We start from the raw sequence: 284,558 nt of genomic DNA, 5'->3' as shown, positions 1-284,558 counted from the left end.
GGCGCTTGGCTTTCAGTGGCTTTGTGGTTCATCTTGAATACAGACCCTTCAGAAACCCACCCAGCCCACCTTTGGCAAATGACAGTTTAGCTTGTTCCAGCTATGACAGTGCACATAAGTGCAGATTAACTAGAGAAGTACGGTACTTCTAATTGTGTTTTAAGGATGTTTGGGTCAAGTTTCAGGAAACTGTCACGAGATGAAGAGGCAGGTTTTCAGGAACCTTGAGACATGTGGAAGGTTGTTGTTGTTGTTAGACTAGTAATAATATTAATCAGGATGTGCCAAGCTGGTTGAGCTCTATTTGGTCAGTTACACCAAAACAATGTTAGGCTTTAATCACCTGTTTTGTTCACTGTCAGCTGTAGTTACATTGTTAAACAGTTTCCCCATGTTACCAAACTCAGCTTACAGAGACAGAAAGCAGAGATCTGTCCTTTTTTGTGCATTGTTTGATCCATAAATTGTTATTTATTTTCCTACAATTTAGCAAATTCAGTTCAGTTTCAATGCAATATTCCCTTAACATTTTGACTTCCCATCCTTACTTCCATGACATTTCTGTTCAAATCCTTCATCTACCACCTTAAATGTAATACTTATTTCTATAAAATATATCCTACATTACATTCCTTTATCATTCTCATTCCTTTGCTTATATTTGCAGTCCTGCCTGTGATTTCATTTGACTATAGCATTTTCTCAGAGTCCGAAAAGGATCTCCACTCTTCCACAAACATTTCGTCTTTTTTGGTCTCTTATTTTTGCCGTCAGTTTCGCCATCTCCATACAGTCCAATAGTTTTAAAGTCCATTCCTCTTTTGTTGGAACCTCCTCTTCTTTCCATTTCTGCACTTACGGAATTCTGCCTGCTGTGGTAGCATGCATAAACAATCTAACCAACTTTTTGGGACCTCCGCCCTGTATTATTCCCAAAAGAAATGTGTCAGAATTTTGTATTCATTATGTATCATTTCCCAAAAGCCTGTCGCTTTTCTACAAGTCCACCACATATGAAAAAATGATCCTTCAGACTGTTTGCCTTTCCAGCATTTACTTGATATAGTCTTCTACATCTTGGCTAGTTTATTAGGTATTTATTAAAATACCACCTGTATATCATTTTCAATTTTTTTGCATTTATTAATCTGGAGTTATGGAGTAATGACTAGAATAACCCCTTTACTTTGAGGGAATCACCCATCTCTGCACACTAACTTGGAACTGTCATGATTTTCATCAGATCAGGCCCATCATCTGAGGTAGAGGGACTCTCTGCAAAACTTTGCTCCACTTGGTTTCTGCTGCGTGACTGCTGCCATCTTGTGGAAATTGGGCTACTAGCAACTGGAGAAGATGCCAGTTTCTTCACAAGGGAACTTTTAAAATGTGAATAGGAAGTCTTGCCCGGAGTCTGTTTAAAACAAAAAGCAGTAAAGTGATAACAATGGTGATACATAATAGTTTATAAAGTTGCTTATATTTATTAAACACACTATAAATTAATGGATTAGGTTTTGTGCAGTCAAATATTGTTTCAATAGTTATGGTTGTTGCTATTATTATTTATAGATTGGTTCCAGAGTAAGTCTGCACTTACCTGGAAATAAGACCAATTTAACTCAGAGGGATTTACTAGCCTGGTATAGAAACTGTGCTGTGAGTTAGCGGCATTTAGGTATCAGTGAAATAAAAGTGTAAAGCCTGACAGGATAAGAGCCTTATTTGTCCCAGTGGGAATTAAGTGCAACTAACATTGGTTGCAATCCTGTATCTACTAACCTGAGGATAAGCCTCTTTGAACTTGATGGGACTTACTTCTGAGTAGACATGCCTGTGCTTGTTTGTTTACCCTGGATCCAACCTACTCTTTCTAACTGTTCACGGTCCTTTACATACATTCTCGTTAACATTAACAAAGCGATTTCTGAGAATCAGATTATGCCCACTAGTTCATTTGCAAGATGAGTAGACCAGTTTCTAATGAAACCAACCAAGAGAAGAAGAAGAATCATAGAATCATATAGTTGGAAGAGACCACAAGGGCCATCGAGTCCAACCCCCTGCCAAGCAGGAAACACCATCAGAGCACTCCTGACATATGGTTGTCAAGCCTCTGCTTAAAGACCTCCAAAGAAGGAGACTCCATCACACTTCTTGGCAGCAAATTCCACTGTCAAACAGCTCTTACTGTCAGGAAGTTCTTCCCAATGTTTAGGTGGAATCTTCTTTCTTGTAGTTTGGATCCATTGCTCCGTGTCCGCTTCTCTGGAGCAGCAGAAAACAACCTTTCTCCCTCCTCTATGTGACATCCTTTTATATATTTGAACATGGCTATCATATCACCCCTTAACCTCCTCTTCTCCAGGCTAAACATGCCCAGCTCCCTTAGCCGTTCCTCATAGGGCATCGTTTCCAGGCCTTTGACCATTTTGGTTGCCCTCCTCTGGACACGTTCCAGTTTGTCAGTGTCCTTCTTGAACTGTGGTGCCCAGAACTGGACACAGTACTCCAGGTGAGGTCTGACCAGAGCAGAATACAGTGGCACTATTACTTCCCTTGATCTAGATGCTATACTCCTATAGAAGAAGAAGAAGAAGAAGAAGAAGAAGAAGAAGAAGAAGAAGAAGAAGAAGAAGAAGAAGAAGAAGAAGAAGAAGAAGAACAACAACAACAACAACAACAACAACAACAACAACAACAACAACAACAACAACAACACTCTAATCCCCTGAATAACCATAGATCAGATGACAGTCTGGGAGAAAAATGTGGGGGAGAAGGAAAGCAAGAAGAAAATATGGTTTGTTGCCAAATTGTAAAACAGAAGGCATTGCATTTAAATGGAAAAGGGGATCTAAAATGCTGACTTGCTGTCAATAAATTTCTTCTAAAGAAAAAAAAAATAATCCAGTTTCCAGGCCCTGCAGCCTAGAACTTTAGGCAAGGGGGGGGGGGGGACAGGACATGGCCTGCCTTCTGGCTCCCTCTTCCACCTCCCTTCCCAAGCTGCTGGAGTTTTGTGTTTCAGCTCCTCCTTCACATTCCAGGCCTGCTGAGACTTCCCCCCAAATCCTCCAAAATGGAGCCGCCTCTGCCTCTGCCTCTGCCTCTGACAGCGTGTCCTTTGAAAAGCTCGAGGCTGAAAACCAGGATTTTAATCATTTTCTTCTCTATGGTTTTGTTCACAGCCATACTGGGACTGCTGCAACTAAAGTACTTGAAGCCCAAAGTCAAAGACTTTTATTCCTTTGAAGTGATGGATCCGAAAGGCAGGGCCGTTTCGTTGGAGAAATACAGAGGCAAAGTAAGTGACACGTATTTTGTTTCTGAAATCTTTGCATGGAGCGATTGTCCTTTCCGTGCATAATAATGACATTTTACGTCCTTTGAGATGCAGGCTGGTTGTAAAAAAACAACAACACTGTGAATGTAGATTTATTTTAGCAGTTAGAAGAATACTGGGAGTGGGAATCCAAGTCTCCTGAGTACAAGAAACAGTTCATAATATTTGCTGGTGTAAATGGAGACGTTCTAACTTCCAACAAAGTAGTTTCAGCAACGACAAGGTTTCTCCTAATATCAGATGCAATGAACATCTAGCACACAGAACGGCATCTGTTAGACTTGAATTCCCATTAGCCCCAGCCTGCACGGCCAACGTTCAGGGCAAATGGAAACTATAGTTCAGCAACACCTGTTGAACTACAGGTTTCCCGTTCCTGATCTAGCATCTACAGGGGAGGGGGCTGGTGCCTTCCTGTGCTGCTTGTGAGCCTTCCAAAGTCATCTGGTTGTTGTCAACAAAGGGTCTGATCCAGCTGGCCTCTTGGTCTGCTCTAACAGGCCTGTTTTTTTGTAAGTCATCAAAATGATTCTCTTGTTTTATTACAGAAGCTGCAAACGTCTGCAGAATCCAATGGCTAACTATTGTGAAATGCAAACAATTGATGAGTTTGATTCTTGGACTTTTTAATAGTCCCATTTCTTTTTTTAAAAAAAATGCATCTGTTACTGTCAACAATTGGATTTTGTTAACATTAGGAATAATCTAGCCAATGTATTTCGGTGAATTGAAGTTGGCTGATGGTTTACATAATCCCTGCAATTTCTCCAGAGTGGGGGAGAGCAGTCCTAAGCAGTAATCACTGGTATTAATATTTTCCTCCCTGCAATTGAAGAAGTTTACTTTGTGGCAGCCAGTGGCTAAAACAATGCTGAATAGATGGATGGCTGTTTTTCTGCAATTGAAGCTAAGCTGAACATGTATACTTTTCCTACATTTAAATAACTGAGATGGTCAGAATGTAAAGCCATTTTGCTAACCTCGGCATAAGCAGTCTCTCATCCTCTCTCTTTCTCACTGCCCTGTTTTCTGTCTCCCTGAAGGCGTCTCTGGTTGTTAACGTGGCTAGTTACTGCCAGCACACAGAAAAAAATTACATCATGCTGCAGGAACTGCATAGGGAGTTTGGACCATACCACTTCACAGTGCTAGCCTTCCCCTGTAATCAGTATGGGGAAACGGAGCCAGACACAAGCCAGCGGATTGAATATCTTGCAAAATCAAATTACAGAGTAACTTTCCCCATTTTCAAGAAAATAAAGATTCTAGGAAGTGAAGCATCGCCAGCATTTCAATTTCTAATAGGTAAGCATGTACAGCGTTACCTCTAGGGGGAAAGTGGACAGGAAAACATACAAAATGTGGTACTGGACACAGAACCCAGCTTCCCAAGAATCTTGTTTTTTTCAAACCACCACCAAGATTCTAGCCCTTAAGATGAAATCCTAACCCCACTGAATTGAGCAAAGGGGAGAGATGAGCAGAGATGTGGAAAGGCAGCTATGGATCGTGTGTTGATCAGCAATAATGATTAGCTCCTAGTTTCATATTACTGTAATTCATCAGGGGGAAGAATTTGGCAGTCCAGAGAATCAGTAGGAGCTAAGCACATCATTCCTATTGATCTCAGTGGCACTTTGACGCATCTTTTGGAGGCAGTACGCTTCAGAATACCAGTTTCTGAAAACGGCAGTGGTGGGCCGCTGTGAGAACAGGAAGCTGGAGTAAGATGGACCACTGGCCTGAGCCAGCAGCTGGGTCTTCTGTCATCTGTCAGGGATTCTTTAGCTGTGATTCCTGCATTGCAAGGGGTTGTGCTAGATGATCCTTGGAGCCCAACCCTACAGTTCTAGGATTCTAACATTCTTCTGTTCTTATAAGGGGGTTTTGTTTTTGTTTTAAAAAATCTGAATGGTGCCCCTTTCTGCTTGCAATACAAACTAATCTTGTGTTGTTCTTGCAGATTCCTCCAAAGCTATGCCTCGGTGGAATTTCTGGAAGTATCTCATCAGCCCAGATGGGAAAGTTGTGAAGTTCTGGACACCCGAAGAGCCCATAGAAAGCATCAAGCCAGATATAGCTGCTCTGGTTAGGCAGATCATTTTGAAAAAAAGAGAAGACCTCTGACAAAGCGGGTGTGCCTTTTGGATTCCACAGGGCAACATCTCTCCTCGGCCTTTAGTACATTCCTGCTTAATAATGGTAAAAGCTGGACAAGCAGTGGTTTTTCTTACTGGATAAAATTTTGGTAGCTTTCGACAGAAAACTCTTCTGTTTAAGGAGCAGCTCTTAAACCACCTGAGCAAAGAGAAGGATCGGTATGCTGTGCACTTCACCCAACTGAGCCCTGGATCTGGCCTATTGTCATGGATAATGGGAATTGTAGTCCCATCTGGAGGACCACATGTTCTCTACCCCTGTCCTAGACGAATCAAAATAAGGTATTCTTTCTTTCCCAGCAGGTTACTTAAAACACCGTATGCCAAATAACTCAAGCAACACTATTTAATCCAATAATGAAAGTACAGCGTGAGAAATTGTCCTGCCATTGAATCATTCTGTTTAAAGCTGATAAAATCTAGCATTTTATCAACAACAGCAGGAAATGCATGCTCCATTGAGGTTGGGGTGAGGTGGAAGGGGGGGATAAAAAAAATGTAAATAGTTTTTATGAAGAAGTTTTATTTTTAAAAAAGAGATAGAATAAGCCAAGTCTGTTTGGAGTGTTCTCTTCTATACACTGGTTTCCAAAACAATTTTCTATTACATGATGCACTATAGAGTAAACTGGAGCATACTGCTTAAGGGGGGGAAGAGGGAAATGATAATTTTCCTACATACTAATAGCAAATTCAGTCTTGTGAGTGTGGACACTTATGAAACCAAAGCACCACTATCCACATACAAGAGGGAGGTATCAGCAGGCTTGGAAGAACTCCAGAGTTTACAGAAATAATCGCCCAAATAGTTTTTGCGGGAGGAGGGAGGTTTCTAGCTGGGGAGACTCCTGAGAACCAGACTGATAGGCCTGAAGGACCAGATTTGACCCAAGGTCCCCCATCACTGCTGTAGCACGACCAAGAAACAGAATTATGGAATGCGATCCTAAAAGGATGCAGGACTTCTGGTGAAGAGAGAGGTGGGGCACCCGTCAGTGTTTAGCTTGGCAAAAGTTTCATCTTACATTCTTCTGGGGGCCACACGGACAGGAACTAGTTTGGTGGTCAATATTTGGGGGGCCCAAGTGACGAGAGCAGGTTCAGATTCTACTCCAGTAGTCACTCCAAAAAGGAACCTTTACAAATGAATGGACACCCTTTATCCCTACAGTTCCAGTAAGTAATGCTGACTTTGGGGAAACTGTTGCCATGATGTCAAAATCTTCCTTAACACAGTCCTTTGCTGACAGATATCCTGCATGCCCTCCCCTCCACATCCCATGGTCATGGCAGGCCATTCATAAATACCAGTGTAAGAGCATAGCAAGTTTAACCATTAGTAAGTTCTCCTCTGCATACTACAAAAAAACAAACAAACTAAAAAGTGTAATAATTGTTTCTCTACTTTATTTTGCATGGAGAATGGTAGGTTACCAATGCAGTTCATATTGGGAATCCCATACAAAATAATCCGTACCTCAGTTATTGGGAAATATTGATCATCCACCTGTGATGTTTGTCTCCTGTGCTGCTTGGTGTCAGTCATGTCCTGTATAGATAAGAATTATTTGGGCTTTTGGTAAACTCAGCAGTTCGAACATTTCACCCCATGCTGTTTGAACAGATGAAGTTAGCAATTGCTCAATATCACATCCTAATACAGTGGTACCTCAGGTTACAGATGCTTCAGGTTACAGACGCTTCAGGTTACAGACTCCACTAACCCAGAAATAGTACCTCAGGTTAAGAACTTTACCTCAGGATGAGAACAGAAATCGCGTGGCGGCAACAGGAGGCCCCATTAGCTAAAGTGTTACCTCAGGTTAAGAACAGTTTCAAGTTAAGAACGGACCTCCAGAATGAATTACGTTCTTAACCCGAGGCACCACTATACCCTGCTTGCTGAAATAGTCTATTCAGAGAGGGGGAACATATGACAAACCCCCCACAAACCTCAGCATGATGAAAGAAGGTGTGGAGGTGGCTATGGAATTGCCACACTTCCCTGATGTCCCCATGTCCATGCTACATCAGAAGGGGTTATGTTGGTGCACTGATGTACATGTCTAAAGCTCTTCCCAAGTTGAGGAAGAATCCTAAATGGCAATAGGGGAGAAGATCCTCCTTGTATGGTATTCATACATTGGTACGTGAGTAGAACTCCCTCTGAAGTTGCTTGAGCTTGCAGGTGTCAAGTGGGAATATTTTTGTTTATTTATTGAATTGATATCCCACCTTCCTCCCAGAGTGGCAAACAGAGGCACAATTTAAAAGCAAAGCAGAAATGTTCTAAAACAGTTAACACATTATTAATAAAATGAAATCTAAAAGCAGCTACAGTTTAAAACATTCTAAAAGCAGTTAAAAATATTCCTCCACCAATGATCTTGGGGTGTTGCCAGGAGTGTTCCTCAGCCACCAGATACCTGGGTAAACAGGGATTCCCCCTGAAAGTTAATAACGATGGAGACAAGAACACTATAAAACACCTCACTGTGCAGAGTTGTACAGTGGGGTTGGCTCACACATTGAAAGATTGCGTGGAGAAGATTGTGTGAACTTTAGTGTTGAAACATGAGGCTCAAATGTGCATTGAATCTCTCTTGCATATTTTGTACATGTGTGAAGGGTAATGGAGACTAGAATGTGGAACAAAGAATGAATGCAACCATTGCTGGTTATAAATAAGGTCCTCCCATTACACACTGGGAACAATTTGCACATGCAGAAGAAGCAGAATTTCAGAACAGCAGTGACTTCTCTTGTAATACACTTGCACACCCCAGTGATATGGGTCCTCCAGAAGTCTTTAGCATACAGTCTGACTGAGAGTTTCCCCTTTGTATATGACATTGCTTCTGAATGCCACTTTTCTGAAATCCCTTGATCCTTATAAACATCCTTGGCATTAAGAAGAGACAGTCTTAAGTCTGTTTAATCTACCAAGGATGCGACTTATCTTTGTGCCAGAGGATCTCAGGGGCTAGATCCCCATCTCCTGTGTTGGACTCCCAAAGCCACAGTGCAGAGATGGAAAACATTTTTTCCCAATTTGAGGACCACATTGCCTTTTGGGGGATGCATGCCAGTAGGTGGAGCAACAGGTGTGCCTCTTAATCTTTGTAAGGTAAAGGGACCCCTGACCATTAGGTCCAGTCGTGGCCGACTCTGGGGTTGCGGTGCTCATCTCGCTTTATTGGCCGAGGGAGACGGCGTACAGCTTCTGGGTCATGTGGCCAGCATGACTAAGCCGCTTCTGGCGAACCAGAGCAGCGCACGGAAACGCCGTTTACCTTCCCACTGGAGCGGTACCTATTTATCTACTTTCACTTTGACGTGCTTTCGAACTGCTAGGTGGGCAGGAGCAGGGACCGAGCAACGGGAGCTCACCCCGTCGCAGGGATTCGAACCGCCGACCTTCTGATCAGCAAGTTCTAGGCTCTGTGGTTTAACCCACAGCGCCACCCGCGTCCCTCTTAATCTTTGTAGAGTAGGCTATATTCCAGCCATGCAAAAGCCAGAGGTTTTTACATACAATTCATCCATGCAAGCAAGAGGCATAATTGCAATTCAAGGACACATCCCAGCTGGGCCAAAACATTCAAGGACGTCACAGAGCAGGACCATTAAGGGTGGGGCCTGGGGAGGGACCACTGCCTTGGGGGAGCCGAGAGGCCTGGAGAGTGACATTTGGCCCCCAAGCTTGAGGTTCCCCACCCTGGCCATCACTGTTATTTCTACTTTCTTCGCTTTCACCATATGGCAATATATTCACTTCAGCAGACAAGCTAGTCTGGAAGGGATGAGTTAAGCAACTGGCCAGAGTTGGAAAGAGCAGGGAACAAATTCATAAAAGCCGACAGTTTGATCAGAAACAGACTATCTTATTGCAAGTTTTCACAACGCCGCAGGCACTGGTGGGTTTCTGCAGCAGTGGCCCTTAACGATCCACTTCCATCAGAGACAAATGGAAAGCATTTAGCCTATGACGCATGGTCATGCAATGATATGGAAGTGTATTTAGTTGCTGGAATAGGTACAACAGCTAACTAATAGTACACTGCCAAGCCATCACACAGAAAGAGGTCAAACAGAATCAAATGGATATTCCAGGATGAGAGATGCCACATGAAACAACATCTCTTGTTAAAATAAACAGCTGTTTGGAAACAGTGCAAGCTTTTAGACCAGGCTTTGTAAACCTGGTGCCTTCCAGCTGTTTCGGACTGCAACTCCCATCACACCCAGCCAGCACAGAGGCTGGAGCTGATGGAAGTTGTAGTTCGAAACAGCTAGAGGGCACCAGGTTGTCAATGGCTGCTTACAATAACCTTTTTATGGCTGCCCAGTGCAAAAGTAAAACAAAATGGGATAATGAAAGGAATATTGTAGAGGGCATCAATATTAGGTGTCCAGTGCCCTGCATATATGGAAATTGATTTACTTTTAATGCAGTCATTGATATTGGGTAAGTTACATTCATTAAGATTAGATATATCCTAGTTCCCAGAACCTCTCAAGCACTTCAGGGTGACCAGACCCATTCATAAAAATCACTTTATTCCTTTATTTTACTGTTGCTCTGAACAACTATGTTTGAAGAAGACTGTTGTGACATTCAGAACTCTGCAAAGCAGCTAATGAGTGTGCTCAAATAATGCCAGGACATTTTCGAAGGTCTTACTATACAAACCCCTGCGGTTGTCCGATGATCACAATATGTGCCGTAGGCTGGCAGCTGAATGTCAGCTGGTGCCTTTCAGATATTCATCCAGCTAACAATACACTGCCATTCCACCACACACACACAGAGAGACAGTTTCACAGCAGGGTCACTCCGACAACAGGGAAGCTGGGCAAAGGTGCAACGGGCACCCTCGTTGTATAGCTTTCTTCATATGCAGGTGACACACCTCTTTACCCCAGCCTTTTGACTATATATGTCTGTTTATGTATATAGATAGATAGATTAGAACGCAACATTTTCTTCTGAATCATTTTAACTGATTTTACTACATTTATATCATTGACACCTGCCTTAGGACCCTATGATAAAGAGTGGGTAAGACATCCAAAATATAAAAATAAAAAGCCACCCTGCTGTCAAGCTGGTTAAAGAATGATTTAGTGATTCTGACTGCAGAGCCAAGGCAATAGATCTGGAATTTTAAGCACCTATTTTAAAGCTGGGCATCCCAGTAGTGTTCACAAGGGGGCGCACTCCCATTACATTTACGGTGTTTGGGAATGCAACAGTATGGAGTGCAACCAGCAGCTGTAAAACAACAAGTATCCAAAACAGCCAGCTAGTACTGCACTGCCAAAGCGGTACATTCCTGTGTTCACATTCAGCGTCTGCTCCTTCTCACTTATGATGCAGAATTGCCTCTACCCAGTGCTCTTTTTTTTTCTTTAAAAAATGTGTAGGAGTTCTCTCATTTTGACATAAGAAAATCACCATTTTATAGTTCAAATCGGGGGAAATAAATACAATAAATGGACAAAAGTACCAAGATTCACAAAATGTTTAGGGGTGTGCGTAGCCCTGCGTCCCCCCAGAAAAAAGCACTGTTTCTACCACCAAACATTCCCAACAGTAAATAGCCACAACCAACATTTATTCACTATTAACACATTCATTTGTTTTGGCTCCTAGAACATTCATGTAAGCTTATGCCAGAGGAAAGAACCACTAGGCAATGCCTATCATTTCCCATACTCTCTTCCGGAGGACACGAAAGTGCAGCAGACAATCAAAAGCTTGCAGAGTCAGTTCTGCAGTTTTATAAACACTCACCTTAGCCAGAATCTGTAAACTTAGGTTTCTGGTCTGTTGGAGGTTTGTCCCCAGAGTTCTCATTATTTTCTCCTAGAAAGCAGACGTACAGAGATGTTACAATAACGCTGCTCAACCTTTAGGTATCAGGTCTGAACCGTGCAGACTTCAGTTCACATTCTTGGTGACTTGTAGCAAACCATATGCTGCATTTGCCCAGGCCTAGTGACCTTTCACATACACCCTCTCCTACATCTCATGGTGCAGGGGACAACATTTCTGTATAGGGTTGTGTAAAAAAAAAAAAAAACAACAACCTTTACCCATCCTAACTAATCTGGAAGCACGTCTTGATTGGGAAAGAGAATGAACTTCTGTGTGGCTGTGTAGCCTTCCATAACTTGCAATTTATTGTATTAGAATTAGATGGTCCTTATTTTTAAGGAACGCCACATACACCCTAACAGACCAATAATAATAATAATAATTAGAGGCACTGACCTTTATTTTCCCCAGTCTTGGCCTCCAAAGGTTTTCTAACACAGTGATCTAAAGTGTGTTTGCTCAGAAGTCAGTCCCACTACAGTTTTCCCCTAACATCATAAACTCATGTGGGTGTATTCAGAAATGAGTCCCACCATATTAAGCAAGAGATTTCTCCCAGGTCTTATGTGCATAAGATTGCACCCTTAATAGGTGAAGTTTTAATTAAGGCTGAAAATCTAACCACATTGGGGGGGGGGGAAGCTTCACTGAATTCAAATAAGACTTACTTCTGAGCAGACAGGGTAGGATTGCAAAGCTGGCCAGTGCTTAATGCACTGAGCATTCAGATCACTCTACTGAGTGTTGAAATTAAAATTTTGCAGGATATAAGTGTAAAAAAAAGTAAATAAAAGATAGCAACAAAAAAAAGTGATGGCGGTGCGGAGAGAGACTGAAGGACATAGATTTACCCACAACACACTTTCATCCGTCTTGACCTTCCGGGCTGCGAATCTTTCTAACTTCCACTCCATCTCTGAAGAGGGGCTTGCTGGCTTCTTACTTAGCTAGCTCTGCAGGAGCTGAACAATCGCTTCTCTTTCCTGATCCGCCCCCACTAGATGGAATCCTCTCCCCCCCCGCGCCAGGCTAGAGGAATGAATGTTTCCAAACAACTAGAGGAGTTTCTGATCTTGCCTGCTGCTTCTCAAGAGGCTCTCCCGAGGCTGCCTTATTCTCCCCCTCCTCCGGTCTATGCCCACCTGCTGCTTGTCTCCGCAGAGAACCCCCTTGCTGCGTTACCCTATTCCCAATCTCCACTGAGGTCTCTCCTCGGTTGGAACCATTTAAAGAGACAGAACAAGCGGCAAGTAGAGCGGGAATCCCTTGCCCCGACGCCTGATTGGCTGAACCGGTGTTCTGACGCAAGGAGGTTCCCTTCGTTGGAACGCGGCGGCGCGCAACGTTCGCCCGGACGGCGCGGCCCCCGCCTCCTCCTCTTTCCCTTCAGTCTTTTCTTCCGATCCCGGGCAAAGCCCCGCTTCTGCTGCACGACGCGGAAACTCCTCCATTGTTTGCCGCGGGGCCGCGCGGGTAGAGCAGGTAACAGCAGCGCCAAAGAGCGCGGCGGCGGGCAAAAAAGCGCGGAAGGGCCTGGCTCGCCCCCTTCCCCAACAACCGATCTCCTGGGAGAAGATCCCTTCCAGACTGTGGTCCCCGGGTGGTGGCTGGTGTAACTTGAGACGCGATCCTAACAAGCCCCCACCGCGGCTGATTTGGGGGGGGGGGGCGTTGTCTGGAAAGGGCAGGAAATTATTAGTTCTTTTTCCCCCCAAGATTTTTATTGAACGTAATAATAAACATACAAGCATTGAATTTAAAAACATGAACACACAACCGGAGCACCAAAGAGAGGCACAGGCTGAGTTGTGCAAGGGACGGCACTGAGACTTTGGGCCTCTCCAGTCTGGTGTTTTATTGTGGGTGTAGCCTGCAATGTGTTCTTAAAGCAGAAATGGTGCATTAAATCTTTTATTTTATTGCAATTCTATATCACATTTTCCTCCAAAGAGCTCAAGGGGGTTCCATCGATTTCCTCCTCCCCATTTTATCCTCACAGCAACCTGTGGGGTAGGTCAGGCTGAGAGACTGTTACTGCCACAAGGAGCTTTGTGGCTGAGTGGCGATTTGAACTCAGGTCTCCCAGATCCTAGTCCGACATTGTAACCACTGGTGGTGGCAGAACCATTGGGGGGGGGGGGAGCTGAGGACACCATTGAAATTCCCAGCCTGTGTGTGTGTATGTGTACATGCAAATGTGCATGAGGGGGTGCCAAACTGGGTCTGTGACCCGGGTGAAATAAAGCCCAGTTTTGCTTCATTGATTTGTGTGTGTTTGCTCTCTGGAGAAGTGCTGTAGCACAACAAACAAAAATATATAGGATTTCAGCAGGCAGTTACGGAATGTGCACTGATTGGAAATGAAGCAGAGTGACTGCCCCAGGCACAAGCAGTACTGAAAGTGTGATTGCATGTAACTCCCCCCCCCCATTGCCTCTTGAGCCCAAATAATCATGATTGTGCAATAAATTGTGGGAGGGGCCTTAGAGGGGCCCTAAGGAAGAGGAAGGTGACAGGCAGTGCCAGCTCCTGGACTGGTTGTAAGAAAGCAGGCAGGTTGGGGGGCTAGCTGGGGGGAGACTGAGGTTTGTGGTGCAGGGTTCAATTAGCATTCACAAGGCTGGTTTCAGATTAAAAAAATTAGCAGGAGAACTGGGCGAATCAAGGGGACGACTGCAATCTCCCAAGGGTGAGCTCCATATCAAACATTTAAAAATTTCCCACGTAGAAACCAGAAGTTGTACTCTAGTGGAATGTATGAAAATGGGTATAAAGTAAAGCTGTGCAATAAAACCATGACAACAGAAACCGTATAATGAGAACGATTGGAAGTTTTATGCAGAAATTTTTATTTGATAGACATAATTTTGTATAAATTTTTGGTTCTTTTTCTTCTTTTTCTTTTTAATTTTTTTCTTTTATGTCTTGATGTGGTTTTTTTGTATTTAACTTTTCTATACTTACCTTCATTTTACGTTTGTATTTTAAACCAATAAAGACTTACTTAAAAAAAAAGAAAGAAACTAGAAGTTGTTCCCTGATCTCTAGTTCTCTATGTGCAGGGGGTCTATACTCTGTATGTAAGAATCCACCCACTGTAGTCTGAGTTGGTATAATCCAAACATAAGGTACCCACCTCAATGAGAACTAGGCCCTTAGCCCACAGTCACAAACGGGAAGAGAATTGCACTTGACTCCTCCCTTTTATTTTAAAGAATCATAAAAGTTCATGATGATGTATATGCATAGGCGCCGACTCCATGGGGCCTGAGGGGGCCCGAGCCCCCTCAAAAATTCGTTTGGGGGGCTCCGCCCCCCCAATAATTTAAGAAAATTATTAGTTATATTATGCTTTGTAAAATCACAAAATTATGTTGGTATTTTTTATTTTCCTTGTTTGACGATAGTTACCTTTTAAAATACATTCAGTAATGAGTTAAAACAAAGCCACTCCCAATCTAGAGAGGGGGTGGGGTTGCAGGCTCTCGACCCATCAACAATCTCGAGGGGCTGGCGTCAGCCCCGCAAGAAGCGGGGATTCCCCCTAGCTCATTAATATTCACCGCCCACGGCGGCAGCCAATCGGTTGCCGCAAAGGGCGGGCCCTCACAGGTTCACTTAAGGTCGGGGCAGCCCGGGGCTCCCCTTTCGTTCCCCCAGCAGCAGTGGTTTGGAGGTCTTGGGCCCCCCCAAATATTTTTTATAAGTCGGTATGGGCCCCCGCCCCCCCAATATTTTTTATAAGTCGGCGCCCCTGTGTATATACTGTTCTCATGGGGCTCCTCCTGGATGTTCTCCCAGTCCAAATGGACTGATCGTATTTTCACCTGCTTAGCATCAGCAGCGCATCAGATGCTTCTACTGGGCCCTAAGAGTAGAAATGCCCAAAACAAGCTGGGAGACTGGGTCTACCCCAGGGTAGTGTGTACTTTAATGAGTGTACAAAGGTAGAATTTACGTTTGTTGCTCTAGCCACCTTTGCCTCTCTCCTCGCCCGCCACTATTATGAGGACCTTAAAAGATTTCCCGGAAGGGACTGTGGCCCTCAATATCTAGTCTAAACATACAGGGCGTGCACCTGATCCCAGTGCTTCTTTCAGCTAAAAGCTGGAAAAAGGAACCCTGATGGTCCCGTCAGTCAAAGGCTGCTTGCTTCAAAACAGATGGAGAAATGTCAGTGGGTCTCATGGGGTTATCAGCAAACATCTTTCCAGAAACAATTTGTTTTTAACCCAAGACTCTGTGGTTTGCATTAATATACGTGTGTGTGTGTATGTATGTGTGTGTGTGTGTGTGTGTGTGTACACACACACACACGTAACTCACCCCAAGCCCTAGGAATATGATAGGGAACAAGGACAGGGGAATTGACAAGGCACACCTGTAATGACAAACTCCTTATGTGCTTATTACTGCAAATGTGGAAGGTTACCTTGATCAAACTAGGGACCCTTCAGGTGCCACGGATTAGTCCATGATGAGTGACTCACCCTTGCTAACAAATAATACTATAAAGATAATAATGGAAATGTCAGGATTCTTGCACTATGATGAAATATGCACTGCTTTGTCCTTTGTTTATTATGTGGGTAGTGTACAGTTGATTATGTCCTTAGGTTCTCGTTTCCGCGTTTTAAGTGCTTGACTTTTTGTAAGTGTTGTGGGACAACGAACTATAGGAATCTTAACCGGTTTTTGGAACAAAGTGGTGACAGTTTGAGGTGTGGGGGAACAGGGGAGTGTGGTTTTACACAGTGGCAGCTAATAGACTGTACACAATAGAACTGGCCCTTGCTAACAGAGAACCACAGGGGTGGCTGCTCTTTTCAATGTTATCCCTTTTTTTGCCAGGTGTGTAAAGAGTGACCTGAGGGCAAGCTGTGGCCTTTGTACATGCTCCTTTTCTGCCTTTGGCAATGGCAAACTCCATTTGCCATTACAGGTGTGTCACCTTAGTCTTTTTGCCCTTTCTTTTCCCAGGTGATAAGAAGAGAAGCTCTGACTGGATAGCAACTGTTACATTTTACTCACCAAAAATGTAGAGGGAATTCAGGGCAGACGAAAGAAAGTCCTTCTGTTATGTACTGAAGTTCTCACCCTGGGCCAGCAGGGGGATACTGTAGATAGTTTTCACTCAGGTCCACATATGCAAATAAGGAATTGAAAGTGATGTTCAGTGATTGGATAGTTACAGAAAATGGTTACAGTTGCGTTGTAGTGGAGCTCTATATAAGCAGGTTGGCTGAACCCTTCAGTTCAGTTCTGTTCTGGCCTATGAATAAACAAGAGCTGTTGGAAGAATTGCTGTGTCATCTGATATGTCCACCCACACCTTAACACCTTCTTCACACAGCACATAGCTAAACCATGGAATTGGCTTCCACAGGATGTAATGAAGGATATGGCACCATTCTACAAACTACAGTTCCCAGGACGCGTTATTGCAGGGATGCAGCCTAGATTACCTCCAGTATCAGAAACTTTGGTCTATAGATTATAGCTGGTCATTTGTCCAAGAGAGCAAAACCACAAACCTGGGTTCAGATGACACACTAAGTGACTAATCCAAACCATGGCTTAGCTCAGCTCCGCACAGCAGCAAAACGACTGGGGAGCAGCAAAATGGCCATGATCTCGTCTCCAAGAGCTCACACGTTCACACTGAACCATGGGTTGGTTTTACAGGACATGCAAACCAAGTCAACAGAGCAGCTCCTTCAAGGCCTTTCTGCCCACCCCAATTTTCTGGGTCACAGGTATGATGGCCAAACATGTTAGGCACAAGCACATGCATGCAGCCTCTGACAGCTGTTTCTTATAGTGATTAAGGAGGCTGTAATTTGGGGTGGCTTTTCCATTGTAGTTCCCCCTTCACCAGCCTGCCCTCCCCACAAGACTCAGGGCAGGTGTTTGAAAAAGTTAACTTTTCTTTGGAACCCTGCAGTTTCTCTGCTCCCCTCCCGTAACCAGTTTTCACTACGAGAAACAGCTGTCTAGATTTTTTATTTATAGTATCTAATATGTAGTTTGACACTGAGGCTGTGTACACATTACTAGTTTAAAACATTGACAATATTGTTCTCTTTCTCAGTTCAGATCAAAGCTGGTTTTGGGGGGAAACACATGAAAAAGCAGTATTTCATAAGAAACAGCAAGATAGATACAGTTGTGGCTAACATCATGTGCACACCGCTTTCCCAACCAGCAGCGGGAGTGCACTGGGTGTGGCGTAAACAGGAGTGTGCATACCACCTGAGTCTCTAAGACATAACAGCAATTTTTTGTCGTCTGGCTACAAACAGCATGATTCTGGAACTGTGCTTGTATCACTGCTTGGCACTAGGTGGCGCTGATTCTTTGTGTTTGACGAGCACTACAGTAAATGAAAGGGAATTTGGTGTGAGACTCGTCCCCTCCCCAATCCAGCAAATTACAATATAGAAATTGTAACACACAGAAACACACCATTGCCATCCCTTAAAATGTATGCTTTGGATCTTTCCATGCTGTTTGCTCCTCTGTGGCCAGCACAGAAAAGCAGCCTACTAGCCTCTTGAGACGTTAGTAAAAAAGCAAACTTAGGTTTGTGTGCTTATTTAAAGGGATCCTCTTGGGCTTGCTGATCGGAAGGTCAGTTGCTTGAATCCCCATGAGGGGGTGAGCTCCCGTTGCTCTGTCCCTGCTCCTGCCAACCTAGCAGTTCGAAAGCATGCCAGTGCAAGTAGATAAATAGGTACCACTGTGACGGGAAGGTAAAAGGCATTTCTGTGCACTCTGGCACTTGTCATGGTCCTCCATGCATCAGAAGTGGTTTAGTCATGCTGGCCACATGACCCGGAAAACAGTCTGTGGACCAACGCCGGCTCCCTCAGCCTAAAGCGAGATGAGCACTACAACCCCATAGTTGCCTTTGACTGGACTTAACCATCCAGGGGTCCTTTACCTTTACCTATCTCTATCTATCTATCTATCTGTCTATCTATCTATTTATCTAGAGATGTCCAACCTTACCGCCAAAAATGTTTATCCTGTACAAGCCCCAAACTACCTGTATGGTTTCTCCCTGAACTGACCTAGCAGCAAACCAGCAAGATATGCTGGAGGTGTCTGCACAGAGTTCCCTGATCACATCAGCACAGTTTTTCCCATGGAAGTAACTGATGAGTTTACAGCTTAAGTGGCCAGCTGCCCGGACATGTGCTGAGCCTAGAACTCTTTCCCCCACCCCCATACTCTATTGTACTATTTTAAGAAACATCTCTCTTAAATACCTATGTTACATTAAGTAGGTGCAAACAGATGTGGGAAAGGGATAGTGCTTCACCAGATAACTTATCTGGAGGAGGAATGGTAAATGAACAGTCCACTGTTACAAATGCTTTGGTTTGTACCCATGGCAAATAACAGCAGCAGTAATAATAATAATAATAATAATAATAATAATAATAATAATAATAATATAAAAAAATTGCAGGTAAATTGCAGGTGTTCAGCTTCTGCTCCATGCTAGCATTGGCCAAATCTCTACCACATTTGCATCCTGCCATTCATTCACAGAGCTCAGACTGCATGTATCTGCTGCCTTGCAGGATATCTTCAAGAGAAGAAAGGTCTAAGGAGTAAACGCTACACAAATCCAGAGTGGAGTCCGTAAGACGGTTGGATGGCACCTTGTATGCCTTCTTCCGGTAACTATGGCAGCCAAGCTGCTACCAGATGTATTGCTCTTCTTTCCTTTGGACCACATCGGCAAGGTCGTGTCATGTGGGCAGCCCAGGCCTCCATGCCCCAGAGAGGTCATTCTGCTGCTGGTGCAGCAGCACAAACAGCACGGGAGGCATCAATTTCATGTTACCAGTTTCTGCAACCACAGCAGATGCTGTGATTCTCCATTGATTTGACTTCACCACCCCCACTCAGGCGTACTCCATTTTCTCTCAAGGCAGATGGATGCTAACTACTAGCCTAAAGGAAACAAGGAAATGGGAGTATATGCAAAGGGTCTGGAAACTAAAACCATATGAGGAGCGCTTGAAGGAGCTGGGTATGTTTAGCCTGAGAGGAAATATGATAGCCATCTTCAAATATCTTAAGGGCCGTCACATGGAAGAGGGAGCATGCTTGTTTTCTCCTGCTCTGGAGGGCAGGACTCGAACCAGTGGCTTCAAGTTAGAAGAAAGGATATTCCAACTAAACGTTCATAAAAACTTTCTAGCAGTAAGAGCTGTTCGGCAGTGGAACAGACTCCCACAAGAGGTTGTGGACTCTCCTTCCTTGGAGGTTTTTAAGAAGTGGTTGGGTGGCCACCTGTCTTGGATGCTTCAGCTGAGATTCCTGCATTGCAGGGGGTTGGACTAAATGACCCTTTGGGTCCCTTCCTACTCTAAGATTCTATGAAAAGAGAGGCAGGAATTACCTCTGTGGTCATCTAACCAATTGTATTTTTTTAATCCTTAATTTGGGGTGTTGTGAATAGCAGTGATGCGTACACATTGTTCCCCAAAGGAGCCTTTTAGCATTATTGAAGGAATACTTAACGCAGAACATCAAACTTTCTGTTCCTTATACTTGAATGTCCTTTGTTTCACATGCCAATGGGAGTGTGTTGTTCTTCAGCAAGTCTGTCAATATGCAAACAGAAACTTTGACTGCAGTTAACAAATTTTGTGCTTTTATGACAAGCTTGCCTCATTTCTTTTTAGAGCGTTCCAAGTTTCGACTTCTTATGGATTTGCTTCCCCCCCCCTGCATCGCATTATTGAATTGTCATAGTGGTGCTGTTCTGATTTTATTCTGCTGTAACAGGCTTTTGGTTTTCGCTCATTTAATTTATATATATCGTTAGCATTTATAAATCACATTTCTGCAAATGCACACAAGTTATCATTCAATGAAGTTTATGCACACAATCCATACCCACCCATGTGAGCAGCTCTGCGCAAGCCAATTTGAACTCTCTATCCCCAAGCCATTCTTTTTTACCCCAAAACTACTATTCATCATGAAACTCAATTCCATGCACTATTTTCAATAAGCAAAATCTGGAATTTACCTCTCAAAATAGGGTGGGTGCTTTTTTGCATTGTCCAAAAGAGAGGACAATAGAATCCTATAATGTTTGAAGGATCCTTGGAGTAGTAGTACTGTAGCTGAACCAATGTAGGGTATATTGTGTTGACCAGAGAGACCAAAATTCAAATCCTCATTTAGCCATGAAGCTTAATGGTTGGATCTTGGACTAGTCACTATTTCTCACCCTAACATACCTCACAAAGTGGTTGTGGAAATAAAATAGGAAAAGATGATATACATTCTCCTAAACAATGTAAACCATTTTCTAATACCGGGGAGCCCCTACAAAGGCTTGAATTCCTGCTTGTAGTTCAGATTCTGTTTTCATTATTCCTCTGAATTTATTCACTGGCCAGTTATGAATGGCCACCTGCAGATCATCTGGGGGACTTCTGTTTAGGTGATGAGCCAAGATCATTTCCTTGGAAGATAGCAACTGGGTTATCAGCATGTTCATCCACATCAGTACCCTTGTCTCTGAAGGAGTTGAGTCAGGAATGGAAAATGACTCCTCCAGGTCCATCTCCTGAGCATTCATAATGGTTCAAAAGTAGGTCTCTGACTTCAAGTTCCAATATTGATAGATGTCATTTAATTGTTTAGCTACTGAATCTGATAGGGACTTCAGGAGCTCAGACCTATTGCTGTCCTTTGTACAGAATCCAGCTGGCCAACAATTAAGGCAAGAGCAGACTGTGCTCAGTTTAAAGTATATTTTAAAAAATGTTTCTATGCCTATTGGATCTTTTCCTGCTCTGTGCTATAATAGTATATATAATTGGGTGATAACCAACTTTCCAAAGCAGCTTGTCAAGATGTTTTAGATTATTACTATTTTCCAGAACTGAGTTCTGCTTTGACCTTGAATAAGTGTTGACTAAGGGATTGGTTCTCCTGGATAGAATCCAGAAAGGATCTGCAACTAATTAGAAACACCAGATTTTCCCCTTGGTATCCACTCTTCAGAACAGAGCATTTTAGAGCTAGTTATCTGACCAAACTCTCACCAGCTTAAGAAATGCTTTCATTGAGCTGCATTTCCAAGTGATGTTCATTGCAGTCTTGGATGGCCTCTAAAACCAGGTCCTGCATGCAAACAGATTTTGTATTTGTTATCATTCTCAAGTGGAAGACATCACTCATTATCTGTTAGCCTGCCCCTTCGACAGAGACCCAAGAGATTGCTTTCTGAAACCTTTTGTTCACACAAGCAAGCAGGTACACCTCAGCAAAAATGTTCCAGTTTCTTTTAAGTGACAATTATAGTGTTGTAGCACACAGAGTGCAATGGCTGCAAAAAAAAATAAATACAAGTTAAAAAGGAAAAAGGAGGAAGAAGGAGTTAGATAAAATCGCTATAAATTGTTGTGGTGTTTGAGCTTGTTGTGCCTCTGGCAAGCTCTGTCTTATATCATGGATGTTGGCTCATTATTATGGATGCCATCTCTATAGTTTTTTGTTACTGTTGCTGTGGGTTTGTCATTGCTTTTGGATAGACCAATAAAGTTATATTGATTGGCTCTCCTTAAAAATTCAGATCCAAGATCAGATACAGACATGACAGACAAACAAACAAACAAACAAACAAACAAACAAACAAATGTATGAATTAAGTGAGGATGCCCAAATCACAACTGAGCTTGGATACTTATTAGCATGCAAACAGGACCCCAAATAGGTGTTCAGTTCAGTAGTTTGCATACAATAATCAACTTACAACTTTCCACTCTGCCCATAACATTATGAATATGCATGCTTTATCACACTGTATTTTAATTGCATTTTATGCTTGTCAGCCACCCAGAGAACAATGCTATTTGGTTGTTGTTGTTGTTTAGTCGATTAGTCGTGTCCGACTCTTCGTTACCCCATGGACCAGAGCACGCCAGGCACTCCTGTCTTCCACTGCCTCCCGCAGTTTGGTCAAACTCATGCTGGTAGCTTCGAGAACACTGTCCAACCATCTCGTTCTCTGTCGTCCCCTTCTCCTTGTACCCTCCATCTTTCCCAACATCAGGGTCTTTTCCAAGGAGTCTTCTCTTCTCATGAGGTGGCCAAAGTATTGGAGCCTCAGCTTCAGGATCTGTCCTTCCAGTGAGCACTCAGGGCTGATTTCCTTAAGAATGGAGAGGTTTGATCTTCTTGCAGTCCATGGGACTCTCAAGAGTCTCCTCCAGCACCATAATTCAAAAGCACCAATTCTTCAGCCTTCTTTATGGTCCAGCTCTCACTTCCATACATCACTACTGGGAAAACCATAGCTTTTACTATACAGACCTTTGTTGGCAAGGTGATGTCTCTACTTTTTAAGATGCTGTCTAGGTTTGTCGTTGCTTTTCTCCCAAGAAGCAGGCGTCTTTTAATTTCGTGACTGCTGTCACCATCTGCAGTGATCATGGAGCCCAAGAAAGTAAAATCTCTCACTGCCTCCATTTCTTCCCCTTCTATTTGCCAGGAGGTGATGGTCCCAGTGGCCATGATCTTCGTTTTTTTGATGTTGAGCTTCAGACCATTTGGTAGACTTATATAAATAAACAACAATAGCGCCCCAGAGTAAATGATCTGGAGAAATGTTTTGGAAGAATGGCAGGTGGTTTTCCATCTAATACATCCTGCCAATGTATAAAATTTGTAGAGAATGGACTTAGTTTTGTGTTCATAGTTACCAAGGGCAATGAAGCTGGCTCCCCTGTATTTCTCTTTGCATTAAAGAAATACATGTTAATAGCTGGGAATCTGACAGAATTGAAGAGTGGATTAGAAACACACACACACACACACACACACACACACACACACACATAAATATATAATAAATTAAGCGCAAGCAAATAAACCTTTCTGCCTAAGTACTTTTATTGTCTACCATGATCCAAATATAGGATAAAATCAAGTTGAAGAGGGGGTGGAATGCCAGAGGGCAATGTGGTTTATTACAGATTAACAGTATTAACATTAATCTTTCACCTCTGAAGGGAGTGTTTTTTTTTACAATTGACTTTTCTTATTACTGAGTCATTCATGTGCGCCCAGGTGATTTCAAATGCAGCACAGCCTGTGGGCATTTCACGTAAATTTAAAAGCAGCCTAACGATTGAAGACAACAATACCATTGGAAAGTAATCTTTTTTTAATTGTTTGTTCAGTTTGCCAACCAAGGGAAGGGAAAGAACTAGAAGAAATACAGCTTCAAAACACACACACACAAATCACGACATAAAACCTTTTTTTAAAAAAAAAACAAACCATAAAGTAATATCCCTTTATTGGGAAAATACACATTTATCGGTCTTGAGAAAAATTGCCCAGTGTTCAGATACATGCAATCAAAGAGAAGTTTTGATGGCTTTGTACTGTGGAGCTTATGTGTCTCAGCTGATTCAATGGCTCTCATGTGCACCTGATGTAGGCAAGTGGTGGAAGGGATCATTATGAGGCTGCAAGGAACCTTCTACCTTTCCACCCTGCAAGCCAGCTACCATGACTGAACTGTGGCAGGAATGTGGGGCATGTAGCTCTCAAGATGTCATTGGACCCCGGCTCCCATCTGCCCAACTCCACATGCATTGTGCCCCGTCCGCAAGACAGCCCTACCAATTGTAAATAAAGGCAAATAGTGCAAAAGCTCACTTGCAGGTTGTGGCATGCAGATCTCTTAACTTGGTTCACACTTTCTTACCTAGAAATATAAAAACGAATGCCTGCCGTGTGTTAACAGCACTTCAGGTCCAGTTTGATAGGGTACTTATCATTTTAACGAGGGACTGCAGTGATAACGTGTTTGTTCTAAGCATGACTCTGTTTGCACACCGTTCAGACAAATTTAGGGTCAAAACTACACTAGACATTGTGGGCACCAGAACTAACTCAGCTGAATCTATATCAAGAAAGTGGGGGTTAAAAACCCCACACATACACTAAGTCTTACCACTCTCCCACCCCCTTCTCCCCCAACCTTATACAGTGGTACCTCGGGTTAAGTACTTAATTTGTTCCAGAGGTCCGTTCTTAACCTGAAACTGTTTTTAACCTGAAGCACCACTTTAGCTAATGGGGCCTCCCACTGCCGCCGCGCCGTCAGAGCACGATTTCTGTTCTCATCCTGAAGCAAAGTTCTTAACCCGAGGTACTATTTCTGGGTTAGCGGAGTCTGTAACCTGAAGCGTCTGTAACCTGAAGCGTATGTAACCCAAGGTACCGCTGAACTGTATGCAACACTAATGTCTCACATTGAATGTAACTGATCCGTAGAAAAAACCCTACAACCTGAAAAGAAACAATGCCCATACTTTTTTAACCAAAGAAAATATTTTTATTTTTATTTATTTTAAAGCAGGGGTTATTGAAAGTATAGCATAGTGGGGCAGTTTGTAGCAGAAGATGAGCCCTTTGCCTGTCCACATATTTAACCTAAAACTTTTACTTCCAACTTTGAAGGTTCATTGTGCTTGGGCCCAGTGGTTATGAGGATGAAATGAAATGGGGGAGAGTTTAGCATTGGCCTTCCAGCTGCCCAGGATGAGCTTTAAACTGCCCCCTCTGCGCACATGCATGCTGTTGCGTGTAAGCTCACCCTCAGTCTGAGACTGAACAAAGCAAAATACACCTTGTGGCTTCCTGCCAAACTCTTCACACTTCACCTCTTCCTCACTCTCACTCTTTTCCTTTCTCCTGCATGATAATAATAATAATTTTATTATTTGCACCCCCAACCATCTGACTGGGTTCCCCCAGCCACTCTGGGCGGCTCACTCTCATCATGTAAGTTTAGAATCTGAAGCCATACTTGTAAATATAATTCTGCCCTTTCCTCCTGAAACTCTGGCCTTTTGTCTCCACTAACTATCTCTCACCTCAGAAGGAGGCTTTCTCCGTTTTATGTCTAACCAGAGGGTCTCTGCTAATGGCCTTCTTAATGGGTTAATAACTTGGCCATTATTAGGTTTGTTCCTCCTATGATCCAGGAATTATGGGGAGAATCTTGCACCTAGAAGTTTAGGGGTTCCTTGCCCTCCAAACTTCTAACAGTACATTCTTATATCTGTCCTGGTGGCAACAGATCCGGTTTTGCAGTAATGTAATGAAGATTCTGCCCAATAATATAGCCCAGTGGTTCCCAATTAGGGGTTCGGGGACCTCTGGAGGTCCACAGAACACACCCAGGGGGTCTGTGGTCCCATCCCTTGACTCTCCCCCCCCAACTAAATTTTTGCATGGTACCATCACAAATTTTATGGTCTGTTTTAGCGCTGTGTGGTTTTTCAATATATTGGCCAGAATCAGTTTTGAAATCACACCGCAATAACAGTTTTAACCCGACAATGCACAGCAATATATCACTCCTCATGCGAGGGAGAGTAGGGCAGCCGATTTCAAGGCACCGTCAATATCACATGATGATCTCAGCCAATGATCTTAGCCGATAACACTGTGTTGTGTACTAAGCTTGGATCTTAGAACAATAGGCAAGTAGGATCCTAGAATGCAACAACTGATTGGCTTGCAGGAGAAGACCAATCAGGCTCCAGGAAGAAGTTAATCAGCGTATTTGGCTGGTAGGATCGTAGAATGCAACAACTGATTGGCCTGCAGGAAAAGATCAATCAGGCTCCAGGAGGGAAGCAGAATCAGTCAGTCAGATGGGACTCATTGTGTAAATAGTGTATATAAAAGCCTGAGGTTGGGGGGGGGGGAGCAATTTAATCATTGTTTTACAAGCTCCAATAAAGAGCATGAAATCACTACAGGACTCCGAGTATATTTCACACTGCTAAGTCCCTCACACAGAACGGAGAACAGGGCAGCTGATTACCCTCACTTCAAGGCATCATGGCACTATCTTCCCCTGGCACTGAGGCGTAGCAGCTTATATCAGAATATCCCAATGTTTAGCTGCTGATATATGTTGAAAACCAGATATCGCTCAGCCCTAGTCTGTTTTTTAGTATACCTAAAATCCTTGGCTTATTACGGTCTGACCCACATTTTGTTCAAAAAAATTGCTTTGCTTAGCAGGAAACTATCATAGAGTTATCAAAATTTTCAAAAGTAGGGGGTCCATGGCTTGGCTTTTGAAAAATAGGGGGTCCTCAGTAATTAGCTATAGGCCCTCAACTGGCATATCTTCCATTTAGGATTATACTCTTAAAAAAAGTCAACAGGCTACATCTCCCTCCCTTTTACAGAACTGCCACTTCTGCAGTATGAAGCTTGAGACAGCTACCAAAATAGCCGTCATAGGAGAGCAAACGATAAGGATTTGCAGGTGTTGCAATAAATAGCCAAGGAGGCGACACTCTGGTTCCTTGCTTTTGTCCTTTAAAGCGAACATGTTTGCATTTAAGAGCACTGGAAGGTACAACTGATACTAAACTATAAGGGTAAATACTCCATGTTAAGTGGCTCGAGGTGCTGGACATTTAGACCAAAAGTGGAGACAAAGGCTGAGTGTAAGGCAGAAAAGGAGGAGGGGTCTGCAGCAGGGGGGAGGTTTCATTTGTATTTAGCTTTCACCGAAATGAAAAGTTGCCCCCATGGGTCTTTGCAGTACTTTTTTCTGGGGATTGGGGGGAGCGTATACAATGGTACCTCTGGAGACACTTAAGGTTACAGACTCCGCTAACCCAGAAATAGTACCTCAGCTTAAGCACTTTGCTTCAGGATGAGAACAGAAATTGTGCGGCAGGAGGCCCCATTAGCTAAAGTGGTACCTCAGGTTAAGAACAGTTTCAGGTTAAGAACGGACCTCCAGAACGAATTAAGTTCTTAACCCGAGGTGCCACTGTACTGTAAATATGCTTTATATTTATATGTTTTATTTATATTTACAAATAAATGGATAAATGTACATAGCTTCTCAGAAGGCAGATCTACCATTTCTGATGGATGTGGGTCTACACCTGCATTGTTTCTCATTGGGTATATATACAGGTCTAGCATCCCAACAACCTCTTTACGCTTACAAGGGAAACCTCCAGCTATTTCCCTGGCTGCCCTCATCTCCTCTAGTCCTTAACTAATTGCACTTTTGTAACAATCAACTACACAGCCTCCCTCCCACTCCATTTCCTGGACGGAGAAAAGCCGCCACACCAAGATAACTACATTTCAGAGTTGTCATACACTACACCGCTGGGGGGGGGGGTAGCAACATTTGGATTACTTTACAAAGCAGGCATAGCCACAACCCCACTGCAATGTGGGTACAATCCTGATGGTGGAGTTTATCTGCATTGGCAGTGTAACCCTTGTTGGGTTACAACTTCATTTCCCATGAACTCAGAGCATCTTGGCTCATCAGCCCATCGTCATTATAGAAAGATGGGGTAATAGATCTGCCATCTGGTGGTTTGCATTTCTTAGTACAGAAAGTATTGATCTGATGCATAGAGATCTTTCCTAATCTAATTAATTCAAGAGGGTTCTGGAAGCTTCTCTGTGTGAAAGGAACAAACAGAAGATTCATGGTGTTTGGGTTATTCCTTCAGAGAAGCTGAGTACAGCTGGTTTAAACCGGGTCTGTTTTCTCTTTTAGTCAAGGTCATGCTGACTATAAAAGGCCAGAAGGAGCCTGGGTTTCCCTTTCTCTTTCTATCTCTTTTCTTTCTGGTGTGGTGTTCTGTATACTGTATAGTGTTAAGGTTTAGTCTTATTATAAGTTTAGGTTAAGTCTGCTGCAACTGGATTTCTTATGGACAGTGCCAATCCTGAATGTGTTGTATTTGTGACCATTATGCTCATTTGCCTTCAGTAGCAGTAAAGCTCTGCTGGATGAAATATTCATTGCCTCTGGTATATTTTTTGGGAATCCTGCAACGTGTTTAAGTTTTTACTCTGCTAACTATACATTGGCTTAATATTGAGTAGAACTTCATGACACAACCATTCCCTAGGTGTCAATGAAAAAATAGCAGATTGATATTTCCTCTACATTTTTTGTGGTAATTACCCAAAAACTGCCCCAACAAAGACAGCTTGATGTATATTAGCAGCAGCAGCAGCATCAAATATATGAAAAGTTGACATTAACTACAATGATGGCTATGAATCAAAGACCCATTCAATATTTCCTCATAATAATTTTTTGACTTAACTTGTGGGAATTGTTCGGAATGTAGACAAGGACCCAACAGCCAAGGGGATTTCCAAGTTGCAACTGCTCCATTGGTATGTTTGATTTCCCTGTTAATTGTACACAATGTATTCAATGTTTCATAATCTGCGTGCTTGACCCTGTGGGATAGCAGAACGTTAACGAAGCTGCGCACCAGAATACAGCTTACTAATTGGTATCAATGATATAGGAATAGGCATGTGTAAGGAGCTGGAATTTTAGTCACACACCTATCGTTTTTTCATTTGTTTTTATCTCTTATATTAGCATTCTGTTATAATTTTGACTGGCAGTTCTTCAAGAACAGGACTTCCACGTTAAGTGCTTTGTCTCATTTATTTTAAGAGGGGAAATTCATGGCTAAACCTAATGTCCTCCCACTGGAGTGAATTGTGTTTAAGAGTGTGTGTTTTTAATTTAAAAAAATTAGATATGTCCTAAGTAACATTATTCCAGTCTAATGAAGAATTCTGGAAAGTGAATGATGCAATAAAAACAACATATTGCCATACAGCACCACTGGGATTTTTAAAATTCTAAAATAATATCCTTGTGAACAGTATTCAGGCAACCCAGTGTTGCTGTTAAGAGCATTTATACTCTGTTCTTCAGTCAGAAAGATTACTAGAGAGACATGAAAAAGAGGAAAGCGTTTTCTTCTCTCTCATTAGAACTCAGGGACATAAAATGAAGCTGAATGTTTGAAGATTCAGGGCAAGCAAAAAAAAAAAAGGCCTTTCTTCACACACTAAACACTTAAAACCATGAAGTTTGCTCCCACAAGAATAAGTGATGGCTAACTTTAAAATAGGATTAGACAAATTCACGGAGGATAAGACTATCAGTGGCTACTGGCCATGACCCTGTCAGAGGCAGAATGCCCCTTAACCCTAGTTACTGGGAACCACAAATAGGTGGAGTTTGATCTCCCATATCATCTGGTTGGCTACTGTGAGAACACAATGCTAGGCTAGATCGGCCATTGACCTGATCCAGCAGCCTCTTCTCATGAGCCAGTGAGGTGTAGTGGTTAAGAGCGATAGACTCGTAATCTGGGGAACCGGGTTCGCGTCTCTGCTCCTCCACATGCAGCTGCTGGGTGACCTTGGGCTAGTCACACTTGTCTGAAGTCTCTGAGCCCCACTCACCTCACAGAGTGTTTGTTGTGGGGGAGGAAGGGAAAGGAGAATGTTAGCCGCTTTGAGACTCCTTCGGGTAGTGATAAAACGGGATATCAAATCCAAACTCATCCTCCTCCTCTTATGACTTGCAGATAAAACGACAACACCACAGTCCCTGCCCTCAGATTCAGAACCTTAAAAAGGCAAAAGATGAAAGGGAATGTTAAAATGTGCAACTTGGAACCACTGTTTCCATTTGTCTTCCAGCTGACTGCAGAAAATCAGTGCCTCAGCAAACTACCATGGAAGCGAACAAAATGAATGTCCTGGTTTTATAAACCATTCTTCCAGGGAAATGCAGGGCTGTAAATGTATTTGCACAATCGAAGCATTCCTTCAGCAAAGAGCAATTGTGGAGAACGTTACTTATCCAAAATACATGTATTTTCTCAGTTTCAGCTATTGAGAATCCTCCTTCCTGCACACTTTGCCTACCAGCAGAAGGAAGGCCAGCTTCCTTAAGGCATTGAAAAGCACGGTCTAGTTCTGCTACTGAGATCCAATTCTATTATCCCTTTGTATTTTTATAGGTGTTTCTATTTCATCCAGGAAGAAAAGTAAACAGAAAAATGAAATGAACTTTTTGTTTATGAACTGCATGCATACCAGAGGTTGCAATTTAAACGTCAGTGCTTTGATTAAGCATGCAGCCATTGTTGGAACTGCATTCATTTGCATTCATAAACTTTCTGGGCTTATGTGGTAACCACGGACTTTAAGCAGTATAACAGCCCACTGTAGGTGAGTCTCAGGTACAGTAAACAATGTAATCTTGGCTGAATCTCCGTTTTAGGGCCGTAACCTGAGTTTTTTTATATTCTTTATTTAAACAGCTGTATATTGTTCAATAAATTGAAAAGAATATCTATTTATTTTTGCCAAAAGCCTTTCTAGTTGTGGGCTAAACCTTCAGTTACCGCAAAGGATTATGTTTTATATAACCACTTAGTGATTGAGACAGCCTAGGACTTCACAGTTGCCACTTTGTCACTTCCAGGTGACCTGTTTATTGAGCATTCATCCTGATTTGTTTCCAGAGAGATTAGACAACGTTGGCTGTATAATGAACATTCATTCTTATCTGTTTGCAGGGAGGTTAGATGACATTGCCTCAAAGCCAGCGCTTTCCCACACTTTCCAGTGCATTGCCCTCTTTCTGTATAGCAAAAAGTGTGGTCACTTGACGGAGAAGGTGGTGCACAACTTTCTAATCAGCTGTAATTGTGCAGCCTGAATGCAGGCACTGAAAACAGAAGATTGCCAGAGGTAAAATCAGTAATGATACATTGGGCTAAAGACATTGGCTACAATATACAATTGGAAGAATGGGAGAGGTTATGAAATCAAGGTAGTAAATTTACTGTATACAGCACGTTTAAAGAAAATATTATGAAAATGATGTAGAGACTGTATTTAGCACCAGTTAAATTGGCTAAAATATATAGAACAAAAAAATGAATGCTGAAAATGTAAGGAAAAGGAGGGTACTTTTTTACCACATGTGGTGGGCATGTAAAGAGGTAAAAGCTTTCTGGGAAATGATATACAGTGAGTTAAAGAAAATGTTTAAAAACACTTTTGTTAAAAAACCAGCTGCTTTCCTACTGGATATAGTGGGTAAAGAGATACCGACACAAGATAAAAAAAATTGTTCTTATATGCTACAACTGCGGCAAGAATTTTGTTAGCCCAAAAATGGAGACAACAATTACCAACAAAAGAAGAGTGGCAGATGAAACTCATGGACTTTGCAGAACTGGCGAAACTGACAGGAAGAATCTGGAACCAGCAAGATCGAGCATTCCGAAAAGACTGGAATAAATTTATATTATATTTGAAAGACAACTGTAAGCAATTAACATCACTAGCAGGGTTATCTGAAGATTTGTAAAATGGAATTATTACCTATTCGGGTTGAGTAATGTAATATTTTAAGAAATGTCATAACAAGAACAGGAAAGGAAGGGAAATGCAAAAAGAATGATGAAATTAAAATTAAATTTTGTAAACCATTAGGCGGGAGGGAGGGAAGTCGTTAGACTCAGTGGAGCCAAAGAGATATAATAAGAGGATATGATGTTACGTATTGTGATTATATGTAAAACTAATAAAAATGATTGGGAAAAAAAACCATAAGATTGTCAGCACATAGAAACGGACAATGTATATATTTATGTGAAAATTAAGTAAGCATCCTTCCTTTTATAAAATTTAGTCGGAGAGGGTGACGGACTTATGCACCCATTGAAATGAATGAATCCAAGTTAGGCATGCACATTAATTTACCTGGGCCTATTCTGATTATGACTAGCGTTGGGTGGGTTCCCCCTCCTTTTAAGAACAGCTGTTGTGGTTATTCTGCTTTTTAAGTCCAGAATAAGCCGAGATAAAAGAGTTCTTGAGGAATAATCATATGCTTTTTAATCTTCTGGTTTTTAAAACTTTTTTTAAAAAAGAAATAAAATATTTTGGTGCATTTTAATTTGGTATCGTATGCTTTTAAAAAAATTAAGTTGCTTTGAGACAAAAAATTGTTTTATTAAGCAACCAATGCATATTTAATCATCATCGTAAGTGGTTTGAAACCTGGAGGGGGAGGAAGTCCGAGGGGCAGCAACTGCCTTCTCTGAATGGCACCCCTCAGTCTTGAATGCAAAAGTTCATTTGATGAAAATAAAAAGACTTCTCCCACTCACTTCTATTTTCTGCTCAGTGGACTCACTTTCATCTCTAGCACCACTAACCTGAAATGTCACTGATAGTTGAGAGGAGGCAACCAGCTGTTTTGGTCCTGTGACCTCTCATTCATCTTCCTTGACTTGACTTGCTAGTGTGCTCAGAAATATCAGCCTGCAGTTTCTATAGGGCTCCTAATAGGTGTATTTATTTTAAATGTGTAAATAATTTATTTTTCATATGCCAGTGAAGGAGCAAATTTAATTTCCCACAAATGTGCAGCACATTTATTTATGTTAGAAACTGAGGGCATTTCCAGAAAGTCACTATTTTGGGATGGCATCCAATCATATATTCAAGATAATGAAATTCAAGTTGATGTGGAGCACTTGCACAACAAAGCCACTCCTCGCCCGCCCCCAATCAAACGTTTTGCAACAAGGAAAGTGGTGGGGAAATGTAGTAGAAAGTTTAGGATAATGTTTGCTTGATGCAACATCATCCAGCCTATGCACAAACTTTGTGCAATTAAATAAGGTGAATGCTCAATATACAGGTCATCTGGAAGCAGCAAGAGCTTCTTCCAGAATGTGTGAATGGAACGATTCACACTAAGGGACAATCCAGTCAACATCCAGCATTTTGAAGTCCCAATGATTTCAATTCGGAGAGATCTAATCAAGGGGTTAACAGGTTAATCCTATACATGCATACTCATTAAGTTTCATAGGACTTACAGTATTATCATGAAAGCATTTCATGCAAGTGGTCACAAAGAAAACGATAACAGAAGGTGACAGAAAAACAGAGAGAAAAGAGGGTGCCCTTTTGGGTTCCAGCCCTGCCCACTCCTGGCTTTATCCCCACCTATCACTGGCCATGGTCCCACCCACCACTAACCTGTGAAAAGGTTTCTTATCCCTAAAGGTAAAGGTACCCCTGACCGTTAGGTCCAGGCGCAGACCATTCTGGGGTTGTGGCTCTCATCTCGCTCTATAGGCCGAAGGAGCTGGCATTTGTCCACAGACAGCTTCTGGGTCATGTGGCCAGCATGACTAAGCCGCTTCTGGCGAACCAGAACAGCGCATGGAAACGCCGTTTACCTTCCCGCCGGAGCGGTACCTATTCATCTACTTGCACTTTGACGTGCTTTCGAACTGCTAGGTGGGCAGGAGCTGGGACTGAACAACGGGAGCTCAGCCCGTTGTGGGGATTCGAACCGCCAACTTTCTGATCAGCAAGCCCTAGGCTCTGTGATTTAGACCACAGCACCACCCGCATCCCCCTTCCTCATCCCTAATCACTGCCTAATGCTCCTGTTGAAATCATTGGGACTTGGCTTGACTTTGGCTAGCATATATACCAGTTTTGGAACTGTGGTTCCTATTAACTGTATGCAAAGTTGTTCAAAGGATGTGAGGTGAGCTAGAAATCTGACACTTAATATTTTACATTGTGAAAAGGAGAAAATAGGTCTCTTTGGGGACAATAGCATAATGGCTGAACTAGGATCTGGGAGAGCAGGGTTGAAACCCCAACGTACCCTTCAAGCTCCCTGGGTGACCTTGGGCCAGTTGCTGTTCCTCAACTTAACCTACCTCACAGGGTTGTTGGGAGGATAAGATGGGGAGAACCACGTACTCCTACTTGAGCTCTTGGGCAGGTTGGGAGAAGTGTGATATAACTGTAATAATAAAGAAATAAGCAATAAACTAAAATGGGCGCAGTTGGCCTTGGACGATCAGAGCTTTCGACAGCTACCATTGTAAGTTTCCAGATATGGTAATTCAGCTGGGGGGGGGTGCAAGTAGCCAAAGTAATAGCAGTTTGAGCAGACTTGAGAAAGAAAAAGCCGGGTCAAAGACCGCCAAAGAGATTTTAATTTAGTGAGCTCCTGATTAAAGGTTTTTTAAAAAAACATTTTCTAACTTCACGACAACTAAGCCACCAGGTTAATGCTGATTATTTCTTTAAATGGATCCAGCTGTGTGAATAAACTTGAGGGAAATTACAGTAGATTTTGTTTAAGAGAGTGTGAAGTAAATATTGCAAATAAGTAGGCATTAGCTGACAAGAGTTTGAACAGGTGTCTGGTGCGAGGAGGGACAGCTGATGGCTGTTTTTGGTACACCTACTACAGCATTGCAGAAAACTGCTACACTTCTTGACCTCCCTACCTTCAGCTACCTGCTAAAAACGTACTGAAAATGTAAACAGTGGCACATGACCAGGTTTAAATCGATGTGTGGAACAAATGAAGGGAGACCTTGCTTTTAACGTTATGAAGTCACCTCAAAATGGTATGAGCCTTTTCTCCGAAGTTGGCTGAACGTGTCCTGCTTCTTCATTTAAAAATAAGACTTCTGAGAAAGTAGCGAAATAAAAGTCAGTGAGATGCCAGTGACTTGTGATCAGCTTAAGGAAAAGAGCCAAATCCAACAATTGAAGGGTAACAGAACATTATGAGGAATGCTGCACTCAAGCCTCCTACAAAGCATTAAAGGCTAATGCAAGTTAATGGTCATGTTTGTGTTTGTATATTCCCACTTTGGCTATTTCTCCATAGATTAGATTTGGAAGCAAACACAAGCCGTATAGTCTAACTGCAAAAGCAGGACCAATATGACACCATGGGAAAGAGTGCAAGCGAAGAAAACAGCCCCAACTTATTTAAGCAAAGTGGACTGAGTGGGAGCCATTTCATACTCTGGCACAGCTATATGAGTGTTGCAGCAGTGTTTTTAGTAATAAAAATAACCATGTAAAGCAGAGATGAGGAGTTAATTTATGGAGGGTATTTAAGACCTTTAAGATTTGGTTGCACAGAGAAAATCTCTTCACCAACATGTGGGAGAGGATATAAGGCAGTTGGTTTGTGGTGGTCATGTGGAAATGAGCAACATTACAAAACAGCATAGAATCGTAGAGTTAATCCAAGTCTGGGTTTATTAACACTATTTAAAGAAGATCGGCTCAATTTACTTTATAAGGAACTCATCTCTTTCCTCCTAGTGGCGGCACAACTTCTTATAGAAAGGACTTGGGCACCTGCATATCACACGATATGTGACAGAATGTGTGGACTATTGCCTTATCTGAAAAACTGACAAAAAGGTTACATTTCTTGAACAACACATCCGATGTGGACGACTTTACTGACATATGGTACCTGTTTATAAAATATTTGAATGAACACTCGGAAGACTGGTACCCACCGACTTGTGCACACAGATTTATGGTAAAATCTGACACCCTAATCTTCTGTGAAGCTCGGGGAACTTGATGTTCTGTTTATATTTTGTTGAAAATAAAAACCTTTTATTAAAAGAGAAATGAAAAACAACCTGCCCTTCCCATGATTCTTTGTGGGAAGCCAAGACTGTTTAGAGGGATATGATACTGCTATACATGTTTAGAGCGGATGAGGTGTAAATTAGGTGCATTAATCTCAATAGGTCTGCTCTGAATAAAACTTAGCTGAATACCACTCAGAAATATTTATCATTCCTGGTTCAAATCAAGCTGAGGAAGTATAGAGGCAGTGGGTCACCAGGCTAGTTACACTTTTTGCTCAGATGAGCACCAGCACTTGCACAGAAATAAAAACAATGAAATCAAAAGCCATAATGGACACAAAAGCATCACTGGAATTCTAGGTGGGGAGGGAATGCAGACTATACAGATATCAGTGTACAGAGCCTGGTTTTGTAAACTTTTGGGTATTAGAAAAATTATATTCAAACATCTTAGCTTCACACAAAAAGAAAAAGGTATGCCTGGATTTAGTATTTTTCAATGGTAAGTTTGAAAGAATGTGGGTAGCAAAATTTTAGAAAGATGCCACTTAAACCAAGAACATTTGTTCCAATAACAGTAATAATAATAAGTATATAGTCTGGATCCACAGAACTTATCATGACTGTTTAGAAGTCTCAATGGACTGTATTAGTAACCAAGACTGAAAAAGATCCCTCCTCTGTTTTCTCCATTGAAACCTTCACATTTTGCTAGTCACCAGAGAACTTCTTGTATAGTGATCCTTCATAGATTTCCCTGAGGACACCCAACCCTCTACTTGCATACCTCAAAAGCAATAGAAGCACTGCAGTCTCATCCTTTCTAAATCAGAAATTGGCTTCTTCAAACCCTACCCCCCAATTTAGACAGGCCGCTGGGTCTACTCAAGGGACCTTTAGAAGAAAATGGAAGAGGGGGTCATGTACTTCAATGCTTCTGGCTGTGGTGTTAACTTAGAAGGAAATTGTGCATGCAGAACATTCTCCCAAGCATTACAGCATATACATATACAGAAAATAACTTACAGTGCATTATAAGCAGCATCTAGCAGAGCCAGGCATCAAGCAGCCTTGCAAATAAGTCTATCGATGTGGCTAGTTTACAAGGGGGGGAAATATGCTTACATGCCTATATATACACACTAAAGCAAGCCATTTGTGGCACAGTAGGCATCTGAGGGAAAGGGGGGAGGGGCAAGAGGAAGGAGCCTAGCTCTTTTCCAGTTTCTACAACCTCTGCAGCATGGTTGCTTACCTTGAAGCTACAACCATGACCACCCTGCCAAACACACACTCTCCTGCAAGCAAGTCCCATAGAGCTCAGTGGGGCTCATTTCTGAGTAGATTAAACATGCATAGGATTATTTTCATTTTTCATTCTACAGACATTGGGGTTCTCTAGAGCCTGCCGATATCTCCATCTTGTGCATGGATGGTATTGTTTTGACTATATAAGTAAGGGCACTCACACCTGAACATTGAAAATAGAGGAAGATCTTTTTACATTAAATCAACTATTTTCTCTCTTGCTTAGAAATGTATTTTTAGGCCAAGACAATGAAAATTGTTAAATCTTCCTAAGTAGCTTTGGGACACTGAAAAGGAAACAAGGTAGCTCCTGTTAAACCACCAATTCCCAACTAGCAGATGGTCAGGCGGCAGCGGGGAGAGAATTCTCATCAAAATGCCATCACAGAATTTTAGAGTTGGAAGGGACCCGGAGGGTCATCTAGTCCAACCCCCTGCAATGCAGGAATCTCAGCTAAAGCATCCATGACAGATGGCCTTCCAATAAAAAAGAGTTCAGCACCTTCCAAGGGAGTCCGTTCCAGGTTCTCATCAAAGTCACCTCTCGTCAGGTCCTACCCTCTGGAGCCAATGGATTCAAGTTACAAGAAAGGAGATTCCAGCTAAGCATTAGAAGAACTTTCTGACAACAAGAGCTTTGACTGTGGAATGGGCTCCCTTGGAAGGTGGTGGACTCTCTTTAACTGGAAGTTTTTACGCTGAGGTTGGATGGCCCATCTGGCACCAAACAAGGATTAGTGAATATGTTACAGAAGTCTACAGGACATGGTTTCCGATTATGGAGAAGAAGAAGAAGAGTTTGGATTTCATATCCCGCTTCATCACTACCCTAAGGAGTCTCAAAGCAGCTAAAAACCTCCTTTCCCTTCCTCCCCCACAACAAACACTCTGTGAGGTGAGTGAGGCTGAGAAATTTCACAGAAGTGTGACTAGCCCAAGGTCACCCAGAAGCTGCATGTGGAGGAGTGAAGAGGCGAACCCGGTTCACCAGATTACGAGTCCAGTGCTCTTAACCACTACACCACATTGGCTCTCTGGAGTGCAATCATGGGCCAGGAATCCAAAACAGAAAACATGATTAGTAACAAGAAGTTTGGCATCAGCTTACTTAAAGGTAGGTGTGTGTGGGTTGTGGGTGGGTGGGTGGGTGGATGTGTACAGAGAATGCTCTGTGTTTGTCCATTTAAAACAGATGTCTGGACTTCCAGCTAAATATTAGCAACTCTGGTAGACATCAGTCAGCTGTCAGCAGTAGACTCCACCTGAAATGCCTTGGTGGAAGCAGCACTACGCAGGAAGGTGAGCAGTTCTTTGGCAGGAAGTCACTGGAAAGAGAGGCAAGTGTAGTTGGCTGATTGCATCCTTCTTTCATCACCTGGGAACCCATCTAAACTTGTGACCCCCAGTGGCTGTCCTGACCAGAAACGCATTGCCTTGGGGGAAGGCCAGCGTCCGAATGTTACAATGCTCATTGATGGCTGTCGTGAAGGACACCCCTTCCTCCAGTTCACTGCCACGGAGGTCCAGGGAACTGTGGCTGCTGCATGTCTGCAAGCCTTGGAAAGCACCATACATGTGGATTGTTTCGTTCTCTCCCCGAGGGCGCTTTGGGCTTCTCTTGTCATCAGCAGACTGCAAGGCTGCATTGCATCTGTCAGATATTTCCCGCAAAATTTCGTTCACTTCCATCTCCTCCTCCTCTTGCTCAGCGATGGTCACCTGCTTGAGGCTCCTCTTGTTGGGGCCATTGGCAAGGGAGAGGTCTGCGCTGTCTTTGCACTGTGGGATCATCAGCTTCTGCCAAGAAACAAAGATATCAAGCACTCTAAGTCATTCAGTGCATGAGTGTATGTCAACCTGGAAGCAGGGGTTGGAAATCAACAAGTCTAATGTTTTTTAAACCAACAGCACCCCCTACAGAATAAACTGCTGAAAACCCTCATACTCCTGAAGGATATAGGATTGTGGATCTGACATAGTTACCCACTGGGATTTACATAGAATGACCAGAAGGGACGCGGGTGATGCTGTGGATTAAACCACAGAGCCTAGGACTTGCTGATCAGAAGGTCGGCAGTTCGAATCCCCCACGACGGGGTGAGCTCCCGTAGCTCGGTCCCTGCTCCTGCCAACCTAGCAGTTCAAAAGCACGTCAAAGTGCAAGTAGATAAATAGGTACCACTCCAGCGGGAAGGTAAACGGCATTTCCGTGCGCTGCTCTGGTTCGCCAGAAGTGGCTTAGTCATGCTGGCCACATGACCCAGAAGCTGTACGCCGGCTCCCTCGGCCAATAAAGCAAGATGAGCGCCGCAACCCCAGAATCGGCCACGACTGGACCTAATGGTCAGGGGTCCCTTTACCTTAGAATGACCAGGGTTCAGCTCCTGAACCTTATTTGGTACCCTGTGGGGAGATGAATGTGCCCTTGGGCAAGTAGAGAGACAGAGGTTCCATTCTCCCCATGCAACATCAGCAGGACATCCAGATCAGCAGGGACAACTGCCAGAAAAGATGCCAAATTGAGAAAGACATTCCAGTACTTACATCCAGCACAGAGGCAAGCTGCTTCGCTTGGCTGGCCAGTTCCTTCAGATGGATATTTCTTTCCTTCAGGGAGGCAATTTCCTCCTGCTTTTGAGACAATGTCACTTGGAGCTGTCGGGAGATAAATAGGAGATGAAGTTCTGAAAGTCACTGGGGTACAAAGAGTGATCTGCTTTCTCCCAATCTGGTGCCCTCCAGAAGTTGGATTACAACTCCCACCATTCCTGATCATTGGCCATGCTGGCTGGGGCTAATGGGGATTGCAGTCCAAAACATCTGAAAGGCACCAGGTTAGGGAATGCTGCTGGGGAATGTTTGTGTACTGGCAAGCAGATGTCAAAAGGTTTCTTGTTCAGGCCCTCTGGTTGGCCACTGTTAAAGGCTAGTGGGCTGTATTCAGATGTGAACTGCCTTAGAGGAAAGTTTAAATGTATATTTTTTGTCAATATGCTCCTCTCATTCTTATACAGCACCCCACTCATTTAACTTTGCAAGTACATTTCAAAAGCCACAACTGTAGTGTGTTTAGGTGATAATTTCCAACAATCTTAGCAAGTCCTGCAAAATGCAATTTTACAGAGGGGAAAACCCAGCCAAAGTGAACAGAAAAAATCATTTTCCATAGAATTTGAATCTGTGATGTGAAGTCCACTTCACTGGGAATAGCTGTGATTAAAGCAACCATTGCTTCCATTTGGTATAATGGATGGTGGACTTGTTTACATTTTATTGAAAGTTAAAGGAAACCCTGGATCCTTCTTCTGTGAACAAATTCCACAACTCCATGTGTTTTTACTCAAAAGGACAGTCCACTGAGTAGAATGAAATTTACTAGCATAAGTAAGTTTGCAACCCTGCAGTAGGGCCAATCCAAAATAGTTTAAGAATTACAAATGGACATCTCAGTCTGCAAGTCATTTACAAAGCTATTCATATTCACGTAGGACCCATTAAGGTTTTTCTTTAGACACAAGTGTCACTGAAACCAATGCAACTTGCTTTCATTTAAGTATGTTTCATCTCAGTGTGCTGTTCCAACTTAAATCCATGTCATTGTCCTAAGTGGCTTCCTGCTAAGAAACCAGTCAGGCTGGCTTCAGAGTAACTTTCTTCCCCCATATTTTATTTTTATACCTGGTTGTTTTCCACAAGTGCATCCCCTAGAGCTTTCTGGTTCTGATTTGCTAAGTCTTTCCAGTACTGCTCAGTGGAAGAGATGTTTTCTGCATTCATCTGAGAGGCAGAGTCGTCCTCTGCAGACTGACGAAAGCAAGGGCTGAAGGATCTTCCATCATCCACAGGGAAAGAGAAATCAGCGCAGTCCAGCAGAGGTGGCATCAGAGAGGATGGATCTAGGGAGACCAATAAGAAACAAGTGATACAGCTGATTGACTCCTTACAGTATTTGACATGCACAGGTCAAACACAAGGTGCTTCTGGCACAATGAATGGTGACTTTGAAGTTTAGACGAACAGCAAACAAAACATGAAGTAGTTTAAGATCTGCTTTGCTTTTTGAAAGACTAATTAGGACCCTTGCATGGAAGAGTGGTGATCTGGGCTGAGGGCTTTAATTATTTCCCTTAACCTGTCCTTCCCTCCCACAGTAAATAGTAGCTTTGGTGGGGTTTGACTGGGAACAAGCTGCAGTTCCAAATCAGTCTCCATACTCCCTGCAGCTGCTTTTAACTTTGATACAAATCATGGCAGATTCTGAATATGGATACCCAACATCTCATCTAGTTGAACCTTTTGAAACAAGAGCAGCCTTTTTCATTGGAGGCTGAAGATTGCCTGCCTGTGCTTTAAAGCAAATCTCATTAGTCAGTCACCTTAATTATCACCTGCATTTTATTTTTTATTGTGTTTTATGTTTTAACACCACATAGCACCCTTATATTTTATAAGATGGTATAGAAATGCTTTTCTAAATAAATACCTAAAAATGCTGTCTAACAGAAATTTGATGCGTATTTACTCAGAAATAAGTTCCATTGTGTTCAGCTGAGTTTCCTTCAAGGTGGAGATGTATAGGTTTACAGCCTAGGGGTTTAAAATCTTTAACCACAAACCCACACTGAGGGTCAAACTAGCGGTGGCATTGAGAGATCTATGACTGGATCTCCAGCTTATTTGTTTTGAATTTCCAATAGGTGAAAGGTTATGTGAGATCTGACTGGAAACATGGTACTGAGAAAGTGAAGTTTAGTATCTTCCCTCTCTCACCATTTTCCTAATTAAATTTTCTCCAGTGTCCTAAATTTGCTATTTCATCAGAGGGCAAAACATATCCAATCACAGATCTCTCATCATGCCTAGTTTAACTCTTAGCCTAATCAATGAGCAAAAGTATTTTGTGAACTAAATAGGATTATAGTCCTTAGCTGATTTAAAGATATTTATCAATCAAGAAGGATTCCCAGATTAACTGGGTAAAAGTGTTTTAAAAAGACAAAAACACACACCAATAAATACACTGTTTACTTCTGAACAGACCCGTGCAGGATGCAGAAACCCAAAAGTTTTAACCGGTTTTTAATCCAGGTGTCCCCACACTAAGCGTTCGTCCTAAGATTGCCCTTTCCTCTTTTAGAGGCGCAGTTTTAAACTGGACTCAGAGTATACTTGCCGGATATGAAGTTATCCACGGCATCGCGAAACTCCTGGAAATCAAACTCGGGCTCTGGTTGCAAGCACGGGCTCTGAAATATACAGAAGGAACAAGACAGTTAGGGAAAAAAAACCCTTTTCGATTCTCAGTTCTTGCTCGCTGCGCATTCTTCGGCAACTTTCAGTGTACGCACTTAATAAAACGCACCTGAAAATCCACTGGCCATGCTGAACAGTGGAGCCGGCAAGCTTGCACTGCCATGGCATAAGGAGAAAGCAAGAGGCGCTATCTACTCAGCGGCGCTTAAGGAGGAGATCCAAGAGCAGCAATCCCTGCTGAAAAGTTCAGAGTAAGAAATAAGCTGGAAAACCAAAGCGGACGCTTCGCGACCGGGGCTTCCCTTTACGTCTCTTAGAGCACTCACATTGGCTAGCCTCACCAGCCAATCAGATTCATTTGAGCTGGGCATTCCGCAAATCCCGGGCAAAAATTAACCCTGAACTGTATAGTTTTTCAGGTGGGACGTACTAGCCACGCCCCTTGCGTGGGTTCAAAGAGGAGAAGATTCCTAGCAGTATAAGAACCCATCAACCGCTTAAACCGACAGTCAATTTGGGTTTGCAAAAGGTCCTCACGCAGATTTAACCGGTTTCTGGGCTGCTATCTTAAAAAGTTTAACTTTTTACCTTTATCCTCTGCATACTGCATTTTTTTGGTTGATATGGCTGGTGGCTGATGCAAATAAAGATTCATTCATTAAAAGAGATGAGCTAGCTTCTGCTTTTCCTGTGGGCTGCATCCAAAGTGCTTCGAAACATTACATAGTCTGGTGGCTATTTTCGGGGGGGCGGGGCTCAGATTTCTTCCCAGATAAAACTGCCCAACCGCGCAATCATGCTCGCGTTTATTCAGAAGGAAAGAGCTGTGTTCAAGGGACGTTACTTCCTAGCCTATCACCAACAAAAAAATTTTTTTAATGATGCGGAGCGGGAGTGACTTCGTTCGCGTCCCTTGCCAAAGGTAGCAGCAGCATCATTGCAAAGGAAGGCTGCGCTTATGTCTCGGACTAGTCCTGTGGTGCAACCGGCATTTATTGCAAAGCACTGGAAAACAAGGGAAGCAACTGCACTGCAAATCCACACGATACACTTAAAGCACATTCAACGCACATTGGTCCCCCATCCCAAAGAATCCTGGGAACTGTAGTTTGACAGGGAACTGTAGCTCTGTGAAGGGAAAACGTCAGTTCGCAGGATTCTTTGAGGCAAGTCATGTTCTTTGAATGCGCTTCAACTACACCCCGGACCCACTATAAACAGCGCCATTTCCGTTAACTGAGGTTTCCCGCTTCTCTCTCTCTCTTTTTAAAAAAAGATCCTAATTCTAGTGTGCTTTCATCCATGAACCATACAGGAAGAGAGGTACTTGCGCCCAAATGAACCCCTTTAGGCGCAATCTAGGGAGGATCGCCTTTGGCCGTGTGAACCATGAAAGTTTGGTGCCCTACTGCTGTGAAGGGGCACCCTTAGGGTGGCACACGCTGTCTGGGGCGGGTCAGGGGGTAGTGCTACACAGGCTGGCCTGCTGCCACAATGTGGGATAGAGGAAGTTATCAGAGATGATGCCACTGCCAGACAGGTTGGCTTCTTCGTGTGGAATTGGGTCTGGGAGCATTTTCTCCTTGCAAAGTGTCTTGAGCCAGCGCTGCTAGTTCTTTCCCCCATCATAGCCCCGACCCGGATCAACCTCGACTTTAAAAGGGGAGGTGTCATCACGCATAATGGGGTGAACAGCATCACGTCTGCTTCGGGCCCAGGTCTGGGAAGCGTGTCAATAAAAACCAAAGAGGATGAGGGGGCGACGGTTGTCAGCTACCTGCTGGGTTGTTGCAGCGCCTCTAGAAACTTCCTGCTGAAAGACGCCCGTGCAGTCGGCTAAGTCTTGCCAATCGATGGTCGACAACGCTAAAAAAAGGGGGGGGAGGCAGGTCAGTGTTTATTTAAAAGGGCAAGAGCCTGGGAAGTTTTAAAAAATGCAAGAAAATCATGTTAGATTTGTCAGTATAGAAACGCAAATCGCGTGTGTGTGTGTGTGGACTATTTCATTCCAGATTAACCAGTGCTCTGGTTGTGTCGATTCCTGGGACTAGATGACCTTTGACGGTCCCTTCCAGTTCTACGATTCTATGAAATACAAATTGCTAAAGGAGTAACCTTAGTAGTGGTCTCTTCTCAAGCAAGGCACCTGCGGTAACTGTAAAATCTAAAGTGCAGGAGGTCATTAGGGCTCCCTTAGCCACGCCCCCAAGAGAGTTCAAAAAAGCAGACAGCTCTGTCTCTGTACCCACGCACGTACAACAGGGGTACAGGCATACTGTTTAATCTATTAGGATCATAGTCGCTGCAAGACTACAGGTAGTTTCCATTGAACCCTGGATGCTTACTTCCGATCGCATAGGTGGTAGTCAACTAACTTTTACTCCGAGAAGAACTGTTGGGATTAATGGGTCATGTCCATTCATTTCAGTGACTCTACTCTGAGGAAAACCAGGTGAAATACCACCCACTGAGCTCCAACAAAAGATCCACAGCTAGCTGAAACACAAATCTTTAGCTTTTAATTCAAAATGCAAACAACCTTGCACAGAAGAGTTACCATTAAATGACTAGCATTAAGCAGATACGCCATCAAAGAAAAGGAAAGAAGTAGGCAACCTCTGCCTGCCCTGATTATTTTCCTCCGTCTCTGCTAATCAGACACAATTATGAAATGCTTATTATCACCTCATTCATGTGTCAGAACAAGGTCCCCCCCCAACACACATTAATTATTATGATGCCCCAGCATTTTCCCTGCCGGAGGGGAGGCAATTTCCGAGCAGTGTTCTCTTGCGTTTCCCCTGCGTTACACCACGAACTGCAATACGAAAGAGGGTAGTTAAATGGACTTTTTTAAAAAAAAACCGCACTCACCTAGATCTACAGAATCCGGAGGTGGGTCGTTATAAATGGCTATTGGGTTGCATCTGAGGTTGATATTCCGTGGCACCTGCCGGCAAACAATCACAAACAACAGCATTAAGGTTTCAAGGTTTCTCTCCTGGGCACGTTTACTTTAGAGAAAGTGAAGCGCCACTGGGGACTTACTTCCGAGTAAACATGCAGAGGGCTAGGTCGGCATAACCCTTTGAATCCTTACTACTGGGTAAAAGTACCGGTACTTAGGAGTGTGTTGTAAGGGCAACCTTATGAGGACAGGGCATCTAAAACAAAACCATTTGCAGTAGAAACACCCCCATCTAACTTCAGATGGCAGCTGGTGGTTGTTCTGCAGGCAGAGGGCTCTGCACGTGCTCAGAGACACTCCTTTCCCGGCTATTAGTCCCCATCTTCTAGTGGTTGCATATTGGCATAGCCTTTTTTCCTGGTCGGGGGCGGGGGAAATGCGCTTGCTCTAACCGCTGGGCGACGCTGTCTCCCGCCGCAGAACGGCTGCTGCAGGCAGGGAGACAGGTTCCCCCGGCGTTTATTTCTGCCAAGAGCAGCTGGCGAGAGGCTCGTCGGTTGGGCTTCGCAGCCTCGCCTTCTCCTTCCAACAACGCACCTTTCTCTCTGCTTTACTGGCCGGCTTTTTGCCCAGCCGCTCGGCCAGATCCTGCACCCTGTTGGGGCACAGGCTGCCGCAGGCCTGCCTGCCGCCGCGGCTTTGCATGGCACTTGCTCGGCCGGCTGGCTGGGCTCGATCTGAGCCGCCCTTCGAGGGGAGCCTGGCCGCCTCTCTGGGGAGGAGAGAGCCGAGGGGAGGCGGGCCGGCGGCCGATTGAGCGCCAGAGGTGGCGCCTTCGCCTTGGCACGCTCCAGCCTGGCAACAAGGGAGCCCGGCCCAGCCCTCTCCCCTCCTCTCCTCTCCCCTCTGGGATTAGAGCCAGCCGCCGCCGCGCGGAGCCCACGCGCCAAAGTGCGCCCTTTCGCCAGGCATTGGCGCCGCGGCCAACCGACGAGCGGGGAGTTGCTTCGGGTGAATTCTCCAGGGACGGGAGGCAGCCGATCGGGACTTCACTTGTCCCCAGGGCTCAGTCTGCCCTGGTTCTCTCAGCCTTAGAAATGGAAGGGTGCCTCTGAACATGTGCAAAACACCTATTCCCTCCACCACCACCACTACCCATTTTCACAAGAACAGCCTGCTGGTCTGGGGTGCCAACTGGGATAAAATATTGGGGAGCCCAGTCCCACATAACTGATCACATGACATGACGCATGCACGCGCACACACACAATTTGAATGGCAATGGCCATCAACTTTGGAGACGGCCGGGCCCCTCAAATATTTTACTGAAGAGCTGAAGGGACCTGGGCCCCTAGGAGTTGGCTCCTATGCTGCTGGATCCTGCACATGGCCGATTCTCACAGTGGCCAACCAGAGCACAAACCCTCCCGTGGTTTCCAGCAATGCATTTGGAAGCATTCCTGCTTCCAACTGTGGAGATACAGCATTGCATCGATAGCCCTCTCCTCCATTAATAATATTTTATTATTTATACCCCGCCCATCTGGCTGGGTTTCCCAACTGAATATTAAAAACAGTACAGCATCAGACATTAAAAACTTCCCTAAAGAGGGCATTAATTTGTCTCAGCCTCTTTTAATGCCATCCAAGTTGGTGGCCATCCCTGGATCCTGGGGGAGTGTGTGCCGTAGCTGGACTATGCGCTGCATGAAGAAGTACTTTCTTTTATTTGTCCTGAATCTTTCCACTTCAGCTTCATTGGATGTCCACAAGTTCTAGTGCTATGAAGGAGAGAGAAACCTGTTTCCCAGCCCACTTTTTCTGTGCCATGCATAGTTTTATAAACATCTATCATGTCACTTCTTACATGCCTTTTTTCTAAACTGAAAAGTCCCAAATTCTACAACCCTTCTTCCTTTTTTAAAAATATATTTTTTATTAAATTTTCTGTTTTACACTTGAGAATATACATTTAAACAACCTCAGTCAATGGCTTCCCTTCTCTTTCCATGGTTCATTTTGTATAGCATAAATCGCTGTATATTTTATATAAACTAAACCATTCAGTATTCCATTATTACTTCCATCAAAACTTATTTACACTGTTGAATTTATCTTAATGCTGCCAACGTTTTCAAGTGTACACAATTCCCCCCCATATATTCAATAAACATTTTCCAACCTTCTTTAAATGAATGTTGTTCTTGTGCTCTTATTTTATAAGTTAGATCTGCAAGCCGCGCATATTTACATAGCTTAAGTTGCCATTCTTCTTTGGTTGGGACCTCGGTCGTTTTCCATTTTTGGCCTAACGAAACACGGGACGCCAACCCTTCTTCCTTAAGGGACTCTCTCCATCTCATAGATCATTTTGGTTGCCCTTGGCTGAACCTTTCCCAACTCAGCCCAACCCAGAACTAGGCAGGTTTGCTCAGATGTAAGTCTTAGGGACCCAGCGATTCCCAAGTTAAGTGTTCTCACACAGGACCAGTGCCTTAAGCATCACTGAGCATCTCTTGTGGTGGTTCAAGTGCTCATGGGCATTGATTAGGTGAGATTTGATGGCTTGCAGGTACCTGATCTACACAGTCAGCAGGATAAGGGGATAGGGCAGACTGCAAGATAATTGAAGAATTGATTGAACCTTACAACATTGAGTTTGAGTTCCAACAGATATCAAGGGAGCTGAAGTCTCCCATGACTACCGTATTGCTCCAACTTTTTGCACTTGGTGCCTGGCCAGTTGAAATGGCACAAATTAAGTGCATGAAAGGCAGAGAGCCTAAAAGCTCTTCCCATATCTGGTTTTATCAGGGCAGAAAGAGTGTGGAAGCTCTTCACCTTGCTTACCTTTTCTCCCAGGCTCTGGAGGCCATTGCAAGATCTCAGATGGCCCCATGAGACCTCACACCAGCCCCAGAAGGGCTGCTTGTGCAGGGAATGTAACCCCCGGTGTAAGATACAAGTCCACTCTGTATCTTGGTTAGTTGGAAGGCCTTCCCACTCCAATGGTCTGATGTGTTGCTACAGCAAGATTAGGGCCCCCAGGTCTTTTCATTTTTAAAATTAAGTATTGCAGGGCTAGATTCCATGGAGCTGCATAGATCAAAATTTCCTTTGAGCCAAAATACAATAGTTTAGGTTGTATACACACTCCTGTTTACTCTGAATCCAGTGCACTAACGCTGCCAGTTTAGGAAGTGGTGTACACACATTGACCACAGGCCGTATCTGCCCTGTCATTTCTTATTAAATACTGTTTTTCCATGTGTTTCCTCGTAGATTGCCTTAAATCGGAATTGAGAAAAAGAATGTCCTTGCTGTACTTTAAGCCAGTAATGTGTGCACAGCTTATGTATGGAGAGAGCAATTTAAAACTCGGTAGTGCAGGAGCATCTCCAGCGGAAAGTCATGCACAGAGGTTTTCTTTGCAAGCGGCCACTCACATTGTATATTGTGACATATGGCAAACGAATCCGTCAGGGTGTGTCAATGTATGCTGAAATGGGTATTGCCAAAGGTGGGACATAGGGCATCCATACACCAAGATTGTCAGGTGCATCTGTTACAAGGAAACCTTGCACTACATAACAGGTGGTTTGTGTCCTTTTGTAAAAAAAAGGGGGGGGGAGGGCGGTGATGGCAGTTTCTTTCATTTAATGCAGACCTGTGGAAGAAGTGGAACGAATCCTATTATGGCTATTGCAGCTGCACTTTGGTGCAAATGAATGAGAGCCAAAACACAATTGGGACTGGCATCATTCAGATTTTCTTCTGCTGGCCTTATCTTGCCCTGAACTCCTAGAAATGAGGTCTTGTCTTTTTACGTTGGGTGAAAGACAATAGGATTTGAACTCAGGTCCTGCTTTGGAGGGGTGGGCAGGCAGGCAGGCAGGCAGGGAGGACAACTTTCTCCCTAGCAATGGCCTTATATGAATTTGAGGGGTGGGGGGAACCTTCCCTGCAGAGGCAGGAGGAAAAAAGAAGCCTTGCTTACTCTACCGCACTGTATGTCTCTACTGTATAAAAAACTTAGGCTCCAGGGTGGAAGTGCCAACCCTGACTCCTGTGGCGCTACAGGAACATAAGGAGCTGTCTTATACCAGATTATTTGTTCATCATAGTATTGTCTTCTTTGGCTCTCCAGGGTCTCAGGCAGGGGAATCTTCATGGCACCTGCTATGTCATCCATTAGAACAGCAAACACCTACAGGGAGTGGGAAGACTGCATTGGAAATCCACCTCCCCAATGAGCCTGCACAGCTCTGCACACTGCAACAAGGTTCCCATTCCAGGCTACCTACGGAGTCCTGAGCAGGAGCACACCTCACTGGGGTTGGGGTACACAGCAACATTTTCTAACAAGTCCCATTTGTCTTTTTACTGTAAAATACACTTTTTTGGTCATGGCAAACAAAAGGGAAGGTGAACCAAGTGTGTAAGGGTCAGAGACTCCACATTACGAAGCCGGACCTGTTTTAGATCGGAAGTGGCACCAAAACACAGTAGTAGAGTCTCCCAGTTAGGTTTCAAGGCTAGAAATAACTCTGGGTAGGCGAAAATCAGCCGAGGAGAGGGAATGAATGAGGGAAAGCAGAACATGGTGAAGATGTTCAGCACTTCCTTGTGGACAACCTTCCAGACACTGCATGGAAATGGTAGACAGGGCCAGAGGGCAAAAGTGAGCAGAGCAATATATATGAATTGTAGCTTTGTACAATAGTCTAGTTTCTTCACACATACACTCACACATCCATCTTTGTCCTCCATCCAGGAAAGTGAGAAGTACTGTCAAAGTTCAAGGACACATTCAACACATTCAATCGGGGGGGGGGGGGAATCAGCCAGGAGGGTGCAAAGCAGGGCTTGTGGGCTGCACTTGGCCCCCAGACCTGAGATTCCACATCCTTGATTTTGAACATTTAATGCCAAGATATGGGTCTAACTCCAAAACTGCAATTCTAAACACATTTACTAGATGGTAAGCTTCCTTGGGCACAGGGGACTTACTTCAAAGTAAGCATGCACAGTATTGTGCTGTAAGGGACACAATATAGGACTGAGTCGTTTTTAATACCTGGTGGTTGCACCAAACACAGTCAAATGGTGGGTGGGTTGAAGGATGTGTGGAAGTGTGGTAGGCGGGGGGTATTGCTGAATTCTTCCTCCCTGTAACCCTCAATCCACATAAGAGGAAACAAAAAAGGTGACATGCCAATGCCATTACAGACAATTACTGATAAAAGCTTTATTAGATAAATGCCTTTACAGTACTTTTGTCTTTCCTATGGTTGAGCACTGAACTATCATCTCAATAAATACAAGCAGGCATAATGTACACTGTTTACAACTTCAATTTGTTACTTAAAATAATGCAAGTGCAATATAAGACAGGTTTACTGTGCAAATAAGAATTTGAAATTACATTTAAAAGATTAGAGAAGCCATTGCTTAGTAGATTACGTTCTAAACCAACAACATAGCTTCCATTACAAATAAATATCATGTAAAACTCATTGAAGAGACTATTGAACAAAAGTTTAAAAAGAGAATACTGTTATTTTAGAGGTATTGCAACTATCAGTGGTCCTTCTGTACATGCATTTGAAAAATCGGACAAACTTTCAAATGCACGGTCTTCAAGTATTTTTGTTTGGTCGGCTCATTTTTCTAAGTGCAGACACTGATCTGAAATCTCAGGGGGTAGCACCAGAGGCAAAGAGTCCTCATTCAGAGACACCAGTAAGTGCAGCTTGTCCAAGCAATCTTGTAAAACCCCCTCTGGATAGTCACTTAATTGCAAGTCCAGCGGTTTCTGATGCTGCAACATCTGATCAGCCAGGCCCAAGCAACAAACAGCCAGCAAGGAAGGCATGTATTTGTTGAAAGCATAGTCGGCCAGGCTAAGTTCAGCCACCCCTTTGGCCAGAGCTTTGGCATTCTCGGCCTCCCAGGCGTCAACTTCACAAGCCTCCATCCGCATATGAGTGAAGTGTTCCAGGAAGAAGCTGATGGTGGGGGCTGCCAGGTTGAAGTGGAGTTTGTTCAGAATGATGCACTCCAGGTTGCAGAGCTGCTGGCGAGAGAAAGTGTCACAGCAAAGAGCGAGGAGCTGTTTCGCCTTGGGTGGGTGCACTTCCACCTGAAAGGCATGCAAAGGAAAGAGTGCACACCATTAGCACAAAATATAAAAGAAAACAATGCCTGTGGGTATTTCCAAAACTGGTACAAATGTGTTACTGCTATTACATTCCCAAAGGTAAAAGCACTTCTCATTTATCACCTGTAATTTAGTCAAGGTCAGATGCAATGCAACTAAACAGGAACACTTTTAATATACTGCCCACCTCCAGCCTGGTGGGAGTTCAACATAAGCTTAACTCTCTTCTAGCTAAATTGGAAGTCAGGAACCTTGTGGCCTAATTTCATGTGACTGATGAGGAAGGAAGAAACAGGGAGAAAGGGAATGTGGAGAGAGAAAGCACACACATGCTCAGAGGGGTGGCAGAAGCAGAAATAACGAAAGGAGCACCCTAGCTACTCTTGATTCTAATTCTCCCTATTACAGCCACCAGCCCCATCGACCTCTGGCCTACCCCTCCCCGCCAACAGATTACTCCTGAGGAAAAATGGTGCTTAACAGAAAAAGTTTCCTACTTCTGATTCAAAGCAAGAGAATTAAATTGCCTCAATTTGACTGTACACAATTATATTTTTTAAGGTTGTTGCTCATCTCTACAACTGCTGTGCACACCTTCCCTGTTTGGGAGAAATGTGGTGAACACAGTGGTTTAGATCCTAAGTTATGCTAGTTTAACTTCACAGAACTAAAAGTTCCTGTTCTCTCCTCCCAACTGCAGCTATCTGTGACCACATAAAAACCTCTCTTGGAGGGTCAAGGGTCTTTCCTGAACTAAATGAGATGGGGGTTTGAGGGGCTGCCTATGGAAAGAGGAATGGGAAACTTTCCTTCTATAAATGTCCTTATGATATCTTATGATCCAAACATGAGTTCAGGTGATCTCCCCACATGTTCTTTCTCACTTTGTACAGGAAGACTCCTTATCTTTCCAATAGGCTTTTTGAGGGGCACAGATGGCTGCAAGGAGGAAGGAAGGAACAGGAAACTTTCATTCTGTGAACTTCCTTAAGTTAACTTATCTGATCTTAGGATCCAAGGGATATCAAGCTGTTAGCAGTGAAATACTTTCTGGAAAGGCCCTAAGAGTCTGAGCTACATGTCTGCCATATTATTTACATTCTTTCATATAAAAATGAATCTGTTAGGATGGAAATGGGTTGAGATATTTGAATTTATGAACAGATCTTTAGTATCAGAGTACAAAGCAATGTAACATACAAGTGACCCAACTGTAGTCAGGAACCTCATGTAACTTATTGGAGCCACTTAAATCACTATGGTTCAGAGATCCCTTCTGTTATATGCTGTTCTTATAGTATGTATTCAATAGCAATAACAAACCATACTACCTAAACAAAGGAGAGGGCTGTTATTATGATGATGATTATTTTACTATTAGGCAATCTGTCAGTATGTTTTTTATTAAGTTTTTATCATCGATGTTTCGTAACGTGTTTCTAATGCTGTACGTGGTCCTGAGATATTTTAATAAAGGGAAGTATATAAACTGAATTAATCATAATAATAAAAAACAAAGGGGAGAGCCTCTAAGTCCTTGTACCTGTTTGCAAGAGATGAAGAGGGAGGTGACCCCTAGGAGTTGGAAGCAGTCAGCAGCCACTGGGGTGGTGGTAAGGAAGCGGTCTAGAGTGTTTACTGCCAGGCATAAGGACTCAAAAGAGAAGCCAAAGTGTTTATGCACTGGAATTAGCCAGCTGATCAGTTTGCACCGAGCCTCTGCAGTTATCTGGGAAGCAGAGAAGAGAAAAGGTTACGATGGGAAAAGAGGCAATAATGAAATATAGAGGCAACCATTTACTGTATTATAGACTCTTATTAATGAGAACCAAAATATTACATCAAAGTTTTAGGACATTTACTGAATTCCTTACTCCTGCCTTGTAAATAAGTACTATGTATTAGTTTCAACTGAAATAACAAAATTATTCTCCCATGTGTAATGATTTTTGTGAACACCAGTGACAGGAATCAAAGAAACCAGATTATCAAAAGAGCTGCCTGGTTTCATGATGGAGGTTTTTTTTAAAAAAAATTGTTTTAAGATTTTTGCAATTTTTGTGGTGGCTGCAGAAACCATCATGCACAAGGCTACAACATAAAGCTTATGTCCCACATGCACAAATAGAGGAGTTATAAAGGACTGCGTAAATGCTGAAAGTAGACATACAACCTTTTCACAAATGGAAGCAGACTGCTGTACACAAAAATGGGAAAATATATTCTAAGAGGAGGCATGTACGGAGATGTACTACTCTTTCTTCAGTGTCTCCCACATAGAAACAATGAAGCACATATTGGGGTAGAGGGTGAAAAGTAGTAATGGGGTTCATCTAGGCTTGCCATATGTCAGGAAAATTCCTGACATGTCCTGGTTTTTGGGGGGTGGATTTTGCCGAAGCGGCAAAATGTCAGGGAAAACCCAGATGTATGGCAACGCGATGGGGAAAGCAGCAGAAACAGCTCCAAAAGCTTATTTTGGGGGGAGGTTTCCCCGAAAAAGCTCAACAATTTGGGTGGTTTCCTAGGTTCATCTCTCCACATACCATCTCTAAGTGTTCAGATGCACTTTTACTTTTTAAGCCCACTTCTATTTCATGATCTCTTACTTGCAGTTGTTGTGAACTTCATTTCCCTAGTTATTATGACTGACTTATAATCCACACCCATTGTTGTCATTTAACATTGGTAGTATTTAGTATTTAATTACACCATATTATATATGGGATCCTAGTTGCCCTTTATTGTCACCACTCCATTGCACAGCTCACGTGATGGGTGTACCAACATCTATTTTTTGGTACAATACCTACCAAACATTTACGTGCAACAAAAGACACACACATTTCATGGTGCACACTTTCCCCCTAACCCTCCTTTGTAGTTAAATTGTGTGTGAAAGGTATAGGGAAATACAGTAAAGTGTGAAAAGATATTTGTGTGTGAAAATGCTTTCATGAGGTTATAAAGCCACTCATACTCTATTTTTCAGCAGTAGCCTCCACAGACTTCACTGGAGTCGAAAAGCAGGAAACGACTGAGAACTGAGTAAATTCGAAGCAGTATGTGGGATGCTTTACAAATGTTAAGCATCAGCTTAAGATGTTCACAGGAAAGCAACGTGCCAGAGGTAGAATGAGATTGCAGAGCACAAGCACAGCATGCCAGACAACTATATGCAGATAAATATGCTATTCTTTGCAGTTGCCAAAAATGACAAAGACATACAAAAAAATTACAGTTACAGATAGGTAGCCGTGTTGGTCTGCCATAGTCAAGAAGTGTGCATATCTGAAGAAGTGTGCATGCACACGAAAGCTCATACCAAGAACTAACTTAGTTGGTCTTTAAGGTGCTACTAAAAAAATTACAGTACGTGTAACAAAGATGGTGATGTTGGATGTGGAAAATGAAAGATATATTCCAGAATGCATTTTCTAGATACAAGCCAGAGCGTGGTGTATAATTGGTACTCTCTGAGACTCCCTCTAAATGTCCAATCTCTTTTAAGTTCAGGTTCCACTCCACTGACAGCTCTTCCCAATAACCTCTGATCATAACTTCCCAATGTCTCTCAAGGACAGCCTGTCAGGAGCATTAAGCTTTATCTTATCATGTGGTTCTGTCATCCCAAATTTGCCTAAGAGAAAGCCTTCGGGGTCTGTTTTCTGCACAGAAAACACATGAAAACTGACCATCTTGTGTGACGACCACATCTATTAGTGTAGCCAGGATTTATGTTAAGCGGGGGGCAGAACCTCATTTAGTTATTTTTATTGATTTACGTGATTTACACCCATGGTATTTGTGTGAGGATCAGCTGGAAAGCAGCTTTCTCTAGCATGTGTATGGATAAACACTGAAACACGTGTATCTGTGATGCCGATCTACCCAGTTTCATACGGCTTCCTACACAAAAAAGTTAGGGGCCGGGGGACACAATGGAAGGAAAAGAAAGAAGAAATCTAGGACTCTTCATACATTACACTGAATGTGCATAATGGGGAAGAGCCGGACCGCACCTCTTGTCTCCGCCCCAAAACAACCTATGAAATATCTTACCTGTGCACTAAGTGTACTCCAGAAGACTGTACACGGGAGCCGGGACTTTGCCCAGTCAGAGTGGACACAGTTTACAGGATTCGGTGTCAGAAAGAGATGAGAACAAGAGTGTACAAAATACATGAGTAGATGCTCACTTTCTAACCTCGACAAGAGTTGCCCGCGATTCCCTTTTGTGTATTTCATTCGGGCTGGGGGTGTGTGAAAAAAGCAAAACCCCGCCACCTCCACCCACCCTCCGCTTACTTGCGGCTGCTGGGCCAGCGGGTCGAGCGGGTGGAACTTGCCCTCCAGCTCCTTTCGGAAGCGGTACCAGCTCTGCCCGTAGTCGCGGAAGGTCTGCCTCTCCAGGGCTCGCATGGGCTCGCAGCGGCGGCGACCCGGGGACCCAGCCCGGCCGGAGAGGAGCCCCACCGGGGGGGCCTTGCTCTTCTTGACCGGCGCGCGGAGCCCGAGGCCGGCCTCGACGGCGCCGGGGGCCTCGGGGCGCTCCTCGGGGGTCACGTCCTCCGCCCGCTGCCGCTTGAGCGGAGGGCTCCGCCGCCTGCCCGGAGCCTCGCCAGGGCGGGTCGTCACCATGCTGCCGCTCCGGCTGCTGCTGCCGCGCTTATTGCCGCCTCCCGGGCAGCGCCGAGGAGCAGAAGGCGCGCGGGGCCGGCTATATGTTAGGGAGCGACGCCCCGCCCCTGGTCCCGCCCGCCGAGGGCAGCGCTTCCCCGGCCCTCCACTTCGACGGCTTTCCCGGCGAAAGAACCGCTCTCGGTTCTTCGGCGGCGGGCCGCCTTTTTCCCGCTTGTGCAACTAACTGCTGCAAGCCTGGAGGCGGGGGAAGAGTGTGGGGCGCCCGTCAAGCGCCGAGGGGACCCAAGAGGGCCTTTCTTCCACCCCTCGCGAAACTCCTATTTCCTCCAAATAAACTTCCCCGTGGGGTCGCCTGCCATTTTGTTGTGGTATTTATTTCCAGCCCCCACCGGGGCCTCGCCTGATCTCCCCATTCGAAATGGGCATCGAAATAGTCATGATTTAAGCACAGACATTCAATAATACACTTCAAAACAGGGTCGTTTGTGTTTTTAATTCGTTTATTTAGCAGCTCCCCACGTTTGGCTTCTCTTCCCCCCCCCCCCCGCCAAGCTGGTGGGATTTCCTGGCCTGCAAAAAAAAAAGAGAAGGTCCCTTCACAAACGCGTGCGAGCAAAAAAAGAAAAAAGGGTGACAAGGACGACGCCATTTTCCTTCACGGCCACGGAACCTAACTGCCAAGTATCCCCACTCCACGATACAAGCTATATTCTCTGTTCATTCAGACGAACTGGTACACGCACCCAGGGTTTTACTGCACTCGGGTCCATCTGCCACATGAAAGCCACCAGAAAGGTTGCTAAGCGGTGGCAGTCCCATATGGCTTAGATGTCTATTCCAGGCCACCTTGAAGCCACCTTTTCCATTTAAAAGTTCAAGATGGCTTACCAAAGTTGCATCAAAAATAGGCCTGACTTGAAGTGCTTTACACCAGGGGGATAAACTTTTTGATCCACTAAGAAGGTGTGCGGTCTGTTAATCGGATGACCTTTTTAAAAAAGCCGGCTGATGGAAATTTCCACCTTAGAAGAGGCATCTCCCTACCTTACACAGAAGGGAATGTCTCTCCCAAGACAATGCTCTTGTGTTATTTGTTTTTAGATTTAATATACCTAATTAGTCCATTTTAAACTTTCACTGGTTGACAGCCGTTGTTAAAATAGTTGCTTAGCAAATTGGGTCCCAAAAATGGCATGGAAATTCTACAAGGAATGTGCAGTGGTGGCACAAAGATACCAGGCAATTCAGTAAAGTGCCTCTATATTTCAGGTGCCCCCCAGGATAGAGTCACTGCTACATGTAAGCCGTTCTGCCACATCAAAGCATTTCCAGGCAGCTTATATGTTACTGGTGTATTGTTGTTGTTTAGTCATTTAGTCGTTTCCAACTCTTTGTGACCCCTTGGACCAGAGCACGCCAGGCACTCCTGTCCTCCACTGACACCCGCAGTTTGGTCAAACTCATCTTAGTAGCTTAGAGAATACTGTCCAACCATCTCGTCCTCTGTTGTCCCCTTCCCCTTGTGCCCTCAATCTTTCCCAGCATCAGGGTCTTTTCCAGGGAGTCTTCTCTTCTCATGAGGTGGCCAAAGTATTGGAGCCTCAGCTTCACGATCTGTCCTTCCAGTGAGCACTCAGGGCTGAATTCCTTAAGAATAGATAGGTTTGATCTTCTTGCAGTCCATGGGACTCTCAAGAGTCTACTCCAGCACCATAATTCAAAAGCATCAATTATTCGGTGATCAGCCTTCTTTATGGTCCAGCTCTCACTTCCATACATCACTACTGGGAAAACCATAGCTTTAACTATACGGACCCAATACTGGTGTATTAGACCCTCACAAAGTTCCTTCTAATTTTATCTTTAATAGTAGCACAGGAATGCATGGCTGAAATAAATGGATGATGATGCAGTCAGCAATGTCTTGTTCCCTAGTACATAGTCCCATGCTGATTCTTGTTGTCTGGATATGCTGTAGATTATGGCATTATTCAATAGAATGTTATACATACATGGCAAGGAAGCTTCCTGCAAGTTTGGATCCAGACTAAGTTGCAGTTAGGTTCTACTGAAGTCAACTTGAAAAGTTAGTAAGATTGATATATTTCAGTGGGAACTGGCACTGTAACACTATCCATGTCTACTCAGAAGTCTCATTGGGTTCAATGGTTCACCTGAAATGTGCAAGACCCTGTATCCAACCGGTACAACTCTTTCTGATTGCTACTAGACCTTGCCCCCAAATCCAAGCCATTCTAATCATTCCATCACATGTGCTGCTTGGAATGTTGGAACGGTAGTTTCTATTAAGAGGAATCATTATCAATATTTTGACTGTTAGGTGCACAAATGTCATGTTTTGAGAGACTTTTCTGCTGTGTTTTGCACTACATGTGTACCACGTTTCAACTTGTTGCAAATCTTTGAAGTACCTTATCCATGACACTTAGGACATTTGCTAGCTCTCAAAATGAGTTCTATTTTCAGAGGGTTTTTTCTACTAAACACAGTGCCTTGGATTACACATGTACAATATTTGAAATGTCAGGGTTGTAATTATCTAACAATTTCACTAGCTGCCGTATTGAGAAAATGATCTCACTCTGCAGATTGGTACATTATCTAGTCAATTTAATAACAATCTGTTAAAACAAGTAAAAAGGAGGATCGGGCAGGAACACCTTTTCACAGGTCTTGGTCTTCTGATGTAGTTGTGCAGGGCAGACATTGCCCTCAATGCAACAATGTACCCAAAATGCAGCACTTCATTCTTTTGGATATGAGTAAAAGGCAACTCACAACTAAAGTAGGAAGTAAAGTGGAATCATTTTCCAAAACAAAATGGTTAATCTGGGGGTAGCATTTTGATGAGGACAATGTTATGTGGATGGTGCAATTAACTTGCGTGTATGAGCAGTGCAAGTCCGTCATAAATTGATATATGTGCATCAGCTCTGCCCTAAAGACCCCAGACATCAAAAATTAAGTTGTGTTCTTAACTGCATAGCCCTGTTCTGGACAGCTTCTTGTTCATTGCTTTGGGAGAGTGGAGCAGGATGAAGAGAACTCCTTTTTATATATTCAAATACTCAAAAGTCCGTGAAATTTCATGGGAAAGAGGGTTTATTGAAACTAGGGGTGTTCTTGCCTTGTCTTACACCTCCCCAGATCTTCTACTCTCTATGCACCCCCTCCCAAACATTGCTACGACCCGCTATTATATTCTTCTTGCTTACGACTGAAATGTAAGGTGTCCCCCTCAAAATAACCTCTGCCATATTACATCATACTCCTAGGAATGAATGTAACCATTCATTTATGGAGGAGAAAGTAAAGGGATTCAAAGCGCAGGGGGATATTATGAGAGCAGCGACTAAATCTGTTCTTTCCCTTGGGGATCTCAACCATTAAAAAGCTAGCTTACTCCTAGCCGTCTAATCATAAACTGTTCTTTACTCCAGGTGACTCTAGTAATTAAGTATCAACACTGCTACTAGCTGCATAATGCTGAATTTTTTCTTGATCACAGAGCAGTGTTATGACCCTAACAGACAGATGTGTGTATCTGTTCCAACTGGTACTTCCATTAGACACGAAGAATTATAAACACTACCAAGACCTTCTAAAAAGAGTACCAAGAGATCTCCTGCAAGGTAGAAAAGCTCAGGAAAATGGGGTGAAGAGTTCCAAAATGGAAAACAAGTGTTTTTGTCACAAATACTTCAGAGAGCTATCCTAAAGTGGAAAGTTTCTTACAACCTCTTATAGGTTGTTGTGGTTTTGACATTATGCTGAAACCATAAACTTCCCCCATAAGCAAGCCTCTCTATAGAACAGAGAAACATGCCAGGTTGCAGCCCGTCACTTAAAAAGCACATCTATAATGTGAAGTTTCTTTAGCTTAATGTCTGAAAAGCAATTTATTCAGGCAAATTGCTCCCTCTGCTGGATCCATGAAGCAAGCTATCAGACTAGTTTTGTATGTTGCGTGATATAATCCTCTACATTAAATTTAGTAATTTCTTTCTCTTCCTTCCTTCCTTCGGTTCCCAGAATATATGTAAATCATAGCTTATACCTCCTCAATTTAAGATGCATGTTGTTTACCAAACAACCTTGTATTTTTAAGCATACTACTTTGCAATTCCTATTAAAAGCCAATTTTTTAATGAGAAAAAGGAGAAAGCAACTATTACCAGTGCTAGAGACCTTACTTCCCAGTCTATCTTGTGTTCATGCAGAAAAATGATACATTTCTTATATTTTTAGACTGGTTTCTGTCACAAGAGAATTAAAACTTGAAGGTAATAACAAACAGAACCCTGATCTGTTCTTTCCCCTCAGACTCTCGACACTGTTTTTTGAGCTACCTCAGTTCCAAAAACAACAATAAAACTAAAGGGGCAAAGGCAAATCCTCAATATATGTAAAGCACTGACCAAGCACCACAGCTTGTCAGCAACAAACAATTAACTACCATAGCAATAAGAACAAAATAGTATACATATGTAGCTGCAAATGAGTTTCATCGCAACTCTCTGAAAATGAAATGCAGTGCCTTAATTTATCTAGAAAGTCAATCTTTAGTGTTAATAATTGTTAACATCAAGTGTGAACAAAATATATGAACTTCATTTGTTGCATTCCAAACTACATTACAGATCTCAATCATTTCAAGGGTTGGTTCATTAAAAAAACAGGGTTCATCACCAATGGCTTATCCAGATGAGAAAACTGGAAGCTTGAGCTGGTGAAAGGGAAACACGTCACATTTTGCATTCTCTTAAAAGTTTTCCAAAGGCCTTTTTCGTATGGTATATGCAACAAAATATTTTATCCTACTTAAAGCTAATAAATGAAACCGACATCTCAATTTGCAAAATAAGAATAGAAAATTGCACAAGGAGCTCATGCAGCTGTTAATTTTATATGAACATAAATTGCAATCCAGTGTTGAACCTTGATAGATCTGAGTTCACATTGTGGTGACCCTGGGGCAAAGAACTCTCACAACCTTATCAACATCACAGGATTGTTGTGATGATGCAGCAGCAATATAACCCTGTTTATCTTTTACTTTGATCAATCTTAGCAGGAACTTTCCTATATATTTCAATACCGGTCAGATAAATGTAATACATTCATATTTTGTTTCCCAGTTATGCTGTCTGAGCCAAAACAATGATTTGAAAGCTCAGCTGAATATGAGTGGAAAATATTTTATTTGGCTGGATTATAGATTCATTGCTGGTATCTAAAGACTGAACACAGTTCTTGTAGCTTCTTTGCAGTACATTTAAAAAGTGGGGAGAGAAGTCAAATTCTGTAAAGACGAAGGCAAATGGATGCTTAGAAAGAGGAAGACTCTGCAGGAGAGAGGTTCCTCTAAGATTTAGGCTTATTAAAAAGTAATGGTTATTTTATTTTTCCTTATTACATCTTTTCTTCTGAAGAACGTACTTTTAAATTCTTGATGTGCAATGCTAAATATTTATTTGTAAAAGACCTTTAACATTTTTTCTCTCAAGGTTTGGTACATACTCAATTCAGGCACATGATGTCAATGCAAACGAGAGTGGGTTCTAAAGGATTAATGGAACTCCAGAATTAATGGCTTCTACAAATACTGATTTGTAACTTGCTCTCTCAAACTCACTGCATGAGTAATAATCAAAGAACAGCAATTTTGTAAAATATATTGCATCAAATTACCATGATGTAGATAAAAACCCTATTGATAATTATGTAGCACATATACTTTGGCAAAGAAAAATCTCCTGCTCCCCAATTGCATATTCCTAAAGAGAACTAAAACCTATTCCATAAATTCAAATTCTGCTCTTGAAAACACAATCAAGATAAGTTCACACTTTCTGCTTGACATATATCACATTAACACTGAAACCATTTGTGTTGATGCCACAGTTTAAAAACATTCCAACAAGGGCCACCCAATTTTATTGTCATTTTTACAATGCATTCCTATTCTTCACAGAATGACATAGAAAATATATGCAAAGTCCAAGCAGTTTCCACATGATAGTATTATGTTCTCTTACAGTTAGCATGTTCTTTACTTTAGATATAAATTTCTTATTCCAATTATTGTGGTTCTGTAGTTGCAGCCAAATCCTTGTTTCAGGTAGTGTTTTCTGTTTTTATCAGTTCTTTGATGATGTTCAAAATCTTATCATCTGGGGAACAGAATGACAGTAAGTGCCAAAGAATAGAAAATTCAAGCCGCATTTCCCAACCCCATCAAGAATTATAATCATTTATTGTAGATTGTCATGCTGCACCCTGCATGCTTAAAGCAGCACAAAATATCACGAGAGCTGAAATGATAAGGAAGTGAAGTTCAGCCTCTTCAGATCTGGGATATCAATGTACCTGAGGTCGCTTGAGTTTTCTCAAATTAGAACTGTGCACACAGTTAAAGACATGGACCATAGATATAGAGTTCTCAGGTTATGGTTTAAAAACCCATAAATGCCCCTTCTTGTGTTTAAAAGAATAGGTTGGAACATACTCCTGAGAGCTATCATGTTTTTATTTCTAACAGTGAGTTCATCTATTTAATTTTTCTAGCATCAATCACCAAATGCCGCATTTTAAATCCCGCCACACATTGATTCACAACTTGATTCCTATGTTGAGGTATTTGCCTAAAGTAGTTGAGAGATAACCATCTGCAGCGGCCAGTGCTAACAATTTTGTGCATTCAGATTGTTAAGCTATTGTGGTTATTTAGTGTTTGCAATGATGTCCGGTCTCCCTCAGTTTTTGCTCAGAAAGAAAAACTTGCATAAAATTTAGAAAGCGTGCCAAGGAATTTGGACACATTAAGCTGTTGAACATGAAAGAAAGTGAACTGTTGAGAGGCCTTGATATCTGAAGCCATGCTATGCACACACAATGCATTATGTGTGTCTCATGCTAAAATAAACCCATTGTGACTAGGGCAAAATCAGAAATGGCACTGGTGTGCTTGTTACACTGGAAATTTGAGCTGCTAAGTCACTATTCTGCATAATAAAGGTGTGTTTTTTTAAGGTTTATAGTTATCTTGTTTCAGTAAGAGTTTACCATAATCAGTTTTGTATTTTATTTTGGTAACTTATCCACAGAGGACTACTCTACTCATGTTCAACGAAAGACAGTACCAAATTCAAAAATAAGTTCACACTAATGTTTACCTGTATCTCTGTGGCATACAGGCTGCAACGTATTTGTTTCAATAGCTGGACCCTTTCTGAGCACACATTCCTTTGTGTGTATGAAAGATAGGTCCCTTCATTGAAATAAATGTAGGAATCCTTAAAGTCCATGGATGTATGGGGACTCCTGCATCCAAACATAACTGAAATACTGCAATGCACTAGCTTACACCAAGAAAGTGCTCAGAGTTGAAGAAAGGTGTGCAAAATAGTGACCTCCCCGCCCCCAGTGGTATATGATATTTATCCATCATACATAAAATCTAAGAGAATGACGCATATGTTTTGCTATTCCACAAATTTTACATATACTGAGTTCAATATTTTTATGGCTGTGCTGGGGTTGGGGAATTACCTTCAAGTGACATTTTAGGGTTTTCAAGTTTTTGCTTTAAAACAGACTCGATGAGTGCTCTCAGTTGCTTGAAAATCACTGCGATTTTGACAGGAGCCTGGAAAAATGGGAATATTAAATCTTACATTTCCCCTTCGGAACAGTTTGCTAATAATATATCGGATCTTAAAAATGCATTTCCCACATACAGAAATACAAGTTATGTCAGATGTTGTCAGACATAAAACTGCTGTTCAAAACAAACCATGGTTTGCTGGAGTGAGAACAAGTGATGGAACCTTCCCATCCCTCTTTCTTTTGCAGGCCTAGCGTGAGAGAAAACTGATTTGCTATATCAATTTCCTGCCATATCCAAAATCAGGATGATTTTATTTGATTTGTAAAGCAGGTTTATAAGAAGCATTTAAACTGGTTTCCTGGCTCAGACGTAATGGGAAACTGTGTTTTAACAAACTGGAAGTCTTCTCCCAACAAGCTGGGTGGATAAAAGGAGAACTAAACATACCTGAAAATGGATCCAGCCATCAACAGACAAAAGCCGTTCACGATGCAATACTTCTATGTCTCCGCCGAAAAGTAAAATTGGGAAGGGGGAAATCAAAGTAGTTTCTTTCAAGTACACCTTGGCGTATCTTATCTGCATGAAAGCACAAACAATTCAAATAATTATGTTACTTGACTCAACTGCCGCTTCTGATATAGCAGTATATCATTGTTCTGCCACAGGGAATTCTTACACACTACCCTTTGAAAGCATGTTGAACAATTACAGTGGTACCTCGGGTTATGTACGCTTCAGGTTACATACGCTTCAGGTTACAGACGCTGCTAGCCCAGAAATAGTACCTTGGGTTAAGAACTTTGCTTCAGGATGAGAACAGAAATCGTGCTCCGGCGGCAGCAGGAGGCCCCATTATCTAAAGTGGTGCTTCAGGTTAAGAACAGCTTCAGGTTAAGAACAGACCTCCGGAACAAATTAAGTACTTAAACCAAGGTACCACTGTACGCCAAATGCCATGGGTCACAAAGAAAATTTGACAGTGGCAGTTCCCAAACCCTTTTTTCCACGGATCATGTGAAAGTTGATGAAGGTCATGGGCAGACCACTTAATGATTGTTCTGCCTCTTGTGGCAATTCGAAAGCATTACGCTAGAAGCTGTATGTTTTTTAATTGGTTTTTTATTGCTCCTTTTACTTCTTATAGTGTATTTTATTGTATTCAATTTGAATTCCATAAATTTCACACTGCAATAAAATAAGCAATAAAAATACATTTAAAAATCAACACGAATATTTAATGCAGACATGCTGTGGACCACCTGAATGAAGCTTGCAGATCTCTAGTGGTCTGTGGACCATAGTTTGGAAACCACTGTTTTACAAAGTACCATAGATCTAAGATGTTGTAGGTCATGCCCACTTAAACCAAGGCGAGAAATCCTGGTCCTAAATAGCATATCGTTTTCCTAGCACTGCAAGACATCTAACTCAAGATTTGTCGCACCATTTCCTCTGCTTGGCAGAATGTCGCAGATCTTACCTTTTCTTGATATATCAACCACCCATAGGTTTGCAGGTCCCTGTTCACAGAGGAAGGGTGCACTTGGGCTTTACCCTGAGCAGTCTCTGTTATGCAAGCCAGCTTCTCGGTGATATCTACAGACTTGGTGTACATTATCTTCCCCACATTGTCATAAAGCCCAGCAGTCAGCACAGCTTTAAGGAGGACCATTTCTTGCAGCGAAAGGGAGTGTGTCCCTTCATGGTGACAGGAGGGCGCTGCAAATCCTGCTGCCCGCACCACCCTGATAAGCTCTTTTTTAACGTCCTGAAATAGATCCAAATGGCTACATTTTAACAATTCAATCACTATTCAACAACAGATTTTCCAACGACGGCAGCCTACTTTCATTTAGTTTATCAGGTAAACTAGACTTGATTGATGAAGATACTAAAGACATTTACATAAAAGGTGAGAAACATGATTGCATTTCATTTTAGTTTCTAAATATATTAAAAACAGATAATAAAATTTATGATTTCTGCATGGTGTTTCTATTATTAGTTTGGTTATTAGCCTATAAAGTTCAGAGCCCAAATATCACGCATTACTACAGAAATTTAGAGCCTCGGTTGCAAAAGGAGTTCTAAAGCAATCAGAAAGAGACAATGGAGTTTAGCCCCATCTATTTTGCATTATTTGCATGAAAACAGATACCACTTTCTCCAATGACATTTAGGGTTACGGTCATTTTAGTTGCTAGATGAGAACATTAAGACCCAACTCCACTTGAGCTTGTCAATGGTTTTAGCAGTTCTAGTTTTTATCTGTAAGCTGCCTCGAGTCCTATCAGGGAAAAGGGCAGGATAATAATAATAATAATAATAATAATAATAATAATAATAATGATGATGATGATGATGTGTGTGGACATGTGGTGTTCTCCCCACCTTGTGTGTTCATTTAAGCCACTTATAAATCCCTAAACAAGGCTGAAGTGTTTTAAATGGCAAAATTGTTGCTGGTACCTCCAGAGTTAACAGCGAAGTTCTGTTGAGGAAATTTCTCCTGCAGTAAGTCATTTCAGCACGGTATCCTCCTTCATGACGAGCTTTCTTCCATCTAGGCAAAAGAACAACAACCAGCTCTCCTAATTATTATAATATAAAAACTCATGATGCAAGAACACAAAAGAGTCACAGTCAAGGAATATGGGAAGTAGTGCTTCAGAATGGAGCAGGCTTAGTCCTCATGAGGCTGTTTTTGGGGTCCCCCCTTTCCCTTCCCTAAATGTTCTTGTAGCTCTGCAAACTTTTGTGCTTCCTTGATACCTTCCCTCTTTTGTGGGGGTACAGTATTATAGCAGTGCTGCAGTTCCTTGGCTGGAACACCCCCCTTTCCCAGGTTAGCACTATGGCAGCTGCATTTGCAACATAGACCATTTCTGTTGGCACTAAAGGCAGTTTCTTCTGAAACAGAAGACACAGTGAGCAGAGAATTCGGCTGCCATAACACTGTATACTTCGTACTTCCCCAGTTTCAAAAGTGTAGCATAGCACTATGACAGTAATGGAAGGGCAGACTAGTTAAGTTAACCCTAAGCACCTTGTATAGTCTGGATAATAAGTAATAACGAAAGGTTTATCACAGAATGCATTCTTTTGATCAAAATGCTTTAGGAAAGAATACTTGAGTTACCCCAGGTATGCCTGGTAAATTGTTAAGTGGTCTGAGTTTGCCAAAGCCAGAGATGATTTCGCAAGGTCTGCTTCATCTTTTCTTCCAATTGGTGTAGTAAATGGAGATTTTTCTGTCATTACTGCAGCGAGAGTGGCCTGCAAACCATAGTAAGATATGATACATTAAATCCAATAGCAATTACATCTTTATTCCCACCAGTATCTATTTCATTAAGCTTGAATGAAAACAATAACCAAAGTGATGACACCACCACAGACCTCTACTACACAATTCAAAGAATTCAAAGAGCTGGAAGGGACCCTAAGGATCATCTAGTCCACCCCCACCCCCCGGCAATGCAGGAATATGCAGCCGTCTGTTATGGGAATGAATCTTGCTGCCTTGGTGCTATCAGCACCACGCTCTAACCAGCTGAGCTATAATTCGTCAGTGGAAAAATGAAAGCAAGGAGTTAGCATTATATGTGATCACAGATTTCTGAAAGATTTGCAAAGTGAAAGATAATGGCAGATAAAAGCTGCCCAGATCCATCTCGTTCAACCTGTTTTTTAAAAAATGCCAAGTTGGAAATTTCTGAAACCTCCTAAGTAAGGCATGATGAAGACAGCTATTTTCTTTATCCTACCAAACTCTTAATTGACCAATGTTTCAAATATATTATTGAAAAATACATCCTATTTGGGTATTGTTACAAATTTAACTCCAGTTTGCCCTGAAACAGCTAAAGTAGTGTGTATAGACAGACAGATATAGAGATAGATATATGCCTAAGACCATAACAGGTCCTCAATATTAACAATTATTTTGCAAGCACTTGATACTGTCTAAAGTTTAGGAAATAGTCAATGTAATGGCGGTCAACTTACCACTGGTTCCAAGCAGCCAAAAATAGCACCAAATATCAACATTTTACCAATCTTTACATTGACTGGTAATGCTGCAAGATGTTGGCCTAAAGGAGTCAGTTTTGGCTCACTTAATTCACAAGCCCCAATCTTCCGCAGAACGTTCATGGCATTGCCAACTACTTGAGGCTGAGGTGGGTCTAAGGCCTTGGAAAGGAACTCTTCAGGAGATCCAAGATTACATTTCTGTAGATGACCCAAGAGCAAGGAAGAGATCAAGGCATCTAATAGCATCCTATAATGCATCCTATAATAATAAAGTATAGCTTTATGGATATATGTCCCCCACCAAAATACACATTTACTCAAAAATATTCATCTTTACAGTACTTGCATTCATGGGCATGGCAATATGAAACTTCAACATCTGTTCCTGCCCTCTCCCTGCAAATAGGTGCTTAAGACATAAATAAACCTTTCAATTTTTTTCTGCAGGCCTTCAGAAATCAAACCCAGCCTCTTATGCTTTCCCGATAAATCAGACGTATTAATAACTGAAACAGAAAAGCTCATACCATGATGTGAAGGCACAATTCTTCCAAGGGAACCCGCAATATTTCTGGAACAGAGTAGTCTGCAAAACTTTCAAATCTGCCAAAAACACAAAGGAGAGGTGCAGTAAGATGTGGTTCATACTGCCAAATCTGCCATGTGATTATGTACACAGGCATAACACAGTGTTAACTAAGCTGGTGGCCATTTCATTGACTGAGGATATTGGAAAACACAACAATAGGGCAAAGTTAGTTCTAATCAAGATCTGACTAGTTTGGGCTCTGTTAATTCTATCAAACGCCTGTCAATGTCCATTGTAAAACTCATTGTGGGTGAAAGGACCTTTTTCACTTAAGTACTATGAAGAGAAATATTTTGGGGGCAGAATACATGTAGTCATTTAACAGCCAACAGATTATTTGCAATCATTAGGCTTTAAATATATTTAAGTATTATTATTATTATTATTATTATTATTATTATTAGTTCTCATTGTAAAGAGCTTCGGGACTTTTGCTGTGAGAAAAGATGCATAAATTCAATGAACCTAAGCCAATCTCAGTGCTGTACTTTAAATAGATAGTTCTGAGCTAACACAGTACTACTTGCTTAGCGTCTAAATCTTGAAGAGCAAGACAGCCTTACCTATCTCTGGTGTACATTCGGAAGCAAAATCCATCCCTCACGCGACCAGCTCTCCCTTGACGTTGTAGTGCACTAGCTTTACTGACAAATGTCTCTTCCAATGAGCTCATTTGACTGCTTTCGTGGTATCTGGGTTAAAGGGAATGAAACACAAATTTCCGTTAAAGCTTCTGCATTAAAGCCATGTTAAGAACTTTCTCTGCAAGCAGATTCTACAAGGTCTGCTTCACCTTTTATTCTAAGTGGAAGATTTCTACAGTCACATCAAAACAGTTGCAATTACAGATGCCTATTGACCTTCATAGAATCTACCTCAAAATGGAGCATGGTGTTTTAAAATGCATGGCGTGATTTAATTTTCTGGGATGTAAACTCACATTACTGTGAGAAATCGAAGTAGCTTAGAAACTTCTGCCCCTGTGAACAGTGAGGATAACAAGAGCATTGGTCTTTAATTGAAGAGTCCCAAGAGAAAACATCTGAAAGACAATATGATATAGGATGGAGAAGCAGAGACCAGGCAAGCTGGATGGAGGCGGCAGCAGGGAGAGGAAATGTATTTATATATATATATATATATATATATATATATATATATATATATATATATATATATATATTTTAATGGGTCCAATGTAGCAAACTAGGATTTTAAAAATGGTTGGTCCTTAGTTCGAAAATACCTGATGATTGCCCTAGACAACCTCACACTTTAGCTGCAATTGGGTTCAGAAGTACTGGCTGTGGACTCTAGTGTAGGAACATGGCAACTTGTTCAGAATCCTGCAACCTTTTCTTCTACAACCTTAGCATACAAATACAATACTCAGTATTAAAGAGAATAACTTGAAAAGAATTGAGGTGGTTTCTGCTATAGGTTGTTAGAGGACTGAGATTAGAGTTTATAGTGGACAGGATACTGGATTTCACAAAAAAATAGTTCCTTGTTCCTTCCTTAGCACCATCATCTGGGCACCTGTTACCTTCCTCCAGGACCAAGTTTTTTTCTTACCCAATCAGCAAAGAATTTTTTTTACCAAAAAGGGGGGGGGGAGGATTGTATAACAAAAATGAGCCCATGCAAATATCCGTTATGCATGCTAGTTGTAGAGTCTTGATTTTCTTGCAAAACAGCTCCGTATTTCTTACATACAACTCCATGCCACAGAATATGCAACCAGCAAAACAAAAACCACTGCTTTCCCGAGAGACAACTTACTACTGCATGGTTCTGGTTACAAAAATCAAGTCTTGCCACGAAAATAATCGTGCATTTTCCAAGTTACCAATCACTTTTAATCAGATTTATTTATTTACTAAATTTCTAGACTGCCCTTCAAGGATCACAGGGCATTTTAGAATACAAGAACGGAGAAATATATGACATAACAAGCAATAAAAACAATACCCTCCACAAATTTAAAAGGCCATACATTATTTAATTAGCCAAAGGCCTGGGAGAAGAGGAATGCTGCCTAAAGATATGCAACAAAGGCTCCAAGTGAGTCTTTCTGGGGAGAGCATTCCACAAATGGGGAGCCACTGCAGAAAAGGCCCGTTCTCGTGTTGCCTCTCGAGGAATTAAGAGTTTCTTAGGTTAACTGGCACTTTATACTACTTGCTCACATAGTATTAGAAATTGAGATATGAAAGCTAAGAGCTAAATGGCACCTTTAACCTAGGTTATGGGTGCAACAATGGAATGGCTAGGCATACTTTTTTATAACAAGAATACAAAGCTGAAAATGAATGAACCGCAGCTAAAATATTATGTTCATTTTTCAAATGCTCTAGTCGTTCCCCTGCCCACCCCCCTAATATTCTTAAGAGGGTCTCTTCTCTAGCTGTAAGTGGGTAGGCAGAAAAAGGTCCTCCTTTTCTTCCACTCTGTAGTTTTAATCTGAAACCTTAGACACAGTACTGCACCCATAGCACAGAAACTGCTCACGCTAATGAAATTCCCTGTCGCAAAATGCGCCTAGAACAATGGGAGTTTTGAGCACTGTGCTCACATTACAAAAGAACTTCAATACCAATTGTCAACACTGAGTATTACCTATTTTCCTTTGTCCTTCCAGCGTCAATTACAAAAACAACATCAGGTATAGTAATACCTGTTTCAGCAATATTGGTGGCCAAAACAATCTGTAAAAGAAACAAAAAAAAGTTAAGTGTTTCATTGTTAGTGTGCTGCCAAAGTTTTCCATGGTTATTGGGGGGGGGTGTCCTGCATTTTATACATTGGATGGAATGTTAATATTTCATATGAATGTTTTGTCAGAACAGCTAATTTATTTATTATGATGCTTTCAAACTAGGGTCTAGGGACCAGCAAACCATCATGCACTAGAATCTAGGTAAAGCCACTCTGTATTTCATCATGAATCAATATAGATGATCTTCTACATTCTCAGCAATGCAATTTATTCATTTCTGAATACTTTACTAAAGCAGTATGAACACCCACTTTCCATCTCCTGGAGAAACGTTACTTTGCCCAGTAACTATCATCCCTTACTTCTGAAAAGTTATGCATGCCAATTGCCATCAAAGTGTATGCATATTTATTCAGAACCAAGCTCCAGTTTGCCACCTTTGAGAAAGTGATCTTACTTATTACCCACACATTGTGCACAGGCAGACACGATTTTATAGCACAAAAGGGATGCGGGCAACATATGTACAATTTGGCAGCATCAATCATGTTTGGAAAGATGTGAAGTGAAGGCAGTCTGTTACGCCAATAAAGGCAGGAGGAAATATCAAACCGGAACGCAATATGAGACAGACAGAGTGTAGAGAGTTGTATAAACCATACCTTTCTAACACCAAACGGGGGCAACGTAAAGGCAGCTGCTTGGTCTTGGGTGGACAGAACAGAATGCAGTGCTATTAACTGGTGCCTGAAAGGATTGTGTAAAAAACAACAACACTGAATGACACATTGTGTATTTCTAAGACTGCATGCATGCATGTAACAAGTAAACAATGGCCATTATGCTAGTGGACCCATTTTAGCATTAAGACTCAAGAAAGGCTCACATGGCTGGATTTTAGAAAATACGGCTTGAATGCTGCTCCCCTCCAACTGATGGCTTCTTAAAGTTTGGGAAGGCAAAATCCCATGCACATACAGCTTACCATATTTTCAGGCTTATATTTCTTTCAGCACCTTCAACCTTCCTCCAACACACAAAGCCATTGCCCCGACTCATCCAGCACGGTCTGCAGCAGGTGGTGGGAATTTTTGGCCCTCCAGATATCGCTGAACCACAGCTTCTGTAAGGCCTAGCAAGCAAGGGCAATGGCCAGGGATGATGGGAGTTGTAGTTCAACAGTGGCAGCTCAATCTAGACGGCCAAGGGTTCCCCCCACCTGAAGTGAACAACGGTTATTTTTGTCCATTGAATAAATGATAGCAAAGGGGGCTTCTCTGGAGAGGGGAATTCTGGGTCCTGACTTGTGCAGCACTTTAAAAATTATCTATTAAACAAGTGAGGCCCATATTTTCAGCTAGCAAATTCGTTTAGCCTTTCCATAATCTATTTAAAATTACATGCACACAACACCTATTTCCCATGCAAACTGATCAGTGTTTTTCCAAGAATAATTAGTTTACCTCTCCCTTATATTAAACCTTCTGTCAGTTGAAATGAGGTCATGCAACTGTTGAATATGAGCAAGGCCTGGCAGAAAAATCAAGACAGCTCCTTCTACATTTTTGAACTGGGGAGTTCTGTCTATAGAGGAAACAAAATAGAAAACAATTCACATTCAGATTTGTGGGTTTTTTTAAAAAAAGCCAATACTCCATGGTTAGACACCCACTGTTCTACCATTAAGGAAAGCAAACAATTCAACACCATATTTATTTTATTTATTAAATTTATACCCCACCCTTCCCCACCAAAGGAGCCCAGGGTGGCCATTCATACACAGAACAATCTTCTGTATGTTAACTCAGAAGTCACATGGAGTTTAATGAGACTTATGTCCAGATGAGTGTATAGCAGGGGTAGAAGGTCCTTGTTTTTAGCCTGGGGGCCACATGGCAACGGTGGGTGTGGTCAGAGGCAAACATTCCTTTTTATTTAAGAGCATTTGCATACTGCTAAATTGTCAGGACAGTTTACAAGAACCTCTAAGCTGTTTTATCTCTACGTTAGTGGAGGGATGGATGTGGCTGTTCCCTTTGCACAGCAAGCTGTGTTCCTGCATTGCAAAGCCAAGGTTTCTAAGCTACACACACACAAACACGAACGCACACACACCCTCCTTCCATCCAGGCAAGAAAAGGTATTATGGCAGGCAAGTGTCTTCAAGGAGAGCTTGCTGGAGGGTCAGTGAAGAAGTGTGACCAAGGTCAAGAAAGAAACATGTAGAGAGCTGCATTTGACCAACGAGTGTGAGGTTCACCAATCCTGATATATAGGATTCTAGTTGGCATCGGTCTGTCTCAAGATACAATGGTATGCGCCTCAGGGAGTGAAGTCAAACCTGAGAATCACAGCGCCTGCTGTGGCTGCAGAGATCAGTAACTCGTAACTGCAATTTTTGCTGCGTTAGCAGCACCAAAGTGACCCTTCTTGAGTACTGTTGTATGGAGGTCCAGAGAACAAGACCTCCAGATTTGTGTAAGGTTTACTCCTTAGTCTCTTTCCCCTCAAACATGTCCCACAAGGACATGTATAAAGGATAGCAGCCTTAATATATGGCATTAAACATTTTGGTCTGTAACTTTCTAACAGCTTTAAAAAGAATTCCAAAAAGACATACCTAGGAATGCAAGCAACTCCAAGATGAGGTCAAAGTTTATCTTGTAGGGATTCATATAAAAAATGGCTTGACGGGTTCGACTGCTAAATTTTTGGTAGTAAGGTCCTAAATCAATACCTGGTGAAGACTGAACTGGGACATGTTCCTAAGAAAGGGAAGGGGGGTGAGAAAGAACACTGGAAAAGTAAGTTCTGAAATGGGTTAACAAAATGGGTATTTGTTTATAGCTTGTTTTATAATACTGCAACGTGGATGACAAAATCATAAACGTAGAATTGAAAAAATAGTATAATTAATGCTATATTAACTATGATTACTACATAAAACAAATACTTTACCTAGAAACTGAGGTCAAATGACACTGTTCAAAGACATTATTTAATCTATGCTCTATTTAGGAAAGTGGCTTGTCTGTTATCTATGCAACTGGACACTTAGGATAATGCAACCAAATTTTACACAATGATTCCTGAGATCAAGGAGGTTTTGGTCTATGTTTGGATACAGTTGGATGCCATTTTGAATCACAATGGCAGACTGAATCTTTCAAAACTGCACTAATTTTTTTTTGGTTTCTTAGACTTCCCAAGCAATGCCAGGTATAATACTTCTGGTTAAAAACATTTGTGGTAAGTCAAAATGCACAACCTCCAAATTACTTTGATATTCAGGGGTCAGCAAACTTTTTCAGCAGAGGGCCGGTCCACTGTCCCTCAGACCTTGTGGGAGAGGCCAGACTATGTTTTGAAAAAAAAATATGAATGAATTCCTATGCCCCACAAATAACCCAGAGATGCTTTTTAAATAAAAGCACACATTCTATTCATGTAAAAACACCAGGCAGGCCTCACAAATAACCCAGAGATGCATTTTAAATTAAAGGACACATTCTACTCATGTAAAAACATGCTGATTCCCGGACCGTCCGCAGGCCGGATTTAGAAGGCAATTGGGCTGGATCCAGCCCCCAGGCCTTAAGATTGCCTACCCATGATTTAACTCTCCTGATCTGCCTTGGCTTACACAGTGGGTGAAGGACCAATATGCCATTCCACAGATACAATGTGACTGAAACCATTAGTGGTCCCAAAAGACACTTTATTATAAGGGTTTAGTAAGGGAGCCAGTGAGCCAGTGTTGAACAGCTGATAGAATTTTGGACTTGAACTGCTGAAACCTGGATTCAGATCCCTGATGAGTCGTGAATCTCACTGGGTGACTTTGGGCCAATTACTATCCCTCAAATAACCTACCACACAGGATCCTCATGAAGATAAATAGGGGGCAACCTCATGTATGTTTCCCTTTTAAAAGAATATGGGATGCAAGTGTATCAGTAGGATGGTTATCATACACACTCATCCTCTACGTAACAAGTTCAGAGAAGCACATTTTGGGGTTCTTAAAATGCATGTTCAGAATCCACTTTCTAACTGTTCTGCACTGGGTTTTCAGTACGATGTTGAAATACTGTTCATGAAAGGAAATTGAATCCCCTGCGGAGAAAATGTCTCACCTGGTATTTTGTAACTCCTCCTCCTTTGCTAGTAACATTTATTGTTATTTCCTCCTCTTCTTCCAAAAATTTCTGACAGTATTCAGAATCTTTCTCAAGGATAAAACCAGTTTCCTCTATCACATCTTCAACATGGAAAACCTAGAGTTGTGAAAAAATGAATTATGCTTTGAACGTTACTTTAAACAAACTTCAGCAGGGGTTTGAGTATTATGAAAGGAAGGGACCAACTTTTTGTTGTTGTTGTTCAAATAGGTACCTATAAAGGCTGATCTGAAAAATGGATAATTTAAACTTTAGCACAAGGCTCCTCTGTCATGTTGTGCTGTGAAACTATACAAGAGCAGCTCATGTTAAACATTTTCTCCCCTCAAAACATGGGTTTAAGCAAAAATAAATCAAAAATACATTACTTGGTTCAGGTATAAGTTTAAAACGTTATATGGCATTTCATTGAAGGAATAAAAGAAATAAGAACACATGGCTTCCTAGGAAGATTTCTTAAACAAAGAGTCTTTTCAAATAAGGACTCAGGATTATAGCCTCTTGTTGCAAGAATTGGCAAAATTAGATTTTAATAGCACACTCAAGATATGAGTGCAATTGTATATTTACCTCTACAGGATAACTTCTTCCTGAAATTCTTAGTATGGGACAGTGAGTGAAATAGCTGGAGAATTTCTCACTGTCTACCGTGGCACTCATCAAAATTAGATGCAGGTCTGAACGCTTGTGCAAGATCTCTCTTAGGATAATTAGCAAGAAATCTGATTGAACACTTCTTTCATGGACCTTGAAAAAAACAGAATGGAAAGCGAGTTAATGAATGAGACAAAAGCAAGGGCTTTCTATAAAACATGTTGCTTTGCACTGTTCCAGTCTTCTGCAGGTAACTGTGAAAGTGTTGCTAACCTCATCTACTATAACATGAGAGACGTTAGAAAGAAGAACATCTTCTTGCAGCTTTCGAAGAAGAACTCCTGTTGTACAGTAAAGCAATCTAGTGGCCTCGCCTGTTCGGGATTCCATACGGATTTGATAGCCACACATGGAATTCTTAATTTAAAAAGAAAGAAAAACAGATTAGTATACAAAGGGTGAGCCTGTAGGAAACTTATTACTGTCTGGATTTTGTGCTGTATTTTGAATCAAAAGTCTTACTCCTGGAAAAAAATGTAAGGATCTAGTTTTAAAATGATTGCTTTATAGAGTCCACCTATTTGACAAAAACACAGCATTCTTGGGCTTAGTCTCCTTAAACACAAAATAGCCAATGCAAGATGGTTTTTCAGTAGGGTTTGGTTTTTGGTTTACTGTGCTAAATACAGACTCCCAGCTGGTCTATCTATCCTGGTGATGCTTTCTTAAAGGATATGCAATAGCTTCTCTCTGCAGTACTAATCATTTTTGCAAAAGAATACCAGAATATGAACAGCATAGCAGTAGGCCAGTCATTAGGAGAGATGCTTCAAGTAAAATCCACAGCAAGGAGGTGCTCTACTTGAAATCCCTGTGATAAGAGGTCCCATTATAAACTGATAATTTGAAAAGGCCTAAGTCAGAGCACACGGCCACCCTCCCACAGGCAACTTACTCTTCCTCCAGGTCCACTTTCGCAGCCCAGCTCTTCACATACTCTGGTTGCCAAACTCACTGCTGAGATCCTTCGGGGCTGGGTGCAAACAATATTGCACTTATTCAGATTTCGTTCGTTATGCAACAAGTCCTCCAACAAAAAATGTGGAACTTGGGTACTTTTGCCACTGCCTGTTTCGCCAGCCACAACCACAACTCGGTGCTTTTTAAGAGTCTCTATGAGGGCATGTCGGTACCTGAACACAGGTAACTGCTCCCTCTCCTTTAAAAGCCTCTGGTATCTAGGCGTATTCTGCAGTTTCTTAAAGAGGGTCCTAGCAGGTTCCAGGTCATCTGTAACTGGGCTGTCGAGAGAGAGGCCACCAAAGTCCTCTTCAGAAACCAAGTTCTCCCAAGAGTCTTCTGCATCTTCCAATATTTGGGGCTTGCTTTCCAGGGGCTGCTGGGGCTGTTGCTGTTTCAGCTTGTTTAGCAGTTTAGCGATGAACTGGTCACGGGGTTTGTTGGTTTCCATTTTGTTTTCTTCTTCCTTTTTCTTTTCAGTGTCACTCCATTCTAGCCAAACCTCCCTGTATGTGGGAGGAAGTAACTGATGGACTGACTGTGGAAGAGACAAAAAAACAACACTTTAACTAGGGAAAATATGCTCTGGACCTGGTAACAGGACGTTTATTGATGCTGATCCACCGTTTACTGTTTACTGATCCACCAGCCTCCAAAGGTTACATTGTTCATATACATGAGCTACCAAATGGTGAATTGGCAAGTATGAACCAACTCCTGTAAGGTGTACTTCCCTGGGTTCCTTTGGGAGGAAGGGCAGATATAAATCTAGTAAATAATAATAAATGCAACTGAACGATTTTAAATGTTGTCTGCACTAGGAAGAGTTTTCAGAGTTCAATCATATACAAAACCTCACCTGTCCTTTGGTTAACTGGTAAAGTGCTAATGTAGCAGCCAGATGTTGAGCCTGCATGCTGTCCTCCGTAAGGATTGTTGGAATTGCTGTCATTGTTTCATCAGCCGACTTGATAACTCTCACCCTTAAGAAGTTAAATCAAAGTGTATAAATTCATTTTAAGTCATGCAGCAATCATATCTGCTTTGAATAAAGGATGGCTTTCAACTGCAATATTCGAAAAGTTAACCCTTCTACACATTTGGGATTGTAAGTGATACCACAGAGGTACAGTGGTACCTCAGTTTTTGAAAGCCTCCATAGTCAAACGTTTTGGAACTTGAACACTGAAAACCTAGAAGTAAATGCCTCGATTTTCAAACATGCCTCGGAAGTCACAAACAGGAAACGTGGCTTCCATTTTGAGTTTTCCGTATTGAGGCTTCCGTTTTGAAGCTTCCGCCTTCAGTTTTTGGTTTTCAAACATTTTGGAACTCGAACAGACTTCCGGAATGGATTACGTTTGAAAACCGAGGTACCACAGTTACCCCTCATCCCACTTTATACTCCACATAGTCATGTGTTTGTTCTATTGTGTTTCAACAAACATCCATTTAAAAAATAATGATGGGGGGAGGGGTTTCCACTTAGCAACTCCTTCCTAATAAAATCCTATGCTGATGGCTGAGGTGGTGATGTTTAGAATGGTACACTGTTTGTCTCTTCATCTGCCTCCATCAGCAGAATTTCATGCAACTGTGATAGGGCATATATGCGTTAATCCAGCCCATACTTAAAAGAGAGAAAACACCTCCATCAAACTACTTAATCTGTACCAAATGATGACTGGCTGAGGGTAGATAGGAATTAAAATTGAAACTGAAGGGAGGGTGGAATGAACATAGTACTTGGAACACTAACAGAAGCATTCTGTGCTATTTGCTGGGGACTGTGAGAGGCTGCTCAGGATCACCTTTATCAAAAAAAGCATATGCAAAGACTTTGTTCCACACTATGGATTCACTATAGCCTCAGGCAAAAAGTTTTGTCTCTGCCTCAGTTTTTCCAACTGGAAAAAACATTAGCCTTTTTCAAATACTTATTGTATGAATGAGACCAGCGTTAAGTCCATCTGTTTTAAAGATGGGCATTTTATGTGCATTCAGTAGATATATAGCAAAGCATTAGGTATCCATTCATAACCATACTAGAATTAATGGGAAAGGAATTAAAAATTATCAAGCAATGTCAAAAGGAAAGTTAACATCAGTACATACCTACATTTCCAATATCTTCCAGCTGGAACTTTTTCAAAAGATGGGTTTGGGCACTTGGGATAATGTTTTCTGCACCAGTCAATCAAAAACTGTTTGGGAGATTTCCCAGTCCAGCTTCGAGCCGTATAATCAAAATTCCTCACATCCTGAGGTTCTTTCTTTTTCACTAACATCAATCAATAAACCATTCATTATTTTGCACAAGAACACAGAAGTCATTACCAGAATTAAAGGATGAATGATTTAAACACAGAACTATGCGAGTCAGCATTGATTGATTCTTGTGTTACCTGTTCAGTCCCAACCACTAATTCAGACTCCACACAGCTCTTACTATGGTACGATTTCTATACAGCCCCCTGCTAAGCCTCTAAACACATGCATATAGAAGGATCTCCCTTAGCCCAAAGGAAAGGGTGTGGAGAAAGCTTTTACTTGCGGGACAATGCACAGTTAATTCTGAACACAAAACACAGTGATTACCTCCAGCACCACTTCTTAATAATCCTATTAACACTAGGATGCCACATTGTGCAAGAATCCAGATGAATATAAATTGTAGAATCCTGTCCTATATCACATTTATGAAAAACCAGGGCAATCAAATTAAAGCTAGTGACTAGCGTGTATTTAGGGTCTTGTGTGGGAAAGCCAGTGTGGTGTAGTGGTTAAGAGCGGTAGTCTTGTAATCTGGTGAACCGGGTTCGCGTCTCCGCTCCTCCACATGCAGCTGCTGGGTGACCTTGGGCTAGTCACACTTCTCTGAAGTCTCTCAGCCCCACTTACCTCACAAAGTGTTTGTTGTGGGGGAGAAAGGGAAAGGAGTTAACCACTTTGAGACTCCTTAGGGTAGTGATAAAGTGGGATATCAAATCCAAACTCGTTCTTCTAGCTCTTCCTTTCCCAAAGAGGTCAGGACTTGTCTAACCATGTGGAGCTATTATCTACCATACTGGCTTTTGCTTTACTTGAATGTGTGAATTCACATGGATTATTATAATGTGAAACGATATGCAACATGCCTTCCCAAGAAAGGTGCAATTGTTTGAGTCCCATGTTGTTTGTCTTTCAGGAGCAAGGGCAAAGCAATTATGTGTTTTGAGACTAAGCCACTAGAGAAAGTGCTTCAGAATCTTACTACACACTCAAGATCAGGTCTGGTAATCCTTTGAGAACTCCAGATGCCGCCGAACTACAAGTTCTATCAACCCTGGCCATGGTTTCGAAAAGAGTTGCAGTTCAGCAAAATCTGGAGGCCTAAAAGTTTCCCAGATCTGCTCAAGGTAGTAAACCTCCAACAGGCTAAATGACAGGTCTTACAGATGTTGCAGACTTATGTCAGAAAACCTGTTACCTAAGAAAATCACATCATGCCATTTTAGGCATTCTCTTCCTTGCATTTCTACACAAGGATGGTAATTTATTCTAGATAATTCTTGACAAAGGTTTTATATTGTTTTAAACAAACTGCTCCATACCTTTTGGTTCTTCAGGAGGAGCTTGAGGTTTTTCAAGCATGCGCAAATTCAATGCACCACCCATTTCAAGAGGCACAGGAACCTTTTTCTTGTCACTTGGTTGGTTTGTAACTTTTATTGCAGGATTAAACACGGGGTGTTCTTCCAGTCCTGCCATTTCTGCCAAGAAGGAAACGTAAGTTAGGTAAGACCTTTGGCTACCATAGTAGGAAGGATAAAGAGAAGGGAGTGGATTGCATATCTTTAAATGGCTTGGGGGAATATCTTTTTGGGTTGAAGATCAGAAAATTCTCATTCCTATGTGTGTTAGTAATGTTTGAGAAGTGCCAAGTAGGCATGAGACACGGGTCTTGCCAGTCACTTTCTTAAAACTTCCCTATGTGCCTTTATGTAACACAAAAAGGCCAGGCTCTGGATTCTGAACCTGCAAGTATGAGGAAACTTATTTAGCTTTCCTTTGTACCAAGTGGAATGGGAGCAATTGCGCTTTTGCACACACAACTTGATCAATCTCATAAAGGAAATAAAAAAGTCAATTATGTTTGTATAGCACCAACAATAAACATGCTTCTCCACATTCAATACCAATAGTGTATTTTCCCCAACATGCTACAGATAAATGAATTTTGAGTGCTCTTACCTTGTTGAATGCGCCTTATTTTCTCTTGCGCCACCTTCTGTCCTTGCTTGTTTTTGTCTTGCTTGGAAGAACTTGCTTGTTCTTTTGCTTCCACAAGTTTCCCAGCCAAGTGTAAATATCTTTCATTCTGTTCCAGATGAGCTACTTAGTTATTATGCAAGTGCAGATTAAATGGCACACAGTCTACAACAGGAGTGGGGGACAGTTTTGGCTCCATGAGCCGGATTGGCCTCGTAGGGCCAAATCTAACGGTGTCATTATGACAAGACATGATTGACAGCTGGGTGGGGATGCTCACCTGTCAAAATGGCTTCCCCTCCAATCTCAAATGGGAAGAGGAAGAAGGCTTACAAAAGCATTTACAATCTCCACCCCCCTCCACAACACACTAAGATCAGAGTTTCTTCGTGACAATCTCACTCTGATCTTTAATCTCTGCTTATCCCCACAACATCAGCTGAGAAGCGACTTTGCTCTTAGAGCTCTTTTAACTTACGAAGAGTGAAAGATGATGGTAAGCATATTGTACTGCATCAACTCAATAAAGTTGCTCTTAAGCACTCACAGTAGAGTTCTAGAACTATTAAAAGCATTTTCAGTTTTCTTAGGCCTGTGATTATGTAACAAGCTGCTTGATACACATGACAAAGGACTCATACTTGAGTATCTCATATGGGATACTTGAGTAGATGTAAACATACTAAGGTTGCGTTAAAATCAAGAAGTATTTAACCTAACATGGTGCCTGTTAAATTTGAAACTGCCCATGCTTTTTGGTGAGCAGAGATCTATATAAAATGGCTTATAAACTTACTGGATCAAATTTTTCTTCCTCCGAATTTTTCACAGATTCACTGTTCTCCTCGTCACTCTGTTGGTCTGCATACTGCAATATCCATTCCTTCATGCTGATATCCTTGTGTTTTCCTGTGTTTACCTTTGGATAGTGTAAAAATAATTTGATAAGGAGGATATACATGAATTATTCACTCTATAATTAGCCGTTCTCGATATGAGACAGGTGCTCTCTATAAAGAGATAGTCCTACTTTTTTTTATTCTCAATCTATCTATGAATGGAGAGGTTTTCTTTAAAGATCAGCTGATACTGATACACCTGTTTCTACCACTTCAGTCAGCGAAAACAGACCATTGATTAGAGTGAAGCGGTGCAATCCTTGGCATATTTAATTAGAATGAAGTTCCACAGTGTCAAACGGGGATTATTTATTAGTGAGTTTAGGATTGCTAGCCTAAGGGTTTGAGATATCAACAAGTAATAATAAAACCTAAAATATTTTATTAGTTGTAAGGGAACCTCTTGATTTAATTCCTGCAAGATAATTTTTCCCATATATTATTTTAAAACATTCTCACACTACTATTTAGGGCAAAAAAATTCAAAAAAATCAATCAATAAAAAATGAAAATTGACAAGTAGTTTCCTTACTCACTGATTTTGTATTTTTTAAGGCTTCAAAAAACCTTTCATGCAGTTTCTCCATATCCAATAAAGTACCTTTTTTTCATTGTCGTCTTCCTTCTTTTTATTGTTTGGTACCTGAGGAGTCTCACTTCGAGGCAAAGGAGAATGGAATTTTGCTCTAGTTTTCTGTTGTTCTTCCCCAAACTGCTGACTGAAACCTTCAGGCAATGCATCTTTAAAAGAAAAGTTGGAATTTAAATAATGCTTACGGTACAGTCACAATAACTGCTAAAAAAAATTCATGATTGGGCAACTACTGCTATGCTCCAGTACAGAAAAAGGAGTTTAAACCCTCCCATTAATTATTTCCATTGAGTTCTACTCCAATAATAATTTCAACACTAATTGTTTGCTCCCAAAGTAAGTACACTTAGCTCCAATATATATATATTCACTATTCTCCTCCTGCTCATCTCATGAAAACCTTTGTACCTATGCCCTATATTAACTATTTCAACTGAATGAGGGCAAATATATGTTGTCTGAATCTTGAAACTGCCTGTTTTAATATGTGTAACATCTACTTGATTTTTTATTTAGCAGTTAAACTCTGTGCAACACAATAAAGCAGGCTTCCTCAACCTCGGCCCTCCAGATGTTTTTAGGCCTACAACTCCCATGATCCCTAGCTAGCAGGACCACTGGTCAGGGATGATGGGAATTGTAGTCTCAAAACATCTGGAGGGCCGAGGTTGAGGAAGCCTGCAGTAAAGTAATTCCCATGGTAGTTCCAAGTAGTAAGCAAGTAGTAAGTTACTAGCATGAATGCAAGCTTCTATAACTTTCTTAACTAACTGTAAAAGGAGTAATACATAAAGACAGGGAAAGGTCAATTTCAGTTGCAAGCAGCACTCTTAAACTTCAAAGCCAGATTTTTCCTATATATTTACCATCAGAAAGGTTTAAGCACAGCCAGTCTAGTGCAGAATGCAGATCACCACCATACAAAATAGTATTTTTCATAGCTTCTTCAATATCTTCAGTCTTAAAAGAAAATCCTTGCAAAGCCATGTACACATCCTATAAAGAACAGTATGTTAAGGAATCAGAGGTTACTTGCCCCAGCCTTTTTATTTTGGAAACACTTGTAAAAGCAATCTCCATTTACAGTTATTACATAGTTGTTTTATCCCACTGGAAGTGTAGTACTGTTCCCAGTGCGTAGGGCATGAGGAAATCCATGCTCACTGGAAGCTACATGTGTCAATCAGAGTTCCTTGGGATCAGTCACAAAAGTTTTGATAATATGCTAAGTTAACAGTTCAAAGAAGTAGTCAGCTAGTATTGAGATGCTACAGAGGAACCCAACATTAGGGTTACCATATTTCAGAAAGTGAAAATCTGAATACAATTTTTTTTTGGGTGGGGTGGTGGTGATGAGCTTTTTTTTTTTTTAGTTTTGCCCAAAGTTGTTGATCTTTGAAGTTTTGGGTCTATTTTTAAGGAAGTTCTCCAAAATCTAGACTTCTGTTGCCATGTGTCATGATTTTTCTGGACGTTTTAGCTATTTCCACCCAGACACTGTTTCCAACTGCCGTATTCCAGCTATGTCTGGGAAATTCCAGACACATGGCAATGCTACCCCACGTTTTAATTATGGTATAGGGATTGGAGTGAACTGTGAGATCATGTACTCCTTCCCTCACGCCTCTACCCTCAACCACAAATTACCCATACCAGACTTAAGAGTAATGCCAACACAGAGAAACTATGGTTAACATTAACTGTGTTCCCTTCTCAAGCAAGGCCTGCTAGCCAGCTTCAAATTCTGATCAAAAACTGATTTAGAATCTTAGTTTGTATTGTCCATGGTTAAGGTTGGAAATGGTTTGGCAATGTGTGCTTGAGAAAGAAACTGAGTTGAACCACAAATACATTCTTGCATGTATCTTTCAAAATAAAGCAATAGCTCAGTGCATGTAGGGAGTGCCAGGTTCAATGGTCAGCATCTCCAGGTAGGGCTTGGGGGTGTGTGTGTCTACCTAAAACCTGGAGAACTGCTGCCAATTAATGTACATAATACTGAACTAGATAGGTCAATGGCTAAGGCTGGTTTCCTTTTTTCCTTGTTTGCTGATGAACAGTAGGATAGTCAACAAAGTGGAATACAATGAATAAGTCTTCACTATCAATTTCAATGAAGATTTTTTTAAAAAAAGACACATGAAATTATAAAAATAAAACTAACTTGAATTATGATTAAGCCTTTTCAGTGACTCCCCCATTCCCAAACATTTGTTACTATATTTGTTTCTCATATTTCACCTGTAATTTCTTTGCTGTAAGTCTTCTAGAAATCATTCCCTGTTCACCACTTTGTTTCTTGTGCTCATTGATTACACCAATAATTCTTTTTTCCAAGTTACTGTTAATCACTACCTGCGAAGGCAAAAAATAGTTACAACCAGAACAAGTTCTTGCAAACTGTTAGCTGCAAGTGCATTAATAGATGAGCACAAATGCAAGCCCATTGAAACAGAATATACACTGAGGCATGAATTGTTCAGATTACTACATGAAAAGATTGATGCACTAAATATGCATCTATGTAAGGAAATTACTTAATAGCGTGTGATGCTTTAAAGGTGAAGGAATGCTCAATATCACTTATGTACAATATTTTCACTTCAGATTAGTCTAACATAATAAAACATGTGTCTTTCCCTCCTAACAGATGCCCTTACCTTAAGAATAGATTTATCTGCATTTGCGGAAGCACCAGAGTCAGATGATGAACCAAAGCTGTAGGTTTTTGGACCTGTGTAGCCAAACAAAAATTATTTGAGTAATATCATACTGAGGCAAAACTGACAGTCAAAACACTGCTTTCCTGATATAAATAACTGGAATACTTGTTTGTTATCAGTGTACGCCTTTTACATATACTAGACCATGCTGGAGTTAGAGCACAAGCAAGCAATGGCATTGGCAGATATATCACTGACATCATGCCAACAACACATGAATAGTCTAGCAGACATGAAGCTTAAACATGGCTAGAATCACATATGGAAAGCTTACACGGGTAATTACTATAATCGTTATATATTTACACTCCACCTTTTCCACGAATCATTAGAAATCATTAATATAAGTAAAACTAATATATATGATTAAAAACATACAGATAATTATAATAAAAACAGCAAAGCACCAACCCTTTTATTAAAAGCAGTCAGTTCCCCAAAGCCTGTTGGAATAAAAAGGTCTTCACCTGCTGGTGGAAGGATAACAGAGAGGGAGCCAGAATCTGGGAGCATCTACCAAGAAGGCCCTCTTCCATTACCCTACCAAGAGTGCCTGTGTGGGTGGTGGGACAGAGAGAAGGACCTTCCCTAAAGATCTCAAAACCTGGGCAGGTTTGTATGTGGGAATGTGGTATTTCAGATAGCCCGGACCTCGGTGCTGTGCCTGGAGTCAGACCCGTAGCTAGTGGTGCTGTTGTTAAGAAGGGAGCCACCTGCTCCCTAGGACCAGCCTGGATCAACCACCCGACTGCTGTTCTTTGCGCCCTGCTAAAGTTTCTCAGCACTTTTCAGCGGCAGCTCCACCTACAGCTCATGACAGCAATCCAAACACATAAGGGCTTTCAAACATGGCCTTAGCATAAATCAGGTTACAAGAAGCAATACGGTAAGATGATCAGGCTCAAGACCGATCTGGTCCAGCATTTCATCCTCACAGCGGCCAAACAAGCCCTCAGGCGGGACCCAAGCCCCACAGCAATCTCCCCATTTGTGATTCCCAGCAACCAGCCTTCAGAGGCAGTGGAGGGAGAACAGTAGCCATCGCGACTCGTCCCAACCTTCCTTGCAGCCTAGGGAGGCAGCAACGGAAAGCGCTTCACCTGTCGGATTTCTGCCTTACACGAGCAGAGGGGAAGCTTAATGGGCGCCCACTGAAATCCTACACGACACGCAACGCGGGAGTAAATCCTATAGAGACCGATGGGGCTGGCTTCCGAGTAGGCGTGCGGAGATCCCTGCACCCTCTGAAGGCTGTTCCCCCGGCGGTACCTTGCTTCAGGCGCGGGTCCTTGCCAGCGGGGCTCGGGCGGGGCGCCGAGGTTCTCTTGCCGGCAGCTTCGCCGGCGGCTCCGGACTCGGTCGCGCCGGCGCCCACCGCTTTGGCCCGGGCTGCGGCTACCGCGGCGGGATGGACCGCCCCAGCCCCCGCGGCGCCGCTGCCGCCCTTGTGCTTTTTGTTCTTGCCGCCCATGCCTGACGCCCGCGCGCGCCCCTCTCCGCCGCGGAACCCGCACAAAGACCTCGCGCCGGCTCCGCTGGCATCCGGGCTCGGCAAGCCTCCCGCAGGGACAGCCGCTCTGATTGGGCCGCAGGCAGCTACGGGCACGTCCTGAGCTTTCGACTCGTGTTTACGGGCACTTCCGCCCAAAGGCGCACGCCACTTCCTGCCGTTTTCTAAGAGAACTTCCGGTTGCTCTCCTTCCCCCACCTCCCAGCTCCTCTTCCGCTTAAAAAAAACACCCCACCAACAACATGTTTCTGTCTCTACGCTCACAGAGACATAAAAAGTGAAGTATCTGAAGAAGTGTGCATGCACACGAAAGCTCATACCAAGAACTAACTTAGTTGGTCTTTAAGGTGCTACTGGAAGGAATTTTTTTTGTTTTGACTATGGCAGACCAACACGGCTACCTATCTGTAAATAAAAAGTGAAGAGTTGTTGGAAAGTGGTTCTCTGGTTCTCAGCTGGTTTTTAACTGTTTTGTGCAACGTGCCGCAGTTCTTGTAACGTGGTTCTTATTGGGAGCCACACTAGGATCCCTTTGGGGAAGAAAGGTGGATGTTAACTTTGACATAAAAAGAATCCTCACAGCGGCCAAACAAGCTCCTTCATAGCTGTCAACTTTCAGATTTGAAAATAAGGGAGCAGCAGCCTCGAAAATAAAGGATCAGCAGCCTCACCTGTCCCGGGGACAGTCTACGGGATATCTAACAATCCAGGATAGCAGCGGGAAGCAGTGGGAAACGGCGCTGGAATAAGGGAATTTCCCGCAAAAAAATGGAAGGTTGACAGCTATGGGAATACTGTAATATTTTAAAATGTCCCGCGAGGCGGAATGGGAGAGCTGCTTTTAGAAATAAATGGAGACATTCTAAAGTAGTTGTGATCCTATCGCCACTGGATTTAAAGGTGGTTGTGGTGTTAGCAGAGGCGTGCAAGGAAAACGAATAAGGCTGAGCAACACCACCATATATTCGAAGCCCATTCTTTCCCTCAAAAGTATCTGCGTACTGTTGCTTGCTCCTCATAGAGCTCTAATTCTCAGCAACCTTTCATTTAATACAGTTCCCAGCCTTTCAGCTGCAGTGCCCATAATTCTTTCAAGGGTTGTGTGTGGAATGTGCTTTAAAGGTATACCTTGGGCAACCCCAGGCAAGAAGGGCAGACGGTGACAGTTCAGCTAGAGATAAGAATGTGTGCAAATGTAGCCAAATAAAATAATAATAATACTTGTATAAATAAAAAGGCGTAAAAAACACCTTTCTGTTGCTTTTGGTGTAACAGAATAACACAGCTCCCTTTAAGCGGCCCTGCGTGTCTCAATTTTTTTTATCTCTCAGGATCAGGGTGGCCCTTTCAACGTCCGCCGGAAGTTCAGCCTAAAAGGCCGCTCTAGGGTGCGCGACGCTATCGTCCTGCGCGCGGTGCGTGGCGGGAGTGCCTCTCGCGTGTGTTTGCCGAGGAGTGGGAAAGATGGCGGACGCCTTTGGGGACGAGCTGTTCAGCGTGTTCGAAGAAGACCCTGCCGCCGCTTCCGGCTCGAAGAAGGCGAAGGGGGCGGCTGAGGCGACTGCCGCTGCTGTAGGCAAGGCCGGGTGAGGACCCAGGGGAGAGCTTGAGAGGGAGAGGCGGAAGGGCGAAGTTCGACCGTTCCTATGGAGATGGCTGCCGTTTGGCCGGTTGTTGGACGCAGGCAAAGGGTCGCCCTCGAAGTGCCCCGAGGGACAACTAGAGGAGGAGGCTGTAGTTCCCTGTTCCTGTTAAACGTTTCTCCGTGATAGGGAATCGCTAACTTTCTTTGCAAACTGGATAAAGTTTTGGGAGCACCGCACATCACCCCAAAGCGACTTACAAACAAACCCCACATTACAGGCGGGGCGGGGGAAGAAATGCATTCAAAATATCCCACAAATTTCTAAAAGGCCGCAAGTCTGGTTATAGAGGGAAGCTTTTGCCTGGCGCCTAAAGATATTTGATGGCGCCAGAGGAGCTTCCCATATGTGGAAGCTTTTCCCTTTCCCCCACAATAATCTTCTCTGAAGTATCACTTGAAGCTTGACACCTACAGGGTTAGCTTCCCTGTCCCCACAGTATTTCAGACTGTGTTGCCTGCAGCAAATAACAGCAAATTTGGAATGAAAGGTTTATGCAATCCGCTCGGTATGGGATAACAGATGAGACATTTCCTTCTGGTAGAGATGATAGAGGTGATAACAGCTGGCCAAGTCCAGGGGAGGAGGGGGGAAATATGGAAAATTGTTAGAGAAATATTGTTAGAGGATGTATACATAGAAAAACCAATAAAAATGTTTTTTTAAAAACAACAACTGGCACTGTTGCCTCTAGTAGTGTCAGATAAGTGATGGGCCCACAGCCAACCAACTTTGGAGATGCTGGGTTTTTGCTGCTTGTTCTGGGAGTAGTGCATGTAAACTTCACCAGGTCATGGCCTCATCTGGCAGCTTCCTTCCTTCCACATGAATTTTACCATTTGCAAAAGTCAGTGGTTATTACAGAGAAAACTTCATATCTGAATCTCACCATGAAGCATCATTTAAAGAAATGGGAATGTAACATTTCATATCCTGTTGGAAATCTGTTAAGCTTTGTTTAGATTTTGAGAGTTTACTAACAATTATCTTTTTTGTTGATTTGAATTTCAGGAAACAATCAGATGGCAAATCTGCAGCATCCACTAAATTTCCAACAAAAACTAAACGAGATGCAGAGGTCGATAGCACAGACATTCCAGTTTTTGAAAAGAAGCCAAAGTTGGAAGATACCGCCACAGAAGATCTCAGGTAATCATGTTAGAGGCTTGAATGGTTGCATGATAACTGGCCAGCAAAGATTACAACAAGCACCATAATTGAGCTTTCATAAGTGTTTTGTAAACATTTGCTTATATAACATTATTCTGCCATAAATAATCATATGAAGGAAAGCATGTTTGAAAACTTTGTGCCATGAATACTTGTCCTCTTGCTTAACCTAAAGGAAAGACACAGATTGGAATTTTAGGACTTTGGAGTTGAAACTGCTTCTGTTGAGTGCTGTGATATACTTTTTCTGTTGTTTTATTGACTAACAAATTGAGTTTTATCTCTTGCATTTACATAATCACCTTTCTTGCAAACTTGTGATGGCATAAGTTCTCTGGTCGAGGCTTCTTTTGTCTTTGTCTGTTTAATATTTTGGCTAGGTACTCATGAATTAGAATTTGTTGCTGACACTCAAATGTATCATTTTCCCCCCTTAAATACCAAATAAATATAATTGTTTTCTGATAAGGTTGAACTAAGTAAATGAATATATGTTGTAGCCTCCTAATTATGAATCAGTTGCATTAGTAAATATTTGAAGGGAGTTCTCCTGTCCTGGCTGATCTAAAGCAGACAAGCTACTTATAGTGCAGTCTTTACCACAACTAAATTTCCAGTCTCCTAAGGTTAGCCCCATGAATAATTATTGCATGGGCATCTGCCCACTTCCCTTCTTGGATTTCCTCTTCCCTGAAATATCTTAGGCTGTTATCCCAGTCCTTTAAAGATGAGAGGAATGTGAGTAAGACTCTGTACTGTTGTTTCCTTGAAGACCAGGATGATTAGTTTGCTTTATTCTGAACATTTTGATCTTCTTGCTGCTTTTAAAGATTTACTGTTTAAGTTTAAATGTTCTTAACGTTATGTGATTAGCCTTTCTGATAAAATGTTTGAGGGACAGGGTGTACATTGGAATAATTAACAAATGTTTACCCATCTTTAAAAGGCTAGGGCAGATAACTGAGATACTACTATGATGATAGTGGGAAGAGCAGAGAACATGCAGGCGTGTAGCACAGTTTTTTATGGTGCTTTGAGCCTGAGGCATTCATTACTTGCACCAGGTGACAAGATGAGTAGCAAATTGTCTTGCAGTTTTTTAAGCTGGTTCTGGAATTGGCTTATTGTGGGAAATGTGTAATACAGTGGTGCCCCGCAAGACGAATGCCTCGCAAGACGAAAAACCCGCAAGACGAAAGGGTTTTTCGGGTTTTGCGACGCTTCGCTAGACGATTTTCCCTATGGGCTTGCATCGCAAGACGAAAGCCCATAGGGAAATCTCGGGGACCTTTTTTTAAATGCTGGCGGTGGGGAGCAAAGCCTTTTTCCCCCCTCCGGACTTCAGAAGAGGTCCAGGAAGGCCGGCGGGGGCGAAAGGCTTTGCTCCCCACCGCCAGCATTTTAAAAGCGGTCCGGGATAGCAGGGAAGCGCTTCCCGCTATCCCGGACGGCTTTTGAAGGCAGGCGGGGGGGCAAAGACTTTTGCCCCCCCGCCCGCCTTGGGAAGAGGTCCTGGACCTCTTCCCAAGGTGGGCGGGGGGCAAAAGTCTTTGCCCCCCCTGCCTGCCTAACCGGGGGCTTTTAAATCGCCCCGGGACTGTCCGGGGCGATTTAAAAGCCCCCGGACGGCTTTTGAAGCCTCCCCCCGCCGCCCGGCATCGGGGCATCGTCCCGATGCCGGACGACGGGGCGAGAAAGCCTCCCCCCGCCGCCCGGCTTCGGGGCATCGTCCCGATGCCGGGCGACGGGGCGAGAAAGCCTCCCCCCGCCGCCCGGCTTCGGGGCATCGTCCCGATGCCGGGCGACGGGGCGAGAAAGCCTCCCCCCGCCGCCCGGCTTCGGGGCATCGTCCCGATGCCGGGCGACGGGGCGAGAAAGCCTCCCCCCGCCGCCCGGCTTCGGGGCATCGTCCCGATGCCGGGCGACGGGGCGGGAAAGCCTCCCCCCGCCGCCCGGCTTCGGGGCATCGTCCCGATGCCGGGCGACGGGGCGAGAAAGCCTCCCCCCGCCGCCCGGCTTCGGGGCATCGTCCCGATGCCGGGCGACGGGGCGGGAAAGCCTCCCCCCGCCGCCCGGCTTCGGGGCATCGTCCCGATGCCGGGCGACGGGGCGGGAAAGCCTCCCCCCGCCGCCTGGCATCGGAACCATGTCCCGATGCCGGGCGACGGGGCGAGAAAGCCTCCCCCCGCCGCCTGGCATCGGAACCATGTCCCGATGCTGGGCGACGGGGCGAGAAAGCCTCCCCCCGCCGCCCGGCTTCGGGGCATCGTCCCGATGCCGGGCGACGGGGCGGGAAAGCCTCCCCCCGCCGCCCGGCTTCGGGGCATCGTCCCGATGCCGGGCGACGGGGCGAGAAAGCCTCCCCCCGCCGCCTGGCATCGGAACCATGTCCCGATGCCGGGCGACGGGGCGGGAAAGCCTCCCCCCGCCGCCTGGCATCGGAACCATGTCCCGATGCTGGGCGACGGGGCGAGAAAGCCTCCCCCGCCGCCCGGCTTCGGGGCATCGTCCCGATGCCGGGCGACGGGGCGGGAAAGCCTCCCCCCGCCGCCCGGCTTCGGGGCATCGTCCCGATGCCGGGCGACGGGGCGAGAAAGCCTCCCCCCGCCGCCCGGCATCGGAACGATGTCCCGAAGCCCGGCGGCGGGGCGGGAAAGCCTGGGCGCGCTTGCAACTCTCCGCAAGGAGCGCGCTCCTTGCGGAGAGGTCCGCGCCTCTCCTGGACCTTTTCTGAAGGCAGGCGGGGGGGGGGCAAAAGTCTTTGTCCCCCCTGCCTGCCTTCCCAGGGGCTTTTAAATCGCCCCGGACAGCGGAGAAGTCCTCCGCTGTCCCGGGCGATTTTAAAATGCCGCCCGCCAGAAGAGGTCGGGGGAAGGCGGTTTCCATAGGAACGCATTAATTGATTTTCAATGCATTCCTATGGAAAACCGTGCATCGCAAGACGAAAAACTCGCAAGACGAAGAGACTTGCGGAACGAATTAATTTCGTCTTGCGAGGCACCACTGTAATGATTGTACTAGCTAAGGGAATGACAAGCATTGTTTTTTTCATAGTGCTTAGTTAGGATATCATGATAATTACTTAAACCAACAACCATAAATGTATGGGGTATTTTGTTAATAATTGTTAGTATTAATTTGCACTTTTCCTTTCAGTTTGGCAGACCTGATGCCAAAAATAAAGGTACAAGCAGTTGAAACTGTTGAAGGTTGTACACATGAGGTGAGTTTAATGTCGGTGGTTGTTATATTTTGTTGCATATGCTACTACTTGTTTGAATTTCCTGGCTCTTACAGTAGATACTTTAAAAACTTTGCTTTTAGTAATGTTTTGATGTTACATTTTAAAATGAAGTACTGCACTTTTCTCTGTAGGAGCAAATCATTCATGTACGTTGGGGAAAATTAAAGGAGGATATAGTTGGACGCCTTTGGAATGAGGGCCATCTTTGTCTCAGTGATGTGTGCTCCTTGATGTTAAGTGTCTGAAAATGAAAACAGTTGAGCTGCCCTTTGTCTTCATAGCCCAGAGCCTTCAACTATATATTTGTGCCCTCGTTTCATTTATTGGCTAAACTAGAATATGCTGGAGAGCAGAAAGTGACTTATATAGTTAAATAGTTGATATAAATATAATTGATTTTGGGGGCTGTTTTAGATATTAATAGTTAAACAGGAAAAAAATGGGCAAAGTTTTTAAGCTTTATCTCACTTGCCCTTTTAAAAAATGCAACCATTTGTTTCAGGTTTGTTTCTGAAACAAAGGGTTGTATGCAACAAAGTTGTCCCATTAGCACAAGGACTTACACCTGCGCACTGGGACTTCATCTTCTCTTCCTGTGCTTCTCTATTCTGTTTGGGAGCGGTGTGGGGAGAGAAGTTGGAGAGGAGTTCTCATTGCACTAAACAACTTGGTTGGATACAACCCAAAGGCATTAGGAGCTTTGTTACTGAGGGAGAATCTAGCATACTTTCTGAGCAATGTTTTAGCAGTGTCTTCATTCAGTTCCTTGCTTTTTTTGCTAATTATAAAATGTCTTAGAAGATCAGTGGTGGGAGAGGAGTACAGGTTTGAAAGGTAGCAAATGTGCAGGAAATTAATAAATTTCATATACTAGTGTAAATATTTAAAACATTTTTTATTTAGGTTGCTCTTCCTGCAGATGAAGATTTTATAGCCCTGAAGCCAAGAACTGGAAAAGCTGCAAAGGTTTGTGTTTTGAATGTTACAGGACATGCAGGAGGGATATCTGGCTGGAACTGCTGGGTATATAAGTAGTTCAAGCAGGTTAACATTTAATAACATGACTGCACCCCAGATTTCCTGTGGGGATTACTTGTATGGCCTTAAACATATATTTGGTTTGATACTCTTTGAGTGTTGCAGAAAGATGATGCAGTGAATCACTCTCTTTGCTCAAGACACTTTGGACAAAAGCATTATCCAGAGTTCTTTGTAAAGGTCCTTGTTTCAATCTCTGGCATCTGCAAATAGGGCTAAGAAACCCTGGAGAGCTGCTGCCAGTCAGAGTAGACAGTATGGAGCTAGATGGACCAGTGTTCCTTCTCTGTGTAAGGCAGCTTCCTATGACTATTCACTTGACCAGCCTTTTTGTTAAAGTTGGTTGGAAAGCTCAGTTTAACACTGGAATGAGAATAGCAATAATATTATTAGCTGGGACTCTTGATCTCATTCTAGCATTGGGATATTTCCTTTGCTTATGGGTTGGGTGAAGGTGTTTATTCACATTCTTGTGTGTTTCTTCATTAACATGAAGTATAGCAAAATCTATTAATGCAGCTTCTTAGAAGAAGGTTAGCAGACAACAGAAGTCTTAGGATGGTGGTTTTAAGGCAGCGATAATGTGTTTATCAAAAGTGTTCTATTTTTCAATTTGCACTAGTCATAAATTCCATGTAGACAAGCAAGATGGCAAAGCTCTCTTCACAATGATCTTTTAAGTGTAATTTCCATCATACATTGGGATATCAGTTTCCATTGTTTAGCAGTTGTATTCATTTCAGTATCCCAAGAGATATACAGTGTTTATAATGTCAAGACAGTGTGCAGAAATGTGCCAGCTTGTGGGGATTAGTATCAGGGGTGCAGTTTCCTATGTTTTGGAGTTTGAAGTACATACGTGAAAAGCCTATTCTAATAATAATAATAAGGCTCCACTTTGTAATGAATTCAGGAGAAACATTGGAGTGATTTATGATCAGTTGTTCTAAAATTTTAATACAAAGTTACATTCTGCAAAGATACTTGACAAAAATTAAGGTATATGTGTTGATTTTATCCCCCCAGGAATATCCATTCATTCTTGATGCTTTTCAAAGAGAAGCTATTCTGTGTGTGGATAACAATCAGTCGGTGCTGGTGTCTGCTCATACATCAGCAGGGAAAACTGTGTGTGCAGAGTAAGTAATTCTGAGATGAATATAAAAATAAATGCAGGGGGGGGCTTATTGCAAGTTTTTCCAAAATACTCAGTGATGGAAAGTAAAAAATCATTTGCGGATAACCAGGTGATTTGGGGCTTCTTTTTAAATCTGTATATCACCTCTGCAGTTTTGTCGCTCACGGTGTTGACAGTTGCATTCTTTCTCTACATGAATAGGTGTGGGAGAATCGGGATGTAGGAGAGTCTCTCGAGAGGTTGGGTGCTGGCCGTGTCTTGACTCTTTATTTGCATGACTAGTTTTGCTGTACCACTTGGAAAAGCTTAATTCGGTTTTCAAAAAGATTTTTTCTTGGAAGGCTGCCAGTAGAAGGGAGGGGAAAGTGATTTTTGCCAGTCCCTAGTATTACCTCCCACACTGTTTTGGAGGGCTTGGGGTGGCATTGGAGGTTGTAGAGGGAGGGGGGGATCACAGAATTCCCCACCAGCACCAGCAGGATCCCTCTACTGGGTCAAAAGCTTTCTGTGGACAGAAGACGACTTTCTGTTCAGGATGGTAAAGTCTGGATCTGATCCTTTGTGTCGCTTGTTTATTTTTATAAATCTGCAGTTCTTAGGCTGTTAAGTGTTTGGGGCAGATTGCTAGCAGGTTGTAGAAACACCAAAGAGTGTGGAATTGGACTGCTTGAGATTTTCTCATCCATTCTCCTGTTTTACATTGACTGGACTACTATTTGCATTTATTGGATTTTAGCCTGTAGCTTGTTTCTAAATGTGTCCCCTGTACAAATCTATTGATAGATCTAATAGCAATGAAAAGTGTTTTGAAGTATCTTTGCTTTTAATGAATGCTGAATCGCATATGCCCTGCAGGTATGCCATCGCTTTGGCTTTAAGGGAAAAACAGCGTGTGATATTTACTAGTCCCATCAAAGCTCTCAGTAACCAAAAATATCGTGAGATGTATGAAGAATTTCAAGATGTTGGTCTGATGACAGGGGATGTCACCATCAATCCGACAGCATCTTGTCTTGTAATGACAACGGAGGTAGGTTTGTCTAGGAGTTATCCTGTCCTGACACTGGTTTTCTCTGCTGGAGTGTTGGTGGCTCATATTTATGTTTACGAAGAAGTCAGTCCCACTGTGTTCAATGGGGCTTACTCTTTAGTAAGCGTGTTTAGAATTGCAGTGTGCAATACCCAATTTGTGTTATTGAAGATACAGTGGTACCCCGCAAGACGAACGCCTCGTGAGACGAAAAACTCGCAAAACGAAAGGTTTTTTCGTTTTCGAGTTGCCTCGCAAGACGAATTTCCCTATGGGCTTGCTTCGCAAAACGAAGCTTGCCCCGGGGACAGCGGGTCTTCTCTTTTGAAGCAAGGGGCGGCGGGGAGATCGCTTCTCCCCACCGCCCCTTGCTTCAAAAGAGGTCCGGGGGCAGATCCTGGACCTCTTTTGAAGCAAGCGGCTGCGGGGAGATCGCGTCTCTCCGCAGCCGCTTGCTTCAAAAGAGATCCCGGACCTCTTTTGAAGCAAGCGGCTGCGGGGAGATCGCGTCTCTCCGCAGCCGCTTGCTTCAAAAGAGATCCCGGACACCTGCCCCAGCCGCCGGGCTTCGTAGCGCTGCTGCGAAGCCGGGCGGGGGGCGGGAACACCTTCTGAAGGCGGGCGGGGGGCGAAAGTCTTTGTCCCCCCTGCCTGCCTTCCCAGGGGCTTTTAAATCGCCCCGGACAGCGGAGAAGTCCTCCGCTGTCCCAGGTTTTTTAAAATGCTGGGGGTGGGAAGAAAAGCCCTTGTCCCCGCCCCCCAGCCTTCAGAAGAGGTCCGGGGACAGACTGTCCCCGGACCTGGTCTGAAGGCGGTTTCCCTAGGAACGCATTAATTGATTTTCAATGCATTCCTATGGGAAACCGTGCATCGCAAGACGAAAAAACCGCAAGACGAAGAGACTTGCGGAACGAATTAATTTCGTCTTGCGAGGCACCACTGTAAAACAAATAGTTGTCTATAGCAAAAATAACTATGAAAAGTCAATATACTATGCTGAACCATTTTAACTTCCCTCTGTCATTGCAGCTTTCCTTGTCTATAGTCTTAGGTTCCCATATAGCAACTATTTTTTTATTATACAATGGAATCTTGGTTCTCAAACGTAATCTGAGACTCCCAAAATGTTTGAAAACCAAGGTGCAGCTTCCGATTGGCACAGGGACCTTGGAAACAATAGCTGACAGCCTCATCAGACATTCGGCTTCTGAAAAACTTTCGAAAACTGGAACACTTACTTCCAGGTTTTTGGTGTTCGGGAGCCGATTTGTTCATCAACTAAGCCATTTGAGAACTAAGGTTCCACTGTAATAATTAATAATATAATTTTTAAAATTTATATCCCACCCATCCGGCTGGGTTTCCCCAGCCACTCTGGGTGACTTACAACATATATAAAAATACAACAAAACATAAAAAAGGGAATATCCTTTACAAGCAACAAATAAATCAATAGAAACCAATAATAACAATAATAACAATTAACTACAGTGGTACCCCGCAAGACGAACGCCTCGCGAGACGAAAAACTCGCAAAACGAAAGGTTTTTTCGTTTTCGAGTTGCCTCGCAAGACGAATTTCCCTATGGGCTTGCTTCGCAAAACGAAGCTTGCCCCGGGGACAGCGGGTCTTCTCTTTTGAAGCAAGGGGCGGCGGGGAGATCGCTTCTCCCCACCGCCCCTTGCTTCAAAAGAGGTCCGGGGGCAGCTCTTCCCGCTGCCCCCGGACCTCTTTTGAAGCAAGCGGCTGCGGGGAGATCGCGTCTCTCCGCAGCCGCTTGCTTCAAAAGAGATCCCGGACCTCTTTTGAAGCAAGCGGCTGCGGGGAGATCGCGTCTCTCCGCAGCCGCTTGCTTCAAAAGAGATCCCGGACCTCTTTTGAAGCAAGCGGCTGCGGGGAGATCGCGTCTCTCCGCAGCCGCTTGCTTCAAAAGAGATCCCGGACCTCTTTTGAAGCAAGCGGCTGCGGGGAGATCGCGTCTCTCCGCAGCCGCTTGCTTCAAAAGAGATCCCGGACCTCTTTTGAAGCAAGCGGCTGCGGGGAGATCGCGTCTCTCCGCAGCCGCTTGCTTCAAAAGAGATCCCGGACCTCTTTTGAAGCAAGCGGCTGCGGGGAGATCGCGTCTCTCCGCAGCCGCTTGCTTCAAAAGAGATCCCGGACCTCTTTTGAAGCAAGCGGCTGCGGGGAGATCGCGTCTCTCCGCAGCCGCTTGCTTCAAAAGAGATCCCGGACCTCTTTTGAAGCAAGCGGCTGCGGGGAGATCGCGTCTCTCCGCAGCCGCTTGCTTCAAAAGAGATCCCGGACACCTGCCCCAGCCGCTGGGCTTCGTAGCGCTGCTGCGAAGCCGGGCGGGGGGCGGGAACACCTGCCCCAGCCACCCCGCTTCGGAACGCTGCTCCGAAGCGGGGTGGGGGGGCGGGAACACCTGCCCCAGCCGCCGGGCTTCGTAGCGCTGCTGCGAAGCCGGGCGGGGGGCGGGAACACCTGCCCCAGCCACCCCGCTTCCGAACGCTGCTCCGAAGCGGGGTGGGGGGGCGGGAACACCTGCCCCAGCCGCCGGGCTTCGTAGCGCTGCTGCGAAGCCGGGCGGGGGGCGGGAACACCTGCCCCAGCCACCCCGCTTCGGAACGCTGCTCCGAAGTGGGGTGGGGGGGCGGGAACACCTGCCCCAGCCGCCGGGCTTCGTAGCGCTGCTGCGAAGCCGGGCGGGGGGCGGGAACACCTGCCCCAGCCACCCCGCTTCCGAACGCTGCTCCGAAGCGGGGTGGGGGGGCGGGAACACCTGCCCCAGCCGCCGGGCTTCGTAGCGCTGCTGCGAAGCCGGGCGGGGGCGGGAACACCTGCCCCAGCCACCCCGCTTCCGAACGCTGCTCCGAAGCGGGGTGGGGGGGCGGGAACACCTGCCCCAGCCGCCGGGCTTCGTAGCGCTGCTGCGAAGCCGGGCGGGGGGCGGGAACACCTGCCCCAGCCGCCGGGCTTCGTAGCGCTGCTGCGAAGCCCGCGCCCCCCAGCCTTCAGAAGAGGTCCGGGGACAGACTGTCCCCGGACCTGGTCTGAAGGCGGTTTCCCTAGGAACGCATTAATTGATTTTCAATGCATTCCTATGGGAAACCGTGCATCGCAAGACGAAAAAACCGCAAGACGAAGAGACTTGCGGAACGAATTAATTTCGTCTTGCGAGGCACCACTGTACAGTGGTACCTCGCAAGACGAAATTAATTCGTTCTGCGAGTTTTATCGTCTTGCGAATTTTTCGTCTTGCGAAGCGTGGATTCCCATAGGAATGCATTGAAAATCATTCCCATAGGAATGCATTGAACGTTTTCGTCTTGCGAAGCAAGCCCATAGGGAAATTCGTCTTGCGAAGCAACTCAAGAGAAAGCCTCCCCCGCCGCCCGGCATCGGAACGATGTCCCGAAGCTGGGCGGCGGGGCGGGAAAGCCTCCCCCCGCCGCCCGGCTTCGGGGCATCCTCCCGATGCCGGGCGGCGGGGCAGGAACGCCTCCCCCTGCCACCCGGCTTCGGGGCATTGTCCCGATGCCGAGCGGCGGGGCGAGAAAGCCTCCCCCCGCCGCCCGGCATTGGAACGATGTCCCGAAGCTGGGCGGCCGGGCGGGAAAGCCTCCCCCGCTGCCCGGCTTCGGGGCATCGTCCCGATGCCGGGCGGCAGGGCAGGAACGCCTCCCCCCGCCGCCCGGCTTCGGGGCATCGTCCCGATGCCGGGCGGCGGGGCAAGAAAGCCTCGTCCCGATGCCGAGCGGCGGGGCGAGAAAGCCTCCCCCCGCCGCCCGGCATCGGAACGATGTCCCGAAGCCGGGCGGCGGGGCCGCGAAGCCTGGGCGCGCTGGCAACTCTCCGCAAGGAGCGCTCCCGCTGCTTGCGGAGAGGTCCGCGAAGCCTGTCCTGGACCTCTTCTGAAGGCAGGCGGGGGGCAAAAGTCTTTGTCTCCCCTGCCTGCCTTCCCAGGGGCTTTTAAATCGCCCCGGACAGCGGAGAAGTCCTCCGCTGTCCCGGGCGATTTTAAAATGCCGCCCGCCAGAAGAGGTCGGGGGAAGGCGGTTTCCATAGGAACGCATTAATTGATTTTCAATGCATTCCTATGGAAAACCGTGCATTGCAAGACGAAAAACTCGCAAGACGAAGAGACTTGCGGAACGAATTAATTTCATCTTGCGAGGCACCACTGTAAAGGATTCATGAAATTTCACTTTGGATTCTGGGTCTTAAAGAAATCTTGCATCACAGTGTTATTTGTAAATAGGGCTTAGATTTTGGCCAATGTATTTATTTCTGTTTATAAATCATTATATGCATTGTTCTGTGGGCTGAAGGTGAATTATGGCAGTGACCTTGTCACAGTCTTCTTTCCTAATTGAAATTTCTTTTTCTTTTTAGATTTTGAGAAGTATGCTTTACAGAGGTTCTGAGGTCATGCGTGAAGTTGCTTGGGTTATATTTGATGAAATTCATTACATGAGGGATTCAGGTATTGCATTTTTGCTAATTGTGTATGGATTCATACATGCAGAAAGCAGATGGAAATAATGTGATGGTGTGCTGTCTTACAACGTTTCCTGTGGTTATTCTGTTTCCAGAACGTGGTGTGGTATGGGAGGAAACCATCATTTTACTCCCAGACAACGTTCACTATGTGTTCCTTTCTGCCACTATTCCAAATGCACGCCAGTTTGCTGAATGGATATGCCATCTTCACAAACAGGTAAAGTTCTATATGTGAAATAACTTTTGGAATCATGCTGCATTAGAAGGCAGTGATTTCTAGAGAATGATGCCTTAGAAGTTTCTAGTTAATTCAGTGACTTCATTTGGATGTTAAACTGTGGTTTGGGCTATGTGAATGAGCCCAACCTCCTCCTGGCTTGCATGCATTACCCCCTGCACCCTTGGAGGAGTTCAGAAGCTTTTTATTTCACTTTTACTTAATGTCTGAACCAAGAATTGTCCCTGACTTCAAGTAATGGGCAGATCCTGTGACTGAGCTTGCCTTCACAGGAAGGGAGTCATTCATCTTGTTGAGAAGCCTGTATTGGTAACCTAGCTCAGCTGGTTGTAATATAGAAGTTGAACATGTCAAATACACTGTGTGCTGCTTATAAAGGCACTCTACATTTTGTAAATAATGGGTTTCTCTCTTCCAGCCTTGTCATGTGATTTACACAGATTATCGACCCACTCCGCTGCAACATTATATCTTCCCAGCAGGGGGAGATGGACTCCATCTTGTAGTTGATGAAAATGTAAGGAATTGTTCAATTGATTTTGGTGATGCCTGTACTTGTAATGTTAAATGCAAAAAAAGTTGTGGGGTGAAGAATAAGGGCCAGTAGGCACATCCAAAGGTTTGTGAAAGCCCACTACGATATTTGATACTTTTAAAATTGAACAGCAGATATTGAGCCATATGCATAAACTTGTATCATATGTGCATCTATGGCACATAAACCTTGTGTCATAGCAAAGTCTGCTTTTGAATACCCCTCCTAGTTTCCAAAATGATTTGCCATGCAGCATAGAAGAGCAGAAAGCTGAAAATATTTTTGTGTTTTGAAAATCTTGAGATTCCTCCAGGCTTGCTAATAACTCCCTCTTCTGCCTGGTTGGTAGGGATCAGTGCTAGGAAAAGGACTTCCTCTATTAGGATAGAGAGAGAGTCTTTGGTTTAGTTTGGAATTTTTTTGTATCAAATAATCCTACAGTGTGGGGCTCCTTAAACATTAGATCATATTTTCTTATTTAGGCTGAATTCTTTGTTAAGGTGTTTTTTTAAAATATATATATATATAATAATGATAGTGTTTCAGCCTCTTGAGTGTATGATACATTTTCATTGTAACTGCCCTGGGTCTCTAGGGCAACAGTTCCGAACCTTTTCAGCATGGTGACCACAAGTCCAAATTTACTTGGAATAGTGACCCATTGATTTATAGTCACATGAATTTTGGAGCTAGGGTCTTCGACAACCATCAGTTTCATGTATTTTAATGAGAAGCTTGCCTGTTTTATAACCATTACTTGAGTAACACAAGCAAAACTTTTCTCAGCAGCCATATTAATGTGAAATTTTGTTGAAAGATTTATAGTACTTGCAAAGTCAATCACAGTTTTTATGGGAATGTAGGAACCCCAATCATCAGCTATTAAAATTTTATTCCAAAAACAGAGTTTCACAAACAGCGTTAGTTATAACAAACTGTGAATGGGTTATTTTGGCATGCATGAGTAGGATGGCTGAGCTTGCATTTTGCCAATGAGTAGGTCAATATGGTGTTAGATGATTGTCAGACAAAGCCTCAGATCATTATTAACACATAGCCTGCTACTGTATTTCATCTTCATAGCAGTCATTGCTGGAAACCCTGCTTTGCAAAGATATGCACTACCAAATGGCAGCATCACAGGTGTTGGTCCATCAGCAAGATCAGGGTATTCAGTAGTTTTGTTAACATGAAGCCAAAATTCAGATAATTCAGCTGCTCAGAGTGGCTGGGGAAACCCAGTCAGATGGGCATGGTTTTATTTATTTATTTATTTATTTATTTATTTATTACCTCACATCTAAAAAAAAATTGAGGGTCCTATCACATGACAGCTCAATGAGTTGTTCTTTTTATAAAGACAACTTTGTAACATCAGTTACAAATGGGTTTCACACCCACTCAAGCTTCTCCGCAGAAAAGCATTGGACAAATTTTGACTAAGCAAACTTCAAATCACCCTTGATTGAGCTATTAACTAACTTGGTTTGCCACAAGGCCCTCGCACAGTGAGCTGTCACTGGATGTGCCGCCAGAGAGCAACTTTACAAGCGTCAACAGCACATTATAATGTGCCATCAAAACCAAGTTGTATCATCATGACATTTAAGGACATTAAGGACTAAAAGCAGTCATTATGTTGGATTTCCTTATAAAGCCTGAATCCTGCTTGCAGTTAATGACTCACAGGTTGGGGAACACTGCTCTAGGGAGCTGTGCTGTTGTGTAAGTCATGCTGTGATTTTTAAAATACAGGGTTTTCTAGTTTCTTTGGGATAAGGTTTTCCAACTTTCTCTTCCAACAGCCTCTTGGATATGGTGGCTACTGCACATGCTCAGTGCTCATTGGGCTGTTTTGGGTTGTTCCCTGTTCATGGACTTTTTTTCTGAGGTGGATTTTTTGTACTTCTGCAAATCTTGGGATTTCTCTGAATCTGGTGACACCTCTCTTGCATTTGGATGGTGGTGTTTACATGTCAATAAAGTTCACTTTCCCTCCCCCAGGGTGATTTTAGAGAAGATAATTTTAACACGGCCATGCAAGTCCTTCGAGATGCAGGTGACTTAGCTAAAGGGGACCAAAAAGGCAGAAAAGGAGGAACAAAAGGTGGGTATTAACATTCCAGTGTAAAATGTGTTGTGAGATAAGCAGCTACTGCACTTGCAGCAGTAAAAATTAATATATTCTGCCTCCCATCCTTCCACTACATTTATGCTTATTTCTGACTGTGCTGTCTTCGTAGGTCCATCAAATGTTTTTAAGATTGTAAAGATGATAATGGAAAGAAACTTTCAACCAGTAATTATATTCAGTTTCAGTAAGAAAGATTGTGAAGCGTATGCTCTTCAAATGACAAAACTGGACTTCAATACAGGTGTGTACTAACTTCTTCCTGCATATACTTCTAATAGATGGTTTACTTAAGAACGACCAAGATCTAAGCTGCTTATGGTTGTATTCAACTAAATTCATCTTAGAAAATTCCTCTTAGAATGGACTCATTAAAATGAATGTCTATTATAAACATAGGTCCCTTCATTTCAATAGTTCTCTTCTGAGTATAACTTAGTTGCACACAACACTTCGTCTCAAGTCAAGTGTTGTGTGCTAACCCTTTTTATTTCAAAAACATGGCTTTTGAGACTTCCTCTAATTCAAAAGCAGTTTGCTTTGTAGAATATGGAACTGCTGTTTAAGACAGAAACTAGTCCCCTTGACTCACAGAGTTCAGATCATGTTACTGTGGATTTCGGCACGCAATGTGACAGTGTTTTTTGCAAGAATGCTGTGTCTGTTTTCACAGTAGTACAGTTTGCAAAATAAAATTGTCTTTTTAATTTCTGCACTTTACTCATAAAATTTTATTTAAATAAACTAATTACAGTTTGAATCTCTTTGTGTGCTTGGAGCATTGCAAGAGCACACTGCTGCTGAGCCAATTTTCCACAGTAAGAGTTATATGTGTCATGCTCCCCGGAGAGCTCTTTTGCCACCAAACGCTGGACTGCAGAAGACAAAAGTAATCTGCCAATTCTTTAACGATTTCTCCAACATTTTATTGTTTGACAGATGAAAAAAATAGCCGATCCCAGAATTTTTGTATGTTCTTGTTACGTATAATTAACATTTAATGAATCCTTATATAAACTTATTAAAAGTGCCAGAATCTGACTTATTTATGTTGCCTGTATTTACAATTCTATAATGGGTGTGGTGTTGAGGGTTCTTTAAAGAACCCAGAGCAGCCTCTGAGCTGTGTAACATGGCAAAAGAAACATCTTACCAATTTATCCCACATCCCCATTACTATTTATGAGTCAAGTTATTTTGTACATAGACTTTTTTTAGAGGGCTTTTTGGTGGTACTTTTGTATCCTTTGGGTTACAAGCATGATTTTTTATATATAGAACAAAAATGTTTATGCAGAGATTTTTTCATTTTTTCAGATGAAGAAAAAAGGATGGTTGAAGAAGTGTTTAATAATGCAATTGACTGTTTGTCTGATGAAGACAAAAAACTTCCTCAAGTGAGTGCTTAAGGATAATTAAGACTGTTCAGAATTCTCAGGGTATTATTGTGCATTTTGAAAGTGGGACGTTAAAGTGAGTTTATGCTACATGGCCACCAAAAAGTAATGTCCAACATCTGTTTCCATCTTAACATTCATAAATGAGTTTAGAAAAATAAAGCGCTCTATCATGTTTAATGGCCTGTCTGGAATCCTAGGCAATGTAGACAAAACTTGGAAAGCAACGTTCTGATGATGTGTTCAGTGGATGTAAGAGTTGACTCTTAGTTTGCTCTCTTTTAGACTTACAAGGAAATCCATGAATACATTTGCTCAGTGAAATTTCATGTAGCCACACATGCCTAAATTAGTGATCTGTGTACTCAAAACAAATAGCTAGTCTTTGTAAATCCTTTCATTTAGCCTGCAGAAAATACTTACAACAAGCAGTTAGGCAAGTGACTACTTACAAGCCTGATAAATCTATGTAATTAGGTTTGATCCCTCCTTTTGTGGGTGAAATATGTGATCCATATTTGTTCTCAGGTTGAGCATGTTCTTCCACTTTTGAAGCGAGGCATTGGAATCCACCATGGGGGGTTGCTTCCTATTCTAAAGGAAACCATAGAAATACTTTTCTCTGAAGGATTGATCAAGGTATGTACTATTAGGCATCTATTGGTAATTTCCTTCAGTTTATGAGTGTCATTACACATTGGATCTTTGTCACCACAGAATGCACCATGAAACACCAGATTATAAATTAAAAACCACAGCAAATTCCTTCATAAAATGCTTCTTATGAGCTTTTTAGCTGTTAATTGCTGGGTTCTGTGATGCAGCCATATGGACAGGGCATTTATCTCTGAACTAAACCAATGTGTGCAATATTGTAAGGTCCTACTCAGCAGCAAATATTGCAAAGGGGCCAAAGGCATGAGTTGAGTGACAGCTGAAGGAACATTCTTGCTGACAAACACTGTAAGGATCAAGTGGTTTTTCTACAACTTCCTCCTTGACTTGAGGAGCAAGAGAATTTTTGACAGAACCTTTCACTTAATTTTTGCGACTTTCTCACATTCAAGCCAGCTGCTAACTAACAGACACCTCTATCTTTCTTTGTTGCCCATGCTACAGAATAGCTTAAAGAGCCCTCTGCCTATTACTGTTCTGATACAGAAGGGCATGGCTAATAAAGATATATCCTTGGGATCAGAGGTAGTTCGTTGGTCAGGTAGTAAACGTCTGGAAGCCAGTTGCCCCTGAGCCTTCAGTTGCCTAGCTTTATTCTGAATTTGGGTTATAGACCGTTCAAATGCAGGGAAATTTAGTTCAGTCTTCTTCATCTCATGTTCCAAAACAGAGTTACTTTGTTCTTATTCATTGCTTTGCTTCCGTAGGCCTTATTTGCAACTGAGACTTTTGCTATGGGAATAAACATGCCGGCAAGAACAGTGCTGTTCACAAGTGCCCGAAAGTTTGATGGGAAGGATTTCCGATGGGTAAGAAGATACAACATGCTGGATAAGCAAAATGCTGCAACACATAGCTGAAGTCACTTAAGTTTATGACCCATCAGTCGTGAGTACAGAAAGCTACCATTAGCATTCTGAGCTTAATTTCAGGGTTTTCTTTGTTACTGATTCTAAAGACATTGTCTCCAAACATTTACATATTGTTGCTTGGATTTTGCCTTCTGTTTATTTTTTTACACACACGCTTTGTTTCGCCAGTTCTTTGTTACTTCACAAACCTTAGGACTGCTGCTTCAGTTTTCTGTTGTTTTCTCCCTTCTCTCTGTTAGTAACCTTACTTTTGGAATACTGAAATACTGTTGGCGCAGTCAGTTCCTATATGCAAAAAATGCTTTAAAAATATAGCTTCTTACTCAGCCTTTGTATCCCCTCTTCCTGCCTCATCCCTCATGTAGCTTCCCTCCCATTTGGACTGAGAGCCTTGACTTCTTTTTGCACATATGCCTATTTGTCTAATTCTGTTATTCTTTCAGATCACCTCAGGTGAATATATTCAGATGTCTGGTCGTGCTGGACGTCGAGGCATGGATGATAGGGGAATAGTTATTCTGATGGTGGATGAAAAGATGAGCCCAACAATTGGAAAACAACTTCTTAAGGTATCTTGATCTCTGACAAGAATATTGCTAAAGGTGTATAAAGAGCATAATGTGAAATACTGCTCTTTAATTTTAACTTTCCTCCAACAGTAGTTACTGTAGTGATATATTAATCCTGTATTTCATTCAGGATAATAGTTGTGCAAGGTTATGCTGTTGGTTGGTTTTTACATTGGTCCCCCATCCTCCAGTCAGCTGAAGTACAGATCTTAACCTGTAATCTTTATGTGAATTGGAAGCTGGCGCTAGACTTCCATGTTTCATAACCGGAGGGTTCCAGATTTGATAACAAAGCAGGTGTTTCGTAACTTCTTGTGAGAGATAAGAGTGAATTCAGAGTAGAGTGATGTGGCCCATTTTGTGCATAATGTGGTGAGTGTTTGGTTTTGGGTTTTTAATGTTCTCCCTAGAGGGAGAATGCATTGCGCAAAAGAGAATGTTAGTTTCCCAGTTACTTCAGTGCACATTGCAGTTCCACATCTGTAATACAGCTCACCCTTTGTCCACTGTATTTCTACACCAACGGCAGCAAGTGTGATGTGAGGAAATACATAGTAAGATGCTGGGAAATGGAATAATCTGCACTACATGTTATGAAGGAGGAGGACCTTTACGCTGGCCTGCCATCTTTGGTGGCAGGCCCATGTTAATTGCAGCATTTTGTGCTTCCTTGTAGGGCAGAAAATGAGCACCTTTCATTGGAAGATGCCAGTAATACGGTTCTATTAATCTCTGTAATGCACCTGCTTAAAATAACTAACAGATTTGAACCACTATTTGGAACTATTGTTGTAGTAGGAAACTGTCAGAAATTGGCATTTCCCCTGTCCTTTGAATCCACGAGGTACATTGCTTCTAAAGGCTTCGTGACAGTGAGCAAAGAAGGGGGTGGTTATGGGGGTAATTCCAAATTTAAACTACCGTATTTTTCCATTTATAAGACTAGGTTTTTCCCCTTAAAAATAATGTCCAATATTTAGGGGCATCTTATACATTGCGGCCGTCTCCCCCCATTTTCTTAAATCAGAGTCCCCAAAATAGGTGTCTTATACATGGGGGGGCATCTTATAGACAGAAAAATACTGTACATTAAGTAAAATTGAGCAAGTTGTATGTGTATGCTGGTTTAGATAGATAGAACTGTGTTAAGGGCCAATACTTTATCCTATAATACAACAAACTTTTATGGTTAATCTTAGTTGTGGCTAATGTATTCCAGATTGGGGAAAACAGAGCAGTATTATCTTACTTCCATTCAATTAACAGACTGTTTCAAGAAAGTTCAGCTGGAAAGCTTAATTTGCAATGCAGGTTTGAGTCCTAAGAAGTTTGGCAAAACGAAAGAAAGCCTGGATCTCTAAATTGCTCATTTTATAGACTGGGATCCCAAGAGGCCTGTGCCTGCCTGCCTGCCTGCAAAGCGTTTCCATGAAGGGTGGGAGATCCTGCTTTTCAGAAGGCCATGGTGCCTTGTGCCTCATTGAACAGTTCTCCCAAAAGTCCCCCCTAAGCTTGAGGAGTGATTTTTCAGGGGACACAAGTAAGAAGAGCAGTCCTGAAGAGCTCTAGTACACATGCAGATGACTGTACACTGCCTTGACTCCATGCAGTAATTGGTAAACCTTCCCATGGTTGTTGTTGTTTTTTTGCAGGCTTTTCATTTGTAGCAGCTTAGTTTTATAAAATGACAATTCATTTGGAAATATAATTTACCTAGGCTGGAATCCTGAACATATGTCTTTTTAATCTGTTGAAACCTGTGGGAGTTGAACTTGATTCTGTGACCTCTTTGGCTCACAACTTGTGGCACTTCCCACGCTTCGGTCTGCCAGATGCTCCCTCTTAAATAACTGGCTGCCCTTGTGAAGAACGCTGTGGATACTTCATGACAAAAGCACCTCTCAAACACAGGGTTACTAACCAGTTGCGAAACTACATATCTCACTGCCCTTGCTATTGGCTATTCTGGCAGTGGCTGGAGGGAGTTGGGAGTCCCACACCATCAGGAGGTCCACAGGTTAGCCACCCCTGCTGCTCTGTTGTATTCATTCCCATGCAGTTTTCCTTCATACTATTTCTTACTGGAGGAGCCTATATTTTACAGTCGACCCCCAAAGCTAATCTCTTGTTGGAAATCGTCTCCTGATCTCTGTGTTTATGACAAGACAGAGACACAAACCTTCAAGCTGCTGCCAGTGGAATCTGTCCAGCTGTGTAGAGCCCATGTGTAAACATCAGCTGAACACACAGACTTAATTGCAGGCTTGTCTGGTTTTGCATCAAGCTCATTCGCATATGTTTCCAAGCATCTCCATGTGTGGGCAGGCTTTGAAAACTTAACTGACCTCAGTTTGCCAAGGGATGTGACCTGCCAGCCCAGAGCCTGGCATGGATGAATAGCCAGGGCAGTTCAGCAGCAGTCAGTATGTTCAGTGCTTTGCTACTCATAGCACAGCAGCTAGAATAATTTCAATTCAAACCCATTTTAAAACGTTTGTTCAAGGCAGGCTTATTTTACATTAGGCTTAAATCTATCAGGCAGCATATCACGGACTTGCATTTCAGGAAACTACAGTATCACGTCCTTAAATCTGTATGTAGTTCCTCTATCTAGTAGAATTACATGCATTCTGACAATGGTATCTTATAGGTTGTTTTTGTTACCAAATTTTTACGATTATTTGCAATCAGGGTTGCCCCTAAAGAACCACATCAGGCAGTGTTGTTCACCTCAGACAGAAGAAGTGACAGCAGTTATTCAGTGCTTCTAGAACAGTGGTGGCAAAGGGTGGGCTGGATCTGCCACACTCCCTCCCCCCCAATTTTGCTGATCACAGTGGAATTGGCTGAGGTGCTAGAACCAGCATTACTAGAGCTGCTGCCATTTGCACCTTCTGGGAAACAGCACCGAAAGAGGTTGCATCTGCCTTCCCTTTCACACAAACTGCAGTTAGGTGTTGTAGTGGTGATAACCAGCTGTTCCTGTAAGAGTCTGGAAGTAAAAGAGGGAGGGTGGGTAATAAATGCAGTTCTGGGCTTCAGAACAGTGACAACACTGTGCCCAGAGAACTTACGTCTGAGTAGGCCTGCTTAAGTGCACACATGTCCTTATGTCCTCTTCCACACTGAGGATTAGGGCTGGGAGGCGGATGAAGCACATGTTGGCTCCAGGTCTTATAGAGAAGGTGGCTGCAGTGGGAGGAAATGTTTGGAACGCAGCAGATATGAGCAGTGGTGCCAGGGAACTTGAGGGGTGGCTATGCCAGCACCTGGTTTTCTTGGGGGTTTTTCTTTAGCACCTTCCCTGTATCCAAGCACTTCTCATTACTCTCTTCCTGCTCATCAGATGCTTGAGTTGGGTATGTTTGGAGTGGGTGGTTTTCATTCCCACCAGGGTGCAGAGGTTTCAACCACTGCCCAGCCTCATGATGAGGACAAAGCAAATTGTCTGCTCATTAGGACAGTCTTGTGGTGAGTGGAGAGGGGGCAATAACCTCTCTGCCTCACCATTCAGAAGCATACTGCCACTCAGAGGCAGTATGCTTCTGAATGCTAGTTGCTGGAAGCCACAGAAGGGGAGAGCGCTCTTGTGTTTGGACCCTGGTTGCAGGTTTGCCAAAGGCATCTGCTTGGCCATTGTGAGATCTGGATGGTCCATTGGCCTGATCCAGCAGGCTCTTCTCACATGTCCCTGTGTACTATTCATACTCGGTTTTAATTGTATTTTAATGCTTCTTTTATTTCTTACTGTATTTGAATTCCATCTGTTTTTTAAAAAGCACTGTAGCTTTTAGCACAGTTCATTACAGTTGCTGAACAACAGGCAGAATTAAGTTCCCTGGCAATTTTCAGGTGGTCAGTGGGGAGGAGGTTTGGAGTTCCTGAGCAATTCACTCTTCCTCTGAAAATTTAAAGCCCAGCAGCGAAATACAGGGATTCCTGTAAAGAAGAAGAAAAAACATACCATGCAAGATAGACGCTGGTCCACCCTGTGTCATACAGTTTGAAGCCTACATAGCTATGTTTGATGTGCTTTTCCATCTCTGGAAAATGTTGAGCTATTAGTATTTCCCCTTTTTCTTTGCCCACTCTGCAGGTGCCAGATTGCTTTATTGCCCAAATTACGTTCCTTGGCAACTGCTTTGTGTTTGCCAAATTGGTCATAGTGCAGTATTTTATGGTGTGCTTTTCACTTAAAAAAAGGAAAACAAAACTGGGTGGGAAGGATGTTAAAGTAAAAGTGTTAGTTAAATGTTTATTATTTTAGCCATTAAGGCCATAACAACAAGTAGTGTGCGCGAAAATGGGAAACTTCCTGGGAAGCTGTCATCAGTTTTAGGTGTAATGCAGTATGCACACATTGAATAAAACACATCTCAAAGCCCTGAATTCAAGTCTTTATTTTTCTTCCTTCACTGACAGGTTCCTTGAAGTCACAAACTACAGTTGGCAATCTGATTCTATCCATCTCCTGCAATTTGCAGTAACCCTTTGTAATTGGCATCCTACAGCCATACAAAGGGGGTGGGGCATGTGTTTTGAGATAACTTGGGCCAGTTCAGTCCTTATGGTAAACCTCCTGGTTTATCATGACAGAAACAAGTTGCAATAAGCCTTTGTGTCACCTGCTTCTCCTGCCCCCAGCACAATTGTGAGGAGAAGCTTTTGCTTCCATTTTTTATTAACTGCAATTTAGTGTTATATTTGACTAATCTTGGCTATGGTTTGTTTCAAACCAACTTCATAACCCATGAAATAAAACAAGTTGGACTTGTTTCAAACAAACCATAGTGAAATGTAACCACAGTTTTATGAGGTTGGAATGATTTCCAACTCATATCCACCCTAGAGGGAAGGAGTAAATACACAAGCTTGAGGCTTCTTCCACCTCAATCCCAACACAGCCACCCTTGACTTATGTCTTGAACCAGCTTTGTCTTTTGTTGAGTACCAGCAAATCTTTAACATATGGTCCAACCTTTGTTGAATAGTTGGAGTATAGGACTGTGGGGATGTAGGTTCAGATATCCTTGCTTGGCAATGATGCTAGGTGACTTTGAGCCACCCTATACTCTCATTGTAAAGTACGTCATAGGCCTGCTGTGAGGATAGACAGAAGAGAGAACAATGTAAACGTCTTGAGTGCCTTGAGGAAACATGGGATTTAATAAATAAATTGCCTCAAAATAAACACCCTTCTTAGAGCATTACAAAATAACTAGCTGACAGTGATTGGTATTCCATTCTACATCAATGGGAAGGTCTTTCACCCTCAAGGAAGAAAAGAACGACTTTTACCATTATGAAGCTGAGAGCTATCATTGGCCCTCATCTTCTCCCCTCTCTCTTTCCCTTGTGTGCTTAAGTTCATTGTTTCTATCATGGTTTGTTTAAACCACAATTTCCTGTTAGTTCCAAATGTGTGAACTGTACTGTAGTTTTGGTTTCTTAACTAGGATGTGAAACCACCATTTCTGCAGTACCAGACTCACAACTGGGAAGTTACACATAACACAGAAAGGTCAAACTAGGTTATTGCATGCAAGACAGTGCAAGCAAGGATAAAAGACCATTTCAGCAGCTCAGTACCCTAGGGCAATTGAAGTTTGTAAGGGGATAGCTCTTCCCAGGCCTCTTTTGCTGATCACCGTGAGGAGCAGTGGGTTAAAGAGCCCTTTGCCTGTGTTGGGGGTGGAGCCAATATTGCTAGCTCTTCCACACTTGATCCATTTACAATATGCCTCTTGGTAAAAGTAATGCTGAGCAGAAGCTCACAATTTCTCCTTGTGGCAGCAGCTTTCCATCATAAGGACTGGTTAGCTTCTCTGTACAGCTGCCATTATTGGAAGCAGAAATAAGCTTAATGTTTGATCCCTCAAATCAAAAGTTGTTCTGAACTGGTCATTCATAATCTATAATAGCTGCTAAATTAGCCTTAACCTAGCTACTCAAACTTTCTTTTTATACAGTGGTGCCTCGTAAGACGAAAAACTCGCAAGACAAAAGAGTTTTTCGTTTTTTGAGTTGCTTCGCAAGAGGAAAAAACTCGCAGAACGAATTAATTTTGTCTCGCGAGGTACCACTGTACCAATATAGCAAGTGTCTGTCATTGGTGGGTTAGTTTTTAAATTTGTTTTGTTTTTTAAATATTCCCTGGTTCGTAATCCTACATTCTTCTGTTTTGTTGTCTCCCCCCGCCTTCAAAAAATGAATACAGTCACTTAAAGTTGAAGCTATACATTCAACCTTTGCATTGTGTGTTTTTAAATTTCCTTAGAGATTATCCAGATTATTCATAATGGTTCCTTTCTGTTCTTTTAGTTGGATACATATCAAATATTTAAGATGATATTTTAAGAGGGTGGATTCATTATTAAATAATGCAAGTGAAAGACTGACTTCAAGTTCAGATGTAGTTTTCTCTTTGTATGTGTTAGGATGACATTCTTACTTTTTGTGAGACTTTTCTCAGCTTTTCTTAGATGGATTAACATGATCTCTCAAGTGCAAAAGGAACACTGCAGCCATAGGCCCTAGTCCAGTAACTTTTCTTTGCACGTGAATTTCTCCCATTTCTGGGAATGGCAGCTGCTCCATAGGCAACACACTCCCTGCCATTCCCAGGTAAGCGTTACAGAGATCCACAAGGTTTGCCTGTCTCTCTGTAAGGTTTACCTTGAAATACCATCCTGGAACACTTGGATGATTCTTGCAATATATAAATTGCATGTGAACATACTGTAAAGGATAATTTGGGGATTTGAAATGTCAGGCTTCCATTTGTATTCCCAAGATAAAATGTTTTAAACATGAATGCTGCCTGCTTTTGCTCATCTTAGTTCTCTGTTTTAGGGATCTGCTGACCCTCTAAACAGTGCTTTCCATTTGACATACAACATGGTATTAAATCTGCTGCGTGTGGAAGAAATTAACCCGGAATACATGTTAGAGAAATCATTTTACCAATTCCAACATTACAGAGCTATTCCAGGAGTAGTTGAAAGTAAGTTATGTGAAATACTTAATTGTTTCGTCAATTTGCCGACCATGATTTCTGTTCAAAGGGCTTACCTGCACAGTATTCGCCACAGAGCCAGTTGACCTGTTACTAATGAATATGAACTTAGTTGACAAGAACCATTATTCGCCCCAATTGCCAGGATCCTAAAAGCCTGGGAATGTTCCATGGATTTTTCTGTCTTATTTTCTTTTAATAACAGATGCCCTTGCCAAATCATAAGCTGCTTTTGCAAGTGACCTCCCTTTCAAAAGGAATTTGCCATCTTGCATCTGGAGTGGGTGGAGGCAGGAGGTTGTTGTTGAAAGAACACAAGCCCAAAGTCTCCTTGGATATACAGGACTCATTGCCTGCTTGCCAGATCCCCAGCTACTGAGTACAGCTGAAGGAAGGTTTCAGATGTTCAAATCTTTAACAAACCAAGTGCTGAATGCTGCGAATGCATCCCTATACAGTGCATCTGTTTGCTGGCACAATTCTGTTGCATTCACACTTTGTGTATTATATTTTCTAGCATATATTGAGTGTGCACTTAAATTGTAAAGAAGTCCTTAGAAGTGAGCATCAAATATTCTCCAACAAAATAATTTTTAATAGTAAGCCAGTACCCTTCTCTGCATGGGTGCAACACCCATAGGCAGCCTCATAGAGGATAGAAGAATGCTCTTTCACTGTCCCCGTCCCACCCCCAGTTGGCATGCTGGCACTGCACCAGGTTATTCCCTGTAACACCCTGGGGTGTTGAGGGCCTCTGCCAGGAAGAGGAAGGAAATGGAGGGGAAACGAGATGCTCTGGGGGGGGGGGAGAGATTCTTCTACATATGGATAGTGTGTTTCCTTGAGGAATACTCTTGCCCGTGGTTTGCTACCATATTGGGCGCTTCATATAATCTGTTTGTTTTACAATATTTATTTGCAGAGGTCAGTAAGTTGGAACAGCAGTACAATGAGATTGAAATTCCAAATGAGGAAAATGTGGTCATTTACTATAAAATCAGACAACAGCTGGCTAAACTGGGTAAAGAAATAGAAGAGTACATTCACAAGCCAAAGTACTGCTTGCCATTTTTACAGCCAGGGAGGCTGGTAAAAGTAAGTAGTTTCCCTCCCCCACCTCTATGTTTTTGTAATGTGCATTCTGCTAAAGTAGAAACACAAGCATTTTACCATCCAGTTCTTCTACGAGGCTCCTATGCCATCATAATGTTGGGGTTTTGCACCTGTGGATCTTAACACTCCATTAATGAGATGCACAAGGAAATTTATTAACAACAAGTAATAGTAATAACTACTATATAATGAAACGTTTCAGAAACAGTGCAGCATAATAAAATTATTAATAATATCAAAACATATCATCATACCGAGAAAAATATCCACAGGAAAGAAGAGGTATCTCCGAAGTTCACATTGTAAATTTTGTATTTATTTGTGTTTTGTTTTGTTTTGTTTTCCTCCCCCTTCCCTCGTTCATATAAATTGTATCTTTTGTTAGGAGTATGTTTCTGAGAGTTTTGCTTTATGTGTGGTATTTGCTTTACCTGTTTGTTTCGGGACATTTAGCATGATTAGGAAAAAAATATTATTTATAAATCTTAGTTCGTCATTTCCCCCCAGAAATTGGAAAAGTCAATTCTTGTTTATAAAGAAATACCTTCCTACTGTCACCCATGCACAGCTAGTTCCATTAGGGGCAATATTGCTGCCTCTCTAATACTAGGCATTGCACTACATAGGAGATTAATGTGATATATCTTGAGAGGTGATAATGAAATGATCCCACCCAACCGCCCACTATTTGTGGGATTATCCTACCCCTCTACAGCCAAATGGGTTGTGGGGCAGAGAAAAGAAACAGGGAAAGCCCTGTTGTAGTAGCCGACTTCCACTAACAGGACTGGTTACTTGAATCCAGCCCGAGTGACCAGCATATTGCTGTTTGGCAGCTGTTTACTCATGTAGCTGTTACATTTATTGATTGTTAATTTTCTTGGCTTGGATCCACATTTGCCACCCCACAAACAGAAGGGCTTCTGCTGGAGCGGGGAGAGGGGTGGGCGGGTGCAATTTTCACAGATTTCTCAGCTGTCCTTGAAGTGAACAATATAATTACCAACTTTCTTTCCAAATTCACTTCTGGACTTGGTGATCGTTTGCAACCGTCTGTATTACAAATGATGTAATTTCCCTTAAGGTCAGAATATGTTATAAATTATTGTTTCAGATGCAGCTTTATATACAAGCTTGATTTTGATTTTAGGTGAAAAATGAAGATGATGACTTTGGCTGGGGCGTGGTGGTGAACTTCTCCAAGAAATCAAATGTGAAGGTAAAACAATATCCGATGGCCTTTTCTTCCACTGGTAGATAAATATATACCTGATTGGAAAAAAGCCATATTTTAAAATGACACTTCAGAGTTCATAACTAATATGCTACCATCTGCTCAAGGAATCCTGTATTTCCCTGTGCTTTTTTTTATTGCCAGTATTAGAACAACTTTTCATATTTAGATGCCATGTAAACTCTTTGTTACTTTAAAATAGGAATAATGTCCTCAGATTTCCTAGCGCTGCCTACTCTCACTTGTTGTTTTGATTAATTTTTAAGATATTGATGGGACCCAGATAATTTGGATTTTATTTTTTTAATGGTGACAGGCTAACTTTGTATTATTGTTATTTTAACTTGCATCTTTCTCTTTTCTCCTGTGTAACGCACGCTGTATGTTACCAGCAGAATTGAAAAAGACTCCCTTTTGGAGTTTTCTGCATGACATACTTGGCTACCTGTTTTAAAGTGCAGCCAGCACTGATGATGTAACCGGGTATTGGTTGTTTTGTGTGCCCTTAGAGTATTTTATGCATATGTCAGCCTGTTCCAAGTTTGAGTAAACAGCACATGTTTTAACATGTTGGCTTAAAGCTGCTTTTCCACATATGGGTTGCATTTTCAAATGCAGTTCAGATGACACAAGTAAACAGAGCTCTTTAAACCAAAATTAAAACAGCTGCTGTAAATATCTTTTGTACGAAATAGGATGGTATTATCCACAACTGTCTTTATGAATAAATACTTTGATTATTGGGTAATCTAATAGTGGAACAAATCATGTGTTTCTGTTTACAACTGGCCGTTTTAAAGCTATCTGTGATACAGTGTGAAATTCTTCCAGTGTCTTCTGATAGTCCTCTTCACATGCTATCCCCTGTCAAGCAAAGCCTCTCTTCTTTTCTCAAAAGGAAGTGAGACGCAAATATCCATAGCATGCCATATGATGAGGTGAGGTGTTTCACTTCTTGCCCTCTGATTTGATCCTTTGCCAACAGGCTTTTGCTGTATCTGCCTTTTATATATAAATACTTGAAACGCAGCCATTGGCAACTAAATTGTGGTCTAGGTGAGCAACGGTAACCACAGATCCCTTTCTGGCAAATACCTGCCCCTGGTTGCCTCCCAGCATCAAGCGAAATACCCCGCCTCTTCCAAGTTTTCTTTGCATCAGGGAGAACTCTGAATTGGCTTCACACTGTGCTGGTTGGGACTTGAGAGAGACAACAGTTGCCCGTCTCTCAAGTTCTTAGGATTAGAACTTGGGGGAAGGAGGAGGTCTTCCAAGATACTGTGAAAGATTCTTACTGTTCATGAGTGCCTCAAAATCAGTGTGGGAAGAGAGGCCAGGTCCTCTCTTGAGCCTTCTGCACGTGCCAGTCAGTTTGAGGGTCGGGGAAGCAAAAATCAGCAGTTACCACAAATAATAGTTGGCCCAAAACTACAACTCAGGTCACTTTAGGAGAAGCAGCAATATTGCTACATATTAGGCTTGCTAAAACAATCTGCTTTACTGGATTTTGTCCTTCCTTATCCATAATTTTTATTAGAAGTTAAGCAGTTTTGTATATTTAAAAACTCCTGGATGGGTAATATTTAGACCTGGTGATTTGTCAGTTTTAGGTTTGTCAATAAGGCTCTAGCTCTAGAACTTCAGCTCTCCTCACAAACTGCTATCCTCAGTTCTTCAGATTCCCTTCTTGGAAAAAACATTTTGGCAGTTATATAATTTGCCCTCCATTTCCGCAGTGAAGAAAGATGCAAATAATTCATTAAGCTTTTATACGTTTTATGAAGGAAACCTTCTTGCCTCTAAGAGCTTCTTTGACTCTGTTCTTTAACTCTGCTAGTATCCTTTTAGACCATTTCATGATCTTCAGTATACTAACTGAGCTTCTGCTGTGATTTTGAATAATCCTCAAGCTTTCTGGAGTTTTGACCCTCTTCAGATTTCCTGTCAAATTATGGCAGAGAGCCATAGACTGAGTGATCTGTGTAGCTATGGATCGAAAGAGGCTCGCAAACAAAAGCTAATAATTCTTAACAACCTGCCATAGCAAAGATTGACTTCATTTGATCAAGAGCCTTATAGTCCACCTCGGCCAAGGAGCTATTGTGGATTTATATCAATATTCTCAGGTTTATATAGAATAACAACATGTGGAGCTATATAATTTGATATTAGTCAAAGAATATTTAGAACTTAACTAATAGAAACATTCTTGTTTCTCACGCATCTTTTACTAGTGTTAAAGAACAACTCCTTATTCATACTAACTTGGTTTCTTGCTACCACTGTAGCCTAACTCTGGTGAGCTGGACCCACTCTATGTTGCTGAAGTCCTCCTGCACTGTAGCAAAGAAAGCTTAAAAAATTCTGCAACTGAAGCTGCAAAACCAGCAAAACCCGATGAAAAAGGGGAGATGCAGGTGAGATCCCCCCCCATAAAGTAATTAAAACAACAAGTGTATGGCTTTTCACTTTTTGAAATATGGCAACCCTAAGTATGGAAGAACGATAGACATACATTGATAATAACAAGTAGGTCCCATGTCACTGCCTGGGGATAAGTGTGGACTCAAACGTTTGCTGAAGAGTGGTTTGCTTCTCAGTGGAAATCACAGAAGTGGTTTTGATGTAAAAGATGGTGCAGTGGTCTATGGGTTGTAAAAGTCTAACTCAATGAAATTGCATCTTGCAGCATTCCCTGCTGGGTAGATGGGTGATCAGGTTATTCACAACTATAAGGGTCGTCCCTAAAGTAAATAAATGCAATAGGTGTACAACCAAATGGAAAAAGATTAAGATAAACCCAGCTATTATCCATGAGGGTTGAGCTGCTCAGCTTGCTCTGAAAATATCCCAGCCGTCTTTCTAAAGAACGGCCCAAGGCCATGTGCAGTAAGTAGCAGACGTTAAAACAATGCTATAAAATGGCACAAAAGTGTTGACAGAATCTTCTGATTCCAAATTCAGTCCCCCAACCCTCCAAGAGGCAGTTGGTAACTAGATTTGAGTTGATCATACAATTCTGCAATGTAATGCATTGGTTTTTGGTTGGGTTTTTTTTAAAAAAAAAAACACTCCCCCCCCCCCCAATCTTATATGCAATTCCTTGCTTGGCTAATAATACATTTAGCCAAGATGGAATGAAAAACTGTTGCATTTTCATTTATTAATTCCCCCCCCCCATCATTTAGGGTTAACTTTCAAATGTACATAGCTATATTCACAAGTGATTCGTAAAAATTGGGAAATGGCCTATAATTTATAGTCTGTGTATTTTATCCCAAGACTTAGAAATATTGCGTGAACTATTAGGTAGCTAGATGGATTATTTTACATCCATAGCTTGTCTTCCTTCCTTTTTCTGTGCCTTAGCCATTCTCTGACAGCATAACAGTGAGTTTACATAGAACAGAGGATGCATAACAGTGATTTAGAACTCTTCGGCTAAAGCAAAGTTACTTCAACCCCCATCTCCCCCTGCCCTGAAGGAAAAAAAAGATTATTCAAGCTTATAGCAGGCTTCAGTGGTAAATCCCAAGATCTGCCCCTTAATATTCTGTTGACTTTTTTTTATTTTTAGGCAGGCTCTGAGAGTCTGTTAAACTATTTGTTGGCTTGACAGGAGAAAAGTTCCCTTTTTCATGCAGCCATTAAACATTAAAGACATTTTCCCTTCACTTCATTCCAACACAGAGTTGACAATTTATTTTGTGGACTTTAAGAGGAAGAAAAAAGTGCCTTTGCCATAATGAAACTATTCCAGTTGGCCCCAAGCTGGGCACATTCTGTCACTGAGCATTGTTAGAAGATAATTGTAGTGACTCCATTTGGGTCAGTAGGAGACGTTCTCTTGTCAGGCAGAGTTGTAAATATAAAATCATCATTTAGATGTCATCATTTTCCAATACATCTTAAAACAGAATTTATTATTTTTGGAGCTTGCCTCTCCCCCTCCCCTCTTCAGGAAAACTACTTGTGAAGCCAATTGAATAGACTATGTAGGAAATCAATGCTCAAATGAATGCTGTAGTTCTTAACACATGCAATAGGCACCATTTAAATACACATGTGTAGTATGATCTCTGAAAACTCTACGTGTATTAAGTAAGAGAAGCCTAGGCTATGCTCAATGTATGCTGTGCACAAAACAATATAACTGCTTAGCAATCATAGATTAATGTGCATTTTTAGTTCATCCATCACCATATGTTTCAATAGGTTGTTCCTGTTTTGGTGCATCTTCTGTCAGCAATCAGCAGTGTTCGCCTATATATACCCAAAGACCTGAGGCCTCTTGATAACAGGCAGAGCGTACTGAAGTCAATACAGGTACTATAACTTTGAAAAGCTGAAAGTGCATAGCACTTCTTTTCCAAAAACAAAATACTTCACATTCATGATCTAGTTATCCTTATTGTGAGATAAGTCAGTGTTGCTATTGCCCATATCAGATACCTAAGGCCACTGTGAAGTTCATGGCACAGGTGAGATTCAAACTTGATCGTTCATTATTTGTAGCCCATTCTGTTAACCAATACATGATATCAACTCTCAGAGATCTGAAAACATCTTCTTTATGCCATGATGCAATAGAGATCATACTTTTAAACACTTTTTAAAAAAAGCATCAGATCCTAACGTTTGCTTTTATCTGTCTTTTCTTTTAAGGAAGTGCAGAAACGGTTCCCTGATGGCGTTCCTTTGCTGGATCCTATTGATGACATGGGCATTAAAGATCCAGGTCTGAAGAAAGTAATCCAAAAAATAGAAGCGTTTGAGCACAGGATGTATTCTCACCCACTTCACAATGATTCTAATTTGGAAACTGTGTACAAACTTTGTGAAAGAAAAGCACAGGTAATGAAAAGCTTTTCAAGTGCATCTTATTTTGGAGGGAAAGTAATTGGGTGATAAGAGTACCCATTTTGCATACAGGTGATCCCAGATTCAATCCCCAGCATCTCCAGTTTAAAAAAGGTGGTGGGTGAAGAGAGAGACATCTGGCCAATCTGCTGACAGGTAGTAGATAATATTGCACTAGGTGGTCACAAAGAATCTGTCCTGGTTATCGGTCCTGTCAATCATTCCATTAGCCTTAAAGCAATGGGCCACATAAGTACACAGGTAAATTGGTGGTAGTTCCAGATAATTTGAGGAAGGAATATCTCTCAGAAACACATTGCTGAAGCACTTTTGGAAATGGTAGATTTTCCTTTCATACCCAGAAGCTCAAGGCAGATTCACTGTGTAGTCTTACTCTAAAACGAGAGCAAAACATATGCATCTCAACTAATATGAAGGGTGCTCACATGTCTACACCATGACGTTTTCCTTCAAAATGCTTGCAGGCAGGGCGATGCCACCTCCGAGTAACATTAAAAGCAAAAGACACAATTTATGTCTGTATGTTTGGTAATTACAAGCATGTATGTGAATATTGCATTTGAGTACAAGAACCAGTTGTATAAACATTATCGTAAGAGCTGCTCTGAGAAATTGCTGTATTTGATATTCTTCCAGATCAGATTGGCATAAAGAATTGGGAAGGCTTAGGGTTTTTGGGCTGGTGGTGACTGTCTTTTCACTTTCCCACAAGGCCCACGACTTGGCTCTTGTCCTTGATGGAAGTGTGTCTGCAGGCATCTTGGTGTAGTGCCTCATGTGGTCTGGATAGTGTCAATTAGTCTTTACAGGGCTAAGAATTCCTGCTGGGTTTGTTTTGTTTTTTCTCAAATCGTAGTCTTATACTTGAGCATACATCTCTTGCTCCATCCCATCAGAATTGAGAGGGGGTCGGGTGGACCAGTGCTTAGAAGCAGTGATGTGCTGGTTGTGAGCCAATAAGTAGAAGCTGAATCCTGATACAACATGGGTGTTATGTGTCCTGAGTTCCCTGGTAGGTGGGGAGATGGCCTGTTCTGGACAGTGTTAAAAGGGACCTCTTGGGGGTACTACTGGATCCAGCATTATCACTGGAGGCTCAAGCAGCTATAAGCCCCCTTTTCAACAGAAATGACTTGGTCACTCTGCTCCATGCTCTGGTAACTTCCAGGTTGGATTATTGCAACACATTCCACACAGGGTTCCCTTTGGAAACTTTTAACTGGTCCAAAATCATCATTTAGAACTCATATAACCCCTGCTTTAAAACAGCTGTGCCTGTTACCAGTTTATTTCAGGGACCAGTTCAGAGTGCTCACTTCAGCGTTCAAAGCCCTAAATAACTTAGGTCCAAATATCTGAAAGACCACCAACTTTTCTTTGGAGGTCTTTAAGCAGAGGCTTGACAACCATATGTCAGGAGTGCTCTGATGGTGTTTCCTACTTCGCAGGGGGTTGGACTCGATGGCCCTTGTGGTCTCTTCCAACTCTATGATTCTATGACTTTTTTACATACTCTGTCAGGGATTGAGATTGGTACATGGGGCCCTTTAGGTAATTTTGCCACCCATTGAAGTTCCAGTGGGGGGGGGGGGTTGCCCAGGAGAAGACAGCCCCTAAGCTCTGACTTCCCTCCTCACAGAGTGGTGCCTGGCCCTTTTATTCTCTTGTTTTCATTATATGATGCTTAAGACCCACCTCTTTACTCTGACATTGACATCTGGGAAATATATTTCTAATACCCACTTTGTTTGATTGTAAGCTGTTCTAACTGATTTTAATATCGTATTTTCACACTGTTTTAACCTGCCCTGGGATGTTATGGGGAAGGGTGGGCTAGAAATCTTATCAATAGTTATGATAGTAATGCATTATTGCCATAGAGAATTCTTAACTTTTTTTGTTTTCTTGCTCACAAATCTGTTTCTCCCTTTGCTTCGCAGATGTATGGGTGGATATGTGGCCTGTGGAGATTGAAGTTCTACATTCACAATAAAACTTTGGTGTTTTTTTTTCCAGGAGGCAGGGTCAAAAGTGTCTTAATGCCTGATTTCTCGTAACACCACTTTGCTTGTGTTTAACTTCAGATCGCTGTAGACATTAAAGCAGCAAAACGAGAACTGAAGAAAGCCAGGACTGTTTTACAAATGGATGAGCTCAAGTGTCGTAAACGTGTTTTGAGAAGGTTGGGTTTTGCAACCTCCTCGGACGTCATAGAGATGAAAGGCCGAGTCGCTTGTGAAATCAGCAGGTAACATATGTTACTGTTGTAGAAAAGACAGGCAAACAGATGTTTGTATGCAATTTCCCTCTGTGTAATACAGTGGGACATTCTGAAATCTCATGTTAAAACATATGGGGGGGCAGTATTGAAGTGATCCTAGGTTATTGAAAGTAAAAAGTACACAGTAAATTTAAAGGACAGAAAAGCACAGTGAGGCTGGGATCCAGAGAACTCCATGAACCCAGCAGGGCTTTGGTTTGTGTTCTTCTAAACAGCAGCCCCCACATAGCCACTTAAGCAAACTCCTTTGGAAATTGCAGGTCCTTTCAGAAGCAGTTTATTTGAAATACTTTTACCCCATCATTTATCAGGGTGGCACCGGGTATCTCCTGCTCAGAGGAAGTAAAGTCAAAAATTGTACTGGGTGGGCCCAGTTTGTGAACATACCTCAAACCACTGTCTGGATCCCACTTTGAAATATGATGTCAAAGATACACGGTATCTTCTCTTTAGATCCCTATATTAGTTTATAAAACAAATATTATGGTGTTTGTGTAAATCATCTAGGAGTGGCACTCACTCTCTGATAGCAACACCTTAACATATTTTGAATATTCAACACTATTAATTGGTAACAAAAAGGCTGCAAACCCAGAACAAGAATGTGAAATCTGGAACTTTATGCGACTTCTTTGTGTTCAGTGTTTAGATTCTCCAGAGTGTTCCATTACAGGACGTGGACGCTCCTTCCTTGGAGGTTCTTAAGATGAGCTTGGGTGTCCGTCTGTCATGGATGCTTTCACTGAGATTCCTACATTGCAGGGGGTGGGACTAGATGACCCTCTGGGTCCCCTCCAACTCTATGACTCTATGATTGTATATTAACTTGCATCTGAAAATCAGAGGGGGTTTTTTAAAACGTATCTTGGTTTAGCTTGGCAGAATTAACCCAAAATATGTTGTGACTTTGTAATAGTAACCATTAGAGTATAGAAAATTATTTAGAAGCTTGATATATGGTCCTTTTTAAAATTTTGTTCTTTCTCTCCAAATAAACATGCTTAGCCAAGTTTGTTTATTCCCTTCAGTCTCATAAAATACGCTGGGTAGGATTCAGCTGTTGAGTTGTTAGTGGAGGCCCTGCACCAGGGCTTCTGCTCATGCACTGGCCCCTTCCTCTTCCCCCAAACACCCCCCAGACATTGACTAGGTGGCTGGGTAGATCTCCAGAAGAGCACATGGGAGGAGGCAAGCGGGGATCAATCCATCTGGCAAGCCAAAACCCTTACCCCCATAGTTCTGGCACCAAAGTGCAGTGTGGATTCTGTTCTTCTTGCTTAATCTCCTCCAGCAAGTCCACTTTCAGCTTCTGAACACTACATGACATGCTAATCCATCTTGACCTTTGTTTCCAAATTTTGTTTCTCAGACCCCTGTAGTTTTCTGGTATGCCACCTGTAAAAGTTATGACGACATCCAGATACTTCACTTGCTTGCTCTTTTTCTCATTGGTAGTGGAAGGGCACTTTCTGGCTTAAATGTCTTTATTACTAATTCTTCTGCCTTTTGAACAGAAGCTACTGATCAATTTTCCAGAAAATTGCTTTCAAATGTATAAAAAGACGAAGAAATATCTAACCCTGTTGATTGCATTTCCTCTTCCAGTGCTGATGAGCTGTTGCTGACGGAAATGATGTTCAATGGACTTTTCAATGACTTATCTGCAGAACAAGCAACTGCTTTACTAAGCTGCTTTGTATTTCAAGAAAATGTAAGTTAAGTTTGCATAACCAGAAAAACCTAAATTTGTTCAGCCATAATTTATATCTAAATGAATGTTTCGTTCTACCTTGCTTTCTAGTCAGAAAAGGGGGCTAAAAAGCATTTGTAAAACTAATATACAATCCTAGATTCAAGCTAAAATAATTGGGCAGGGTACATGCAGGATGAGACACTACCATGCAGGGAGGGCAAGAGAGTCCTGGACTTCCACTGGGTTGAGATTTCCTCCTGATAAGTAACACCAGAGAAAGCTGGAAACAGACAGTCAAGCAGACAGAACCAGAGCAGAGAAAAAGGAGTCTAAATGGCACCCACAACAATCAAGGCATCTCCTTCTACTGAGTTCCTTGTCTCAAAATGAATTTTTAAAAACTCGGTTGTTTTTATTTTAATTTTCCTAGCTGTTTTTATTTTAATTTTCCTATATTATAAAGTGCATTCCAAAAGTGTCATTGGTCAGGATCCAGAAAGTTTAACGGATGAGAAGAAAGCAGTTCTGTTCATTCACAAAGAAGTTTCTGGTTTCTGTTCTCCCCCACACCCTAAAACTGTGTTGTCCTGCATTGCATCCCATATTGCTGCCAAAGGAGCCTCTGCCCCTCTGAAGAACATAAGTGGAAGTGGGTGTGCACATGAAACACCCAAAGTTTATTGCATATATTCAGTAGAGAGGGAAAAGACATTTCTCTGACAGGCAGAAATGAAAAATAAGTATCAGAAACTTAGAAACTCAGAAATTTATCAGAAAATAAATAAGTATCAGAAACTTAGGTGGAATCCACTGTTGTGCAGGTGGACTTCCTCTCAGTGTGTGACTTCGCTTTCCTCTCCTCCCACTCCAGCCCCCTACGCACCCCCCAGAATCTGCTCTTGAGGGGTCCCCTAATCATCTGGAGCAGGTTCTGAGGGTATGTGGCAGGCTGCATAGAAGAGGAAGGTGAAGCCTGTTCTAATTTTGCATGGCCAGTGTTCAGTATTTCTTTCCCCTCGTCATTCAGTTGCATTTTTCAGTGATAAATTATTTGTAATCACTGGCTCCTATGTCAAATATCTAAAGAGCATTTTTGAAATTCTGTGGTTCAGTGGTAATCTCAAAGTTTATTTTTGTTCCAAGTTGATGTGTTGTAATATATTGGCATTGGGATAATGTTTCACTGAAAAGAAGTCCAGAGGCCCATATTCTGGACTGAAGTTTGGCACTACTCTTATTATTGGTCTATTTTCTGTAAAAGAAGCTTTCTTAGGAGTGTTAAAGGATTGATGAGTACAATCCACCACACATTTGATCCCACATGTTCTCTGCTTGTTTCAGACTTTGTGCACCAGCTACATAACTTGTGGTCTTTAGAGAAAAAATTATAAATTAAATAATGCCAAATGAATGGATATTGATGCTTTCTTCATCTTTTTTTCAGTCTAGTGAAATGCCCAAACTAACAGAACAGTTGGCAGGCCCCCTTCGCCAAATGCAGGTAAACTTCAGCAGATTTTTCTGGCATAGGAAATGCCGCATTCATTACTAAATGGTTTTACAAGCCATTAAAAGTCAATTACCTTCCCTTTCCTGCTCTGCAACCTAAACGTACACCATAGTATATATTTGAGATATTGCACCGGCACAGCTCTTGACATGCCTATACATCGTGCTAGCTTGGTACATTTAAAAATAAAATTTTATGGGGTGTTTGGGATGATATAATCCAAAATCTTTCTTGATATCTTTTAAAGTTTGTATTTAAATTTTAACATCGTTAAGATAGCTTGAGGGTGAGAGGAGGGCTTTTGGAATATTTTATCCAATGAGGGTTTTTGCATACTAGTGACTTATCCAGTATGGTTTTTGCATACTAGTGAGCTACATGAGCCTGTTAAACTAGCATTTTCTTCTGTGTTTACTTATGAAGGCCCATGAAGACATCTGCCTGGCAGTCTCCACTTCCTCAGTGGCTGCATTTAGATTAACAAACCAAGATACTGCTTTGTAAACTGCCTGGACATTTTTAATCAGAAATCAGTCTATAAATGTTGCAAAACAATTATCCCTCATACATCTCACACACAGCTGCTCTGCTCCTCTCATCAGGAGCCAGGAAATCTCCAGTTAACTAGTTTCCTATTACATCCAAACTGGAAGGTATGATAAATGAACAATCCAAGGTGGTTTAAGTTTGTCTTAATGTCCTGACTTGTTTGGATGCTGTTAGTCATAGCTTCCTGGTTTAGCTGTAAAGGAAAATGATCACTATCTGATGTGTCCCTGGCTTGCTTACTTGTTTGAAGGGAGGAGTGAAGCAGGTATGTATGAGGCAACACAATCAGTGTGCCAGTGGGTGTAGTGGTTAAGAGCGGTGGACTCGTAATCTGGTGAACCGGGTTCGTGTCTCCGCTCCTCCACATGCAACTGCTGGGTGACCTTGGGCCAGTCACACTTCTCTGAAGTCTCTCAGCCTCATTCACCTCACAGAGTGTTTGTTGTGGGGGAGGAAAGGAAAGGAGAACGTTAGCCGCTTGGAGACTCCTTAAAGGGAGTGAAAGGCGGGATATCAAATCCAAACTCTTCTTCTTCTTATTTCCCTTCTTGTACCTGCGTGGGCCTTAAGTTGCTCGACAGAGACCTTGGTCTAGGTGGCCCTGGGAAATGAGGTGAAGTGGGTGGCTGCTAGGAAGTGCAGCTTCTTGCTCATGGCACCCTGAGTGGGAAGTTCATGGAGCAGCTCTCCTGGCTCTATGGTCTTTTTAGCACCAGACCTTTGTTATTTCTCCAGGCTTTTTATACAACTAACATGTCCAACAGAGTCTTAGCTTTCTGTGCAAGTTGTTTTATTTTTCAAATTGAGCTTCTTGTCAGTTGTATTTTCCCTTATCAGAAATGTTTTAAATCTTGTTTTTGAACATTGCATTTTCTTGTTCTTTTGTAAGCTACCTACGGAACAAGCGGGCCATATAAATCTAGCGCTGCTGCCACTGAAAATAATAATCTCTGCTTGTTAACAGTCAATTGTCTGGCGTGCGTATTTCAGGAAGATAACTTTCATTTGGTTTGTCTCGAATTTTCAAAATCCTCTTTAAAGGAATGTGCAAAAAGAATCGCTAAAGTGTCGGCAGAAGCTAAATTGGAAATTGACGAGGAAAACTACCTGAATTCGTTTAGGCCGAACTTGATGGATGTCGTGCACACATGGGCCAATGGAGCAACGTTTGCTCACATATGCAAAATGACAGATGTCTTTGAAGGTACGTGCACTTGTATTACTACTAATGCATCTGAGGTGTGGGATGGTAGGATAGTACAGTTGTTTGCATGACAACAGTCCCTTCCACTGAGGCCTCCTAATCAGCAGCCTATGGGAGAATCTTTCTCTCTTGTCTCTCCTCCCCATGGCATGCTTTCTGCTCCTATTCTTTTTTCTCTTTCTCCCCAGTGTGACCCTTGTATTTTGTATCTCTCAGGGTGCACAGATGTAGACAGCCTGATCCTTGGTTCCACTGAATTCAGTGAAGTCTGCTCAAATGTTAACTATGCATAGGATTGAAGCTGTCTTTTAACCTTGTGTGGTTGGTACAAGAGGGAGGATGAGAAGTTGTTGTTGCACCTTGTCCCAGGTGCTTCGATTGCTTCCCAACCACTAGCCATTTCTGCTATCTCTGCAATGATGGCATGGATTTTGTGCTGTAGCAATCATCACTTTGGACGCAGCAGAAATGTTATTGGGGGTAAAGAATAAGAGAGGCTTGAAGTCACTTGTGTCATATACACAATTTATTTGGTTGCAGTGAAGCAGGCAATCAATTCTGTGGATGGTTGCATTTGCAAATGCCATATAAAAATGTCCCCCACCCTTCTTTCCCATGCAGATAGGTAGTAGCAGTAAGTCTTGCCCAATAAGTGAACTTTTTGCTGCTAGCTGGAGATGGAGACTTGCTTGATGAGCCAAGTCTGACATGCAGCATCAGGCAGGGTGGGATAATTAAGCTTTGTAAGCTGCCCACAGTAGCAATTTTCATTGGTAGGGTAGAAATTATATAAAACACAGACAAGGCACTGACCATAGTAGCATAACCCCAAACCACCATCACACCCATTTTTGCAAACGCAGAGTAAATGGCACATTCTTGTTTCCATATGGCAGATAAGCAATCCCTTTAACAGAAGAAGGAGTAAATACTGAGAGAAAGGCACTTTTTCTCTTTGTCATGACAAAGTCCATCTTAAGTGAAATTTCAGTGGCCATGTACATCATGCTGTGGTTGAGAAACTGGAAAGTAGAAAGTTCATATAGTTCAGTATGTCTAGCAGAAAGGCGGATGGAGTATATTTAAATGTCCTTTACTCCATACACACATCCTCTGTTTTAACCATACAAAAATGCTTCTGTGGATGTAAAAGTGTTCTTGGTTGCATTTTCATAATGAGCCCTGTAAGAGAAGTCAGTCTATACAACCAAAGTGATGGTTTGCTCAGAATACAGCATGCAGCAAACCCTTGGAGGATATATCCCAGCTTCTTTTGGCTCAGACTTCTGTCTTTTTGGTAATTGACTCCAGGTGGCTTTTTACTAGAGTTGCTGGATCCGGAATCAAATGATTAAATTTAATCTCTTGCTGAGACTGGCTGATAAAACTTCGATTTCATTTCTTTTTAACTTACAAAGTGAGAAGAACACACATTCCTAGCCTATAGATTTCCACACCTTATACCTGCTCCACCATGTATCTAAATGTATCCCATAATCTTTGAAATGAAGCCATTCATTTCCTTCATGTACACACTACAAAAATATGCAGGAGGTTAGGAAGAAGGAAGCTTGAAAGTACCCTGCTTCTTATGATGGGGTAGCCTGAGAGCTGCAATGAGAAGCCTGTGCAAGAAGAATAAGTTAAAACCATTGCCCTAGGTTGACGAAGTATAGGTGATAACGTTAGTTGGAACCCATCCTTTCTGATAACACAAGTTGGGAAAATTAATATTCATGACCTTATGATTATCTGTTTGGGGAAAACTATAGGACTGAGATGTTTCAGTCCTGCTTGAGTAGACAGCTTTACAACCACCTGGTAGAAAAGGATCTGCTATTCCTTATTAGAAAATGTCTGCTTTTACTGCAAGCCCTTTCTTGCCCATGCAGGGAGCATAATACGCTGTATGAGGCGGCTAGAAGAATTGCTTCGACAGATGTGTCAAGCAGCAAAGGCCATTGGAAACACAGAACTGGAAAACAAATTTGCAGAAGGTCTGTATGTTCAGCTTCTTATAAATTGCATGCATCTTGAAATGTAGAGTCTTTTCACAGGCAATTTTAAATTTCTTAAACAAGTCAGAGTGTCCCTAATGTATTAATGGTAGGTTCCATGTATCCTTTTATCTGCTGTGATCCAGTTCTTTCATGGAGCAGATAACTGGAAAGCCCTTGATGTCTCCACAGCCCCCTCAAACTAGTTATACACACATTTGAGATGGAAACTGGGGAAATGATACTCAATTTGAAATTGATACTGAGCTTCAACTCAGGTGCATTGTTAATGTATCCCCTGTTGCTAGTATCAGCAATAGGTACAGCTACTCTTATGACATCATATTATTTTCTTCCCTTAACAGGCATTACCAAAATCAAGAGAGATATTGTATTTGCTGCAAGTCTTTACCTATAAGTATTGTCCTGGCACGGCGTTTGAACATCACTAATTATTCTTCAGAGGCAGAAGTGTAAAGTTAGCGACAGAATCTGCCAATCCTTCCCAAGCAGGAGAGATGCTTAACATTCTTGTATGTATTTCACCATAAGCCTCATGCTAGCAAGCATATTACATACCATTGCTGTTTGTACATAAGTGTTACCACATTATTTTTAATTAAAAAAAAACAGCCAGAATACTGTGTGTTTAAAGCAAAAGCTTGAACCAATAGAGATTTAAAGTTTAGATACCTAAGTGTTACTATATACATGTAAAGTGAGCATCCAAGAAGTATAGCAGCAGCAGTCCCTTCAAGAGGCATTTAATTTATTTCTTTACATAGGTCAGAAATGCTTGACGTTTTCTTTTTATAGAAGGGGAGATTCCACAGGGTAATAGCTGTTGACTTTATCATGGCTGGTGATTACTGCCATAGTGATTTCCACTGGTAGGTGTCTCGTGTAAGGTTGTGTGTGAATCTTCCTCCTCCTTCTGTTTAAACGTACGACCTCTGTCTTTGAAGAAATCAGATACATACACAACCTGGATAAACAAATTGAACACATTAGGCAGTGAGACAGCTGTCAGAGAGAGAGACAGTACACCAAAATGATTCTTTAAATATGCCTGGGCAGTATACCAATAAATTGTCTGAAACTGATATGGCAATCAGATTGCCATACCGGTTTCAGACATTTTGAGCTGGCAATACATTGTGGTGGTTGGGGAGCTGAGGGCCACAGCACAATGGTAGCTTCACCTGGTGGTATGAAGCAGCCACTGCTCCTGAGTCCCTCTGCCACCATACAGCAGATAGTTTTTTAAAACTTCTCCACACTCCCACGAGCTGGAGGTGGATGGCTTATTCAGCAGAGAAGCAGGCTTCCTTAAACCATCCCCACAAGCCAGAGTGGGGGCTCAGCTGTGCGCTCCCTCAGCAGAGCAGTTTAAAGAAGCTGTGCATCTGAACCGCCTTTGCACAGGGGTGTGGGTGGGCTACCTCTTGCCGCCTTTGCACAGGTGGAGCCAGGACTCCTTCCTCCAGGGGCCAGGCGTTGGAGAAAGGAGTTTTTCCCATCCAATGCCGACAGGAAGAGGCAGAAGCTGCACACCATGACAATAATTGTCTCCATGGCCAGTACAGTGGTGCCTCGCAAGACGAAATTAATTCGTTCCGCAAGTCTTTTCGTCCTGCGAGTTTTTCGTGTTGCGAAGCACGGTTTCCCATAGGAATGCATTGAAAATCAATCAATGCGTTCCTATGGAAACCGCCTTCAGACCAGGTCCGGGGACAGTCTGTCCCCCGACCTCTTCTGAAGGCCGGCGGGGCGGCGAAAGTCTTTCCTCCCCCCTCCCCCGCCTGCCTTCCTGGGGCGATTTTAAAATGCTCCCGGACAGCTTTTGAAGGCAGGCGGGGGGGAGCAAAGACTTTTGCCCCCCGCCTGCCTTCAGAAGAGGTCCAGAGGGCTCTCCAAGCTGCGGATAGCAGCCTGCTGCCCCGCGCGAGGGGCGCTCTTAAGCAGAGCGCCCCTCGCGCGGGGCAGACATTCGCAGCTTGGGGAGACCTTCCTCCCACCGCAAGTCTTCAAGACAAGTCCGGGAACAGAGGAGAAGCGCTGCGCACCTTCCCCTCTGTTCCCGGACCTGTCCTGAAGGCTTGCGGTGGGAGGAGGGCTTTCCTCCCCACCGCCAACATTCAGAAGGCTGTTCTGAATGTTGGCGGTGGGGAGGAAAAACCCTCCTCCCACCGCAAGCCCCGGGAAAAGAGGAGAAGCCCTTCGCACCTTGTCCTCTGTTCCCGGACCTCCCACCGCAAGCCTTAGGACAGGTCCGGGAACAGAGGAGAAGGCGCGCTGCGCTTCCCCGCTGTCCCCGGAGATTTCCCTATGGGCTTTCATCTTGCAAAGCAAGCCCATAGGGAAATTCGTCTTGCGAAGCCGCTAAAAAATCGGAAAACCCTTTCGTCTTGCGGGTTTTTCGTTTAGCGAGGCATTCGTCTTGCGGGGCACCACTGTAATTGCCTTTTTCCTCCCTGCCTCCTTTCCAACATTGTAACATACCACCCCGCAGCTGATCAAGCTCCCATACACGCAGAGGCACCCAGCACTCTAGGCAATGTATTTTGGTTGAGTCTTCATCCCCTAAGGGGGGAGGAAGCAGCAGCTGAGATATGCTGATATATCACAATGTTGAAAATCACATATTGCCCAGTCCTAATGCCTAACTTCTGCAGCATGTTTAAAGGCTTCTTTCATCTTGGTTGTCAGAAAGGGAAGTGGGGCAAGTGCCAATAATCTATGCATGCTAGTCCCAATTGGAAAGGCTTTTACTTTTGTAAGTAGTTTTGGGAAGAGAGGTGTACCCTAACGCACCCGTACATCATGGTTTCTAAAGGAGGAGTGGAAAAAGAAGCGTTGACACTGGGAGTAGTGAATATACTATCTTTTCCCCATCTCATCACTGTCCCATGGAAACTACAGGAGGCCAGCACTGAACTCATCAGGAGTGTGCAGGCATCCTCCCTCCAGCCCGTTTCATCATCAAGTCAGCAAAAGTAGTTTTGACAGAAAGCTATATTGATCAAATAGTAGAGTAACTTTGCATGGACTTACAATAAGGATAGCCACCAGTGCTCCCTGGATAAGTCCGGTCAACACATCACTCCAATGATGCTTGTAATCAGAAATACGGGAGAGGCCCACGTAGATGGATGCAGCAATAAGACCGAACTGAGCCGTAGGACGCACAAGTCTTGCCCAATCGCCTTTCATTCTGGCCTGAAGATAAAGCTAAAACCAAAGGGACAAAAGTTTAGAAGTACAGAAGTCTAGTTAGTTAACAGGGTGGGCAGAAATAGGATGGGTCTTTTTTTAATACAGTAGTTCTAACTTGATATTCTGTTGATTTGCTAGGGACAACGTTAAGTGCAATACTTTTGTACCATAATGAACATTGTGCTGAGTTGTGGCCTAATTTTACGCATGCCCTTTCTATTGAGCTTGCAAATTGGATCATATTGTGTATTGCATATTATCCACCTTTTGATTCAAGCTGCACAATGTTCCATAATATGTGAGGCATAGCACTAAAGGAACCACTCATTACTTCAATAGTAGCTGTGAGTAGGGAGATCCTTGCTAAACACAGGCAGGTATTCAAATGCCTAGATGGGAAATGAATTCAGATTTAAATAATTTGTATACTTTCCCTTCAATAAAAATGTTCAAGGTGGATTACAAATAAAAATACAAAGTAAAATACAGAAGTAAAATACAGAATAAAATGAATGGCCTAAACCCCCAGCATAAACCCATACAGGTAGTTAAAAGGCTTGGAAAAATAAAAAAGTTCTTTGTCTACTGCCAAAGTGGTAGAATTGGTACAAGCTGATGCTCTCTCCAGAGAAAATTCCACAACCACAGTGCCTCCACTGAGAAGTCCCCTTGCCCCTCAAACCACCACTGCCTCATCTCCGATGGCCAAGACTCCTTCAGGAAAGCCTCCAAGAAAGATCTCACAGACGCTGAGGGCAAGAATCAGCCCTCCTAAGGTATGGGTAGAAATACACTGGGAGCCAGTACACTTGTTCAAGAACTTGCATTACCTTACCATTGCCTGCTGTCAGTCAGCAACAGAGCAGTTGAATTTGAACTAACAGAAGTTTCCATAGTCTTAGAAAGCAACTCCACTTACAATGCATTCATCAAAAATGGAGGTTTCTGGAGCATAGATAACAATGGCCAAGCTGTCTGTCTGAGACAAGTCACGGCTGGCACACCAGCCTCCACTAGTATGACAAAGCCACTCAAGTTTATCCCCAAACTCAGCCTGCTCAAATCATTTCCCCAGGCAGACAAATGGTCCATCAGCACTGGGATCAACAGTATATTCCTCTGATCTGAAATGAGTTTTGTTTTTTATCCCTTGCAGTCCATTTATAATGCCAGACACCAGTTCATTATTTCCAGAACCATCACAGATTAGCATCTACCAAAGGGCTATAGTCTAGCAAGGAGCCCCCTGCCAAGAGCTCTGTGGACCTGCTCCTTTGTTCACCTGCCTCTTGCTCTGGCCCAGAGAACAGAGGAGCAAATGCCACTGCCTGTTTCCTTTTTGGCTCCCTGTTTGGCAAGCAAGCAGGTGGCAGTGAGGTGGAAGAGAAGAGCAGCTGTGGCAAGGCTGGCTGCAGTTGATGGGAGTTAAGTAGAGGATATCTGAAGGACACCACACTGATGACACCTGCAGAACTACACCCTGGATTCAACTGGTCAATTCCTCCCTGCTTGATGTTATGAGCCACAATACAGACAGGAGGCTGCGCTTAGCCAAGTACCTTATCTTATTGCCTCATGCTGCAGAAACTCAAAACAAATCCATGAAACCAGACTAGATCAAGCTTTGGATAATCCACAGACTGTCCTGTAACAAAGGCATAACCTTTTCTAAAACAGGCAGTAACTGGATTTGATGGGATGAGGTTGTGGCTAGCACTCCCATAGACAACTTCAACCATTCCTTGTACCTGTTAGAACCATTATGGTTGTGTAAATGAATATATACACAGAGCATGCTCTATGTGAGCAGTAGGTGCTACTTTCCAAAGTTAAATATTTGGGGAATGCCTAATTGGTTTTTCAAAGCAGCTATTACATCATAGTTTTGGCATCCAAATCTTTCATTCTGCTGGTAAAAAAAAAGCTGAAAGTTTAAAGCTGCATGGAGCAATGTTTAGAAAACCAGATAAAGCTTTTTCCACAGACCGAAGTTGTATTCCAGCTATGTTTTGTTGACAGAAAACTGAAGTTTCTAAGACAGTCTGCAGGCATATTTTTCAAAAATGTATATATGTGTGTTCACTATCAACAGCAAAGGTAGGTACCAGTAATTCCTGCTGCTGCTGCTGAAGTCCAACATAGCAAAATTACACAGTACAGTTTCAAGGCTAATACTGTGCTTCCTCAAGGCTTGTTTTAGAGACTAACTTCTACAGCAATGTAAATCATTTAGTCCCAGTGAGAACTTGAGACAGCAGTCATGCTGGTGGTCTAAAAAGAGCAGGCTGGCAATACAGAGCTGGCATACCTCCTTCTTTCCAGCTTAGGAATTCCACTGAAGACATTGAAAAATGCATTCCTTTACTAATAAGGTTTTTCCACACGCAAGCAATTGCTGTAGTTGGCAGAGGAACATTATACACATAAGAGGGAAGGTGGTATATGTGGTTATGAGTGGGAGAGAAGGTGGGACCTAAGACAGTCCCTTAGAAGATTGTGCTCCATAAGCAAAGAGATTTGAGGGCCCAGGACACAAATCTAGGTTGCAGGATTTCGTGCTATTTGCCAAGCTGTCAAAACTGAACTGATGATTAAAATGCTGTCCCCAAAACAGAAATGTATCTACAAAACTAGGCTGAGATGGCAAAACAGGAAACTCAGATTTAATGTTTATTCATGGACTTTAGGAAAGTAGCTACTTGGGCCACAGCTATTTAAGATGTGGAGCTAGGCTGCAATGAGACAGGAGGCACAGGCTGGGCTGTTCATTCTACCAACAATAAAAGCAGCTGATGTACAAGTCCAAAAGAAAAAGAGGATCCAAATGCTCATCTCTTCTGGACAATGCTGGTGACAGTCCAGATCAGTGGGTTTTCAAGTTGTATAAGCACCTCAGTCAATCTCAAGTGCTGTATGAAGCAGCTGGCTAAGAACTAGTAACTCTATACAGCCAGGAAGCAGTTTCTACATATACTGTAGAGGGAAGTGAGGGGCAGATGGAGCCTGTCAACCTGGAAGGTAGCCAATCGAGGAGAATGAAACTGATCCTAAACCTCCACTGCCTTACAACTATACTCATTTGGGAGACTGGGAGTAAACCTGGAGTAGAAATCCATACCCACTGCCTTGCGGAACATCTTCAGAAGGCTAAGGAGTAAACCCTACACAAATCTGGAGTGGAATCCCTAAGACGGCTGGATGGTGTCTTGCATGCCCCCTTCCAGCAACTCCCACAGCCAAGCTGGTGCCAAATGTATTGCTCTGCTTTCCTTTGGACCACATCAGTGAGGCTGAGAGAGGGTATCTTGTTATCTGGGAAGCCCCAGAGAAATCACTTTGTTGCTGTTAATGCAATTACTGGTCTCTGCAGTCACAGCAGGTCCTGTGATTCTCCAGCAGTTTTGACTTCACCCCCAGAGGCACACCCCATTGTCTCTTGAGACAGACAAATGCCAGCAAGAGCCTTCCAGAGCCGTCTACACCAAACACTGTCACTTCAAATAACTGACGATTTCCCTTTAAGAGCAGCAGCTGCTGCTGTTTGTTTCACATGCATACTTTCATTTTACATGCCTGTTAGCTGATAGGACAGGTTAACTGCTTCCTTCTCTGAATTTAGATAGAGAGCTTGAGCTTGGCTGGCCCCTACCTTGTCATCACAAAGAGCAACAGCAGCCGCTCCCTCCCTGCATTCTATGAAACAAACACCCACTTATGCATGGAGGCTGATATGCACGCAACCAATTCATTAATTGGCAGCCCTTTTCTCCTTTTATTATTGTTTGCACAAGTGATCTGGCAGCTTCAAGTCATAAAGACGGCTAACTAGTTCTAGTTATGTGCCCATTTTGACACAACAACAAACAGTCCTGTAGCCTCCATTAAGTCACCCATTTTGCCTCTCCCTGCCCCCTGGCAAGCTATTCATTAAACCAACAGACTGAAGTTTCAGGATGGACACCACTTCAAGCAGTAAGTGCCCCAACATGAATAGGGCAACCTATTCCCTAGGTTTGGAGATGAGAAAACCCATTCCCACAGTCCCAGAACAAACTGGTGGGGCATGTGTAAATATACTTGCTTTCCAGTAAAATAATAGCTACACTGCTTTGTTGTACTAAAAAAAGTATTTGTGTACTTCAACAGTAATGGTTTAAAACCCATGGGGCTTACTTCAGAGTAGGCCTGCAAAAAGATTGGGCCTTCTAATCTGAGGTTGCCATGGTGACAACTGAGCACAAAAATAAGGAACCAGCATACAAAGATTGCATGGCAAGCAAAATACAATGGATTGTATTAGTCACAATGTACCCGCTATTACAAGGCATGTAGTACATACAAGTGGCACTCCAGAATCATCAAAATAAGTACAATACTATAATTAATAATATATTTTCATATATCGTTGATGCAAGAAAATTCTTGGAAGCGGCAGAGCAGCTGTAGCAAACAGAACTGAAGCCCGGCGATCCCAGTTTCAAAGAGAAACTCCAGCCTGTGAAGTTAACAAGGCCCCACATTGGGTTGAGGCACTTGCTGCGTGCTGGCTAGCAGAGCCTAAAAGGTCAACCACCCCTGGCCTAAGAAGCACTTGCCTTACGAACTGAAGTAATAATGTGATGCATTTCTAGCCTGCTAGCAGAAAAGTGATGACAGGAATCATTACATGTGGAAAATGCTTACAGCAGTGCCTGCCATAGAGATGCAAATGCCAAGGCCCCTGTAACATGCAGCCTGGCCCTGAGCAAAGGGAGGAACATTCATAAATTAGCAGCATGGCAGTTGAATTTCTCCACTATCATTTTTGTCGTCCTCTGAAGGCTGCTGTTTCCTTAGGTATCAGATGCTTTTACCTTTGGTGGTCTCTGCTTAAAAGTGCCTTTAATTTGCTAAATTAGAATACCCCCACAGCTCCCTTCAAGATGTGTTTATAGAATGTGGTTAAGCTTTCACTCATAATGAAAACACAGCCTCTTCACCACATACATCCTGAGCACTGTGTTCCTCCCACTCTCTGGTGAAATGCTCCACTTCTCCCACATGCACCACCTTTTAGAAGAAGCCACAGACCCAAGTGGAAGCAGAGAATGAACTGCTTTTGGAAAGGCATTTACAAATGTTGCAGCAAGCAGAGGTTGCAGTCAAATGGATTTTGGGAGTCACTGTTAATACTCTCTAGAAGATCTGATCACAAGAGGAACAGTAGTAAGCAAGTAATTCTTTCCAGCCATGACGAGGGGAGTGTTATTTCCCCCTCCCCAAATGTTCTTTTGTCAGAGTCTACATCATGCAACCCGACAACCAGTAATTTCATGTGGGTGACAAGGAGAAGAAATGGGGCAAGCTAGAGGGAGAAAGTGTTCAATAGCAAAGGAAGTCCCCTGCACTATTTTGGCTCCACCTATGTCCACTGCCCTCAACAGACCTAACCCAACCCAACCCTGCCTTACAGCAAATTCTGGTGACTTGGCCTCCAGCGATTCCTTTGCTCTACATGTATCTAATTCACAAAGGAAGTACCTTCTCTCCTGTGCTAGGGACCCTATTTTTCTAGCATCTCATCCAGTCTGATTGTACAGGATTAAAGTAAGCTAATCTATGGAATCTACAGGATGAAGGGTGGTATACAAATATTTTGAACAAACACTGATGAGATATGTTCTCATGAGTCTCTTACATGAAGGTAGGGAAGGGGGGAATTTATCATCTGTGCTTATAAAACTGGATCTCAGTGTGAACTTAACATTTATAGCTTGTTTAGATTTTACAGAACTCTTTTCTGATAGGGATTGAGTGAAAGGCAGAACTTTGGGGAGAAAATGAATGTATGTAGGGGATTGGGCCCAGATTAAGGGGTGTACAAGATAATGTCTTAGCTTTCAAGCTTTTCTTAAGAATTAATCCAATGTGGTTTTAGGCCCTTCTCTATAGCACCATAGGGGTTACAAACAAACCAAAAGCAGAACTACTGGAGACAGTGCGTCAGACCATGCCTGCTGTTTACAGCCACGATTCTGGAGAGCCATTAATCCTTTATATATTTTTTAACTTGAAGAGGTCATATATTTTAGGGAAGCTTTTCATATCTGAAGGACTATTGTATTTTAATATTTTGTTGGAAGCAGCCAAGAGTGGGCAGGGTATAAATAATTTTTTTTATTATTATTATTATTATTATTATTATTATTATTATTATTATTATTATTATTATTATTATTTGTTGTTGTTGTTGTTGTTGTTGTTGTTGTTGTTGTTGTTGTTGTTGTTTCATAAGCACATCTTTTGCAATGACAACCATGGCAGGTAATTTTACTTAAGTATAAATAGTGTTGAAATGAATAGGCATTGTGTGTACACAGTCACTGTCAGCCTGTATACCCAACTGCAGCTGCTGTAGCACTGCATATAGACTGTAGTGTGCTAAAGAACTCATGGGGCACTCCAGGCAGAATGATAAAGATAATGCAAAGCCACTTCATGAATTAGGTCCAGAAACACACTTAGTGCAGAGCTGCATGTAAGAGCTTCATGCTATTGCTTTGAAGAGTAAGATGAGTATTCATTGTCAGTTACATATACTTCACCTCATTTTAGGAGAAGGGTAGAAACCTATGGCCCACCAAAGGCTGTTGGGACTACAATTCCCATCAGCCCCAGCCAGCATAAACAGTGGTCAAGGATGATGGGATCTATAGGGCAGGTGAGTGAATCTTTCACACACTGTTCTCTCGCTCTAATATAAAACATCCTACATTTACATGACATATTTATTTAGTTTATGTTACAATTTATATGCTTACATGTAACAGTAACTCTTGGGGCAGCTAATAAAATATTAACATAATTGCTAAATGCTTTTATTAGGAAGCTGTGCAGATAGAGCAATTCAAATTATAATGTGGGCAATTGAGTAAAATAAAAGCTTGCCACTGCTATTTGGCCAAAGAAGGAGGAACCAAAAATGTTAGATGTTTTGTCTTTCCCAAAAGAGAAAAGCTGCTGCTAGCAGGGTTGCAAAGGTATTTATAAGCGTGTTTTTTAAGAGTTTAAAATATTTAGGCCAAGATCCACCCATCCAAGAGAGCATATGCAACTGCTGCCCACTCTTCTCTCTTTAAAATCAAAGATAGCTGCAATGACAGGTATTCAACTGACTTTTACTCGGAGTAGACAGATTTAGGAAAGGTGAGATATAAATGTAGTGAATAAATAACCACTGCTTCACCCACTTTTGCCACTGGCCCACAGAAAGCTTCCCATGAGGGAATACAGCTCTGTGTTTGAAAAAGGTTCCCAACTTGCCTGAAAAGGAAAACATTCGGCTTTCATTCCCTCAGCTCTGAGTAGAAATAAATGCATGTGGGGTGCTGTTCCCTTAAACCGCAAAAATGACTGCAAGCGGTATTAAAAGTGGCCTTATGTTTCTTATTTGTAATTATTAACAGCAAGAAAACTGTAGTTTTAAGAGCATTTTCTGCAAAGATGAAGAGGCTGTGTCTGTCAGACCACATAGTTCTTTGGGAGAGAGCTGGATATAGCACACCAAAATTGCTTTCAGTTACAATAATGCAACAGGTCAGCTCTCCACCTCCAGCACCAAGACTTCCAATTCCAGAAGAAAATAGGTTCATCCTATATTGACACAGGATATCCAGAACTACAATAGTTATCCAGCCTCTGCTTGAAGACCTTGAGTGAGGGGCAGCCCAACAGCCCTCTAGGCAACTGGTTCCACTACTGAACGGCTCCTGTAGCTTAAGCCCAGGCATGGCCAAACTTGGCCCTCCAGCTGTTTTAGGACTACAACTCCCATCATCCCTAGCTAACAGAATCAGTGGTCAGAGATGGTGGAAATTGTAGTCCCAAAACAGCTGGAGGGCCAAGTTTGGCCATGCCTGGCTTAAGCCTATTAGATCAAGTCCTGCCATCGGGGGCACCTATTCTATGTGATAACCCTTTGGGTCTTCTACAGCCCCACCCCATAGCCTTCTCAAGACAAAACATGCCCAGTTCCTTAAACATTTCCACACCCCTGAATATCTTTGTTGCATTTCCTGAACCTATTCCTAATTGAAATATCCCATTTTTAAAGTGCAGTGCCCAGAACTGGATACAGTACTCCAGAGGATGTCTGACTGATGCAGAATAAAGTAGAACTTCTACTTCCTGTGACTAGGAAACTATGGCCTTCAAGTTGAAACAAGGCAGACTCCTAAGGCACCATTGGACAGCATCATAAGCTATTTTCTGCTAGGGAAAGTGCAAACGAGGAAAATGTAAAAGCTTTCCGTGCGCTGTCCATCAGTAACACATGAAAACAGATTATTATTACTATTATTAAGTTGTATACTACACTTTATCTGAAGATCACAAAGCAGATCACAACATAAAAATACAAGATGAGAACATAAAAGATATAATCAAACACAAACCAATAACCCCCTTCCCACAAACACGTTTAAAAGGCCATAGAACATGGGTAGGCAAACTAAGGCCCAGGGGCCAGATCCGGCCCAATCGCTTTCTGAATCTGGCCCGCGGACAGTACGGGAATCAGCGTGTTTTCATATGAGTAGAATTTGTTGTTGTTTAGTCGTTTAGTCGTGTCTGACTCTTCGTGACCCCATGGACCAGAGCACGCCAGGCACTCCTGTCTTCTATGAGTAGAATATGTGCTTTTATTTAAAATGCATCTCTGGGTTATTTGTGGGGCATAGGAATTTGTTCATCCCCCCCAACAACAAAAAATTGTCCGACCCCCACAAGGTCTGAGGGACAGTGGACCGGCCCCCTGCTGAAAAAGTTTGCTGACCCCTGCCATAGAATATTCAATCAGCCAAAGGCCTGGCTATAGAAAACGTTTTTGCCTGGTGCTCACACAAAGAAAAGGATAATAAAAATGTTACATGTGCAGTTACATGCACAATTTGTACATGGTTTACCTACACAATTACTGTTCTGTTTTAAAAAGTCATCATGCAGAAAACGAAGACCTAGAATATTTATGTACTCTTTATAAATCAGTGCAAAAACTAGGTCTTGTGTTGCTCAGTGATTGGCTTTGAACCAGCAATTAGACAGAACGTAACCACTGTGATATATTTTATGCATGTGGAAGTAGTAAATGATCATTATTCAGAGTTGCCTCCTCAAGCACTTCAAATAAGACTAAAACATGGTTTATAGGCTCTAATAAGTAATGGTTATTACCATTAGACAAAGATTACAGTACGGAAATAGATACAGATCTCTGTTTCACTTAGGGCCAAAAGAGACATGACACGGCAGAGCCATGATTGCATCTCTCTCTTTTAAAGGAACACTTAAAAGCAGCTGCTTGGGCCTCAATTTTACTCAGAGAAGTTGTGCTTGGGGAGGTGGTTTTCAGTTTTGTTTAAAATGCCCCACAAGCTACTGTTACATCTTACTTTTGAGCAGGATGGGGAAAATATATTCTTTCATTCAAGGAAAAAGAAATATAGACAGCCTAGAAAGATGTAGCCATCTATCTCTTTGGCAACTCCCATGCCTTCAGGTTAATAGCCAACCTGTCGAGTCTTCGAACATCTAAATTGAAGGGGCAGCTAAAGATTGACAGAATTACACCAGAGCTGCTTCTGGGGTTGGGAGGAATCCCCATTAGCAAATAAGATGGCTTCTTTCTGCACTAACTAGGGACACAATGGGTGCCTGGATTGCCAACATCATGTTAATATTTTGGCACATGTTACAAGCACAAAACCATAGATAAAGGTGTAAAATTCCAACGAATGCGTGGATTAAAGATTGCCACATCCTATATCAAAAATGTCATTTGCCTCTTGTGCAGATCAAATCCAGTAACAGCTCATTTCAGCAAATGCTTCACCTCTGTTGCTCTTCAATATACTGGGAACAGTGAGGGGAAAGGGCACTTTTGATGCAGCTTGTGGCATTTTGTTGCATGTCCCACTTATATTGAGTTTGTGGGCAGCATGTGAAAAAAGGAAAGAAGCCACACAGTGTAACCTTATATACTTCCTTTTTAGCTCTCAGAAGAGAAGAGAGATTTCTCTACTCAGTCCTGCTTCTTCTTTCTAAGAACACTGATTTACATGCCATGCATGGTGGGGGAGCAAACTGGGCTCCTTCACACAACTTTATCTACATGGTTAAAAAATGCTAAGTTTTTTAATTTACTAATATTCCAGTAGGAATCATTACACAACAGGAGATGAGGCACTGGTGCCCCATAGAGCTTATCCCCCCCCCATGTGCAGGAAAAACAAAATTATTAAAATTCACCATGTATGTAAATTTGCATAATTTAGGGTTGCCATATTTCAAAAAGTGAAAATCCGGACACAAAGCTTGTTGAGCTTTTGTTTTAAAAAAGAGACTGCCCACATGGGTTGCCATACATCTGGATTTTCCTGGGCATTTTGCCGATTTTTCCCTTGACACTGCTTCCGACTGCAGTATTCCAGGAAATTCTGGGTGTATGGCAACCCTAAACAACTCACAAGCTATTTCTGATACAGCAATCTGGTTGCTCTTTATTGTATGCTCCAAGTACAGTCTTCCTCTTCCTCTAAGGAACTCAGAAAGCCACAAATGGAAATCCCAGGGGATTTCTCCTAGCAATCTAATGAAATTACACCTGCATGATTCTAGAGCAACTATTTGGTGGAGGAGTAACAAAGAAGAGCACAAAGACCCAGCATCCCATTTAACAGATACAGTGGTACCTCGGGTTGCATACGCTTCAGGTTACATACGCTTCAGGTTACAGACTCTGCTAGCCCAGAAATATTACCTTGGGTTAAGAACTTTGCTTCAGGATGAGAACAGAAATCGTGCTCCGGTGGCACGGCAGCAGCTGGAGGCCCCATTAGCTAAAGTGGTGCTTCAGGTTAAGAACAGTTTCAGGTTAAGAATGGACCTCCAGAACGAATTAAGTACTTAACCTGAGGTACCACTGTACTGGGAAATTAAACTTCATTGACTGGAGGGCACAATGTAGGCCTGTCTTGCTTCCAATTTGCCAACTGCTTTGAGGTTGTTGTTGTTTTTTTACAATCAAGTAGTATGTAAATTTTATGAAATAAATAAAGTAATACAGTGGAAAGAGAGTCTTTATCAGGGCATATAATCCCAAAGACTTTGGCTGGTTTTATGCTCCCCAAAGATTTCAGCTCATGTCTTGTGTACGTGCTTGACAGGAGAGGACCTCAGTTTAGAGAAAACATGCATTGTTGAAAGCATTAGTACTGCTCACTAGGCCCAAATGATGGATCAATCCCCAACCACAAATGTTTCGCTGGGTCAGACTGAAGACCTACCTGGTTCAACATTCTCTTGCCAGCATCAGCCAGCCAGATGCTTCTGTGTACTCAGCAAGTAGGACATAAAAGTGACAACCTTTTCCTAACATGTATCCTCCATGTTAACTCCCAAATTAACTTCAAGGATCTGTTTACAGAGTCCCGTTAGCAACAGAGAACAGATGTATCTGTCTGAAAAAAGATCGGACCTGGCGTGCAGCTTACTTATGGAGAGCAAGAATTGCTGCCAGTCAGGCAAAGGAGGGAGGTTTGGGTGGATAAGTATGGATTCTTTTTTTTCTTCTGCCCAGTTCCCCCACCCAGGCTGCTAACATACTGCAAATTACTTCATCAGTATGTATGTTAAGACTAGCTACAAAATATGGCATAGCAACCTTTGGACTAAAAGGTGCATGTATGGCCCAAATCTTCAAGACCCTGGCAAGACATGGGACAGCAACACATTTGCTCTGTCTTACTGGCTTCCATGGGCAGCTGGGAGATTTGCATCCCCTCCCCTTTCTCTTATTGCTTTATTTGTAAGTTAAGGGTTCATGGCAGCTCAGAGCAATGTTGTTTTGCTTATCTTAAGACATATATATAAACAATCTCAATGATAAAACAGGGTTATCTACCAACCTTCCTGATAACATGCTGCCATATAGTATCCATTGGGTGTGTAATAGGAGTATTTATTTAAATTGCTAGGCAACAAGTTTAAAGGAGACTTAAACATAGTTTAAGTCTGCAAGCAATTCTGTAGCAAAGGGATCATGTCAACACAATGCAAACGGCACAGATTACGGTTAAGCCCCATGTAAATATCTGCTCCAAAACCCAGCAAACAGCTTATATGCAGACAACTGCCTATGAACGTATTTGGTCCAACATGAGTCTCGTATTCCAGGTACAGTTTATTTGCTGACTGCTACCTTCTTCATGAACTATACAAGACCATGTAGCCCTGTCTCCTGGGATACCCCTACAAGGACAGCAAGTCATGAATCACCTCTATATAGGATTTTTATTTTTCCGCGCTTTGGCTGGGTTGGGGGAGGGATAGGCCATTTTCAATAAACGCAAATGCTAAAAAACACGACAACAGCTGCATTTTCATAGGCAAAGGACAAGTCCAATTTCCACGTCAAGTAAATCTTTCCACTCCTGAGTCAGTAAGATTCAGGGCAGCTGCCCAGCTAACCAGAAGTTAGATTCCAAACAAGAACGGGGAAGGGATCAAAATCCACATCATAAAACCAACTTTATTTACCTTAAAATCTTGCTAATGTTTCCCCTTTAAAAGCGTTTCTTCAGAAATTAGATTTTTTTAAAAATCTTTTTTTTGGGGGGTCAATTTTGCATTTTATTCTTCAGTTGTTGCCCCCATTATACCAGTCAAAGAATAGACTACATTCTCTCAACTGTCCACAAGGGAATAAACATGAATCATTCCCTTCATTCAGTTCTCTCTAAATAGATGCAACCCCTTGCTGTCAGCCAGTTGTGCCCTGTAAGGAAGCAAAGGGGAGGGAAATAGACTATCATTAGCTCACTCCGTTAAAGCAACCTTCACTCATTAGTTGTCAGCCTTCAGTATTCTCAAGGCATGCTAGTGTGCGATTTTATAAATTCTTTCCAGATAACTGATAAAAGAATATCTGCGAACATTCAATAGCCAAAATAAAAACCAGCCCATAAGCGTCTTTGTTGGTTCCCTCACTTTGCCACTTAGCTCCTCACCAGTCTGCCAAACAGATTGACCTGGCTGAGAGCTGTGCAAGAGCTTACTCTTTCAAAATGACTCAAGTCCAAACCCTATGGGAGTTGAAAAGGAGAGGGTTGGTATGAGTTCCCTCTGTCCCTCCTCCCCCCCCCACGGCCCGCTTCCCAAGGATTACTTTGCAAATGACTATGTTGCTACAAAAATGTCACTTTCATGTAGAAACCAAGCGAATTTTGCTAGAATCAAAGAATTGTAGAGTTGGAAGGGACCCCAAGAGCCATCTAGTCCAACCCCCTGCAAAGCAGTAATGTTAGTAGTGAGTGACATGCGTGTATGTGAAAACTGACAGATGGGTACACTCACTGCTGAAACCACAATACTGGAGCTATGGATATTGCTAGCCATGGATATTTGCACACACAATATATTATTAAGGTTACAAGTCTCAACTGAATTAACTGATTAATTAAGGGAGGGAGGACTCCACTCTTATCTTTTTCCTAGTGTGAACATCCAAAGCATTTTAGAAAACGTACGAATTAACAGAAACACACAAGTACATCAGCTAAGCAAGCTGTGGCGTTGCTTGGTCACACATAAATAACTCTGAATATATCAGCCAGCAGTGGAAGGGACTCAAGAGCAGAGGATTAAACAGCTCAGCCTCTCCAGACAGAGATTACTCCTAGTTGTGAGCACATTTATCCTAGCATGTCACCTCTCTTGAAAAGGGGACACTACAGAAAATGAAACTTCTTCAGCTCAACTGACACATCTCCAGATATTTCTAATGAGTAGAAGTAGGGTAAGTAAGCAAACATGCAAGGGAGATGTGTGGGTGTGTCCCCACTGTTGCTGTCAAAACCTATCACCCTAATGACCACCTCCAGGTGTAAAAAAAAAAAAGGTCTTAAATGCTTTTCTAAGACCACAATTCAAATCTAAATTGCCTGTTACAGCAGCATCAGTGTTACTGGAAAGGGACGGGCAAAAGGAATTAACACTCGACACAGACTGTGGCCGTTACAATCCTGGGCTTGTGGTTCAGCAAGCTGATTTAAGTAACTGACAAACTGTGGGATTTACCTGAAGGCCAAAGCAGACAATCCCACAGAAAAGAAGCTGCAAGTTATTGCAATCTGGAAGAAGTTAAGGGGTATAGTTTGAAGCAAATGGCAATGGGCTGAGGAGAGTCTGGGGAAACTCTATTGGTTCCTCCAGTCATCCTGGCAGAGCTGTAATCTAGCTGTCAATGTGGTGGCTGTACTGTCATAGCCTTTTTGGTTGGGTTTTGTTTTCTCGTGTGTGTGTGTGTTCAGTCAGTCACACTAACATAAGTCAGATTCCTCCAGCCCTCAGTAGGCTGAAATTTCAGGCGTCTGGTTATGATTAACCCAGGCTGTGAGTAATGCCACATGTTAGGAACTGGGGAGTCACGAGCAGCACACAACTGCAGCTGGAGTCAAGCATGCAAATGGCAAGTTGAAGCTGGTCAGAAAGTACGTTTTTTGGGGGGGGAGGTTATCAGATGCATACGACTTGACATGGGGCCACTGGCAGAACTCTGTGTTGCCGCATGGAAAAGTTAGGAGCCGTGAAATGTCTACGTAGAGACGTAGAGGGAAAGATGATCACATCTGTATCTTGTAAGCAGCAAATTGCAATAATAGGCAGAACCAGCCTTGGGATAAGCCCTTTCTTATTGCACAAGACATAGGAACTAACTCATTAAGGATTGAGAGCATTCCAAACAGGGAGAAGTTCCATATAAATTCTCAAGGCTCTCTTTACCTCATCCTGGTTAATACTCGTGGGGTAGGAGAGACCCATTTACTACACCATCACTAGAATACATGATAAAGATGTCAAGAATTAGACTGGTCTGCTTGTAAAGGTAGCATTTCCCCCGCCAATGTGCCAAGGTCAACCTAAGATAGACTTCTCTGTTATGCTGAACAACTAAACCAATCTTCAAAATTGTCCAGCACATACCACACACAGCTTAGTACATCTCAATTCAACCTATTTTTCTGTAGAATGTTTTATGTGGCGAGTTGTGATCTGGGCATGCATGGAGGCATTCACAAGACTAGCTCAGCACACCAAAGTCTCCTAAAAGTGTGAAGCCTGTTCACTTTGCCATGCAAAATTGATGATGAGAGTCACTCATCCCTCTGATTTTGGGCTGACTCCTCAACTTACTAAGACTAAATAATAATTAATACACCCTTGGATAGATATAAGCATTTGAAGCATCAATGTTCTTTGCATTGAAATGACAGTGTTGGAGCACATGCGTTGCACGCATAAGGCTCTGGTTTCAGTACCAAACATCTCCAGCTGATGGATTTTTCAATAGCAGTGCCAGAAAATTTCCCTGCAGCTGCCAGGGAGAGCAGCTGGACACAGGACAGTTCTATAGCACGGCTCAAATCGGTCAGAGCCAGCAGAGACTTTTAAGACACCACTGTCAGTAGTACTGCCACTGTCCATGACTGGATAATTTTATTCCATAAACTGTAAAGAAGGTTGACTTGGAAGCCTACAATTTATAGGCTCCAAGAACAACAACAAAAATAAGAGGTCTGATTTCAGGAAAGAATCAGTCAATGCTTAACTATGGCTCCCAACCAAAAAAAAAGGAGGTATTTTTATTAATGTCACTACAGGCTAGATGATCAGGCTTGTCATTCTGTTGGGAGTTGAAACAGCTTTGAAATGCTTCAGAGAAATAATAAAACAAAGGCTGCAAATTAAGTGCTCTTAAAAAAACACAAATATTTTCCTCCTGAGAACAATCCTACAGCAAGAAACATTTCTACGCAAAATTTTAAAGCATTGCTTTTAACAGTTTTAGTTTTTCAGGTTCTGATATCTACATGTCCACAGAGCCATGCTGGGAATAACTTGCAATATTCATTCCTACACACCCCACAGAAAAAGTGTGGACATTTTTTGTATTCGTTTTGTTTGCTTAAATACACAGACATAAAGCTAAAGTCTCTATTTTGACTAGATTGTCCCATCTGCTTTGGTAGTTACTTCTCTCCTGGCCAAAAACAAAGAGCAACAAACAGCTAGAATGTAGCTTATCAAGATTGGATGGCATTCATAAATTAGTATTTATGTTGCTGAAGCCTGTAAAACATTTGATGGGCGGATTCCCATCCCCTGCTTCCTTCCTTGCTTTGTTTGCTTAAAGTAGAGACTGGTTGCGCTGGATAGACCATCATCTGCATCACACTCCTGTCTCATGCTAAGCCTACCCAAATCACCCAGAGCAAAGCATGAAGTTACAAAAAGAATGCCTAGGACTATCAGTTAGAAGGAGTCCTTACTGCTTCTGACAAGCTTAGTTTGCCAGAGGTAGAAAGGGAAAAAGAGACTCTCCCCCTGCAAAGCGAGCCTGGCCATGCTGCTTATTGAAGTGCCTAAGCTTCAGGTAAATGGTGGCTGCTGCATTTTATGAGCTGCTCACTTTTCAGGATAGGCTCAGCCAGACAGGCAGAGTAGACAGCTGCCTAGGGTGTCACACTTCAAAGGTGCCTTCCATATCAGAAGCTGTGCATTAGTCCCGGGTCTTGAATCACTGCTGGTGTGGCTGATAGCTGACACTAACTGAAAGCGCCCTGGTACCCTCTGTAATGTCACAGGTGGTCCTGGGATGCACTTTCCGAGACTTCCACCTTGGGTAGCAAAAAAAAAAGCTTGAACTGGCCTTCACACAAAGATTCCCTGGACAATTTAGGGATAAGCCTACCTAACATGCAGTGGTCAAATATTCCAACCGTCAAGTGAAAAGATCTCAGAGCAAACATCCACCCCACCCCAGTCTTTTTCATTTTAATGCTTCCTCTGCACAAACAGCCCAAATGAAATGCTGATGCAGCAAATGTTTTAGCTTCATGCTATGCAACATAAACAGATTTTTTAAGCAAAACAAAAAAACCAATCCATCATAACTGGCTGCTAAAAAGTATACTTACTGCTAGGAAGAGCAAGCAATACATGGAAAACGAAGAATGTCCAGAGTAAAACGACAGTCTGAAAAACAAGAGAATGCCCACATACTTATTACAATTTATACATACATCATTAAGATTTTGACACACTGCAATTGTATAACAAAGTTCACCTTTGATTTGCAAAATAAAGCTTCAGCAAAGCTCACACAGGAAGCTCCTTTATACTGAGTTAGGGCACTAGTACATCAAGCTCAGTATGTCTGCACCAGTGATTCCCAAACTCCCCCCCCCCCGCCCCCAACAGACCACTTGAAAATTGTTGAGGGTAATGGATGATGGTTTAATGATTTCTCTGCCTGTTGCATCAATTGAGGAACCATTTTAAAAGGGGTTTCAATGCAAGCCCTTTCCTGATCCTAGAGCAAGACATGCTCTCAATGCCCGTTAGGATAAACTGGTGGGCAGTGGGATTGTGCCACTCTCCAGCAAAGGAATAGTCGGAAACTCACTCTTACTTCCTCCCCCTAAAATGTATATACTATTTGACTGTTTAAAACAAAACACCTCAAGTCAATTTCCAAAAAGAATGACACAATCAGGTTATCAGTAAAAACAACTATTTAAAGCGGTCATTTCTCAAACTTGGGTCCCCATGTGTTGTTGGACTCATCATCCCTGACCACTAGGTGCTGCTAGCTAGGGATGATAGGAGTTGTAGTCCAACAACACCTGGGAACCCAAGTTTGAGAAACACTGATAAAGCATTGAAGAAATAATTAAAATTAATGGCAGATTAAAAACACATGGAAATATTTTACACATCTGAGTAGGCTTTTAGAAAGGCTGGGTGGAAATGTTTTTAGCAGGCACAGAAAAGAGTTCAGTGAATGTGCCCACGTGGGAGCTCCAAAGTATGGTTCCTGTAACATGAAAATATCAATTTAAAGCTTCCAATTTTTCCTCTGAAGCCACGTTAGTACCTGCGCTACACATGATGCCACATATGACATCAGGTATGGAACAGGTGGGTGTGGTTTCCTAGAAGTAGCCTGATGGGAGAAATTGCGACCCCTGGCTGGCCAAACTGGACTTGTGGTCTGGAGGTTCCCCACCTCAGTGGTAAGGCTTGGTCTTACTACCCTTGCAATACTGGTGGAGGGGTGGGGTGGGACTGGCAGAGGGCAAACAGCTTGCCTAGGAAAATTCACGACAGAGCTAACCCTAAAATTGGGGACTATCATGATTAGTTTTCTGTTCTTGGATACAAGTTTGCCACGACTGAGAAACAGGATTCTGCTTTATAAATATCCATGTGTTGACTACATTATAGGGGCTCCCGTGTTTGTGCTTCAGTTTATTCATATATCACACACATCACGCTCGTCCCAGCACACAGACTACTATGACCAAAACGATATCCCTCGGTGCAGCTTCAGCAAAAGTTACCTACTACGCCATCCAGATCCCAGCTGGAAATAGTATCTGTCACTTATTAACCTGTCAGCTGCACACACATTTGTTTTCTCTTTTCCCTCCTCCTGCCCCACAGTTTTAATACATTAAACAGAGAGAGGCAGAGGGATGGAGAAACAGACAATAGAAAGGCCTGCTAAACATTCCTTTGCAGGCAGCTAACCCCCTTCTTCCAAAAGCAGCTCTGACTCGGAACATTCCGTCTCCCCTGCCAGCCAAGAGCCTGAACGTTCGTTCCAGACTCCACTCCAGTGCTGGTGAGCGTAAACTCCCTTGGTCTCCACCCTGCCACCTTTCCCACCCACCAGTCCCCAACCCCACCACTGGATAAATAAGCATTCCCCAAAGTGAAAGTACCCCACTGGTGGAAACATCAAGCCCTTACTTTATTGTCTCTCTCCCCTCTCCTTCATCACATTCTTAAAAGACTTAAATCATCCCAGTAGCAGCCATACATCAGGCCTCCAGAGCTGTCAGGATGTATATTATTGTTTCATGACAACTGGCTTCAAATATTTTTCTCTTGGATGGGTTTATTTCAACAAGTCAGATAATACAAACCAAGAGTGCATATTTTATTTTGACTTCTCACTCTGGCTCATTTAAGTCTAATGTTGACACTTCTTTTTAGAATAAGCTATTTAGGGCTGTGAAAGAGCCTCTAACACAAGGATGACTTGCACCAAAACCTATTTGTGGGGCCACTAAGCAGGAAATAATCTAGCATGGATTCTTCCCATGTACATATACATGTTGAAAAGCAGCTAATGGAATCCATCTGAAAAGCACCATCAAGACAGTGGGAAGTTAGGATTTTAATACCTTGACATAAGTCTGCAGACTGGATTTTGTAGTTCTGGGGTATGTCCGTTTTTACTGTAAAGCTCTGTATCCCCTGAAGAAGCTCTGCAGACATTTCATAAATGTCACGTGCTTTCTGTTTAAATAACCTGAGTTTGACAGCTTTACGTTCCACATAGTAATAATGTGACCCAATTATGTTAAGCATTTCAGCCTGTTACTACAAACTCACATTTCACACAATTAGAAGAGAGCAGAGGTTGAATCCAGGGCAGGGAGAAAGGGCATGAAAGTGAGAGGGCTGGAACAGATGGAACAACACTGGAAACATTTTTGGTGGATCTTCCAAGCTGTTTCCAGGATAGTGAGATGGGGCAGGTGAGCAAGTGACCACCTGGCATATTATGCTGCAATAAATCTACATTTGCCACAAATGAACATTCCATGTCACGGTAGCCAAGCAGATGTTTATGAAAAGTCCATAGGTAGGGCATGTGAAAAACAGTTTTTAATAGAATCATAGAATTGGAAGGGACCCTAGTCCAACTTCCTGCAGCAATATGCAGCTGTCCCCTATGGGGATCGAACCTGCAACCTTGGGAGTTATCAGCACCACACTCTAACCAACTGAGCTATCCAGTAATCTCCAACTCATGATCCCCAGAAACTGGTATTCAGAAGCATGCTGCCTCTGATACTGATGATAAGCAGCTAATGATGGCCATCTCATCATGATCTTGTCTAATCCACTTTTAAAGCAATCTAAATTGGCAACCATTTCTACATCCTTATAACAGCAAAGTCCATTTACTGTGTGAATAAGTACTTCCTTTTAACCTGAATGTTCCAACTTCAATTGATAACCCTCACTGCTAGTACCAGTTCCTAGTCCACTTAATATTCCTGGATTTTATTCCATAGCCTGGAGTCCCTTATTACCAGTCCTGTGTGGTACCTTTAAGATTAACTCATTAGGGCTGCAATCCTGTATATACTTACCAGGGGGGACTGAATCCCCATGGAATTCAGAGGGCCTTACCCTTTGAGTAATGTACAGTTATTGTGGCATGAATACACACTACAAATTGTGAAAGCAAGGACTCCTTCTGAAGACAGACCCTTAGTGCTAAGTAGTCACAGAATTGCAATTGTTTAAGTGTCCACTATTTCTTTGCAAAGGAGTAGGATAGGAAAACAACCAGAACAGGCGAAAAAGAACCTTGGTTTTTTTTAATCCCAGCAGAGATGTAATTGTGGCAGCAGGGACCCCTTCTGAACCAAAAAAAAACATTTATTTCCAGTTTAGTAAGGTGTTGACTGTTTGTAAAATAGCTCTGCTTAAATGTCTACTATAGCATCTTTGCAAGGGAGGGTGTTGGGGGGGACACCAGAACTTGGCCACAACCCTGTGACCTCTTAGTAGCCCCACCAGATCTAGTGGGCCATAACATATAGGCCAAACTGTAATCCTTCCTGAAACTTAACCAACACAACTGTTGTTTCATTCACTGCTTACTATGCCTCTTGGGATTATTGTTGTCCTTATGTTGAGACAGACTATCTCTGCAATTTACTGGACAGACTATCTCTCCAATTTACTCTGCAACTTACTGGAAGCCAAACATGAAAGATGTGTGTTTCTTATTCTTCAGGTTTTCAGAGTCACAACATGATTTAAATAGTTATGCATTCTTAAAAAGAACAAACTGCACAGCATATTCTCTTCTTAAATCATTAGGACAGGCCATCTTATGCTCAAAGTACAAGTGCAGATTCCTGAGAAGAGCTATAGCAACCATCCTCAATTCATGTTCTGTGTATTGACTTACTTTTGTAAATAACCAGAGTACCACAGCGAGTTCAAGATTTGCAATTGCTGTTTGTGTACAAAAAAAGAGAGTGTTTCTCTATAACTGTATTCTAAGATCCATTAAGAGAAAACAAACCCACTATCTCCAGGTGTAGTGACTTTTATCAGAGCAATACATGATACAAGAGAAAACATTGCCAATTCTTTTCTGGGGTGGAAAATAGACTTCCCATCCTCCTCTGTGTCTTAATGCAGAAATGACTTTTCCAAGGACACAGAGACTACAATGAAGCAAAGGTTAGAACACAATGGTCGTATCAAACATAAATGAGAAGTCAGCCTTTCTGGCTTATCATAGTTTACTGACATCAAGCAATGATCTTCCCTTGAGCAAAACAAGCAAACAATCAAAAATCCCAGGAAGTTACATCTGAACCAGGATCATGGTTTGTTTCTCCCTAGCAAGTCAAGATTGCTAGCCAACGTGGAGCAATGGTTTGTTCTTGTGTTGCTGATCGTAGCTTGTTAGGGAACAAAAAAATACAATCCCTGGTTAGGAGGTAACATGAAGCCCATGCATCCTGGTTTGTTTCTGCTCCTCGCGTTAAGGGAGGAGTGAAGTGGGAACAATTGTACTTGCATGCTCCTTGTTCTCAATAAATCATAACAAAGCAGAAAGTCTGGTTTAATGTCCTATGCAAAAATGGCCAACGGAGTTTGTTTTCTTTCCATAAATAGCTTTCTAACAGAGTTCCCCACCTCACCCTCAATGAGAAAAGGAAGAATATAGGTAACTGGATCCAGAAGACAGAATTCTTACAAAACTTACAGATTGCATTAACGGGACTGTTTATATGCAACATGGACTGTTTAAGCACAGTTTAAGTATTTGGTCACAGCATTTCAGAACATTTTGCTTCAGCAGTATGGAGCTCCTACAAATGCCCATCAGTGGGATTCCCCTTAAGATTCCTCTGTCAACCACATCCAGAAGCCGTGTTCAGCTGGTTGCCAGGGGTCTGCTGGACTGCAAATGCTAATTTTCTCAGTAATGTGCTAACCTGCTAAGCATAAAGCTATTTTCACATTTTCCCAGTAAAAGTAAGATTAATTGGTATTTTTAAGAACCCAAGGGGTTTATAATTCAGTGTACATCATGCACTCATTTTGGCACAACTGCCATTAGCTGCTAAAATAAAACGGAAGTACTGTGGCTTATCAACAATGGGACTACTAAATATGAGAAGTTTGTACTCTTTCCAAGGTTTACATTTGAACCACAGCTCATGTGGAATCTATTTTAAAATGACATTTCTGCTACAAAGAGCACCTCTGAGCATGTGCATGATAGATTAAAGAGTGCTTTTGCTCATAAGAAATCTACTACATGAATATTAGAGCAAGCCTGTAGTTCTAACCCCAGAACTATAACCACAATCCAAGCTAATGGAAGACACAAAATATGGATCCCCCCCCAAAAGCATTATTTCAGAAAGCTGACTTAAGTGAGCATTTTTCTGTTTCTGTTTTAAAGAGCCAGCATTAAACAACAGCTTGCTCTGAGTAATGACCATATCTGATGGATCAGCCCACCATCTATCTATCCCAGCACTCCTGCCTTCAGCAGACACTGGCAAATGGCCCATTTTTTCTTAAAAGCCATCTACGATATATAGGGCATCACAACATTCCATATCGCACTAATGACCATTGCAATGTCTTTTCAGTTTTAGGAAATGCAATCCAGCAACTGAAATTGGGCAGGGGGTAAAAGCATTTAGACTGGATGATCCTCAGCGTCCTTTCCAACTCCACAATTCTATGATTCTATTATTCAGAATTGACTTTGACAATATTGCCACCCTCAATGGGAATGTTATTGGTGATCATTCAAAATTTCTTACTTGGGTCTCAAAGCAACAGGTATACAGCACTGGCTGCTTCCTGTAACCAATATGAGTTCTCCTCTATTAAAAACATCAGTTTCAAAAACTTGCGTTCCATTCCTGTCATTTGTGATTCCAGAAGAGCTGGAAGAAAACCACCCTTCATGCTTCTGAAGGCACCATTTCCCATGCAGCAAGTCCTCTGAAGTTACAGGCAAACCCTTTATCAAATTGAAATATTTGCAAAATGTTATGAGCTACCCACCAATTCATCTTCCTAGTCAAAACTGACCCAAACACCTGGTTAAACAACTCTGCAGAGCTATCTCTGGAGAAACTTTTTGATGCATGCTGCAATTAAGAGTCTGTCAGGCTGGATCAGGATTGTAAACTCCATTTTTATGCTTGATTGCCAAGTGCTGCCTCAATTGCACTAAATGCAAAGAAGCCAATTAATCAAGCCTCCCACTACTCAGATTGTTTTGCTTTTGAACATATATTACCTAAAAACTGAAGCGATGTTTTCTGTTCTCCAACTCAAAGACAGCAAATTTGAAAACATCTGAAGATCTTATTTCAGTGCTCTGTATAAAGAGAAACTCTATCCCTATCCTGGCTTGCGCCTGAAAATAGTTTCCAAAATACAGAGATGTATTACCTCAATAGCAAAACCTTTGCAGGGTTCATTTGATGAGAAAGACAGAGCTCCCTTCTATTGTAGGCCGTGAAATTGTACCCTGCACAAACGATACTAACTTTCACCCATGGTATATATGAATATGCATCGCTCACCTCAAAGACTCCCATACACAAAATTCAACCATAAATCAGATCTGCAAGGTGCTGGTTGAAACCATTCCACAAGTTCAAGTGGAACTTTGGCATATTATAGGAGAGTGGGCGTCCAGCAATTCCTGCTGGTAGGAGCCAAGATTTCTGTTACAATTTCTGAGAAAATGTCAGCATGGATATCACTCTCATTCAAGACCACTACTAAAGTCACAGACAATGTGGAGAACTCAAAGTAGCAGTTTGCTTTAAATAAAGTAATCCAAGACAGCCAGTGCAGTGGAGTGGTTCAAGTGCTGGACTAAGAACTGGGGGACCAGGGTTCCAGTCCCCACCCAGTATGAAGCTCACTGGGTGACCTTGGGCCAGTTATTGATTCTTAACTTAACCTACCGCACAAGGTTTGCTTTTGAATTGATGGATTGACAGTACACGATATTCAAAACAATTTCAGTCTTTCTAAGTCTTAAATGATTCTATTGAACAATATAAAAGGAAAGAAAAAATAATAAAATTAAATAAGTTAACAAATCTTTATGCATCTTAGAAATCTGTGTCCTTTTTAACTCTTTCATCTTTTGAAAATATGTTGTTTTTAAATATGTTGCACAGGATGTATTGCCACTATGAAGAGTGCTATATATTCACATACCCAGCTGGAATACTATTAGAGGAGAGAAATTTACTCTTCTGTTAGTTGAAAATAATAATATTTTAAAGTTGCACTGTGTTTCCTTTTATCAAGTTTTTAAATTGGGAACTATATTGAGTTATATATAACATGTTTAGAAAAGTAGGTTATTTTTAAATTTGATATATTATTAAATAAATAAATAAGACCTCAAGTGAGGTAGATACATTGTTGAACAAAGCTGGAAAAATAAATATCTGGGTGACGACAATTAAATTAGGGGAAGTGTATAAGGAAATGTATCATTACTCTACAGCCAACTTCAAAAATGCATTCTAGAAAACATAACAAAAAGTGGGGTGGTGCTTTAATTGTAACTTGTCTGAAGGAGCAAAGCCTCCCTTTGGAGCACTTTTTCCATATATGCAACTACATGTTAATTTTATTTTGAATATGTACATTTTGTCCATGTTTAAAACTGGAACAGTCAGTTTAACATTAATCACCCTAAATAAATAAATACATCCAAATGAATTTAAGCTGAAATTTAGATTTAAAAGGTGGGACAGCAGCAACAGCAATAATGCACATAGGTAGAAGCATCACACACACACACACACACACACACACACACACACACACAGAAGCATCTATCTATCTATCTATCATCAGTCAGTTTGCAAATTGTTAGAGTTCAGCTTTAATTTAAATAATCTCAAACTGTTCTTTGTAAATGGAGTTTTAACCCATAAGTAATTACTAAAAGTAACATTAGTTGGAATTAAAAGCAAGAAAGACAGCTTTGAATGATTTGGGGGGAGGGGATTAGGCGAGACCTAAGAATAGTCAAACTAGCCAAAATGAGGCAAGAGACTTAATGGAAAAGGACATTTTCCTAACTCGATGAAGAGATGGATAATCAAACACATTTTTCCCCTAGAAGAGACTTGGATTTAAACCAAAAGGAGAGTTAATCTCTTGTGCAGTTCAAGGAGGCTGGACAAGATCATCCCTCTTAAACAATGAAGTAGCAGAGGCATTTCGTGCAAGCAGCACAAGTGGTTCCAAGCTGGAAACCAAACTGCAGCATTAGCACACACTGGCGTGTAAGCAGCACACGAGCAAAGGTCATTGCAGAGATTGGCAATCAGGCCGGGGAGCAGAGCCAGAGAGAACATGGCTGAGCAATGAAACTCCTGGCTGACTCCAGCTGCCTGCTGAATGCTGGCCCCCACCCAGGCTTCCCAGCACAGCTCAGTTCCCTGGCTCCAAAGGACTCCCTGGCTGCCTAGTTTGATAGGGCCCTAGCCATACCCCAGCTTCTTTTTCTGAAAACCTCCAGAATTACATTTTGAGTTATTCAGGTATATAAGACTCAGGGGAAGATTTTACACACACACACACACACACACACACACACAGAGAGAGAGAGAGAGAGAGAGAGAGAGCGCGAGAGCGCAAGCATTCCATTCCTGCTATTTTTTCCTACTTGTCAAACCCCATGATTTCTTCATTTCCCACTGCCCCAGCTCTCCTTCCACACCACTTGAAATGTTCTTCCTCACCCTATTCATCATGTTCTTCCTCTTTTCCAATAAACCTCTAACCTACCCCTCAATTTTCGTTAATCCTCTCCTCTCTCCTCTTCCTTCATATTCCTCTCCTGTTTACATTCCTCCTTTAAATGTTAATGATACATATTATTCTATAATATACAGCATTTTATTTCAACTATACACACACACACACACACGGACTGTAATAAAACCTCCAAGTAGTTTACAAGAGATATTAAATTATCGTTTTAAAACAAGTAATTTAAAAGATTTAAAAGATTAAAATAAAATAAAATAAAATTCACAGTAAAAAATTACAACACGTCAACATGTATATGTCTGGAGAGGCTTGCCTGATCAAAAATGTTTTAAGCAGGTGCTGAAAAAAGGTGTCTGCCTAGTGTCAATAGCTAAGGAAGTTTCAAAATGGTGCTGCTCCCACACTATAAGATCAATTTCTTACAACTGCAGAAGTCGTTTTATGTGGCCCCTGTAACAGTGCCAGGTCCACAGATCAAAGCAGTCAAATGAGATAAGGTGATCCTGCAAGTAAACTGGTCCTAGCTGTTAAGGGCCTGTGGGTTAGGTAGGACCAGAACAACTGTAGCATAGTGTGCCCAATTTCCAGAAGGATAATATGGTATTGAAATCTGCAGAGAGATCAAGAAGTAGCAGCAGCAGCAGCTAGGCAACACACACCCTGTCTCACTCTCAGTCCCACGGTCAGGCCTGAAGACGGATTGGTGTGGATTTAAATAAAAAGTTATTTGAGAATGGGTTACTGTGCCCAGACTATCTCCGTCCAATAGCAACCATAGTTGGGGATAAGCATGCCTTGCCATTTATGACACAAGGGTTTCAGTCAAAAGGTGGAATCTTGCCCCCGGATATGCATGTTATTTCAGGCATAATGCAACCCTGTCAAGAACACTTAATTCCTGGACCCAGGATAACACAGCATCTGTATTATCAGGATTCAGTTTTGAATTTAGACACCCACGTCCAACCAGACACTGGACCAGAATGTGCATGACCGCACCCGATTAAGATGACAAGAAATAGAGCAGGGTGTCATCAGTATAGTGGTAGCACCCAATATCCTACCAAATTTGGTAGCATATATGCGTGCCTGACAATTGTGACAGTTATTAACCTACCATTTCACTTCTGAGAACCAAGAGATAATCTATACCACTTTAACCGTCCATGACACCCAGAACAGGACACTGTAAGATACAGCAACTGACATTACCACTTGATTTACCGTAATCAAGTTACTCACTGTAACCTCAAGTCTGCATGGGTAAGTTATTAAATTTGTTGTAATATAATCCTTTGGAATCTCAGTGTTTCCTCCTGCAAAAAGTTAAGTACATGCATCTAAGAGGATAGTTTTGAGATATGTGGCATAAAAGCCTTCCAAAATGCTAGAATTCCTGTGAAACTGTCAGCAAACATTTGTTACTGAAGAGTTAGCTGTGAAGTAGGAGAGTCCATAATTCACTGGTAGAACAGATACAGTACTTTGAATGCAGAAGGTCCCAGTTCAACCCTTGACTACTCCAGATAGGGCTTGGTAAAGACTCCAGTCTGAAAAACCATCCATGTAAACCAGAGATACAAGTAGTAGACATGATTGTGTCCAGATGTTATGGAACTACAAAAAATCCCCTTCCAGAACAGATCCTGCTCCTGTAATAAGAAAACACCAAATACAATACATCACATAATTTTGGATTGCCCTCTTCTTGACATCCTTTGCAGAGATCTGCAAAGGACTCCCTTACAGCTTAAAATATTGATTTACAAAGAGTCTGTAATCCAATATTTGCTGAGGGATGATACTCCCGAAACTACCAAGATTGTATTTAGCTGAGATTTTTAAAGCTAAATCTAAAGTTGCCTGATTTACTCAATTGAGGCTATCTAGTCTTTTATATATTGTATGTGTTTGGATTATTAATGTATTTGTATGATTTTATGATTTTGTTGTTTAAATTTATGCCAATAAAGGCCAATGACAACTACAACTCCCATCATTACTGGTCATAGCCATGTAGGCTGGGGCTGATGGGAGTTGAAGTCCACAACTTCTGGATTACAACCATGTTGGATACAACCATGTTGGCTACCCCTAGTGTAGACAAAACGGAACTAGATGAACCAACTGCCTGACTCAGTATAAGGTAGATTCCTGTGTCCTTATGTGAAGGAATTGACATATTTTAATGAAGGGTTTTTGAGGGGAGGGGCAGCAGGGGAAAGGAATGGAAGGGGAAATGTCATTGGCACAGGCCGAATTCCATTGTGCAAATGGGCTGACACATTTGAATGTCACCCAGTGATTTTTTTGTTTGTTTCTTAGGAAGCACGTGCAACAAGATAAATAAGAAAAAAGTAGGGTAAATTTCAACTAGTGCCCCCTCACACAGAGCTCTTTTGTTTGCCAGCTGTGACTATTCATGGTAAAAACAAGTACACAAGGTCAAGTCTAGTGCTGCTGCTCTGCTTTCCTTCAGTGTTATAGTTACTATGCTGAGAAGTTGGATCAGCAAGGAATGCTCATCTTAATATACCTGACCTTTCTACAAAAGAACTGGGGCATATCATTTTCCACTATGAAAACGTATACAATTGGCAATACAAATCCCATATTAAATCCTAAAAATATTTTAAAGTGTATGTAGCACGTACGCCAGAGTTATTTTAGCTTCCTTCCAGTTTTGATGTTAGCACTCTAACCTCACCTACAAATAGAAAAGTTTTCCCCTGGTTAAACTTTTGTTGCTCTACCTCCTGTAATAACTTAAAAGACACATTATGAACAGATGGGCACCTTATGCTAAAAATATATGTTTATACCTGCATTTGCTTATGGCCATTTCACCCATGACCCTTCCCTGCCATGGGTACAGAGAAAAAAGGGGGAAAGAAAGAAAAAACACAGCCATCATGCACCACCAGTCCAAATGGGTGCATTGTGCTATGGCTAAAATAAGTGGCTGTTTTAGTGGTGCACCCTTATTAGAGATTTCAGCCATTTAATTTTAGTAAATTAACTATTTGGTGCTTTAATCTGAATATATGTTATATGCTGCCTCTCCTCCTGGAAAGCGACTTTGAGAAAACTAATGGCTTCTCTGAAATATAAGGCAGTATACGATTTAACAAATATTACCACACATTGCTTTAACATTGCCTTTCTCCAATTTGAAAGTACAGCACATGCCCTATTAAAAAGTAACAAACCAAAATACTTTTTTTAAAAAAAAGACAAGGCTATCAGTATTGTGGAAGATCCATTGAAGAGGCAAATATACAGTTCATCCAATCACTGTTGGATTCAGCCATCTGCTCTTACTGTTAGAATGAAAGCAACCATAGTGCCAATGTGAATGACAAATTATTTTTTATTACATTGAGATATACACCAGATGAGAAACCAGCTTAATGGAACCTATCACGGGGGAACGGAGTTAAATGCAGCTTGTGCATAGACAAAAACTAGACAACTTGTTCTGAATCTGAAGGTAGCAACACAGTTATTTTTCTTTAGATCAGGTAAACTGCAACCCTGGGGAAATGTTATTAACATGTAATCTATTTATATTTTACTGACACATTTGTTGAAGGCTGATTTCAAAATAACCTTACTTTGCTCCCTAGATGCTTTTTTTTTTAAGTTTAAAAATACCAAGTGCCCTTCCTTAGGCCAGACAAAGGCAATTTAAATTTAGATGTGCATATTTATGTGCAGTTGTGGGAATCACTCTTTCAGTAAGGTTTAAAGTTGTATGTTAATTGCAGTGAGACAGCTCATGTTAGCACAGCGACTTAAAAAAATATATAGACCAATGATTTGAGTAAAATGGAAACTGATACCAACATTTAGTTGGTGTTATATGGACATATAAAAACAGCTTCTTACTTTAAGTAACAATTTTAAGATATTTTGGCCACTCAACGTGCTCATAAAGCTGCTGCTGAAACAGCACAAGCAAACAGCCCAAATAAAACTTCTCACTTTTACAGAGCAATCCAGCTTCTCCCATAGGAATCGTAACTCTGGACACAATCCAGCCAGTTAAGAACTCTCCGCATTGATTTCAGTGAACAAGAATTAAAAATGTGGTTGTAATCCTATGCACTTTCTAGAGAGTAAATTCTACCGAACAGGACTTGGCCAAAGATGCTTCAGACTATGCTGCAAATCTATCCTATTAACAGAAAACTGGACCTTAACTTTCATTGGATAATGCTCTTTGAGGGAAACGGCTTTGAAGGTTGCTGTGGCGTTTGCCCTCCTAGGTGTGTGACATCATACTGGGTTCTTAGGGAAATGGTTAACTAATTGTAAAACGACTAACCAATGGGAACCCAGGAGGCAGAGTTAACTGTGTACAGTCATACCTCGGGATAAATACGCTTCAGGTTGATCGCGTTCGGGTTGCGCTCCATGGCTACCCGGAAGTAACGGAGTGCGTTACTTCCGGTTTTCGCTGCTCACGCATGCGCAGACGGTCAAAATGATGTCACATGCATGCATGGAAGCGGCACAACGCGACCCACGCATGGGCAGATGTGCTGTTGCGTCTTCCGTTACGTTCAGGATGCGAATGGAGCTCCGGAAGAGATCCCTTTTGCATCCCAAGGTACCACTGTATAAGGTTAAAGCACAGAGGGGGCGTTTGGGGGGAGAGTTAGAGTCAGGGTGGAGAAGACAGCCTGGAGTTAGAAGAGACAGATAAGATAAGTCTGTGGGTTGGGCTAGTCTGGTGTGACAGAGTGAGAGAATTTGTTAAGAGGAGTCAGTCACACAGTTGAGATAATCAGTCAGAAGGAATTAGGAAGGTATAGGTAAAGAAACTAAAGTTAAGATACTGAAAGGAATATTATCAGAGAAACCATAAACTAGTTAATGTCTGTAAAATAAACTTGGGGGTTTTTTTTGGCTCACTTTTAACAACTGTCTGGACTCAGTGTTTTACCAGAGAGTAACTGGTTGGTGGCAGCGGGGAAACGAGCACAGTGGTGGCACAGGGATCAATAGACCGTTAAACGTCCGGGGACCCTGTGTGATCGCCACAGTTGCATTAGGGACAAACTCAACTGTAAATAATGTGTAAATATAATCTTATAAAAAACACATACACCACTTATGAACCAGAGTCCGTGAAGAACTAATGCAATCATTGAAGTGCCAGCATCTGTTAAGTTTCATTTACCTGGACATCTGTGGGCATATGCACATGTTCACGGTAGCAGAGTGCCAGTGCTGGTCTTGGATATTATGGCATCTGTTGCAAAACGTTAAAATCACACTTGCAAAGCCCTTAGCACCTTTCAATGAGCTTCTCACCAACAACAGATGTCAACCAGCTCTTGTTCACAGGACTTTAATGGGGAGCCAAGTCTAGAGGGATGGAGGAGTAGAAGTATGTGGCACTGCAAAAACCCAGGTGCTTTGCTGTTTTTCCCCCCTTCCCATGTTTATGTGAAGCAACACAGGACAGACACTTCTAAAATTAACAGCTGCTGAGACTCACAGCAGCAAGTCACATATTTGTCTTAATTGGTATGGCATTTCAATTGCTAGCTGTACACTTGTACTGCTTTTAATGTAAGTAAGATTTAGTTAAGATGCTCAGAATGGATGTGGCACTCACAGGGAAAGAATCCCCATTGCTTTCCCCCTTACACTTGGAAACCTCCCATTTCCCCCATTTTGTTATTATTAAATGTTTCTATATTACAAATAATGCTGCGAACAATTGAAAAATCAAACAAAATGCAGATATAAGGTAATTGGATACACAAATATAGCATCAAACAAAATTTACAGAACTGTATATGTGAATATTATGTCATTATTTATAAATGCTATTTTGGGCCACAGAAATATAAACACCTTATTGGAACATGAGTAATAAAAGTTGTTCATTTATATTATCAACAAATATTGCGATATGTCCCCTAGCATATACTTTGTACTTTGTTACTCCAGTAGAGGAAAAACAGACTCAGTTTTTCCAGTTAATTTATAATATTTTTGTCTGCCTTTCCCTTAACCTTCTCAAATTTCTCTATTTGTCCATATAACCCAGGGGACAATGCCGCACACACACACACACCTGTGCACGATACTTTTGCCATTATTGATCTTGGCTAGGGGAGGGGCAAAAGGTAAAATAATTTGAGGGGGAAAAGGCAAGGAGAAAGAAAGAAAAAAAACCGACAGCTCACTTCCTTCAGATGGTCAACCTATATATAGCAGGCACATGTTCTGAAGGGGACTCAAAGCAGCTACCACCACCATGGGGCTTTTCTTGGTTTTGTCCTTCTTGGCGGCTTATTTTCTCTTCAAAATTCAGACTGGTAAGTTAGTTCTACATCTGTTTTGTCTTCCCTCCCCAACACATTCAGCGCAAGGAAAACAGGGCTGGCTTCAGATTCATGGGATTTCTGATATCCCTCGATACCCACCCAACCTCCCTCTTGTCAAGTTTGCAAAACCTGGCTGTCCAGCCATTCCCCATTTGAAGGAGTTACCACTGATTGCTAATGGCAAGTAGGTAGAATCTTTGCTGCCGTTAAAAGATTTCAAATTCAGGCAGATAAGTTGGCATGTTGGTAAGTTCAGAACATGCATTGAAAGGGGCAAATATGGCCACAGAAAGTGTTGCAGCAGAGGCAATGCTACTGCCAACAGTGTGCCCCAAAAAGGGATGTCATGGCAGCTGGGTGACAGACAGCCATGGATCCAGCTTCTGGAGAATGTCTGATCTGGGCACCTCTGGAGCTAGTACAGCCAAAAAATAAAAAAAATAAAAAATTGCAGAAGCTGCCCACCTTACACTGTGGCTGGCAGGAGGCACCTTCAAGCCACTAGTTAGGACTGCTCTGCCAGGGCAAAACTTTATTTTGCTTCTCTACATAATTTATATCCCACACTTGCAGCAGAAATGTGTTTCCAGGACAGCTAATGAAGTAGCATAATAGAATAAATGTGCAATACTTTTTAAAAAATGAAATAAACGATACAAAGGAAAACAGGAAGAGTCAATTCAATTAGACTGCAAACTCATTATTATTCTAAATTAAAAATTAGCAGTTCTTAAAGCCTAGGAAAATGGAATTTTTTTTGCCTGGCACCTGTATTAAATTGACTATAATAAATTCAAGACAGAAGGGACAGAGCTACTTCCAATTGCTGGGGGATGGGTGTTATCTGAAAAACCTACCCTGCAAGAAGAAAATAAGCACATCAGGTAGAGAGGTTTTAGCCCAGCACTACCTCTGCCATGCTAGCATTCTACTTGCAGGGAGCTTTTGAAGTACAGTATGTCAGAGGGATTTTAAAAATGTGATCACCTCTTCCATCTGAAATGTTACAGATTATCCACTTTTCCCCACTTAATTCTGCTGCATCTGTAAAGCTAGACAAAAAGAGAACGAGAAAACAAGCAGACTGAACAAGGTTTAAGCATACATAAATTCCATGTAAACTACTGCGATTTAGGTACTTATTATTTACTAAATTTCTGTTATTTTAATGGGACTTGGGCCCACCCAACATGTTGTTTACAGCATCTGGAAAGTATAACACCACAGAAAAGAATTATCAGTTCTATGTCAATATTCTATTTTCAATCATATGGCCAAAGTTCCATGTAGTTGGGATGAAAAATAAAACCTTTTTCCATGCTGGGGTTTTTACTCAAGAGGAGATCCATTGAAATTAATGACAATTAACTTCAGTCACTTAATTCCAATGGGTATACCCTGAGTAACAGTTGGTTGACAACAACTGTGAGTCTCCCAATCCCACAGGAGTGACTACTTCTGGGCCGCTGCAGGGATGTGATGCAGGCTCATAAACGTTGCAGGCTATCTATCATCAACTTTTGTGGGAACACATTTAAATGTTTGCATGCCCGAGCAGATGACACCATTGCAGTTTTGAGCAGCAACTATGCCAAAAGTGTTTGAATTAGGCTTCAGGAGTATTAACTGATGTTCTATTGTTCAGCATGCCATTGAATCGACATAAAATTCCATTGATGTGCCTATCAGCATGTGCTTTAACACAATTACATTATCCTTTCTCTAACCTGAAGCACAGCATATATAACACAATTTGATTAGTGTGTCTTATTTCTACTTAGGTCAATCTACAGATATAATTGGGGGCGAAGAATCAGTTCCACACTCAAGACCTTATATGGCTGCCCTCATTATACGTGTTGAAGGTAACACACCCTTATGTGGAGGTACTTTGATTAAAAGGAACTGGGTGTTAACAGCAGCTCATTGTTTTCAGTAAGTATAGAGAAGTATGTCTATTCTTCAAAGTTCTTGGCCCTTTAGGCAAGCCCTTTAGTTGTTATTCTGTCAGGTCACAGCCTTTGCCTCCTAGTGTGAGCTGCTAGTAGCAGCTGCCTGCTGTAAGATCCAAGAAAATGAGAATGGCAAGAAAATCCAGTAGATCAGGGTTGGGCAACTTGTGGTACTCAAGACTAGATGTTGCAGGACTTCAACTTTCATCAGCCTCAGCCAGCATGGCCAGTATAGTCAGTAATGATGGGAGTTGTAATCCAGCAACATCCAAAAGGCCACAGGTCGTTAGCCACTCTGCAGTAAATCATGGATTCGTGACTTAAGTGCAATGTGATATTGCAGTGCGGGTTGAAAATCTGGGTAACATTTCGTTTTGTGGTCCCAAGTTCAAAGCAGTGCAGATTATTATGAAGTTAACACTTTTACAAAGGACAAACAATTGCATGTCACTTGACTACTTAGTATTTGTGGCTGATTCACAAAGGCATGCACATAAATTTGATTTTCCAGTGCTTGAAAGATTAACTTGATCACTCATAGCTCAATGTGTACGCTTTATCTGTGATGTTTAATCTGTAATGGCTCACATCACATGTGCAAGTCAACACCTCATTATGATGGAAGATGAAGATGATTCCAGTAGAAATGTGACACACACACCCAGCTTGGTTACTGTGCTAGTCAATATACTGAAACCTGTAGGTAATTTACTGGCACAAAGCTGTGGCAGCTATATTACAAGAGAAGTGGTGAAGATGTTTTATCAGCCAGCAAACTCCTGCAAATAACTTTTCCAGAGTTCCTCAAGCTTGATTTCAAGGATGGGGGAACAGAACCTTTTATGGACCCAAGTTCATAGTGTTAAAACAGTGGAGAAGATTTAATGAACTACTGTATAAAAATATAGAGTGAATGTAGCTGTTTTTAACTTCTAGAAGTCTTAACTTGATAGGTGTAGAGCAATGTTTCCAAACGGGGGCCATATGCCCCCCGGGGGGGGCAGGATATTCCAAGAGGGCCCCAGGTGAAAAATATTTTTGGGTTAATTCAAAGGCCAAAGCTATTCAATGAAGGAGTCAGATGCACCTCTGTTTGAAGGGGAATTCTACAGCTTAGGGCAGTGGTTTTCAACCAGTGTGCTGTGGCATCCTGGGGTGCCTTGAATGATGGCCATGGGTGCTGTGGGCAACACTGGCTTCTGTCCCTCTTTCCTTCCCTTCCTCCTCTGATGCCCTCTTGCATCCCTGCCTCCCAAAGGCTTGCACAGCTGATCATTGCAGCAGCCCTGGCTACAAGCTCCCCCAGTGAATGATGCCTGTGGGGCTGGCCAGGGAGCGCTTCCCAGGCCCCTATGGGGCAGTGTCAGGAGGCAGCTACCTTTGGGGCAGGGGGCAGCAGCTAAGAGACCAGGGGCGGCAACTGTGGCTGCCCAGAGGACTCCCAAGGAGAGGGGAGGAGGAGGCTGAGGAAACATTCCACAAGGGAGTGTGTTTGAAAAAAGGATGAGAGGCTGCCAGCTCTGCAGGCAAGGGGTGACATAACTGGGCTCCTGAGCCCCACAGGGATGCCGAAGAAAGAATGTAGTTGGTCAAGGGAGCCGCGTACTCAAAAAGGTTGAAAACCTCTGGCTTAGGGTCTCCTTTTGGAGACCCTATTTTTTGGGCTGCCATCCGCTGAACTTCCATGGGCAGCAGCACTACTAAGAGGAATCTCTGTTGATCTTAACAGCCAAGGGCATCTGTTGGGAAGGAGGCAGTCTTTCAGATATCACGACGTCTTCCGTATCAGGAAACAGACACTGGCTTTCCATTCATACCTTTCTGTGCAATGCCCAGTAGACTTTGGCTTCTCAACCACACAGTAAACAATGGGGTATTATATCCTGTGCTATTTATATAGACGATTAAGTTCAAAATGGATAAAAAACCAGCAAAATCTTACACGTTTATTCAGAAGGGCCATTGTGCCTAGTGGGACTTACTCCTAAGTAAGTATGTTTCAGACTGCAGCCTAAGTATGCAGTATGCAGAGTGTGAAATGTACTGTATGACAACCCAGACTCAAGAATATTGTGAAAGGCAAAGGAGAGTGCAAAACAAATATTAATGCACTTGCTAGAAGCAAATGTTGACCAAATCTTTAATTTTTTTATCTTTTCAGAAAAGAAAGAAAAAAATCAATTCCACAAGCAATAGTTTTTCTTGGTGCTCATTCACTAACTGGAAAACAACAATGCATTAAAATTATTGGAAGATATGGTCACCCACAATATAATGAAAAGACGATGGGAAATGATATTATGCTTTTGAAGGTACTTTTAAATGGAATGTGAATATTCTGGGGGCAAAAAAATTAATTTTATACTTATCTTTTTAAATATCTTTCTTGTCAAGTGAATTGGATGCCTTAAATTTTAAATAGGCAACAGTGTAATCAATGCACATGTCTACTCAGGGGTAAGCCCCACAGAGTTCAATGGGAAACATAATACAGCCTTAGTTGGTTATTCAACTAGAAAGCATAGGAAAGTGTTAGTGTTATTCTTTGGCAAAATTAGTGATCATCATCTAGCTGTTCTTATTCAGCCTGCTTAGTTATACGAGTTTTCCTGGGAGACTTGCCAATGCCTGAGCTTAAGCAACTTCTACAAGAAGCATAAAGCAGAGCTTCCTCCTCTTTAGTCTCAATATTGCCCTTGTAGAACTCAGCAATAAGGATGGATCCAAAAATAGAATTAGTTGGCTCTGCTTGTCATTGGCTCCACCTACTGTTGGTCTCCCAGCCCTCAGCTCTACCAAGCCCAATGGGCGCCACTGACATCTCATTAGAGACTGATGATTGGCTTCTCCTGCAGATTTTTTTTTAAAGTAGCTGAAGGCTGAATAATTTAGATAGCTCATTATCATATGGTATAATAGTAATATTGTGCAGGTGCGGGTGTGTAGTTAAGCAGGTAGGGATTTCTGATCTTGGAACTGTTAATTCCTGATTCTTTGATCATCTGTAGTAACGCTACCTGTTTGTCACTGAATCATTAGGAGAAACAAATGTTGTACATTATATTACAAATATGTTATAGGTCTTACAATGTACTATAAAATAAAAGGAAGTCTAAAATGAGATTATTCAATTGTGCTCTGTTTATAAGTACTATTTCCCTTTATGATTCCTTTAAGATGGAGAAAATTGCGAAGATTGACCAACATGTCAAATGCATTGAGCTTCCTAGCACTTCCAATGATGTTGAGGCAGGAACACAGTGTCTAGTAGCTGGGTGGGGAATTACTGATAACAAAAGCAGGAATATATCCACTATGCTTCGTGAAGTTAATGTCACTGTTATTCAGAGAAGTGTCTGAAATGATGAGAATCACTATAAGCATTCGATGTATGTGACAAGTAACATGTTGTGTGCAGGAGATGGCAAGGGAGGAAAAGATGCTTGTGTGGCAAGAGTGTTTTTATTTACCCATTCTGTCTTCCTTAAAAAAGCTATCAACTGATTAAAGAACTTAACCATCTACCTATCTACTGTTTGACAGATAAATAAATTTGTATTTAATCAAAGTCACATGTGTGTCTATGAGATATTGAAAGAAGTGTACAATAAACTGCAGTGCAATCCACATGTTTACACGGAAATAGGTTCCAATATATTATGAGATGCTTCCTTGTAGGAATGTATATTTAGGGTTGCAATTCTAAAAGTTAATGAACAAAAACTCGTGAATAGGAGGAAAGCAAAAAGCAGATCCCTACTCAAGAATTTCCAAACTAAATTTGAAGTTAGGCAAACAGTTTTGATTAAATATGCATGTGATTATTATGTCATGCTGCACCCCTATCCACACTTACTAAGAGCCAGCCACACTAAATTCAGTGGAACTCACTTCAAGGCAAATATGGACATGATTATGTTGGATTACATTTTTTTACTTCTAACAGTTTCATAGAAGTCTTCTCATTTGTTTCAGACATTCAAAAATGTGAATGTTGAATGCATCACTACATATAACATTATGCTGAACTGAACTACTCTTTTAGACTCAATAAATGCAAGAGCTGGATTTTTCAAAATGGTAACATGTCTCCGTTTAATCTTTTCCCAGGGTGACTCTGGTGGCCCTTTGATATGCAATGGGAAGCAAAGAGGTATTGTCTCCTTTGGTGCTAAATCAGAATGTGGAAATCAACGCTACCCTGGTATCTATACTCTTCTCACAGAGGACTATCTTGCCTGGATAAGAGAAATCACAGAACCTTTTACAGGTTGAGCACTTGGTTTTATGATTCTCTTTCCAGATACTCATTAATTAAACCTCTTCTTTTTCTTTCTTTTTAAAAAGAGAATGCGATTTAGTTTATGCTAATCTCTGTAGCTGTAGTGAGTGCCCTATATGTAACTGATTTAAAGTGATGAGGAACCTGTGGTGTTGATGGACTACAAATTCCATCTTCTGTGAACTGGCCCTGACGGCTGGGGCTAATGAGAGTTGGAAGCCAATAGCATTTGGTTCACATCCCCTATTGTACACTGCAAAGCTGCTTCCTTCATGTGTAAGAATGCCATTTGGATCTCATGTGTTTTTATAAAGCTGGGGGAAATGTGTTTTTCCACTACAGAGGAAACTACTTACACAGTAAGCATGGATGAATGTGAAAGAACCCTCTCCTCAAATGGCCACCGCGAAAATTTTGCAAAGAAGTTGGGACATGTCTCCTATTGTACAGGAGCTGATGTCTAGGTATTCATTAAGAATTAACTGCATAGTTACTTACAGTGCAATGGTAAACATAGCTACTTCATAAATGTCTTTGTACAAGATGGCAGCCTAGCCTTTGGCTTAGGATTGGCGTTGGCAAAAACAGTGTTGTTAAGCCTTTAACTGCTGACTTCCTGTGGTAAACCTGAGGTTGCCCAGGGATGGGGGTGGAAAACAATGAATGCACTCTAATTTTGTTTTCTGCCAGTACATCCCTTCTCCACAATAGCAGCCATTGTGTGACTGGGGCACACAACACTCAAAATATATGTCCACTAGTCCAAAAAAGACCCAATATAATTATCTCCCAAATTAGATAAGATTGAAGGTGACATAGAGCTTTTCCAGTTTTGACAAATCACCTTTTAAGCTGCTGTTAATAGGTGAGCTATCAGTTCAAAGTCTTCCTCTGGTATGATGCCCTTAAAATATAAAATATTGCTACAAAAGGTCCCTTAGAAAGACAAGATTCTAAAGGCTCATTACGTCTCTCAGTTCAGATTCCCTGAAAGTCCTAATTATAACACACTCACATTAAATGAAATATATACAGGCAGCGTGCATCCAACTGACACGCAACCACCAATGTGTGGGTCCTTTTGGACCCAGATGAGGGCAGAACGGGACAGAATGTACCGGGGGCGTAACAGGGCAGAATGAGATTATGCGTGTGGGGGCCAGGAATGGAACCCCTGCACAAAATGGTTGCAGCCAGTATGCATTAGGTGCAGCAGTGGACTCTGGGCTTTCAAACTTCACCAGTGGTATTCAGCACACACCCCACCACTTGCCTTCTGTTCTAAGTCATTCTTGCAGTGCCCTCAAAACTTGGTGCCATGTGCAGGCAAACCAGTCATGCCCCCTTCAGTGTGTTTGTGTGTGTGTGAGAGAGATATCCTTAAAATTCAGACAGAGAGTTAAGTCAAAGAATATTCTTCCAAATCCAAACTCAATTTTCTAACGGCACATGAGTACACATACCTTTCTAATCATATAGTTCCGCAAATTTAATTATATGTCTAACCTGAAGAAAACATTCAACACAATGATAAGTTTTTACTACTTAAATGCCTTGGCTGCTGGCTGGGGTTTAACAGGAAACCAAGAGTTCCCACAAGCACAGCTATCCTGCAGGTTGCCAACCCCCTACTGATGTGCTGCCACCATTTCAATTCAGTTTTATACCATGAAACCCTTGCCTGTTTTAGAATGAACTTCATTTTACTGGCAAGCACAACAGCCAATATTTATTATTAAAAATTATGCTGATCTTTATTTACATTACAGTTGTTGACTACAGCCTCCTAAGGATCCAGAGACTTGTGGACTGCAAAGCCTTACCTAATGTAAACCAATCTTTTAAGTTAAGTCTATTGCTTTCAATAGGCCAACTTTAACTAATGGTGGAAATCTCCCATACAGTTAGAATGCACCTCAAAGATCATATACCCCCTTTGTTAATGCAAAAAACTGCTGCAAAGCATCACTCATAGGTGGCTTTCCAGCCTCTGCTTAAAAATTGCTAATGAAAGAGTAGACACCACCTTCTGATGATTTTCCACAGTCAAACTGCTTTAGTCTTCCTGAGGCTTAGTAAAAATCCCCTTTCTACTCACTTGAGCCTGCTAAAGGGAAAAAAAGTTCCACAATCTACATGACACCTCTTCAAACATTTAAATATGGCTATCATATCATTTGGCTATCATATCACCTCCTAATTGTCCAGGTTTAATATAACCAACTCCATTCTAGTTTCAAGAACTGTAATCCAAAGAAGTACTTTTGGCACAAATCTTCTGCCCAAACTTCCGTCCTCTCATTTTTCAAACTTGTTTTGCCACATGGCACTAGGAGTGTGGAGGACAACAGTGCTGGTCTACAAATGACTCAAAATGTTCTCTTGGGTACATGAAAACATCTGCATGATTCTTCAGTGTCCTTCATCAGGATCTGTAACAGCTTATCCTATACTTACCTGTGCCCTCCTGCTCTTGATGATGCCATTACATCAAAAGGGACAACTTGTGACCAAAATACTGGTGCAAGCCTTAATAATGTTACAGGATTTACTTCCCACTCTTTGTACAGCTGAGAGTGCTGCATCACTGAAATCTTAATATGTGGACTAACAGCAACTACAGCAGCTTGTAATTATTTGAAATCAATTAACATAATGAATTCAGGAAAATGCGTTTTTCGTTCATGGAAGCACTTACCTCAGCAATACATTCTGCGTGCTGACAGTAGACAAATATGAGTTCATAAACTGAGCTATACTTCAAGTACATCATCACCACAAAACTCACTTCTGCTGGGATCAGTACCCCACTTAGAAAGTAGTTAGAATTTCCACTTCTGCCAGGAAATTTCATCATACAAGTCTTCATGCCAAAATATCTTAAATTAACAGACTCACCTCGCCTCATTAATCTTTGCTTTGTTTCCAAGGCATTTGAAGTTTTCAATGTAACCAGCACTGCAGTTGATCCGTGGCCAATCTGGTACACATATGGCCAGAAAGTGAGGCCTCAATCTACCTATAGAGTATTTGGCAATGTCCGTAAGAGACTGGCTAATAGCTGCGCCAAAAATGAATGTCCCAATGGCTTTGTAAAGAGCGGCAATATAGTTGTTCCGCACAAATGAATTGGAGTGCAAGCGGTTGTAATACACAGAAAGTGCCTCTCCTATGATTATCTGAAATAGAAAAAAAGAAACCAGAAAGACATGAGTTAAAGAAACAGCATTAAAATGTTTTATCTGATATAAAAGTTGCTCCGTACATGGGTAAATATGGCGGGGTTTCTTAGTTCATTTTATTGATTTTCAGGATAAGTAAATCTGATTTTTGACTATGTGAATTTTAAGTAATAATAAAAAGAACAAATAATTTCTGGAAATCATTAGGATGTCCCGAATGGCTGAGCCAAAAATCACTGAAGTAAATAGGAACCTCTGTTTTTTTCTCATTTGATTATGAAGCAAAGGTTTAATGAATGAATGGAAGGCAACCCTTCACCTTTTTTTCCAGCGATAACAACCTTTCCCACACTACTTCACAAAAGACCCAGTAGTAGCACCACAGCACACAGCACATTTTATTCCTCATCAAGTTTCCACTCACTCTTAACCTTGCACTCAAAAGAAATAGTTTCTTTGCCAAGAACGTGATCATTCTGGAAACTCAGGAACCAAGTTAAAGGGTTAGACGAGAGCACAGTTGCCAGGGTTGCTAAAGGCCAGATTTTAACATGGGAACCTCCCATGTTTCAGCAAAATGGAATATTTTGAAAGAGCATCCTTCCTCCAGGATGTGAAACTTTACTGAAACAATAATAAAAGTGCTAGATTTGGAAATCTACAGGAAGTTACAGCTTTGTAACTTGACTGTTATGGGGAGGTGATGTTCAAATTTAAGCATGTTGGTTGCATGAGAAGCATTCATGCTTGTTGTTTCATAACTGGGACTAATTTTAGTTTCTCCTCTTAAAATAGAAGTCTGTGCACAACAGAATAGGAAACAATTCTAAACAGTAGTTGGTCCACAAGCAAGGTTAGAGAATCACAAGAGTAGGTAATTTCCAGTTAAGGCAGGGGTGGGGAAACTGTGGGAATTCAACTGCAATTCCCAACAGCCCCAGCCAGTTTAGCCAGTGTCAGAGATTATGTGAATTGGAGGCTAACAACATACATGGACTATAAGTACCTGACTGAAGTTAAGGTGGTTAGAAGATTTTCCCCTTAATGAAAATCTCTAGCCAAGGCTAAATGACAAAAATCGACTTCTACAAAAATGAATACAATTCCTACTGTGGCAATGTTGGATATGCACATTGGTTAGCCATCCATCGCTAACATATCAATATGCTGCAAGTGAATCAGTAGGGCATCATATACAATAGGATCATGAATGTTTACTAGGCCTTTAAGATATCCAAAAGCTTGCAGATAGCATATGAGTAAATAAATATTTAGGAGCCTGAAACAGAATATAGGGAACAGTGGGTTATACACCAACAACCAGAATGTTGTCCACATAGCACCTCTGTCCCACAGAATTTGATTTTAAGTATCAGGGGACACCACCACCGCCCAAGAATAGCATTTATTGTATTTATAAGGGCATAAACTGGAAGATATGTTTTCCATTTGTACTTAAATTTCTGTGGATTCTAGCGTTAATAAGAAGCCTTTCCACAAAACCCAATGGCTAAAAGATCTCTCCAAATTCACATTCAGTCATCAACATGGAGCATCCTACAGACCTTACATATGTAACTAGGATCTGGATGAATACCATAGGTTCTGTAAAGGCAGGGCTATTCACCAGTTTTGCTTTCCTTTCTTTCGGAGGGATGGGTGGGCAATGGAAGCACTTATTCCAGGCCTCATACAAGAAGGTAACCACAACAACACTGAGAAAAACTGACTGATGCGGTGAGAAAGAAGCCCCTCAAGCCTCCCAGAGTCTTTACAAAATAGTCAGGAGAAGCGTTCTCAGTGATAAATTTATGCAAAACATGGTGTGATATGCTATGTAGCATGCCAGAAAATCCACCTGAGAACAGTTATATATTTGAGTACGGCTGCTTTCTGTGCTTCCGTCAGCCCCACAGGTGGTAACTCATTTGTATACAGACCTTCCAGTAACATGCATACCAGTCATCCGAGACAGAATTCTTGGAAGCTGGTTTAGGAGGTGCCCTAGGACATTTGCTCCAAGAAATTCCAATGTGATCTTGGGTGATGCCTCCTCTCAAACTGATGACATACAATGAGCTCACTGACTTTAATGCAGCTGGCAAGGTGCTTGACCTGAGATTGGTTTCAGGTGCTTGGTCACATTTATTGGGTGTTGCTTGGTTACCACCTTGAGAGAGTTTCAGGGCAGGTGCTTATCTAATTGTTAACACCAGAGCCACTCCATTGTTTTGTAGTGTATAAACATTTAATTTCAATGTAATTATGCAGACTTATGACAAGAGTTAAATCTCTACCCTTCCACATACTGTGGTCACCAATATCTATTTTGAAATCTTAGGGGGCTTCTGAGCTTTGCCTCCTTACCAGGCAGATTCCCTAATATATTTGGCTCATACCCTGCTGCAGTTCAGGTAAGTTAGTGGATTTAAGGAAGCTAAAGTCATGGGCTGAAAACAAATGTCAAACCAGCAAATATTTGCTTGGTAAGGGCACATACCATGGTACTGGTACATTTCTCAACAGAAAGTGTATTAATGTCACTTTTGTTAAAGGAAAAAGGGGGTAGTCTAGCTTTTCTAAAATAAATCCTAGTAAACAAAGTGGTACCTCAAGTTACAAACGCCTCAGGTTACAAACACCGAAAACCCAAAAGTAATTGCTTCCATTTTCGAACACGCCTTGGAAGTTGAACAGCTTCCGAGGCACATTTCTCAATTTTCTCCATTGAAATTGGCAACCATTTCGGAAGTCAAATGGTCTTCCGGAATAGATTACATTTGACAACCAAGGTTCCACTGTATTTTTGCTGTCTCAGGGACTGGATGGCACCCTGGCAAGTTCCATATACAGAAAATAACCAGTGGTTGTTGAATTTTACTCCAACAGTGATGATGATACTTGAATGCAGCAGGTTAGCTTAGGCAACAGAAGACAATGAATGTGGCCCACACACCTGTCCTCCAACATCTCACCGCCACTCCCTGCCACCCCAGGCAGTTGCCTCACTCCACCCAATGGTAAGGTCAGCCCCAATGGCAAGCCTAATTATACTGGACTTAAAAGGCAACAAGTTATACTAATGATAATGGTGACTCTACAGAATTGGAGCCTCAGTTCTTTAAAGCTTTAAGATGCCAGGTGCCTTAATGTTTTCATGTTCTCAGTTTTTAATAGCAGGCTGTAAGATACCGGTTGCCAACTTTTTGTGCCAGTAAGCCCATTTGGAATTTTGATAAAGTGTCCTGGGCACGATTAAGAAAATGGCTGCTGAAGGGACATCACATAGGACAAAACAGCTGGTGGTATGTAATAAAATGTGGACATGTTTAAAAAGACATGTTCAATGCAGGAGAGACTGAGCAGGCACAAACAGGAACTGAATTAACAGTCATGCAATGTAAAGTGTTTGGGAGATATTTACAAAGACCTTTTGCAGGCATCACAGAAGGTACTGGCGAGCACACTGGCATTTGTAGGCATTACATTGGCAACCTCTGCTACAGGGATTATGTGAATAATAATAATTTTTTATTTATACCCCGCCCATCTGGCTGGGTTTCCCCAGCCACTCTGAGCGGCTTCCAACAGAATATTAAAATGCAATAGTCTATTAAATACTGAAAGCTTCCTTAAACAGGGCTGCCTTCAGATGTCTTCTAAAAATGTGGTAGTTGTTTTTCTCTTTGACATCTGGTGGGAGGGCATTCCACAGGGTGGGTGCCACTACCGAGAAGGCCCTCTTCCTGGTTCGACATTGAGCTTGACATTGAGCTCTAACCCGTGTCCGGTCAGATTCAGAATGAGTTATCCGCCACCGGCGCTCTAGCCCTCTCAGCAATTGTTTCATTGCCCTCAGATCTGTGGAAAACCACGGGGTTGTCCAAGCTCCATGGAATCGGAGAGACCGCTTCAGAGCCAAACAGTCAATAGCCCTGGTTAACTCCACATTCCAGCAGGCCACCAGGGAATCAGCTGAAAGGCCATCAACATGGGATAAAGCATCCCCTACCACTCTCTGGAAACCATTTGGATCCATTAAGTGGTGGGGGCAGACCATCCAAATCAGTCCCACCTCCCTACAGGGGGGAAGGGTCACGGAGAAATCCACTTGCACCAGGAAGTGATCTGACCATGGCACTTCTTTAGTTTCGCTTTTACTTAGTGTCAGATCACCAACATCCATAGAGGTGAACACCAGGTCCAATGCATGTCCGCGGCTATGAGTTGGGCCAGACCTATTCAGGGACAGCCCCATGGAGGCCATACTTTCCACGAAGTCCCGAGCGGCCCCTTGTAAGGTCGTGTCGGCATGGATGTTAAAATCCCCTAGGACAACCAAACTAGGTGTCTCCAGGAGAACATCCGCCACAACCTGAAGCAGCTCGGGCAGGGAATCCTTGGTGCAGCGGGGAGGTCGGTACACCAAAAGGAATCCTGTACTGCCCCTATCGCCCAACTTTCAGAACATGCACTCAGAACTGGGTCTTCTCGATAGGATGCCTGGTGCAAACTAATGACTTCCTAAGAATCACTGCAACCCCCCCTCCCCGCCCACAAGGCCTGGCTTGCTGTGCGTTAAGAGAAACCTGGTGGACAAGCAGTGGCAAAGACAGGCCCATCTGCTTCATCCAACCAAGTCTCTGTTACACATGCCAGGTCAAGTCCTCCATCCACAATCAAGTCATGTATGGCAGTGGACTTATGAATCATTGACCTGGCATTGCACAGCAGCACCTTCAGGTCATGTGGGTATCTCTTGCTGATTCCAGTATCCGTCTGGTCAAGACCAGACCCAGAGGCAGGGATAGTCCTCAAACAACGACTAAACCTGCCTGTGAAGTATACGCAAGCCCTAGCAGTTGTATCATTCATTCTTCCTGAAAGATGCACCCAATTGAATGAGTCAAAGCTACCTCATATTGTAACCAGAACAGAATTGGTGTAATATAATCCAAACGCTTGGCTCCCACATTCTGTGCTATTTCCAAACAGTACTCAAGAGTTCATTGCAGCAATCTAGCCTGGGCATAACCAAGACGTATGTCACTGCGGCTAAATCCATGGATTTAACAGGTGCAGCAGTAAGCTTGTAAGAAGTACTTCTGGCCACCAATGTCACCTGTACTTTCTTAAATAGAAGGCAGTGAGTCTGGGATAAGTCCCAGGTGGTGTACTTGACTCTCCAGGGGGAGTATAGCTCTATCCAGAACCAGCTGCACACCTCCATCCAAAAATGATTTTGGCTATTATTTGCTTGGCTCTGTTGTTATAGTGCTTTATGCAGGTGTTTTAGGTTTTTAATTTTTCACCGGCTCTGAAATTGCTTGCAATGAAGAGCTGGATAGAATATTCTCTCTCTGGGTTTTCAATCTCCAACACATGTGGATCGAAGCAAGTCATCAGGGCGTGACACATTTCAAGCTTCATTATTTTTTTCAAAAAAAGGCTAGAAATCCATCAGGTTTGTTTCTTTAATTGTCTAGCATAAGCAAGAAATAACCAGACACTGCCTTTACTCTTGATCATGCCCATGGAGCACTGAGGATCATCCTTGGCTGAAAAGTGTTGAAACTGCTTTTAGAACAGGGAGCATTAAAAATAACTAGCGACACTGGAAGGAAATGAGTTCTCTGAACAAAGAAGGCTGCAGACAAGTTTATTTTTGCTTGAACTGAGGGGCAGGGAGAGAGAGGGAGAGAGAAAAATAAGAATTACAAACTCACCTTCTCATCTGTGTTGCAACCAAGCTAGCAATTTGTCTAAATAGCAACTTCGGCTCTACTTTTACAAGTTAGCACTGACTGCTCAGTACACCTGAGCAAATGACCACATTCTAGCTAACTATAGCACAATCAATTTCCCAGTAAAGGAAAAACTTCACTAGAAATAGCTTGGTCTATAGCAAACATATATGGCATGTAAAAAATGTGATAAGATGTCCATTTATTTTTATTTTTTTTAAAAGGCAATCAGGAGGACCCTCATGAATTGCTTGGGGGGGGCGTGTTTAACCCTTCCTCTATGCCATTTTTCCTGAAATAAAATCACACGGACAGTATTAGCTTTACAGGGATGTAGAGAACACTAGTTGAAGTGCTATCCCTGCATTTTTTCATCTGCAGTGGGAACAGCAGCTTTGGGTAGTGATTTAGATCAGGAAAGCAGCCTGTCAACAGAAGGCTTGACACCCCCAGCCGTGGGCAAACTGGCCTTTTGAGGGGGGGGGCGGACCTGTGGGAGAGCATACAAGGTAAATCCATACCATGTAAAATTGAGGTGCCCCAGAAAGAAGGCACCTACAGTGGTACCTCGGGTTAAGTACTTAATTGGTTCCGGAGGTCCGTTCTTAACCTGAAACTGTTCTTAACCTGAAGCACCACTTTAGCTAATGGGGCCTCCTGCTGCTGCCGCTCCGGTGGAGCACGATTTCTGTTCTCACCCTGAAGCAAAGTTCTTAACCCGAGGTACTATTTCTGGGTTAGCAAAGTCTGTAACCTGAAGCGTATGTAACCCAAGGTACCACTGTATATCATCTAGGTTCCTGCAGAAAGTCCACCTTATCTTAATTGTCTTATTGCTCTGTAGCCCTGTGTGGAGCCATAGGATGATAGGTTGGGATGGATATATTAGTTAATGGAAATGTTATAGAATTAGGGTGGACGGCTGCATAGATAAAAAATGTTTGTATCAAGTTCAAGACTACCAATCAAATATTAAATAAAGAGCAAAATATTCAAGGTTCATTTTTGTTCTCTTTAGTTGGGTCCAGTTTTAACATGTTCTTATCATGAGGCTGTTTTTGTTTCCCCAGATGTCCCAGAACTTTAGAACTTCTTCCCTTACCCATGCTTTGAAAACACAGCAGGATTACGGTATCCTATTTCAGCTGGCTTTTAAGAGCAAGCAGTGGGTCCTGATTTTCAATTCCTCCATTTGGAGTCTAAAGTAGATAGTGTATGTACTGTATCTATATGTGAGAGGGTGCTTAAATATTGAATTAGCTGCTCTGAGGTTTTAGAATGAAGCAGGCTTTACATGCAAATGAGTAAGATAAAAAGCATTAATAAACATTGTTTTTCAATGTCTGAAGATGAATGTCAATCCACCTTAACATTAGGCATTTTTTTCTAAATAAATGCTTAGCCATGGAGCGATGTCATTACAGTATTATTGCTCAGTTTCGCTTTCACTAAGAATTGTAACTTCTTTCTTCCAGGTCAGGAAGAGTGCTCTCCTTTGACATCATGTTATCCAATAGCAAACAAGGTATGACAACTTTTCAAAATGCAATGTAATGGAGGAAAATGAGCTGTAAACTTACAACAATTAAATCCAAGGGAACAATTATCCCCGCTAATAATTCATATGAAATGGTGTCTTCTTTGTAAGGATACTGGATGGATTCATCATTACAGAACACTCCTCGTTTGAAGGGAGTATTCCTCGCAGTCAGAATTGCAAAAGGCAAGCCAACTAGCAAAAAGAATAAGATAATTATTTTACACAGGGTATTTCAAAAAGGTTTAACCCCAAGCACTTTCCATCCAGAGCAGTAAGCAAGAGCGTGAAGGAGACATGCAGCAAATAGTACCACTTCACCTTTACATGATGATTTAATGGATGCATTAAAGGCTTTTAGCAGAATAATTTTTTTTTCAAAGGGAACAGGAAGAGCTTTCCAGCATCTCTCCACCCACACAAGTGTGGTAAGTGCACATTCAATTTGTAAAATTTGCGCTCTTCAAGATAGTTTTATGGCAACTCCAGTGCCCTCAGTGTTAGCTTGTTGCCCATAAGCAGACCAGATTTGCAACTTCATCCCAAGACAGCTTTTCTACACAGGGACATTTGTGAAATGGAATGATAAGTGATGCCAAAGCAGGAGGAGACAATGTAGAGGAACCTGGTATAACTTGGTCACTGCTTGTTCTGTAAAGCATCCAGCATTATCGCTGACTTCTGCCTCAAACTCTGCCTTCTACACACTCACCTTATATGAAATAGCTTCATCATAAGCATCCATAAATATCCATCAATGAAAATAAAGCAGAATTTCTAAGCCTAAGCTAGAATTCATTTTAATTTATTTTTAGTTGAGGCAGGCTCAAGACTGTCAAATGATGTAAGTAAGCAAACCAAGGTTTAAATGCAAACAACAGATCAGAAGACAATGATTGTAGGAATGATAAGCAAAAGAGATGTAGGCATGAAAAGGACACACAGGCTTCAACTCCTTCTAGTCCCTTAATCTTATAAACTTTGGGATGCTCTATACTTCATTGCTGCAGCTGGAATCTGAGGGAGGGGCAGTGACGAGAAGCACATTCTGACCTGCTCATCCTACAGATACTACCTCAGAGGTGGTATAATTTGCCATGAAGCTGGCAGGCAAGACCACATAGTCAGTTATGTACATCTAGGCTTGCAACTTATTTCTAGATGAATGTAATGCGATGAGATTGGATAAAATCAGTGCTTTTGGGGGGGGGGTGCAGGAGTACGCATAGACCTAAACATTTTTTGAATCTAAGTTTGGCCTCATTGAGGGGCAGTATTTCAATATGAGTAGGAAAATGAGAGTACCACTAAACTTTTTTTTTAGAAAAAAAGCACTGGACAAAACTAATTCCAGAATTGGGAATGCTATGAGCAAATTAACATGTAAAGTTAGCAAACCTAAAGAACAGAAGATATACTGCAAGAAAAAGTGGTAGGAATTCAGCTTATCAGCAAACTACAAGAAATCTATCTTAGCACCAAGTGCTCAGCATGAACATCAAAATTAAATCTGCTAAGAACTACACTTGTATTTTTCTTAGATAATAAAAAAATGACAAAATCTGAAAATGGTGAACACTTAACTACAGAAGCCAGTTAATAACATGAACATTACTTCAAAGACATAACCCCATGGAACATTCTGCTTTACTGGAATCCAAGACTACAGAGTTCCACTTGTGATCCTTAAAAATTTGTTTGCAGAAACATCAGGAAAACATTGGTTCATTGACCATGTAAGTAACCCAAATATTAGAATGTGCCCATTATGATACACATGTCAAAAAGTAAACTTTTTGTAGAGAAGTAGGTGTCCATAATTAAGTGTCAGATCAGCCCTCAGAAACCCTCAACTGCAAAATTCTATGGTGGTCAGAAATATATAGGGATTAATATATGTCCTTTCAGGAATGCTGGAGGTTGTGGCTCCTATTCAACAGGACTTTTTAAACACCTGAGTAAAGAGGGTGGGGTAAATTGATTAAAAAAGTCCTAATTAGTAGCTGAAACCTATTTTGTTCATCAACAAAAAAATAAACATTAAAAGGTTGCCAATGAAGGAAATCTGCCCAATATCAACTGTCCCTAGCAAACAAAGTACAGAGCTCAAATGTAAACAGATAAAACAATGAGCCGCGGTACATATATGTATTCTACAACAAAAATCTCTGCCATGGAAGCCTAACACTTTTAATCTACTTTAATCATTATATCAGGGAATCTTCCCATTTATAATGCTACTGGAGGATAGAGAGACAAGTAGGCACAGAAGACTAAACCTGCTGCCTCCCTTGCACACACCACTATATCTATCATAGCAGTTCAACAAACAATGTACAGAGATTTCAAAACTGTTCCATGTTTCTTAAGATTATAATTTTTCTACATTTTTATAAAACTAAAACAGTCTCAGAAAGACAGCTCCATCTTGCATGCCAAACTCTGTGTGGTATGGCATGCACAAAGTCCAAGCAGTAAGTAAACTTCACTAATACAAATAGGAGCTCTGCAAATTTACATTGAGGAGCTTCGCAGTCTAAGAACCGTCTGCTCTTTTTGCTGTTATCTCTTTCTTGTCTCCTGTCATAATCTGCATATTTCAACTGAACGCCCAAGAACTTGGCAACAAGGTCATTTGTTTCTAATTTTTCCAGGCATAGTCACACAGTTTTTAATCAGTATGCCTTTAAAAAAGATTTGCACATTTCCAGTTCTAATCTAACACTGAAAATATTCCAGCATGCTACCAAATCTTCCAATAAATGTTATTTTACTCATGTTCCCTCTGTCCAAAATGCTGAAAGCTGGCCTGCCAATGAGGATGGGCAGAATTAATCAATCTATCCAGGGTAGAAATTTGTCAGTAACAGCCATTACCCAGGAAGACCTTATGGAAGAACAAGGAGTTAGATGAGACTCTCCTCTCAGCTGAGACCAGCCTCTGTCCTTCTCTTCCTCAAAATGCCTAAATTCAAGTCAATGCATGACATGGAAACATCCTATCAGACACTGTCCCACCAGTCAATGAGACAGAGCAAGACACACAATGTCAAATCACATCAGATTTTTATTTATTTATGAATTGATTTATGGAATTTATATAGTGTCCTATACCTGCAGGTCTCGGGTGGTTCACAGTGTAAAATCAGAATATAAAACCACAAAATAAATAATCCTATCACATATGTTAATTCTATGTTGATAGATTTAGACATTATGAAGAACAGAAGGAAAGAGATGAAGTAATGTTAATTCCTTATATAGTTTTGCGCTAAGATATGTCTAAGAATGCACAGCACCCACATACATACACACTGCACAATGAAAACTACTCATGAAATTCTCAGAAGCAGCTTTGTGATGCAGCCACGCATGGGGGGGTGGATAAGGAACAAAGTGCTATGCAAAACCTACCCATCCTGATCACTGCCAATCTTACAGTGACCACCTAGTTTAAAGTACATTATCCATACACTTTAAAACTTATCTTTCCTGTTTGTTTGTTTGTTTGTTTGTTTTAAATTAGAGTTTAGATTTTCATGCCAAATTTTCATGCACTCAATTACAAACTGATATTTTCTGTGATCTCTGCATAATTTTCCAGACCCTAGATATAGAAAACTTTATTGCATTCATCATGGAGGAGGGAGTAGTAGAATGAATTAAAAATCCCATGTGCAGATAGCATAGAACAAAATAAACTAGTTCAGAAGTAGTACTGGAATACTCAGCATGGCAAATGTACCTCCAGCCTCTTTCAAATTCATTTTCTATTTGCACTTCAATGTTTTGTGCATGCTCCATCTTCAACAAGCTCTATTTGAACAAGCCCTTTTGAGGATCAGGCTGATCAAATCAGTAACTGAATTAGTTTGGCAAAGATTTTAAAGGGAGCACGAAACGTAAGGCTTAAGTCTGTTTGCATTAGTCTTTACTCCTTAATTAAGAAATGTTTTGACAGGAAATGTTAGTAGATTTATTTTTTGCATTTGCATTCCACTCTCTGCTCAAGGCAGTGTTTTAGCCTCACAAACAAGCCTATGGTGAAGGTTAGGCTTAATGATTGTAACTTACCTAAAGACACTCAAGTATCTCATGAACGGGAGTACACTCAAGTACACTCATGAACCGGAGGCAGGAGTTTGAACCTAGGTTTGTGTGCCACATGCAAACCCAACAATAACAAGTGCACAATACAGCCCATCTGGCTAACCACATTAATTATCTAAACTTCTCAAACTTGTTTTTCAACATTGCTGCCTAAACAAGTGTTTCAAGACCTGCTTTGAGATCATTTATATAGCACTTTTAAAATGAAAAATAAATAATGTGCCAAAACACAATCTTGTCTGGACTATCCTTACAATAATAACAGCTTCACACATTAAAGGCAAACGTGGATTTGACACCTAGTGAGGGAGCTAAAGCCAATCCTTGCTCCCAGATGCATTAGTCATAGCTGAAGAAGTTATTTAAATTTATTGACTGCAGCGGGTCTACTCCAAGTATAACTTAGTTGGATATCACCCATATGTACCAAATTCACACTTTGCAATCTGTGGAGCAGCCTTAAATCCTATCTGATACTTTAAAGATGTTAATACCTTTGGGGTGGGGGGAGATGGGGAGGAAAAGAAAGATACGTATTACTAATACAAGGCAGATTACAGCTCAATTAAAATATGAACAAATATTTCAGATCCAAGACCATTATTCTATGCATTGGGCTACACTGCCTGCCACAAGCTCATTATGGTCAACAACAACAGGAAGTTACTCAAAGGAATAAAAAAATAGAGGTTTGTTTTTTTTAAGTCAGGCATGTTACCAAGATGTACCTTGTTTTCACCACTCCCACAAAACCTGCTCTTACACCTGTGAAACCCAGTCTACTTCCACTTGCAGTAATGTTTACATCCTGGCACAGCCCTGAAACAGGTTCTAAAGGCACAGCCTAAATTCCTTAGGAAAAGGCTGCACAAGGGAGGTTTGTAATGTGCACATTCAATTTTGTGAGCATACATCTTATATACAGGAATGAGAGTTCATAAATTAAAGCAAGTCCCAGAATAGTAGACAGCTTTATTGCCACAGGCAGAGCAAATGTAATTACTCTTTAAGAGGGAGGGAGAGAAATCAATCACTGCTGAACCATGAGGGGAGGCAGCCCCCTTTTGAGTTTTTTCTAAAGATTTTTCGTACCTCTGCAAACCTTGGGGTTCACCCACACATGTCAATGCCTCCCTCCTATTCATGGCTGGTGCAATTTTGCCACATAAGGGCAGGCACTGTGGGAATGAGTTTATTTTTAGTATATACAAGTGCGGTGTTGCAACAAAACGTTGCAGTGTATCTGCGATGTGTGTGTTTCCTGAGCCTGTGGTTGAGGGGGTTGAGAAAACAAAAGTTAACAACAAACTCAGGCACTCTGCTCTAACTCAGATTCTACTTCATGTGCAAAAAAATTATTGTATGTTTCGTTTTGGGACATTAAAACTGCAATTAGTCTGCTTGTAAGTCATTGATGGGTGAGGCTTCTGCACACAACTGAGTGCTGGATTTGGCATGCTAAAAAATCTGAGAGGGCAATTTAAGTAGATTTGACTTGCTGCAAACTGAGAGGCATGAGGGAGCTTTGACTGTGATTCTGAACCAGTGTTAGGCCTGCCCCTGATCTCCAGTATTAACTATGGAATACACGGCAGCACTCAAATGTATTCCATAGTTAATGCTGGAGATCAGGGGCAGGCCTAACAGCTACTGTCTCAGCACAGCACAATGAACAATAGCTGCATAACAGCAAACTGCAATGCAGAGGGTTGCCCTATACTAGTCTTTGCCACCCTGGTGCCCTCCAAATGGTTTGGACTACAACTCCCATAAGCCCTGGTCAGCACAGCCACGCTGGCAGGGGTTGATGAGAGTTGTAGTCCAAACCATCGGGAGACAACCAGGTTGGTGAAGGCTGCTGTATACTACTCAGTTGGCTCAGCCTCCAAAGGGGATAAAAGCACCAGATAACATTGCAGGGTTACCATAAGCTACTTTCCTAGTTTCAACCTGATCCTAGACCTGCAACGGTCAACATTCCTATGGGGGCGGGGGCAGGAATCAGAAGGGATGGGATGCCTGCTAAGGGAGAGGCAGTCCTCTTATGGTGCAAACGTACACTCTATTACATTTTACTGCAGGTCACACATGTACAAGTACTGTCCCTGGAATTAGTTATCTTAGCACTGAACATAGACAGCAACTAGACATGTTACTTGTGTGTAAGGAATTAACACATGAAGGCACTATTGATCTTAGGCAGGAAGGAGGATTAGGACCACAAGCATGGGGCCCGGAGGGGAATAGCCCTTCCCAAACATACAGTCATTCCCCTGAAGCTGTTTTAGCCTCAGAACGTAAAACCTTTCATTATACACAGATGAATAATAATGAACAAAATAAAGAACAAGACAGAATACACCCAATATACAGATTACACCCTTAAAGTTTTACAAAGGCCTTCTTTTTATGAAGTAACTTTAAAAAAAGAAGAAGCAGCAAAATGGCAGGATATTATGTTTGTTCAGTTTTGTTCTTGCCAGGTTGCTATAGGGAAAAAATGCTACCTTTAATCATTTACACACACTATTGTGTGTCTAATGTAAAGGTTAGTTCAACATAAAGACATAGTTAGCTCAGGAGGGCGTTTATTCCACAGCCTTCAAATGGGCTCATCTAGACATCAACATCAAGTTATACTGGCTCACAACATGCAATTTAATGCTCCATGTTTGTGCATTTTAAACAGATGGTTTCAGCTGTTCAAATTCTTAATGAATAATAGCAAAGTGACTCATTTTGAATTGTACAAGAGTCAAAAGAGGAGCAGTCCCAGGGAAACCACTGATCCTTCCCTTCCCTTTCGCCATGCTTCCCCCCCCCCTTTTTTAAGAATGTACTTTCATGTGTAGTGCATTCTAAACCCAGGCCTCAAGGTATTAACTAAACAATAATCAAGAGCTTTCCAAGTTGTTCAGCATCAGAGATTCTGGTTCAGCAGCACCTGAGAATGGCCTTACAATCAAAGCTGGCAGAATAGTGAAAAAGACTGGCCAATGGCTCAATAGGCAGATGCCAAGTTTCTTGATTTAACACAGAGACTAATTTTGCTATTTGATCTTTATTCATTTCTAGCTTAATCAGGATACCCGATTGATATTTTTTCCACAAATATCCAGTTCTGCAGCCCTATGCACACTTTCTAAGAGTAACCCTCAATCAACACACCAGGACTGACCTCTCATTAAACATGCAAAGAAACTGCCTACAAGTTGCATTGCTTGAGTGACAAACAAATATGGCTTAGAAGTGAATTATACAAAAAATCCCAATTTATGTGCCTTCACATCCCAAGGTTTGATGAGGTCTCTGATGACGTCTTTCTTGCACAAAAGTCCAATCTTACACTTCAGGAAACATTTTTCAAATATTTGGGAATTCCGGTAACCAAAGACCTAGCCCAACTCTGAAGGAACAATTATGATCCTCTGTTGAAGCTTTTTAAGCAAGATGTTATCTCTTGGCATCCTTTACTACTCTCTTAGCTTGGTTGTGTGTCAGCTATTATTATTAAACCATGGCTACTGTGGTTTCATACACTTCCTATTATTCTCCCCGTCTCTCTATAGGTTTCTTTCACCGCGGGGAAATATTATGTATTCATAAACTTGTCTTTTAAAAGAAAATAAAAGAAAGAAAGCTAAGAACTGAGGTATAGGAGTCCCCAATCTACGCCTGTATTGGGAACCTTGGGAACTCAGGCAATTGTTACCCATTATTAACCATAGCAAAGATGTCTCCTGGGTCAATGGACTACTCCCATGTGTCCCCAAGATTTTAAACTCTGCCCTTTGGTACCCTTTCTCAACTTGCCTTCCAAAGTCTTGAAAATCCCTTTCTTCTTACCAGGCTGTATGTGTGGAGATGACAGCAGGCTTTAGCTCCAATGCTCCCCCCCCACACCCCTACCTAGATTATCCGAAAATTTTCCTGCCCAAAGTGTTACGGTCACGGTGGGGTCTGGGAAGAGGCAAGGTTTGTTCATCTGTATGACTTATTTTTTAATGGGAAATTTAAAACACCTGTGCAGCTTCTTGCCTCATTGCCAGACCCTGAAAGGCAGTGGCCTCAAGAACTTAAAAGTACATAGCAAGCCTTGCTTTTAAAAAAATTGAGTGCTGCTGCCGATCTCTTATCATTCATTAAACAGCTGTTAATCTGAGTTAGAGCAGAGTGCCTGAGTTTGTTGTTAACTTTTGTTTTCTCAACCCCCTTGACCACAGGCTCAGGAAACGCAATCAGTGCAGGGGAGTAGTTTCTGCTCTTTAATTTATGTTACTGGAAATCAAATATGGAAAATTTCAAAGATTAAAAACAGCCTGGGAAGCAGATATTGGTGAACCCACTGTAGACTTGATATGGTACTCTCTGTGGTCCTCCCCTCCCTTTAAAGCCATCTCAGCCACAGAACGGGAGGCAACATTAAAGATGGTGCACTACTGGATTTTCACAGTAGGATTAAATTATATGAATCAAACTCTGTCTCCTAACTGTTGGAGCAGTTGCTCTGTTCAGGGCTCTTTATGTTCACACGTGGTAGCATGGTCTTCATGTAGCTTGGTTTTGGGATCCAAGATTGAATCACCTTTCCAACATTCACGAATCACACTGTGCCCAGATATCCTTCTTTAGCCTTACCCTCCCTTTCCAAAATGCTCTATAAAGACTTGATTATTCTTTTATTAGTAGCTGCCAGAATGACAGTAGTGGGAGGATGGAAAATGTCCCTGGCATTTACAGTAACTAACTGGTATGATCGTGTTTGGAGATTAGCCTTGATGGAAAACCTAACCCACAACGTCAGATTAGCTTAAAGATGATAAAAGAAACAAAAATCCTGTGGCACCTTAAAGACTAACCCATTTCTTATGGCTCTTGACTCTTGTTTTTTGCTACAACAGACCAAGTTGGCTACCCTTTGGGAAAAGTTAACGGTGCTCTTGAACAAGGCAAAGTTATTAACCATGGGGTATAGGCGAGTGTCTGAAACATGTTGTGTTATCCAAGTCACTCATTGGTGTTGTTTTCTAAACTGAATTACTAAGAAACCATAACCACACATTCACAGATGTTATTCTCCATTACCTTGGAAGAGGTGGGGGAATCTTATGTCACATTCATACCATACAATTAAAGCATTCATGTACTACTTTAACAGTCATAGCTTTCCCCCAAAGTAGCTAAGAGTGCTCAGAACTGCAGTTCTGTGAGGGGTAAACTGCAGTTCCCAGAGTCCTTTGGGGGAAGACATATCTGTTGAAGTGGTATAAGAGTGCTTTAAATATATGGTTTGGATAATACCTTCATTGGATAATACCTTCATTCAGAAGTCACAGCAACTATAATGTAAACCACTGCAGAAGGCCTTCTGTTTCAGAGCTCAAGCCTATCCAGAACCTAGAGACAATTGCTAATATTTTGAAGGAGGACAGCTGCTGATGTTTTTAGCTAAGTTTTATTTTCTCAGAATCCTTGAATTGCATAATTTAGATCCATTTTCTATTACACTACATAATGTAGCAAATTTATCCATGGGGTCATTCCACATCAAATCAACGCAAAAAACAAGGGTTTAAAAAAACACCTTATAATAACCAATATTATGTTAATTTTTATAATGAACAACTTGGTTTCATTTTTTTTCCTATTACAACTATGGGTTGTAGAAAAGTTGTACCCAGTAGCCATTTTTCCCCACAATGTCCAAAAAACATAAAATTTTCATTACAAGGAATAAAAAACCCATAAATTTCATTCTTTGTCGAGAAAGAGCAATAATTTTCAACATCAAAAACTTGGGGTTCCATCATGCCCACAAGCTGAAAATTGAGGTTTTCTAAACCAAGGTTTTCCACTAAAAAAAGTACATTTATATTTAAAAAAAATAGGCATTTGTAAAATCTTTTGAGTGCTGGTGTATTTTTTCCTGAAATCCTCATCCTTTTATTGAGCTCTGTGTAAAATTTCGGAGAGATCTGATCATTGTTTATGGAGAAAAAACATAAAATGTACATGTGCCAAGGGTCTCAAGAGGGACAGACAACTCAGATTTCATGAAACTTTGAAGTGCTATAAATTTAAAACCATTTGAGATAAAGGGGGAAAATTTAAGGGGGTTTCTTTCAACCATAAGGGAAGGGTGTACACCAAGTTTCATCAAAATCCGAGATGGTGGGTGACATGACCGCGTTGACATGACATGGAATGACCCATACATGACATTGCATAGTATTTCTCCTCACAGCGCATAATCCTTTCAGCGCATAATCTTGTTTTCCAAATATACTGTACTGAAACTAAATGATATATTCTATGTTCTTGACAAAGATGAAATCATTTTCTTACTTTCTAGGTTTACATATGACAAGAGGTGTGTATTTACACACAATAATGTTGGCAAGACTGTACATTAATGTACAGTTTAAACCGAAGTGGCTTTCTTTATACAAAAAAGCAAATGACATTCCTATATCCCAACAGCATTTTTCAGCTGAAGTAAACTATTTGGGCATTAAGTGTCAGCAGCATGTACAAGCTTAAGAGGCAAGAATTTTATTTGCTTTTAGAGAGATCTGGAGTATTAACACTGTAATGTTATGTGTCTGAAGTAAAGAGCAAACATATGAGCACTATTGACTTTGGGTAGTGTAGACTGAAAATGAAATATTACTTCCAAGAAGAGGTTTACTATAACAAATTAGTGTGATCTTAGCAGTTAGGCATATTTCAACTGCTCAAGGTATTTCAGTGGTGGTCCTCATTTTATTTTAACAGCAAGACTCTTAAAACACACTTCGCTATATTTGCAAGAGCCTTTAATGAGCAATTCCAATAGATGTAGCTCAGTATTTCAACGACAAAAGGTTGTGCAAGAGTAAAAAATGGATTTGGATCTCTCACAAACACCCCCATGATCCCAAGTATAAAATCCCATATACAGTTATTTAGGAGTAAACACAACTTAATTCAGTGAATCTTATATCAAAGGGGTCATGCTAAACATCTTACATTTAAATTAAGGAAGTGTTGAGGCTCTCAAATGGTCATTTTAACTGAGCGTACCTCATACAGACATTCTTAATTCAGCATAATTTTAAATACAAAGACAAGCCTACCTATTTAATTGAACACATTTTTCTAAACTCCATTCATTCATTCACCCAGCAGTCCCTTCAACACCAAAGCAGAAATTCTTAATTGGTTCCAAGGTGAATTGCTTTAAATCAAGACAATTAAGATAAATTTAAATAATATAACCAATTTAAATTTCCCAACAATATTCAAATAAGCGATTAAAGTGGCTTCCCATTTTGAAATGCACACATTTCCCAAGGAAGCATACATATTAACAGTGCACACTAATTGTGCCAACAATTATAATGGTTTTCAACTAAATAGGGGACGCGGGTGGCACTGTGGGTTAAACCACAGAGCCTAGGACTTGCCGATCAGAAGGTCGGCGGTTCGAATCCCCACAACAGGGTGAGCTCCCGTTGCTTGGTCCCTGCTCCTGCCAACCTAGCAGTTTGAAAGCACGTCAAAGTGCAAGTAGATAAATAGGTACTACTCCGGCGGGAAGGTAAACGGTGTTTCTGTGTGCTGCTCTGGTTCGCCAGAAGCGGCTTAGTCATGCTGGCCACATGACCCGGAAGCTGTATGCCAGCTCCCTCGGCCAATAAAGCGAGAGGAGTGCGCAACCCCAGAGTCGGCCACAACTGGACCTAATGGTCACAGGTCCCTTTACTTTACCTTACAACTAAATAGAGCAACTTCCCCAACCTGGTGTCCTTCAGAAGTTTTGGAATACAGCTCCAATCATCCCTGACTGGGGCTAATGAGAGTTGAAATGGGGCGATGGGGCAGGCTCACCATCCCTGCTTTATTAATGCGTTTCACAGAGGCTTCTCGTTCTGTTACTACAAATGTTTAGTCAGCCAAGTACATTTAAGCCAAGCCTTTTCCTTTTCTTTTCTCAAAGACTTGGTCAAATAATGAGCTCTCAGCACACATTTCAGACTCTCCCCACACAGCTGCCAGCTACTTACAGAGGAAATGGGCAGTGTGAACCCCACTGCGTAGAGGACAGTGGATGTGATGGTACTGTCATGGAACGGATACTTGATGCTGTCATCATTACAGAAAAAGCCCCTCTGATACGGCTTTATTTTTGCCAAGTTTAGAACAGCAAGGGGTAAGCCAGCTGTTGGGGGAAGGGAAAAAAAGATACACAGTTAAATATTTATCTATACGTATTATCAAGCATGGATGAAACTACTAAGCAACATGCAAAACTCAAGAGTGTAGCATATTCAGTATCATGCAGTGCACACAAACTGCCTAGACTTCAAAGCCCCATTTACCTATCTGTCCCATAGATACCAGCAACCAGGCCTGCCAACTGCAGAAGTGAGAATAGCGCAGAGTTCAGACACCAGAATGATGCTTTCCACATAAGGCAAGTTATGAGGCAAATTATTTAGCTGCTATGTTTATTTGGATTGATAACGTGGGAATGGAAATAATCAAAAGGGAAAGAATTTGAAAGTTGGACAGAATATAAATAAGAACTGGAACGACTGCAAGGAATGTAGGGCTTATTTTTATGAGACAATGTTTTTTGAAGCCAGGAAAAAAGGGAAGAATTTTCTGAAAGCTTGATGAAGAACAGTGGTTATTAATGAAGTTACAGAGTAGAAGGACAATTTGAACTAACTGTGTCTATTGAATCACTGTAGTATCCTAGCCAGTTATCACACATGATGAGCACCCTACATCCCAAGTATAGCAAGCTGGAAGGAAGAGGGAATCCTCTCTATAGTTGCACTACACCTTAGCGGTTCTCTGACATTCAGTATATATCAAGAGAAAAGACCTCTCCCCTGCCAGAGGGGGCGTAGGGTTTCATGGGTTCTTCTTATTTTTATGGCTTACTCCTTGACATCAGCAACTGCTACAACTAAAAAAACCAAAACAAAACATTGTCGTATCCCAGTGAAATATTTTACAGGGAGATAGACACTGTGGATTGTTTTCCCCCATTCACTTTCCCATATTGAGATGGGACTCGTATATACTCTCCAATTTAAATATTACATTCATCCCAACATGCATATTTCAATGCAGGAACAACCCTCAGCCCCAAGCACACACAGACTGTACACCTGCATGTCCACCTACATAAAGATTTTTATAATATGCTGAAATGCGGATTATGCTGGTTAGTACCCAAACTCCTCTGTAGTTTTAAATTTGCCTACCCTCAGTCTTTTTTGAAGAGCAAAAAAGAGGACACATTTGCTGACTTCTGCTTTTAACTATGGACTCTCATCTTACCTACCCATGAAAAAGGGGACATGTGGCAACCTTAAATAAATTGTTGATTTTAAATTGTCTGGACGGGGATGTAGTGTGAAAAATCTAGTCTTGAGGGATCAAGTGTTGGAAGATGGTACTCAGCTCTTCTGATAGTTTGCAGCCCTATGATCACTGATGTTTGAGTTGTAACTTTTAAGAAGAGGTAATTAGAGACCTATTTAAGGCCCCTATTTGGCCTATAGCTTTGACAATGAAAGGGTGGTCAAGGCTCCTCTCAGCAGTGACAGTAGCTGTGACTCTCAAGAAGGCAGAGCTGCAGGCACAGGATAGAAGCATGGTGTCTGTGTCATTCTTAATATATTTGTCACACTAAGGAAGACTGCTTGGAGAAACCCAGACCTTGGTAGGCCCATTGCTCACCTCATTCCACGGCAGATTTGCCTGGTTAGTGAAGCTCAGCTTGAGAAGTTTAACGCACCTCTTATCATTCATTATGCCTTTTAGAATTTCCAGGTTAAAAACATGAAAGGGGCCCCTATATTTGTTACGCTGAGGATTATTCCTCCCCCTCTCCCAGTATTTTTTTGTGCCATACCTTGTAGTATTTTAACTTCTAACATCTCAAATGTACAGCATGCCTCAGGATGTAGAGGCACTAACCCCCTTGTCCTCTTGGCTCTCATAACTGAATGTGTAACTGTCCTACATTGAGTTAGAGGATCAGCCTGTGCTGTTATGTGTTGTGTTCACGTCAGCCTCTGCTATTTTTTATCCAAATGCAATTTAACATTTGATGTCTGCATTATCATCATTTGATGACTGCTTGAACCAGACTCTAATCTCAAGGTAAATTCCAAAATGAGAAAAAGAATTTACCAAAGGGCCCAAAGCAAAAAGAGATGTACAAAAAGGTCTCCTCCAACTTTTTTTTAAAGTGAGGAATGACCCTAACCAACATTTTTTTAAAAAGTGTGAATAGTAGTGAGGTAAGTGAGGTAAAACCCTCTCTCCATAGGACATTACTTCTTCAGTCTCTTTGCTCTCCCCATCCCCCTTCCCCACAATCACAACCACACATTTACAGGATACCACAGTGAAACCATCACTTCCGCAGCAAAGCTGCTTACCATTCATTATCCAGAGACAGAATCCCAGGATTAGCACTACTGCAAATGTCATACTAACCACAGAAATAAAAACCATTCTTGCTTTTTGGTTCAAGATTACGTCAAAAGCCTACATGACCCACGAAAGCCAGTGTGGTACAGTGGTTAGAGAGCTAAACTAAGACCAGGGAGACCCAAGTTCTCCACACTCAGCCATGAAGCTCACTGAGTGACCTCGGGTTAGTCACTATCTTTCATCTTTATTTACCTCACAGGGCTATTCTTAAAGGTAGAATTTGGGTGGAGAAACCACATACACTCTCTTGAAAGAAAAGGGTAAATAAATTCTCGTAGCCCTTCAGCACCTTGCAATGTAATATATGGGGAGTATTACTCCTAAGAGTAAAACTACTGATTACCCCTGATTATAATGAGATTAGATTACCCCTGGTTATAATTAGTTGGGCGGGCTACAGAACAGTACGGAATACAGTGCGGGGTGTTGCACTAGCAGAAAGGGAATGGGGGTTATTGGGTTATTTTGGTTTTCAATTTTATTGTGCATTTGGTGTTTTATATTGTGATTTTATGTTGTAAACGCCCTGAGAACTGCGGGTAAAGGGCAGTATACAAATTTAATGAGTAAAAATAATAAAATAGCCTTCTGCTCATGCAACTGTACATTTTGATCGAAACACCAACCTTTTTAAAAAAATAATAATCCTAGATAACCATTTCTGCGAACAGAGTGGAGGGATAAAGGGTCTGAGAGTAAAAGAAGACAGGTCAGGGTGCAAAGCAGTGTGGATGAAATGAACAGAGGCGAACCTGCAGCTTATCAGAACTTTAAGAACGGAAAGTCGTGGATGTGGCAAACTCAAAGCAATTCTCATAAGATTAACATGGAAAGCAGCCCATGTCAAGTCTTAAGCATAATGGTATCTCATTTTATCCAGCAACTTATTTAGCAGTTTTTGAGGGGTGGAGAGAGAACCAAGTTAGTAAAAGAAATAATCTTACACAAGTGTTTGTTATTTTACCTTGCTTTAGAATAAGAATCTTCACCTACACCAATTCCTGGATAGTTAAAAAAATAAAATGTTCTCTGTGCCCTTTCAAGCATTGGTTCAAAGCTACTCTAATTATAGCTGTAACTACCTAGGAGTACAGGATCTGGCAGCATGATTCACACTCTAATCCAAGTTTAGATTTAACACTATTTTTGCTGAATGACTTCTGCAGATTTACAACCTGAACCTGCTTATATTTACTCAGACGGAGTTCCAACAGGGTTAGATGGGGCTTACTTCTCACGTGAACATAGGACTGCAGCCCCATGAATGCATACAGTGCCACTAACTTGGCTTATCTGCAAATGCTCCATTTTAATTGCCTTATGGGTTAGTATAGTCAGTGTTCATACAGGGAAAAGTGAACAACCTGAATTTGCTATTTGATGGACCTGCACATAAATTGTTACAGGTTTATTCAAAATATGGCACCGTTTTTTAATATCTATACTCAGCCTCTCACTATGCCAACTGCTTCACAGATGCCCCACATTTAATTTCCACAACACCCTTACCAGTCAACTCAAAGTTCTGTTGAATGATGTCCCAACACTCCTTGCCAAACTGCCCCTGCCAGGGTTCCTAGCTTTTCGCAACCATTTTTTCCACTGTCTTCCAAGGGCAAAAAAGTTCTTTCTGCTACAACAGCAAAAACTCAGTAATGAGGATGTCTGGTTTCTATTAAGCATACATGGCAAGTTTAGAAATGTTAACAGTAGTCTATAAAATTAGATAGGGAGGAGAACTTGATTCCCCCAAGGCAATTCAGAAAAGAAATAATGCCAAGGTGACAAAGGAGGGACAAGACTCTGGCTACCATTCAAGTCTGTGCAAGATAACAATTCTAACTTGGGTAGTATTAAAACATTTTTGTTTTTACCACACTCACTCATTTTATGGTTAGCGGTAAGCCTTTATCAGGAGTATTTTGCCTTGCAATGTTCCTTCTCAAGGGTAACCCCTTCTCTTGTACTTTCATTTTTAGCAGCCTTGGAAAGTTCCCCCTTCATATTTGGCTAAATTACAGAATAGAAACCAGGGTCGTTGACAGTCACGGAGAAAGATTCACTCAGGAGAGAATAATTATACCAATTCTGTAAGTAGGCTCCTGCATATAAAAACATACTGACAGATATATTAACTTGCGGAATTCACTGCCGCAAGATATGATGATGGCCACTAGCTTTAATGGCTATAAAACCATCAAAAGCAATTAACCATGACAGCTAAATGAAACCTTCATATAGCAAAACAATATGCTTCTCTTAGGAATGCTACATACTGGGTCAAAGAGTGCTGGTTATCATCTTTATGTTCTGTTTGTGATCTCTATGTAATTAGCTGGCTCCCTAATGGAAACCAAATGATGACTGAAGGATATTTGATCCAGCTAGATTGTTCTTCTCAGGTGTAACAAAAGCTCTATTGAAGTCACTGGATTTAAGTGTTTAACAGTGTGCTTGTGTCCCATTAATTTCCATGGGACTCAGACACACCTTCAATTTTAACAGATTACTGCAAATACGTCAAGGCCCATGGGAATTGTTTGTTAATTGTTTAAAAGATTTCTATACTACCCTTCAGCACAGCTTCCAGGGCAACACACAAAAAGAAAAGAAAATACAAATAAAACATACACCTCAAGAGAACTATTTATTATGTTTTTCCTCCCCCCCCCCCCCCGTAAATGGAAGGAGGAAATGTTGGGAGAAATATGAACAGCAGAGCCTCCAAGTGTCCCTATTTTCCAGGGACATCCCTGATTTAGAGAAGCTGTCCCGGTTTATGATTTGATCCCAGAATGTCTCAGTTTTCCTTAGGATGTCCCTATTTTCTTTGGAGCAATCTCGGAGGGTATGGTGCCTGAAGGCAATCCTGTATAGGGAAGTTTTTTAATGTTTTATTGTGGTTTTTATATATGTTGGAAGCCACCCAAAGTGGCTGGGGCAATCCAGTAAGATGTGTGGGGTATAAATAGTAAAATCATCATTATGGAATGGGGTGTCCCTAATTTTCATCAGAGAAATGTTGGGGGGTATGGAATAGAGTGTCCCTCAGGTTCTGAGGCAGTCTTTCCTGCCAATGTGGGGACTGAACCATGAAGATGAGAGTGAGCCTGGAGTGCTCAGCAGATAAGAAACGAAAACAAACAAACAAACAGGCCTAAACCATAGTTTACCTCCTACAAGTCTGCAAGTCCGTAACTGTTGGTTGCAAAACCATAGCTGGTGTGATGCGTGAACTGAAGCACTGCATACTGCAGCCTCTCTACATTACCTACTTAGCAGGCAACTAGTATTGTCATTTGCACCTCTACTGTTCCATGCCCGTTCAAAAACCTTAAAATACCAGTACACACTCCGATGATGGTGTGCACACATGCCTTTTGAAAACACTGATACACTCAGTCGATTTCCTTTTGCTGAACTTTCAGGGGTTTCCCAACATCTCCTCCTCTCCTTGCCAGCTTTCATGTGTTGTTTTAAAACTGCTGCTACTTTTTTCTTTTACCTTTACTGTAAGCTCCTTTGATTACATTTTAACAGAAAGGCAAGACATAAATACATACCTGCAGAAGTGCTCTAAAGTGGCATGTATGACCTTAATGACCTTAAGTAAGGCAACTCAACAGCTCTTTACTTCATGTCCCTATGCTTAATTTTTTCTTCTTAGGTTTTCTCTAAAAATCCATGATTTTAAAAATTGTATTAGATTTTTTAAGAAGTTTAAAAGTTTACGGACAAAATTAATTAACTTTAAGTTATAGATTGTTGGAGTACCATAAGAGCTAGTCCAACAGACTGAATGGTTGATCTGTGCAAGATGTAAAGTGGTATCCAACACTACCATTCCACTCATGTAACAGACTTCCACTTGGACAATGGAACTTCCTCCTCTCCCCTAAAGCCCTGCACACACCCTCAACAACTATTCCAGAGGGCTGAGGGATTCCTCAGAGCAGATTTGGAGGGGGGGGGACAGTGAGGTGAAAAGGAAAGGGAAATCCTATGTGAAGTTTGAAACCCCTATGTTCAAGTTTGAAACCCCAGCTTACCCACATACTCTGTGATCTTGAGCAAGACAAAACAGACTAAATCAGAGGGGGGAAACTGTAAAATAGACTTCATATAAAGTGTTGGAGCCAGAGCTGGATGAGTGAAACTCCATTTGCACAAAAGGACCTTGCTGACCTCTTCCACTACACACTGTGGGACTCCCCAAAAAGCCACTTCAGAAGCCTGAGGGACCATCTGGAACAGGTGTTGATGGGACATGAAGAGCCACAATGGGATGGGGAATCAGGAGAATTCAGCAGGGCTGTTTTGTACACGTGGAAGTGCCTTTCGACTATCAGAAAACATCTCTGGATGCAAGCCAATGAATTACTAGAAGGTGCGCCTTATTTGCCCCTCCTAAATTACCAAATAAAGAGCCTATCTTACATTAGGAATATAGAACTGCTAAAGGAGCTTGGTGAGACAGGTCCTATAAATTGAACATTGCTCACTTTCAACAATATGCAACTAGAAGCAGCAGCAATTACAAACAAGTCACTGCAAGTTCTAGTGTGTCCTATATTAGCATTTATAACATTTCAGAAATATGAACTGGGAGTGGCTGTGGAGCTATTAAAAAATAAAGACCATATGAGGTACTGGAAACAAGAGAACATTGATCAGGGAGAGAATGAATCTTGACCTCGTTTACCATTTTTAAAAAAGGAAAGATACAATATCACTTAAGTCAAGAAAGGGGAAGCTAATGTGGCCCTCCAGGCCTTTCTGTCTGGCCCTTTGGACTCTCCGCAGGCCACACTCCTTAAAGGAGGTTGTGGAGCTAGGCCTCTGAGTGTTTTTGTCTGGCTGGAATTTGTCCTTGAAGTGGTATTAAATCTTCTTTGCCTGGATATAAGATAGAGAGGGGTGTGAGACAGTGCGTAGAAATCAGCCTATTGTATGAAGGTAAAATTTACATCCACTTGTCTACCCACTACGCATGTGGCCTCTGGAAGGTTGCCAGTAAGGGAATGTAGTCCTCAGACTGAAAAAGGTTTCACGCCCCTTACGTATGTGATTAGTACCGTACTAATCATGGAAACCAGAATTTAAAAAACATCAACAACCCTGCATTTGCCTCAAGCAGCCTTTATGAGGAGAGGGGGCATAAATACAATATTTTAAAATACACCAAATATTGTGTAGACATTCAGCAAGGACAACTGTAGCTCGTCTGCAATTCACAGCTACCATTCTATGACACAGCCACTAATGCTCATGAACAATCTCAACAGTGATGGAGAAGGAGGCAATTGTGTTGATTTCTCAGGAATGGAGACACAACCTATAGGGGAGACGTCAATAATGCTCACAACCAAATTACAAGCATCAGTTCTGAGACTAGAAGTCACAAGCCTTGAGGTACAGATCTAATCCTTGTGGTCTGATTAAACCTGACAAATGAAAGGACAAGGAAGCTGCTACCTATTTTCATCAGGCTCATGATTCATCTTGACTAAACTAAGACAAGATTTCTATTATATGGCATACTTTCTGGATTCGGGAAGGTCTTCACCTTGTCATCCCCAACTCATAGGATAAGTAAACCCTAAACAACTGCTGTCAGTCAAAGATGATTGGGTTAAAGCAGAGCTTTCCAAACTTTTCATGTTGGTGGCACAGTTTTTAGACATGCATCATTTTGTGAAACAAGTACTGTAATTCAGTTTTACTAGCAAACCAGAGGTTAAACTATCCCCTTTCTAGTCCTGGGAGGCGTGCAGGAAGTGTTCATGCGACACACCTACACACTGTATTGCAACACACAGTTTGGAAGGCTCTGGGTTAAAGGGACTATACCCTGGCTAGGTGGAGTGCTGTATCTTAACCATTCTGGCACTCAACAAGAGAGAAGAATCACAAATGCAAGATGGTGCAACCAACTTTACCATTTTTCTTCCACAAAGCCAAAGAAAATATTTCTCTTCTCACATACATTAACGACATAATTATATTTAATTGGAATTGGTGGCTCTGTTCTATCAATGAATTTTAAGTCGGTTGGAGCTAAAATGAATTTAGGGATAAGGAATGAATTGGGGGCAGGAGGATGAGGCCACCATTTGGATTTTAAGGAGCAGAGGATGCTATGGCATGTGAAAGGTAGACGTGGTAGAAGAAAGGGAGCCAGATATCTGTGCTCCCTCTCCATTCTGTAGGCACCCACAATTTCAAGGTGCTTTTTGTGAATGTTAGATCAACTAATGGGAAGTTGTTAACTTCTTGCTGCATTGCTGAAACATGGCTGGAAAGCAAATGTGTGTCCAGACAGCTCTCAGTCTCTCTACATGGTGTCAAGGACTAGAGATAAGCCTTGGATTCTGCTGCTGTACCACCTGCCCTGCTGAGTAACAATTTCCTTGTCTGAGCTTTACAGAGGGAGTCTCAGAGGTGGTGCTGGCTGCTTTTCAGCTTATGCCAGTTGGTGATGTGGACAAATGTATTGGAGAGTTGAGAATTAAGGCCTATCATCTGCCAATGGATCCTTACTCTACCTAATTACTGTATTAAAATCTGCCAGGTTAGGGCTTATCACCTTTACCTTGGTGGCAGCTCATGCTTCTCTGAAAGAGAGTGCAATGCTTACTGATCTCAGAGAAGCAATGGTTAGACACCTGTTCCCAAAAATGGAAATGTGGACCCTCTGGCTTTTAATAACTATTAGCCAGTATCTCATGTTCCACTCTTCAATAAGATACTGGGAAGGGTGGTTTCATGGTTCCAGGTATTTCTCTAGGATACTGATTGTTTAGTTCAATTCTAATCTGTTTTCCAGCCTAATTTTGGGGCATTTGTTATCCTCATTATGGAACTCCCTCCCGCTGGAAGTGCTCTTTGCTCTTTCATTAGTGGCTTTTAAAGAAATTGGCTGCATTACATTCACTTTTAACCTATTTGAGGCTGGTCCAGGCTTTAAAAAGTAATTTAATCACTGCTGCTATATGGGGAGATCTATTTTCCTGCTGATTTTTAGCCTGAGTTATGTCTACATATTTGTGTTTTATTATTTTATTAAGTGAATCACCCTGAGAGTGTCGCACAGTCCTGAAAAGCCCTATAAAAATACCTTAATAAACATAAATAAAAATTATCATAATCCTTTTCAAAACACCAAATGACAAGATTAAAAATAAATTACAGAATTAAAACTTTTGGAATTATATCCAACACAAATATGAACTTATGGTCAATTAACACCAGTTTATCTAACCACAGCATCCGCTAGCCAAAAAGCCAAGCATTTCAGTTCGGAGAATTGAACACAATTGTCCTGGCTTAGAAGCCTTTAGGGAAGGAAACACAAGCAGGGCGGGGGAACCAAAAGGAAATCCTCAGTTCTGAAAGTTAAAGTCCACAGGAAAAGGAGTGCCAACATGTTAATATCCAAAGGTGAAAAATGTGCTTCCCTTGGCAAAAATATGCCTGGCTTTTTAATTAATCGGTTTACATTAGGAAAATATTCCAGCTAAGATTGAAGTTTTTATAAGCCCTGGAAAAGCACCACACACAGCAAAAATAGCCCAACCATGCCCGATTAGCATAACAAGATGTTCTGTTAACATAACATGATGTCCCTCAACGATCTCTTGCATATGCAGCAAATACAAAAGCCAACTTCATAGCTGAAACCACCACATTGATCCATGCTATATTTTTTCTGTCATGATACTGATTAACAGTTGGCATTTCAATGGTGAAATCAGCTCACATTTCCGCTTTTAACCACAGAGGAAAGTACAAAGGGTGCACAGGGAGTATTCCTGAATTTAAGAGAATTTGCATGCAGCTATGTGGCTTTCTAGCAGGAAGCTTGGTATCCTTTGCCATAGAAAAGAGCTACTGCAGAACACAGACAGAAGCCATAAATACTATCTGGCAGGAACAGCATCAGGCTCTAGCAATAGAGCCCCCTCCAACTTTGCTCACAGATTCAAGCATTTTCTTTTGTTTTGAATAGATACAAAGAGAGCTTTGGTTTCAGAAATATTTTCCTGGTAAACAGTATTCTGTAGCTCAAATCCCTAAAGGAAGCAAGAAGTTAGATTACAGCAGCAGCACAGCAGAGGCAATCAAAAACCAAACATAAGAAGGTTGTGAACAGATTTTTTTTTTAAAAAAAAAAGGTGATCGCAGCTAATTAATTGTTGGATTTAAATAAATTAATTGTTGGATTTAAATAAACATACTGAAGCATGCACATAGTAATGTTAAAAAAGCCATCTTTCATATTTTCTTTCATTCTCGGATATAACAGACCAGAAACAAAATAATAATAATCAAAAATAATAATCATGTGTGTTCTCAGTACCATCAATTAAAGCTATCCTTCACAAAATTTTAATTCCTAAGTTGTTTTATCTGTAGGTTAAAATAGCAATCCTGAATTATAGTTCAGTTTATCACATGGTACATAAACACTGTGAAATAATAATAAATATACAATCTTAGCATTGTTTCCCAACTGCACAACAGGAATTCTCCCAAAATCTTGCATTTGAATGTATAAGGGCACTAAAATAAAACGTAGTTTCACAATATTTCCACTAGTAGTAGTAGTAGTTGGCAGAGACAATGGAGTACATCTCCAAGGGTGAAGTCAAACTGCTGTGTTAGCTGCACTGAAGTGACATCCCCGGGGCACAAGCCTGGGCAGTGTGTATAGAGGTCCTGGGCTGCCCAGGCGACAAGAACCCCCGCTTGGCCTCACTGATGTGGTCCAAGAAAGGCAGAGGAAGAAATTTGCCGAAGTTGCCAAAAGGAGGCATACAAGGCACCATCCAACCATCTTAGGGACTCCACTCCAGATTTGTCTAGGGTTTACTCCTTAGCACTTCTTCCAGCAGCAGGTTTCCTTCTCCTAGATAAGCTACCTTCCCAAGGGTGATGAGCCCTTTCCACTAGTGCAATTTTAATTATTTCACATTCTAATTTGGTTGAATTACATGGTTCTTTGATTAAATATTTATTGGGTATCTCTGTAAGTTTCTTTGCAAGCTACTTAGATTGCTTTTATTAAGTACTACGGTATATGGAACATAAATTAATCAAATCATTGGTTTCACCAGCAGACCTATTGTGTTGGTTTATTTCTCAATGCTGTGCAACACAGGAATCCATCACTAGCAAAAGGGCCTTTGAGTCAGTGGACTGACAGCATTGGATACAACCTTTGGATTGGGCCCCAGTGCAAAGAAATATGTTGCTACCTAAGTACTGTGGGAATAAAAAAAAAACAAGTATGGGGGACCTCTGGTCTTCCACATGTTGGTGAACTACAACTCCCAACACCCTCGGTCACTGGCTATGTTTGCTGGGATTGACAGGAGTTGTAATACAGCAACAGTGCAATGCCAAAGGTTCCCCACACCTGGAACAGAAGTTTTTGCCTTTATAAAACATCAGACCACTAGTCTATTCAGTCCAGTATTATCTACCAAGCTTTGCAGCAGGTCTCAAAGTTCACAGAAAGCAACTCTTCCTTACTCTTCAACCAGATACCTTTTCCTTCAAGATGATAGATGCTGAACCTAGGACTTACATGTCAGCCCTGTCCAAGCCACCCTCTCAATGCAATAACTCAGAGGGTCAGCCCACTTCCTCCCCTATTCCAACGATCACAGGTCTGTTTGCTTAAAATTACTTTGATCTTGTGTACTTTGACCATGGCTATTTAAAGTCTTATCAACTGTGCAAAGAAAATAAATAAAAGGGCAGGATGGTAAAACAAAGCTTCATAAGGCGGCTTCAGAGAAGGCTGCCTCTAGATTATATAGAACATTCTATGGCAGAACATCCCATGGAAGAAAAACCAATGCAAAAATCAGAGAATTCAAGATACAGTGGAGTGGGGAAATATTTTTTACAAATACTGGAGGAGGAGAACGCCCCTTTACAAAGCACTTCAGAGTCAGTCACACATCATGGTACAGCTATAAATGAGGCCTTTTAAAAAGCAGAATTCATTTTATGCTGGACAATTTAATGTTCACACTGGAAAGTTTAACGGATTGTCACTAGGCTTATTAAGCAACACTTTATGTTGACAAGCAAGTATTAGGCATACTTTCTCACATGAGAAAGATTTACAGTATTTTTATCATCTAGTATTTTTCTATTCCATATAAAGCCTGTAAAATCAGCCAATTTAAAACATGTCTCCACCCTAAACTGGTGCACACACACTGAATGAAAAAGAAAAAGAAACTGGTAGCTGTGCCAGTCCATCATAGAAAATCCAAACAGGAGCGTAGTATCTTTTAAAGCACCACAAAAATCACAAAACACTGAGCAACTACTGAAAAGCTGAACTTGAAAGCTTGTGCACTACAGTACTTTGTAACATTTTGATGGTGCCTAATGGAAAGTATTACACTACTGTCACTTTTGCGTAAGCAGAAGTAAAAGGGAGTGAATGACCATGAACTTTGTACACAAGGTCTGAGTAACAGGAAGAACATTCAAATACTTCTCCTTCCAGTATAGGCTTTTCCTTTCAATAAGCCTATGGGAGTGGGTAACTGGGGACAGACAAACTAATAGCCATTTCATAACCACATTATTGTATAGCATAAGCCAGAGTTGGCACACTACTGAACTAGACTAGACTATCACCTCGTACTACATGAAGCGCACCGTGAAACAAAAGTACTAAACATAAAGCCCTTCTGGATATAATGGGAACCATCCCTTCCCTTGGCACAGTGGAGTTTCCATAGCATGCAAGACTGGAAACATTTCCAGAACTTACTTTAAAACCATGTCATTTTTATATTGTGGGACATAAACCAAATTGCAATGTATGTTTTAAGTAGTAAAATATTTTAATAGAATATATATAGGTGCTCATATTTCTAAGGTAGCAAAGAGCTCCAGTAATGGGCATCCTAAAACGTGTGTGTGTGTGTCTGTGCACGCGCGCGTGTTTTAACAAATGTGAAGGGCAGTTTGGGATTTTTCTTGGGTGGAAAACTAACCCTTCATCCTTTCCAACAAAATGTGAGAATGACCATTATAAAATTTTCTTTTTTAAAAAAGCCACAGCTCTGGCCAAAGCAAATGCAAGGAACTCTTGAAGGGAGAACCATCTCCTGTAGAATAAAAATCTTTCTGTATTTTAAAGGACATGGCAATTCTCCTTGAGAAGCTTCATTTTTGAAGTTATGCTGTAAGTGTGAATATACGCTAAGCAATAAGTTCCTATGCAACAATCCAAACCATCATTTCATGGAGTATGGAAAATTCCCTTAAAAACATTTGGCTATGCCAGTTAAAGTACTCTTTAATTTTTGCAATAAGTGTGGAAGATGGAGACTTCGTCCAGGTTTTCTCTTTTCTAAAAGCCCATTCACAGGCCCACTCAGTGCACTGGATCTGGGTGTGCTAGGGATGCTCTTTCTCTCCCCCACCCCACACACCTGCTAACTGCAGGGTAGCTCCAAAGGTTTGATTATATATGATTTTCATGTATATGCATAACCCTTGGAACTGGGCTTGATGCATAGATGAGGGATTACTGTCAATCTTTGCTGTCAGTGTATCTAATTGATCTAATGTAGCAGCAAATACTAGTATTATAGAATCATAAGGACTCTGCTCGTGACAGCACAACTTTACTTTATGATAGTTAACTGTAGCCATTTGGCAACAATGTAGCTAAACTACTACAGGCCTGCTCATGCAGAAAATCCTATCACTTATAGGTCAATTAAAGAGTCAAGGGGCATTCTGGAGTTTTATTTTTTTCACAGTGATACCACCTTGAGACTCATTCAATCATTCCCAAGAAGAGATGCACCCACTAAATACAAAGATGACAAAAATTGTTGCTTCCAAGGTAAAGTCAGGAGATTCCCAGATGGTTCAAGGATGGACTATCAGTATTACAAGAAAACATAACAGAAGCAACCAGTTTGTGAGGTCTTATTAGACACACGTGAATACAAAGCATGGCATTAGGCTTATCAGAGAACGATTTAAATTACAGTTCTCTTTAAACCACTGAAATATGGAATAGGCACAAGCTATTTCTGATTTTATTCATATTTTAAGAGCAAATACTAAGAAGACTATGCAAAGCAGACAAAATTGTTCCATAGTGTTTCTTATTTACCGTCTCCTAATTCACAGACCCAAACATACCACTTAACTGTCAAATGCCAGTTTGATTGCACTAAACTAAATCAACCAACAGAAAGTGTTCTATCACACAATTCATCAGTTTGTCACATCACTTGATGGTCATTGTTTAAATTGGTTTAAAACACCCATTTGGTTTTACTTGTAAACATACAACATTAGTTACTGGGTTTTAAATGTTCACTACATATTCAAAGTTTATTCCACCAATATGTTCTGGCATCAAGAGTCATCAGATTTGGTCCATATGGGAAAAATTGGGGGATGGGGAAAATATCATTGTTTTTGTTGCTATTTATTTATTGTTTTACACTTTTTAACACACACGCAAATACAAAGAAAGTTTCGTATGGTTGAAGTAATTGCTGTCAAGAGAAAAATGCATGATAACAGATTTGGGTATATAAAACTATGCAAGAGGCAAAGCAATTTCTATACTTCCCACATGTTCAAGCCAATTGAAAATATGTTCCTTAGTCAACCAATTGTAAAAGTGCCTTTCATCAACAACTCTGATAATATGTTTCAGTTGCCCTTACCTCCAGCTCTTCTCCAAGCCATGTTTATGGGCTGTTTCTCCATAAAAGGGGCAAATTTGTCTATAGAACAACTGGACTGCCTAGCACAGCAATCTGAGTATCTACACAAAAAGCCAGAACAGAAGCCCCAGTTGTTAAGTCCTTAACAATTTAATGCATGAGTAACAGATGGGAATAAAAGCTACAAACCCCTCAAGTATAGCTTGGTCAAAATGTACAACTTCCTATTAGATAGAAAACTTATAATTAATAGGTGATTGTAAAATAGGCTTTGATGACTTCAGGCTAAACTGTCATACTGCCCTGCTTTCAAAAGAAAACAACTAGTGTGATGCTTAAAACCAACTCTGGCTTAGTAAAACCATAGTTTGGGTTTTTTTCACTTCCTCTGCAGCAAACAGAGAATTATGATGAAAGTTAACTGCCTCTGGGCCTGGGTATGGTAGACTGCCATTATGCTACACAATGATAGCGTTCCCCAGTGCTGTTCTTGGCAGCAAGAGTATCACAGGCATGACCAACCACTGAGAAACTATGCCAGACCAAGAAGGGGGGGGGGGCGATGTTTGCAATTTAAGCCTTTCTGCTTTGTTCCACAATAAAATGTGATCTTTTAATACCTTGGGGAACTTAGGGAATATTTACAACAATATTTTGAAAGTAAGCCTTTCCAATTTAAGATCACCCCCATCTTAAAAAACTGTACAGCAATCACCAACACATTTACCAAGAAGCTTTCCCATTGATTTCAGTCCATTGAAAACATGTTTATGATATCTTCTGTATCAAGAATGCATCCTACAAACAATGGCTGCCTAAAGGATAAGACAGCAGAAGAATGACAAGGCACATGGGCAACAGCACAATTAGGTCACCGCCTTTATTAGGCATGCACCTAATGTCTTAAGTGCTGTCGTTTCCCCCAACATTTAATTGTAGCATTTCTCTGTGTTACGCATCTGTTAGAAGAAACCCTGTCAGAAGATAAATGTCAACCTTTTATACGGCCCATTTATGCTCTGCTTTCTGACCCAAAAGAGAGAACTTCTTAGAAGCCTTAGGAACTGCTGGCACTGCCATCAGCTTCTACACCTAGACATCTAAGGTTCTACCATTAGACATCTAGAGTTCTGTCATCTGGTGTACCTATAAAGGCTCAGAAAGAAAAGAAAGCAACATTTTCTCCCTCAGAAGTCTATTATCCCTGTGATGGTATGATAAGTGGTATTACACAGAACCTTGGGACTCACAGTGAACAAGGAGAGTGGTAATACTCAAGCAATGCAGACTGGTCTACAGCCCCACAGAGAACTGGTCAATGTAAAAAGGTAAAGGACCCTTGGACAGTTAAGTCCAGTCAAAAGCAGCTATGGGGTGTGGCACTCATCTCGTTCCAGGTCAAAGGAGTGCACATTTAACCGCAGACAGCTTTCCGGGTCATGTGGCCATCATGACTAAACCACTTCTGGCACAGTGGGACACTGTGATGAGTGCCAGAGTGCACGGAAACACCATTTACCTTCCCACCGCAGCAGTACCTATTTATCTACATGCACTGGTATGCTTTCGGACTGCTACATTGGCAGGAGCACAGAGAACTGGAGCAATCTCAAATCTGTATTGAAGCTGTAACCTTCTAACTACAAAGAAAAGAAGTCAAATGACTGGAGGATCAAACTACCTAAAAGTAATGTTTATGTCAGAGACATAAACTGCACATTGCTCTTGTTTAGATGAAGGAAGGAAATCACTTTTTGTTGCAGTGCTGGGGAGTGGAAATGCAGCGGAAAGTGTGGGCAACTAAAATTTTTGCTACCTCCTGTTTTCTTGCCACAATTTTAAATGGGAAGGGGCATACACACTTTACACACTTAACACACTATGGGAGAAGTTACAGGGGGCGGGAGGCAGAATAAGGGAAACAACTAGCTGGAAAAGGATTAGATGCCCCTCCCCACTGCTTCTCCTTTACTGTACCCCCTGAAAGGGTAATCAGGCAGCCGTAACACACAACCTGTTTTTTGGGCCCCATCAGCAGTATTCCACAATACAACATGAGACATGTCTACTCAGGAGTCCCATTGATCTCAGTATGGCTTACTTCCAGGTGAATGGGTATAGGACCGCAGCCTTAGTCACCCTGCAGCAGCATTTTTACAGAAAGTAGGCAAGCAAACCTGAAGTGCAGTGGAACTTAAATTGCTCACAGCTTTGGAAGCAAACATCATAATTAAAGCCAAATGTAAATTAAACACCAGAATTGTTTCATCAGCTGCATTAGGAAAGCAGTAATTTAGAGTTGACAGGAAATAGGAAAAATGTATTTCCTCATTGCACCTAGAGCCAAGTGTTTCTATAGGGTAGAACTATAGCCCCAATTGCTAAATATAGTGTGAGTCTTTGTGTTTTCTAGAAAATGGCACATAGAATTATTCTACTTGTATCCTTCAAAATCCTGGATTCATAACTTCCCTACTGAACAACATATGTAACATGGGACTTCAGCTACAAATAAATATGGTCTTTCAGCAATAAATTAAGAGCTTACAATTCTTAGCATTTTGAATGTTCAAGACACTTCACACTGTTGTTGGCACCTGTCTGTCTTGAGAGACAATGGAGTGCATCTCCTCTGTGAAGCAGAGGCCTGGGCTGTGTGTACGGAAGCCCTAGGTTACCCAGACACCAAGATGTACCCCTCTCTCAGCCTTGTTGATGTGGTCCAAAACAAAGCAAAACAATACATTTGGCACCAGCTTGGCTACAGACTTGCCGGAAGGAGGCGTATAAGACATCCATTCGCCTTAAAAACTCCACTCCGGATTTGTGTAGAGTTTACTCTTAGCCTTTTCTTCTCCCAAAGATGTCCCACAAGACAGCAGATAATACACTTTGCATGCACTTTGAATACTCCAAAGGGCCAGACTTCAAGGTAGAGATACTGAAGCTGATCAAACAGCTTTCCTAACACATGGCCCTAATGGGTGATATCCACACAAATGTTATTAGCCACTTCCACATGTTCCAATTAAGAACATACCATTTAAAAACACAGAATAAGCAGCATCGATTTTTTATTACTCAGACAAGGGGTAATCAAAAGGCAGTTCAGCATGCACTGGTAGATCTAAGGGTTTCTGAGTCCCAGTATGTATGTATGTATGTATGTATGTATGTATGTATTTATTTATTTATTTTAAAAAACCACCCACAACAACTAAAAGGCTTTCCCCCATAAATATATGTCCACACACACAACACAACACAACCCATTACCTAGCGCTTGGCTGTGGTTGGTGGATCTTGAAAGTTCTGGTAAAAACAGACACACAGACAAGAAAAACACAGACACAGCACATCCTGCAAACCTGAAATCTGCCAGTCCCTGACCCAGGGAACAAGCTCAAACAACTAGGGCATATTTGGGGGGAAATTTCCAGAAAGGAAAATACATTGTGATTGGATGTTGGATGACAGAATATGAACATGGAGCACAACCCAGCAGAATATTTTTTGGCCAAAGGTCTCCTTTAACTGAGAACTACACAAAATAAAAGCAATCCTACCATAATCAGTCTTTAATTGGAGTAATTCCTGGTGGAGCCTGCTCTACATTACTTCTACTTACCAAAGGTAAGAGTACACTTAGAATCTGAGATTGCAATACAAAATATCCACAATGTTTAAAGACTGATGCTAACACAAAAGTGAACTCCAAACCTGTTGAATGCAAAAAGCCCTAAGTGATTTAACCAGTCCTGTCTTTAAAAATCTTTCCTTTGGGACTGCTGTGCAAAGCACTCCAACAGAAACCAACCACAGATCTCCCACTGGTTTCACCCTATCAGATTCCTGCTGGCAGCAGCCAAAATATAGAGAGCCTGGCAGACAATGCAAACATCAGATCAACCTACAAGCTACTACATGAAAGCCATGCCACAGTGAGACTGGCAACTATGAGGACCAGGATGCAGGGTGAGGTAGGTTTGGTCTGATTCAATGAATACTTCTTATGTTATTATGCTCTTTGTCTCTTACCACTCTCTTGAATTAACATCATAACCACTCTTGTAAAAACAAAAACAAAAAACCATTCAGTATTCTCGAGCACACAGAAATCGGTATCCTGCTATTTCATGTCTCTGAAATTAAGTAATGTAAGAAGCAGGTCAGGTATTAGACCCAAAGCTAGGCTATTTATATCCTGCCCTTAATCTGAATATCTCAGGGCAGGGTAACATCAAATTCAGCCAAATAACCCTATCAGCATCAATAAAATCACAAAAGGTAAAAATTCGATTTTTAAAGATCAGAAATCCAAATATATCAGGTTTTAAGCTCAGACTGAAATAACAGCAGTGAATGTTCTAGCAAGATTTCATAAAGCAGAGTTCCAAGGCAGGGGAACTACCTGAAGTGAGCTTCAGTTATAAAGCTCCCACAAGCAGGACGATAAGAAGAGCAACCCTGGTAAATTAGGACTATATAGGGAGAAGTTCTTTTCCAAGTATTTAGATACCAAACCATTCAGGGCTTTATGAGTCATCTGTAACACCTTAAAATTGAGACTGGGAATGTATTGGCAGCCTGTGCAAATCTTTTAAAAACAGATGTGGGAACTCCACTCAGAAGCCAAGCCACTTCATTTTGCACTACTTGGAGTTTCCAGGTAATCTTCAAGAACAGCCCCAAGTAGACAGCATTACAGTAATCCAAACGAGACATTATTAACAGCATGGATTACTGTGGCCAGAGTATCCCTATGCAGAAACAGCCATAGCTGGGGGAAAGCATTCCATGCTGCTGCTGCAATGTAGTGTCACATGGTAGAATCCAACAGTGCGCGAGCACACACACTCCCAACCTACACACTTGGTTCTTTCAAGCAGAGAGAAGCACTGTCAAGAACAGGTCATTCACATAATTAGTTTGGAACCACCAAACTAAAGCATCTGTATTATCAGGATTCCGTTTTAGTTTATAAACCCTCAACCAACCTATTACAGTGATCAGAGACTACTAGTCCAGCACCTGCATGACCTCACCTGATTCCGATGACAAGAAATACAGCTGGGTGTCACCTGTATAGTGGTGCCACCCAATAGGAACTACCATTTCACTTCGTAAGACATAAGAGATAATCTACAGCACTGTAACCACCTTTGATGCTTGAAACAGAATTATGCAAGATACAACTGACATCACCACTTGAGATATAATTATCAAATCACCCACCGTAACCTCAAGTATACATGGGTAAATTATTAATTTTGTTGCAATATAATCCCTTGGAATCTCAGGTTTGCAGCTTGCAAAGAACTACTGTATTACCTTCTGCCCACTCTTTGCTGCTGGGGCTTCTCTTTGGCTATATTTGGGGAAATGCAATCTTCGTTATCACAAACCCTGGTTCATGTTTTCCAAGTTTTCCAGTTCTGGTTTGCTAGCTCATCAGAAGCCATTGCTTATGCCCTGCCAACAATTGTTCAACTTGCTTAAACATGGCTTGACATATCTGAATTGAGCTTCTGGAAGTATTATCAACTATTTCATCCAAATGTTGAACGCTACTGAACCTGAAGAAAACCACACATGAACTCTCCCTTTTTCAGTTAAATGGTCATCCATGAATTATACACTGCATTCAAGTAAGGAGCATGTACTAAAGAAAAGAAAAAGAAAAAAAGATGCTGCATGCATCCTTTTTTTATTCAGATGCATTAGCTGGCAGATATAAAACCAGTTCCAGAAACTTTTCTCCATTGGGAGAAATGTATATCATTATTATTATAAAGCATTTGTATAGCACTTAATTCAAGAAGCTTCACATATACATGAACTTGAAAGTATTACAGTAACCCTGTAAGGTTGGTCAATATAAAAAAAAATGGAGATCTGAGATTGAATTTTTATTTAGAAGATTTATAAACCACTCCCTAAGCGGCGTACAAACTAGCCTTAAACCAGCTACTGGGTTCATGGTAAAAACCAAGGCCTTTCAAATGCATAACCACTAGCAATATAATTTATTAGCAAAAGAAAGAAACCTGCATGGATTTTATAACAGCATGCCACAAACAGGATACTAGTTTCCTGTTCACTCCTCTTTGCAGGTTTTTCCTTTACAGTATTCAGAGGTACAGACTTTTCTCATATATTCTCCCATGCAGAAAAATGGTCACACTGAAATTGGCCTGTTGCCTCTTTGCTGCCTGCTGTCAGAATTTGAAAGGATTTCAAATAGATAAGGTAAGACATAGCTCAAGATCTTATGTTAACTTTGACAGAAGACAATTGTACAGAAATTCCCTCATTCTTTCAATTAAAATGCCAGAATAGACACAGCAAGAAGTTCCCTCACTCTCTCTTCTTGCATTGTGACAAATTTTCAACTACTGTAGTTTAATCTGTATGTTTAGAATTGGTCAAACTGCCAGTACTCATCAACTATAGATATCAGTCATCATTCCTAGTAATTAAACGATGAGTGTCTAGCAAACTAAGAGTACCACTCGCTAAGGTACGGTAAAGTCTCTAAACATTTAGCTATGAAGGCAATTGATCATTTAGTACCAAAATTACATTTAAGTCACAATCTTTATCATAACAAGGCTGTCTAAGGCCACACAACATAAAACTGCCTAATACAAAATGGTAAGAAATCTTACCATTCTTGAGAAAAGAAAACCTGCACACTACTCACTTTTTCCAGTTAGCTCTCTAATGGATATTCATTTCCTCATTTGATCAGAAAAAGGGGGAAATAATATTCAGAAAATAAAGCCTAGAAATGAGTGTTCACATCTTGTGACCGAAATGGGAAGACCTATTTCTTCACAGCTTGTAAGGATGACAAACAGTAGCTATAGACAAAGAATGCTGGACGCTGTTATCAAGGAAATCTGCATTTTTTTACATCAACAACCTGAACAACTGTTCATGGCTATTCCTTTTTTAAAAAAAAATACAAGCCTGTCCAGATAGGAGGGAAATGATATCATCAGTTTTCCAGTAAACTTCAGCTTCATGACAACAAACCCTACCAGCGCTGTCCTACCTACTATCAGTGTACAGAGGCAGGTTTCTTAATTTTCGGTGTACACTAGTGATTCCAACCAATTCTTACATCAGTCCACTCTACACAATCCTGCTATGGACAGAAGAAGCTGCAGTGACCAAGTTTCTTCAGGTGAGACAATTGGGGGTTGACCTCCGAATTTAGGTGAGTTTAGGGATGGAAGAAGCACAGAGAAAAGAGCAGCGACAATAAAATGTGATGGCAAGCGGGGAAGATGGCAGAGCACATGGGGGAAGCAAGTACGGTGTTTGCAGCCCACTGCCCCACCGCCCTCTTTTTCCAAGCCTTCCTCGCAGCCTTGGCGGCGGGAGGTGGGAAAAAGCGAAGTTTAGCCCCTTGACATGCAATGGAAGCCAAGCAGACCTGGACACACGTATCGCATATGTATGTATGTACACACGCACCCATATTTCAAGCGCGTATTAAACGCGAGTTTTTTCCCTACCGCATGTGAAACTCCACACACCGGATATCAATATAGGTACGGGGTATATATGTACATATGCGAATGCTGCTCTCAGGCGTAGTTCGCGAAGCAGCTCGCAAAAAAGCAGCGCCCGCCCCGCGAAACAAGGGTGTTGTGTGAAGGGGGGACGGGAGAGGGAAAAGAAGCGCGTAGCGAAGGAGCATCCCCGGCGTCAAGCCTCCCTTTCCCCGCAGCCGCCTCCCTCCTCCCCTTTCCCCTCAGGGCGGCCGGCCGGCCGAGACGTACCCAGTATCAGGCACACCAAATCCAGCGCCACATAAGGGAGCCTCGTCTTGTCAAACATCGCGGCGGCGCCCGGGACTCCGTCTGGACCGCGCCGGGCTCACGAACAGCGGCAGGGGCGCGGAGGCTGGGAGCTCAGCCGCATCCAGCCACAGGGCCAGCTGAGGCGACGAGGGAGGAAAGGAGGAAGAGGAGGGGGGGCGGGTGTCGCGGAGCACGCTCCCTCTCTCCCCGCAACGGCACCACAAAGCGCCTCCTGAGGTGCCGCCACTATTATGCGGCCCTCGCGGAGGACGGGCTGGTGCTTTAAGGGAGGGGAGGGGAGCGACCAAGGGAGGGGAGGCGGGGTTCGCGCAGGCTCCGCCCACACCGCCGGCGTGCTCCGGCTCGCGACGCCGCCGCCGAGCGATTCTCTCCCACCCCCGTCATGCCCATCATCCTACCAAACTTTGCCCCGCCCAGTCGTTCTTGCCTTTCTTTTTCGTTGATTTCCGACGCGGCCAATCAGAGCTCTCTTTCCGACGTTTCAGGTACGTTTCTCCAGGCCGCGCCGCCCACCAGGAGGCTGGCAATCGCCCTTCATTTCCCGCCCCCTACGCTCCTGATGGGTACGCGTGCGCGCGCGCGCGCACTTTTTCTCCTCACAGTTTGCCGGAAGCGGTCACGGGCATTTAAAGGAGGAGATGTGATTTTTGTTCTCTCACTCCCCCCGCCTCGCCCTGTCTGTCAGTTCTTAAAAATACAAATGAAAGAAGTATTTTTTTAAAAAAAAATAACAATAAAATTCAGGGGGGTAGTTTAAGTTTAATAAAAGTATGCAAGGGGGAGATTGGACACGTGTTTTCCATTACATCTGTCTATATAGCTACACTTGCATTAAATAAAACCCAACACGTACTGGGGAGTCCCAGCTGCAATGGATTGCGATCTCTCAACCTATATTGTAATAACGTTTGTTGAAATATAAAATACATAAATTGCTCCGCTGACATATTGGGACAGCAGAAGAGTCCGAAATGAGTATGCAACTCTGAATTTTTTTTTATATAACAAGAGGAATTATATTTCAAATGTACTTTCAAATTCCAGGAAGTGTTGGCTCTCTGGTTTTATTGTCTAAAACCTTATTGGAAAAGTGCGTGGGATGTGGAAATAAGTTGATTACCCTTATTAAAATGTTTTGCAATCCATGCCTTGTCATCTTAATTATCTGTTTTGAATGCAAGAGATTGTAGTATGCAAATCAGTTATAAAACCAAGAGATCAGTGATTCACTCACTGATAATAACAGACCTAACACTGTACAATCTGGAAATACTGCATTTTAGCTGAAAGGAAGGCTGTTCCATACACACCAATTCAATGACCATATCGGAGGAACTATGTTTTTCCCTAAGGAAGGGTGTTGTTGCTGTGGTTGTTGTCAACATAAAAACATATTTTGCCACAGAAATTTTACCCCCTTGCCCAGCTGAAACTTCCACTGCAATTGTTATATAGAATATGGTTATGTAACATATAGAATTGACTGCATAACATCTGAATATCTATTTGTACTGGAAGACAACACTGTATTTGGTAACTGGTTTTAAAATTTTCAATAAAATTCTTAATAATAATAATAATCTCCTCAATTTTTTCCATTATTCTATATTTCTGAGTATGTATTTATTACAGGCATTTCAAAACTACCACTTAGTCCTTTGATGCTAAAACACGAGTCAGCAAACTTTTTCAGCAGGGGGCCGGTCCACTGTCCCTCAGACCTTGTGGGGGGGCTGGATTATATTTGGCGGGGGGGGGGGGATGAACAAATTCCTATGCACACTATGCTCACCAGACAGGCCCCACAAATAACTCAAAGATGCATTTTAAAAGGACACATTCCATGCAAGAGCACCAGGCAGGCCAGACAGTATTGTAGATGATAAAAATTAAAAATATTTTTTTTCTTACCTGCACTGATGATAGTCATTGTTTGGATGGGGGGGTCCTTGCCTGGGTTTGGTGCTGTGTTGTGGCCTGCTGGGCCTCCTGCTTGCAGCACCTCTTCCACACTTCGGGGGTGGGGGCCCTCTCGCCAGCAGTGGAGGCCAGATCGCCGCCACACAGCCTGTTCTCCCCACCCTCTCTCTTTTCCCTCCCCCCATAAATTTCTCGCCTCCTCCCCCACCCTGGATGGTGCCTCTTTTCCCACCAGGGGCAACTCTGCCTCCTTTTCCTCCTCCTGCACCTCCTGAAGGAGGACTTTGCGCAAAAACGCACATCAGCTTCGCTCTTTTTTGTATTTTTTTTCCAAGGAGCTCAGACAGCGGCCGGACCGAGTTAACGACCCTTGCGGGCCTGATCCAGCCCACGGGCTGTACTTTGCTGACCCCTGTGCTACAACAAAACTAATCAATGCAACATTCCCAGCATTCAAGCATCATGTCCAAACTATTTCACCTTACAACCTCACCGACACTTACAAGAAATGGTTGAGCAATAGATTGTCAACCTACAAGGCAACAGAGCAATGTCAAACAGGATTTAGCAGACTGACAACTTCTCGAATTATAAACATTAAAGATTCCTTGTATTGTTTCCTGATCCTTCGAATTTAGGTTCAGGACATTTCCATAGTGTGTCATTAAGAACGCTTTTTAGTCTGTTACTTGTTAATATTGTTAGCAAGGCATAGAAAGCAAAAAAAAAGTTACAATATTACATGACTGAAATTGCATTCTAGCAATAACCAACATTTTGCAGCTGAATTATATGTGGGGGGAATCTGGTTTAAGTGAAAATGGCCTCATGCGCTGTGAAAATGGAGCTCAGTTGGCAAGGTGGTAAACTAGGATGACACAATAGAGACATGGGTTAACAGTAAAAAGAATTTAACAACAACTACAGGTCTCCATGCAAATAAATAAATGCCAATCAATTACAGAAATGATTGTTCAAGCACTTTCTACAAAGCCAAGTTTCTCTTCTGCCTTTCCTTATACTGTATGTGATATCTAAATGACTAGTCCCGTAGAACAAAATGTTGCAACGCGGAGTGCTTCTGTTCCTGCATCCAACTACTGTAAACCAGTCATTCCATTACCATTCCCTCCACTTCTCCATTTTAATAAACCTGCTGATACGTCCACTCTTGTGCAAGGATGTTTTAGCCATACAGGCACTCAGATAATGAGTCAGTATCATGGCATACAATCTAGTGGACATTACAAGAATCACTTTGGATTGTAAAAAATAATAATTAAGAAGTTTATGCAATGTGCATACTATTACGACAATAAGATCGCTGGAGTTAAACTATTAAGTGCTTGCAATCTTTATTTCGATTCATGAGTTCTGGGTAACTACACTTAGTTCCAGGTAGATTAGTCTAATCACACTTTAGTTATTTCTGACATTTATATCTCACCCTTCAAGGGCCACTTGACATTCCCAAGACTACTTGCAAAAGAGTAAATAATACAAATATTACAAAACATGAATTTATTTATTTTTTTAAAGAATATAGGACAGTCTAACACTCTACTCAGTTACAAGTTATCACAGATTCAAATAATTAAAAGCTTTTAAAATTACACTGCTCATAAGGCAAAACAAGAAATCACTTTGAGAGGGGCTTCTAAACCTGCATAAAAGATAGGTCTAAACTCTAGGCAGAGATCCTTGAGTGGTAAGAGTAGCGAGGGGGAAGCAAAAATGTGTTCTGAAATGATGATGCGTTTTTTAAAATGGCTCCAGGAGGTAGGCTTATGATGCTTCTTGCAGTGATGTCTGAGGCACTGCCTAACAGGAGGCTATGAACACAAGTGCTATTCCACTGCTTCAATACTCACAATTTTGTTATGTTTCCCATAGCAAGAATCTGTAGGTGAGATTCAATGTCTCAGTATTGCATCTGCTCCACCAGCGCAAGTATTTTCACAATCTCGCTTTTCCTCCTCTCTGACACTGCTCTGGGGGAATCTCCCAACCCCACAGAGATGGTGGGGGGGTGTACCTGGGAGAAGGAGAGCAAGAAAGCACCAGTTGCTCTAGTAGAACTTCTTGCACAGGCTCCCACTAGCAAAACTGTATAGTTGAATATGGTCCATTGTTTCCCGCAAACATTTGGTGCTGGGAAACTGCCATTCTTCTGGAGTGGAAATATTTATGGAAAAGATGACATCTGGATTACACTCACTGAATTAGCATATGTATATCTGCAAAACAAACGCAACCCAGCATCTGTAAGATCCTAGAGAACTGCAACAAGCACGGATGCAGCATATACTATGTTTTGATAAATATAGCCTTAAAATTTATGAGAAGCATCTCTGTAGGGCAGGATTTTCAGAGCTTCTAATAATACTATTCATCTGTGCTCACAGAGGTCAGCAAGGTTTTGTGTTGAGCCATAAGCAGAAGAATATTTTTTTTTCCATTGCCAGCTGTACCAAGGGAACTCATTAGTTCACAACCGTTTTCATTTTAAAACACTAATAAAAGTCCATTGGACCAAACTCAAACTTCTCATATGTGGACATACAACTCCCAGCACTCGCTGAATTTTGTTACAATATCAAAATAATAATTGACATCACGGGATGCAGTGGGGGAGGAAACCCACAAGATTAAGTTAAAAACAGACTTCACAATGTGATTCTCACAGTCCTCTGTTGGATCAGCCACTGTGGTTTGTTCGGAAACTGCTTTAAGTGTCACATGCCAAAGCATTTACATAAAAAAAAAGCGCAAATCCACTTTCAGCCAAATGTAGTTATTGTGGGAACCAGCCTACACAATCACACTGAGGATGTGAATCACCGAGCATATGAAGCTCCTCTTGGGATCAGGAACGTCCCCCACTGGGACTTAGATAGAAGTTGGAGGGTGCCTTGTGGGTCACCTAACCCAACCTCCCACTCATATCCAATGTGAGAGCACTCCAAAACAGGTAGCAGGCTGTGGAGTGGGGCGGAGATGTCTTCATGACACCAAAGTGACTGCAGCTTACATAGGTGGGGCAGGGCAGGACGTCAGAGCTGAGTGGGTGAGTTGGCTGAGACAATCTGGTACTCCCTTCGGTGCACCCATTCATCAACCTTGTTCTACCCTGCCACATCCAGGCAAGCTGCAGCATTGCCAGTATGAGGAGGGCAGCTCTGCCCCATCGCAAGGATGCTACTGTCCCCAACAGATGGCCATCCAGCCTCTTCCTGAAGACCTTAATCTTGAGCTGCAATCCAATCTTCATTTCCTTGCCAGTTGCACTACATATGCAATGTTGCATAAGGTGGCACAGAAATATTACATTTGCCTTGTAATAACTTGATCTCTTTTGCGCATCCGTTGGCAATAAGGATGAATGCTTAAGCCATTTCTGTAAATCAGTTTTGTAAATTGCCTTTTGAATTGGTCCTGAAAGTTTAGCTACCCATAGTCTGCACTGCAGTACTTGTCTTTATATTACGTTCAGCATAACTGAAACAAACCTGATGAGCTGAGAAGTGGGCGGAATCCTGGCTGTATTGCTGTACTGGATTTTCTTGCTAATTGGGAGCAGAACTATACTGAAGATGTTAACATACTTTATGTTATCGTGAAAGCATGTGAAGTTCAAAACCTAAACAAAAGAAGCAAAGGACAGTACTGTACTTTAGTTCTTACAGAACATAAAAATAGAAGAAGAATCCTGCTGGATCAGGCCAATGGCCCATCTAGTCCAGCATCCTGTTCTCACACATGAGAAGCCTGCAAGTAGGATCTCAGCACAACAGCATTCTCCCTTTCTGTGATTTTTATCAACTTGGAATTCAGGAGCATATATACTGTCTCTGACTGTGAAGGCAGAGTATACAGTAGTCAATGCAGCTAGTTGCTACATACTGTACAGCCTTACCATTATTTGGCTTAGTCATCTTTTAGGCCTCTTGATGGCTCACACCTATTTATTTTTGTAAAACTCCATAAAATACCCTACATCTGATGGTATGGTACAAATAATGGGCCTAAGAATCACAACATTCCCAGGAATGAATTATGACAGCCCCAGCTAGCAAGAGATTGAAATGGCACACATGACAGCACATTGATGCTATGTAAAATAGTTTACATTGGTCAGAAGAAATGTTGCCAGTAAAACACATTTCAGGTAACATCACATTTTCTTAATGCTAAGACCATCAAAGAAGAGAATGGAGTTAAAAATATATAGATTTTTCATTTGTGTGTGGTTTGTGAGCAATGTTACATAATCAGCCAATGTGAGCTCATCTGATTTTGTTCCTAACCTATTTTGTCAGTTCATCAAATGAGAAAGCAAAATGATCAATGCAACAAAAGTCATTAACCTTTTGTCTATTTTTTGGAGAAGTCTTTAACAGAACTTTAGTGGGGTGGGAAATGCAGAAATTCTGAATCATCTTGCATATCATGCTTTTGGTCTAAAATTCCATTTTGAAAAACTGTTGCTAAATCACAAAACGTTGAAAAATTATCTTTAAAATGACGTAAAACATGTTAACTATATACATGAAAATGAAAAATAGATCTGTAGGTTGACGAATTCATGGAATTACTCAAACATGTCCTCTGTCATTCAGCTACAGCCCTTCACCTAAGAAAGGGAATGAGGAACCTGTGGCTTTTCAGACATTGTTTGACTCTGTTTGACACCAGCATGAAATTAATGAATAATAATAATTAAAAAAGCTCAATTCGGCCTCTCCATGCTGGGTGTGGGGGGAAACAGTCCATGTTGAATTCTTTCCTGTCCATGCAGCTGTTCAAAGGCACAGAAACCTTGCCAGAAAAATAAAAAGGTGGCAACCCTAACACTAGCTCATTGAATTTTTTTGCCTTAGCCTCATGTTCTTAACACCTCCACTCAACTAATCCAAGTTCACCACGAAAAAGTCATTGCTGGACTTGCTCCCAAACGCTACATGTCACCTTTCAGCAGCCAAGTTCCTTGCTTTCCACACTGAACTCTCTCTAGCAGAAGACTGGAATCATCAGCTGCTGCTTTGCATTATCGCTCAGACAAAATCCCTTGGACAGAGGTCCGTTTCCACCTGGAAATACAGATCAGGGGCAGACTTTGGTCTTCCAAATATTTGTGGCACCCTGTGCAAGGCCAAAACTTGCTGCCCCACACCCCTGGCATTCCGTTCTGTTCAATTCACTATGCCATAGTTGCGATGCCCTGCAGCGCCCCCTCGATTTGGCACCCAGTGCGGCAGAACCAGTTGTTGTTGTTCAGTCGTGTCCGACTCTTCGTGACCCCATCGACCAGAGCGCACCAGGCACTCCTGTCTTCCACTGCCTCCCGCAGCTTGGTCAAACTCATGTTGGTAGTTTCAAGAACACTGTCCAACCATCTCGTTCTCTGCCGTCCCCTTCTCCTTGTGCCCTCAATCTTTCCCAGCATTAGGGTCTTTTCCAGGGAATCTTCTCTTCTCATGAGGTGGCCAAAGTATTGGAGCCTCAGCTTCAGGATCTGTCCTTCCAGTGAGCACTCAGGGCTGATTTCCTTCAGAATGGATAGGTTTGATCTTCTTGCAGTCCATGGGACTCTCAAGAGTCTCCTCCAGCACCATAATTCAAAAGGCAGAACCGGTAGCACTGCCCTAAATCTGCCTCTGATTAGATGCTGGATTGTGTGCCTTCTGTATAGCATGCCCAGGTGCAAAAGAGAACTGTGCTCCTGCACCTTTAAGTGCTGTGTAGAAGAGAGAATTCCAGCAGACATAGCATGCAGGACTTTGCCTTTCCTCCACTTACCAAGTGTTGAGCCTCAGAAGGCGGATGTTTTAACAGGAGTGTAGCTTGGCCCTGAGAGCCTTCCAGACATGACAGCCAGTTCCTATGCCAGAATGCCTCCACGTAGAAAAGACCACTTGTGTTCATCTATGCTAGTTTTTAACAGGCAGCTGTTATTGCTGCATTAGTTTTAGAGTCACCATAGGGAGTTTGCCTGTGGGGGAATGAAAGGTACAGTCTGAAGTGCAATGGAAGTAAGATGCAAAAGGTTAGAGGGTCCCTGCACCTTTATCAGCAGGTGACACTTGCCATCGACAGATTCTGAAATCCTCTCTTCTGCACAACTCTTTAAAGTACAGGAGCCCTGCTCTTGTTTGCATCTGGCCACCTTAGAAGTTGCAAAGATAGGAAATCTATACCTTACGAATCTTGGCTGCAAAATGAGTTTTTGGCATGCATTTTTTTCTGCTTTTGAAATTACACCCTGATCCAACACAGATGTACTCAGAAGGAAGCCCTGCTGAATGCAACAGAACACAAAGCTGATGTACGTGCTACCCTTGCCCAAAGCAGGATCCTTGTGGAGATTTCCTCACCTCCGAAAAAGCCATAACATTCAGATGCTCTTACCTCATGTAGCAAGTAGCTATGTCCTCACCGTATGTGCCTGACTGCTGTTGGCAACAGCAGACAATGTGAAGGGCTATTAAATGGCACCTTTGCAAGTGTGTTAGAGAAACTTGTTGGTGATGCCCTTTCCTGTAGCATCTGTGTGGCGATTTCCTACCTTGCTGCCCTCGAAACAGTAGATTGTAACCAAGCCATTTGCATGTCTGCAACATCTAACATCTAACATACACACACACACACACACACACACACACACACATATATATATATATATATAGGAGCTGAGAAAATCCTCTTCCAAAGGATTTACAGAGTGCTCAGATTCCTGAAGATGATTGTCTAGAGGGATCGGCTGTTCCTTTTGGCTCACCTGGTTATTTTGATGTTGGGCATGATCCTGCGAATTCAACTCAGGCATGTCTGTTTCCTCCCCACCTGTCAAGTTTTTTTGTGATGTCATTACTTCCATTGGGGATCCAGGCTTTGGTTTTGTGGACCCCTCTGAAGCACCAGTCCTCATCTTACATAAGGGTGCAACAATAAAATTGCGAAATACCCGGGTTGGAAAAACTCCTCTGCTTGACAATCTGAATTTTAGCTTGTGAATCAGTGAGGGCAGTCTAGTAGAGGAAAAAGTTAACATACGGTAATTTTTTGGATTTGATTTGTGGTATTCAAGGGTTCAGTCCTAACTAAGTCAATCTCTGTAAGACCAATGCCAAGTAAGTCTGATAAATGTTGTTTGGAACGCTGGGCACCTTTCCAGTTACGAGTTTGATCTGGCCTTCCACAAATTGTCATGCATATCTTTTTTGGTTGGAAGGTTAAATAAAAAGAGTTTGTTTTAAGAGCCTCTGCACATTCTATGTCAAGCTTAGGGGTCTGCTCTGGTTGTTGCCAATTCACTTTGGTACTATGGTGTTCTGTTAATGCCTGCTTGTTATTAACTGATAAACTGTGGACCTCTTTGGATAATTGTGTTATTTGAGAGGCAATACCTCTAATTTATTGGAAGATATGCTCAACCCTTCTTGCAATTAGAGTTAATTGGGTGCTCTCCCTACTTGTTATTCCTTCATCTCTTAGCAGCACAGGATCAACTTGCCCCATTGCTGGATCCAGTTCCACGCTCTCACCTTGAATACTCTTCCCACACTCACAATCATCTTCAAGGGGAGAAAACCGTTTTTTTGTTGGAACTATAAAAGCAGATTTGTTTAAAAAGTCCTCTATTTTAGATTGTTTGGAAACCGGTGAGAGAGCTACATCCTCTGGGTCCCTGTGGCGTTTACTAGCAGGCATAGCATCGCCGTGGGGAGAAAACAAGGAGAGGTTTCCCCAACCGAAAAAGAGAGAAAAGGCTTGCAATTTATTATTGGATAGCTGTGTATTCCAAGATGCCGTTTCTGAATAAATCAATCCCAGATATTTAAACGTATTTACTTGGTTTATGATGTGTTCATTCAGGTGCCAAAAATGCTTTTTAGGGCACTTCCCATATACAATGACCTGCGTCTTATCGTAGTTTATAGATAAAGCATTCCTTGTGCAATATGAACTTAATTTTGCAAGCAGCCATCTCAGGCACACCTGTGCCTCATGAGAATTACACAGCCATAAAGAATGGTGGTTGCTGATGGTTACATCTGAAGAAATTTCCTAAAAACTCAAACTAGGGATTTTAAGCCTTTATATATAGTCTGGCTAGAGCAGCAGCAGTTGTGGATGCAGGAAGGATCTTGGCTCAGTGGGACCGACTCTTTGCAAAGCCAATTTTCTCTCTCTTGGAACTAGTGCTGGATTGTGTATGTCGCTGTCAAACTATTTCCCCCCCCCCCTTCATGCAATCCAAGTATTCCAACAATTTTTCCAAATCCTCATTATGATCCCAAGTGCCTGTGTTGCCTTGGGACTTTTGTGTGAGTAGATAAATGTTCAACAACACATCCCTCTCCCATCTGTCTAGCAGGCTCCACATCTGTGGCTCTTGGAGAAAGAAACAGTTCCATGTCCACATGGTCCTTGGCCTCCCAACATTGCTTCCAAGGCTTACAGCACTTCATGCTGGCTTCAGATGTTGCATCTTTGGTCGGCAGAAGCAACATATATAGCATATTTAAAGAATTACTTATTTTCTCCCTTGCTTTTCTGTAAATGGTTGCAGCTTATAGAAGGGAAACTAGGAACAGTGTGTGACATTTGATGCTGACTGGAAGGTGGGGGAAGAGATGAAACATCGAGAATATAAACTAGGAAGAAGGAGATCTAGTTGCTTTTGAGCCAATTTACAGAGTAAAGTAATCAGCTTGTGATATCTCCTTCAGCATGGGTGTTGATCATGGGCTTATGCCAATTAATTTAAGGCCATTACACATTTTAAATTGCTCATTGACTAGTATTAAGGGATTGTCCTAACGGAAACACAAAACAGATAGTAGCAAAACAAAACAAAAGCATCTTAACAATTAGCCAGCTGGCCATCGAGGGGATATTTGCATATGGATTAACTTACGCCAAGAATTAAAAGAAAAAAATCAGAGCCCAAATGCTTTTATGCATCCGATTTTATTGTGCAAACTGCTTCCCCATGAACTAAACCTGTATCACCATCACTAGTCCTGGAACTGCTAGCAGATGACATCAGTCAACCTAACACCAGGCCAGGGCCAGGAAGCAGAGCCTAGCAGTTTCAGGTGGGTTTAGGTGTAAAGTCCAGTTCAGAAGCTACAATCTCTACAGTATATACAGCTTTAAGAAAATAAAATGACTGGTAAATGAGAACTCAGCCTTACATTTCTGAAAATTGGCCTAAACAAAACCTGTCCAAGATCCAGGGTCTTTCTTCTGGTTAAATCGCAATCCTTACTCCCCCCCGTCATACAACTAGAAGATGGGGGGTAAGCCAGTGAGAGTACAAAACTGCTCCTGGATGCCCTTATTTCAGCTCTGGCCATGAGAGAGGAGTATCTTTTGTATGCTGTAAAAGCATCAAACTGCCTGCCTCTCTAGAGAGGCTGATATGCCTGTAAAAAGGAGGAATAAAGTCACTTACATGCAGGGTCACTTACCCGTAGGACAGAAGCTGAGGTGGTCTTCTCTTAAGGGTGTATTATTGATGGCATTTTTCCTTTCCTTGGATTTCCAACTATGTTTGGATCCATTTCCTCCTCCTTCGCTCTGGGCTTTACAAGGCTGGTATTTATTATTATTATGAAAAATCTACCACTAGTCACCTAGTTTGCAGCCCATTGTGTTAATAAAAAACAGGCAGAGAGTTCATTAATTGCTGGAACTACTTGTTCTTCCCAAAAGCTGTAAATTGTTTTTTTAAAAAAATCATAAAAGGACATAGCAGTCCAGGGAATAACTTGCACGTTAGGCACATGTCCCTTATTTTACTAAGATATCCTTGATCCTAGAACTTTACCCTTCACCAAACTGGTGACCTCCAGATATTTTATATTACACCACTCCTATCTGCCCTAGTCAGCATGGCCATGTCAACATCTGGAGAGCACCTGGTTGGCAAAGAAAGTTCAGAGTTTCACCAAATATCATGGTTGTTTTGTATTTCAGATACTACAGCTTCAAAATACACCCTATTCTGGATATTTTGATCAGGCAAAATAAGATTTGGCAAGAGGATTGGCCGGTGTGTGTGTGGGACACACAGACAATAAAGGATTAAATCCCATCTCTTGTTCCAAACCAAAACCATAGCTGAATCACATGTATTGCTTTCAGTCCCACTGCTTGAAACATTTTAAATTTGTCCACATCGTTGCGACTGCAATAAATTAGTTATAAATGCGTTTTGCAACAGCTGTCTGCTTTTAACTCTGTGAAATCCATCATTATCATCTGTTGCAAAGTGGATGGATGCATGGTTTGAGCCTGTTGTTGAAGGGCATACGGTGGCCAAGAGTTATGGTCAAGAAGGCACTTAACCTGGACATTGCTTTTAAGTGTTTAAAATCATTTTTTAAAGAATGGTTGCAAAACCTGAAGTTTACTGTTGCTGAAATCCAAAGCTCTCACCTGTCAGCCAGTATATCCCACTCAGAAATGGAGGTACAGAAAACCTGTATTGGCAGCTCTTCTCCCTGCTTCAACAATATGAAATAACAGAATGTGTCTTATTGTATTGGGCTGCTGGCACAAGGCTTATGTGAAACTGCAAGGATGCTGCTTTGCCTGGTCTGCTGCTCTCTGTGATTTTTTAAAATACATTTTTACATGTACGCCCTACCTGTCCTTCAAGGAACTCAAGATGGTGTGCATAGCTCTTGCCTATTTTATCTTCACAACAAGCCTATGCGGTAGGTTAGGCTGAGGTGGTGTGTGACTGGCCCAATATTACACAGTGAGCTTTATGAATGCATTGGGATTTGGTCTCCCTGCCCATAACTCACAAACAACTATGTGCACCATCCCAAAAACATGCTTAATTATTCTATACTCAAGAGAACTGTGTGCAAGCCAGGCTGCTAAGGTGTGCAATAAGTATAGTAAGTCCTGCACCAGCAGCTGGTATTTCTAGGAGGCTGGGGGAAAGATTGACCATCATTTTCCAATGAGTGGGCACATTGTCTCTCATTTACCCCTTTGATATAGGGAGAATGCAAATTCACACTGCTTTATCAAGTATAAACTGTTTTCTATCCTAGAACAATCAGCTCTGAAACATGCACATTTGAAGACCTTGTGATAGGTTTTAAGTTAATTATCTAAACCTGGTCACCTTGATCCAGTTATGTATATGTGTTGCAGGTCACGGCGTTCAAAAATTAGAGCATTGTTGAGTCAGGCACTGGCTCCATCTCTTTGGGACTGGTGGGCTGAGGAGGGAACTATAGGCAGTTTAAGCCAAGGTGCTACGAACACCACAATCCAGGTGCTTCCAGGTTTAAAGAATCACGGATTCCCCAAACCAACCCTGTGTCACTACCTGTTCAAAAAATTCCCAGCTGTCCTGCACTCTCTCAGACATGGAGGTTTGTTGCTGAGGGAGATACCACTGGCTGTAGACTTTCCATGGGTATCTGGAGGAAACTGCAAAAATAAAGGGACAGGTTTGTTTATGCACCCCTTTAGGGCCTGTCAAATTAAAAAACAGACAGCAGTGTTACTTAAACCTCTTCATTGCAGCAGCTGTCTCAAAGCTTTTCTTGAGCAAACTGAGCAATCTGTTACACATTTTTATTTTACTGAATTAGGCCATTGTGTGCATGATGTGTATGCTTTTTTCCCTGTGCATAGCCAAGAAGTAACATACAGATATAAATAAGAAATAACATGCAGATATAAATACCTCACTACATACATTTTCTGTTTAACTATTAGCACTTTAAAGGCTTCTGACATGGCAAGAAGCAGGAGCTCTCTGCCAAGAAAGCTTCTAATCACCACCATTTTCTTAATTATGCCAAACCCCACTTACAATGAAAATGTCACATCAGCTCTGGGCCCATTCTTGTTCTGTTTGTTTTCATAAGGCCAAAGTAACCTGCATTAGTTAGCAGGCGTTTGCATCTGATGGGAGCATTCGGTTGCCCTGTATGCATATGATTTTCAAGATATTTTCTCTTTTTTTCAGTGCAAGCTCTCTACTTTTTCTGTAGGCTTATGTTTAAAAATAAGGCAGTAATTTGGTTCTCGGGGGAAAAACACCCTCCAACTAAATAACCCGTGTGACATGTTGCTAGAAGACAAGCTGGGACACGATCCACTGGAGTTGCCCAAGGAAAAGTTAAGTTCAGGAAAAGAAAGGAAGAAAATGGGCTTCGGTGAAGCTGGAGTAAGGCTAAGGAAACTAACAATGCTGATTAGCAGATAAGCCATCATTCATCAAGGAACTTTTAAACTAAAGATTGTCATATACTATGATAACTCACCTCTCTCCCCAGAAAAAAGGAATATAATATGCAGCTGCTTTGCAAGGCTGGCATCACTCACGTTCTCTCACAGTCCTGATCCTGCAATATTGGTGCCAGGAGGGCGTCAGCAATAAATCACGCGGAGCAAGTGAACTCTTTATTAGAAGAAACAAGGCTGCTCGGTAGTGCCAGGCCTAAGAAGCACAGGTCTTGCTCCTATGACAGTTGGAACTGAAGGTCCCCAGCTTCCTACAGCTGCCTAAGCCTTCTTATCTCCCGTGTCCTTCTCAATCAATACGAGACTCTGCTGGTGCAGCTGTCTATGCTCCTCCCACTTCACATCTCTCTCTTACGTACCTACTACATAGGATCTGACAACGGTACAACGTAAATGGATCCTTTGTGCCTTTACTGCAGCCAAAAGGCTGGTATTAATGCACTGGAAAGATAAATCTACGGCCCTCTTCAGTCAACAGATTGAAGATACGACAACACTTGCAACTTATGAACAGATTGCTTACAGTCGTAGACTCAACAGTTGAGAAGTATTATGATACAGTCGTACCTCGGATCTCAAACGTCTTGGCTCCCCAACAAATTGGCTCCCGAACGGTCAAAACCCGGAAGTACTGCGCTTTGGTTTCCGAACGTTTTGGAGGTCGAACTGACTTCCAGAACAGATTTCATTTTGTTCGACTTCCAAGGTACGACTATCTTTGGAATGTGATTATTTTTTTAAAAAGTAGGTTATAAATAACCATATATGTATTGGGATGATAATAACACTTGTATAACCATATAATAGACAAACATATATGGAATTGTATTTGTTTGTGATATAATAAACCTAGAGTTTTTAATACTTTTTTCTCTTTATGCACTTTTGATTTACTTTATTTTGTTCTATATATATATGCACTCAAATCTATCATAGATGCTACAATAATGACCAGAGGGACAGACTCCACCCCTGAAAGACCAGATGCATTGCTTCTCCAGCATACCCAATCCTGGCTGCAAATTTTGTTATGATACTATATACGTGTGCACACATACAGCATAAGAAGCAAACAGCATTATGCTTCAGTTTTTAGTCAGCCAGCAGCATTGTGTACAACACTGACCAGCAATTTTAAGAAACCAACAAAATGCAGTGCAGTTTTGAAGGACTCAGTTTGCCATCTTGATTCGAAGTGGCATCCAATGTTAACCAAACAGACAAAAACCTGCTCTTCAGTCTTGGGAGGAGCCATTCACGCTTGGTTATAATTATCTTAAGAGGTCTCCAGATGTATAGCGAACAACTTCCCCAAATATACAGTAGACCGCCTTCTCCCACATTCATGTATTTGTCAGTCAAATTTTGAGGAAACACCGGTCATTGAGAGAATCAGAAAAGGGCACAAAAGACACATGATTTTAGCAGCAGATGGAACCTCTTAAACAAAACAGGCAGTATATCATATTCTTAAGCCCAAAGTACAACTGATTTGGTTATCCCAGTCAAATTAAGATGCAAAGCATTTAGCTCTATCACAAAGAAGCTGCAGTTAAAGGACTGGCTGGAATAGCATCAATGGTTGTTTTTTTTTTGCTCAGCTTGCTTACATCTATAACCTAGAGGTTGCTGCTTAATTACTTGCAATAAATGCCCCTTTCAGGGGATTATAATAGGGTAATTATTAGAGCTTTGGGTGGGAGACAAAGGCAAAGTTTGAGGGCATTTCCCCCTCCCACTAAAATGACTCAGCAGCCGTTAACTTAAATGGAAAGAGCATCCTCCAAAATCTGATAACCTTTAATTATGGTTTGTCCCAGCTGTGCTGAGACTTCAGTACAGTTCTCAAGAGACAGAACCTGATTATTAATTTTTGTAGCTTAGCAAACCAAACTTCTCAAAATGCACGTGTGTAAAATGTGTTCCAACAATGGCAAAGTACACATGACCACCCAGGTATTCTTATCTTTTGCTGGCACATGTAACAACAGGGTGCAAGTTATCCATCTTCCATTCAACATGACAAAAATCAAAACTGTATTCTGTGTGCAAGATAAAAGTACACTTTTAAACCATTAAAATAGCACCAGTTTATTTTATTGTCTGTTTCTTTACAGTTTCTCATATTCTTGTTTCATGTCATATCTTTGAAGAGACACCAATGCCAAACCAAGGAACCAAATGGCAGTGGCACTAGGGCAGGCATTCCCAAACTTGCCCCCCCTCCAGCTGTTTTGGGACAACTCCCATCACCCCTAGCTAACAGGACCAGTGGTCAGGGATGATGGGAATTGTAGTCCCAAAACAGCTGGGAGGGCAGAGTTTGGGGATGCCTGCACTAGGGAGTTTGTCTCCATCTGCTGGCACTGCCTAAGAATCCTGGATTAGTGCATACAAGGCTATGCAATAAACTGGCTAATTTGCTCCCTGCTTCAATTGAAGGCCTCCTTGAGGACTAGAGGAAAATCAGGTCCCAGGTTGCAGCAACTGCCTCCTGTGCGCAGCGCAGCAGATTGTGCCCGTAAAAAAAAACCCTGGCACTTGTTCAGACACCTTCTGTCCCTAGTTTCCACCTACGTATATGTGAGTTCTATTATGTTTAAATAGAGTGCATAGATAGAGGATAGAGTGGTGACAAAAGCAGTTTCCCAACTTTAGGGAATTTCCTGATCTAGGAAATCTTGGAACTTTTCCAGGATGTGCATCAATGCTGTCATGTCACAACAAGTGTCCAACATAAGCACACTTTAAAAAGTCCGGATCTTATAAAAAAAAATAATCACATTGACATTTACTCTAGAAGACAGGCATGTGGACCCTGAAAACATGACACTGGTGTAGTCCCTATTGAAACTAACAAGGCCTCCGCCAGCAGAGTCCTTTAAATAATGGATTTTGTGAAAGAGGAATCTAGATATGAAGTATAACTGCAGCCAACTCTTGTTACTTTGAGCATACCTTGCTGCTGTTAAGAGTATAAGATAATCATAAACAGAGTCGTTGGATCAGAACCAAAAGATCATCAGCATTCTGTTCCCCAATTTGGCCACATCAGGGGCCTCTTGGAGCCCCATGAGCAGAACATGACTCAAACAGTTCTCTCCTGCTCCTACCCTCCAGCAGTTAACCTGAAAGTTGAATGTAGTCATCATGACAAAGAACCCCTCTCTCTCCATTAATTTGTATCCCTTCCTAAAGCGATCTGTCGTTAGTGGCCTTCATCAGCACCTCTTCTTGGCAGTGAAGGTTGTGTGTAGGCTGCCAGCCATTCTGCCCCACAGCAGAGGAAGAGAGAAAAAAGTACAAGGTCCTTTCTGGTTGGTTGCCAGGCACAACTACCCCTCCCCTCTCACAGTCTGTCAATATAGAAGAGCCTCATACAGATAGAGGGAGGAAGAGACCCTATTTAGGATGCAATTCACCCTGGCATCAGCTGGTCTCAGGCTGGGACTTGGGGAGGGCAGGGAACTTGATGGGCTATCGGGGTAGAGACTCTCTCATTCCCCAAACTTTGTATGAAGAGGAAGAGTCCTGCTGGGATGTTACCTGGCATGGCTTTCCTATTCAGCCATCATGTGTTGAGAGTGGATTAGTCACATGGCTTGCTGAGGGTGGGCTAGAAAGGCTGGTTGGCCCATCTAGGAGCAGGCTATTGGCTCATGCAACACTCTTGGTGATTGGTTGAGATACGGTAGGCTAGGCCTTTCCCCCCTTCCTAGAATAGGGTTGTTCCTAAGCAGGGGTTGGTTAGATTGGCCCCCACTAAGGGTGCAGGTCTATGAGGTGCAAAAAATGTGCCTCTTTGCTCTGGCTCCTAGGAGCCTGCCCACCTCTCTGTGAGCTCCCTGGGCTGATCATCTGCTGCCCTGGACAGCAGGGCAAGGTGCATAAGCTTCTTGGGGCACTTCGGCAGAGGAATCCAGTAGCTGAACTGTGCAGCAGATGTGTGGGGCTCCCTCCCCATTAGCCACTATTAGAAGGGTGAGTGGAGTGCCCAGCTCCTTGCACAACAGCTCCCTCTCTTTTGCCCCTGACATTTGCTTTGGTTCTCCCCCCCCCCACCCCAGGTGTGCAAGAGGTGAACAGGGGAATGTCAGCTCCTGTTGAGGCTCAAACTCCCATCTCCTGCTTCCCAAACCCGTGCCTCAGCAATGAGTCACTAGGGCTACTGGAGTAGGTGCCTTCTGGTGTTGAGTGCTGTGATGCTGGGAGGCAGGGTGATGGCATCCACCCTGATCATGCAGGTTCTTTGGCAGCTTCTGAGTATAGGCAGCATGCAAGTGTAGGTGGTGTAGGCTGCAGTTAGGCTTCTGGGATTGGTACAGCTGTGTATGCCACTTTCCATTGTTTTCATATAGATTCTTCTTCTGTATTTACTTCCTCCCCTACTGGGCTGAGCAAACTGGGGATGCCGTGGCCATTCTGCCAGCAGATCTCTTGACTCAGTGTATGGTAACTATTGGATTGCACAGGTTTTTAAAAAGTCAAATCAGTACTCTAGAAATGTATGAAGAGCATTGTGACCAATCTTTGGGCATGCATGCATGCCAATCTTACCATCCCCTCTCAGATTTTGGCTCAAAAACGTCAACTTTCCTAGAAACGGCCTTCAAGTACTAATCACAAACACTAGAGAGTTTTACGAATAATCCCTTCCACGTTGGAAAGGTAAAACATATTTCTGCTTGCCTTGAAACATCAAAAAAAGAGAATTCTTATGCATATCCAGGTATAGTACAGAAACAGTCCATTTTCAAGAACCATGTACATTACATTTTCTAAAAGGCAACAGTTACAGCTTTAAAAAAGTTATGTTCTTCAATTTGATCTGTGCTACATTTCACTTGCAAAGAATTTCAAACCACTTGTTTCGACATATAATACTGATGTCACCACTGTGTGAAATATGCTGCAAGAAAAGTCAACCATTTCTATATATAAAGTTTATCATGTGCCTTTTTCCCTTTGAAAAAAAATATATGCATTTACCTAAGAACTTAAGCTTAATTAATCCCAATTGCACTTCTACTTGATGTTTCAGCAGAAATTCACTGGGGCTGATCAGTTTGCCATGCTGTATTATGTGTTCCAATGTATACCATCCATTTCTTGAAGAGACGTTTTGTTTTAAAGTACAGCTTTTCTTTGGAAGAATTCGGCCCCCACAGGTAGGCAGTCCACAGTTTTTACAATGCTGTTGCTCAAGGTAACCTATTGAATCTTCTCTTGAAAAAGAAACTGACCTTAAGATTTATGTTCACATTAGGAACTGTGCAATTAAGTTAGCCACTCCCAGAAGGATTATCGTACTATGGACAACTATAGCCAACCACGTCAGTCGATTTTCCCGATGCAAAGAGATCATGTAGATGAGTGATGGATACACAAATACAAAGGCCAAGCCGCAAGCTGCTCCAGAGTACCTGAGGAGGGGTGGGGAAACCAAAAGTTTGATCTTAACCTTTTTATAGTGCAACCCTTTAGAAATCTATTCAGAGGTAAATCCCCCTCAGTTTACGGGGGTTTATTCCCATGTAAGTGGGCATAGGATTTCTGCCTTAGAAATTTTATTGTAGGGAAAAAACCCAGCCCTCAGTCCACAATGAGAGGAGAAGCAGTTGAAGTATGGCTAAATATTAAATGGCTGCTATGGGCAGAACAATATAGCAAAATCCTTTCAGTTTCGTCTTATCAGCTGCCCCTATCTTCCCTTGCAGCAGGGGTGAGGAACGTTTTTCAGACAGAGGGCCACATTCACCCCTATGAAATCATCCGAGGGCCAGATGCCAGTGGTGGGCCAAGCCAGAGCCAAAAGTGGGTGGGACAATAAATGTAAAATTGTACCTTTGTACGGTAGGCTAGTTTCGACACAGTCCATTCCAACTAGGAAGAGACATTATCAGAGTTAAGGGACACATTCCAGCCAGGCAAAAACACTCAAGGAGGGAGTGCTGAGCAGGGTCAGTGAGGGGTGTGATTTGGGGAGAGCCGAGGGCAGGCAGAGAGGCCTACAGAAGGAGCAGAGGAAGGGGTGTGTGGTGGGGGTAGGCCACCCCGGGTGTCACCACTGAGGGGGGTGACAAAATGCCAGGCAGCACTCACTGCAGGGCCTGCAGCACACTTGAGCCACGCGGCTCTCCTAGGAGTGACGAGGTGGCTTGGGCGCCCACAGGCTCCGTGCTGCCCCAAACAGTCTGTCCGCTGCCTCCCCCTCAGCTGTAGGGTGGTTGAGTGGGAGGAGGCAGGCAGACTCCTCACAGGCCCTGCAGAGCGTCCTGTCCCGGCCGGCCCTGCCCCAGGTGCCCGATCAGCTTGTCTGCCACTGGCCTAGAGGGTTGCATTTGGCTCCAAGGCCTGCAGTTCCCCACCCCTGCCTTATGCAATTGGAAAAATGTGAAAAGGGCCGCTGGTTTTGAACTGTAACTCTACTTGTGCAAACTCCATTTTATTCAATAGTGATTCTGTAAGGGCTTGGCCAAGATCTAAGGAAATAAGCTACGAAGAACAGGAAGCTCTTGTAACTTGTGTGCATTCAGTTTAGGCACCATCCCCGGAACACAACCCCCACATATGTTCCAGGCTTATTGTACTAGTTTTTGGGAGACTCTCCTCACCTACTCACCTTTTGATGCTAGTGTGCCAACGGGCCACCCCAGTTACATGCAGATTACCATTTAATCACACATCCTACCATATATTTTACTATACGGCTGAAGCAGGTGTGTGGCAAAAGCCCCCTGGCTACTTGGGAGGATGATGCAGCTGACCAAACTATACCAGGGCAAAAGAGTTTCCCTGCTCCAGCTAGTATGGTTGTCTTTACGGGCTTCATGGTAAATCTATTCTATGTGATGGTTGCAATGTGATGCTTCGTCTATGCATGCAGCTGAATTAGGGAGGAATGAGAAAATGGAGTTCTGAGGTGACAGAATGGTCTGTACCATGAGTAGGCAAACTAAGGCCCAGGGGCCGGATCCGGCCCAATTGCCTTTCAAATCCAGCCCGTGGGCTGTCCAGGAATCAGAGTGTTTTTACATGAGTAGAATGTGTGCTTTTATTTAAAATGCATCTCTGGATTATTGGTGGGGCATAGGAATTCGTTCATTTTTTTTTTTCAAAATCAGTCCCCACAAGGTCTGAGGGACAGTGGACCGGCTCCCTGCTGAAAAAGTTTGCTGACCCCTGGACTCTGTCCGACTGCAGGCAGCCGAATCAGGCTTTTGAAAATTACTGCATGTGGAAAGCTCCTTGCAAGTAGAAAGTTAGCACAACAGGGAGTTGGCAAGGACAGAAGCTTCTTCCCTCCCTGCCTCTCTAATGCACTATTTATTTCATGATAAAAAGGTAAAGGTAAAGGTACCCCTGCCCGTACGGGCCAGTCTTGCCAGACTCTGGGGTTGTGCGCCCATCTCACTCAAGAGGCCAGGGGCCAGCGCTGTCCGAAGACACTTCCGGGTCACGTGGCCAGCGTGACATCGCTGCTCTGGCGAGCCAGAGCTGCACACGGAAACGCCGTTTACCTTCCCGCTAGAAAGCGGTCCCTATTTATCTACTTGCACCCGAGGGTGCTTTCGAACTGCTAGGTTGGCAGGCGCTGGGACCGAGCAACGGGAGCGCACCCCGCTGCGGGGATTCGAACCGCCGACCTTTCGATCGGCAAGCCCTAGGCGCTGAGGCTTTTACCCACAGTGCCACCCGCGTGGGAGCATTAAAAGTGGCACCCCCATCCCCCAATGGGCTGAAATTGTACAGTTTACTCTAGTACTTAAAAATTCTGCCTTCTCGTTCTACTGCATTTGTCGACAGGACATGATAATTATTTGTTTTCTTAGGTTTTCCTGAACAAATGCTGACTTTGCCTGCTGCTATTACAAACTTACAATCTGCACTTTGAACAGCAGTCTTTACCTGCCTTCAGGAAGCCATTTGTATGGCATAATGACCAAATGCAAAATACAGGAGTACCTTATGATTCCTCCTATGTTTGGGTAAAACATAGCCATCACAACTCCAACTCCTACCATGGCTATATTCAAAACCAGCACGTGTAGGAAACTGCAAGAGAAGAGGAAAATCAAGTCATCTACATTGTGTGTTGCTGCAAGAACAACATTCTTTACTCGCTTCAGTAAGCTTGTGAAAGTCTTTCCATTTCTATGACTCATATGCTAAAGGCAATTAATTTTACCCGCAACAAGCCTGACATCTACTGAAGCCACCGAGTGCCAGATCCTAAAAAGTTCTCTTGAATGCTTGGACTTGCCAGCTCATTCCCAAATAGGGTATGTATGATTTGGCAATTCTTCTGAAAACAATGTAGCTTGTGGAGTATGCAGCACCCCAAGGGTTCGGTGGTGGGCTTTTTGTTTTGTGTTTTTTTTGAACGCAGGTTTTTTTTATATTAAAAAAAAGCAAAACATGAAAACAATCCCCGCAACTACTCCAAACCCAAAGGCTCTAGAACAGAACTCCCACATGAAAAGCAGTGCTTTCGATCCAGGAAATGATTTGAGCTGAGCAAGCAGACTAATGAGTACCAGAGGAAGAATCTTCGGAAGAGTGGAAAGCATTACACTAAATGCATCTACACAAGCAAATCTTGAGCATTTTTTCTTAGATTAAATAAATGTTTGGCTTTTCAAGGTTCATGACTAGGAACAATGTTCATTAAACTAGATCTCTTATGGTACAAATGGGAAGGTTTATTGTACTCCTCTGAATTCTCTAACTGGAAAGATATATTTTTTTCCTAACTAGAAAGAATTTTCACATTCTCAAAAAGACCAATCTCTGAATGCAAGCAAAGCAATGAACTTGTTTGAAATACTGATTCAAAAACTTCTAAGAAACCTAGAATGACATGTGCTTAAAAATGGTATGTTTTGATATTTAAATAAAAGATAAAAACCTTTATAGATAAAATCTACTAGATTGCTTCGTAAGTCTCTGCAAATTCAGAACATGAGAAACATATCCTTTAAAAACCTTTCCTCCCAAGGTGTTAATTTCACTTTTTTGGAATATTGCAATGTATTAAGACTTAGAAAGAATCAGACTCCCTCCCCTGTTCCCATCTTAAAATGCAAAGGTAGTCTCTGGTTCTTGGGAGGTGGTGTGGGGTGAGTGCAGAGGAAGAGGAGGACATCCTATTGCACTAGCCCTAATCCTTGCAGTAGCGCAACTTTTTAGATAAATACTGCCCCTACACTCCAACCATAGCATCACATCATAGACTGTGACTGCCTCGAGCAACAGATATTGGGTGCCATGTAAGGGTAGCTAATTGTGAGTTACTTATTACAGTACAGTAGGGGACTGGGGCACCTTTAGGATGCCTGGTTATAAGCGTACAGTAGGTAGACCTTAGCATTTAGGTTAGGACATAGAGGAGGAAAAGCTGAGCCCAAGCCATTAAAGCCTCCATACCCATTAGTCTAAGTTGAGTCTGAAGACCATTATGGTGCCTGTAGAGATGCCAAAACATGGCTGTAATATACTCCAGTTATCCCATCCCCATCAGGAAGTACACGCTTAAATTTGGCATCCGATAAAGCTGAAACTTTTGGACAGCTGACAGACCCCACTTAGGAATCAGACCAGGAACAATGTGTTTCTAAACAAAACTAAGTTGTCAGTAATGTGTTACTGAGCAGTGGATAAACTTCTTAATTCTTCCTTAGATATAACTAAGATGGGTTCTGAACTTATTGCCAAATAGGGGTAGTTAAAAAACTGCATTTTCACTCCAAAATTGTAGCTATCTGGTTTTTATACATCTTTTCTGGAGTTCTGTTGCCAGGAGCTATAAAACAGCAGTTTCCACATCTGCAAGTTCTGGGACTTAAAAGAAAACGTTGGTTCTGAATTGCAAAGACTATGAAAATCAGGGCAGACTGTCCTGCAGGAAGTATGCTGGAGTTCAAAGATGAAGATAGGAAAATGTACTAAGGAGTCCATTGCATGACATAACATTGAAGGCAAGCAAATGAAGTCTGAAGATGGGTGAATTGTTTTAAAGCAGACTTGGCAGACGGGGTAGGGTAGGACCAAGGACTGTCCCACACTGAACAGCTTCAGTTTTTGAAAGAGGGAACTTCATCTTATTGTACCAGGGAGGTTTAGATGCCAGTCACTTGACACTCTTAAAGTGTCTGAAGGGTGGCTCAAAAGCAGCCATTGATAATGTTAAATAGGTACCGGATTACCTCTTTTCAATTCCTGCATAACATGATGCAGCTCCTGGGCTGCAGAAGGATTTCAAGTAGGAAGCTGCTATTAGGTAAAGGTAAAGGGAGCCCTGAGCGTTAGGTCCAGTCGCAGACGACTCTGGGGTTGCGGCGCTCATCTCGCTTTACTGGCCGAGGGAGCTTCCGGGTCATGTGGCCAGCATGACTAAGCTGCTTCTGGCGAACCAGAGCAGAGTTTACCTTCCCACCAGAGTGGTACCTATTTATCTACTTGCACTTCATGCTTTCGAACTGCTAGGTTGGCAGGAGCAGGGACCAAGCAACCAAGCAATGGGAGCTCATCCCATTGCGGGGATTCAAACCGTTGACCTTCTGATCAGCAAGCCCTAGGCTCTGTGGTTTAACCCACAGCGCCACCCGCATCCTGGGCTGCAGAAGGATTGCAAGTGGGAAGCTACTATTACTCAATACCAAATGACTGCCTGGACGGATGCAAGTGAGAAGCAGCGATGTGTCCAGGAACGGCAGTGATCGTGGTCAGGCAGAAGGAAGAAGCATGCAAAAAGAGCTGTCTTTACCTCGGGTAAACATTTCCAAAGAGGTGTCCAAATAGCTGAACTCGTGCCAAGTATCCAAGCAGTGGATACACAGTCACCATCTGGAACAGCAGGAATATTCTTGCCAGAAATGACATGATGTCATTACTGGGGAAGTTGTCTAAAAAATTCTGACAGAAGAAATGGCTAATGAGATAGCAACAATGACAGTTATAGTGTGTACCTTCTTCTGCTTCCACAATTATGCACATGCGGATTTTCTAAATCAACAGCAGTCATTCTCATGTATACAATTTGTACAGGCTATGCTACAATCGTCATCCATATTTGTTAGGTTTCCTGTACTGGAGATGCTTATGCCCCAGCTAAAACCCTCCCTCTCAAACAGAACTCACATACACCCCAAACATAACCCAATTAGGCACAGTAGTTTAGTTCCCTGAATTTAAAAAGTGAATATAAAAAGGTAAAGGGACCCCTGACCATTAGGTCCAGTCGTGGCCGACTCTGGGGTTGCGCGCTCATCTCGCTCTATAGGCCGAGGGAGCCGGTGTTTGTCCGCAGACAGCTTCCGGGTCATGTGGCCAGAATGACTAAGCTGCTTCTGGCGGACCAGAGCAGTGCACGGAAATGCCGTTTACCTTCCCGCCGGAGCGGCACCTATTTATCCACTTGCACTTTGACGTGCTTTTGAACTGCTAGGTTGGCAGGAGCAGGGACCGAGCAACGGGAGCTCACCCCGTCGCAGGGATTCGAACCGCGACCTTCTGATTGGCAAGCCCTAGGCTCTGTGGTTTAACCCACAGCGCCACCCGCGTCCCTACACATACACCCCAAACATAACCCAATTAGTCACAGTAGTTTAGTTCCCTGAATTTAAAAAGTGAATATAGAGCCCATATATAAGAAGGTCATAATATCCAGTTACTACCTGGGGCAAATTCTTATACTGCGAGGCCCATAGATGTCCTAGTGGTGTATCATACGCTATGCTAGCAGTACATATGTACTTTTTTTAAAAAAAGTAAAGGACCCCTGGATGGTTAAGTCCAGTCAAAGGCAATTATGGGGTACGGCACTCATCTTGCTTTTCAGGCCGAAGGAGCTGGCATCTGTCCAGTTTTCTGGGTCATGTGGCTGGCATGACTAAATTGCTACAGAGGCATATGTAGTGCACTTAGATATGTAGTGGTGTTGCCATTTTAGCTCCCAATACACAAATCAGGATCGAATTAGAAACAGCATATATACATTGACAAAATCATTCCAATGTATCTTCTTGCATCTTCTCTATACATGCATCACAACTTCATATGAATAAAAACAAAGTGAAAATTGCCGCTTTATTTTTTTTTTTAGATGGCAGGGGAATTCAAATGAATAGCTATTTTGGGGACCATTTGTTTGGCACCGCGAGTGTTAGTGAGAATAGGCTGTTCTAACTCAAAACAAGAGGCAAGATCCTTATCTATTGCCTGCTTTGAAATTTCTTGTAAATGTAGTACAAGCCAGAAAGTTATGGTCTTGCTTACACAACAGCAGCCATGCCAAAGCAAACCAACCATTCTCGACCACCTCAGATATTTGTTTGAAGCCATACCTATGGATATGGCTAGACCAGTATTCTGCAACCCTAGATCAGTTTGCCATTCAAACATTTTGGACTACAAGTACCATCATCCTTGGCCACTGGCCATACTGGCTGGGGCTAAAGGGAGCTGGAGTCCAACAATGTCTGGCTAGATTATGCTAACTCCATGCATGTGAATTTTGGTCTCTTTATTTTCTGCAGGCTGCAGACTTCAGGTCTTACACTTGATTTAAAGGAAGGAGGAGGGATTTTCTTGGCTGAGGCAAATCACATAGTGACTAGCAACAGTCCTCCTATTTTGAACTTCCCATTAATATTTCCTCTGTTGACTTTTTTCAGTTTCAGATACAGTATTCTCTTGGATTCCTGCATTGCAGGTGGTTGGACTAGACAACCCTTGTGGTACCTACGAATTTGATTTGTTACTGGATTTGCAGCTGCAGGTGCCCATATAAAACTCAACCTACTGCTAGGAACCGTTGTCTCACTTTAGACAGTGAGCCAGTATCTCACCTGAACAGACAGAGATATGTAATGAATATTTTGCCCATGCTTGCCTCCCCCTCCCATGAGCCACAATTAAGCCAAAGGTCTTAATGTGCCATGCTGTCCCATTTCAACTGAACTGGGAACTTAAACAAACTTCAGACTGTGGTTTAAGTTCCTGGCTTGCCTAGAATGTGGGCTATAATCTGGATTTTTGGCAGGCTAATCAGAGTAAAATATTGAATGTCTGTTCTGAAGTTTGTTTTTGTTGTTTAAAAACCAAAGAAAAAAATAACTAAAAAAGAAAAGAAAAAAAGATTGTGGCTTCTCTGAAGCTGGTAACTAACCGCACGCTAGGAAAAGGCTTGTTCATATATCAGCTTCTTAAGCCAAGATGTAATCACCAGAATCAGTTCACAGTTTAAGAAACTAACCCAGCGTTGTTTCCGCACAAACGTGTTTTCCCACCAAATCAGCGCAGCCTTTGCTAGACAAACCCAGTGTTGCTTTATGTGTGCCCTTGTCCACAATTTTGGCTTGGTGCCATCAAATGTGTGCAGTGTTTATGCTAAAGAGATTGGAATCAATTGAAAAGAGAGGGAACTAAAAAGAACAAGGAAAGCAGCAATATCGATTCTATGCACCTCACAACATGGTCAGTATACAATAAAGTTCCTCCTTACCTGTTCTATGCATTCTTTAGATAATGGTGGAGATGGAAAGGCAGCAAAGATTAATATCCCAACATAGAGGTAAGTTAAACCCACCAGAAAATAGGCAATGGAAAGATCTCTGACCTGCAGTTAAAAAAAAAAAACAAAGCAGGGGGGGAAATCAGCCAAGACAAAACTGTGTAATTTGGCAGAACTTTAGTCTTATGAAGCTCCTTTCTCAAATTAACTATCCCCACCACCACCAAAGTTAATGAAAGCATATGATTTGAATATCCTTATTTCCATTCGGGTAAATGAGACCAGAACTTATTGTTTTCCATCTTAATTTTAAGTATTTTGAGGATACAATGCAATGACGGTACTTTGAGAAAAGAACATTTTCCAGTAATATGCAGAATAGGAACACAGCTCCACAAGAAATGGTAAATGTTAACAGAATAATTAAATCATGATGGGAGGAGTTGTATTGAAAGTAAAAAAAAAAGTCTGTACTTTTATATTAAACCTATTGGAAGCTGCTTCTAACACTAAAACACACACAGAGAGAGCTCCCCAGTTATACAAGGAGCACAGGAGAGTTGCTGTGCAGGAAACAAAACAAAATAACTTAAAAGCACCCACCACACAAACAGATCTTGCCACAAAAGCCTCTTTGGATGGAGTCAAATAGTGCATTTTTTTAAAAAAAACTACACTCATAGCAGCAAATGTGCTTATTTTACATTTGCTAGAGATGGATACATACAGAGGCCACAATCCCATGCATGTTTAATTGGAAGTCCAGTCCAACTGTATTCAATGCTTCATTTATTGTGGATTTTGCTATTGTAGCAATGGGTAGTAGCAAGAGAAAACGCAGATCAGTAATGGGGAAGAGGAGTATACAGTTAGGAAAAACTGACTAGCGGCTGTGAGCAAGGAACAAACATATACAGCCACAGATGGCATACATCCTCAAAACCCCAAACAGAAATGCCTCTTTAAACATCACCTACGTGTTTTTAAATATACCTCTGCAACAATGAGGGCTAGAAACTAAACAAAAGATCAAACAAGATAGCAGGGTCTGTTAGTGTCTGGTAAAAGCTGTCAAATTCTGTCGAAGTTCACCCTCAGACATGTTTTTCAGTTAGCAGCCCTGACTATGTAAGCATGTTTATGGGCGTAAGTGAAGCGGACTTAGACCAAGTCCATTTAGCCTGATATTGTCCATTCAGTAATTGATCCTGGGTCATTCTGAGTCCTGATACCCGAGTTCCTTTAACTAGAGACACCTCAGTCCTTCTGAACGCAGAGCTGAAGCTATGGGCCTGCACTCTTGACAATCACAGTACATTTCCTGCTTAGTGAATATATTTTCAGAGGTATGATTGCCTACCACCAGCTCTACTAAATATTATTCCTACTATTCATTGGATTTCTTATCCACCCTTCACTATGGGCTGGTCAAAACAATACAAAAATACAATATTAAAATTAGCTAAAAAACAATTCAGAAGAACAGGATGGGTCATAAAACATTTGTTTTACCAGAATTTACAAAACATTCAAAATACCCATTAAATACCGTATTTTTCGCCCTATAGGACGCACTTTTCCCCCTCCAAAAGTGAAGGGGAAATGTGTGTGCGTCCTATGGGGCGAATGCAGGCTTTCGCTGAAGCCTGGAGAGCGAGGGGGGTCGGTGCGCACTGACCCCTCTTGCTCTCCAGGCTTCAGGAAGCTCTCCGCTAGCCGTGGGAGACGCAGCGAAGTCGCGCGGCTCTCCCACGGCTAGCAGAGAGCTTGCCAGCACCCAGAAGCTTGGGGCGCACTGAGCTCAGCACGCCCCAAACTTCGGGCTTCGCGCAGTGCTCTGCTAGCCGTGGGAGAGCCGTGCGAAGTCGCGCGGCTCTCCCACGGCTAGCGGATAGCAGCCTGTTCTGGGGGCTGGGGTCGGGGGAAGCTCAGGCTTCCCCCGCACCTGGGGGGGGGGAAATAATATTTGTTCTTTATTACCCCCCCAAAAAAACTAGGTGCGTCCTATGGGCCAGTGCGTCCTATGGGGCGAAAAATACGGTAGTTAATAAAGGTCAAGGCTAAAATAAGCATATTTTTTTTAAAAAAAGAAGAAGTATGAATAAGATCAACAGTAAGAAAATATATACATTACAAACTGAAATTGATTTTTTTTTAAATAAAATCTGCACATATCTAATCCCAGAGCATTCTTTTCCTCTCTTGACATTAAGAACACAACAAGATCAGGCCAATGACCTATTTAGTCCAGCTACCTGTTCTTACAGTGACCACCTAGCTGCCTATGGGAAACCCTCAAAAGCGAGATCTGAGTGCAGGAGCACTCTTCCCTCTCATGGTTTCCAGCAACTGGTACTCAGAAGCATTACTGTGGTACCTCGGCTTACAAACACCTCGGGTTATGAACACTTCAGGTTACAGACTCTGCTAACCCAGAAGTAGTACCTCGGGTTAAGAGCTTTACCTCAGGATGAGAACAGAAATCACATGGTGGTGGCAGCAGGAGTGGTACCATTAGCTAAAGTGGTACCTTAGGTTAAGAATGGTTTCAGGTTAAGAACAGACCTCAGGAACAAATTACGGTAAGTTCATAACCAGAGGTACCACTGTACTGCCTCTGACCAAGCATCACCGTTGGGGCTAGCGGCCATTGATCGCCCTTATCCTCCATGAATTTGTCCAAACCTCTCTTGAAGCCACCCAAGCATTGCGTTTCCAGCTGAACAGTGGGAGAAACAAGAAGGAAATGCAGGTGGGAAAAGTGAAGCAGGGTGGAGAAAGCAAGAGCGACTGTGCCTTGTTGCCTGGAGGCCGTTGTTCTTCGCCACAGGGAACTGTTTAAAATTACAAGGCTGATGGAGGATACAGGAGTCAACCTGCCGAGTGACCAGACCTTGACTGCTGTTATTACAATGTATTGTGTCACCGTCTAGAACGCCAGACACAGATCAGCAGCCCACCATGCAAAGAACTGTACAAACACATCATAAAACGCTGGCTTTGGCCCAAGACATTGTGTAAGCATTCCTTGGGAGATGGAATCAAGGGAAGAAAGGGAAGGGGGAAGAGAATAAAAATGTGAAGAATACATAGGCAGCCTTAAAACGCAGGATTCCCACTTAATCCCTGCAGTGGTTTTGGAACACGCTCTCCTAATGCCTTACCCACAAACAGGGCTCTTGGGCCTGGCAGGACGAGGGAGCGTGAAGGTATCGTCTTGATATAAGATGGAGAATATATTATCAAGGAAGGAGGAGGAGGAGAAGAAATAAGTAGCTGGTAAAGGTCTGTGAGTCACTGTTTGTAATCCCCATGACAAGTACAACTGAGGGAAATTGGCAAGAGCCACACAGGTTTTCCTCAGAGGTGGACGCAGTCGGAAACTCTGACCAGGATAGCTTCACAGACTAGATGTAAACTAACGACTTCCAGGATTTGGCCAAAATCACTAAAGAGTATGAAAGAATGTAAGGAACAGACAGAGGAAACAGGCTTGGGCCTGCTTGCTTGTTTTATTATATTTATGAACTCCATGGAGGGAAGGCAGGAGAAGCCAGAATATATGGCATGCTCCTATCTAATTTAATCTTCAAAACAACCCTTTGAAGCAGATTACACCAAGTCACCCAGAACGCTTCATCAAGGTCACCCAGTAATCTTCATTGCTGGATCTGAACCTGGGTCTCACTAGTCTTATTCCAAAACTCTCACCATTGTCCCACACTAGCTAAATTAGAACTGTGTCACAGATTATGAACTGTGTCATTTGATTGTTAGTATTAGTTTATGAAAGTGTTAGAAGAGCCAGTGTGGTCAAAGCATGGAGAAGTTGGAACTGGCGGCATATAAATCTCACTTGGTGCCTTTTAATTCTAGTATGAAGCAAAGCAAAGAAAAAAAGAAGAAGAAAAACCAAACTCTTGCATTCCCTATTTATCCATTTCAACCTATTTGTGGGTTTATATGCTTCTATCAAATCCCTTCTTAGTCATTCATTTTCTAAGGTCAAGGACCCCAGTGGTTTTTTGCTTCTCCACGTATGGAAAGCATTCTATACTCCTGCTTATTTTTGTTGCTCAGTTCAATCATTTTTCCAGTTCCAGTCCTCAAGAGGCATTATGATGTCATAGAAACTGGCACAGAGCAAAATCATTGTTATAAAATCCTCTTGTACGAAACTGTATAAAAGTGCAACCTCAGAGCACAACTATGATTTTCACAATAGGTTTGATTTTATCAAACCTGCAGCATATTAACGGGATACTCTTCTGGTTGTTATATTGATAAATCTTTCCCCACTCACCCCACACAGAGAAGGGTGATGAAGAAGGGCTATCTTATGGCTCAGTTTGCTAAATAAACCCTCCATATGAGACCTTGGATAACATGGTAGAGATTTTATCTGTGTCAAAGACATGGTTTAAACATGTTACCAGGGGTGTGGGGTGTGGGATGGACACATTTAGCAGCCTAGTTCTTGCAAACAATAGAATAAGTGATCTGACTTTACCACTTAAGACTTCAGGTGGGGACTCATGCAATTGAGTACTTCTTCATACAACTAAAAAAATATAATTCTTACACAAAGATGTCCAGGAGAAGAAACCTAGCCATTTCCCCAACATGCTAATTTTTGTGGGGAAGTGAATTGGGCATTACCAAAAACAAATGGAACCAGAGTCATAATTAACTTATCAGAACAGGTGCTGGCTCAGAATATAAATAATAAAAACCAAACATACTTCATCACGGGCGAAAAAGAACCCTGCCTGATCAGTAAATGCTCCACACTTATCTCAGCTACTATCTTTTGCTGCCTTCATAACAACCTCAAGCTAGTATTATTATCTACAGTACATGTTACTGATGATGGTGGGAAGGGTGGTTTCAAACTAGTGGATCGCATTAGGTCACACACAGCAACTTCAAGTGCTGTAAGCACTAAGCAGTAATATTATCCCCACATTACAGATTGGGGCAGGGGTGGTGGTGGTGGCTTGAGGCAGATTGAGAGACCTAGGTTTGTATAAAGTCATACGGTGACCTTATGGCTAAGCTGAGATCTGAGCCAGAGATTTCAGCTCAAAGATCATGTACCTCACAATGGAGACCAGATCTACCACTGCAGGCAACCTGGACCTTCTGAGATATTTTTGTGCATCTTACTGGAGCCTCCAATTCAATTCTCCCCTCCATGGTCTAAAACTCAAGGTTGTAGAAAAATGCTTAAGAGTCGTAATGACAAATACGCTTAAAGTATGGAAAAGGCCAGTGCAGTAAAGCCCCATTTCCTAATGCTTTTTTCAACTCTTTGGCTGTTTATATCAGCTTATCTTTAGAAGTGATACTAACTTTCCCAGACTTGGCGATAATAATTTCAGAATGAGAAGACTGCACATGCATTAGGGGAGATTAGTTATCTAGCATGTCCAGGAAAAGGATATGCAGGATGTCTTTGTTTCATGCAAATGAACAAATTAAGAGTAGCCCTCAGAGCAAAATAAGTCGGCCACCCATGTTAAACCCTGGCAAAGGTTTGCAACCCATTTTAGTTCATGCATTTTAGTCTAGGGGCTGCCATTTTGTCTATTTGAGAGAACATGTGAAAAGAAAACACGTTCCATCTACATTTCAAATTCTTTTGAGGCATTCCGTTCACTTAAATGATATGCATGCTGCCACTCCCTGTCTTATGGCTCTAACTTCAGGATTCAGATGTGGATCTAACCCCAACAGTAGCCAATTGCTGTATGCACAGGTTGTTCCTACATGTACCTCCCCACCAATTCACCCAGCCAACAGTTAAGATATGCACAAGCAATGCAACATAAAGGAGCAGGGCAGAATCTTGGGGAAAGGACCAAGAATGCGAGTTCTTTTATATCTGTGCACATCACATCTAGTATGCAAAAGCAGCTCAGACAAGAGTGGTTCATTATATGTAGATACAAATCCCTCGTGCTGTACTTACATTGCTTTCCTGGTTCTTGTTGTTCTTAAGCAGTGTAATTACACAATTATGAATAAAGAAGGCCAGAGTCAGCACCCCTGTAAGCTGAGGAAACAGAGTCCTGAACTCTGGAGAAACAAAAATAAATTATAATTAACAAAATGGCCTCCAACACCACTATAATAGGTACCACTGCTCTCCCACTTTACTGATTCCTGGGCCTGGTTCTGTGGCCAATTTTAAGGCTCCAGCTGTGCCATATAGGAGAAACTTCAATAATTTCTTGAAGGGGGAAGCATGGTAAAAGGAAAAGGAACAGTAATAGCCAAACACATAGCAAAACAAGCAGCTTGACAAATTGCTTTGTTAACAAATTTGAGCAAACCACCCATTTGCTGAGTGCTGATGCAGCTCATTGGCAGAAATGAATACAGTGTAAACTTAGAAGCCAGATGCCTGTACGTCTTGAACGTTTTGGCTCCTGAACGATAAAAAAACGGAAGTGATTGTGCCAGTTTTCAAACAATTTTCAGAAGCCACACATCCGGTGCAGCTTCCGATTGGCTGCAGGATGCTCCTGCAGCCAATCGGAAGCCATGCCTTGGACGTTGACCGTTTTGGAAGTTGAATGGACTTCCGGAACGGATTCTGTTCAACTTCCAAGGTACGTCTGTACTTTAATTATTTTAGGGGTAGGGAAGGAAGCATGCATCCTTAAGGCTCAAAATAAACCCTGTTTTGTTGTTGCATCTGAGCAAGGCCTGAATCTGCTCTGACTGTTGAGAAAATCTAAAATAAAGTTATCTATAGTGAAAAATGAAACACCAAATTCAGTAGCGCAGGAAGTAAATGACGAACTATTGAAGCAGGGATTAAAGCACCTCTTTTCAATATAACTTGAAAGCTTATTGTCAGGTCTCACAAAATTTTATGAATGGGGTGTGTGTTTGTGTGTGTGTGTGTGTGTGTGTTATAGCACATGTGCAATACCAATGCTCCAACATGACTATTTTTATTGGGTATATTGCTCAGATGTTACAAAAAAGCAGCAGCAGTATTGGCACAAAGTCTTGAAAGTGTTCTAATTTTTAGTATGTACTGTTCAAAACTTATTTCAGGAATTGCAACAAAGGCTTGAAGGGTGTCAGAAAACTGAATTCTTTAATCCTGTGCCTTGAGATCAAGAATGGTCCTTGGGTACAAATGTTTTCTCATATGTCCTTCTGAATATTGAAACCACTAGAGAAAAGTGATTTGATATCCTGGGTTACTTTCAAAAACTCTGGGAAACACTTCTGTATGTTATGAAGGGAACATGAATGCGGAGAGAATGCATTGAACCAATGTCAATTCCTGATCTTGGGCAGAGGAGGGAGGAAATTTTGTGTTTTATATCCCCCCCCCCCCCGTCTGAATACCACCGACTCACATTGCAACAACGTGTTGGTAATTAACATCAAACTGATAGCATAGTCCGTACAACATGAGACTCTTAATCTCAGGATCGTGGTCTCTTCCAGCTCTACAAGTCTATGATTCTATGAAATTAGTGACGGGAAACGGGGAATTACTTATGGACCTGACACCTTGTATATATTAAATATAAAGCCTGTATTCCTTTTATTAGCAGAATGTCTAACTTACATTCTTCCTCCAATATGGGGGTCCAAGGCAGCATTTTTTAAAAAGCATATATTCAGTATAACTCCCTTTAACTGTCTCTGTTCTATTTACCACTCTGAACACACCGTTCAATCTACATGATGGAACAAATGGGTTCAGGGTGGGATATAATCAGTTTTGGCAAATGGGAGAGGAGCCAGAGAAATGCCTTCCAATAAGCATGTGTGCTCTATATTGGATTAGCTTGCTGCTTTTGATGTCAGCTGCAGAAGGTCATTTGTTTCAGAGTTCCTGCTGTTTCTCTGCCCTTGCACAAATGCGATAAAGCTCTGTCCTGGCACTTATTACTGTAAGGAGATGGCTCCTCTTAAGACAATACAATGCACATCTGTCTCCAGGACACTGTATTCCTAATTGCCCTTGGAAGTTTCCCCTTCTTCTTGATTACCAACAAACACATGCATGGGAAAAACACGTTTCGTTTATCCTACTTTAAATTCAACTTTTCTGTCCTAAAAGTAAGAATCATCCAAATGGATTTGTAACCGCTCATTATGGTCTGCGTCATATTATTCCTCCCCACTCCACCGCCTGCAAAATGACACTAATTCAGGCATGGGAATTTTGAAGTTCAGAAATTGGTAGGCAACAGCAAAACACTAACTCTGAGTGTAAGGGTCTCTATGGAGGATGGGTGGAACAAAATTATTATGGTAGTTGCTGCACAATTCTTTTTCCTTTTTTTAACAAAGCACTTCTATCACAAGGAAATAGCTTTCCCCCAATAAAACCCAGTTTGCATGTTGGAAAAATATGGTTATGGTTGTTATTTGAAATTTGACTGCATTAGTGTCAGGCATAGTGGTTAGTGACAGCCAATGCAAGCTTTGAGAGGGGGATGCTGATCAACGGAGAAAAGACGTCAACAGGTTTACTAAACCTTAAGCCATGGGTAGGCAAGCTAAGGCCTGGGGGCAGGATTCGGCCCAATCACCTTCTCAATCAATCAAAATGTTTATTCGGCTTTACGCCCATCATGAAACAAATCAAATAAAACAGCGGACTCGTACAAACCACAAGTAGTATAACACAGTTCACAACTCACAAGGACAGATATTAGCCATTCATAAGAAAAATGTAAGATTAAGATTAAAAATTTTAGGCACTACACTAAAATCGATATCTGATGTCATTATAGAAAATTCTTATAACTATCAATAATCAGCTAACATTCCGTTCCGTCTCTTGTACAAGAGGACGGCTGTTAGGAATTTAGCAACCTGTAGGGTAATATAAGTATCCCCATCTTGAAGAACCCAGGCAAGCTGTAGGTCTACTGGTTTGTCAGCCATAGGCTGGATTATGGAGTTTAGTATACTAGCACGGGCTGAACTGTACAAAGGGCAGATAAACATAACATGATGTAGAGATTCAGATGTTTTCATTTCACACGCACACATTGAAGGGACTTGGCCCTTAGTGAATCTGTGTCTCAGCACGTTTGTTGGAAAGACATTGAACCTAGCTCTAATGAAGGCATATCGGTGAGACGCGGCCATTAGCGATGTTAAGTAGGACGGAGTGCGGTAGATAGGGGTTATGCCGAAATTTAACGGCGAGCAGGCTCCACCACCAGCTACGAAATTTTGGAATAGCTCCGCATCATCCAGCCTTTGATTTATACACCTTTTTGCCACATTTAGATCCAGTTTGAGCAATTCCATGGGCGAGATCTCACAGGACAGCAATTTGGCATGGATTTTTCCTGACCACAAATTTGTGAAGTCATCTCGCCACATGCATTGAATGAGATAGTGGTTCAGGAGTTTATGCCATAGGGATATCTAATAAATCAAAACTCTCCTCCATATAACTAACTCCACTGAGGGGATCTTCATTTCTAAGCGAATAGCCGCATTACTTACGCATGTTGGTAATTTTAGAAGTAAGAATTGGCTTTGAAGTGACTCTAAAGGTGAGAGGTTTGCAAAGGCAGCCCATAAAGGTGCAGCATAGGCCATTGTGGCCATCACTTTGATGCTATACACTTTCAAGGCCGCAGGGATGAATAAGGCCCCCTCAGAGTAGAAAAAACGGAGGAGGGAGTGTGATAGGGCTTTTGTCTTGTTTTGAAGATATTCAACGTGCGCTTTCCACCCTAAATTATATTGAAAATAAATTCCTAAATATTTAAATTTATGTACTTGTTCGATTTTCGTGCCCTCCAGTTTCCATGAATAAAGTTTTCGACTCCTTGAAAATATCAGTACTTTGGACTTGGTGTGCTTGATAGACAGATGATTAGAATGGCAATATATCGCAAAAGTCTTTAGTGCCCTCCTTAAACCCACTCTGGAGTAAGAGAGTAGTACTGCATCATCTGCGTAGAGAAGTAAAGGACAACGGTAATCTGCTATACGAGGGGTGTGGATAAATTTTTGTGAGACGGCTAATGGGTTCCTCCTATCACTGATAAATAAGTTAAAAAGAAGAGGCACTAAAATACAACCCTGGCGTACACCCTTATTTACTGGCACTGGGTTAGTCAGGTCTCCAGCAGGGGATAATCTCACCCTGGCCACGGACCCGGCATGAAGTTGGGAGATAAGCCACAGGAGCCTTCTATCTATTCCCCAACAGGCAAGTTTATCAATCACCTTCTAACTCCGGTCTGCGGACATTCCGGGAATCAGCGTGTTTTTACATGAGTAGAATGTGTCCTTTTATTTAAAATGCATCTCTGGATTATTTGTGGGGCATAGAAATTCGTTCATTTCCCGCCCCCCAAATATAGTCCAGCACTCCACAAGGTCTGAGGGGCAGTGGATTGCCCCCCACTGAAAAAGTTTGCTGACCCCTGCTTTATAAACACTTGAACAGCCACAAATTTATCAACTTTTTTTTAAAAAAAACAACCCAACTTGCACATGTATTTTTAAACAAGGATTTTTAACGTTCAGAAGTTCTGTTTCATGTTTTAACCATCAATAATCTTAATCCCCGGTTTTTTTGTACTTCTTGGTGAGTGCCACCTTTCCATTTCTCATTTAACAGCCAAAAACACCAACTAGTTTCTTCTTCTCACTACCCAATTCATATTATGTACCTTTTAAAAATTATGTTTGTTACTGTTGAGTAACAGAAATGTAATTTTGCGGCTAAACGTTTCCTTGCTGTACCAGTTGGGCGCTGGAGTGCTCATCTAGCTCCTTCAACAAATGCCACAACCATTTTGCAGACTTGGTTTTTGTAGGTGGCGGGGGGGAGTGTTATTACATCTGGCAAACCATTTTGGCAGAAATACTAACTAAACAATCCCAGGCTTTGAGAATGGCTCAGTATGAGGACGATTTTGCAGCTCAATGGTATACTTTTATTCAATGGACAAGGTGGCTGTGGGATTCCACCATCCACACATAGGACTCTGTGGACTGATCCTGCTGGGATAAATAAGAGGAATTATTTTTCTACTCATGAAATGATCAAAGATTGTTCTCCCCCTACATTTGTATTGTGAAAATGATGTACCATGGGTTACAGGGTTATTTAAATAAATAAATGGTTTAATACAATATTTTTTTTTTAAAACAACAACCCAGAAAAACGATTTTTAAAAGACTGACAAAATGCCTGTATTTTGGAAAACAACAACAACAACCTAGGAAATTTATGCAGAATAATGCACCAATCTGCCACCAAGACTACTATTCTAACCACCACCACCCTTTTCTTTTTACTGTTGCCCTAGCCTAGTGGCTGTGCAGATTGTGTCCAGTGTGCTCTTTCCGTTTCATAAAAATTGGTAGTAACATGGGGTAACTGCCCTGCCTGCTTCAGATTCAGGGATGGCTGTTGAAAGATGAGCCACCTTGCCCACCCACGATCTAACAGAATGCCAGGGGTGAACTTGCAAAGTTTGTAGGACTGGTCTGATTAAAGTTTAAAAAAATCTGGATTCACCAAAATGCAGTTTGCTTGGCTTGACATCTGTTCCAGTTCACAAACAATTCATCAAAGCCGCATCATTCTCCAGCCCTCTTCCCTCCACCCGCTACCCTGCTCTGTTTGGATAACCATGCAGACTATAAACATTCACAGATTAAGTGTGCCAGTAAACAGCAAAATCTGAGCAGTGTTTTCTGACGAAGGACATCTGGAGGGCTGTCAGGGAACAGCTCTGTGCTGCATGCTAAATCAAGCTAAGCTGAAATCGATGCAACTGCAGTCACAGGTAAAATGAACTCTCTCAGGTATGAATATGCATATGGCACAAACTGGACCATCTCCATGGAGTTTGCATGCCACTGTGGCCCACACAAGCTATTTGTCTGCGGCTGTTCTTGTTATCTGTTTTGTCCCAGAGGCATCTTTTCTATTTGGATCTTTACCAAAGAAGACTAAGAGGAGTGCGCATCTCTCTAGCAGCGCAAATGGTTTTTCCTATCCCTGCTGTCAAACTAAAGTTCAATCACTCCATATTTCATTGTTTGGATGGGAAATGATGTTTACAGCAAAGGTCAGCCATTGACTAGGAAACCTTTTTAGCGTCATTATTTACACTATTATAGGGGATGGGAGAAGAGGGGAGAAACATTTTCCAAACCGCAAATCCGGAATCTCGGCGTGGACTCCTTACAAATTTGTCAAAGTTACATATGTTTTGCATTATAGCAAGCAGCAACTCTTTTTGCTTTTAATGAGAAATGACCTTAGTTTTATGAATTTTGTCCATCGCCTATAAAAAATATACAAAAAAAGGAATACAGAACCATATTGGGTTCTGCCATCTGTATTGAAGCACTTAAAACTGAGGCACTCACCGTTATATGGGGCAGTAATAAATTTGGCCCAGTTTTGTAATACTCTATTTCTCTAAATGGTGGTATGTTACAAAATTGTACAACGTAAATTATAAAACAGGACATGACTGACAAAAAAAATGGGTCACTGTAACTCCTTCTTTTCTACATGGTAAGCTCAACAAATCGGTATTTCAAGTTTCTCCTGAAAAGGAGAAAGTATTTTTGACAGGTTAATTTATGCTGCACCCTGAGCTTCGCAAAGGGGGGGGGGGAGCAGTTTATCATAAACTGGAAGTTTAACTTTCCGTTTCACTGGGAGGGGCTGAAAGAGAGCAAGTTGCTTAGCGAGTTCATAGCATTTGAGCTGGGAGATCACATTATGTGGTCACTAAATTACATCAGCTCTTGCAAGTGCACAGCCTAACAGACAACGATTGTGACAGACAACGGCACAAGCCAGCTTTCTTGCATTTCAACGCTGCCTCCCTATCAACTGAAACCACAAAAAGGAGGCGGTTGTATTGGTGGGATAATAAATGTCACACATTTAACCTTGCTATGTGCACACGGTTGCCTCTGAATTGGCCACCATGGGGCAACTGCCTGAATGAAGACAGCCCCTTAGCATTCCTTCCTATATTGAGAGAGACACACAAGAGAGAAAGGCGGGAAACAAGAATACTGAAAGTAGATTAGAGAAGGCATTTGTTAAATAGTATTTTAACTGCGCTGAAGTTTATACATAATAGAACAAAGGCATGCAGTGCTTCCTCTCTCTCCGCAACAGCTGCAGCCCCGTGGCCTTCAGGGAGTTGGGCTAGTCTGCTTCTGTCCTGGCTCACTCTCCAAGTAAACTGAGTGGGAGGACTCCAGAAAAATAACTTGTGGAACATGTTCATATACTAATTTCTACCCTCTTTAGAACACTGAAATAGTTAATAATAATGTATATGTGTGAGAGAGATAAAGAGAAATTAACCTGGGAATATAAGAGAATTATTTCCCTCACGTATTCCGTCCCATCACAGAGTGGGTTGAGGGGGGAAAGGGCTTTTCTCCTATCCACTTCCTGCCAATGTTGTTATGCGGCAAGCCAGCTGAGAGACCCAGCATAGTATACTGACTAGATTGGGCAGAGTAATGGATTATAGGACCAGAGGAAACAACTTCAAATTCCCACTCAGCCATGAAGCCTACCAGGTGAGCGTGGACCAGTCATCATCTCTCAGACTAACCTACAGTATTTTTCACTCTACAAGACGCACCAGACGCACCTAGTTTTTGGAGGAGGAAAACAAGAAAAAAATATTCTGAATCTCAGAAGCCAGAACAGCAAGAGGGATCGCTACGCAGTGAAAGCAGAAATCCCTCTTGCTGTTCTGGCTTCTGGAATAGCTGCGCAGCCTGCATTCGCTCCATAAGACGCACACACATTTCCCCTTACTTTTTAGGAGGGAAAAAGTGAGTCTTATAGAACCTTACAGGTTCGTTTTGAGGATAAAAAGGCATTTGTGGGGGGTGTGGAGGGGGGAACCATATATGCCACCCCGAGTTCCTTGGTAGAAGAACAGGACAAAAATATAAATTAATGAATAACTACAAACAGGGAGGAGGAGGAGATAGCTGGTAGATAGGTACAGTTTTCTATCTTGAGACTAGATTTCATGTGGTGTTTTGTGTGGGGCACACACTTAAGAAGATGAGAAAGAAACTCTCCTTGCTCACAGTCAGCCGCACCTATAGTCTTGTTTCCCCAAGTGGCCCAGTTTAAAACATTTCTTCCTGTAATACATTTCAATTTAACATAGCTCTTTTCCTTCCTTCCTTAGAGGAACTCTGCTATTTACCTCATAAATTTTTTATACTGCTGATTGTAAGGGGGGGAACCCCTCAAATCTGTAGAAATGCACCCCCTCAACCAAACACATAATCTAACCCATGACTTGATATCCTGCTGGTAGTTCCTTAAGTTCCTTAGTTCCTCAAGTGAAATTTCAGGATCAACTGCCCATCAGATAGCCTTCTTAGCAAGATCACCCCATTTGTGGTATGCCCTTCCTCTGAAGACTACAATCAGCTTCCTCAAGCCAAGGCAGATGACTGGTCCATGTAGCTTAGTAATGTCTAGGCTTCCTCAACCTCGGCCCTCCAGATGTTTTTTTGGCCTACAACTCCCACGATCCCTAGCTAGGAGGACCAGAGGTCAGGGATGCTGGGAATTGTAGTCTCAAAATATCTGGAGGACCAAGGTTGAGGAAGCCTGGTCTACACTAACTAGCAGCAGCTTTCCAGGGTTTCAGATAGGGGACATTCCTATCCCTACCTGGAAATGCCATGGACTCAACCAGGGACCTTCTGCATTCAAAGCAGATGCTCTCTCTCACTGAGCTATGGCCCTTCCCTTCACTGTGATTTGGCACACCATACGGAGCATAGCTTTTGGCACTCCCTGAAGACCTGCTTTTTGTGCAGGCTTTTAAGACGGCAATATTAGCCTCTGTAGTGAAAAGACAACCTATGTGATGCTTTATTATTATTGTGCTTTATGTATGTATTTGCAGCAGGTGTTCTGGGGTTTTCTGACAGAAGTACAGGATGCAAGTTTTACAGATAAACAAACTTATGACAATGGCATTTGCGGGAAGACGATGTTGGAATGGAATTAGTTCCATTCACTAGAACATGAACATGGACTACTTATACAATAGTACCTCGGGTTACATACGCTTCAGGTTACATACCCTTCAGGTTACAGACTCCGCTAACCCAGAAATAGTACCTCGGGTTAAGAACTTTGCTTCAGGATGAGAACAGAAATCGTGCTCTGGCGGCAGCAGGAGCCCCATTAGCTAAAGTTGTGTCTCAGGTTAAGAACAGTTTCAGGTTAAGAACGGACCCCCGGAACCAATTAAGTATGTAACCAGAGGTACCACTGTACAATATTTTCCACATGTGTTCTTCTGTGGAGGAAAGCTGTGTTGGGAACAGTCGCCAGAAGTTCTCTTTGGGTTTATGACGACTGATCTATTGTGACTTGGAGAACAGCTGAACTGTTCTCTAAAGCAAATGTATTACCAGGGTAGAGTGGGACTGAACCCCTCTGAAATTCACTGGGGAGTGGGCAGAAAGGGTTTTTCTACTTCCCCTAGCAAGAATTAATTAAATGTTAGCAACTGACATAACGATTCCCCAGGCAAAAAGAGTACCTAATTCTAATCAGACACCACATGAAGAAAGCAAGTTCTTCAGAGCTCTTTTTTGGCAGCAGAATGAGACTCCTAGTGAAGGTCCCTGATGCCTCATTACAAGCCTTCTGGAGGAAGAAAAAGAGGCTAATGGCCTCAAGAGCATTTTGACTAGTGCCAATGCAAGCTCCAGGTGCTAGCAAGCTGGAAAAGTCAACCCACCCACAGCTGCTGGCCAGAAAACCCAACCTTCATGCAGTGCTGAAATCACCCTGGAATTGTCAGACCTGGGTGTGCTTCTTATGCAACCATTTCCCCACATCTGAGTAGATTCAGCTGCATGGGGGAGACCCTGAAAGTGTTGCCAAGTCTTGGATGGAGCTCTTCTCCTTCCTCCCCACACTGATCCTCCTAGGCATCACTATGGGCAAGAAGGTTGCCCATAGGGCTAGTTGGGACCACACAGCTAGAGGCCTGATCACAGAAAAGAGGGGAGAGGACAGCCCTTGTTCCACCTGATGCCCTTCCTGAATTGAGACTGTGTCAAATGAGGAAAGGAATTCTCTACCCATTCAAATACCGTAGTCAATCACCCTCCCCTCCATCTCCTTTGGCAGAACTGAGAAGCTGAAGGAGAGGAAAAGCCATATACGGATGCAGGTGTGAGAGCAAAGCAGAAAGGGCCCTGGTGTGTGGGGGAGTTCTGGTGGCCTGATGTTTGCAGGGCTGGTGCTAGCAAAGTGCTTAAGAGCATAAATGAAAGAGCACTTGATGGTGGGAGGATAAATCAGTTCAGTCATGAAACTTGCTTGGTGGCCTTAGTCAAACCTCAATTGCTTACACTAAAATTATTGCACCTGTAATAGAGGGTGATCATACCAGCCCTCCTGGCAGGCTTCTTGTAAGGATTATGCAACAAGATTCGCACTAGGTACTGATGTACCATATTTTTCGCTCCATAAGATGCACCTGACCATAAGACGCACCAATTCTGCGCAAAGCATGTAAGCGGCTCTCGCTTTCCTTGCTTTAAACCCTTCCGTCACTCCTCCCGCTTCACTGAGAAGCCAGCAGAGCAAACTGCACAGTTCTCATTGAAGCCAGCAGAGCAAGAGCGATAGCTGCACAGCGCCTCTTGTTCTGCTGGCTTCCCAGCAAAGCGGGAAGAGCGACGAAAGGGAGCTCTTACAAGGGAGTGCTGAGCAGAGCCTGGCAGCGGCTCTTGCTGGCTTTTCTGGGAGGTGTGGGAAGGGACAGAGGGCAGCCTGTCAGTCCCTTCTCCCACCTCGCGGAAAAGCCCCCAAGAGCCACACACACTGAGCAGAGCCTCCCACCTGCTTTCGCTCCATAAGACGCACACACATTTTCCCTTACTTTTAGGAGGGAAAAAGTGTGTCTTATGGAGCAAAAAAGGGGTTATTTCTTTTCTTAAGTACTACTGTTATTATTGAGATCAACCATCACAGAATGATATTGGGTCCAATAAATTATAATCAGGGATGGGGAAGCTGTGGTCCCCTAGCTACTGCTGCACTCCCAATTCCCATCAGCTCCAGCCACTATGGCCAAGGGCCTGAGTGTTGGGAGTTGGAGTCCAACAACACCCCAAGCATCCCCATTTTCTTTAAAGGCCTCATTTAAAATATTTAAACTACATGACATGCTTGAGCATTTTGCTCCTTGGTTAATGGCTCTTATAAATTGCAAATGACCAGTGCATAAATGGTCACCTACGCCCTGTTGTTCCAACTCAATCTACGTTTCTTGCAATTAATTCCAAAAGTGATATAGTAGCCTGCACTGTACTGGTAACCAATTCAAAAGGAATTATATACAGGGGCTGAAGAATACATTCGAAACCACTTTCATCTTATCAAATGATTAAAATGGAGTGTTTTAAAGTCAATACTGATGGCTGTTTTATATATTAAAAAAAGTTTACCTGGTACAAAATATGTGGTTGATTTAAACCAGTCAAATTCTAAATGGAATCCCAAGAGAGCAGCTTTCACAGTAACGAGGATAACTAGGTAAATGACTGAAACGGTACCTGCAATAAGGGAAGGGGGAAAACCACAAGTCACTCAGATACATTTAAATTAAGTAGGAGCAGAAGTGTTCTTTTTCGATCTCTAGCTTGGACCAACCCAAAAGAGCTCCCCTGCCTCCGATCCTTCCCTCTTCACTTGCCTCTTTCTGTGTTTTGTTTTTCACTTGCAAATCAGCTTTGAGATTAATGCAACCAAGATAAAATCATTTTGCATCTTATACAGCCAGGTTCGAACGAGAGAACACATGGAGAGGGGGTCAGAAAATCATGTTAATACAAGTTTACTTGATGTCAAAGAGAACAACAGCTTCCAGACTTTTAGAAGACATCTGAAGGCAGCCCTGTTTAAGGAAGCTTTTAATGTTTGATGCATTACTGTATTTTAATATTTTGTTGGAAGCTGCCCAGAGTGGCTGGGGAAGCCCAGCCAGATGGGCGGGGTATAAATAAATTATTATTACTATTGGCTGCTCTAAATCTAAGAAATTTGTAAAAGGGTGGGGGAAAGAGGGAGAGAAAATAACAGAATTCCTGAATGAAATTTATAAACCCTGAAGTTCTGGGAAATGAATTTCCTGAAGAGCAAAGAATAAATAAAAAGAACTGGTTGCCTTTAAACACAAGCTTCTTGCATTAAAAAGGTACTGGAAGAGTGATGTGCCCCTCTTCCAACAGCCTATTTAGCAGGGCAAGTCGAAGAGAAAGAGTGACTCCGCCTACTTTTGGCACTGGCTCCGCCCACTGCTGGCTTCAGTCTTGCCCACCATGAGTATGCAATCCCTGACAGAAAGCAGCCCTCAACAGAAAAAAGACTGCCCACCCACGTTTTAAGCTTTACAAAAGACATTGGGAGAGCTCTGATCACAGATCGGTTGTGTAAAGTGTAGTCTGGCCCTGAGTTCAGGGGAAATGATGCACTGTTGACTAACCGATTAAGTGAAAACAGTGGATATTCAATGGGGAAACATTTCAGGTCTTGTGGTAACTGTGAGGCATTCTGCCCCAACACAGACTGTACATTCTCCAGTCAAATCATGGCCTACCTAAGACGTTGAATTTGGCAAAGAAAGAGGGAGACTTGAAATTCAATAGCAGAACAAGGATGCCCAAGTAAAGAGGGACCGTTTTCGATTTGCTCCATAGCCGTTCAAATTCCTCAAATCCTGAATCATCGGTAGAAGAAAGCATCCAGGTTCTGTTTCCTGGTACTTCCTTGCCTGCATCACCTGGGCAGATTACTGTAGAACCAAAAGGGAAACAAGCAGTGGTTTACTTCAAGGAAAGCATAACAAGGAGGGGAAACCAGAGCCTAAACATCAAAATGAGTAAGATGCCTACTGTGGTGTGACTTAGGGATAAACAGAGCAATCCACTTGGGTTCTCCATTTAAGGCAGCCAGTGGCTCTCTAGATCTTGTACTGCAGTTCCCATCATCCCAGGCCACTGGTTATGCTACCTGGGGCTGATGGGAACTTCAGTCCAACAAGATTTAGAGAGTCAGATTCCACATCCATAATTTAGGGGAAAAGCTGGCTGTTTTGGTTGCCGAATACCTGCATGTTGTCTCTTCACACTCACCCACAACCCTCACTACTTTGCAGAAAACAATACAAGGAATATCTATGGAATTTGCTTCTCTTAAGAAGACAGAGGAAAGTGTGCTCTTCTGCAGGGGGCAGCCATTTTGCATTAAACCAGTGGCATGCAGTGAATTTTTTCATAAGGCAACAGTTAGGGCCAGAGGTGCCAACTTGAGATGGCAATGGGGGTGGGGCGACATCACACGTGTGACATTGCGACATTCCAAAGTTGAGCATGTGAGCATCGCATCTGCCTCCCTAAGCCAGGAGAAGCTACCTGGGCTTTGAGAACGAGGCTTTAATACTCTGATTCATGGGTAGGCAAACTAAGGCCCAGGGGCCGGATCCGGCCCAACACCTTCTAAATCCAGCCTGCAGTTGGTCCTGGAAGCAGCGTGTTTTTACATGAGTAGAATGTGCCCTTTTATTTCTGGGGCCTGCCTGGTGTTTTTACATGAGTAGAATGTGTGCTTTTATTTAAAATGCATCTCTGGGTTATTTGTGGGGCATAGGAATTCATTCATTATTTATTTCTATTTCAAAATATAGTCTAGCCCCCCACAAGGTCTGAGGGACAGTGGACCAGCCCCCTGCTGAAAAAGCTTGCTGACCCCTGCTCTAATTTACCGGCAACATTTAGGGAAATAGCCTGGTCCCCCTAGCCCACTGACCACATGCCACTGCATTAAGCTACACCCCCGACATCAGCCATTCTCAAAATTCTCCATGTGCCCCTGGACCCAAAAAAGTTGGCAACTATTGGTATACAGCGTTCACATGTCAGTGTAATTTCTTCCTGGACTATGGGTTGCTGACATGAGAACATGCCAAACAAAGCAGCCAACACACAGTTTAAGGGCCTTTTTTTAATTAAGATGCTGGCCCAACAGACAGCCTGACAGGTTGTGCTTTATGTGAGGCTATGCCCAGGGAGGTCACATCAGTGCTGCTAATGCAGCGGTTTGACTTCTCCCCCAGAGGCACACCCCTCTCTTTAAACAGAAGGATGCCAACAATAGAGAAGTAAACAGCAAGGAGGGATTTTCAGTACGGCTCACCTGCACATTCCTTTTACTCATTCAATCTGTCCCCACCCACTTTAGATGTGATTGATTCAGATTCAGGTTAAAGCACTCTAACCTGCTATTGTCATGTGACCTTAGTCAGTGACCTGTGAAGTACAAGATTACCATTTCTGGGGTCTGAGGCAAGCAGCTGTCATTAGTAAACAGCTGTGATTTATGTGCAGAGCGTGGTCTAACTAAGTATTCTGTGGAATTTTCCTAGAGCAAATCTTTTCATCCCACACTGGCTGCATGCCAAGCCGGTTACAATGCCCTTAAGCACAAAGCAGTTGGTCATGTTTCAGAAAAGCCAATGGACACGACCGAGTCATCAGCGTTATTTTTGCAAGTCTGTTTGCTCTCCATTGTCTGCATAATAGTTACTGTTTTGAGAGAAAGTTGACAGTACTGCAGTAATTCACATGAAACTCTTTTCTGGATTGAGGGGGAAGGGAGTGACAAACTGATTATTATTTTTCACACAGGTTTTGATGCAAACACAGAACCTTATAAATTATGTTTTTGGAAGTTACTATTTGCAATCAGGATTGTTATTAATGTGGTTTTTAAATAAACCTGGGAAAGAAACTTCTGCAATATTTTGCTATATTCAGCCAATTTTATTTTTGGTTAATGTTAGTCATTCAGGATAGACCTAACTACTGCATAAAATCTCTTGGAGATGCATCCCTCTGATTCTAAAAGTATTTTATTGTATTTTAACTATCACTTTGAAGCAGTTTGCTTTCATTACTTTATATTTTAAAATAATATTTTTTAAATATTGAAAGATGCTTTGAATCTCAGTATAAATACTATTTATTGAAAGGGGAGGAGGGGGATTGGAAACTTACCTTTAGTGCTCCCATTTGTACCAGGAACAATATCCGTTACATTAATATGATGAGCATAATCTAAAGAGGGAAAGGAAGACAAACAACTTAGGAACATCTCAGCCCTGCAGCTAGTTTCTTCCGAGGTGGTATTTTGGAACAAACAGGATGCATGCTGAAAGCAACATGCAGAGGACTACTATTTCTGAAGCTGCAGTGTCGTTTTAGATTTTAACAAAAAAAAAACCACCAACCTTCCCACAGTTCTGTTCTACTCCTCCAGATGTTGTTAAACTCCCAACTCCCATCAAGCCCAATCAATTCAACAACTTCTGGAGGGCACCGGGTTCCCCATCCCTGATCTACAACACTGAATTTGTGCCAATGTTCACCACCACCACCACTGGACCTTGTTTACAATGCCCTTGGACATATGAAGTGAGAGGTCCACATGCACAGCAATTCCCCCTTGCTTCTGTGTAAGCACAACGAAATAATTGGGAGAGGTAGCTTCCAGGTCAGGAAAAAGGGCACCCAGGTTAGACCTAGGATTGCAAGCCAGTGGGGTGGAGTGATGAAAAGCAAACAAAACTCACTGCAGTCCACTGAAGGCAACCAGCCATGCCCTGGGACTCCCCAACCTCTCTCAATGCCAATGGAAACTACCGTATTTTCGCTCTATAAGACACACTTTCCCCCCTCCAAAAATTAAGGGGAAATGTGTGTGCATCTTAATGGAGCAAATGCAGGCTCCATGGCTTCAGGGAAAGCAACGTGAAGCCTCCAGAGCGCAGCACACCGACCCCCTTGCTCTCCTGGCTTCACGGATAGCTGCCTGAAGCCTCCGGAGCGCAGTGGGAGCTCCCGCTGCACTCCGGAGGCTTCGCGTCACTTTCGCTGAAGCCAGGAGAGCAAGAGGGATGGGTGCACACCGATCCCTCTTGTTCTCCTGGCTTCGCTTCGCTGGAGAGGCTCTGCACAGCTTTCCCTCTCTGCACAGCGCCCCTTCAGTGAAGCAGGAGGAGAAATGGAAGGTGCTCCGCTTCTCCTGCCGCTTAGCTCAAGGGACGCTGCGCAGAGAGGGAGGGATTTTTTTTTCTTGTTCTCCCCCTCTAAAACTAGGTGCGTCTTATGGTTGGGTGCATCCTATAGAGCAAAAAATACGGTAGCAAGTTTACTACCCCTCCTTCTCTCTCCCCACCTCTTCTCCCCTAACCTTATACAGTAATACCACATTAAAGTCTCACATCAAATACAACTTTTAAATTATAAACTAGCCAAAGAATTAATGCTTACAAGAACTCTGAAAATACCAGATCCAGAAATTTTGCAGAGTAAAATTGTGTCCAGGCAATGAGCCTCTTTCCCTCATAAGAATATGTCATTTGCTTCGGTTCCATTACCCTCAATTCATCCTTCCTTGCTTGTCTCCCAAGTTTCAGGAAAGCAGTAAGGAATTTCTATCAGGTTTGCACTAGATCAGTGGGCCCTGGACAGCAGCCTGATCTCGCTGCAGTGCTGGCTCTGGTTATGTCTAGACCTTTGCTCACTTGCAAGCTTGTTCCAAACCCTTTTGTGTTTTTGTCATTACTTTGTCAAGTATATCCCTGCAATCATTAGGTAGCAAGAACTTTTAAAAAACAACAACAGCGTAATCTATTTAAAGATACTTACAAGAGTCCAAGGAGGATTTTTTAAAAGAAAACCCTGTGATTCTGCAACTTAGCTTTCTCTAACTTTTCTTAGTGAACTACATTGCCATCTGCTGGATAAATAGCTTAAAACACCTGCTGTTACTGCAATGAAGAAAGACTGTGGCCCACTTTAAAACATAGGCCAATTATGCCTACTCTGATTTACTAAAAGGCAAATTAAGACTTGCTTACATGCTTAGGATTAGTGCAAACGCCAAACCAATTTAAACAGCCTTCTAAAATATACTCCTATGATGCATCTGAGATAGTATGGAAACATATTTAAGATGTATATAAAAGCGTATATGTAAGATATAGTTAAATTAAAATGTTAACATTGAACAGCCTCCCCAAACTGCTGCCCTTCAGATGTTTTGGAGTGTAACCCAAGTCAGTCTATAACCCAAAACATCTGGAGAGCACTAGGTGGGGGAAGGTCACATGAGAATGATGCTCAGATCTCAAAAGATGGCCAAAAAATATAAGGACCTGCATGTTTTCATAACATTTAAATTAGTTCCAGGGCACCACAATGTACAATGTTGAAGAGCTTCCTAGGAATCAGCATCCTTAATAAAGGGCACCACTGTAATCATTTATTTCAAATATTGTGCATTTGTTTATACAGAGAAAAGTTTGTTTTCTCAAGAGATCTTAGTACGCACACTGTAATAGTCTATTCAGTGTGATATTTGAGTTTTATAAGCAGGTTTTCTAAGGGGCAAGTTTATTTAGAGTATTTTTATAGTGCCCTTTGAGTATATTCTCAGGATGATTATAAAAATGAACAATGATGGTTTGGTTTGCATGTCGTTTTAAACCACAGTTAACCTTAACTATGATTTAATGGGGAATGCACAGCATTCTGGGGCACAGGAAAACAATTGCAGCTACTTCATTTGTCGTGATGACATGCTAGGTAAAGGGTAAAGGGACCCCTGACCATTAGGTCCAGTCGCGGACGACTCTGGGGTTGCGGCGCTCATCTCGCTTTATTGGCCAAGGGAGCCGGCGTACAGCTTCCGGGTCATGTGGCCAGCATGACTAAGCCGCTTCTGGCAAACCAGAGCAGTGCCCGGAAATGCCGTTTACCTTTCCGCTGGAGCGGTACCTATTTATCTACTTGTACTTTGACGGGCTTCGAACTGCTAGGTTGGCAGGAGCAGGGACCGAGCAACGGGAGCTCACCCTTTCGCGGGGATTCGAACTGCCGACCTTCTGATCAGAAAGTCCTAGGCTCTGTGATTTAACCCACAGCGCCACCCACGTCCCATGATGACATGCTACTTCAAGCTAAAGCATGGCTTGGCTTAGCGCTACATCCAAACCTGAGCTCATGGTTTGTCTCTCTTCGGACAAACCACAAGCTGCAACCAGATTATGTTCTTGGCCCACTCATGCTTTGTTTGGAGAGAGACAAAGCACAAGTCTGGTTTCAGATACAACGCTAAGCCAAATCATAGCCGAGCACCTGGTAATGTGGCATCTGTTGTTCAAAGCGACATGCAAGCAAAGCCAGTACAAAAAATATTAAGAAGAAAACTCATAAGTAGTCTTCCTCCCGAGAAGACATGTGCAGGATTGCACTGCAAGTTATTTTATGTATATGTCACTTTTCTACGGCAGACGGTGTCCAAAGTGGCTTGCAATAAACACTCACATAATTACACACACTGAAACATAGACCAAAACAGATTTTAACAGTTGCAGCCATGGGTTTTGCTATGAACTATAACGTCTTATTTGCCAGGTTGGAAAAACCAAGGCCCAGCTGCAAGGAATTAAAAGAAAAGTTCACACTTACTATAAATAAATATCCCCGTGTTGTAAAGGAAATTGGACATGAGGACCCAGTAAACCACCATGGCTCCAATAAGGGATACCAACGAAAACAAAAGGCTAGACCATTGACCGAATGATCCAAAGTAATACTTGCAAACATCTGGGAATTCCCAAGTTGAGGTATCTATTAAAGCTGGGGGAAACACATCAAGCATAGAGTTAATACTAGAATTCAATAATCTAATCATTACTGCTTACACATACTTTGCATTCTGAAGATTCCTAAACATTAAGATATCACAGATTCTCAACAAATGATGCTGAACATCCTAACAAAGTGAAATAAAAGCCTATTGCTTTTAAAGTTATTTGCCAAAATAAAGGTAGCTTACGTTTTTAAAATAGCAACAAAAATATCTAAAATTCAATTATAGCATTTAAAGCAACCACCAAGCAGCAAACAGAAGAAGGGTTGCTGACGTATTAGAAGGCATGTTTTCACTTGCCTTCTCAAAACAAGGGAGATGAGTAATGTCCCTCCCAGTACCAGCTGCTGGAAATCGCAGGTGGGCAGTGCACTGTTGTGCTCATGGTCAGTTTGCAGGCTTCCCACAAGCATCTGTTTGCCCATGGTGAGAATAGATACCGGACTAGATGTTTATTGTTCTTAACTGGTTCCTCTGGTGGGAGAATTTTGCCCAGAAAAGGCACAGCACTGAACTGAACCTTGTGTACAGATGGGCTTTATAAATTTGATTTTAAGATATTGGGTGGACTGCGCATAGGTTTGCAAGTGAAGGTTGCAGGAATGGCACAGAAAAACATGAAGTCAGATTTCTGCTAATTTAATAATTATTAAGCGCCAGAGACCTAGTAAATATTGCATTAAGTTAAAGTCTCAATAGCAAACTCAGGGATTGTATCCAACTGATGAGTAGGCACAGTACTGGAATTAATGGACCTAAGTTACTCATGGATACAACCCTAATTCACTAACTGGGGACCCTTTTGTAGTAAAAATGGTGCACCCGCCACACAAGAGGGAGGCGATACCTTTACAAAGTAACAAAGGAACAGCAATACGGGGGCAAGATACAACAGTGAGATCAGTTGTGGCTTTTCCTGTCATTGCAGTATGTGGCAAGATAAGGGAAACCAAAATCCTTTGGCCAGCATTACAGGAAATGTGACTCTGTGTAGGTCTACGAAACCACAATTGGGGAACCTGTGGGCTTCCAAACATTGCTGGACTACAATTCCCATCAACCCTAGCCTGGAGGCGGCCGCCGAGACCACATAACACCGGTCTTGAAAGGCCTACATTGGCTCCCAGTACGTTTCTGAGCACAATTCAAAGTGCTGGTGTTGACCTTTAAAGTCCTAAACGGCCTTGGCCCAGTATACCTGAAGGAGCGTCTCCACCCCCATTGTTCTGCCCGGACACTGAGGTCCAGCGCCGAGGGCCTTCTGGCGGTTCCCTCATTGCGGGAAGCAAAGCTACAGGGAACCAGGCAGAGGGCCTTCTTGGTAGTGGCACCCGCCCTCTGGAACGCCCTCCCATCAGATGTCAAAGCGATAAACAACTACCTGACATTCAGAAGACATCTTAACGCAGCCCTGTTCAGGGAAGTTTTTAATGTGTGATATTTTAGTGTATTTTTGGTTTCTATGGAAGCCGCCGAGAGTGGCTGGGGGAACCCAGCCAGATGGGCGGGGTACAAATAATAAATTATTATTACTATTATTATTGACAATGCTGGCTGGTGTTGATGGGAATTGGAGTCCAGCAGCACCTAGAGCACCAAAGGTTCCTCACTGTTGCATTGGACTCCTACGTCCCTGCCACACAACCTACCCACGTACAGTAGTCCTTATTCATTGCCATTTATAGCAAAAGGTTAATAGCTTGCTTTCAGAACAAAGTGGCATTGCACAGAGCAAGTGCTCCATTATCAAGCAGATTCAGCTTGATAATGATTCAGGTAATCTCTGTCTGATGGAACCCATCCTACAACAGGCAGGAACAGCTTAGGGTCACTAATACAACATAAAATGCAGCATCAATATCAATAAAATTCAAAAATTCAGGGGTCATTTTGGGGAGAAAAAAAACCCCAGTTAGTAGACATCAAATGATCACCAGGGCTAACTGGCCAAGTTGGTCCTATTAGGGCCAGCAAGGAGACTAGGGAAGAATTTAAATGTGGGTTCTCAGAAAGGGTTTCTTCATAGAAGAGGAAAGGGAAAAGGGAATAGAGGATCAGGCTAATTCAAACTGAAGGCCAGGCGGAAAAGGATCTTACAGGCCCTGCGGAAGGAGATCAAGTCCTGCAGGGCCCTAGTCTCGTGGGACAGAGCATTCCACCAGGTCGGAGCCGTCACTGAAAAAGCCCTGGCCCTGTTGGAGGATAGTTTGGCTTCCTTAGGGACCGGGACCTTTAAGCTACTATTATTCAATGATCTTAGGGTCCTCTGCGGGACATACCAGGAGAGGCGGTCCCGTAAGTACAAGTATTGTAATGTCCTCAACTCCTGGGCGCAGCAATACGTTAAGATGGTGGCTCCCAGAGAAGATACCAAGGGCAGGTTTTAGTGCATTGATGGTGGGCCCTGCTGAGAAGCCAGCAGCTGCCCAAGAGGGTCATGTGCCAATGCCAGGCCTGTTTAAGAGCTACTCCAGGATATCAGGAATGTTTTCCTTATTGAAAGAGCACTAGAAGCAGTGAGCAGTATTCCCTGGCTGTGTACAGCCACAATGGAATTGGGTGTTTTAATGCACACTTTCAGGTATACACACCTAGGTGAAATTGCTCTAGGATCGGTGCATCATGAGAACTGAGCATGTGCTATAGAACACGTCCCACTGCCTACACTGCAAAAGTCAATGTGGAAATAAGTCCCTGTAGCAGAACACCACAATCACACAAATAAATACTACTGAAACTCATACTTACGTATCATTGTCCTCGATTTCACAACTCTGTAGCAACAGTAAAGTGTCAATACTCCCATTAACAAAATAATAACAATTCCAGAGGTAAATCCAGCCTGTTTATTAAAATGAAAAAAAAGAAAGCATTAGCAAATTGTGACATTGATGCAAATTAAATTACACCCACACACTGCTGCATTAAGATTGACCTTGACACACCTGTAAGTTGCCTTACCTGTTTTATTCCCCAGGGAATACTTAATATAGATGTACCCATCATTGTATTCCAGATCATAAATCTGAGGGGAGAAAACATGCACACGTAAAAATATGAGAAACTAAAACTGATTGCGGAAGCTTTTTCTACGTATTATGAATTTGTGACAAATAATGTACTTCATATCTACCATGCTTGGAAAGCATTTCACATACATAGTTACTATGCTTGAGTTTTTGCCGTAACCATCCGTACAGCCATCTATTTTGTAAGCCGTTCCTAATGGACTATACACGTAGATTTCTTCTGGAGCAGGAAGTACGTGATCAGGAGCCACCTAATAAAAGATAAGAACACAAGGTCTTGGTGACAGTGTAAGTCTCTGGTGTTGCAATACAGTACTCCTGCATTCGCAGAAGAATTCAAGAAGGCACTCCAATCCCAGTATTAAGCAAGTTCTGCCCATTGAGTTCAACAGACATTACTTGAAATGTGCAAATGTTATTTAATATTTGAGCTTATATGTTGTGTGGGAGGGGAGCTTTTAAAAACTGAAAGGGGAAAAAACCTGGCAAAAGTAAAAGAATGAAAAAAAAGAGAAATGTTAAGTGCCCATGTCTGCAGTCCAACACTTACAATCCTAAAAGTACTGTAAATCCAAATGAATTAAATGGAGTTTACTCCTAGTTGAGCGTCCATAATATGGTAGCCCAAGCTATAAAATTTAATAAGACAATTGACTCATTCCCACATCATACAATTAAGGCACATGGTTTCTCCTAAAGCAGCTTGGGTACTGTAGTTTACCCCCTCACAGAAGTACAATTCACAGCAGTCTTGAACTACAGTCCCCATAATTATTTTGGGGGAGGACGCCATGTGCTTTGAATGGATGGTGTTAATCAGCCCAGTGATAAGCCAAACCATGGTTAAGTGTGAATGAGTAAGTGGGCTGATGTACAGTTACAAAAGCTGCTGCCTCTTTGCTTCTCTCCCCATCCTGCTGCACTGCTAGGGACTAAGTACTGGGACTTAGTCCAGCTTAGTATTTTATGTGAACCTGAACTTGAGGCTTGTCTTGGCCAAACAAGCCATGAGTGGTAAGCCGGGCAAACCTTGGTTACACCTGATAGTTTGTTTGGCGCTCCCACACATAGGAGTTTTGCAATAACTTGTCTTTTGCATACCAGTGCTCTATCTGAGGGCGACGCAAGCCTGCTGTAGTAATGAATCCGCTTATTCATTGCTGAAGCTTCATCTGTAATTCTCTGCGTATCATCATTCACAGTAACAATATTTGTAGGTTCTATATGGAATGGCCTGGAAGAGAAATAAAAAAACGTAATAGTCTTTAAAGCCATAATCAACAGAAGACTAACATTAGAGGTTGATAATGGAGCAAAAGAGTCCAGCATTTGGTTCCCACAATGTCCAACCAGATCCTTATCAAAAGCCTATGAGTCAGACATGAGTAAAGTAGCATTTTCTTGCTCATGCCCCCCAGTACACTGCCTTTAATACTGGAAGCACAATTTAGGTGTCATCACAAAGAAAGCTCAGGCTGATGCCATAATGAACCTTAGCTGGCTGCTGTACCACCAGGAGGGCCTCTGCTGAAGATATCAATTTGTGAGCAGGTCTGTTTGGGAGAGTAGTCGCTTAAAGCTGAATGGAGCCTTTTAGGTTAACAAAAACACCTTGAATTTTGCTTGCTAGCACACAGGCAGCCCCATCAAAATTGATGTTGTATGATCATGAAACACTCTCCTACTGCAAATTCTCTCTGCTCAGCAATCTAGCTGCCACATTCTGCACTAGCTGCAACTTCCAAAGCAGCTTTGAGGGCAGCCCCTCATACAGCACATTGCAGTAATCCAATGCATGAGTCATTATAGCCAGATTATCCACAGACTGGAATGACTACATCTGGTGTACCAGCTAAAGAAGAAGAGTTTGGATTTGATATCCAGCTTTATTACCACCCGAAGGAGTCTCAAAGCGGCTAACATTCTCCTTTCCCTTCCTCCCCCACAACAAACACTCTGTGAGGTGATTGGGGCCGAGAAATTTCACAGAAGTGTGACTAGCCCAAGGTCACCCAGCAGCTGCATGTGGAGGAGCGGGGACGCGAACCCGGTTCACCAGATTACTAGTCTACTGCTCTTAACCACTACACCACACTGGCTCTCAAGTGTAAACGCTAGTAAAAGACACTCTTAGCTGCAGGGGTCATTTACACCTCCAGCAGCAATGCTGGATCCAGGTGGACTCTCAGCCACCTGCTTATTTAGAGGGAATGCAGATGGGGTTCACATGGCTGAATATTCCCTTCATACAAATATAATAGAGTTCTATAGCACCTAACAAATTTACCTTTAAGCTTTCACAGGCTCTGTTTGAAAAAAATTCCTCTATACAGAAAAATGTCAGGGAGGTGGCTAGGCTTGAAGCCTGCCTAAAAGATAGCAACACTGACTGAAAACCTCAACATTGCTTACAAATCAAATTCAAAATCATAATAGTTTTTTAAAAGACACAAAGAGTACAAGAGTTGACTCATATCTTTATAAATCAGTTAGCCTATTTGAAAAGATACAATCTCACTTGCTCTGTATCATTTGTTGCATGGAACCACATCATAACCACAAAGATGGTGATCAATTATGGAAGGAAAGAACCACAAAAACCAAACACTTTTTTTTCCTTTTAGCCACAACAGTGTCACTCCAGCTAACTAAATACCAATGAAACTGTCCCCCAAAAGAGCAATTTACATATACTCAAGCAGCTTCTACTTAAGGAAACCAAGGGAACAGTATCAACATTTGAACAATATGGATTAAACATTACCTTGAAGACCTCCCAAACTGAGACAGCGCTAAGTGGCTCCCAAGCAGACTTCTATTACCCGCCCGCCCCCTTCGACTGTATGCTCTTTTAACGTATAGCAAATTACCCCCCAAGCACACATCAATCTAAGGCTACAAGAACAAGTATTCTCAAAAAGTATCAGCTGGTGGGCCACAAGCTTCCTAACTTTCCAAAAACACACTGCTAATTATTACTGTAAAATTATATTCCCCACCTCTGCTGCTTTTTAGAGCTGATTCACACACATAATTTATCAGGTCTTGTGACAAGCTACACCCGCCTAAATTCCCTCTTCTGCGTAACGATTAAAGGTGCAGGAGCACTTGCCTTCTCTTTGCATCAAGCCACCCCAAATCACAGCTGATCACAAAGTCTTCTTTGTGGAGCTTGACCCTGTGAAGGGTCAACAAGCCTTGATATTGCACTTTGCAAATTGCATCTGCAAGCTGTGATTGGAACAGAACACAATGCCACTTAACTTAAAGGCATGTTCAGTGCGCCTAAGCTTTTTTTTTTTTTTTAGGTGTGTTTGCCTGAATCTGTGTAAGAGGGTGGGGTTGGGGAAATGCATGCAAGCCCCATCTCCTGACCTTGTCTGTGTTGAGCAATAAAGGTCCATGGGGGAGTTTGCTTGAATGTGAGTAGATCAGGGGAGCCTGCTTTGTCAGGATCACTGATCACACAAATGGTTTTACTCATGTTCAGGTGAATGAGAGTAAAAAAACAACAACAAAAACCCCCTGCAGACCTCTCCTGCTCAAAGTACTCCTGCCTGCCTGAGCAGTCAGGAAACATATACCAGGACAATGGGCAAGCTCCATCTCTATGAACAAGTTTAGCATTTGTGTCTTCAGGCAAATACTCAAACATGCCTTTCGACTTTTACCCAATCAATGCTACTGCTGCAGTATGTGGGAAACGCAGGAACTCATTTAGATTACAGAGGACAGCAGCAAGACACCTATTCAGTTCAAATCATAATACATTTTACCTAAATCCAGCAGATATCCTGATGCAACACAACTGCTATAGCCATTCTACAAGTAACACTCAAGTTAAGAGGTTACTGAGCTGGAGGATAAATTGCAGGAAGTAGCATCAAAATGAAGAAAATATGAAGCCAGACCAAAAATACGAATGAACAGCAGTAAAAGAGATCTTAAGTATTTATTTCCTCTCACCTTTTGTATTTAAAGTCTTCTGGGTTAAACTGAATATTGAGGGCTCCAATGTCATTTTCATCACCTCCAACAGGGACCAGAAGAGGACTAGTATCTTCTTCCATATCTGGAGAATTATCTTCTACCAAATGCAGTAAATTATTATAACCTTAAAGAAAGTGAAAAGTAAGTTACTGCAAGTGATCATCACTACATTTCCTCAAAATATTATTTCTTCAGGAAGACAGGATCTCCCTTAGGTTTATTACGCTCCGAGTCTAAAATTGCCTAACTGTAGCATAGATAACCTTTCAATAAGCATCTAAGATTTATGTATTGACATTTCTTTGGCAAAATGCTTTAAATTGGGGGTGGAGAAACTGTAGTCCACCAGAAGGAGTTGGATTACAAACCCCATTATCCCGACCATTGGCTAGGCTGCCTGGGACTAATGTAAACTGGAAGTCCAGCAACAACTAGAAGGCCTGAGACTCCCCATGCCTGCTTTAAATGAACAATTTACAGTACGGTATATGATTATTCCCTATTGGCAGGGCTTTAAAATACACTGGTTTATTTTTCATTCAAAAACTAAACAACAGGAGTTCTGGGTGAACAATGCTGTACATGATTACACAGAAGTAGGTCACACGGAGATCAGTGGCACCCAGGATCGTAGCCCAAGTAGTAAAATGTTCAAGTGGGACAAATGAGTCCTAATGACTGAAAAACAGTGTGGAAAATTTAACATACTGTCAGGAGAGCTTAGGTGTCAGTGCATTGTTTTTACAGGAGAAGTGGAAGACTGGAAATAGAAATCCATGTTCCAGAGAAGGTCCAGCATGTTTTTAACTGATAAGAAACCCTTCCCCCAGAAACTAGCTGATTCAATTAGTACAAAAATCAGAGTCATGGGAAGTTAAAAGATTACAATGCAAATACTGGTGCTGATGTTTACTGGTCACAGAATTGAGGAAGCTTCATGATCTTGAGCTGATTGTATAAAGCTATAAAAATGTATAGTAGTAGTTTTTTCTGGGAAATCTCCTTGAGAGGAGGCGTAGAGTTATTTTGGAGTTGCAAGTTCAAAGCTTGTTAGCTGCAATATCCTGTAGGTCTGTTTTTTATTACACCCCTTCCTGATTTGCATTTAATAATGTTCACTTTGAATAAATTCTAATCCTCTACTATGTTAAGTATGTTAGTACATAATCTTCACAATAGCATCTGAAAGTTTAACTGACATAATCCATAAAACTGAGGTCAACATCTGAGTTGGAAAAATCTCAAAATCTCAGTTGTTTCAAATAAAGAGGAAGTTGCTGCTTGGTTCAACACCGGATGTGTGTAAGCAATCTGAATAAACACGTTTGCAAATATCTGCTCTTCAAAATAAGCTTTGGAACACCCTAAATCACAGGCAGGCGACCCTGATGCCATCTAAAACTGCCCCATGCTTCCCACCCCATCAAAGACTTGTCCGTCTGTTTCCCCTGTAATTTTATACTTAACAGTGCTCTCTTTCTATATAGCTTCAGAACAATTGGAAACAGTATTTTATTTGATTAAAATATTTTAAAAACTCTATTTCCATAGTTGTATGGCTTTGGGAGAAATATCCCTCCAAACCAATAGGTGTCTGAAAACAAATTGGTAGGCTTCTGTAAATTTTAAATTACCTGGGTGCCCCCTTCTGGAGTGAAAGGTGATTCATAATTATTTTCATAAATGAATAATTTGTATGTGCAACACACTAAAGACAACATGGAATTATTTTTACTTGATTTCCAGAACACTAGCTGCTCTGCTTTTTTGTATATATTTTAAACAAAATTCTCTGTATACTTGAGGGTAACCTCATCAAGGACAATAGGGCATCGAATCAGAAATTCTAATCTGTAGGAGCCAGATTACTCTTGATATAATGTAGCCTTTGACCAAAAACAAATGCTCACCCCTGCCCAGATCATATATTCGCTTGGCTGGAAGACTGTCCCTAAAAGATCTCCCAGCTTTTTTGGGGGGGGGATGGGCAGAGGGACACTTTTACCCTGTGCCATATCAAGCCAGCTCATAGGAATTAAGCCTTTACACCCCAAGATAAGCCCTGGCCCACACAAATCATACACTTCTGCTACCCCTTCCAGAATTCTACCATCTGCTCCAAAGCTTCCTTTTTGCCTATCCTTGTCTATCCACTTACAAATAAGGAAATGGGCTCTTGGCCACCCCACACCCCACCCGTTTTGAGCTACTTCAAACCATATCCTACTGACAGAGGGAGATGTCGTAATGCTGTCTGAACATGCATGTCAAAGCTTTTAAAACCTATTCCTTACAATGCATTTCAGGCATGAACTCATACAGAGTTTTGTTCCCCAAAACATGCAGAGCGGCAGCAGTTGAAGATCTGGGGGTGCCCAAAGCTTATTTCTGGGTACAAAGACCCTGCAGTGGGGTAAAGCAGCTAAGGAACTGGCAGCGATAAGAATCAAACCAGCCTTGTTAAAGGACGATTATCCAAACAAAAGATGAAGCATGCTTAAGTTCCATTTATTTCAATGGGGCAGTGTGGGATATATTTAACATTCTCCCGAAATTAGTGGGACTTAAAGATTCTTTACTTCTGGCTACACCATAGGCAGAGTTTTCAGTTCCCTTGATAAAGCTTTAAAGCTCATCAGCACGAACAGGCTGACGTTGTCGCTATTGTGGAGCATTTACCACAAACAGAACTTGAGATTTCAAACTTGGATTCTTTTCCTTCACCCACACAAATAAGGGAGCGCTTTAAAAAAAAAAAAAAACCTCTGTTGAGTTACCAAAATCCCGCAGATCTCTTTCAACTTGAGATCTGAAGAGAGAGCAAGAAAGAGATGGACTCCTGTTTTCTCTAGCTAAATAAGCCGTTGCCTTCTTCTAACAACCGATAACACATTTATTTGCAAATGTCTGCTATATTAGAGCAGGCACTTGACCACACGAGCAACTGACCCCTTCGCGCTCTTACTCAGTAGCAAGTCTCGCTGAGTTCCGCGGACCTTGCTCCTAGGTAAGGATGCACAGGGACTGCAGTCTAAAAGCTGGTGATCGGTGTGTGTGTGTGTTATTATTATTATTATTATATATATATTTAACACAAGTTTAAATGAAATCTGATGCAGATTCTGTACCTGGACTCCGCTCCGCCTGATCTCAGTCTGCCACCATTCACCGGTACGAGGCTGCTGCCTCGCTTGAGTCATTTCCAGTCGAAAGCTGTAAACAGGAAGAACTTTTGCTGCTCTCAGCACCGATAGAGCGGACTCCCTCAGTCCTCCATCGGCACATCCGCCATCCAAACGAACGGAATCCGAAGCATGGGATCCACCATAGAGATGTCGACATAGAGCGGCTCCCACGCTGCGCCCATAGAGCTAAGCCAGCTAGCCGCAGAGATATAACATTTCAAGAGTGACACACGCCGGCTTCCCTTTTCGAGTTTAAGGTCTCGTTACTTCCCACTGCTAAGAGGGGTGGAAGCGCAGGACGGCGCGCCTGTGTAAGGAGCGAAGCGGGTGCAACCCGTTCATTTGGAGAGGCAGATGGCAGATACAGTGATTCGCATTTCCCAGTCCTTTCCTCACAAAGGTGACTTGCCAGATGTGCCATCTGGAGTTGTTTTGGAACAGAATCTCTTCTGACATTAATAGACAGGCAATATTATGTTAAGAACATGATAAAATGCCAGCAGTTTCATAATGGCACCAGCCAAATTGTAATTTCTGCTTCAGAAATTGGTCATTTATTTTGCCTGGTCCGTTCCTATGTTCAAGTTAGATGAAGTTTAATATACTGTAAAATTGAATGTATTCTATCCTTTTCAACCAGCAAAATAATAATAATAATAATAATAATAATAATAATAATAATAATAATAATAATAATAATAATAATAATAATCCTCTTCTGACGTGTTCTCCGGTTTCAATGCGTGTACCGCCTGTGCAGTGATTTCAGGAGACAGGGGCGAAGCTAGGCTTTATTTTACCCGGATCAAAGACCCAAGTTTGGCACACACACACACGCAATGCACATTTGCGGACATACACAGGTTGGGACATCACCACGGAAGTGGCCTGCGATATCCTTGAAAGCTTGCGCAAGGAAATCTGTTAGGTGCCACAAGGCTCCCAAATGCATCTACAGCTCTGAAAGAAATCCTGATAACGTGGGAAATGTGCAGGATTGTACTGGAGACCGGTTTCGGAGATGTATTTCACCTATAAAGGTCGGACATTTCTGAAAAGACTCTCCCCACCCCCACCCCAAGTTGTCAGCTTATAAACTTCACCCCCCCCATACTAGATGGTTGCATCCCTTCTCCCAATCTTCACTAAGATATTAAAAACTCTGTTACATCAACAGGTATTTAATGTAAGCAGCTATTGTCAGTGCCCCACCATCTTAGAAATTAAGATAGAAACTGGAATATTTCAAGGTTATTCTTATGTGACACAGCGTCCACCCCATTCAGCTTGCAATAAGGAGATGACAATGCCAAACTATGTTGCAGGGTTTTTATATGCCACTGTTAATTCCCACCCTTGCGATATAGGCATAATATTGTTATAGGAATTCTAAGGTCTCATATATAAACCACGTGTCTGAAATAGTACAGGAAAACAATCCTGAAGCCATTTTGACTCTCCCAAATTGACCTCAAATATTTCTCTGCAAGGAGGAAGGAAATGGGAAAAGCTTTCCAATTGTCTTTGGATTGTAGGGGCTTACACCTCCCTGTAAATACAGTCTGGCAAGTATCTGTTAAGCTGAGCACACTATCAATATGCGTAAGGGATTCCGGAACTAAGTATTTACCATCTCAAAGGAATGGCCAGGATGTCCAGGTAAAAGCAATCAGTGACCATTACTAGGTATCCTGGCAGACAGGTTTTTTGCTGTAGACATCAGTGGTATATGTATGTATGTTTTGGGGGGTGGTCTTGAGCTACAGGGGAGGCAATTTTCAAATGTTTATATAAGAGCTTTCATACCATTGTTCTAGGTTCCTCTCCTCCCTCCCTGTGTGGGGTGAGCAGGGGACCCTGTTGCAACAGTTTAATAAAGATTATGTTTACTAGCTGATTTGCTTCTCAATATTCTCTGGTTGGCCTCTGTTATTTTCTCCTACTAATAAAAAACCTACTTAAGGACTCTATATGGTTGGCCACGACTGAACCTGATGGTCAGGGGTACCTTTACCTTTAAGGGAAAGGGATATATCTCAGCCACACCCCCAATTTGAAATACAGTATGTAAAAATAATATTAAAGCTCCCCCACCCACCTTTTAGCACAGGAAGCATTCACAAATTAAAATAACTTTAAAACTTCACCTTTTCCCCACACAAGCAGACTTCTGCTTTGCTTCTACTTTTTGAGGAGTCTGTGGGTAAATATGCTCCTTGCAAATAACTGCAATAAAATTTTCCTGGATTTCTACACAGGATCCCTCCAGACTGTTTATTTTGCTTTGACTGGTGTATTCTGCAACATGTCATTGATACATTAATAGCGCATTAGTGGTGGATTTATAATTGTCAGCACATCAGTCTGTTTTATTAGTTGTTCTGCAAAGCTTTCCCCATGTTATCACATTATTGCTGTCTGAAGGGATTCCTGTTAAGTTTCTAAATTACAGAAATAATTATACTAGCTTTCTTTGTTATTTCTGGCTTTGGGGTTTCTGTATTTTAATCTTTTTTTATATGTACTGGCTGGCTTGTTTTTATTATTATTATTGGAAAGCTTTAAAGATGAAAAATAACTGCTACTGTTTACAGACAGTGACCATGGCGACCACCCTTTCCGCGAGTGCTGTCTGAAGGGACGGGGTGACATCCTCAATGCGTCCTATCTTCATGCCAGATGGAGCCAGAGCTCTGAGGGCTGACTGGACTCCAGGCCCTAGAGTCTTTGTTCTATTTCCACCTGTAGCCCGCAACTTGATGTGAAGGGCAGTGATTCCCAGCTCCTTGCATCTCTGAGCTACATCCTGGGCAGCCAACATAGCAGCATAAGAAGACTCATCCTTCACTTTCATGCCACCAGTTACTTGGCAGATTGTTTCCTTGCCAGACAGGTCAGTTACATGGACGCATTCTCTCCTTCAGCCACCTATGGTCCCAGACTGATAACCTGTTCTTCCTTCTTTTCCATGCCCTTACGAGGTGCCATTTTCGCACGTCTCCGCAGGCAGCAACCAACACCGGAAAAGAAGAGCTATACTGTACTGGACTGTTTTGTACAAGAAGGCAAGTCAAACTTTGACTTACTGGAACTATGTGAACCTGTGAGCTCCCAGGAAGGAACTCATGGCTGCTTTGTTTCTCCCTGGACCTTTTTGTACCTGCAACCACACCAAGCTAAGCCAAGGTTTATTTTTTAAAAAGACCAGGGAGAAGAAAACAAATCAGCTGAAGGTACCTCTCCAGGAGCCCACACATGGCCCCAGGCAGCTAATCTGGATTAGTGCTTGGTGAACCACGCCACCACTACGATGTCTTCTCTGCCGTTTTGTTGTTTTCAGTTTAATTAATTTTATTTGATTCATTTGTAACAGCAACATGCATTTTATAATTGACTGGCTGGCAATTAGCTTCTGGGTTCAGTTCAAAGTGCAGGTTTTGACCTATAAAGCCTTAAATGGCTCAGGACTGCATCACTCCAGGTGAACCAACCCAGACCCTGCAGATCATATTCTGAGGCCCTTCTTCATATGCCTCCACAAGAGTTCTGGAGGGTAGCAACATGAGACCAGGCCTTTTCTGCAGTGGCACCCCACTTGTGGAATGCTCTCCCCAGGAATGTTTGGCTGACACTTTCATTATATACCTTTAGATGTCAGATGAAAGCATTCTTCTTCAGCCAGGCCTTTGGCTGATTACTATCCGATACCCATTTTAAACGTAGAATGCGGGAGAGGAGGTTATTGGTTGTTGTTGTTTTAATTCTTGCTTTTATCATGTATTTTGTAGTTTTATATTGCCAGCTACCCTGAGATCTGTAGATAAAGGGCAGTATACAAATTTAATAAATCAATAAATTATGCAGCACAAAAACTCATACACATATATGTTTTTTATATACTAACCGCCACCATTCAGCTGAGCTGACACTTGAATATACTAAAAGTACACACTCTAGTATATACTTCAGATTTAAGAGCTGAAAAGCAAACTTGCACATTGCTTTTGCTACTTGTGGAGAATTGCCATGGTGAATCTGTTATGCAACCAATTATTTTTTCAAATGAGG

The 284,558-nt window shown here is 42.1% G+C and overlaps 8 protein-coding genes, 2 long non-coding RNA genes and 2 pseudogenes across 16 annotated transcripts; 3 read left to right on the top strand and 9 right to left on the bottom strand.

Annotated features, from left to right (window-relative positions):
• Nucleotides 1-953: 953 nt before the first annotated feature.
• Nucleotides 954-12,522, bottom strand: CDC20B (cell division cycle 20B). Its single transcript, XM_081929475.1, has 4 exons — nt 12,238-12,522; nt 11,303-11,374; nt 6,848-7,054; nt 954-1,414 (listed from the first exon to the last, which is right to left on the bottom strand). Exons 1-4 carry the CDS (start codon nt 12,298-12,300, stop codon nt 1,214-1,216), a joined length of 543 nt encoding a protein of 180 aa, XP_081785601.1. The 5' UTR covers nt 12,301-12,522; the 3' UTR covers nt 954-1,213.
• GPX8 (glutathione peroxidase 8 (putative)) lies at nt 3,039-5,883 on the top strand. The gene is made up of 3 exons (XM_081930045.1): nt 3,039-3,307; nt 4,390-4,651; nt 5,310-5,883. The coding sequence occupies exons 1-3, from the start codon at nt 3,083-3,085 to the stop codon at nt 5,471-5,473; spliced, it is 651 nt and encodes a 216-aa protein (XP_081786171.1). The 5' UTR covers nt 3,039-3,082; the 3' UTR covers nt 5,474-5,883.
• Nucleotides 12,523-38,393: 25,871 nt separating the features above from the next.
• MCIDAS (multiciliate differentiation and DNA synthesis associated cell cycle protein) lies at nt 38,394-46,032 on the bottom strand. Of its 2 annotated transcripts, XM_081929949.1 has the most exons (7): nt 45,791-46,032; nt 45,160-45,235; nt 44,063-44,151; nt 42,206-42,278; nt 40,711-40,928; nt 39,577-39,687; nt 38,394-38,829 (listed from the first exon to the last, which is right to left on the bottom strand). In XM_081929949.1, the coding sequence occupies exons 1-7, from the start codon at nt 45,896-45,898 to the stop codon at nt 38,404-38,406; spliced, it is 1,101 nt and encodes a 366-aa protein (XP_081786075.1). In that variant the 5' UTR covers nt 45,899-46,032; the 3' UTR covers nt 38,394-38,403. The 2 variants fall into 2 exon arrangements, with proteins under 2 accessions (XP_081786075.1, XP_081786076.1); XM_081929950.1 differs by lacking the exons at nt 44,063-44,151; nt 45,160-45,235; nt 45,791-46,032 and adding an exon at nt 42,395-42,647.
• Nucleotides 46,033-50,416: 4,384 nt separating this feature from the next.
• On the bottom strand, nt 50,417-56,344 carry CCNO (cyclin O). The gene is made up of 3 exons (XM_081929972.1): nt 55,662-56,344; nt 52,897-53,082; nt 50,417-51,335 (listed from the first exon to the last, which is right to left on the bottom strand). The coding sequence occupies exons 1-3, from the start codon at nt 55,992-55,994 to the stop codon at nt 50,856-50,858; spliced, it is 999 nt and encodes a 332-aa protein (XP_081786098.1). The 5' UTR covers nt 55,995-56,344; the 3' UTR covers nt 50,417-50,855.
• Nucleotides 56,345-61,202: 4,858 nt separating this feature from the next.
• On the bottom strand, nt 61,203-86,833 carry DHX29 (DExH-box helicase 29). 2 transcript variants are annotated; one of them, XM_081929569.1, is made up of 27 exons: nt 86,503-86,833; nt 85,171-85,244; nt 84,752-84,865; nt 83,377-83,506; nt 82,520-82,659; nt 81,816-81,938; nt 81,002-81,128; nt 80,362-80,520; nt 78,884-79,049; nt 77,628-77,751; nt 76,704-77,306; nt 76,022-76,165; nt 75,725-75,901; nt 75,110-75,250; nt 73,594-73,738; nt 72,437-72,557; nt 71,636-71,720; nt 70,874-70,962; nt 68,818-68,946; nt 68,193-68,268; nt 67,639-67,863; nt 66,770-66,906; nt 66,100-66,193; nt 65,111-65,398; nt 64,075-64,206; nt 63,570-63,666; nt 61,203-62,191 (listed from the first exon to the last, which is right to left on the bottom strand). In XM_081929569.1, the coding sequence occupies exons 1-27, from the start codon at nt 86,702-86,704 to the stop codon at nt 62,136-62,138; spliced, it is 4,098 nt and encodes a 1,365-aa protein (XP_081785695.1). In that variant the 5' UTR covers nt 86,705-86,833; the 3' UTR covers nt 61,203-62,135. The 2 variants fall into 2 exon arrangements, with proteins under 2 accessions (XP_081785695.1, XP_081785696.1); XM_081929570.1 differs by lacking the exons at nt 80,362-80,520; nt 81,002-81,128; nt 81,816-81,938; ... (3 more) ...; nt 85,171-85,244; nt 86,503-86,833 and having other exon boundaries at nt 78,888-79,004.
• A 1,333-nt stretch (nt 86,834-88,166) lies between these two features.
• MTREX (Mtr4 exosome RNA helicase) lies at nt 88,167-131,043 on the top strand. The gene is made up of 27 exons (XM_081929629.1): nt 88,167-88,329; nt 89,398-89,535; nt 92,713-92,779; nt 93,704-93,766; nt 94,865-94,977; nt 95,832-96,006; nt 100,403-100,493; nt 100,603-100,727; nt 101,167-101,265; nt 103,288-103,390; nt 103,527-103,658; nt 104,732-104,811; nt 105,340-105,450; nt 106,194-106,295; nt 106,802-106,927; nt 113,780-113,930; nt 114,865-115,037; nt 116,206-116,274; nt 118,578-118,706; nt 120,505-120,615; nt 120,955-121,143; nt 123,255-123,418; nt 125,057-125,162; nt 126,589-126,645; nt 128,245-128,407; nt 130,300-130,404; nt 130,770-131,043. Exons 1-27 carry the CDS (start codon nt 88,208-88,210, stop codon nt 130,820-130,822), a joined length of 3,117 nt encoding a protein of 1,038 aa, XP_081785755.1. The 5' UTR covers nt 88,167-88,207; the 3' UTR covers nt 130,823-131,043.
• LOC309380217 lies at nt 128,912-130,301 on the bottom strand. Its single transcript, XR_014172721.1, has 2 exons — nt 130,104-130,301; nt 128,912-130,064 (listed from the first exon to the last, which is right to left on the bottom strand). It is a non-coding gene; the product is annotated as an uncharacterized lncRNA (long non-coding RNA).
• Nucleotides 131,044-131,156: 113 nt separating the features above from the next.
• On the bottom strand, nt 131,157-218,048 carry PLPP1 (phospholipid phosphatase 1). 2 transcript variants are annotated; one of them, XM_081929994.1, is made up of 6 exons: nt 217,761-218,048; nt 182,682-182,833; nt 175,074-175,354; nt 150,633-150,690; nt 133,459-133,635; nt 131,157-131,389 (listed from the first exon to the last, which is right to left on the bottom strand). In XM_081929994.1, exons 1-6 carry the CDS (start codon nt 217,816-217,818, stop codon nt 131,258-131,260), a joined length of 858 nt encoding a protein of 285 aa, XP_081786120.1. In that variant the 5' UTR covers nt 217,819-218,048; the 3' UTR covers nt 131,157-131,257. The 2 variants fall into 2 exon arrangements, with proteins under 2 accessions (XP_081786120.1, XP_081786119.1); XM_081929993.1 differs by lacking the exon at nt 182,682-182,833 and adding an exon at nt 194,794-194,948 and having other exon boundaries at nt 217,761-218,044.
• On the top strand, nt 159,870-182,674 carry LOC309380209 (granzyme A-like; annotated as a pseudogene). The gene is made up of 6 exons (XR_014173337.1): nt 159,870-160,860; nt 167,723-167,876; nt 170,055-170,205; nt 171,071-171,349; nt 172,004-172,163; nt 182,172-182,674. The product of XR_014173337.1 is annotated as a granzyme A-like (transcript).
• Nucleotides 218,049-221,875: 3,827 nt separating the features above from the next.
• LOC309380239 lies at nt 221,876-232,628 on the bottom strand. Its single transcript, XR_014172755.1, has 5 exons — nt 231,109-232,628; nt 230,169-230,229; nt 229,199-229,322; nt 223,232-223,362; nt 221,876-221,959 (listed from the first exon to the last, which is right to left on the bottom strand). It is a non-coding gene; the product is annotated as an uncharacterized lncRNA (long non-coding RNA).
• A 4,304-nt stretch (nt 232,629-236,932) lies between these two features.
• Nucleotides 236,933-280,696, bottom strand: SLC38A9 (solute carrier family 38 member 9). Of its 2 annotated transcripts, XM_081929793.1 has the most exons (15): nt 280,434-280,686; nt 277,282-277,429; nt 274,417-274,549; nt 273,445-273,566; nt 273,248-273,311; nt 273,035-273,128; nt 270,103-270,273; nt 266,626-266,685; nt 264,171-264,365; nt 263,020-263,127; nt 251,489-251,595; nt 245,509-245,622; nt 242,770-242,918; nt 239,970-240,059; nt 236,933-237,427 (listed from the first exon to the last, which is right to left on the bottom strand). In XM_081929793.1, exons 2-15 carry the CDS (start codon nt 277,383-277,385, stop codon nt 237,262-237,264), a joined length of 1,677 nt encoding a protein of 558 aa, XP_081785919.1. In that variant the 5' UTR covers nt 277,386-277,429; nt 280,434-280,686; the 3' UTR covers nt 236,933-237,261. The 2 variants fall into 2 exon arrangements, with proteins under 2 accessions (XP_081785919.1, XP_081785920.1); XM_081929794.1 differs by lacking the exon at nt 242,770-242,918 and having other exon boundaries at nt 280,434-280,696.
• Nucleotides 280,697-283,078: 2,382 nt separating this feature from the next.
• Nucleotides 283,079-283,524, bottom strand: LOC309380192 (small ribosomal subunit protein uS11 pseudogene; annotated as a pseudogene). Its single transcript has one exon. The product of its transcript is annotated as a small ribosomal subunit protein uS11 pseudogene (transcript).
• Nucleotides 283,525-284,558: the final 1,034 nt, after the last annotated feature.

Source organism: Podarcis melisellensis, assembly GCF_964234715.1.
Source record: "Podarcis melisellensis genome assembly, chromosome: 11".
Classification (NCBI taxonomy): domain Eukaryota; kingdom Metazoa; phylum Chordata; class Lepidosauria; order Squamata; family Lacertidae; genus Podarcis; species Podarcis melisellensis.
This window is presented reverse-complemented; position numbering and strand designations above follow the sequence as displayed.

Bases quoted from the DNA above. Each gene is read 5' to 3' on its own strand.
- GPX8 (XM_081930045.1), top strand. From the start codon at position 3,083: ATGGAGCCGCCTCTGCCTCTGCCTCTGCCTCTGACAGCGTGTCCTTTG. The intron at 3,308-4,389 runs GTAAGTGACACG...GTCTCCCTGAAG, and splicing joins TGGAGAAATACAGAGGCAAA to GCGTCTCTGGTTGTTAACGT. The intron at 4,652-5,309 runs GTAAGCATGTAC...TTGTTCTTGCAG, and splicing joins AGCATTTCAATTTCTAATAG to ATTCCTCCAAAGCTATGCCT.
- CDC20B (XM_081929475.1), bottom strand. From the start codon at position 12,300: ATGGAGTGGAAGTTAGAAAGATTCGCAGCCCGGAAGGTCAAGACGGAT. The intron at 7,055-11,302 runs GTGAGTGTTTAT...TTATCTATACAG, and splicing joins GTTTACAGATTCTGGCTAAG to GACATGACTGACACCAAGCA. The intron at 1,415-6,847 runs TACTAATGGTTA...TGTTTTAAACAG, and splicing joins GTAGTATGCAGAGGAGAACT to ACTCCGGGCAAGACTTCCTA.
- MCIDAS (XM_081929949.1), bottom strand. From the start codon at position 45,898: ATGCAAAGCCGCGGCGGCAGGCAGGCCTGCGGCAGCCTGTGCCCCAAC. The intron at 42,279-44,062 runs GTAGCTGACAAC...TGTATATTTCAG, and splicing joins GCGCTGCAACAACCCAGCAG to AGCCCGTGCTTGCAACCAGA. The intron at 38,830-39,576 runs GTAAGTACTGGA...GTTTCTTGGCAG, and splicing joins AGCTTGCCTCTGTGCTGGAT to AAGCTGATGATCCCACAGTG.
- CCNO (XM_081929972.1), bottom strand. From the start codon at position 55,994: ATGGTGACGACCCGCCCTGGCGAGGCTCCGGGCAGGCGGCGGAGCCCT. The intron at 53,083-55,661 runs GTAAGCGGAGGG...TCTGCTTCCCAG, and splicing joins CGCTGGCCCAGCAGCCGCAA to ATAACTGCAGAGGCTCGGTG. The intron at 51,336-52,896 runs GTACAAGGACTT...CATGCCTTTCAG, and splicing joins TCTTCATCTCTTGCAAACAG to GTGGAAGTGCACCCACCCAA.
- DHX29 (XM_081929569.1), bottom strand. From the start codon at position 86,704: ATGGGCGGCAAGAACAAAAAGCACAAGGGCGGCAGCGGCGCCGCGGGG. The intron at 75,251-75,724 runs GTAAATATACAA...TCACAACTCTAG, and splicing joins GAAGAAGTTATCCTGTAGAG to GTTTTCCATGTTGAAGATGT. The intron at 65,399-66,099 runs GTACCAGCAACA...GATCTATTTCAG, and splicing joins CTTCGCTGTTAACTCTGGAG to GACGTTAAAAAAGAGCTTAT.
- MTREX (XM_081929629.1), top strand. From the start codon at position 88,208: ATGGCGGACGCCTTTGGGGACGAGCTGTTCAGCGTGTTCGAAGAAGAC. The intron at 88,330-89,397 runs GTGAGGACCCAG...TTTGAATTTCAG, and splicing joins GCTGCTGTAGGCAAGGCCGG to GAAACAATCAGATGGCAAAT. The intron at 104,812-105,339 runs GTGAGTGCTTAA...ATTTGTTCTCAG, and splicing joins AAGACAAAAAACTTCCTCAA to GTTGAGCATGTTCTTCCACT.
- PLPP1 (XM_081929993.1), bottom strand. From the start codon at position 217,818: ATGTTTGACAAGACGAGGCTCCCTTATGTGGCGCTGGATTTGGTGTGC. The intron at 175,355-194,793 runs GTAAGTAGCTGG...TTTCTATTTCAG, and splicing joins TCACACTGCCCATTTCCTCT to ATAATCATAGGAGAGGCACT. The intron at 131,390-133,458 runs GTAAGTCCATGC...TTGTTTATCCAG, and splicing joins CACTGGTGGCTATCCTTATT to GTTGTGTATGTATCTGATTT.
- SLC38A9 (XM_081929793.1), bottom strand. From the start codon at position 277,385: ATGGAAGAAGATACTAGTCCTCTTCTGGTCCCTGTTGGAGGTGATGAA. The intron at 270,274-273,034 runs GTAAGTATGAGT...TGTTTCCCCCAG, and splicing joins GAAATCGAGGACAATGATAC to CTTTAATAGATACCTCAACT. The intron at 251,596-263,019 runs GTAAACTTTTTT...TTGTTTCTCCAG, and splicing joins AACCACATATTTTGTACCAG to AGTTCAGGACTCTGTTTCCT.